A 258,143-nucleotide genomic window follows, 5' to 3' on the forward strand; every position below is an offset into this window, starting at 1 on the left:
AGAGGGCATGGAGGGAGAAATCTGATCTCACCTACCACACTGAAATCAAACAGCTTCACCAGCCCTCTGTGCTCTGTGAAGGGAGTGAACGCAGAAACTCAGTTATCTGAGTATCAAGCAGCAAAGACTGGAGAGGCTGGAAGCCAGCAGAGAGCAAGAGAAAGCATGCAAGAAGACATTTGGACCTCCCAGAGCTATGATTTCCTTTAGAGGTATTTCAGCCCTTCCCTGCTGGGACCTTGTCCTAAGCAGGCAGTAGTTGAGCAGTTAAACTCCCCCTCAGAACAAATGTTCCAGTTTCCAGCAGTGGGATCAGCCACTCATCTGGGCGGGAGATCAGTTCCTATGGAGGATTCCTGACAATGGGGGGAAGTGAAGGCTGGATTTGTTGTGCCTCTTTCTCCTTGCAGAGATGCTAAAATTGTGGGGAAAATTTAGCAGAAGGGAGGAGGAACCAGTGGTCATCCATTTAGTCCAAAAAGAGCCGTCAGATGGGTCCATGAGAAACTCAAGCCACCAACATGAAACCAACCTACCAGCTTAGTTAACCTTTGGGTAAAGCTGGAATATTTTGTCCTTCCTTCTCTTTGGTGTCTTATCTCTTTCCTCAGTTCAGTTTTTCAAAGTTGTAAGCAATAGGACTCCAATCCCTTCTCTCAGGAGCAGTTCCATGGCTCAGTGTTGCACCAGAAAGGAGTAAGAGGCACAGGAGAGATGGAAAACTCCTCCATTCCTCCCAGAGCAGCAACTGACATCCCTGCCTGTGTCATTTATGACACTGCCAGCCAGAACAGATGTTTTGAAAACACCTACTTTCTCCAGGCTTGAAACTCAATATCTCTGCTTTCAAGGACAGCGGCAAAGGGAAAAGAATTTTTAGGACTTAGCAGCTACGTAAACATTAAATGGGTATTGATGTAAGAGACGCCTTGGTGTGGGAGTGGAGAAAGTACCTTAGAGTTAAGCAAGTCTGTCCAATCCTGAAAAGCAGTGCTGAGAGGGAATTTTCTCTTCTTCTATTTTTGGTACTCATTTGGACACAGCACCGTTATGCCAAGGCTCCATGAGCCCAACATCCATCATCACCACCACTGCATGTGAATGGAGAACAAACATTTTGGGTTGTACCAAAAGGTGCAACACCTGTGCCTGTGAGTCTCATAGCAGAGGAGTCCTGTTGATGCCCAGAGCCTTCCAGCTATCAGAGGAGCCACCACAGCGTGGTATCCCAGTCAGGATTTCATTTATTTCCCTTGCTTATTCTCATCATTGCCTTACAACCAGAGAACACACCTAGAGCTGTGACAAAAACATTGGGTACAAGCTGTGGCTGTAGTGCTTCAGCTGATTCCTGACCAGATCAGGAAAGGGTGTAGATACTCCCTGAGGAGGGAGAAAATTAGAAAAATTTAAAAAAAGTATTTCTTAGGATGACATACTGAACAAAATACGGTCTTCTCACAGACTGGCACATGACTGAATGCTGTTCTAGTGTTCAGAACTACCTCTGGGTTTGGGTGCTTGTGGTGACCATGTCTGCATCCTTCAATCCATATCCTGAACTCCAGGAAACTTATACATTTGAGTTCTGGGAAATAAGAGCCTTTCACATGAAAGGAAACAGCTCATATAGTATTATACTTCTGTCTGTGCCCCTGAAAAAGCATAACTTTTCAGACTTTCTTTTAGTTGCATTTTCTTATAGGGAAAAAAATCACAGAAAATCACAAAGCCTAGTGATTTTGTTTTCCACCTGCATAAATGGTCCCTTGATTTTATTGGTTTCTGCCTCCTTTTTAAACCAGTATTTGCCCAGCTTCATAGCTAACTTTTCCTGGAGCTGCAGTACGTTGCTATTTTCTTTTGTTTTTGCTTGTTTCCATTGTGCTACTTAAAATTCTACACCACACTCCCCAAATCTGTCTTGATTTCCCAACCCAAGATACTCAGTTGCCTTCTAAAACCAGCCTTTCCCTTTCCTTGGCTCTTTTATTTCTCCACATATTTTCTCACCTTGTTCCACCCACTGCTGGGGACAAGCAAACAGCTCAAAGCTAACGATGTCTCTCAGGCAAGCAGCCTCTTTAAAGTCATTCCACTGTTTTCACATTTGTCTGTGCAGCACAGTTCCCAGAGTCACCCGTCTGCAATCGGACACCCTGCAGACCTGAGGACAGACCTAAAATCAGGCAGCTCAGATTTTTCACCCCCAAAATTCATGCATTAAGGGACATCTAAAAAGAGCAGATGGACAAAGTTTGCGGGAGCCAGGATGGACTTTCGGTCTGGCAGATCACTGCACTTCTTCCCTTTGCTACTTTTCTCTCTTATGCCTTGCAACCTGACAGACTGGGGTGGACAGAAAAATAACGGAAGGAAAACACAAGCCAGGTCACTGATGAGACCCTGAGGTTGAAGCCACATTCACTGCCTGAAGTTTGCAGTCCTGGCACACGATTTCCACCTGTACCATGCACCAAAATAGCACCTTCACCTCCAAGGAAGCATCATTTCAGTGACACTCTTGGGTGACTGAGTTGGTGCAAACAATTTTAATTTTTAGGGAGCAGTGTGCAGCTGGGACAGGGAAGAGCCTATTTCCCCTTCTCAGCTGTGCTCAGACTGGTGTTCCTTCCACCTCCCTTCCACAAGTCCCTTGAGAAAACTGCAGATGGAAGAGGCTGGGTGGTGGGAAGGTCTGCCTGGACATGCTGGGAATTTGTCCTGGCTTGCCCCAGAGTGGGGTGAGACCTGTGGGTCTTCCCAGGCAGCAGGGATAGCTCTCTGCTCTCAGTAAATACAGGGCACAGGGAAGTATCTCTCCTAGAAATAAAAAAGCATGAACTCATTTCTCTTTGACTCCAAACACTCAGATGTTGATACTCCATGACAGTTTCCCCCAGAATCTGCTCTTCTTCCCCTCACACATAGGCCCATCACAGAGTCCCTCTTCCTACACGGGAGATCACCAGTCCATGCTGATGGGAAGCTCTGCTTCTGCTCCAGGAAAGGTCCTTCTAGAAATGAGGTCTCAGGGTGTTCACCAGGAATGCAGCACAGCTGCTTTCCCTCTTCCCCTCCAAAACTGTCACACCAAAAAGGGATGCAGTAGCTTCTATCATGTCTTTGAATGCAAAATAATCTCCTCCTCGCCCCCAGCAAACCTCCATCCAACACTGACAGGCTGAGGGGGCCAGAGCAGCAACAGCAGCAACAGGGCAGATGTCACACCACAGAACCGCAGCTTCTCCGGCTCTTCTGAGCAACAGCTCCCAATTAACTCTGACAACAGGACCTTTCTCCAAGGCAGTCATGCAGAGCAGTCAGAGCCTGAGCATTGGTGTCAGACACTTCACATCTTCTGGGGACCCATAAAATCTCCTCACAGACCACCTACTCCTACACATGCAGCAGCAAGGCTCAGCTCACGCTCGGCTCCTGAGCTCACCTCGTTGTTGTGACTGTGCAGAGAGGTGGTGAAAGGGACAGGGTGGTGGTGCTGGGTGGGGAGGGAAAGGAGGAAAGAAGTGAGGAAGGGAGGATGTAGCTGCAGTGCAGAATGGTGACAAGGGAATCTCAGCTGGGAACACAGTGTCTGTAGGTGATTTGATAGTGTAAAAGCCCATGGCATTGGCCCAAAGAGAAATGAGAGCATGAGAGTGAGACAGAGGGCAAAATTGTGGCCTTGCACAGCCTGACACAGTGCCTGGGAGCCACAAGAGCAAGAAGCCACTTGGGTAAGAGACAGGCAGCCCCAGGAAAGGGTTTTCTTTTGGAGATGATGGGCAGTTAACAGCCATTGCTTGTTCTCTCCCCATGCAGAATCTCCAGTCCTTCCAGCCAAAGCAGCCTGCACAAAAAGCGAGCCAGTCTAGGGCTAGCAACCTTTTAACCAGTCTTTTCAAAGTTGGTCCTAAGCAGGCAGGATATCCTCTCCCAAGAGAATGAGATCCTGCTGTGGGGAGGTGAAACAGTACCCTGTTCCTGTGTGTGAACTCCTGGTGCTGCTCCACACCCTTGTCCATGCCCAAGCCATCACTGGTGTCACACTGGGAGCAGCTGGTGCCTGTTCAGTGGCAGTCTGTCCAGCCCCCACTGGCACAAGTCTGTCCCACTAGCCCTGATCTCTCTAACATGCAGAGGAAAGTGATGTCCTTACTCCGATGTGGCTGCTGCCACCCCTCATCTCCCACCCCAGGCTTGCACTGCTCATTACACAAGCACAGAATTAACCCTCGGCTGCTGTTGTCACCACAATCCTCCTTGCAGCAGTGTCCCCTGCCTCTGTCCAAAACCATCAGACAGGTCATGGCAGGGAGAGGTATTGATTGTCAGGAGACGTGGGGGATGGGGAGAGGATGCAAGATCTTCCCTTTCAGTGCAAGCCATGACCAGAGTCACCTATCTCCTATTGCATCCTGGACATGAATATCACTCTGGCCATGGGGAAGGAGCCAAGATCCCTTCTCTGTCCCCTCTTCCCCCATCTGCATTCCCTTCCAGGCAAGTGCCACATCCGAGCAGGCTATTTTTATGCTGGCAGTTGTTGCCTTCTCAAAATTGCCTTGACAATGCCTGTGCTTGCTGCCCATTCCCTGCCTCCTGAGAGCAGCTGCCAAGCTGAGGTTCCCCCTCATCCTCCATTATCCACATGAAAAAAAGGCCCAGAAAGGTTTTGTATTCTCAGCCCAGTCTGGACAGGCAGGATTCAGCATCTGACTGTTTCCCCAGGTCAGGATTATTTTCTGCTCCGGGGAGATCGGCCGTGGTGAGGATGCTGCTGTCTCTCCCTGCCTGTCCCCAGCACCCCCTGTTGCTGCCTGTCAGGCCTTTCTCCTCATTGAGATGCAAGGCTGGCCGCTGCGGCCATCCGCTGAGCCGTCTGCTCCTGAAGGCACCTTCCCCTCCTTCCCCCCTCCTCCCGGGGCTGCCTGTGGAGCTATTCTTCAGCCTCTGCATTTCACAACAGCTCAAAGGCAGATGCATCAATCCTTTCAGGGGATGGGGACGTGAGGAGAATGGCAAGGGAGCTGCAGGCAGGTGTTTGTAGGTTCCCAGCCATCTCACAAGCCTCGTCCCCCTCCCTGTCCCCCCGCTGGCTTGTGCCTGAGGCTTGGACTGAGGCATGGGGCAGGGATGGGGAAGGGAGGAGGATGGGGAGGAAGAGCTCTGGGATGTGCTGACCCCACAGACATGCCCAGCAGGGTTGCAGGAATGTTCCCAGCTGTCTGCACCCTGAAGCCTTTTCCCCATGCGGGGAGCAAGGACCCAACCCTGCTCGTTAAATGTTTACACCAGGGGCCAACTTGGCCCTGGTGCAGACAGCCGAGGGCAGGGGGGGAACAACCCCATGGCCACTAACAGCCACAAGGGTGGGGACGAGTGGGGTTGCTCCTCCCAAAGTACCACCTGCGCCGGATGCCCTGGGTGAGCAGCACTCCTGTCACACGCTGGGATGGGTTGGGGGTGATTCAGGACCGGGTCTCCAGGACACCCCCTCGGCTCCCAGACACAGCCACTTTGGTCCTGCTGCTGTCCCAGCAGTGGCACGGGGCAGAGGGAGGGCAGGGGCAGGAGGCTGCAGTCTGTGGGAGGGCGGCTGCTTCCCGGTGTGTTTTACCCGTAGGTGCCACAATCCTTTGACTGTGTGTTCAAAAGCCTTGAGTCTATACATTTAAGAATCAGCAAATTAGAAAAATTGTCCTGAAATGTTGGAGGGAGGAAAAAGGCAGGAAGGCTGAGAGGGATGAGGAGGGACTGAGAGGAAGGGAGGGAAGGGGTTGGTAAAAGAGAGTTCATCCAGGGGCACTGCCCTGGCTTTGTGCCCATCACCTGCGGGCTGGCAAGGAGGGAGGGAGGCAAGGACGAAAAGGGAGGACTGATTTCACACATTCAGTGCATATCATACAACCAGGGCAAGGCTTTCTTCCTGGGGCTCCTACCCAGGATGGCATTGCTGCCATAGCCAGTCGAGAGCCCTGCCCAGCAGCCCGAACCATACTCACAGCAGGGTTACAATTCACTGCTTGATTGCTCGGGGGAAAGATACCTTCTCCTTCCTTTCTCTCTTTTTTTTTTTCTTTTTAATTATATATATATTTTAAGTACTTTTTCTCCCTTTTTTGTTTCTTTTTTTTTTTTTATATAGTCTCACAATTTTCTGTAACAGCAGCTTCTTTCTGTATTGGTGTGGAAGTTATATAGAGAGAGATATCTATAAATATATATAAGCCAAACTGCCTTACAGGTTGTTGTTCTGTGGGATTTTTGTCGGTTTGCTTTTTGTTTTGCTTTTTTTTTTTTTTTGTTTTCAGTGTTGTATGTGTAGCAGGCACTTGAGTTTATATGAAGATGTTTGCTTGGGAGCTGAGGGGCAAAGGGTTTGGGAGGGGGAAAGGGAAGGAAGGACGGGAGGAAGGAGCAGGGACTTCCAACAAGTGGCCACTGCTAGCCAAGGATGTCCAGGTAGATTGGTGTGGCCTTGCCCAGAGCATGAAGGATCTTGTAGATTTCCTTGATGTTGAGCCTTTGCTGAGGTTCCCTCTGCCAGCAGCCCAACATGATGTCGTAAACCTCCTTGGGGCAGACTCGGGGTCTTTCCAAAACTCGCCCTTGGGTAATGCACTCGATGACCTGAAAGAAAGAAAGAAAAAAAGGAAACACTGAACACCAGCTAGGAAGATTGTGGAGGATGTCCTGTCCTTGCTACTGCTTGGCTGATGTGGTACCATTTAGTGAATGGGAGCACTGAGAGGCCAAATCTCAGATATCCTCAGTGCTCACCTGTTTGTTGCTAATGATAATTTTACAGTGAAAAGTTTGTCTCCAGATGTAGTTTTTCAGATCCCAAAAACCTTCCTCGTTTGACACCTACCTGCCCCAATGCACTCCCCAAATAGGAGGTCACAAGCAAATGAAATAGATTTTAATTTATGATGTCAGTTCTTCCTGCTAAATTAAGAAGGAAAAGAAAAAGTCTTAAAATCCCCAATGTAAAGTAATATTTTGCACAGCTGAAATTATATTTTTCTTGTCTGAAAACCAAGAGTCCGTTGCAAAGCCCAAGAGAGGTTTATAAGGAAGAGTTCAGAGCATCTTTTCCTACATACTTCTCCAAGGGCAGATTTGCCTCTTTCTGAGATAGAAAAGCAACTAAAGGAATGAAATTTCATGTCAAGTCACATCTGTGATGGAGAAAAAAAAATTTACAGTGCTATCACTGTCTTTTGGGTCAGATCAGTGCTGCTAATGAGAAAAATGTGAGGTCCTGGATAACAGTAAAGTCTCTTCAGAGGGATGCCATTGGAATGGGCTCCCCTAAGGGTCTGTTTGTCTATTGTTTTGTGGAGGAACGAATGAAAAGGAAAGGGAAATATGATTTTCCAGGGAGCTGCTGTTACTGCCTGGCCTCCTTGGTTGGGGTTGATGAGTCCCAGCATTGCTGTGTGTGAGAGGCTTGCCACGCTCTGCAGATAAACACCAGTCCCAAGCAGTGTGTTGAGGGAAGCCACCCAGCAAGAGGTGTTTGGAGTTTATCATTTATGAATAGTAATGGTCCCTCCACGCAGCTCAGGGGATACTTATCACTTTGCTGTTTGCATATAAATACAGAGGGGAGAGATTAGGACCTGCTGAAAGCGAGGCGAGGAAGACACAGCATGCAGAGAAGGCTGCATTGCCACAGAGCTGCTGGCTCAGGAGGAGGTGAGTTGTGGTTTCTGATGAGACATCCTGGACATGCACAGGAGCCCTGTGCTGGGCCCTTTCTCTCCAGAGCAAAGGAAAGGCATAGAGAGAAGTTCATGGACCACAGAGTGGTGCCCTGCCTTGTTCTTCTGCTCAGAGAGGGTTTCTCCCAGCCTTGGAAAAACCTGCTGGAAACGTTGTGGGGGCATGAGGTGGGATAGGAGGGAGTGGGCATCCCAGCCTTGGTAATGCCAACACCCAGCAGTGGCGATGCTCAGCCAGCCTGGTGCTTGCTCATGGGCCAGTCCTGGCATCTGGGAGCTTGGCACAGTAACCTGTCCCTCTGTGGGCTCTTCATCTCTGTGGGGCTCTGGCATTGCATCTGGGCTGCCACAGCAACTTGCTCTGATGCCACACCAGCTAGGAACTGGTGGAGGTGTCAGTCCTCTGCCCCCACCCAGCTTCTCCCCATTCACAAATTGTGAAAAATGAGACAGATGAGAGCTAACGTGGCTCCCTCCCACCAGGATACAGTGGTCAGCAGTCAGAAAGAAGTGGACACACCAATAGGTAAGGGAAGGATGAGATTTTATCCCAGGGATGGCAGCAAACCAATACAGCCACATCTGTTCAGATTTTAGACAACTCTCCCCTCAAGATTAAGGATGCCTATCCTCAGCCATACAGCCCTGCAAAGGAAACTGAGGCAGGAGGCATGGGCACAGCTGAGCTGTCACACTCCAGCATGCCTACTGCCCGTGTACAAGCTCCATGTGCTCGTTTGTGTGTGTTTGTATTTACCCTCGCAGGGAAATGCAAGAGCAGCTCATTAAATAGCGTGACAAACAACTTCTGTCGCTGTCGATTCCATTGTTTGTGTCTCTAAAATGTTTGCATGTGCTACTTTGGGATATACAGTCAGGCCCCATTGAGCACACGAATGGGCAAGTATTAGAGCTGTAAAGCAACACCTTGGATTTGCCATCTCTGCAACTCACTTAATTAAGGGATCTGTATCCAGAAAGCAGAAAATGCACATTTTTCATTACAAAAGGTGAAATTTCTGAAATCCATTAGATACACAGTAGGATAAAAATGTTCAAGGTTCCCACACACTGCTATGTCAATGCATCTTTTTCCTCTTCTATAATACCTCCTGCTATTCCAAGCAAAAATCTTCCAATGCGTTTCTGCTGATGTGCCTCAAACCTCAGCACTGACACCCTGCTAATCCTAGCCAGCCTTCCCTCAACATTTTTACAGTGCAGCCCTGTCCTGGTGGGCTGCAACTTTTGCTAGCCAAAGAAATAAGAAGGACAAACAAGCTCTGCGGGTTCCACCCTCAGTGAACTGGGGCAAACCATATTATAGATATCCTGATGACAAAAACCCCAAGGAAATGTGTCACACACAATATAACAGGCTTAAAACAATTTCTCACAAGCTGGAGACTGTAGTAAGAGCTTCAGCTACAAAAGGAGAAAGCAGGGGAAATTCTAGGCATGACTTAGATCCCAGCAGTAATTTGGGTTTCCCCAGTTCTGGCAGCACCCCGAGAGTTTATGAGATATGAAAGATATGTCAAGAGCTCAGCAGCTAGAAGCTGAGGATTAGCAGCACATGGCTTTGGCAGAGCTCTTTGATTCCTGCAGGCCTCAGTTTTCCCAGCTCTTAAACTGAGACAATGACACTTATCCTGTGGCTTCACCATGGGAGTGCCACGGAGGGGAACCATCCATGCACGAATTGCTTTGCAAACAACCTGGAAAGGAGAGACAGCAAAAAAGCACAGCTTTCAGCTGAGGTGTCTCAGCACTGTTGTACCTCTGTGTTTGAGAGCTGGAACCAGGGCTGCTTCCCATAGGTGAAGATCTCCCAGAGGATCACCCCGAAGCTCCAGACGTCACTCTCTGTTGTGAATTTCCTGTACATGATGCTCTCCGGAGGCATCCAGCGGATAGGCAGCATGGTGTGTCCTCCAACCTGGGTGAGGACAAAGGCACAGGGAAACCTGAGTGGTTACAATCCTCAGGAAGGAATCAGGGCATTAAGTCAAACTCCTGGCCCTGTGCAGGACACCCCAATAATCACACACCATGTGCCTGAGATGCTCCTTGAGCCCTGCCAGGCTCGGAGCTGGGAGCACTTCCCTGGGGAGCCTGTTGCAGTGTCTGAGGACCCCAGGTCATGTCAGCCCTGACAGGATGTGGACAAAATCAAGGCCTCCTGCAAGCTACAGCAACAAGGAGCTGCTCCAAAAAGCTGGGCTGGCTCCTGCCTCCCGTCCCACTCATGGGCTTAGCCACCAATCCCACCTGGTTAACCTGATGCAGAGGGAGTGAAATGTATCAAGATAAATTACTTCCCCTCCACCCAAAATGGGCTTGTAAGGAAATCAAATGCAAAATGCCAAGAACATACTCCAGCTCTACAATCTGGTGAACCTGGATGCAAAGCAGTTGAGCATTTCAGGGCCTCAATTCTCCAAGGCACCCACCAAAAATACAGTGTGAGGGCTGTCCCTCTTCATAAAGGTTCTCTAAAAGCCATGCACAGGCATCTGTGCATCACCTAGTTGCACGAAAGGTTTTGTGCTCACAAAACCATGCTACAGGCCTTTTCAGAGAGTGCTTTCAGTATTTAAATGACTGTAGGACCACACTGCAAAAAGATGGTCTATTGGTAAAGAACAGGCTCTTACAGGCAGGGATATGCCTGTTATTTAATGGAGGAGAGAAAGCCAGCCCCGTTGGAGGGGCACTGGAAGAGCCCATGGGTGCATAAAACTGGAGTCTGCCAAGCCAGGGAAAGGCAGTTTCTCAAATAAGTCAGCCCTTCTGTAGGGCACGTGAATCCAGCAGCTCCACAGGAGGCTTGCAGGATACATGCAAACAGTTCCAAAGCAGAAGGATTTACCTTCAGATTCACCAGAGATTCCTAAACAAGTTTCTCTGAGCAGGGCAAGTTTTTTCTCTGTTCTGTCCTTCTGCACAAGAAGCTCCATCTGTGGGGAAGCAGCTAATTGCCACGACCAGCCAGGGCTGGAAGCAGCAGGGCTGCAAGTCTCCACACTTGTTTCTGCTGAGGGTAAAGCATCGAAGGCTTTAGCGGCGATGAGGAAAAGCGCTTTTGTGGAGCTGCTTGCAAGACTGCTTGTCTCATTAGGGACACCAAAAAAGCAGTGCTAATAACTTTGTAGCACTGCAGCTGAATCAAACAGGCAGAAATCTCTCTGGTCCTACCAGGGATGAGGGGAGAAGGTATCTGCTGTCTGGGATTCCAGCATATGTGTGGCTATTCCAAGTAATGAGATTGTTGTTCTCGCCCGGATGAAAAGATTTCTTGTACAAACAAAAGCTCTCCTCTGAGCTGCCAGTTTTTCCACAGGTTTCTTGGACTGATTAAAGCAGAATTAGTGTGGGGAAGGGTCAGTGCAGGGACACTGCAGCGCTTGGAAGCAAGAGGGAGGTGTGTTGGAATAGGGTGTGAAAGGGGTAGGATGCTCAGCTGGCTTTCTGCATGGAGGGGTTCAGATTTCTGTGGGGTTTGGCAGAATTTAGGTTCAGGTTTGCAATGATGTCCTCAGAGGGCTGCAGACCAGGCCTTTTCCATACTCTGAAACAGACCCTCCCTCAAAAGAGAGGAGTTTTAAAAGTCTCAGGAAGATTTTTCTTTCCTAAAATGCAGATGCTTGAAGATAAAAAGCTCATTGCAGCTCCACACCTCCTGTTTCGAGGCGGCTTGGCTGGCATGTTCTCTGCTTGCTGCTCTGAACTCCCAAGAATGTTCTGCAGTAATGGAAATAGAAATATGCTTTTCTTTGTTTGTTCCTTCAAAACTCTGGCTGCAAATTTAGCTTTTCCCTGCATTCCGAGCTTTTACAAGTTGCTTTCCCTTCTTGCAAAAGGCTCTGAGGAAACATTATCAGTAGTACAGGACATACATCAAACTTGATTGTTGCAAAAACTGTTTTGTGCTAATGCTTATTTTATTCTCCTTTAAGTGGCACTAACTCTTCAGTTTTCCAGCAATCTCAAAATGATTACTTATTGAAAAGCTCTCTACACTTGCAATATCCTGAACCTTGCAGGATCATTTGTGATAACAAGTAGTACAATGTACTGAGCACAGTTAACTCCCTTTTGAACAGGTCTTAGAGCAGCTCAGATGTGTGAACCAGGTTCTCAGCTTACACAGACAGCATTGCAGCAGCACTGCTCGAGCAGGAGGGCCCTGATTTACACCACTTGAGGATCTGGCCCTGAAAGCAGAACAGAGAAGCCAGTAGTCCCATCTCAATTCCAATAAGCTTAAATAAAGTCAAGGTCTTTGGTCTCCTCTACACCCCGGTGAAGCACTGCCAGCAAAGTGACATACAGAGTCAAGTGTTGTCCCAAGGATGTGACAACACAACCTTGGCTTAGCTCATGGGTTGAAGTTCAAGAACAGCTGAAGCATTCCTCCCAGCCATGTGAGACACAGGTTTACTAAAAAATAATCTGGTAATAATTAGTAACCAAATTAATTTGGGGAAGAAAAACCAAACAAGTAATGCTCAGAAATTTGTGGATCCCAAAACATGGCCCAGCTATGCTCAGAGATGAGAAGGTGCTCCTTGTAGAGGAATCCTTTGCATCTCAAACAGGGTGCTCCATTTTTGAGAGCAAATGTTAAGCCTTGTGCTTACCAGCCCTAAGCAGAACAGGCATCAATTAAACTCTTCCATAAAACCACTCCAATGCCTAACCTAGCACATAAGGCTGACTATTCCGCTTTAAAGAATTGCCTTTGACTATCCCTTACTGCTTCCCTTGCAAACTGATTAGGATTAAAATTCCCATTTCACAGATGAGAAAACAGATGCAGGAAGGCAGGGAAAGGCCCTGCTCCAAGGCTGTGCAGTAAGTGAACACCAAGTCAAGTCCTCCTGGTCTGCAGTGAGCCATACCCTGTTATTTGATGATGTAGCAAAATGATTTAGAGCTGAGCACAGAGGGATTGTGCTACTGATGCCACAGGAAGCAGAGTGTGTCCAGGGTGACAGAAATCCTTTGGATAACATGTAGTGACTGTGAGATCTGTTATGCCACTGTAGACTTGCACGTGATTCCCACAGCTACACACTTGTTTTACAGGACCAGCCATCGCCAGGAGCATAAAAAGCAAAATGATGCTATTAAATCAGGCTGAAAAAAAGGATGCTGTTTTTTTTTCTTTTGCAAAGCCAGCTTACAAGGCATATCCTTGGCTTTGGAAAGAAGCATTATCATGCCTTTAGGGAGAAGGTGAAAGTTTGTTTCAGCCTCTGCTTGCTCAGAGCTGGGTCTAGCAGGTTTCAGAAAGAGGTGACCATGCAGGACTGGTGTTTGTTGGGAGCATGCCACTTCTGAGACTTCTCCAAAACAGCCATGTCATTTTCCCACATCATCTTCCCCATTTCCCTTGAGAGCTAGGGATGGGAGAGCCCAGCTATCAGGGAGGCTCACCTTCCCCAAGGGTAAAATGTCCTGAAACTGTGGCATTACAACATCTCCCCTGGAGACACTGCACAGCTTGGAAGAGAGCTTTGCTTGCAAGCAAATAAGACAAGTAAATCCTCTTCTACTCCTCTCTTTAAATCCTATGATGCTGCCAAGCTCGCCCTTTCGCCTTGTTATTTTAATGCTTCACAGACCTGCAGACTGGCCTCTTTATCCCATTGCCATGGCTGTCTAGCTTTGTTTGACATTTTTAGCTAACTTTCTCTCCCTAGATCAACTCCCCATGCCCACACTGACATGTTATTCCCACTGCTCTCCTCTTTCCCTTCACAGTGCTATCCTGGTAATAAATAGAGCAATCAGTGCACATCCTCAGACCAGCCAAAGTTTTCTTCCTCTGTCTCTCTTTCAAGATCACAGTTTCACCTTCTTGATTCCATCCCTTTCTAGTGGATATTCCCCAGGGCATGACCTGATCCCCAGCTTTGTGTTTCTGATACTCCAGGGCACCTGGCCCCTGCTCTGAAACCTCATTACACTTCCAAGCCCATGGACTTGCAGGATAGCCAGCCACTCCCTCTGAGCAGCTTATTGCTGGATTAGATATGAACCTCGGGGAGCTGGGGGAGGTTCATGAAAGGCCAGCATTAATGGCCATTAGGGAGAGAGATAATTACTTAATGCTAGTACAGCACTTTGAGGATGTAAAGCTATATAAGTGCTATGTACAAGTAGTATTATAAGGCTTGAGGTTTGTCTGCTACCAAGGAAAGCTGGTGTCTGGGGGGAAAGTTCTCCTTGTCCCAGCTTTCTGAATGACATCCAGCTGATTAGGAAGGGAAAAGATGACATGTTATCCCCTGGTGAGTCTGACAGTACAGCGGAGCAGCAGTGCTCGGCAAAGACTGTGCAATAAATCCACACTTTGGGCCACCAGCAGAGATAACCTGGAAATCAAAACCAGAATAGGGCTGAAAAACCCTCATGAGAACTTAGGACTGGTGGGAATACAGATACTAGCACATTAAAAGGCAATTTTCAGCAGGAAGTCCTGTTTTTCCCCTTCTCAGCTCGTATCACACCACCAGAGCTGTAGCCCAAAGCAGCATTCAAAGGGGAACTACTGAGCCATTTGCTCCACACCCTCACCTGGAAGGCACCTTCATGGATCTCAGCTCAGAAGGGGATTTGATCTCCAGCATACTACTAGTCTGTGTTTTATTTTTCTTTTTGTGCAGTGTCCTTTGAAATGTTGAAAGAATAAACAAAACAAAAAGAAAAACCCAGTGCTTTTGTTTTCTGTGTTCATTTGACATTTGCTTTCCAAGGTCATTTGACACCTTTCTATCTGCCTCTGGCATACTTGATGGAGGCTCTGCTCCTGCTCCTGCCTTGGGACCATCACAAGAATCACTGTAGGTGTCTTCATATGGCCCAGCACTATTTGAATTTCCCATTTTTGTGCAGGAAGCAGAGACATTTGAGTTTGTACAGAATCACATGGAGACCTTGGCACCATTCCTCTCCAGGAAATTCCACTCAACACTCAGTCCACTCAACTTAGTGATAAGGCACACATTCTCTGATTGCCATCTCCATTCCTGCTGCTGTAGGTGGGGGTGACCTGGGATCTCCTTTCATTGCAGACCTGAATGCCATCCCAAATAATTTCTCCTTTAGAGCTCAGCACTGGGGGCTGGGGGATCCAGCTCTGAGCCTTCCCCCAGCAGCCAGCTGTAAGTCCCCATCAGGACATGCTGATTCCTGCTGAGGGCAAGAGGTGTTGTTAATTCAGCAGTTCTGGAGAGCCTTGTATGAAGAAGAGCCACAGGTGGCTCTCAGGGTCATCTGAGAGGATGTAAGGAGGAAAAAATAGCAGTGAAAGCAAGAAGGAGGAAAAGCTGCTCTGTTTGGCTAAGTTGTGCTCTTGGAGAACAACAAACAAAACTGCTGCCTTTGTGAGTCAATGTTTGTCAGTTCAGGTTGGGGCACAAGGAGATGACTTCTCAGGGCAATGCAAAAGCAGCACATGCTCCTGGTTGGGGATCCAGGAGGAGACACTCCTTCCTTCCCTTCAGCCTGGATTCAGCTGCACTGAGAAATTTTTCAGATGTGCCAGTATTTTGCCACTGTGAGTCCTGACAGATTCCTGGGCACCTTTCACAAAGCAGAGGGATTAAGTCTGACATGCCAGACAGAGCTGAGCTTTGCTGAGCCTGAGCTGTCCCCACTTCATGGTTTTAACTGTCACCTTACTTGGCTCTTAAGTACCCAAGTAGTTTAGATCAGAGGTAGCTGAATTTAACTGCAAGTTTTGACTGGAGGTGATTCCCAAATGCTTTATCTGCAATTTCCTTTCAGTTTATCCAGGAAGAAAGGTCCTAGCTCCATCTGAGGCTGCACCATTGCCAGAATCACTCTGGCCTCCAAAAATCCCCAAGGTGCTCTCCTGATGGAAAGGCACTGTGTGTTATGGCTGTGCCAGCCCATGGGCTGAGCCTCTCCTGAGTGATTCAAAAGCCATCACAGCCCTGTCCTTGCCTTCCCCTCTTGTGCCTTTGCAGTCACTGCTGTCACAGCCAGTGCTGAACGTGAGATTAAACAGTCAGCAAACAACAAAAAGCTTCCATCAAACTTTTCAATTTACTTTGCTGCGTCCTCACCACGCTCTGCTCTCTGGGAACAGCAGATGTGATCCTCTCCCAGTTCTCCCTGGCTACACCAACCATCTCCTCCACTGCAGGCTCTGGCAGTGCCACAGCAACGGGCTGGCTGCCTGCCTCCCTGCATGCCAGCGACTGAAGACATCTCACAGCAAATTTCAAGAGATTTTTGAGACTTACAGAATGCGCAAAGCAACCTGGAGCTGTTTCTCCTGCTAGGGTGGAGCTGTGCTGGGTGTCTCAGCCTTGCCCAAAGAATGGGACATGCTGGTTGCTTCTGCCAGAGGGGAGAGGGTTGGATTTACCCAGAGAGAACACGGGAAAAGGAACCAAATGTCCCTGCCATGAGGTGATGTAAGGAGCCAGATGGACTTGTTCAGGAGCAGGAAACACTGACCAGGCAGGGTTAATGTGAAACTGAGAAAGGGGTGAGAGCTTCCTGCTGTCAGTAGCACTGTTTGGCAAGGGACTGTTTGTTCCCCCTAGATGCACATACTGTGTTTAAACATGAGTCTAAAAATAAAACCTGCCATTGACATTGTTTTTCCTTACTTCATTTAACAATCTAGCTGCTTTATGACCTGTAATTCTGAATCACGTTGAATCAAGCGGTGTAATTTGCAAGCAGGGACAGCGGCCTTTCCCCCCCCTACCCCTCATCTCTGCTCCACTGAGTGTGTTTTAATCCCACGGTTTTCAGCATTCCTAATGAGCCATTAACAAGCTGCCAATTACTTATGCAAATGAGGGAGGGTAGACATGGAGGGGTGGCTGTAGCTAGAGGTAAATTCTGCTACCTCAAAACGGCCTGAGATAAATCACTGCTGCTCTAAGAGCTGCCTGTGCCCAAGAGTCCTCTCAGCTATATTATCTGCTGTCTAAAAATGCCAGAGGTAATGCAGAGGATGGTTAAGAAAAGGGAAACAGAGGAGTAATCTCACATGTATTTTTAATTATGTTTGCCAATAACCTGCTTGGTGTGCACCTTGCTACAACTCACCCTTTGCCTTGTCTTCCCAAAACTCAAAGCAGCTGCACCCACTGCTCAGAAACAGCTGCACCACCAGCCTGCAGAGGAATGGCCAGCTTCATGTTCATCTGAGTAAAAGCCCCAGAAGCCATGATTTCCAACACCAGAATATAAACTGTGACAAACCCCATCCACGCCTTGTTTAGCTGGAGGGATGTGGGAGCAGAGGACTTCTACTTTGCAAAATACATAGTAAAGAGGTCAGAGAGACCACCACAAGCTCCTAGCAGGTCTTAAACCTTGTCCTAAAGGTTGCTGCCAGGTGGGGGAGAGGTGACCAACACCTTGTTGCCCTGGGCCACCTACTGAAAGCTTCTTGTGGCCCAGAATGACACGACCCCACACTAGGAACTCAGACAGCAAAGCACTAGTGCTGGGGAAGGATTATCTGGTCAGCTTCCCAGGAGTCCCTGGAGTTCCCTGCTTGGCTGTGGGTGGGCACTGGGCACCTGTGGATCAGTGTGTGCAGCTGGTGGCCTCTGAATTTTTCTGCATCACAGACACAACATCTGGGCTGGTCAAAAGCTACCTTTCTCTGGGTTACTGCCCAGGTAACAGCAGAGGCAGGGAATACAACTAAATCTATTCAAACTACAGCCTTCAGATGGTTTCTCAAGCACCTAACAGATTGACCAACTGTCTCCACCAGGCTGGAGACCCTTGCACCACAACACACCTTTTTAGGTGTGCTCAGAGACACTTAATACCCATGAGACAATGCAACTCTCTGCTGGTTCCAGCTTTAAAGGGGATCTGGAGACTGCAAAGACTGCTTGTGCCAACAGAAACTGTCCATGACCAATCTGAATTATCATTTTTCTGGTAATGCTACAAAAATGTTTAATAGCTCAACAGCTAATCAGATAGAAGATAAGTTAAACCATCATGATGCAAGAAACACGTCCACCAGGATTCAGTTCTTTTGGCGAGGCAGAGAATGAAAATCAACCCAGTTTCTGGCTTGGGGAAGGAGGAAAAATATTTGCCCAATAAATCTTAACCTGGTGATATAAAAGCCAAGTCTCAAAATGGCCTAAGAAATGTAGCTTAGGAAATAGGAGCAATAAAGAACCTGCATGTGTGATCGCTCCATGCTAAAATGCTTTCAGATGGGAATCTCATAATCTCCCTTTCCATCTCTCTCTCTCCCTGTCCTGCCAGTGCCTCCCCTCTGGGTAACCAACAACACTCATCTTTGTCTGCAGCCAAAGCCATTCCTGAGACTGAGGACTACACAAGATGTAGATAAGGCTCCATTACTTTACTTCTGCATACTGGATAATCAGTTCAACTGCCTTGACATTAATCATAATAATATTCAAAATTCATTAGGCTAGATTGTTTGGAAATCTATTTCTTGTTAATGTCAGATTCACTGAGGATCGTCCTGGCAGCATAGAGACAGAAAACTGATAAAAGGCAGGGAATGCACCTCTCCGTGGAAGGATTCCCTTTTTTTATGTGTAACTAGACTGGGATGTGGCAGCTCCTGCCTGGTTTGTGGTTTGTGAATCTTGTCAAGAGCACATCGTGCTGCCAGTTTGTTGATCAATGGACAGCTACAAAAATATACAGCTGGATATATAGTATACAGTTAATAATATAAACAACATGTACTGTGGAGTTTTTAAGGGGGAAGGTAAGACACTCAGATCTGCAGCCAAAAATCTTAATAGCTTTTGTATCTAAAACCTGGACAAGCAACCCAGAAACTTCTATGCGCAATCATGGCATGGGGGTACAAAAATAGAAAGTATTTTAAAAATTAAAAACTCTTTCTTGCTTTCCTGAAAACTTACAGCACTTTAGATAAAGCATGGGACCTTATTGCTTTACCAAGATGAAAATCTTTCAGAAATGAAATAGCTGGATAATTTTTTCTAGCCAGTTTCCTGTGCCAGTTGAGGATTCTTCCAAACAGTGCACTTCCTAATGGTCTATTTTGTCCTGTTTGAGCATTTTGGGTATTGTTGTTTTCCTTCAGGTGCGGGTTCTCACCCTGTAGTTGAGCAGTGGTTTCTCAGCAGGGAAACATCACAGAAATATAGACCAACATCAGAAGAAACATAGGCTTTCTCTCCTAATGAAGGCAGTGCAGGCACAGATGGCATCTCAGATAAACACGCTGAAAGCCGTGTTAAAATAAAGAGCTCATCATCGGAGGCTGCAGTGTCACACCTACTAATGATGTGATTAAACTCATCAGTGCTGGTGGGAAAGCTGTGCCAGCTCTGGCACTGCTGAATGAAATGCTGCATTTCATGGCAGAGGCAAACCCCAGTCTTCACCCCCACCCTCTGTGAGTCAGAGCACTGTAGAGACACACTGGGGATAATGACGTTCATGGCTAAACTTCCTGAGACCTAAACTCAGGGAAATTGCCATGGACATCTCCTTTCCATGCCTGCCTCGAGCATCCCTGTCCAAAGCTGGTGTGGCAAGCATGGGAGAGGCTGCAGATGGTGACAGCAGCCCAAAAGGGACAGGCACAGGAGAGGACAGTGACAGCACCCATCTGAGCACCTCTGTCATGGGGGAGCAGCTGAGGCACCAGGGAGGGGAAGAAATAAAACCAGCAATAGCCAAAATGGTGACACTGCAGATGGTGAGGCTGGGGTTGAGCTGCAGGATTCCCCTGGAAAACAAGCTAAATTTTAAAATTCTAAGGAATCAAATTTTGCATTCTCTTCTTCTCCATTTTTCCAGCTAAGACTTTCTGTGAATTGAAGCTCCCTCCATTGTCTATCAAGTTTTCTAGATGCCCTTGAGTAGGACAGAGCTGCTGCAGTCCCATGCATTTCAACCACTGCGTTAAAATTCTTCCTCCCTACTTTATTTAGCCAGCAGCGTAAATAAATAAGCAAACCCACAAACACAGGAACCTAGTTCCCAGATGCCATTAGAGCCCTTGAGCACTAAGTGGCCATCACAGATATCACCAGTTGCCTTCTGCTCCCCTTCCTGCAGCCGGACAGACACTCCATCCCAACCAGCCCCGCTGGGGCCATTGCACAAACCCAGCACCCGGTAGGACACATCTCACTGGTTTTGCCCTAATATAGAACTACTCCTAGATAGCCAGCTCTCCAAACAGCAGTTTTCCTAGAGGACTCTCTAGCCACCAGCTCTCCATTAGGGTTAGCCACAAGCGGAAGGACGGAAGGAGAAAGTGAGTCTAAAAAACCGCTAATGTTCTGTAGTGTCAGAAAGGATGAATGACCCCTGCAGACATGTGCTGAGCAGACAGGACAGTCCTCAATTATGTCACTGCTGGAGCATTTACTTCAAGGATAAACGTGACTACAGATGCTGGGCTTAAAGCTTTGGCTGCTTTCACTCCTCTGGATAAGCCACTCTAGTCCAGGAGCGTTAGGGGGTGTGTGCACCGTGCCCCAGAAATGACACACGTGTCTGCCTAGGAAAACACTTTGCAGGGGGAGAGTGGAGCTGGAAAAAAACCCATTAAATTTCATTCTTTTCCCTTTCCTTTGTGAGAGGAGGCCCTAAAGGATTTGCTAAGGTATTGATGGGTGCCAATCCATATATCCCAGAGAACAACCCACAGCCTCCCTCAGGAAATCACAAGCAAATCTTGCCTACACGATGGAAATTTCCTGCTTGCCACACTGATTTTCCCCACTCTCATCCTCACCGCATTATCCCTGTGCTAACTTCTGTATACTTCTCTCAACATTTTCTAACCTTCAAGCTCACAACTTTGTAAATATTTGCAATCAGGTAGCACATCTCCCCACTCTGGTCATTCTTTAGACAAATTATTTACATACAGCCCTTTCTATCCTCAGTAATCAATGGCTTCACAGTGTCTTTGTTTCTGCCTCACCTCTCCAGAAGCTGTGGACCATATGGATGCTCTTTGTGGGGCTAAACTGGGGACATGTGACAGTGTCATAAAAAGAGTATTTGAAATAATGATTGCTGTATCATTATTTCAAATACATTTTGAAAAAAATTCGAACATTTTGCTCTTTGACTTGGGTTCTTTTCATGGAGGGCTTCAGAAAAGCATTTGTTTCAACTGGCATGCTGAAAGCCAGAATTTCCAGGGAGCTGCCACCCCAAAAGAGACTGTGCTTGGCTTGAAGAGGACATGGTTTATGAGGACAAAATGCAACGTGGCTTGGGGCAGGCACAATCTCACTTTACAGCACTGCTTGCTGTATATTGATCAGAATGGGCTTGGTGCTTTATTAGCCACTCAAGAGATGCAATGAGCTGCCATTGGAATTTGTGTTTGATAATCAAAGGCATTTGTCATTCTTCCAAATGCTCTGTGAGTAGGTGCTTGACTTGGGTGCACATGAGAAACAGAGGAGAGCAATCTAGAGCAAGAGGCATTGTCCTGATCCACTGCAGCATTGTCCATGGCTCCATGGACACCATCCCACAGGATGGTCAGGGACATGGACAGGGTCTCTGGCTCAGCAGAGTCTTTCACCAGTGGCAAAGCTGTCCCTGGTGACACTCGAAGAGCAGCAGCCTTTTGCCTTTCAGCTGCCTGGCACATGGAGCTCCCTCACAGTCCTCCTTTCTGTTTTGGCTTTCCAGCATTTCCTAGACAAACTGCTCTGGTTTTTTTTCTGCTCCCTTTCTCTGACAGGTACAGGTGGCCTTGCTACCCTCTCATTGCACCACCCCCAGCTTGAATTTCAAACTATTTAACAGCTTTAAATGCACCTAATGAGGCTTCAGCCTGCACTTTGCTGCCATCCCTCTGCTTCTCTGGCACCAGGAAGAAGGGTGGTTTGGAAGTCTATCGCAGGCTTCCCTGCGTTGGAGGTCTAATTACACAGTAACTGGTGACCTTGTAAGTACAGGGTAATCTGCTGTGTAATACCATGGTAAATGATCCCAGTACTCCTGTCTTTTCCACTGCAGCCTTCTTTAGAGATGGAAATACAGCCGGTTAAATGGTAATTAATCTTTGAACCATCTGACATTCACCCAAGGCGGGTAGGAATAACCAGCAGAAGCCCACTGGCTCTGTGAAGGGCAAGGGTCTGGCTCAGGAGCCACTGCTCTGGGAGTGTCTGGTGTCACCTGGCCAAAGCAGGGATTATCTTGTCACCAGCCTCTCTGGGAGCCAGGGACACTGGGAATGGACTGCTTTCTTAGAGCTGGAGGTAGCTGTCTCCTGCCTGTTAGGCAGCAGTTATTTGGAGGGACACATCCAGAGCCATCTGGATGGAAGAAGGCCACCAGGGGCATTAGGATGCCCAAAGGGAACAGCCACCTGTGCAGTCTGTGGAAGAAGGATGGGGCCATAGGTTCCCAGCAGCTCAGCCATGATGGGGATGGACTGTCTGGAGAGCTTCCTTACCCTCACCATGAGGGAGGAGAGTGGGATCAGCACCAACACTTTCCTCTGAAACCCTCCCAGCCAGCCAGGCACAGACCCAGGCATTCAACCTGCAAAACTCCAGGAAAATCAGCCAAGAGATCCATTTTCTCCCTCCCCACTGTGAGATGCATTTCATTCCCTCCCACGCTAACAGCCTGCTGCCCTGGGGCTGGGGGCTGCCTGTCTGACCCCTGCTACCTTCATGGCAACAAAATATATTTGCATACATTTCAGACCCACTGACATCATTCCCTCTTAAGACCTGCAGTTTTTTATAGCAAGCATAGTAATGATTTTCAGATTATAGACTAATAAAATATTTTAATTTGTTAGGCACATTAAGGTGGGCACTATATGATTCTTATGACATTTAAATAGTGCTTTAAAAAAAAGAAAAAGGAGGGGGGAAGGTCTGCTTGCATTTCTTTTCCAAGCAGGAGCACCAAAATAGAAAGTTAAAATCCCACACGTGGGTACCAAGATCAGCTCTGATACCTTCCCTCTATGCCTATTTCACTTGAATACCTGCCAAGTTAAATAAGCAAATATAGGATTGCAGTGTCCTAGTTCCAAATCTGGTTTCGGCAAACCAGCCCTCCTCCTTAGTCACTCTGGCCATCCATGTACCATCGGGTCACAGCTGGTTGGATCACACCTGATGGGTAACACTGAGTTTTCACACCTGAGCCTGTACTCACCAATTTCTCCTCTCTGCCCATACATTGTGCACTCAGGTAAATCATGGATCTAGAGCATCCCATCATTTTCATGGCATGCAATGTACACTGCAGAGTGCTGCACTAGCCACCTTCCTCTGCCTTGGCAGCAATTGCTTGGTTTGGAGTCAATTAGACTGCAGTGGATAAAGCAGGGGAATTTTTGGGGGAGAAAAGTTGCCCTTGAAGCACTATGAGTTGGTGTGGTTGATAGCTCTGGAATGCCTTTCCTAATCTGCAAAACAGGACAATGAAACTCCACCCTGGGAAGTGCTCAGACCAGTCTGGATGAGGCTTTGAGCAGCCTGGTCCAGTGGCAAGTGTCTCTGCCCATACCAGGAAGGTGGGACTGGATGGTATTTAATGTCCTTTTCAATCCAAACCATTCTGTGAGCTCACTGACTTCTCAAAAATGCTGCACAGGTAATGGCTTGTACAGCGAAGCTATAAATGGCATGGAAAAGCCTGTCAGCAAAAGGAAAAAAATAGCCAAATGTTTAGCTCAGCATTAGTTCTACCTGGCAAGAGAGACAGAGGGTTACACAATGAACATGATGGCGAAGAATAGCAAAAGAGTTCCTTTGTTCTGTGAGTACTCTTGCCTTGTTCCTCCCCTGGATCACACAGGCTTAACAGCAGGTGATTACATAAAGTCTGTACTACAAGGCAGAGAGGCAAGAGTGAGCTCAGGCCGCACTATTATCATTACCTGACCTTGCACGTTCTCTTTTTGCAGCCTCAGCATTTTTTTTTTTTTTTTTTTTTGTGGGTAGGATTTCTGGGTGGTTATTTTAATAAAACTGTGTTAAATTTCTTGCTTCTATGCCAGGTAGCTGCTGATTAACAAAAGGGCCATGACTAAGCATAGACTGGGAGTCAGGGGCAGCTATGATTTAAAGCAAAGAGATTCTGGGACTGTCTTCTTCCCTTAGGAGCAGGTTTAATAGTGGTGCCTGATTATGAAAAGGATAAATCTGATGTGATTGATGCAAAAGGGGATTGGATTTGATGATCTAGGGAATCCCTTCCAGATCTCTTTTCTTGTAATGAAGTCATTTTTCAAAGGATTTTTTGAGGTTGTGGTGGGGATGCAGTGCTCTGCTGGTGGCAGGCAGTGGTGAAGTGTGTAGGTACCTGCTGAAGGTTAGTGGCTCTCCATCCCCAGATTTAATCAATTCCCATCAACAAGAGGGTGGAGAAGTTCTCTTTCCTGGTTCTGAACATGTCAAGCAGAGGTGGGTGCAAGGATCCCACCTGTTTCCCTCTTTGCATTTTCCAGCTAATGAGGACTTCCACAGTTCCCTCTCTGTGAACCAGTACCACAAATGTCTCAGCTCACAGACTCCCTAAACATTCCTAAAGTACTTACCTGTTTCCCAACACCATAATGACTGTGCCCCTTGCAATCTTATTTTTATGTGAATCTCCTTGGTGAGCAGGAACAAGGATCACCCTTTAATAATGTCAAACTGAGGCACAAGACAACTACCTGAATTTCCTATGGTGGCAGAGGACATGAGTAGCAGGGAAGGAACCTGCAGCCCAGTCCATATCTGGGATCTCACTGATCTACTCTTCTCCCTCCACCCGGCTCTGCTCTCCCTTTCAAAACAGGAATAGCAGAGCACAAAGCAGTTTTCAGCCCAAGCATTCACTGATCTGGGATTCCCATTCTTTGTCAAGCCCTGGGGGCTGAGCCTGGGGTTTCTGAGGGTAAAGTGAAAGGTTTTTTTCAGAAGTGGTGCCCAGGGAAAGTGATTATGTTCTTTTTTCCCCCTGAGTAGTTTTAATTCTTTAATTCCTACTTGCTAATAAGATAAAATGCTGTGATTTCTACAGGATCAAATGGTGCAGGATAAGCTAAAGGAGTTTATTAATTAACAGGCTTTTAGAGCGGGGAAAAAATAATAAAAAAAGCAACAGGGTGATAGATAATAGGTATGAATACTGCCCCAGCATCACCTGCCATGACACTGTAGCCAAGGGGAGGATGTCACATTAGTGCTGGGCATGGCATTCTGATAGTGAATAAAAATGATAAATGAGAGGGTAAGGCTGTCTCTCCCCAAAATGTGGTTATTCACAGATGTGCTACATTTCTGCAGGGCCTGATTGTGCAAGTAACACCAGGTGTAGCACTTCTGTGCTCCTCTGGCTTCCCCAGGGATTGCTTGGAGCAGTGAGTGCTAAGCCCAGGGGCAAGTGATTGCAAGATCACATTCATAGTGTGCCAAGCATTTTGAATGAAAAGAGCTATAAAGAAGTCACATATTATTATGTCACATTGCAAAGGTCAACACCAGTATTTGTTCTGTCATAAGGACATGATTCAAAGGCAACAAAATAGTGTCAGGGCACAGGGGAAAATAATTTTTTTAAAACTGCCTTCAGGGCCAAGGATACAAAATTACATCAGTGCTTAGAACTAAATTCCCATCCACACCCCACAATTCAATTTTGGCTCAGAAAGGCATAAGCGTAACAAAATCACCTTTCGGTGGCAAATCTTCTTATCTGCTGACATATCCCCTGCAAAATCAGCAATATCTAAACTCACACTCCCATGTGGTTCTGGCAACAGTCAGGAGGTGCCAGAGCCTTGCTCAGCCACAGACCCCAGGAAGGATTTGCAAGATCCACTCAGCTGCTGTAGGCATTTTCTGGAGCAGGAGGAATGGTCCTGGTACTGGGTGGTGGGACAGCTTGTCCTGATCACCTGGCCAGGAGCAAACAGCTCCCCTCACAGTGCCACAGGGAGCTTGGGGTAATTGGACCCAGCTAATTTATCCCAGTTGTGCCTACTTTGCAAATATTTATGCCCATCTGTCTGGGCCTGCTGGCACAGGGAAACTATTGGGAAATAAAATGTGGAAGCCATTGCTTTCCTGTCTTACTGTATGAAGGGTCAAAACTGCTCTGCATAGTGTCTTACAGTGGATTAGCTCCATCCTCTTCCAAAATGGACTCAAGCAAAGACTCCCAAACTTTCTGGGAGAAGAAATGCCTTGCAAAGTGAGGTCCTTGCTGCCCTTGTAAAATCCTTGCTCAATTCTGTTATTTTGGCTAACTAGAAAAGCATTCTGGGGATGACTCAGCTAAACTAGAGGTGAAAAACAAGTTACATAATTGTAAAACAATTATTAGAACCAATCAGTGTTCACACTGTAGGGTTCATGGTTGGTCACACCTGATGCTGTTCCTGTCATGGTCTGTGGTGTTGGTTAAGCACATTTGTTGTGCCTCACAGGTATGTAAACCCACAACAAACTAACAGTTTAAGAACCCTGGATTTTTGCAATAAAGTGTCTTTGCCATACCATCACAGAGACAGTGTGTTTAACACCACACTGGATATACAGAGCATTTCCTTGTGTGCCAGCAGAAAAATCCCACAGGACAAACAAGCTGGATGTTTGCTCCTCTCTCAGGCTCCTGCAGCTCAGCCCCAGCAGCCCTGAGGCTTCCTGGAGGAGGCTTGTGACAGCTGGGGACACACGGAGCTGAGGATCCTGCAGAGAGCACCACGGGATGCTGCTCTGCCCTGTAGCAGGGAGGGCAGGGTGGACAGAAGTGTCACCAGCCCTCAGTGGCTTCACACATGGCTCCCATCAGCCACACCCTTGGCAGAACCAAACTAAGCTTCAGACTCACAGCAATCCCTCACTGCCTCTCCTCTGGCCCAGGGATGGGAGCAGAGTGGGCAGTGCTGGTTGGCATCCACTCAATCACAGCTGCAGACACCTGCTCAGACACCAAGGGTGTTTCCAGACCAGAACACTAAATGCATCAGGGCTGGCATGTCATGACCAAGCCACTCAAATGGTCTGGTCCATGCCAGTTTGAGTGTCCAAGCAGCTTGTGAGAGGACAGCACAGGTCAGGGACAGTCCCAGAGAGCAGAGCAAATGCCACCCTGCTTGGAGAGGTAGTTTAGCTGCACAGAGACAAACCTGCTGCACTTGCTGCCATCACAGACCAAGGACAGCCCACACTGTCCACTAGTGCAGACACAGCCTGGACACCCACAGAGAAAGGTGACCCTGAGGACTTCTGCATTCATCCCATGTTATCTCACCATCCAGAGAAGCCCCACAGAGTGGCTACAGCAGAAACACGTGCAGTTCCCATCACAGACAAGATCCCCTTCGCTGCCAAACGCACTAGACCCGACCTATTCCCAAAGCCACTCAACCCCACGAGCCATTTCATGCCCAAGCAGCACCAGTCCCCCTCTTCCAGCTGCCCCAGGGTTTGGGATCCACTCACTGTTGGAGCTGCCGACGGTGCCAGTCTCTGTCGCTGCCACGCTGCGCTGAACTGGCCCTTCGGACGCGGCCCTTCCTGACAGTGAATGGGGGAAAACAAGGGAAGGAGACAAACAAAAGAGAAGGGAAGGGTGAGAGAGGGAGGGAGGGATGGGGGGGATGAAGCAAGGGGACAAGAAGGGAAAGGGTGTGTCTTTAACTGAACCAAAAGTCTTTCTCTGGCTGCAACATCCCAACAGTACAGCCTGTGCTGTGAGGGCATGGGGCAGGTGAGACCCTCTGGCCCCTGGGACCACTGCCTTGCATCCCACACGATCACCAGTGCACAGAGAGGGTGAGATGGGCAAGAGTCAGGGGGGACTCAGCCTCCTGAAACTTCTCTTCGGTCTGTGAGGCCACATAGAATGGTGGCACAGAATGTTCTCCCTTGAGGGATCCAGAATTCCTCTCCAGACAAGAGATGTTTTAGGATGCTTGAGCAGTTCCTCTGTATCTGGGACTTCAGCATCCTGCTTCTTGCCCACTGCCAGCCCTGCAGGGCATGGTGCAGGGATCCATCTGCCTCTGCCAGCAGAATAAGACCCAGGCCTGATGTCTTTACTGAAGGAAGCTCAGGCCAGCCAGAGTTAAGGGTATTGTTGGCTAAATGTCCTAGTGAAGCACCTCACACATCACCCTACACTTGCCCAAAATTGTGTGTCACATCAATACTGCCACAGGTTGGGGAAAAAAATACCTGATCCCAGAGCTTTAAATCACCCACAGACCTGCCAGCATGCAGAAAACTGGAGTTTAGAAAGGGACAAGGGAAGCAAAATTCTAGGGCAGAAAATACAGCACTACATTTTCCTATGCATCAAAGCAGGAAAGATTTGGGGAATGGGAGAGAGGAAAAGGGGTAGGAATCTCAGTGAGCAAATTAAGAGGGAATGACAGGCATAAAGTCTGCTGATTTTCCAGTGAGATGCTGGTGTTCCCACTGGGACAAAATCCCAAGATGGAAGGACAGCTGGTGCACATGGTGGTTTGGGGCTACACTTCTGACTGTGCTCCTGAGGAACTCAGGCTGAGAGCTGCCTGGGGAATACCCAAAATATGGCCTCAGGGTGTGTCCAGCTTCTCATTGCCCTGGGCACCTTCCCACCCTGCACCAGCAGTGGAAACTGAGCTGCTAAATGTATCTGTCAGTTCATTCTGCTTGGGGAATTGCCCTGTGGATGACTGACTCACCCCCTTTCCCACAAAACTGAGGTAGGATATGTGGGGGGAAAGGCTTAGAAAATTGTTTCATGCTGGTTGTTTAAATTGCCTCTGCATGACAGTGTTGCAGTTGGGGGAAAACAAAAGAGAAGTCTTTGCACAAAGCTACATCCTAAAGCCAGCTGTGGCAGAGGCACGGACGTTGGAAAGAAGCAGAGCAAATGAAGTCATCCAGCAGTGGGGAAAAAACATCAATATAACATAGTGCAGAACAAAGCAAATTCTACCTCAAACACAGAGCTGAAAGGGAAACATCTCCCTCTGTCAGATCTATTACCATGCATTTATTCCAATAACAAATAACTAACCCGGAGAGTAACCCAAACCTGATTTATTTCTCCATCTAAGTAAATATGTAGAGGCAGACGAATTTGACTGTGAAAACCACTGATCTCATATGGTTTTTTTATATATGTTGGAAAAAATAGGAGTGAAGTTTCTGCCTTGCTGCCAGGGGATGCTGGCAAAGCATTTGAGCTATAGATATTGTATCTTGTCACTAATGACTGCAGGGAACTAAAAGGGATTTGGATTTTTTTAATGCTTCACATTAATTGATAATTTGGTCTCAGAATCCACAGTGGAACACAGGATTTGCTATATTGGATCTATCTAGTGGCCCATAAAATCTGGCGTCTTGCCTCAGTGATGCTCAGAAAAATTATCATGCAGAGTCTTTGCTTATAAGGCTGTTGGCCATTCCTGTAAGGGCCATGGAGCAGGAAGGGCCAGAAGGTTCTTCTGGCCTACACAGCAAACCTTTTCAAAACCCTGAAATGTGGGTTTGGCAGGGCTTTATAAATTTTTCTCTTGTTTTTTCTTTTTTTTTTTTTTGTTTCTTTCCTTTTCCTTAAAAAAAAAAAAAAGCAAGAGAGAAACTCTTGAACTCCAACCATTTTCCACTGCTTTAACTCTTGGTCTCCACAGTCCAAACAGAGAGGAGGTGAACTTGGGTTTTCAGAGGGCAAATGGGAACATGGCTGAGGCCAGAGTGGGGAGATGCCTTCTGCTGAGCAGAACAGTATTGATTAGGCAGTGTAAAGATTTCCCTCACTAATTCCTTTAGCAATCTTATCATGTGTCGCCCACGTAATTGGATGGGGAAGAGAGAGGTGGAATCACTTAAGCGTTCAGAGCTCAACACGCACTGAGAAAAGATTCCCATTTTGTGTGTGTGTGCAATTTTGTGCATCGTTGCCCCTTGATTGTACATTGAACATGCTCTCTTTGACAGCAGAGCCCTAAACAGCCTGGATTTTAAAGCTGCTTGCAAATAGGGGCTTTCTCCATCCATCTGGGGGGAGAAGGAGTTCACTGGGGCTGTGAGAGAGGCAGGACTGTGAAACTGGAGGGGATCAGGAGGGGGAAGCCTGGAGAAACTCTAACTCTGCAGGAATCAGCAGGAAAAAACAAAAGCAGTGGTTTCCTTCCATGCAAGCATCTTGATTAAGGAGGCTGATGAAGATACTTGCATTTTAAATTTTTCAGGGAGGCCTTCAGTTTGTCATAAAGCAAAGCTAATTTATTCATGCTCTCACTAAATTGGCTTGTAAGTTCTCTGCCTCCAGTTTCTCTGCTGATCACACTGAGGCTGGGGGCTGCTCCCCACCTTTCCTGACTGATGTGTGATCTCTTGGCTGCACCCATGGTAAAGGAGAGCTGAGATCACAGTCCTGCAGCTGGGAGGGCAGGGGGAGGGCAGTGGTAGCAAGGAAATGGGTTTAACAGCCTAGACACGATGAGAGGGGAGGGTTTGACATTTGCACACTCCAGTCTCACTGGATTGTAAGTGGCAGTGCTCCTCCCAAAGCATGAACAGCTCATGACCCACAGCCTTTCTAGTCCACCTGTGCTGGAATAACAAAGCTGGAGTAATAAATATGGTGGAATATGGTTCTCTATCTTCTTCTGCTCTAGCTGCAGTTTAAATCAGCCCACCTTGGTAAAACCCAGAACCATTGGCACCTCTGCCCTACTGCGTACAAAATCCTCCCTTGTTGCTGGTGACACCACAGGGAAACCTGTTTTGGATGGATTTCCACCATGGGAGAGTCTATCCTGCTCAAAATGAGGCATTGAGCTCTTCTCCCTGTCTGTCACAGCTTTCAGATGGGATGTTCCAAGCGAGGATAGCAGGAGGAAGCGAGCACACTGCATGCAGGCAGCTTCCAGCAGGTGTTGGGAACCACACTTGGACAAACCAAATTAAAGCAGGGGGAAAAAAAACACTTCCACAGTCAGGGAAAGGGAAAAACTACTCGAGGATGGATGGGGATCACAGGTAGCTTCTCTTGCCTCTCTGGATCTGTTGGCTGCACCCAGGGAGCACTGAAAATAGAAGAGTCCTGCCCTCCATTGGAAAGTTTTATGCAAAAGGAATTGCTTTGAAGGAAAGGGTTCCTGAACTTCCCTGCAGGAAATTTGCTATTTCAAGTTTTTACAGCAGAGGTGACAGGCTTGGGTAGTTTGGCTTGAGAAACAACCCCAGCTTTCTGAACTGAAATGAATCTCTAATGTCTGGGGATGCTGTCAATACCCCTCCCCAGCTCCAGCATTTGACTGGGTAATCTCAGTACTCTCCCCAGATCCCAGGAAAGCAGAGATCAGCCTGGACATCTTTGAAGAGCAGCCAAGGTCTAGCCAGTATGGGCAAGGACTGGAAGAATCTTCTCCACTGAATCCAAACTTGCTATATACATCATCAGGTGTTTTAGGTCAGGATACACTGAACAACAAACAATTCCTCCCTGTTTGGCTACATCTTTGACCTCTGCAAATGGAAGGTTAAAAACCATCAGGAAGCTAAAATGAAAGGCTTTGAACTCCCAGCCCTCTGGGTCTCAGCCTGATGTTTGGGAGAAATCAAAAGCCTCAAATCAAATGCCTGGGAATGGGGCTGAGCTTTGATTGAAAGATTCTAAGTTTGATAAGCTCTCAGTAGGTGTGTGAGAGTTTAGGTGGTTTGGGGGGAACACAGCAGGATTTAGCTGGAGGTCACTGTTTCAGTGAATATTGAGACTGTATTAAACAAAAATTCTGAGCCAAATTACTTGCAATGACAGCAGCAACATACCCCAAGCAGGAGAAGAGGTGAGCGTGGAGGTCAAGTACCAGAACAGGGAGTTTTTATTTCCCAAAAACAAACCTCTCTTTTGTGCCTGTGCTTCAAAGAAGATGTCACCAGATTGTGAGAGCTCTTCACCTGCCACATCCCTCTCATTACTGGAATGAAATAAATGGCAACAGCATGAAAACAGCAACTCAAGCAGGAGAACAACAGGCAGACAGTGAGAAAAAGGGGAGGGGGAAAACAGGGTGCGGATGCAGGTCTTGACAGGGTGGAGAATTAGGGCAATTACCGTTTCTGAGGAAATGCCAGGAATACAGCACAACCTAATTTCCCCAATTAATTCTTTTGCACTTGAGCTGCTTTGTGTGAAGGGCTCTTAAGGTTCCAAACAGGAGGGGAAAAAAAAAAAGGGACTCAACATTTGTTTTTCCCTCAGTGTAGAAGCGGGGAAGTGTTGAGGGAAAATGTCTGGCTAAAACACAAGATGATGCTGTTACATCTTCCTTTCAGGAGATAAGGAGCTGTGCCACAAATTCAATTTGCAGAGGGTTTTATAGGAGCCACAGAGATATCAAAGACCAGCACGTTCAATATCACACTGACTTCTCCTGCATGCAGAGCACACCAGGACAGGCACAGAGACACTTCACCCACACACCCACACTGAGCAGTTCCTTCACCTCCCCTCTTTCCAGCCCTTCTGCAACCTAGGAGGAATGTGTTCCTCTGCCCCCAAATCCCCGCTCAGAGCAGTTGTGAGGCACCATGGCATGAGCCTCCCACACCTAAAGAGGCATAGAGATGTCATCCAGAGGAAATTATAGCAATAACAAGGAAAGAAATAACAAACCAGGGGTTGGGGTGATGGGATACATGGGATAAACAGATGTTGAGAAGGGCAAGTAATACTTTCAGGCACGAGTCCTTGCACATAGCAAGACTGTGGCTCTGCCTGGCTGGCATATCTGTATCAGCCACATCTCCAGGTCACTATGAGACTTTTCTGCCCTTACTCATGTAAGGTGTGACAAAGCAAGATACGTTTCCAGTATCCCGCCTAAGACAGGAGAAAATTAAAGCACTTTTCACTTCTAAATCCTTTCCCTAATGGAACATATATTTACAGGTGTGAAACCTTCCCAAAATCCGAGCAGAAAGGATGGGGGACAGCAGCACATCACATTTTCCACCTCAGAGAAGGTGTAGGAGGCAAAAGGTGGTGCAGAGATGCATCTGCACAGCACTGAGGTGCTGGGAATGGTGCTGATGTTGGAAGCTGAATGTGACACACACCTTGTACCTTCTACAAGAGATCCCACCCAGCAGCCAGCGTGGCCAGGGACTGAGCTTGCTCTCCCCCATGCATCAGCACTGAACTGAGCCTGAGGACACTGTCTGGGTGCAGTGCCTGGCTCATTCCCTGTCCAGAGCTGACTTACTGCCAGTGTACACCAGGTCTTCCATAAAACCTGAGAGTGGCAGCCTTTATATCTCCCAAAGTGAGGCAGAACAATATTCCAGCTAGAAGTTCAGAGGGAGTTTTCCTCCCCTGTACATTTCCCTTCATAGGTGAGGGTGCAGATCCCCAGCACACTTATCACAAGGCTCCATCCTGGTGCTGACAGGGCTGGGCAGCAGCTTCCCTGTGCTGGGATCCACCTCTCACCCTGCACAGACTGCATGAGATGAGCAGCAAAACCACAAAGAAAGCACCAGAGGTCTGACAGTGGTGTTGTGCAGCTGATGGATCCTCATGAGCACTAAGAGGCTCTGGCAAGTCTGCACAAAAATGCTATTGGGAGAGTACAGCTGAGCCTCTGCAGAGAGTTCAGAGCTGGTGGGAGCAGAGCACCAGTGATGGTGTGATTATTTTGGAGCCCTCTATCGAGAAGACTGTGGGTCAGACTAACCCCAGTTTTAATGCAAGGCTTGTCTGTTAGTTTTATCTACCATGCTGGATGAGCCTCCAAAGGAGCACGACCCAGGCAGCTGCTAAATCTCAGTGATCTATTGCTCACATGGAAACTTCACTGGAAAAATAACTGGCTGTATCCATGAGAAAGAAACCAACTGTGAACTGCAGAGGAAAAGAGCTAAAGCAAGAGATGGTCTAGATGGGAGATGGTCATCAGAAAGCAATCTTACAATGGCTACTGAAAATTACCAAGAATGTGGGGGTTTTGCTGGCCATTTTAAAGAAAGAAGAAATAAAATGTTTACACGGTTAACCTTCATGCTTCAGAGGAGGAGGGATCCCAGAGCTTTTAAGGAACACTGACCTAAGGCCAAAGTCATAGCAGAAATGTTTTGGTTCTGATGGTCTAAGGGTGTGAGAGCCAAGGTTCCTGGGAAGAGATATTAATCTTTTATTAAACCAACTGATACAACTGAAAATAACAATAAAAAAAATAACTCAGAGAGGGTTTGTGTGCCTAAAATTCATTATTTCTCCCCCTTCCAACAATATCATGTGTTCTATCGAAAGATATTACTTCTTCCTGAAAACCTTGTCTCTCCCAAATCCAAACAATGCTCCAGAGTGGTGAGGACACAGAAGAGGGGAGCATTTTTGTCATTATCTTCATCTCTGTGTTGATAGAAATTAAAAAAAAATAAAAATTCCAGAGCCCTTTTCAAGTCCTGCATGTGTCTTTTTTCTGACAAGCAAGTATTCTCTGCATGATGAAATGACCAGGAGAACACCCAGGACTGACCTCTGGGTAAGGATGGAACTAAATCCCTGAGAGGTTGCAGGCCCAGCCCAGGGTTTAGAGCAGGATACCAGAAGAGTAGGACAGAGGAAATATGGACAGAGGGATGTCTTCATGAGGTTTAATGTCTACATAAATCCGTCCCCTGTTTGGAATGTGTCTTCACTGCTCATGTCCCACCCATGTCAGGACATTACCTTGGGAGTTATTAAAGAGTCTTGACTACAGTTTAAGACTGTGTTCTCATCTCAAGATGAAGAAATACTGCCCTTTCCCTGGACAGCTGCCACGTGATTTTGTTTTGGAACTGAATTACGCATTTTGGGGGACAAATGGGAAATTATCTGGCTATTACTGGAGCTTGGGTGGGTCCAGAGTCATAGAAGGGCTCTTGGAGCAACCAAACTGCAGTGTGCAGGGGGAAAGAGCAGCTGGGGATTCTGATCTCAGCCCTGCTGATGCCCCCAGCTGTGACATTCCCCTGTAGCCACGGTGACATCCTCCAGGACAGCTCTGGGCAGCCACCCTGAGCCTCACTCACTGCAGTCTCCATGCCACCCTCAGCTTGGCTGAGGCACAATGTCCCTGACCTGCACCATCCCACCACCTGCTGTCACAGTCCTGAGTCATACCCAAAAAAAATCGCCTACTCGCGCAGTTTTTTCGAGAGAACAACAAGGCAAATGAAATCCGCCCAAACCTTTTCTCTCCGATATGGATATGTTCCGTCCCGCCTTCCCACAGAGACCCACACCAAAGATTGCACAGCACGTTACACAACACAGCACAGAAATGCTTCTTCAGCAGCCCCGCCTTCCCTCTTCACACAGAAGCTGGGCTACTTCTCCCTGTCTCCCCAGTTCCTCCACTTCCCTCTGCTTTTCCACTCAGATGCTGTTCCACCTCTCCCCACCACTTCCACCTCCACAACCATTTTCTCTCCATCCTGTCTTGCTGAAAGGAGGTTAAAAGGCAACAGCTGACGGGATCCCAGTGTGATGCAGGAGGAAAAGGATGCATCTGTCTTCAGGCAGAGCATGGAGAGCTTGCAGAGAGGGGAAACAAGCCTCTCTGCCGCTTTTGTTACGCAAATGTTTGTTTTCTGTATCCAAATGTGTAACAGAAAATTAAGCAGTTCACCTTTGTTAAAGCAATTTCGCATCCCACAAATGCAGGAGCCAGATGGTGTAGTTTCTTTGTCTTAAAAGATTAAAAAATGGGAAAGAAAGGAAATGGCTAGGAACTAATCCTCAGCCTGGAAAGCAGTAATAATTCCACACACCCCATTATCCAGGCTTGTGGGGCCTGGGCAGGAGCAAACAGAGGGAGCTGGAAGACTGAAATGAGTCTGCTTGTAGAGTGCTCCAGTCCTGTCACTTTCTGTCAGCTTGGAGGTGGAATTTTTCCCTGTGTTTCCAGAAAATGACAAATTACATCTTCTCCCAGGGCTGCAGCTTGGACACACCAAGCAGGATTTTCTAGAAACCACCTGGAGCAGAGCTTTGCTCCAGGTCCCACTGCTGGCAATGGCAGGCTGTCTAAAAGGCAGAACTGCCATGCACAAACACTGGGAAATACACTTGGAAACTTCACCAGGCAGGTCGTAGACGTGACCAGCACTGAAGTCTTTAAAAGTTCAACTCTCCAGCCAAATCTCCAGCTTTCATTGCTGAGACCCAGGAGCAGTTTGGTTCTCCCACCTGAGCTTCTTTGCACATATTTTGGGAGGAGTGTGGTTGGACTGTGGCTGGAGGAGGGATGAAGGACACCTGGCCCCTGGAATTCTGCTCCTTGCTGGCCTGGGCTGGCTTCCCAGCTCTGCCACTGATTCCTGCTTTGGCCTTGGGCAAGTGATGCAAACTCTCTACCCCTCATGGCACCAGTGTGAATCAGAGCCTTATTTTGCTAGGAACCTTCTTTGGACTTCAGCAGAGAAAAGGCCTCCATGAATTAACTTCAATCAAAAGTTTTAAACATACTGAAAATAAGTGAAAACAAAGAAAGGAAAATCAGCTAAGAACAAAAGGCTGTGCTAGTCTGAAACGAAGCTCTTGCTCTGGTGAGTAGGTGATAACAGATTACCACTTTAGTCATACTTGGCAATTTGTGTGTGCAGGGAAAAGTCCACTAAGGAGCCTTAGGACACTGCATGAGACAGCACAGAGCAGTCCTCAGCAAAGCACTTGGCACAGACAGGATGAGGCTACAGGACGCCACCACAGAGAAGACGAGAAATCCCATGACAACAAACTGCCTGTGGAGATCATCCCAGTTCTCACTTTTTGGGGCCCTCCCAGCCTTCACACATCAACAGCAGCAATTTCTCCCCTTGCACAGAGAGCTCTCAGTGCTGCAGGAGCACAAGTTTGGCTGGGATTGTAGCCAGCAGTGTGATACTGCCTGTGGTTGGGGCAGGATTAACAGGGCTGAAGGGAAGGAGGCAGGCAAGAGCCTGGGTAATCACATGTGCTGCTCCTCATCCTCCCCTGGGCTCTTCTCTTTCCTACTCACTCCTTCCAGAAGTTGCAGCAGTGATGGGACCACATCCCCTCTCTTTCCTCATCACTGCCCAGTAACTGCACTGAGACCTTTCTCCAGCATGGGCTTTTCTGCTGCACAGTGAAGACTGATTCCCTCACTGGTGATTAAACCCAGTGGCAATCCAGTGTTCTGGCCTGGGAGAAGTGAAATGCCTCAGCACAAATCTGATCACATTTTTCCTCCTCCCCAGCACAGCTGGTGGCAGCTGTCCATCACACAATGAAAACTTCCTGAATTCAAGACAATGGGTCACCCCTTTCTGGGTAGCTGGGAGAAATCATCCTCACAGCCAAACATCCACATTGTAAGCAGGAATAAAACAGCCTTAGTCCAAGCACCAGGCTAGAAACCACAGCTCCTTAGCCTGAGAAGCCCTTTCCTGCTGGTGGGTGGTCCAGAGACAAATTCCTGCTCCAGTGTGCTCCAAACACTTTGCACATCACGTTTCTCCTGTAGCTGGGGAAGGGAAACACACTGTTCCCCCAGGGAGGCTGCCATCCCTGGCAGGCAGGACATTGCAGACAGGTACAGAGGGAGTGTGCGAGACAAGGGGACAGAGTGAGCACAAATCACAGGAGAAAAGGCTGGAAAGGCATTTCTGGCTCATCGAGTCTCTCCCCAGAGAGGAGTACAGGATTAGCCTCTGCACTAAACCCAGGCGTTTTTATCGAGTTGCTTCCTGAAATTCTTTAATGACAGGCCCTCAGCAACCTACCCCTGGTAAATTATTCCTTTGTCTAAATGATGACACTGCTGGGGAAAAAAAGTGTTCTGAGGTCAAACCTAAATTGACTATTATTTTCTCTTCCATATTTTATGCACTTATCAGTCAGTCTTTCAGTTGCCTTCTCTCTAGGTCCCTGTATTAAGTTTTTTTAATGTAACACCAGAGGTCACAGCCTGTGGTATTTATCATCTCTTTGGATTACCTTTAATTTGTCAATGTCTTCAAAAAATAAGGAATAAAAATAGGCAGTAGGGATGGAATGACTTCAGAGCCATCCAAAAGCATGTGACTGTGTGCTGGGGCATCACAGAGTCTGTGAGTAGGCATCTGCATGGGTGTCTGAACTACAAGCATGGCCAGGATTGAAAAGGATTAAGGACAGTGGTTTAGGAGTGTCTGATCAACTTCTGTGCACATTTCAGTGAAGGAATAACCAGGCAAGTGAGCCCAAGGGCTCCAAAAACTGATTAACTTTAACATTTCCTATCTCCCTTCACTCTGAGCATCAGATTGCCACTGCAGCTGCCTTACCCTGTAGTAATCAGTGCTGTAGACATCTCTTGACATCCCAAAGTCTCCAATCTTCACCAGCAGGTTGGCTCCGACCAAGCAGTTCCTGGTGGCCAGGTCTCTGTGGACAAAGTGCTGGGAGGCAAGGTACACCATCCCAGAGGCGATCTGGCTAGCGATGTGGAGCATCTGGGACAGCCCTAGCTCCCCTTTGGCTTGTCGAGGCTGCCCATCCACGAGGATCATCGCGTCTGGGCCGTGTGCCCTGCAGGGAGGAAGAAGCAAAAAGCACAGGGTTGGGTCTCAGGAGTGAGCAGGAGATGGGAATCCCACACAGTCGCTGTGCTGGTCCTGTGGGGTGGACACACAGCTCTAGTGGAAAGGGAGAGAGAAAGGTGTAAGAAAAAAGGAGGCTGAGGGAATATTCGGTGGGTGAGAGGGTGCCGTACATCCTTATCCTGTCCTGTCTACTGCACACAACCTCTTATGGCCACAGATGCAGACAGACTGACAGGACAGAGGGACCACAGGCTTGAGGTAGCCTGGATACTCTTCTCTGGCAGGACCTCTGCAAAACTAATGAGCCTCCAGATATTTATGTTTGCTCCAGTCAATTCTTATACTTTCGTCTTATACACCCCAAAGGCAGAGATATCACCCCTTTTCTGACACATTTCTGCTACTTAATCTCTTAATCAATCCCAAACAGCCTCCTCTCTTTTCTCCACATCACCAACCAGCCACCCCCTGATCAATATCAATACAGGCAGAGATCACAGAAAATGTTTCAGAGGAACACTAGCAGCTTCATCCCTGTAAAATCACTTTTATGCCCTGAGCTGTCCCAGAGGTAGCACAGCTACTGTGAACTGTGACAGCACAAGCACAAGTGCAAAGTTTAGCCCTGGATCTCAGCAGAGAACACCCTGAGCAACAAAAGGAAGTATTTTGCTGAACCAAGTGCATTGTAAATGCAGAACTTCAGGTCAGTCCTATTCCTGTCCTGTCCCTTTTTTGTCCCCTTCCTCGCTCTGTGCCAAGCCTTTCTGTCATACTCCCTCTGTGATGCTTCTTCCCCCAGCAGAGCTCACCCTGTGGTAACCTGTGTGAAGGTGGAATAACAAAAGCCCTCATATTTAGGGAAATGCAAGAGATGTCGCTGTGACCTTCCTCCTTGTGACTAACACATGGCACAGCAAATCCTCTGAGACTTTCATACTGTTCTCTTTGAGATGATTCTTGGTATGTCCTATATAGTATGTACATGTCTCTCTCTCCTTTCTTCTCTCCCTTTCTCCATCCCATATGGTTATAATCCAGAAGAAAGAAGAATCAGCACATTAATGAGATGAACAGGAAGGATATTGGTACATTTAGCTATGTCAAGAAGGCTATAGAGAATATGAGAAGGATATGCCCATCTTTTCTAGGGGAAAGGAGTTAAAGAGGCCATAAAATTGGGTGGATTCCCTGTTAAAGAACATTTAAAGTGTTTTTCCATTATGAATTGATGGGGCTTTGGGCAGAAAAAATCAACTTTCTGGCTTCCTCTTCTGTCCCAAGACAGTCTCACCATGGTGCTGCTTCACCAGAAGGGCTGGTGAAGCAAAATCCCCAGAATTTTGCAGCTTTTCTAACCAAACCTATTTCCTGAGCTAACAGCAAAAGGCAGCAACTCACTACACACTGCAGAGAGGGTCTGTAATGGCAATGTGCTGTTACCCCTACTTCAGAATTGCTGCTGTCCCACACAGGAAACAAAAGCTGGACATCCCTAGTGAGCAGAGAGGGATGTGGTCACTTCATTCCAGCACATGCCACTGCTAACCCAGCTGGTCTGTGCTGATCCTGGTGCTTCCCCTTGCCACACCAGCTCATTTTACAGACCACTAAAACTCTCTGTTCTCTGGGAAGCACACAAAGGTCTAACGATGCTGAGGGGAATTTATTTATTGTGCTTTTCTCTAGGAAACTGGGTCTAAAGTGAGCCTCTTCCATTTTACTGCTTTTCCAATTTCTGCAGTTAAAGCAGGAAAAGTCCATCTGAGTGTCTCTTACAGATTCCCAGTGTCCCTGGCCTCCAGTGCCTGGGAGTCACTGTCTCCTGCTGCAGGCTGGGTGAATTGCTCTATGACAAAAACTGCTGCTTGCTGAGGGATTTCGAGCAGCTCTGCATCATCAACTCTTCCTGATTCCCTTTTATCCCCATTCCCCAGAGTTTCCCACCAGCAGACATCTCACCTGACAAAGCCCAAACTCTCTTTCCATGTCACCCCTCAGGCATTTTGATTCCCTGTTCGCAGGGTCTAAGCTCCCTTGCCCCCAAAGCCATCTTCCTTTGGGACACAAAGGGTTTTCACTGCCTACCCCATTCCAGCATGCAGGGGAAAGAGCACAGAGCTGCTTTTTCCAAGGCTGTGCAGGAAGGAGAAGCTGGCAGCTAAACACAGCTGGAAGATGAGAAGCTGCAATCCCAGGGACCACACACCTGGAAAATTTCTTTCCCTTCATAAAGGCCAAAGATAATACAAGGAGCTTTCTTTTCCAGTGAAACTGGAGATGAATTTCATTGGGCGTGAGTGTTTCTTAGATGTGTCCCAAGAAAAGTCTGGGACATGGGAATGAGGGGTTCATGGCTCCATTGTGATATCAGCCTTGGGAACACACTGCTAAGTGAAACAATTCCTTCAGGCATTGGCAGTGGGCTCAAGACCTCTTTGTGAGACAGCAAGAGAGCCTGTTTTGCACTATGCTCTTTGGGAGGTCAGCTAGAGCAGTGAGAGAGGTTGTTCCTCAGCTGTAATATCTGACTCCTCTAGGGGAATAAGGTTGTTGGTTCTGCCAGGAAAAAGGATGGGTCAATTTTAAGTTTTTCTTTGTGGAGTACTTGAAAAACCACATCTCTCGTCTTTTTCAGACTTCCTGCCTTCAGTCACAAGGGCTGTCCTTAACACTGCATCACCAATCTGGGCTAAAACACCTTTCCAGCCCAGCTCATGGTTTTATGGTGGTGGCAGAGCTCAATCTGCCACTGCTGGGAGGTTGCTGAGCCCTTGCAGGTACCACAAAAGAGGGTCCTGGGCAACCAAGGCTGCTCCCCCTTGAATGTGGGTCTGAGGAGCTCTGTAAAGCCCACAGCCTTCACTCATCCTACCTTGCCAGGGATGTCTTGGATCTATCCAGAGCTTGAGATGGGGACTGAGCTATAAAATCCTATTTAATCTACCCACAGCTATATCAAAGTGAGGAGGAAAACCAATGCAGGAATATTTCCAGTTTATCCACTGCCCTGCGAATGCCCCAAAGAAGCTAGAGATAGGTTGGCACTACTTGGCAGAGGAAAGAAGAATTCTCTAGGATCCTTCCTCATATTCTTCTGCTGTGGGTGATTGTTTAGAAGTGAAAACCTCAGAGGTTGCCTAGTCAGAAACTGCAATGGTAGAAAAATACTCACTGGGTGTATCCCAATCCCAGATCTAAACCTGCCATGCACAAGATTCTTGCTCCTCCTGCAATCATATTCACACTTAGCAGTCAAAACAGGAAAATATCAAGGGTCCAATTTTCTAAATATTGGGAAATAAAACTACTAATTATTCCAAGAGGTAAGTACCACTCCACTTGCACGCAGGTTTCAGAGTGGAATTTGCTTCGTGGCAGAAGAGCACCATAAACATCCTCCCACAGCTGCTCCTGGCCCTTGCTGCTGGAGGATACAGAGCACACAAATGATCTGCCTCAGGCCATAAAATAGCTGAATGATGATGGGGGGCATTGGGGGCTCTGGCAATTTGCATCTCTCTAGGGACAGGGAAGGTAATTATGACACTTCTTCAGGTCTTGCCTGACTTTGTGAGTAGCCTGGTGGCACAGGTTAGGGATCAGGAATGGATTCCACAGGCACTGATGAGGTTCCTCCAACATTTCTCAGGTCTTTTTTGGATGCAGGAATGAGAACCAGAAATTGCCCAGGACACCAATCAGGTCAAGGACTCCAGCAAGGATCTCTAAGGAATATTTTGGTTCTTGTGCTGCTGAAGCTGGAGCTTGGTGACTGAAGGGATGATGGCAAGTGGCCTTCCTGCTTCAGCAGGACATGGCATTGCTGGGTGCACAGGACTCTGTGCTGCTGGCAGCTGTGACTTCATGTCCTTCCACCCCCACAGGGCAGAGAAGGATCAAAGCCACATTTCCTGCAGCTTCAAACTTGCTGGGGTGGGAGAAGAAAACCCTGTTTTCCACAGCTCTGAGACAACCTAAGATGAAATGTCAGGATAGGGCTGATAAAGCCCTAAATCTGGTGAGGACCATCATCTCCTCCAAGCTGCCTGTGGAACAACAACCTCTCACCGCTCAACCCCCTGAATAACAATGCCATTGGTGCACCAGTGAGCCAGCACAAGTTTCACCAAGCTTTGGGGCAGCCCCACAGCACCTCCTGTGCCCTCGTCCCCACGCACCTCAGGAACTTGTTGAGGTCCCCGTGCTTCATGTACTCGAAGACCATGATGAGCGGGTCGCCGTCACCACACACGCCGTAGAACTTGACGATGTGCTCGTGCTGCAGGTTGGTGAGCAGCTCTGCCTCCCGCTGGAAATCCTTGCGGGCTGCCAGCGTGGGGTCCTTGAGAGCCTGCAACAAGGCACAGAGTGGGCTCAGGCAGGGGGAAAAAACAGAACAAAGGGGTCACAGCATCTCAGAGGAGCTGATGAGGAAGGGAGGGGAGAGGGACCACTGGCCCAGTGCTGCTGGTGGCACCACATTAGTGTTTCGTTCCTGTAGTTACTGTCCCAGTGGGTTCCCCAACTCATTTCCTAGGCAGCAGCAAACATGCCTCAGAGGGTAATAGCTTCCAATTATTCCCAGCTTGGGCAGAATTTATACTGGTGACCTAGGGGTGAATGGCTTCATATCTCATTATTATTAAATTCCTGAGCCAGCCAGTCCTTGCTATCTGTCTTTTATTTTGAAATAGCTGACTACACTGCCTTTATTCAGAAGATGGATCTGCCTGGCTGTGCAGTTATTGTGTGGATTTTTCAAACTGCCTCTGAAGAAGGACACTGTCAAGTCTTTTCTCATAATTTTTAAAATCATGTTTTTATTCCCTGCTGTTTATAACAGCTCCCCTGGCAGACTGATGCTGAAATCAGTACCCTTATTGAGAATATCTCATCTCCCACAATTTGAGAATGCCACTTTGCCACTGCAAGGCAGCTTGCAGGCTCCAGGTGGTGTGGACCAGCCTGACATTGCAGAGTTGCCATGAAGATGTTGCTGTGGCTGTAGCTGACGATAAAGGAGGATTCCCCAGGGCTGCCTTCTGGCTTGCCCGTGCATTATTGCGCAGTTGCATTGGAGACTTAGCTTGAAAGCAGCTTGTTGTCATCCCAGGGAACCAAGGGAGGGAACTTGATAAAAAAGTTGAGATCCAGACCATTTGGCAAGATGGAATGGCCACAAGAATAAGTAGTCTTTGCAAACACTTAAGAAAACGAAGAGGCTGGTTTTGAGTTTCTGGTTCTCAGTCATGTTCTCCACATCCTCCACATGCCAGGACTGTTTAGGACCAGTTCTGGCTTTAACTGTGCAGCCTAACAGGACTTGAAAAGGATTCCAGGAAACTTGAAAAGGATGTGAAATATCAGAAAGCTGTGCAGGGAGAACACAGCACTCTGTTACTGCACCTGGGCTGGCCTGTGGTGCTGCTGGGTGTAGAGAAGGTGCTTTTCCCCTTGGAGCAGATCTGCTGCAAGGTTTTCCCCTGGGTCTCAGGACACTTCCTCATTTGATTCTGCCCCCAAACTGCTAGTCACATGGCATAAATCTATTTTAATTCTTTGTCCTTTGGGATAGCTTGACTGGAGATATTTAGATGAATATTAGTTACATGGTGCAGATGGCAAAGCATCCATCCTTATCTCAGGCACCCAATTACTTGTAGTCATTTAATATCTTCATAATGTTGATGCCACCCTATTTTTCTGCAGGAAAATAGTCCCTTCCCCCATCACTCTTTTCTCCCCCTTTTTCCTGGGGTTGCACATAATATTTCAAGCTGCAGTGAGTTTAGGTTTCCTCTCCTTCACACACAATCATTTCTATAAGGTGTTAAGATTGCAAGTTTGTAGATATCACATACCAAAAAAAAGTTATTATTCCCCTCCCCATGACTAAGGTTGCACAGCCAAGCATTTAGAAATGAGGGGAACAGGAGCTGGAAGGGATAGAACAGGGAAAGAAGACCAGGACCAAAGAAAGAGAAGGGATGTCTCAGTAAAACCAGTGGAATGTCTCTCCCAGGAAGATTTGGGATGTATTTTTTGTGCCTCCATCACACGATTCCTCCATAACTTCTGGCAAGTCCTTGAGTATTTGCAGGTCGCAGCTGTCATCCTGAAGTGCCAGTGGTTCCAATAGTACCTGGAAAATCCCCTCCTATGCAGCAGCAGGGCCAGGTCTCCACAAGCACCATGTGTTTATTGCTGCAGCAGGGCACACTCTGAACCAGAAACCTGCTGTCCATGGGCTGCAAAGAGAGGTCAGTGACTCCATCCTTCACATAAAGTGGATCTCTTCAGCTCAGTCTTCCTGCTTCTGCATCTCCCCTCTGCAAAAGGGGATGATACAACCCCAGTAACTTGCTGTGAGGCTGTGAAAACAGGTAGACTCACTTCTAGGGAGGTCTCAGCACAGGAGTGATCACCACAATGGAGCAGCCACAGAGAAATGAGAAATAGGTGCTGGGAGGACATGGCCTGAATACAGCCCCTGCAGCATTTCTAGTACTTGACTTTGTCACCTTAACACTCTGCTGGATATAGTGTTTGTGCATTTCTTAGGATGCTTTTAGAAGCAAGCTGAATAAAACAGGAAGCTTGTCCATGCCTTCACATCAAAACTCAGCTTATCTGTGGGGCTGCAACCTTTAGATCTGCTAAAAATCTGAGTCCATTTAAGCGAGAGAGTAACACAGCCTTGTAAAACTTCCTTTGGTCCTGGGAGAGTCCCAGAGAGCAGGGCACAGGCAGGCTTTGGGCTGTGGACTCAGCTGCCCTCAACCAGCATGTCCTGCTGCTGTCCTGAGCTGCAGTGACTGGGGAGGTAGTTCTCAGCCTCAGATGGGGGCATGAGATTTTCAGGAATTGCAGCCAAATCTCAACTTAATATGTAAAGACTTTATTCCTGTCTTTTTCTTTCTCTCTTCTTTTTTATCCCCTCAGATTTATAATGTGGCCCAAATTAGAGGGATTTTTTTCCCCTGCCACTCCCAGAGCTGGCAAGAAGCCAGATTGCAAGGCCCTGCTCCAGAGCTGGAGCTGTATGATCTTGCAGGATGAAAGGCACTCTGGAGATGTAAGCTCAGAGTAGCAATTAACAGACACAAGTTCGGATGCTGTTTGTGCCTACATGCAAATGAAACTCAGAAGAGACTCAAGAGCCAGGCTCGCTGAGGGATGGCTGACACTGACAGGCAGGCACCAGCCCTCTAATCAAACAATTAATCATGTGGGTGTCTTCATTGCCTCGGCTTTAACCAGTCTCAGAGGTCAAAGGTGCAATCTTGCACTTTGCTGTCAGAGCAAAAGGGGACATCTGAGCTCGAAATAAAAAAGGCTTTGAGCTGCCAATGATTAGAGCAAGTCACAAATAACTGGATGCCTCCAGCATTTTGGAGAGAGTTGCTGGAACCTTTCTCCCTGTAGAGCATGGGTTCAAATGCACACCCTGTTCCAAGGAGTTAGGAGGCATTGGTTAAATCCAAGGGATTAAACTGTGTGTCTGCCAACTGGTGCCACTTGAGAGGGGAGCACAGCTCTGCACTGAGTGTTCTCCTCCGCCCAGAGCCACACTGACAGGGCACAGCTCCCACGAGGAACATCACAAGGATGGAAGCAGCACAGCACAAGCCAAGCTGAACCTGTGTTGGCTTAAAATACCCAAAACAGCAGCGACCTGTGGCTAAGCAAGCAGGAGCTGAGCGGAGCCGAGCCGAGTTGCTTTGCCCATCTTGCAGCAAATTGATCCCAGAAAATTGGCTCATCATGCTTAGCTTTCATTGCTCATTTTTGCTGAGGCCTTTTCATGTTTCAGCTTCTGCATGTTACACAGATAAAATCCAGAAGCAGCAGGGCCCCAGTGTCTGGCAGAGGGAGGTGGATCCACACCAGGCTGCCACAGCTGCACAGGAGCTCAGGGTTTCCAGGGCAGCCTCTCCTCCCTGTCTGTCTGCTGGCCGTGTCAGCAGGAAGGGAGGCTTTGGCACTGCTGAGAACAGACAACCTTGAAGCGAAACACTGAAACTTTGTGTGACTAAGTGGATTTACCACAATCTCCGGCATCAGATAAATCCCCACCCATGGCCCCCAGCCCTCCCCTGCTTCCCTTTCCCACGCAGGCTCATCCAGCCTGGCTTCACTGGCCAGCCCCTGCCCTACTCTGCCATTCACCCTTGGGATTTACCTTCACTGCCACCAGCATTTTGTCGTTGGTGGGGCTGAGGTTGTAACACTCGGCCAAGAACACCTTCCCAAAGGCACCTTCTCCCAGCTCCCTCTTCAAAACGATGTCTCTCCTCTTAATATGCTGGACATCTGTTGGAGGGAGGGGAGGAAGAGGGAGAGGGTTGAGGGAAGAATGAATCAGGGTTAATTCAGGGAATGGAAAACAACTAATTCAATTTTCTTGCAAGCTGCAAGGGAACTGAAATTGCTTCGCTAAAATATCTACAGGGATCTTTTTACCCACCCACAGAACGCAGCCATCTCCGGGATGGAGCTGCTCTCATGCAAAACATCTGCCAGGAAAGTACTTGAGGTTTATCTCTTCTCATGACAAGCTCATGGCAAGCTTGTCCTCAGGGAGAGGAACCTTCGGGGCAAATTCTGCCACAAAGAACCTGAACCTCTTTGGAATGATCCTGGAAATAATCCATCTCCTGTGAGGTGTAGCAAAGGTCACATCCTTGTGATGAAAGGCCAGGTGAGATTAGAAGGTCCTGTTGAGTTTCGCATTTCAACTGGGATTAGTTTAAACCCAAACACAGCAGATTTTTGAGGCTGAAGCTTGGCAAGTCAAAGCAGTCCCAGGAGGAGGAGGAGGAAGAGCAGTGACCCCCATGCTCCTTAGGAGATGAGCAGGAGCTGCTGGAAGTGCTGAGTACAGCCCCACAGCAGGACCCTGACCCTGCAGCCTTCCCCTGTACGAGTCTTCCCTCAGAAGGAAGGTCATCCCAGGATACCATCACTGGCACAACAGATAAACTAAACCCATTAATTTCAATGATCCTTTCCACTGACATTTAGGACAGCGAGGACTGACATAGAAAAGCAACCAAGGATTCGGGAAAAATCAGAAAAGCAGTAGCTATTAATTTACCAGAGGCACAGAGGCCAATGGAAATTGGTTTGCTCAGCTAACAGGTCATTCCTAAATCTGCCCAGATACCAGGCACCTGCAGGGATTGGGGGATATCCACTGGTGCTGTGCCATGGTTAACTGCCCCTGGTGGCTGGGAGAACTTGCTCTCTTCTGAGGGCAACAGTAAGGCACAGCTACCTGCTGCCAAACCTCTAAGCACCTGTCTGGCATCACAGCACCCCTACAGCTCCTCAGCAATACAAAAAGGGGTTTTTTAATGCCTGGAATGAGCTGTGGAAGCAGCTAGAGATGCACAACCACCATAGCATTTTCTGGAGGCACAGCACCCAAAACTTTATCTCTATAAACTGTCCTTCAATGAAGCTTTCCATCTCCCTTGTGAACTGTGGCAGCACAGACCACTCCCAGCTCCAGCCTGATGGTCATGGCAGGGCAGTGGAGAGCTGCACACTCTTCTTCAGGGTTTGGTGAGCAAAAGCTGATGCATGAAAGGTCTCCTCAAGCAGAGACATTACATGGGACAGTGCCCTCCATCCACTAGCTGGGATATTCGTAATTCTGAATCTGTTTGCTCATGAACTGGACAACTTTTGAGCCTTTTCCATCTCTTCCTTGTGCCACAGGAGCTGTAAAGGTGTGCACCCCTTAGATTAGCTGCATTTCCTGTGGGGCATTGCAGATGAAGGAGGAAGTGACCAACTCTGGGTTTCAGACTGGCTGCAGGGACACATCACAATCTGTCACCAACTCCTGCCACCCAGGCACCTGTATTAACCTGAGGGGTCACATGTCCCACAGCAACACTTAAAGCAGCAAAAATCCAATGGGAGATAAGCATCCTAATGGCTTTCATGCAACTAAGATTTTTAATTAGGAGCTCTGAGGCAGGTTTATGGAGCTGCCATCTCTTGGCCCTTGGCTTGCTTGGGAAGATGAATGCTGCAAGATTGCACTAGCAATGGGGCTTGTAATGAAAGATGCCTCTCTGGGAATTCCCATTGACCTTTCTTAATTGTTCAATTGGCTGAAAACTGTTTCTTACCAATATTAATAATATTAGCAACATTAAGCCACAGGTTGGTAGGTACATCCAAAATTACTTTGGTTTTAAACCTGCAGTGACAGCCAGGGAGAACAAACCACATGTGGACTTTGCCTTCTCCACCTGGTTTAGCTGAGTGTTTAAGGGGTACCTGGAGAAATCTGGGATATAACGTGTTGAAATGTAAAGTGATGCACCTGGGTGGGGAAAGTCCTAATATAAGAAAAGCTCAAATGGCGCCAATTTACTTAATAGAGTAGAGGAAAAGGGGTTTATCCTCTTTGTCTTGGCAAGCATTTCTATAGCACTCATCACTACATTACCTTGGTCTTACTGTATTGACAAACCACATATTTGCATTCTTGGTCTCCCAAATAGCAGCAATCAAAAAAGCTGTGAGGAATGATCTTGTACTAAGAGGAGCCCAAGAACACTTAAAAAAACCTCAGAAATGTAGCAATTGCAGTCGGATTGTCCCATTTGGTGTGAGATGAAGTTAAAAAGGAAACAGTCTCAGAATAACCAGCAATACTATTTAAGACTTTTTCCACTTCTGATGAGTAACACCATGAGAACTGAGGCAAACTTCTCTTTCTAAACTCTCCTGGGTCTTGCCCAAAACATTCAGCTCCCAATTTTTCCTCCCAACAACATCTTAATAAATGATCAGACATTTCTGAGAGCTGGCATCCAAACTGTGTAATTAAGTCTACATTATTAAAATAATATCCCATCTGTCTTCAAAACCAGATTTTCCAGCAAGTTGTTAAGAGTCACCTGAGAAGTTTCAGGGAAAATTTTTATGAAGAATTAAAGGTGATATTGTAGCAGTCAGAGCTGAAATTAGGGAGAAGAAACTCTTTTGTGGTGGTGCACTCATGAAGCACTGCTGGATTTAAAGTAAATTTGGGTGGTTATAAAAATAAAAGGGTCATGAAGTTAAGTTGTTTGACAGCAACCAGACAATCTTAATGTAGAATCAGAAAAGTACATTTGACAGTCACAATTTCTCTCAACCTCAAATAGCCATAAATTTTGCTTCATTGTATTTTAGGCACAAATGGAATAATAAGTGAGTTATAAGTGAGTTATAATAAATTGCTTTTTCGCTTGCTAGAGGCCTAAAATAGTGAAGTTTAGATCAAATTCTCTCCTTCAGGGCAAGATCAGCACTATGATTAACTCTAGCCCACTATTAAATAAGGGGTTTAACCACCAAGCAGTGACAAACCCCCTGCACAGTACAGCCAGAGGTGTTCTTGTGCTCACCTTGCACCTCCTTGCTCACCCATCCTGGCTGTAACTCACCAGGAAGGCCAAATAGCCATGAAAGATGCTGTGCTGCAAGGGCACCTCCGAGGTTCATCTGCATAAATCTGTTTACCTCCTCCTGGAGGAAGCCGAGCCCTGCCTGATAAACAGCTGGTGTTTATTTGTTTTAGGCAGGCAGTGCTGTGCTAATCTGTCTCGGCTGTGTTGCACTCAGCCCCCTAGACAAGGTGTATGCAAACTGCCTCTCCCTCAGTACCGCTCCTTTTTATTTTTTTCCTCCCCATGTACCATTAACTTATAAAAACAAGACAACAAGACAATTCATGAGAAGAGCCTATGCAGAAGCCACAGCAAGACCTGACAGGAAAATAAGGAGAATTGACAGCATGATGTGAACTCATTCAAAGCCATGCTGTACCTGCAGGAAGGATGTAAGTGCCTGGCACTGAAGTAATTCCAGTTTACAACTAAACATATTCCAGTCCTTGCCTTGGGATCACTACATTTCTGCATGACAGAGAAGGAAAGTGGGGCAGATTCCCCACCTTCCTTCTTGTCCATCCAGATTTAACACACAGAGAAAGTGTTTCAAACTTTTGCCTTCACTGCTGTTCTGAATAGCCCATTGACCACATCAGAAAGCACCTGACCTGCAGCTGGATGGAAATGGCCCAGGACTTTAGCTCAGTGATGGCAGCATGTGGGTAAGTTAGAGTATTAGCAAGAGTGAGTCTGGAACACTTCACCCACTTTTACAAATGGCCTCCACAGCAGAAAGTTTCCCTTCCTCAGGAAGAGCCAAGCCAGAAGGGTGGCAGCTTTGGATCTGCAAAGGGATCTTTACCTAACCACCTCTGAACCTTTTTCAGGACAGCTGACTTGATCTGTGCTTAAAGTGAATTAAGTCAGAAAAGTGGTACTCTGAAACCTGACACTTCTTCCTCCCCATCATTGCTCCCATGTGCCCTTGGTCATGTGTGATCCTCTCCTGACACAAACACCTTCTGGTTTACTTGTGAACCCAGCACAGCCATGGGATACAGGGGAAGAAGAAGAGGGAACAAGATTAACTCTGCTTTTCTCATACATCAATCTACTGTGTCCTGATGGGTCACTTCTGCACTGGTTCCTGTGATAGAGCCTGGAAAAGCCAAAATTTTCCACTTACATCACTGATTCAATGATTCTTCTCCCACCTTTTACTCTCATATTGCAGAGTCTCTATCTTATGGCAAGGTCAAGGCAAAAAGATCCCAACTCAACCTCCAAATCCCAGGCAGAGCATCTGGAGCTGGTAATAGACTGTGTGCAATGAAAACACCTTGTTTTGAATAACCACCACTTTTCAATCACATGAGCTTACATCAGGAAGTTGTATGAGTACATTTCATGAATCTAATTTTCCAATTACTGTCTCATTTCTAAATCAGTCCTGGGCATCAGATGAAGAAGAGATGGGTTCAGTGACACTGCAAATTCTGCATTTAAAATTCCCATCACAACCAGCATCCTTAAAACCATGGTTTGCTAATACTCTTGAAACCTGGATGCACATGATTGTGTTTGGACAAAAATGACTACAGTGGGAGGAAAATGGACAAATCAAACTCCAAAGAGAGTAAACCATGAGCAGTGCCAGTACTTAAGTTAGAGCAAAATGCAAAACTGCAAATGTTGGGTCATTTACACCAGGTCAGTTTCAATTGTTAAATTAATTAGTTTCACTTAATTCCTCACATCCTCTTTCAAACTCCAGAACTGCAAGCAGTCTGTCTTGTTATATTTCTAGTGGGTTTCCTGACCCTGGACTATTAATTCACAAACAACATGTAGCTTGCTGGTAGAATAGAGCAAAATTACAGATATTTTCCCATTTACTTTTGCCACTCTCTTTATCAGAAGATTTCACTTCTAGCCTAGAAAAGACCAATATCAATTTTCTATAAATTTTTCTTCTCCCCTCACATGTGGCCCTGTTTTCCCTAAAGGTAGGCCCTTTCCTGCACCTCTTCATCACCAGCTCCTCCCTCCCTTTGCTTTTTCACATCATGGCATTTCTTCTCTCCTTTTCTTCTTCTCTATTTTTTGCCCCTCTTGCTGCTCAAGCCCTGTTTTAAAACTGACTTATTTTAGATCTGTTTCTAGGGTATCCTGATTTGGGTCTGATCCTGGGCTCTTTGTAGATATGGCCTTGATTTTCATAAGCTTCTAAAGCCTCATTTGCATCAACAGCGCTTTATAAATGATAACAACAATGACATTTTTCAGTAGTGGCTGAGTCATTTGCTCTAACAACTAATTTGTGCCAAAGAATTCTCTCTTTTCTTTCCACATAAGTTGTCCACAAAAAGGTAGCAAAGTTCTCACTTAGTCAATATGATTCATTCATTTCTTTCTCAACACTGCTGAAATAACTCTTGTGAATAAATGCTGCACAGCTCCACTGTTCCACCACAATTAAAATCAAATAAAGCTTACAATTTACACTGGAAATCTTGTCACCACGACATGTAAGTACCAAGCAGAGAGCCCTTCATGTCAGGCAGTCAATCATAGCCTGGATGGGAACCAAAGGTGTTGATGAGTTAACTGATGCCCCTGATCAGAGCAGAGTGCACACGTCTGGTAGGACCAGAGCAAAAAGCCCTGCCACTGGAGGGCTGGCGAGGCATTCCCTCTCAGATTTGTCTCATAGAGAGAGAAGATAACACACAGGCAGGCTGCACAGAGCCAGAGTCTCCCTCCTCACCCAGTGCAAATCCATCAAAGTCAATGGAGGGTATTGATTTCAATCATGGACTGCACGAAGCACATGTAAACAAAGGGAGAATCAGTCCCACATCATTTCAAAAAATTGAGACATAAACAGGCTGCTTCTTATCTCTGCCTGGACTCCAAGTAGGTCGCCCTTCACTTCTGGTGGCTTCTCTCCCAGCTGTGACATGAGCCACCTCTGGGAACAGGCCCAGGTACACATTCCAACCACTCGGCACAGTGCCCAGACACTGGTTCTTTGCCAAGTTCCTCTGCAAGGCACCCTTCAAGGACTTGGACTCAAAAACGTGGTGATTATAAGCACCAAGCAGTTCTGACACAAATCACACAGATTTATGTAAAGCATATCTGAATCTTTGGGAACTTGGTGGAGCAACCACAGCCTTCAGCACAGCCAATGATCTCAGTCCTTCATAAAGACCTTAAGAGAGAGCTGGTTTATGTTTCTGCAGTTCTTTTCATTTTCTCACCATCCGCTTCATTCCTGGGGAGCAGCACAGGGCATGAGTGCAGATCCCAGGTGGGAAGGAGGCTTTATTGCTCAGCTGACCCAGCAGACCCAGAGCTAATGCACTACAAAATGCTAAATGGACCTTGGTAAAAAATAACAGGCCTTGACGCATTTAGCTGAACAACCTTGGCTAAAAGAATTATCCAGTTATACCAATCTACACCAGGAGCTAAAGTTCAGTGCAACTGAGCTCAGGAAAACAGGAGAGGAGCAACCTCTGCATGCCAGATCTCTGATGCTTTGGAAATGCCTTACATCCACCACTTCCAAGCCTACCTCTGGCAATCAGGACATCACCAGCTACTCTGGCTTTTGCTGCTGCAATAGCAGATGGAGAGCAAGCCCTGACCCAAAGTGCTGTCCTTCAGCTTCCAGCCGATTCCAGCCAGCCCTGATTCAAGGGAGAGATTCAGCAGAACAGCCCTCGAGCTCCACAGAGGGCTGTGATTTGCAGCATGGAACCCATGGAAAGGGAAAGGGAAAGGGAAAGGGAAAGGGAAAGGGAAAGGGAAAGAAGGGAGTTTTTGCTTGTTTGTGTGTGCAAAGGAGCTGACACAAAATCAAAGCACAATCACCCCATAAACCAGAAACTCATCAGAAGCAACTCCATAGCTTGCCAGGCTCTCTCACTACAACACCCTGAAAAACCACTTGGAAGCAGGTGGCTTTATCTGGTGTGACATACCTACAAAGTTTAAACCCAAACCCAAGCAAACTCTCATTATCTCCACGGAAAAAACACCTGAGAAATAATAAAGTTACAGTGCACTTGGCACCATTCCACAGTCACTGTTTAAGCAGAAACTTCTGTCCCACCTTAAACCACCAACTTCACATCCTGAGGGGACCCTTGGGCTCTGCCTTTTGTATACAAGGGTTAGCAGATAGCTGGGATCTTCTGAGGATGAAGACTAAGACCATCAAGACACAAACAGAGGGGGCTGCAGAGGTCTTGGCTTGGTGAAATGCCCAAGAGCCCCATGACAACATATCACAAAAGGGATCTTACACAAAGCATCATCCTCACCAAGTCACCGACACACTCCAGCAGCTCTTGGAAACAGGGTCTGGGATTCTTGGCAGGGTGGGAGGAAAAAGGAAAGAGAGAGGAGAAGGGAGTCTTTCTGGTGAGCATGTTTTCTTTCCACCAGCCAGGCCCCTGGGTCCCCTGCTGCCAAAGCACTCAGAATAAAACATTAATTCAATACCACACATTTAATTACACATTATTTGAAAGTGAATTTATTTAACAGAGGAAAATAGTCTTCAGAGAGCATCTGCCTCCCTCAGACTCATGCGTCTGCAGAGAGGGGGGCTTGGAGAGGAGATAGGAGGCATAATGGTTTGTTTTACATCAGCAGCTATTGCTGTTCAGTTCATCCTTTCAAAAGGGGAGATTTTAAGGAGATAGAGTTGTGTTTTGTAGGAACTTACCGGCTGATTTGATTTTCCAGCTAGTTTTCACTTGATTGGAAAGCATTGCTGCAGACAGATACCACTTGTCTTTCTGTTTTACTGTTTTTCCAAGGGAAAAGAAGGATTACTGGTGGATGGTCGGAGGGGGATTGGCTGCCCCTCGAGGGACCACGTGAAAGTCAGATTTCAGGCTTAAGGCTTTAACAACACAGTAATCAGACACTTAACAGCATCCTATCGCCAAGATGGATAATCACAAGAAAGCTGGAAGTGACCGGGTCTCAGCAGCAGCCCTGCAGCTTGGAGAATGTCTCCCAGCAGGAACACAAAGGCTTACCTTCCACCCTTGAGTCCCAGAGGCTCAGGGCTATGGACTGCCCCAGCCTGCAAGCTGACTGCATGGCTCTGCCTGCTCCACTGGGGCAAGGAGCCAGAAAAACCTGCTTTCAGCAGCGTCAAGCCTCACAATTCCCCAGTCAGAGATGGGAACAGACTCCAGTGCCTGGTGCAGGCAGCAGCCACTCCATGGCTGAGCTGCTGCAGGGCCAGAAATGAATTCCCAGCTCCTCTGTAGGAAGATGTTTGCTCTCTGTGAACTCAGCCTGAGCTTTTGCCTTTGCTGTCCCACAATGTCCCAGCAGGAGGATGCCACTCTGGGCTGGCTGAACTGGCAAGTGCCACACGAGCCTTTCTCCCAACCCTCATCCCTGCACTGGCTCTTCTTCACACTCCTTAATTTGGGAGCAGCACAGAAAATCTCCCTCGTCTTTGCAACAGCCTTGATTGGACTGCATTGCCCCCAGCCCAGAGTGACAAGCAGACACAAAATGTGCTGTGCACCACCAATGCTCCCTCCAAAAGGTACCAGGAGAGCTCAGCCCAGCCACTGCTGACCTCCACAGCAGGGTGTGTCTCTGACATTCATCCCACAGTCAGTCATTACATTTTTGGCCTCACCAGCCAAATTCTGCTGGTGTCATCCCCATCCCAGCCATCAACCTCAGTGCCATGCTGCACACACATATAGATATTGCAGCATGGTGTTCAGGTCACAGCATTAAGATTTCTGTTGTAATTTTAAGTATTTATGGACTTATTTCAATTCTACTGTTTCAATGTTGTTCAGTCGTTGCCCTGATCCATGGTTTGAACGATCTAGACCACACCATAATTGCTAAAAAATTCCAGATATAATGAATATGTTCTGTAAACTGTGACTGTTAGAAGAGTGGCACTAAAGAAAGAGGTATGGTTTAGAAGTGGTTCATGTGCTGTAAAAAACTGTGATCCCCATTGCAAAGTCCACTCTGAGCAGAGCAAGAACTGGCCCCAAAGTTGGGCTGAAAATGAAGAAGTATTTTTAGACAAAGTGCAGTTTCCTCCAGATGTGGAAGTGCATAAAGACTTTCAGAAAAATCTGTTGTGACAGAATTCCTGGGCTGCCTCAAAGCAGGAAATTTGGTGAGAGGGCCTCATGTTCAGCATTTTCCAGCAAGAGCTCCAGGCAGGTTGAAAATGCTTGTGATTGTTGTCATCCTTACCATCATCACAAAGGGAAAAATTAGAAGAACAATTTTGAAAGAAACATAGCATTATCTTCCATTTCTTTTTGCCTTTTTTTTTTGTTTTTTTGCCTCTGTGAACTCTGGGTAGTAACATCATTTCTTGCCCCATGCCCAGTCATTTTCCTGCCACCAGCTTTGCTTTGTGGTCATTAAATGAGTGGCTAATGCATCCAAACCCATGGAACAAGAAAATTCCAGAAGTGGGGCCATATGGAGTAAAAACATGAGGTGTTGAAAGACAGATCTCAGGCTCAAGTTATGATTTCTTTAGAAAGTCTCTCTCCAATTTGCCTAATTTCCATCTTTCTCCTTCCTTCCCACCTCCTCCGACTCCCTTTCTCACCGGACCGACACAGGAGGTGTTCTCATGTCTGTGGCTTGATGAGGTGTTCCCTCAGACTCATGTTTTCCTAACACCCCAAATGGACCTTGCTCCCTCTTTGTTCCTGCCTGAGGTTTCCTTGGCTTTCTCCCTACTTCTCTGTCTGCACATCTCTTTTTCCATCTCGCCAGCTCCTCCTGCAGAAGGAAACCCCTGAAGGAGGAGTAATGTGAGACAGCTCTGCCTGCTGGGCTCTAAAATTACTGTGGTTTGGGTGATTTAGGCTATTGTTAAGAGGCAGAAATTTATGCAGAGAGGGATAAAGAGGAGGAGGATCATACAAAGGAATTACTAATCTGATGGGGAGAGCAGCTGGTCCTCATTTAACCCTCCAGGTCTGTGCATGACTGGGGCTTCCTGTGCTCCTTTGGCCTGTGCCTGAGTGGATGCAATGAATTTTGTGGTGCTCCTGTGAGGCTGCACACCAAGATAAATCCACTTTTCCTCCAAGGTTCCCCTCGCTGCAGAAAAAAAAAATTAAAAAATTAAAAAAAAAAAAAAAAAAGAGGGGGGTAACAGCAGGACAGGTCTAGATGAGAGAAAGGAGCTCCTTGGTCCATCCTGCAGAATAGGGTCCCTGAAAGGCAGAGACTGAGGCAGACATTGATTGCAGAGCTGCTCCACAGTGGGATCCCACTTGTTCCACAGGCACTGGCAGCACACAGGCACCGTCCAGCCAACACCACCTTCCTCTCCTTGGCAGAAACAGACCTCTTTGAGGAGTGAGAGATGAACCAGAAAAAGGTCTCCTTGGGTTAGGCTTTGAAAATCCCTTATCACCAGCAGGTCAGCAATATTTAAGGAGCCACACACTCTTGTTAGAGCATTCTTCCCTGGTGGCACTGCTTCACTGCATCCCTGCTGCCTCCTGCCCTTATTGTGGTTATAAATGAGAATCCATCCTGGCTTATTGTCTCTGACACTTCCAGCACAGGGAGAACATGGGGTGATAAAACAACATAGATTTGTCCATTTGTCTGTCTGTCATCCTTCAGCAATGTCTCACACCACTGTGAGCTGGATGGTTGGGGTGAATTTTCACAAAATCCACCACAAACTTCAATGAGTGCAAGAGGGGAGAATAAAAAGAATCCTATAGTTTTCCCCTGTGACCAAACATCAGTGTCTGCACCAGAGGAAATATACCCAGTTAATACTTCTTAAAGGCCCTGGTGAGACTCAAGAAAACATTCTGCAGTGCTGGTAGCCTCAGAAGACATGATTAATTGCAGATGGTGAAAAGGTGCATGTTCAGCTTTAACCGAGCTGTGTTTGAGGACTGGATGATTGTTAAGTTGGTATTCAAGGCACATGGGAAAGGCAACCTACAAGGATCTTCAGCTACAAAACCAAGATTTTTTATATATATATATACACACACATTTTTTATATTTATCATATATGGCTTAACAGCTTAAATTTAAATGTGTATTCGGAAGTTTTACAGCAAGAACATACTGCTAGTGGAAAGGACCAAAATCAGCAAGATTGCTGGGGAAGGTGGGAAAGGGCAATACTGTTTTGTAATTACCTGAGGATGCAGAGGCATAAAAAGAACCTCCCAAAGCTGGCAACAGCAATTTGCAGACAAATATATGTGGGTGATGCTGCAAAGCACCAAGTGGAGTATAACGGTGGAAAGATCTTCAATACCTTTAGCTGTTTCTCCCCACTAGCCTAGGATTGGTCTCATTTCATCCAAAATACCTTGAACAAGACTATAGATGTTTCTTTCCTGAACTGCCTTAATTGGAGCCCTAGCATCAGATATTGGAATGGTAGCATGGCAAAATGAGAGGCCAGTGTCCACTAATCCAATCCATCAATCTCCCTACAAATCCTGTTTCCTTATTGCAACCTGAGCTTGGAAAGTGGCCCCAAATTCAGCTTGTATTGAAAAGGTCACCTTGAAGTCTTTTCTTTATCAATCAGAGTTTAAATCAAGTCTCTTAACCTTTTCCCAGGGCAGAGATTTTTCAAGCAGGTAGAGGGAAAACCTATCCAGATCAATATCTGAGTGCATATAAGCACCCAGAGTTCAAAACTTCACTCAGACTTCTTGCATTCACATAGCCAGGATGCAATTCTCCTGCAAACAGAGCTCACATTAAGTCATCTGAGGTCTCCAGACTAGCAACTGGAATTGGAGAGAGAGAAGGAAAAAAAAAAAAATAATGAAGGAATGAATAATTACTGAGTTGTTAAAAATCACATCTTCATTTCTGGAAGGAGTTCAACAAACAAAAAATTCCTACGCTGCCCAGTTTGTTTCATTTATCCTTTCTTAATGGATAGTGCTGTTTCTCTGTGGCATAAATTGCAGTCTCTCTCCCTCTCTGCTTCTCCTCTCTCTCGAGGGATTCCTCTCTCAAACACATCCCAAATCAGAACAGGCTCTTGGTATATTTGGGATCTTGGCCATAGTCAGCACTGGTGAAAAATCCTCAGCTGTGATGCTACAGCAGGGAGGACTCTGGTTCCTGCCTTCAGCATTTTCTTCCAGATCATTAGCAGACATCAAGAAAAACACAGGTGATTAAGAGCGACTTCCAGGACACATCACTTTCAACCTCTTTCCAATTGGAAACACTTTTAGCAACAACTCTTTTCTGTATCTTCCTCTTAGGGCAGATTTCTACACAGGGTCTTGTTTTACATCCTCAACCAATGCTTCTATGCCTAGTCATTAATCTCAGATGCTGGCCCTTGTCTAACACTTGTGGAACATCTCAGTGTGCTATATCCACTGAATTCCCCCCAGACAGAGTGGCAGTAAGCTCCTCAGGAAATGCCAACAGATTATCTGAGTGTGACCTCCCACTATTTCAAGCCACGTTACTTTGGCCTCCACAGAGTGTTGCTTTCCAGGTGTTCTCCCACAAGATCCTTTAAAGTTTAAGAAGATTCCCAAGAACTTCCCACAGCAAACACTAAATTCACTGGTCTGTCCCTTGTCCCTATTATGTCCACCAACTTCTAACTCTCATCCATCTGCCCAATTTTAAACAGGCAAATTAAAATGTCAGCAAAGAGCTTGGCAATACCCTCAGGATGTGCTCTCCATCTGTAGAGGATGCTCACCTGGTCCCATGCCCTTGAACATCTGGTCAGTGATATGAACTCTTGTCCTCCATAAAGTTGGATGCAATTTTGGCAGATGAAAAATATTTAATCATCTTTCTCTCCTCTTATCACTGGTTCAGGCTGGCTTTTGTTCTGTCATCAGTCTAAGTTCTCCATGTATCACTCTCATGATAAACACTTTCTCCTCCATACCCTCTGTACCAGCTCACTCTTTTCCTCAAAACTCCAAACCCCACCTTGATGTGAGGCTAGTTTTGTTGTCCCTGTGTGCAAAAGAACTTTCCTGTCTGAAATAAAACCTTAGCATCCATATGGCTGCTGCTTTCCATCCCTTTGTTTTCTCCTGCATTCTTCTTCCTCCCTTCTCCTTTCATTGTGATACTTCAGCAGTGCCCCATTATGGTGTCAAACTCTTGCTTAGCCAGCCTGGTGTATGTCAGTCCCATCATCCTGCCTTTTATTATCTTTATTTTTACTAGACTGAATGTTTAGGGCAGCCTTCCCAACTGCGTCTGAACGACCTGCATTAAAGCCCAGCCAGCTTTCTTCCCCTCATTCTGCATTCCCTGTCAGCCTGCTCTCCAAAAGGCCACTGGTTTTGCGAGGCTGCCCTTTCTGCAGACCCTCCTCAGCACCTCAGCTCCACGGGGAATACAATCACTTCAATTTCAAGTGTATTTATTACAGCTGCTCAATTTCCTTTAATCTGTCATTTCTCCTTCTCCTCCCCCCACGAGTGCTTTCTTTTCACTGAGCTGTGAGTGCACTGGGGGAGGTTTTTGCCTCTGACCCTGGCTGCCTGGTCCAGCCCCATCCCTGCACTGGCTCATGCTGGGTGCCTTGTGCCCCAATTATTGCTCGTTACTGTGTGGCTTAATGAATGTGCTGGGCCCTTTGCAAACAAATGCACGTCACAGACAGCAGCTCCCACTGCTGACCCCTCGGGACTAATTGAGGCAGAGAACACAACACTTTCAGGCACAAATTGCCTGTATCATCACCACTGAGAAGGGAAGAAAGACCGAGAAACCCTCCCAGGCTTGTCTGAGAGAAGGAAACCTTAATGACAGAGTGCCCATATCCGCCTGGGTCTTGTAAAACAACATATTTCTGGGCAGGGAAAACGATGTTTTTTATGTAGTGAATGCATGTCCCTCCAGTGACAAGGCTGAGTGCAAAACCACAAGCATCCGTTCAGAGCTGGAGCAGCCAGAGAAGCCCCAGCTGACATGAAAACCATCGACATGCCTCCCAGTATGTTAAGCCGTGTGAGCACACACACCTCCCGAGGTTTAATTGGTGTATTAATGCATTAAAGCACTGACACAAACAAACAGGGACTGCTTTCATAAGCTACAAAATCCTTGAGTACATTGTAATTAGCTGGGCTTGTTAAACCACTTAATAAGCAATAGATAGCATGTGTCTGATGCCCCTGCGTCTTGGCTCAGAGGGAAAGACAAGCAATTGCTTAAATATGAAATGTGTTCAGTTCTTAAGTGAATCCTAAGAACTGTTCCTCTGACTTAGAGAACTTCTGCTCAGGGCAAGCACAGCTGACACCAGTGCCAGGGTCACTGGTTGCAGTCCCCATCCTTCCCTGGTGTCCTGTTCCCACCAGGCAGCTCCCAAACTGTGCCTGGGGGTTTTCAAGGAAAGGTGACAAGGGAGCCAGCAAGTCATCACCACGACTCATGCTGTGATCACCATTTTCCCACTCCCTGGAAAGTCCCAGGAGAGGGGAGAAGCCAGCAGGGACACAACCAACACAGGCAAAACAACTGTAGAGCTACCCAGCATCCCCAAATGCAAATGGGCAGGCAGTGCTTTAATTTTATCCCAGATCCCAGCTTACTCCCACGGTGCTAGCACCCGTCCATGTGCCCCTGTGCAGTCCAGCTGGCTATCCAGCTCCAAATTTAACTTTCCCCAGCACATCACCACGCACAACCGCAGCTTTCCACGAGCGGGGAGAGAAGCTCCCTTAAACACCTCCTCCACCCCAATCCACCACGGGGATTTGCAGCTCTGCAGCTATTCCTAGATCCCAACTGGATTCTTCTTTTCATCTTTGTTCTGCCTCCTATTCTAGTGCTGAACCCCAGGCCTGCTGCCTGGGAGCTTCCTCCAAATGCTGCATTCATCCATTTTTAAAGGTGACCTTCCAACTTTAAAGGAAGTTAGCAAGCCTCACTGTCTTCATTTGCCCTCTCCTTCTTTTCAACCTGCTCTTTATTATGAATTAAAAAGGGGCCTGAAAGGTTTTCTCTATTAAAAAATAAAAGCTCTAGAAAAAGCATGTTTCCAAATAATTTCTCTCCCAGTTTTTGCAGCAGACATCTTGCATGTCATGGGATTTACTTGCTGCAAACCATCAGCTGCCAGCCCTGATGCTCTGATTTGACCACTTACCTGACTTTAAGGGGTGACTGTCACGCCCACCCCACCCCTGGTCACCCTCTCCCTTGCTTTTTCACTTCTGTTTGGCAAAAGAGTGCCTTGAAATGTTCTGGGTGAAAAATAACTTTTGAGTGAGCAGAGTTGGGGTTATTTTTAACTTGGACCATACCAGACACCCAGGCTAGACTGTGGCCTCATGAGCTCTTGTGCTGGCACAAAGGAAGGGCAGCAAATAAATGAAGTTCTCTTTATTTCACCTTACTGCCAAAAGTGCATTTTACAAGCCCTGGGGCTGTATAGCAATGGAAAGGGAAGGTGTCTCCAGCCTGAGCAATATGATTACTCTTGCCAATGAATTGGTGACAGTAATTAAAAAGGAAATAGCAAAGCAACATGAGTGTTTCCTGCTGCTGTGGTACATTTTGCCATTTAATCAGGACAAGCAGAACATGAATTTTTACCATAACACAACTGATATAAGAAGAAAGCTGTGATCTTATAAAGTGAAAGCTCAACTTCCAGCCCTTCTCTTAAATTATGGAATCAAACAAACAACAACAGCAAAGCACAAAGAGAATAAATCAAACAACCAGTCCCTCTTCCTCCCTTTTTCACTCTTTTTGGCTGTGAGTTCTGCTGCTATCCAGACAGGTTGTTGACTATTTTTTTTGCCAAGAGGTCAGGACACCACAAATCAGCATCACACAGCCAGGCTCTGGGTTTAATCATCGGCATTTGCTTCCATCCAAGAAAACACAGACATTTTCTGAGCTAAGGACATCTGCCTGCCAGGCACGAGGCTCACACCCACAAACTCATTTCATGCTGACCACCGAGTGACCACAAGTGAGCAGGAGCCCTTATTCACAGCTGGCTTGTGCCACACTGAGCCTGGAAGTGCCTGGCTCAGTCAGAAAACACCCAGCTTCTCTTCCCAAACAATTCAATAATCCCCACCTGCCACTGTGTGCCAGACTAAGTGTTAATCCTCACACCCTGCTTGATCCCATAGCATCCCTAGGACTCCTTCATTCTCCTTACAAGCCAACATGTCCATGCTTTTCCTGATAGCCCCACTGTGCTCTCACATGCTCACTAGGACATTCACTTTACCTCTTCAAAAGCCAACTATCAAGGTGCACAACAAGGGAAGCAGCTGATTATGCTCTTGCTACAATTATCTGCTGAAAGTAGGTGAGTAGTTCAGATTTTTAGGAGAAAAAACGAGCTTCCCAAAGCAAAGGCAAGATTTCAAGGAGGTACTGCCAGGTCAAGTTTGAGTACCATACATAATGGAAGGCTCCTCGCCTCTCCTCACAGCCTCAGCCTTTCCTTGGCTCTGATGCTCAGTTTTATCTTTGAGCTATGAATGATTTATGGAGCCTTAAAATATATATAATCTATATCTCCTAGAACAAAGAGTCTTCTTTTCAGGGGGTTGTGAGAGAGCAGGGAGCACTATGTGTGCTGCCTGCACTTGGGTTTGGATGTCCCTTGGGAAAGGACCCTTCTGGCTCCTCACTCCTTCCCAAACTCAAGCAGCTGCTCTGAGCTTGCAGCTGAGCTCTGTGAGAGACCCCAGCTCAGTCTCTGTGGCACAGGGATGTGCTGCTGAGGGTCTCCAGAGCTGCTGTCTGGAATCACACCCAGCTCAGAGCCAGGCTGTTCTCATCCATCGCTGGCAATGCCAGTGCATGGACACCATCAGTGCATTGTGGGGCACTTAAATCATTTATGTAGAACTGCAGACAGGGAAGCTTCAGCAAAAACTTACCTCCATGTCACAGCCTGATCCCCTGAAGGCTTTACCATCCCAACCTCCAGTCCTCTGCCTTGGGCTATAGATCTCATTTAAAGAATGTGTTTCCTCCCTTGGAAATCCAACACCACCTTCCCATCATGAATATTTGATTCCTACTGTGCATACAAACACAAACATACACACACCCCTGCATCGTGATCAGCGAGCATCTACTTACTTCTCCAGACAAGAACACCTCTTTGGACAGTTCCAAGCATGTTATGCCAAATGCATTTCCTTTCCAGCTGAAGAGATGACCTTCCTCTTGTTTCTTGTTCAGGAACCTAAGCATGGGGCTGGGTAGGATCTGATGAAAGCTCCAACCAGTGAGGACCTGGTTTGACTCAGAAGGGAGCACAGGGAAACAAGAGGTGGAAACTTTCAGAGAGGGAGGGCTTGAAGTCCTCCATGGCTCATGTCCAGCAAGCTGTGGCATGCCTCCCTCCCTGTGCTGGCACACCAACAGCCCAGCTGGATGGCAAACTGAGCATCACAGTGCTAGGAACTGAGGGACAGATATGCCCCAGAGGGCTGAACCAGCCCTTCAGGGGACCATCCAAATGGATTGCTGTGCAGTCCTTTGATTCCAGTGGCCCTTTTGGATCAATGAGCAAGGTTTCAGTCTGTGCTGTACCTACATTTCCTTGATCTTTGGGGTCTTAGAGGTCTTGTTTAGAGGGGACATGGTCAATCCTTACCTATTTGGGTGTACATGACAATATGTTTTTTGCTCAGTAGTCTTCTTTTTTACCAAAGGATGACTCTGCTTTTTGGTGAGAGATATTTGCCTTCCCTTGTGAGACTGATATTGATATCCTTCTGCCCTTTTTTTTTTTTTTTTTTATGTTCATGCCAGCACCACTGAATCCAGAGAAGGAAATCTGGCACAACATGAGAAACTTCACACATTATAGCCATGCAGAGGAGCTTAAGGACCTACAGAGAACGTCACCCAACTCCCAAGAGTCCCTTCTGAGGTTAACAGGATTAAACTGAGCTCAGTCTGGTCACTGGATGATACTTTCATCCAAGATACAGAGTCAGGGATTTTGTTACCTTCTTCTGAAGCCGTGACTATAAGATCTTCTGTTGGGATTGAGTGGCAAGCATGTCAGATGGCTGCAAAAAAGGCATTCTCTCTGTGTTGGATGTGCTGCTGGCCCCAGGCAGAAGGGTTAAGGCACACCACAGCCTTTTTTTTTTGCAGATTTCTAATGAAAATGAGAGACTGGCGCTATCATCAAGTAGCCACCCTTGCAGTTCTGTGCTCTCAAGCTTTCTAAAGGAGTCAGCAGCTACGCCAAACACCTCCCACAGCTCTGCCATACCTGCTGGCATCCTCCCTTTGCCAGACCTGCCCCGGGTGGTCAGACAGGATCAGCCGTGGGCGTTAACCCTGGTCTCCAGCAGCACTTGGCTCTTCTGGTTCTCCACACCCACACAGTGCCAGATCTGCAGCATTTCCAGCCAGAAGAGCCCCTGCTTCCTCCTGAGCAGGGACTGACAGTTCCCCACTGATAATGTCTAATGCAGTCAGTTATCGTTGATGCATTTAGAGCAGATCCATCAAAATAATTCCTGCTAGAGGTCTGAATTCAGCACATTACACACAATAGCTCCCCAGAAGGAGAAAAATGACACTTACCTGTCTTTAAGTGAGGTCCTCCTCAGCAGCCTGCAATGTCTGTGCACAGTGAGATGTGGTGGCTTTTGGATGCTCATTCCAGCAGTGCTGAGCATGTGACTGCAGCTTAAACACTCCAACTTGCAAACCCTCTGGGACCACCCGAGAAACAAATGTGTCTCAGGAAACACAAAGCAAACCTGTAGCCACCTGAAACCTACAGGGGACTGGATGAGGCATTATCAAGGAAGAAGTGACTGTGCACAGCTGCTCCTATCATCCCCAAATATTGCCTGGCACCGATACAGCAAACCCAAAACACTCTGTTCATCCAGAATATCTTTAAAATTGCCAGGCAACAAGGCCTCATGAGGAAACCTGAGCAGAGATATGACTCTTCAGCCTGGTAAGATGAGCTCACAGCGGTGATGCTGGAAATGTGCAAACTGCATTAGCATGATGTCACCATGCATGCCTGAGAGTGGCACCAGGGACTGAATCCTGGCAGGACCAGGCCTTGGATACATCAGCTTGCAGGACCATGAGCTCCTTCTCTCTTGGATCAGATGTTGCCATTCACTCCACCACCTCACCAGCTGAGTCCATTGACTGCAAGCATCTCTCCCTCCCTCTCTCAATTATCTTAATAAACAGCCTGGACACATCTCTGACTCACTTAAGATAATGACGACCTGGCCACAATCAGTTTATTCAGACATCCTGGCAGTTTACTGAGCCTAATGCAGCTCCAGTCTGGCTCTCCCTGACTCTTCATGAATGAGCTTGACCTCCAGCAGTGGCTGCTCTGCCATCAGCAGATGCAAGCCCACACACAGGTCAGACACAGGCTGCTCCCAGCATTCAGACTGGAGCCATGAAAGCTACTTCCTCTGAAAACAAGCTCTTAACTATTCCAAAGGCCCAGGCAATGACAGTTTTTCTTGTCTGCAGAAAGACCTGTTGGGATGGTGCTAATTCCAATATATGAAAAAGAAATATGGGGTTAGGACAACTCCAAATAATAGATGATTGAAGGGCATCTCTGCATATTACATTTCTGGCTGCCTGTCTGAAACTCTCACTCGCCCAACCTGAGAGCAAAACAAGCACCCATCACAAAACATGAATATTTGAAGCAAAACCTTGGAGAAAAAAGGCCAAATACTCTGAAATAATAAACAAATGCTTAGAGAAAGTCAACTTCTCTGCAGGAATCAGGCACGGATCGCAAATGAGTCACTAACAGCAGAGCAAATAATTTAACCAGTACTTGGAACAAATCCTTCCACTTTATGTGGAACAACCAAAATTTATTCCTGCTGATTAGTCAGCAGTTACACTCACAAGTTCAAAATAATACCAAAATTCAAATATAGTTGTCTTGCAGTTGCACTTTGCATTGCTGCTGGAGAAACTATCATCTTCTCTTTGCGAAGGAATTCTCCTGCAGTTATTTACTGGTGTGTGGGTTGGGATTTATTCTAGCTCTGTGGCATCAAACCACATGTTGGCACCACCAAGGAGCCTGCCTATCATGAGGAAAGTAGTGGGGACAACATCGGAGAAACCACAAAAGATACAGGCAAAGAAAAATGCACCACAACATCAGAAGATACATCGTCGCTTCACCAGGTAAAGCACCTTTTCCAGCTGGGAGTGTGCAGGTCTCCTATCAAACTAAATCTCCAAAGTAGCTGTATGCACTTCCCCACAGTTTGTTAAATTTTCTCCTAACTGCTTGGGCTCTGCAGGCACTGGTAAATACATGGTTAATAAGGATTCTTTGACTCACTGCACAAACAGCACCAGAAGCATTTCCAAATGTTAAGAAAAAAATGAAATCACTCAGCATTGATTTCTCGTGTGCTCTCTTGCTGCTGCTCCTCCAAACCCATGGTTTTTAGCTTTACTACTGTGTCTAGGTCTCTTATATCCTCTGCTAATGCCAGGCTTAACCCTGAGGATCTGCAGCTTGTTCTGGGTACAAATCAGAGCAGAGCAGTGATGCACTGCTGCAGTTTGCTGAATCAGCAGAAGCAGCTTTCCCTGACAGCCCACAGCTCCCAGGAATTCCCTGGACAGCAGGACACAGGGAAAGGACAAAGACCTGGTGGTAGGAAAAAACACCAAACCACCACCTTCAAGAGAAGCTCCAACCTCTTGGGAAAAAAGGGGTGACTTCTTAAAAGCACATTTGAATAAACAAAAGAGCAGCAAAAACCGTCAGGACTTGGTGCAATAAGCAGCTGTGGAGACTCAAAATTCCCTGATCATGACCTAGAGCATCCCATACATCAGATACTGCCCTGCAGCAAGTCTGAGCCCAAGGTCCCATGCACTGTGTCCACCCTGGAGAGAGCTACAGCACCAGAAACACACTGTGCCCATCATGATCCCTGCAAGCAGGAACTAAAATAAACATGACTCCATCTTTTCAAAGTACAACGAACCAAAACTTTGTTCCTCTGCTTATTCACACACAGACTCCACACTCCACAAGACCTGAGGAGGCAGGGTTGTGATGTTCAGGAGGAGCTGATCATTTCTGATAGAGGTCCACTGCCTGCACCCTAGCAAGCCAAGCATCTTCAAGCATCCCAAGCTCCTTCAGTAACAACTCTGTAATCAATTCAAGAGTCATTTGAAGCCAGCGTGGGGAGAGAGAGCAGCACAGCATTATCAACTCATGGTGCAGCTGTGAGGAAGAGCATGGAGCCTTCACATGGGTACATCAGGCAACAGAGACAACCAAGAAGCAAGAACAAGAAGAAACATGTGTCCAACCCCTCTGTGATGCCTGTCAGAGCACATAGTTAAACCAGCTCCTGTCAAACTGACAGCATCAAAAATATTGTGGGAACTCATACCTAAGGAGTCAGTTGCCCTGAAACATGAAGCAAAGTGAACCAAAGCTGACCATACCAGCAACCTGAGTAATTGGCTAATCAACCACTGTTTGCAATGTTTCTGGGCTGTGAAATCTGATAACAGTCCCTGCAGTAGTGGGGAAGAAAAGACAGAGCTTTCAAATCCCAGGTTTGTTTCCCACACCTCAGAAAGAAAAAGGAAGCAGGGATGAAATCCAATTCAGCTCGGCTGCTCATCCCTTGTGCAGGGTTATGTTAGGAGACAACCGTTTGTCTCGGGCACTGCAGACATTGCTCTAAAGGTTAAAGTCTCAGCCATCACCTAATCCTGTGAACCACAGCACCCCATCACTTCTAGAGACACACTCATTGGAAGGGAAGGTCATGCAGAAATTCACTCACTGCATCATTTCGAGACGTTTACTTGAAAATCACGCCAGGAAGTTATAGGAACAGAAGGATGCTGGAAAACATGTTTTGAATTTGCTCATCAAAACTCTCACCAGGTTTTCTGAGAGGGTTCCAGCACCATCCACCAATATGTGCTCAAACCCACCCCCGGCCTCATACCCACAGTCACCTGCAGGTTGGCACAGCAGCTTTTATTTACATCACTGACATCTCCTGTCAACAATTCTAAGACACAACCACTGAGACACACCCTCATGCCAAGTCCCACAGGCTGCAGAATGGTTCCAATCTCCTCCTGGAGCATCCAACCACCCAGACAAGAACTCCTAATGAACCTGAGTACAGTTCTCACCTGTACCACACTGCCTCTGCACCAAACATATCCCTGAGAGTTTAACGTGATGCTAATTGTTCCTGAGGAGGGGACAACAATCCAATACCCAACAGGTGATCAATTTGCACAGCCAAGCAAGGAGACCTGAAGCAACAGCATGTCCTGAAACAAAAGCACTGCAGCCAGAACAATCTTTTACTGTCAAGCTCCCTGAGAGATAAGGCTTCTAATAAAACTTTTTCCACTTAACTATAGAAACTTGTCTTGGCAAATCCTGACACAATCTCCCTGCAGTACCAGCTTGTCCCTGAGAATATGACCATTTTATGCTACAAAAACCAACAGGTTGTCAACTGAGATCATTAGCAGCTAAGCTCTCAGGCAAGAAAACATCTTTGTGCCTGATGAGAGTGACAGAAACAAGAGCTACACCTGAGCAATGTTCCCATCACAACTGTAAATCCCACCCTCCACACCCACCAAAGAAGAAGACAAACCAAAATCCCCACACATGGACCATCTCATGAAGAAGTAGACTATAGGACATGTCATTCTGAACATTTATTTATTTTTTCTTCAAAGAAGAGACCTGGTGCAGCTGTTTCGTTAGAAAATAAAGTGTTTATTAAGAAACTAGACATTGAACACCCCTATAGTCTCTGTGAAAAGAGACCGTCCCATTTCCCATTAGCACAGGATGACAGTTATGGCAAGATAAGAATGCTCAAAGATGGAGGAATCTCATTGACAGAAAATGAGGTAATGATTTACAATAATTAAAAATAAAATAAAATTTTAAAAAGAAACATCCTTAGACTTGCTACTTAAAGCCACCAATCGCAAACAGCCACGACTGGCTTTCGTTTTCAGCAGTGAGGAACCAGAGACTTTAATTGGTGTTAAACAAATTGAGACATCGATCACAGTGGGGAGAACTGCTTTTAATTATGTTGTACGGTCCGGAGGATTTCTTCTAAGCAGAGATGGACCTGAGCTGCAAAATTCAACCCTTCCTCTGCTAGGGTGTTTGGATATAGGCTTCTGGTCCAGGCCCACAGATGCATCTCTACGACTGATACACACAGTTGAGAGCAGAGTCCCCTGAACAGTGCTAGGGAGAGGAGACAGTTCAGACGGACAAGACATCCCCAGGTCAGGTGGGCGACTTCCAGGAGATGGGGAAATTCAGTTCAGACAAGCACCCAGTGATTCACGCGCTCGGCAAAGCTCCTCCTCACTCTGTGAATCTGCAGAATTGAGGTGTCAATGGCACACGGCCGCAGGTCCTCTCTGGCAGTGCACCTCTGGCATTTCCAGCTCCGATGCGGGCAGGAAACGTTGCTGGGAGATTTGGTCATGGTTTCTGAAGCCATCCAACCTGAGCCAGGTCTCCTCGCACTAAGATGCCCCCCTAAGGCATGTCCGTTAACTTAAAGCACTCTGCCACCTTCTCTCCAGTACTCTTCTATTGCACTTCACCTTTTTATGCAAACGAACCAGGAGGAGAAGCGAGAGAATGGAATATTCCCAGGGATACCCCTATGGGACAGCTGATAATGAAACCTCCTGGCAATCTCCAGGGTGGTTCATGCAGGTCTCCTGTAAAGGCAGGATGAAGCTGAACATCCCATTCTGAGGCTTCTGCCCAGTTCTGGTGGAGAGGGACCGTGACTCTTTCCAGTGGCAGTGACCCTTGAGGGCTGGTGATTTAGAGACACCCCTGATGTGATAAGGTCATCTCGGGCCACCAAGAAGGCAAGCAAAGCTGAGTGGCTGGTGAGCAAGCTCCTGGTCCAATACTCCTCTCAAAAGGATCTGGCCACACCTGAAGCTTTTGGAATATTTTTTTGTCCTCTAGAGAAAATCTGCTTTGCTTATAGGTTATCACTGATATGTGTGAGCAAATCTGTATTTCCCATACACGTGACATCCAGAGAGTCCAAGGAAAGCCCTGCAAGTTGCCACGAGGGCAGCTGGCTTCTCTTGAGGACACGATGAAAGGGTTTACTTTTCCATCTGAGAGGCTTTGGATGAAGTAAGACAAAAGTGGGATGGGAGAGGGGGAGAGAATACAAATATCAGCCAGAACAGGATCGATACTCCTGTTTTTGCCAGAGAAGAAGCAACAGAATACTTATTTTTTTCCTCTCCTTCAGTCAGCCAGCCTCGAGCTGATGGTTCTGGGTACGTGACTGGGTTACAATCAATCTCTAGTGGGGTGGGAATACAGGGGAGAGCTAAAGGGGGCTGGAAAAGGCCCAGCAATGGGACCTGCGTGCGTCTGATATGCTTTTCCACTTTGCTTACTGCTCTAGTCCTGGCAAGGACACAGACCCTCCTGCGCTATGGATTCTCCATCCATGCGGGAAGTCCAGGCAACTCCTCAGATAAAGCTCATCATTTAAGCAGCAGGGAGAGACCAGAGTACGACAACGATATAGTCAGATCCAACGAGCCGCTCTAACACACACAGACAGACAGACAAACAAAAGAAGCCTCCTAGAATATGTGCACTTCAAAGATAACCACACTCTCTTCCTGTCAGAGAAGTAAGATACTTTTGTTTCTTTCTTTCCATCCTCATTCCTTCCAACATTATTTCCTGTGCAAGAACTGGGAGCAGGGCTGCCTTTGTTCTTACCAAAAGTCTTCGTTCTGCTTTAGTTTCTTCCAGGCTCCCCGCCTCGGCTCGCTCTGGGAGACCTCCCATGGCGGTGCCACGAAAGAGGTGATGGCAGCATTCACTGGGTGTTGCGAAGACACAAGCTTACAAGGAAAACTCCAAGCAGGGAGGACATGACTAAAGATCTCAGTTTGGTTGGCTTGGTTGTTTGTTTTTTTTTTTTGTTTGTTTGTTTTGTGTTTTATTTTAAAGCAAAAGTACAATTATTTACTGTGTTATTAGGATGACTCCTTTCAATTGGGTTTTAATTCTCTTTATTTGCTCTCATTGCTGCTGTTGTGCCTTGCAGGAATATTTAACGAACACAGCGACCATTGGAGGAAAAGAACAACCCTGTTATCTGGTGACAGAAAACCACAGTTTCAGTTGGCTTTAACGTGTGTACAGGCAGGGCTGTAGAGTCCTATTAGGAGGAGACCTCAATCCATACAGACCACGCTTACTGCTTCCCACCATTTTGAGGGCACAGCCTATAAACTTGACATCAGAACAGGGACTTTTAAGGAGTTTTTAAAAGCCATGACGTCCTTTGCTGAAATAAACACTGACATCCTCAACATAAATGCCTTGGTTAAGAGGTTTGGAATGTCCAGGGAGGCTTATTGGATTCAACATAATTTCTCTGAAACCTAAAGGGGGAAAAAAAACAGAAAAAAGAAAAAAGCAAAATAAAGTAAACGAAAAAACAAAAAAGAGCAAAACTAGAAAAAAAGAGAGAGATATCGACACACATGTAATTATATAAAAAAGAACCAAATGAATAACTAGCAAACGGCTGCCATTAAATTAAAGCCAAAATGTCCTCTCCAGGCAGGGCTACCTCACTCTGTCTTTCCATAAAGAACAGGCAATCGTTTCATGTGGAACGTGCAGGCACAAGTGCTCTGAGGACAAGGGGCATGCAAGAGGTCTGGACAGAGAACTGGGAACAACTCTTTTCTAGAGGTTCCCACTAAGTCCAAATTCCTACCTACTTCATCTTTTCCCTAGGGAGACAGTGAGGAGCAGGGAGACTCCTTCCTATGCCTACTTTTCTCTCATGATTTATCTAATCTGGCAAAACAATCTTGAAGCCAAAAAGTACCATTGCAAGGCTGGGGAGACCTGACTCTCATAGCCCCACAGGCCTTTCTTAATTCCTGCTGTCCCATCTACATCAAACCCTGCAGGTGAGCCCTCTTGGCTACATAACTGCTCTAGGATTTAGAAAATACTCCTGCACCTCAAACAGTCACAGGATCCTGAACAAATCATCTTAGTTATCCCAAGTCTGGCATCACTAGAGCAGCATGGAGCAGCCTGGATGCCATTAAGAATTGATCTCAATAGGAAGAGTGCTTTCCAATAGGCTCAGAAATTTTCTCACACCAAATCCACACCAGCAGGAAGATTTTTCTCTTCCTATTTCTTCTTTCTCTTTTTTCTTTTATATCTATTTGTATTTCTTCCCTGCACTGGCTAACTCCATCTGCACATCAAACATGTGCTTCCTTTGATGGACCTGAGGATGCAGACAAAAGCTGTTTGTTTGGTTTGGAACTGTTTAAACTTGTTTGGAGGAAACTATCTGTTATTCTCAGTGGCCCTTAAGGGCCGATCCACATGGGAGAGTAAGCCAGGCTCAGCTCCGGTTCATGTGTCATAAACAAGATTCATAGGCAAATTCCAAGCGTTGAAATATCATTAGTGGTGAGAAAGAGCCCAGCTCAACTCTCACGGTTTAGAGTGATCAGAGTCACTGGGACACAAATAAACACGGCATCCCTGAACGTCACTATTTATCATGTTTTGTTTTTCATAATATAAATATATTTTATGGCCACCAAAGGATAGCTGGGAAAGTCTATCCTGAACAACACCAAGTATCTCCAAGGAGAACTCCTGTCTGCTTTATTTTCTTTGCGTTCCTTAGCTCTGCTAAATTAAGGCAATTTCACTTCTTCCTGACCACATCCAACAGACCTAAAAACCCACTGAGGACACTCAGCCCCAGCGAAGGGACATGGGAGAGAGCAGCAAGACTTAAGGCTGGGGACACCAAGGGCTTTGTTCTCTGTCATCAGTGCTGTGAATCCCAGCTGCAGGGTCTTTGCAGAAGGGGCTGCAGTGGGGGTTACCCCAGCACTGACATGCAGTGGCTGCTGAGGGACGATGAGGAGTGTGGCAGGAGGGCAGCCCACGTTCCTGGAGGTGGAGGGCTGAACACACATCCCACTGGCTGGGAAAGCAATGCAGCACCAGTCCTTTCGGTATCCTCTCCTTCTGATTTATAAAAGTCCCCAAAGAATCTGAAAAAAAACATGCTTCTCTCCTGGCTGGTTTTCTGTCTCTTCCTCACTGCTGTTTCCCATATTGTACTGCTACCTTTAACCCCGTTCTCTTGTATGGAGCAGAAACCAACAAGGCTCTTGCTAGGTTTATGTCTTCGCTGACAGATGTGAGATGGATGATGCTCACGGAGATGTCCAGGGTTAAAATGGGTGAATCTCAACAGGTTCAGAGTTTGGATGCTGCTATGACAAATGTCAGCTACCATCACAGCTACTAGCTTCTGAAAAACTGGCTTGGAAATGTCTTAAAAAATGTGGGGGGTTTGTTTACTCTTTTTTTCTTTCTTTCCAAAAGGAGGGGAAAAAAGGAGAAATAGAAGGGTTCAACATCGTAGAAGGAGCCGGGGAAATTTCAAAAACAATAACTTTTGTGGAGTTTCACATTTGTCAGTGCCAGCTGGAATATGGGAGGAAAAATACTATCTTTGACATTGGTTGTAGATTTGTGGGGAAACTCCAGCATGCAAGCCTGAAAATAGCAAGGAGGTAAAAATCCCCACCCTGTAGATTCAAATCAAAAACATCTCCAAAGACCTACAAAATTGGATAGGGTCTGACATACTAAACTGCTTCTCCCAGTTCTAGTGAGATCACTTTTAAAATTAAAACATAACACTGTCTCTACTAATAGCCATAGTATGGTAGTGGAATAAATGTATGGAGAGTGTTGGAGAACAGGGAAGGAGGAATGAGCTCAGATTTGCTGTGCAGCTCTAACAGCTTGAGATGGAGGGAGCAGATGGGGCATTTTCTCTAAGCAGGCTGGATGGATGAGGCAATGAAATGACAAGAAAATTGAAGGCAACCAAACCATGCAATCAGTTTTTGTCCTCAACCCTGGCCATCCACTTAGTCCTCCAGAGCCGTCTTGTGTTTCCCAACACCCTGGCTAGTGGGTTTTGGCCCCTCTACCCCATGCCCATACCAATCCAGCCTATGGACAGTGCCCTGCCAGCAACACACTTCCTCCACTGACTGAGAGAGCAAGACAAAGGAGAAAAAACAGATAATTTCACCTTGCCTTCCCTGTTTGCCTTCTGGTAAAATTGCCACTATTCAAATAGACCATGCTTCTAAGGCTTGCTGAGGCTGCTCCACATCACCTGAGAGGAGCAGCAGGGATTGTGACACGGGGAGGCGAGGGAATGACGCAGGAAATGATGCACTACTCCTCATAGCATCCCTATCTGCCACAGCGGGAGTGGTGCAGACCAGTTTTGAAACCCAGGGATGGAAAATGCTTCTGAAACAGCAACATGAATTGCTGTGGGGAGCGGATGAGAAAAGCAACGGGATGCCACGTAACGCCTGGCAAAAATGGGTTAAATAAAAATAGCAAATTAAGGGCAACAAGCTGGCCAAACATAACTCTGCTATCCACACATCTCACATTAGGCAATGGAGCTTTGAGCTCTCTTCTGTGTTACAGCAGAATTTATGATAGAAAGGAAAAGCAGTAGGAGACTCCAACAACAGTTCACATTTTATCTTTCTCTATGCACAGATATGAAGCATGAATAGCATCAAAGAAAGCATGAAAACCATCAAGCCTGGCCCACATCCTGAGCAAAGGAAATAGCCATCCCTCTAGTCAAAGTCAGCGCTGCTAGGTCTCTACCTGAGGGGGAAGCAACACAACAACCCAGGTTTCCTGTCATGGATGGGTTCATCTGCTGGGCTAGGAAAGAAAACTGGTTTTTTTTCCTTCCCCCCACAGCATGTAACAGGGCGAGATGCACCCCAGCCTAAGGCCTTGCTTGCCACAACAAAGCAGGTCACAGAAGCTCAGCAGGAACACACTGTGAGACTCTCCCTGATGCTCTCAGCTGCAGGTAAGCACATCATTTCCTCTACTGCCCAAGGTAAAGTCAAAGAGCCCAGGCACTCTTCTCATTTACAGCAGCCCAACAGTGTTGACCACAAAGGAGAACTGCAAGAAAATTCAGTCCACAGGTGAATTTCACACTGATACACAGACCTCAAGCAGATCTTCAAGCAGCTGACACCTCTTCTTAGATTAGAAAGGCTCTGAGAGCTACAAAAATGCTTATAATCATTCATTTTCATGGAAACAGGATCCTTCTTCCCCTCCGTGGCAGCTCACCTTGTATCTGTTTTCATTTTCCATGGTTAAACCTCTGGCATGAGTGTCTCTCACTTTAGTCAATGAGATTTGGTGTCACTGGAAACCTCTTGTGAACGTGCTAGATGGAGCTCTAGCTACAGCTCGTGCCATCTTCATCTTGTCCACAACCAAAATTGCAAGCAGGCCATCACAGAACTGTGAGTGTTTTTGAGGGCAGGGAAAGGAAGAGATGGGCTGAGAGTAAGAGAAAAGCGGAAGCCAATGGATCCAGAAGATCCCATTTCCACATAAATTTCTCTAATGTTTAGCTGGAGCAGAGGAAGGGGTAGGAGAATTCTGCAGGCACTCAACAGCCAAACAGCTTTTCCTTGAGAAAAGAGCAGTGTTTGCAGCTTTCCACAGGGTGAGCTCTTGAAGGCTTTGTAAGATTCATTAAACCTTTGGTCAGAGGAATTCCAGTATCCGTTGTGTTTCCACTGTTGCTACCACTAACGTAGGCCATGTCCATATTAGCCAGGATCACAAGTTTGTTTTCTCTGGAACTCTTTCATGGATGGAGTAGTTCCAAGATACTAAATGATGTAGCCTGATAGCTCAGGAGGCAGAGCTCCAAGATTCCCCACCGTTCCCCCTTAGGAGAAGCCCCAAAGTAGGAAAGCACTTAACAGGGTATAAAATGAAAAATAAGAAGGAAAAAAAAAAATTATTTAAGAGCAAGAATGCCCAAAAAAAAAAAAAAAAAAAAGAGGCTATTTTTGAGTCTGAGATGGCTGGTGATTTGAGCCAAAGCTACCCTGTTGCCCAGAGGCACAGCCAGTGCTTTTCTCCAGCCTGCATGGAGGTGCAGCTATTTAAAGCCACTCAGAGGCCCACTGCATGATGGAAAGCAGCCAGATCAGTTGGGCCTCATCACTTTTGTTTTTGTTAGATTGAAGCCAGAGCGTGTGAAATGACTTGCAAGAGGACCAGGGAAGGGGGAAAGGCTGGGCACCCAGCAGTCTCACCCACGACACACAGAGCTTAGTCTCTGCCTCATTTAAGTGGCACTGGGTCACAGAGAAGGTCCCTGAGCAAGGAGAATGGCTCTTTTGTCCCTCACAACACCCATAGCCATGCAGAGACACGTGGCAAAACTCTTGGGGGTTACAGGTCAGCCACGAGAACAAACTGCGGGAAAGTGTTTGCAAAATTTGGTGTTAGCTGACATCGTGGGCATTACCCAGCTGTTGCCCTGCCTCTGGCTCTCCTTGTGCTTGCATGACACAGCCAGGAGCTTTGTCCTCCACCATTCTCACTGCTGGAAGGAAAAAAACCTCTCTCCCTGCCTCCACAAGTCCCCAGTTCTCACCACTGTGCACTCTCGCTGCCTCTGCACTCCACAAAGCCCTAGGGACCCGGCATGAAAGATCCCATCCTAGCAAGTAATGCATCATTTTCATCACTTTGGTTTTCAAATATATTCCTTTGTCAATTTTTAATTTTTTTTTTCAACTCAGCCCTCAGAGCTCTGCCAATTTAAGCACTGTGCACAGTGCTACAAGAGCTTCTTATTTCCACTTTGCCTGACAGGTATCTGTGTCCCTGTGACACTGCCTCTGCTCCCCAGCTGCTTCAGATAGCAATAGTTACCCTAAGCATTTTACAGAGTTATTGAAACCACTGACTAATGTGCCCAGAAATGAATATCCACTGGGAAGGAATCTGGTTGGACTCATGTTCCTTAATTGCTGATTAATTCCAATTATGGTACAGCTGATCCACCAGTACCACAGCTCACCACATCAAAGAGCCAACCAGCAAAGGAAGCCCCTGAGTTAGAACAGCAACAGCTCTTTTTCAAACTTCTTTTCAGCTGGAAAGTGCTTCATAAACATTAATTTGTTATGCCTCGCTCATTCCCTGGGGAGGAAGGAGCTGTTATATTTATTATGCAGGAGGCAAAACGGTGGAACAAAGCAGGACCATGTTTTCTCCAAGGTCTCCAAAGGAGCCACTGACAGTCCTGAACATCCAACAGGGAATAGCCCCAGCTCCAAGACTCCCATCCTCTGCAGGAGCTCTGGGCTGTAGAAGAGGACAGAAGTGCTTGGTAGAGCCAGAGGGCTGGGATATGACAGCAGACACCAAGAAGAGACACAGATGGTGGATAGGAGTGCAACAACTGCTGCAGCCTGCAGCTGGGACCTAACCAGCCCAGGCAGTGCCAGGGATGCTCTCCTGCTCTTCAGAGGATGGGAGGAACTGATCAAGGCCCAGAATAAATCCTTGCTTGTTCAAGTCTCTTTACTCTGCCATCTGCTCCAGCAACACCTTATGTCATCTAGAAAGGCCAGAGTTGCCCTCCAGGAAGCCCAGGAGCTGTACAAGCCCGAGAGTCTGAAGTGTCAGGAAGAACATCCTGTGGGAAAACACGATTTTGTGGAGTTTACAAACCGAGGATGGAAACTGAGGAGCACAGGAGATCTCAGCAGGCAAGGAGGCACTGAGCACTACAGAGGAGCTGCAAATGGGAACAGGAAGAGCTGAGGGCTAAAACACAGTGAGAGCAGCAGGGAGTTTCGAGGAACAAGGTTTTGTTGATTTTTTTTTAGTCTGTTTGGATGCTGCTTTGTCCGGAATTGTTGTTCTTCATCTGTGTCTCTCCAGTGCTCCTGCTCTGCTGATTGCTTTGGAAATGAAGCTGCCACCACAGCTCTTCAGCTCTTGATAATTGCCCCAGTAGGTGGTTCTCAAAATAAGTTGCCTTCTGCACCAAAATATGTCAGAGGGTGCTATTACACTTCCCAAGGGAGAGCTCCTGGCTCCAGATTTTGTTTTGAGACCATGTCTTGGTATCTTCCAGTATTTCACAAGCTCTGAAACACACAACCCAGGGCACAAGGAAGGCTGTGTTCTCCCAGGGGAAGACAGAAAAACATGGGGTTTGTGCTGATACTACAGAGCTCCTGTGGGACTGTTTGGATAGTGCCAACCGAATGAGTGTCAGGTATTTGTGGTGGCATTCATTCTGCAGGAAAAGGGGCTTTGCTCCCACCAAACACTCATGAAACGTGGTATGTTTTTGCAAGGGAATGTATGAAACACCTGGAAAGCCCCTTGCAGCCAGCAAAGCACAGATGAGGTGAGTGAGGAGGGGCTGCTGCAGTGCAAGGAGACCCTCACTCCACCCCACAGCAGAGGGTGAGCTGTGCAGAGTGGGTAAGGTCTGGCACAGCACAGCAGGGCAGCAACTCAAGATCTAAGCCCTAAATGTGTGTCTGCTGTCGATTAGGGGTCATTATTCAAAGGAAGGACCAGGGGTTCTTTCTGACAAGCTTTTTCCAGCAAGTGGTCTAGCTGCAAATTTTTGCTCAAGTAATCAGCTCCAAGCTTAACAAACTACACCTCTGCCAGACCCTTCTGTGCTCCAGTTTCATTCTGGGTCTGCAAGTAGGTCTCCCTCTCTCCCTTCTCCCTCTCACATCAACTCACCTAAATGCACAAGGCATTTAAAGTGCTTGAGCCCCATCTTCTTTCACACCACATCACTCTGGGTAAGCCTTTGTGTGTCTGCCCCACTTGAGCCACTGGCATGTGCTGATCAGACATCAACAGAGATGAGGGGCAGTGAAGGGGCTGAGCCCACAGGCCTCCATGTGGGGAGGCACTGTAACATGGAAACTCCTGGGAGCACAGCTATCCAAAACCTGTTTTCCCTCCACTAGAGGCTTTTATGCTTGAGAAAGAGGGAGAACAGCTTTACTTAAAAAATAAGGAAAATAAGTCTTTCCCCTTCTCCATCATTTATCATCAAAAGTCCTGCCTTCCACCACAGCTAGGACATCTCCCCCTCTATTTTGGCTGTTCCTTGAAACAAGAACTACCCACACCACAGCAAAAACATGCAAGAACACACACTTCTGACGGCACCTCCATGTTTGCACATGCTATAAACGCGAGAGATCACAGTCCCCAGCCTGGAATTCAACCTCACTGGCAAAACCAGCCTGTGCACAGGGGAAACCAAGCTGAGTGATGCCAGAAGTGCCAGCAGAACGCAGGGAGAGCGTGCACACAACCTGCTGCGTGTGGGACACGTGGGATGGCCGGGGGGGAAGCGTGTGAGAGGGAAGCAGAGAGTGATGCTGCAGCACAGAGCACGTGGCAGGGAGCAGAGGAGTGAGGGAGAGAGGCCCAGAGCTCGAGCTCACACGTGTGGGGCTGACACCACAGCGCTGCTCAACATTTCCTCTCACATTACGGATTTAATGGCTTTTAACGGGAGACTTTGTAAGCGATCAGGAATTGGAACAAAAGGAGCTGGGGGAATAATTATCCTAACCAGGGGAGCTAAAGAACATGGCAAAATCCGTGCTGAGCAATCATGCTAATTAAAGGCACCCAGAAGAATCAGGATATCAGAATCAGAAACGCCAAATGGTTTTCACTCTGCTGCCCTAATCCACTAACAGCCTCGGCACTTTGACTCCCACCAGCTGTGGGAAGGATGGCTCTGGGTGAGTTGGTTTGTGGCAGTAAATGACAGAGATAAACAAGTGACACGGGGGGTTGTCCCCTCTGCAGTGGAGCTTGAAGCGACGCTTGGCCTGCCAAACTGAACAGTGGCTGCTTTGCACCAGCAGCCTGGGAGAGGACCAAATGCTCCCACAGCCTCCAGCTGAGCAGGAAGGATCCCAACACGCTTCCCAGGAAGCAGAACAGCTGCTGGCAACTGCCAGCATGAGGCTGAGCACAGCCCACAGCCACCAGCCTGGTCCACACAGCCACAGCCCTGCTGTGTGAATGCCTCTGCAGGGAGCTGTGTCACACAGCTCTGCGCAGGGCTCTGTCCTGGGATGTGTTCCCAGTGCCACACCAGAGCTCTGGCAGCACTGAACATGCTGCTCTCTTGCTTGCATAGCTTCAGTCATCCCTGGGTTGGTTTCACTCAGATTGGGCTGTCAAAGGTAAGGACATTTTCTATGCAGTAGGCATCATCCTAATGCCTAAAATTCCAGCTGGGGTTCCTGCTGTGCTAGCATCAGAAATGTGACACCTAACACTGCAACATGGGCACATTTTCACCCAGAATTGTGGGGACATGACAAATATCCATGTTGTAGAGGAAGAAAATCAACACTATTGCTCCAACACACTACAGGCTTTACAGACCCAAAGGAAAACTCCCATGCACTCAGCTAGTGTAAAACCCAATCAGCTTCCTCAAGGAGCTGCTGAGCCTTGGCCTGATGGGGGTTTCAGGGGAATATCTTTTTCAGACACACCTGAAGTCCAACAGGACATCACATGTCAAGGCAGATGGGTGCAGAAAGAGAATTAACAGAATAAGACACTGAGTGGTGAAATCACTGGCTGAGTACAGAGAAGTCTCCCTCCGCCCTTCCCAACCTCCAGGAGAAGATTCCCCTTGGATAACTGCTTGGGTGAGATGAGAGTCTCTCCTCCCCAGCAGTGCAAACATGGGTTTTGTTGCAGTCACCTGCATTGGCACAGAATGAGAACTGTGCTGGGGAGGCAGAAAAACCAATGCTAACAATTGCCATCAAGTAAGAGCTTTCTATTTAAAAATAGTCATTTTTTTGTTAATCAACAGGTCCATTAACATGGAGCAAAAGCCTCTGTAATGGACACCCACAGGATCACCAGCTGAACTATCTGTGTGCAGCATCTTTTGATTGATTCACCCTAAAGATCATCAAGTAAATGAGAGAGGATGTAATATTTCTGCAGGAAACATTCCACAGTGGATACATTGATTGCAACACTCAGCCAGCTGCTGTGTGCCAGCCTCTTCTTAAAGAGACTTCATGGTTGATTCTCTGATTAAATATTTCAAAATTGAGAATAAATCAGGCCTAGATTTGTGCTTGGTTCAAAGAGCCTTGATATTATTCTGAGGAGGAGAGGAGGATCACATGAGTGACCAATGTCCAGTCTCCTCCCTCTCTTCCTGTCCTCAAGATTTACAATCCTATTCCCTTGGTCCTTGCCCAGCCACACAGACCACTGCCACTCCACTGCCTGGCTTCTTCCCACTAAATCCTTGGATCAAGACAAGGGAGCCTGTTTGGTGGCACACCTGGAGATCTGTTGACTTATTCATTCCACCTCTACATGTACTTTGCCTGCCAGTGCCTCTCTGATTCCTCCTCTCTCACCCCAATGGATCCATTTTCAATCAAAAGCCCACTGAAAGCCCAACCAGACAGGAAAAGACAGAGCTGAGAATGAGGAATACCCTGAGAACAGAGTCCAGGACCCATGAGGAAATTAGCAATGAAACCATAAGCTGAATAATTTGCCCCAGCAGCAATCCCAGCCAGCAGAGATGGCCCTGGAGCCAGAGCTGAGAGCTTTTGCACTCTGCAGTTTGCAAAAGCAAGTTCTTTTTTCCACACACCAAATCCCAGGCTGACACCTCCTTTATGAGCTGCTGAAAAACACCATTTTCTGGACGAGCTCTGCGAAAACACAGTGACACTTCCAGTTTATGAGCAAGCCCTGCCACCGCTCACCGAGCCACAGCCTTGGAGCTGTCAAAGCCGTGCTGAATGAGAGCAGAGAGGCCAGGAGACTGCTGGCAGCTCTGCCGAAGGGACGTGCTTATTTCACATGCAAATGAGCCACACAAATTGAGAGCAGACCCTCCTTCTACCCTCTGAGCTGCTCAGAAATTACAGAGGCGGAAGGCAGGTGAAGGGTCTCGGAGGCAGGTGAAACACAGTGGTACAAAGGACCAACCATCTAATTGGAGACAAAAGGAGAAAGCTCAACACTCACCCAGGGTCCACAGGGAGACAGAGCTAACCCTCCCATCCTGAGATAAGCTCCATCAAGAGAGAGCCCAGCCTGTTGGATTAATGACTCCTTGAAGCTAATCAGCAGTAGCTACATATGAGGGCCCTTCTCTGCTGTAGACTCCATCCTTTCCCCCTTCAGCACCATCAGGAAAATAAATAAATAAAACAAGCCTGCAGGTCCCATCCAAGCTGAACTACAGCCAGGCAACAAGGTAAGCGCTGCAGGTATAAGCTTAGCTGTGAATGCTGGGCTCCTGCCTCGTCTCCCCTTCTTTTCAAAGAAAATAAAATTGAGTTTGTATCGACTACTGAGAAAATGAGACAACATTATACAGGACACGACCCTCTGCAATCAAATTAGGTCATTGCAACACCATAGCCAGCATGGAGTATGAAGCCCTGACAGGGTATAGGATCAAGGAGAATGATTTTATGCAGTAAACATTAAAAGACAAAAGGAAAATTAATCATTTCAGGACATCCATCATAACCAGAGTAAGAAATAAGTTTGGAGTGGCAGAACAAGCAGCACTCCTATCTCAGGGTTTCACTCCCAAGTCTTTCCTGTGTCCCCACTCAAACTGGCCAGACATTTCTTAGAGCTGGTCATTAAAGACATGGCAAAAACTGGGAAATAGTTTTGCCACTTGCTGCACAGCTTCCTCTCACACCCTCCCCAGAGCTCTGACAGTTTTCAAAAGAGTAAAGCCACTATTCACAGAGTTCCCAGCTGTGGCCCAAGAACAACATTTACCCAAGGCGCTGATTTCAGGAGTGCTCAGATGGGTTTAGATACACAACCAGGCATAGCAGCAGTGCTGTTCCTCACTGTAGGGATACAGATGTGGAGCCTGGGCTCTGTGCAGTCTGGGAGGTGAGTTCTGCCACCCCAGGCTGCTCAAAACCTGGTTCAGCCAAACTCCCTTCGTGCCTGTTTCACCACATCAAGAAGAGGAATGTGCACCCAATATGTTCATCCTGCTACATGTGGGAAGGAAGACACAAACCTTCCTAAACCCTTGATTTACATAGCAGTCTGGAGCAGTGGTTTCCCAACTGCATAATGAGTACATTAACTTTGGCTAAGCCAATTCTCCAGAGATGAAGAGATGGAAAAAATAATCGAAACAAACTGTGGTAGAGTTTTTGATTAAGCAGCTGATGGATCAATAAGAGTTATCTGCGGGGCACAGAGTGTTAATGAGCTACCATTCCTGTAGCACAGGAACACCTGAGCCCACGGTCCCTGCTCCACACAGCCCACAGAGGTCAGCAAGACCTGCTCCTCCTGCACTGACAAGGTGAGAACATGGGCTACAGAGTCCACAGGTCTCACCTGCCCTCATTCCTGTTAAAAGGGTGGTGGCAGAAGAAGGACGAGAAATAACCTTAAAGCAGGACATGGCTAGAAAGAGAGGAATGAAAAAGGTTAACAGCCTGAGTCAGACTTGAGGTGCTATGTTTGGGGGCAAAAAAATAAATTGAAAAGGCATTCATAGCCTTCTCAGACAGCTCCATTAATTTAAAGAGGCCTTGGAGCTCTGCAGCTGTAATGCCAACACCTCTACAGCAGGGAGCAAGAAGGACCAACCAGTGGGGCTAGCAGCTCCTGCCACTGGTGACACAAGGCACAAAGTGACCCACACCACATTCTGTGATTGCTATCCCCTTATCCTTTCCCCCACAATATCACTGCAAAGAAGGTGTCAAATCTCAATGCTTCTTAATATCTTAAATTCATCCCCCAAGATTGTAAGGCACTAAAGAATGGACTTTATAGATAATTTCTCATAATAACATAGCCACCTGTTTAACAGCACACAGCAGCAAGGCTGCAAAAGGGTTTCAGAGAGCAAATGGAAAGAAAAGCTTCATATTAAAGCTACAGAGAAGAGACACAGCTCAGATCAGCAGAGACATAAAATATCACTACCTCCGCCTGAATTTAGCTATTTCACTGTAACTAATCATTTTGCTCTTCCAGAAATGTCTGGAGAGCTGTTAGTGACCACAGGGAGCTGCTAGGATCTTTGTATTACATTTCCTCCAAAAGTTGCCTCCTCTGACAGCCCAGCCCAGCCTGCCTACAAAAGGGATTTGTTTTCCCAAAACCCACTTAGCCTTCCTGTCCTTGGAGGGTCTAGGGAAAGCTGAGAAAAAATCAGCAGACAGGATACTCGTTCTGAAGTGTCCCACAGGGAGCAGAAGGGATGAACAGCACATTAGGATTTCTCCCCCAATTTCTCAAATTCTCACGGAACTGGGGTTTGCAATCGCCCTCTGCAGAGCCCATGTCAAGACAGATCATTAATACCACCCGACACTGAGGATCTCTTGTATTAAAAAAGCACAGTAATTACTTAGTTCAAATCTCTATATTATTCATAAGATCTATATCTATCATGGATATGGTATTTACACAGCTATGGGGAAACGTAATAAATAAGGCAATAAGCGTTTCCTTCCTCCAGGTCAAGATGAAAGTCTGCATCTTAGAGAGCAGTGTTTTCCTTGGGCAGCCAGGCTCATATCCCAGCCTCCCTGCCTAATTCCTGCAGCCAGGAACTACAGCCAAGTTGAAAAATGAGTGTTCTTCCTCAGAGCCCAGCACTCGGGCTCCAACCCACTCCAGTGCAGCTGGCTAGGAGGCAATGCCTAGGTGGAGTGAGACCTGCAAGGAGAGATCTCCTCAGAAGTAGTCAAGAGAGCAAAGCAGAACATATTAAAGCTTTATCATAGCCCCCATGAAGGTGGAAAGGGAGAATTTGATCCGACCTATCTGGAAAAGAGCAGGAAAAGTTCAAAAATGTCATTTTCTGAGATCATAATATGCACCTGACAGCTCCAAGAATGTGTTTATCCATCTAAACCTCTGACTCCAAAAGACTGGCCATGAAAGGACTTGAGGTGGGGACTCATAAACCTGGAACATGGTCCAGTGGGCTGAACATGGGCCAGGCTGCTGGCTGTCAGCAACCTGGTGTGACCTTGAGCAAATTGATGTCTTTCCAGCTGCCTCCCCTCATCCATAAAATGGAGATGAAGATGCTTGGCAGCCCCTTGAATGGCTGGGAGGAAAAATGGCTCTTTCCAGGAAATAGTGGAGGTATGATGTGCCAGGTTACTTCTCCTCATTAAGAAGAGGATAAAATATACCCCATTCCTGAAATACTCAGCTGCCTGCTATGCTCCCAGTAAGGTTCCCCTGACATTTGGGCTCTGCTGGGAACTGGCATGAGAGCAGAACAGTCCCACCCCACCCCATCTCTGGGATTTGCCCAGAATTTATTTTTAACACAGACTCAGTGCGAACATTTGTGGTGGGATTTGTACAAATTCATGCTGATCCCTGACTCTGAGCTCGTCTCACCCTGACTGTGCCAATAGCAGGGACTGTCAAGAGAACAGACGGCACAGTCTCCCCCACCCTTCAGCAGGAGTCTCACACGAGGCAGACCCAAAGCCTCCTGCCCCATTCCACAGGTAGGAAGGGAATCTTTGGGCAGTCACCTCAGATGGAGCCATTCCTGCTGTCCAGGGTAAATAATTCGATCCAAAGCACAAGATATTAAACAGGGCTTAAAATGACTTTTCAAAGCCATGCAGTTCCAGCTCTTCATTTCTGTGGCTCTGGAATGTGAGCGATGGGATGGAGGAGAAGCTGTGGCCCATCTGGGAGAAGACTTGAAGATTGGGCTGCAACTTTCTGGCACATCAAGCCCTCAGGTTTAGCCTGAAACACAAGGTCCTTGCTCTTGCATACACATGGTGGCCACCACCTCCCTTGCTCAGTGCTCCTCATCAATTACAGTGCAGAGACGTAAAATGACTGATACTTTTAATACAAAGGGCCTGTCATTTATTTATTAGCTGGCGACAGGCCCTGCAGTCCTGGATGGATGCATTATAAATCAACTGCATTTCTAACCATTAAAAATTCATCCAATTCATAATGTAGGATGCCTATAATTTCCTTATTAGTGTTGAGTGTGAAGGATTTTTCTTTCTCTTCCCTTGGCTCTTTGCTTTCCCAAAGATCTTGCTCATCTGAGGATTATCTTGGCTTAATCCTGCAAGAGGGAGATGGAGGGGTGAGAAGAGCTGGGGGAAGGGAGACAAGGACTGAAGTAATTTTGTTCCAGTGTTTTCTTCTAATTGCAATTTGCCATATATACTTAGGAGACTTAGCTGTCTCCTGTCACGCTTATGGGAGCCAGAGAAACTGCTTGTCCTGAATTTAAGAGATGTTTGTAGGGGGAAAATAAAAAGTGCCTTTTATCTTGCAAAAGGAAAAAAAGGAGTATTGTGGTTGGACAGGGAAGGATGATGCAAAACCTTTTAAGATAAGAACAGGTGTCCATACATTATAAACCAATGCATTTAAAATAGATCAAACATATATATGAGATTGATATATAAAAATAGGTAGGTATAGTAACCTTCAGACTCAGTGCTCTAATTCAATGAGGAAAAATAGGTTAGTAGGGCTGAAGGAAAGGTGTGACATTTTTACAGACCCACAGCTGTGACAAAAAACTTCAGGTGCTGCTGCAGCATCAGCAAAGGAACTTGGAACGAGCATCAGAAAAAGCTGAGTCTACATGAAACTGTAAATCATCACTTAATTTGAGTACTGCATCCCCCATTGACCACGCTTGGCTGCAGACAGCAGGACAGCCTGATCCTTGGTGTGGTACACACAGAAATGTTCATGCTTTCACTGAGTCTTGGTTTGTTCCCATCTCCTGAACAGATCTATCCAGGGAGGGGCAGGGAGAGAGGGCTTGAACAGATTCAAGCAAGGCTCAGCATTAGGTAACATGCAGTGTGTTTAGGAATGAGTGTGCCGGAATCTAAAAATGGATTATGCAATAAACCCTCCCTTAATGGGAGACAAGCCCAGGCACTGAGAGCAATCCTCACATGCTGTGAATCCAATGTACTTTTCACCTCGAGATGCTCGCATACAAATCTTCCATCAGCTGCAGATGGAAATGGGTTTGCTGAGTTCTCCAAAGGGTTTGCTCACTTCAGCAAATCACATCTTGTTCAACAAGGCCAGTGCTTTACTCTCAACCACGGTGCAAAACAGCTGTTTCAGGTCAGGGCTTTGGGAGCACAGCAGCTTCCATGAGCAGCAGCATCTTCCTTTGTCCCACTGACCCAACTCCTTGTCTGCACCCACCAAGAGCAAGACAGACAGCAGGATGTTGAGGTGGACTGGAAGTGTCCAGTAATCAAAACCAACAATTTCTGGATTTTTGTTGTGTGAAGCAATCATGCTCTGCTCCACTTGCCCCATGCTGTTGAGAGGCACAAGCCATCCCTGTCTGCCCACCCCATCTCAGAGCCAGCCACCACACCAGGCTGGGAAACAAAAGCCTCCTTTCACACAAGAAGCTATTTAGGCAGAATAACTTTTTACATGGATCTTTCTCCAGGTTTTAGGACTGAATGGGCTGTTTTGGGCTGTTTAGTCCAAAAGCTGCACTAAGCACAGGTTTAGTTTGTTTGACCTCTACTGATGTACAGATTCTCTGCTACATTTTGGGCTGTACTTCTTGTCCCACAGGGCAGCACTACCAATAACGTTCCTGCTGTGTGTGCGGTCATGCAAAACTGCTCCAACTCCTAAACAATAGCAGCTATTTTTAATTAGGAATCACAATTTAACCAGACAATGAACAAACACTGAGAGCCTGCAATCTCCAAACCGGAGAGACATCTCCTGTCTGATCACAATGAGGCCCCATGCACTTCTGAGAGTTTTTAAACCTGAAAAACAGCCTGGGGGGAACTAAAAAGTCACAACATGATGTCCTTGCAAATACCAGGGAGCTCCTGGTGCTTTCAGGGGTAACCCATGGCCAGGTACCACAGGCACATCCCCTTTATCCCAGGAATGCAGAGATACCCAAGCCTCTGGACACTTTCCCAACAGCCAAGCATTACAAGCCACAAAAAAAACTCATTCAAAAGCAAGACAAATGTTTAAATGAGGGCCAAAAGAAATCAATACCACCACTCTGCCCACACACACGTACACACACCAGCTATTTTTACAGAGACCCACAGCAAAATTCACACAATCAAGGAGCCATTAGGAGGACAATCTTGACACCAGAGCTGCCTGAGTCTGCAACAGGCTCAGGTTGAGCACTGCGCTGCTACCTCTTGCCTTGCAGGGATGAACCCACAGGCATGAGGAGCGCTGGCTGGTGAGCAAAGCCCTGCTCTCTCTGGCACAGACACCTCCTTCACTTTTAAGCACACTACAAATGCAGATGGACAGGGAGAAGCACCAATACCTAGGCACACAGCTGGTAACACAGGGAAGGTAAACCTGGTTTATCCCTAATTTGTCCCACTCCTGTCACCCTGCCACAATGAGCCTGGTGGACTCATGCAGGACCATGGGTGAGTGGGTGGGGAATGCATACCCACCCACACAGGGACAGTGGGGGGTGTGTGTGGAGGCCAGGAAATTCTCCAAGAGGAGTGGGAGGGTTGTGAGCCCCTCAACGAGATGAGCAGGGGCTGGATGAGAGGTGGAATATCAGCGAGTACATACACATCCTCCATGAGATGCTGCATGTCTTGGGCACTCCGGTCCAACCCAATTGATGCAGGCATGAGGCTGCCAGGCAAAAAGAGCAGTCTGCTGTGCTAGAGCCACTCCAAATCCAGTAGGAAAGCAGGTCAGGACCTCCTCTCATCTGGTTTGTTAAGTTCTTGACAGTTCACACATCATGAGCTCCCTTCCTGAAATCGCCCCAGGCGAGCCAACCCTGCTTGCTGGCCCCACAGACATCAGGATTAAACAGTCCAGTGGAGATGTTTTTAGGCAGAGGAAAAAGCAGAGTTTTGTATGAGAAAATACTTCCCTGTCAACTCCGTGATGTCTGTATCCAGCAGCATTTCCACCACCAGAGCAGCCTCTCTGCAGGCCAGTCACCATAAACAGCCCAAAGCCATGTTCTTCTTGATTTAAAGGTTTCTCTTCCTCATGGATCTTCATCACCAGGAACCAATGTATCATCACTCAGCTGTGCTGCCAGTGTCACTTCCCCCCACTGGGGCTGGAGACTGTTAGTCCCCTTTGGATCCTGGGTCTTGCAACAAATATCTCCAATAAATACACATTAAAGCAACAGAAAATTGATCTAAAATCCAAACAGCAGCAGGAGGTGATCAGCTTGTGCTCAAACCAAATCAAGTGCCCATCACATCTGGAGCAGGCAGGGCTGCACTGCTGGTTCCAGCAGCTCCTCCAAAAGCAGGCAGGGACCAGGCAGAGCCACGTTGCTTCTCTTCCTCATGGTACAACCACACACACAACATTTCCAGAGCTGGCTGAAGGTATAGGCAATGGATCTTGTCAGCCTTTCCAAGACATCCTGAAAAATCCTCATTTGTGTAGCACCATCACAGCAGGAAGGTCTGAAGCGTGAGGCTGCAACTCAAAGTGCAGGTGCAATAGGTGGGGTGGGCACTCCACGTCTGCAAGGGTAGGTTGGACTTCTGGAAAATGTGGATATTTCTTCCACCTGCTGTTTCAGGGATGGGAAAAATGATGCAGAGCAGAAAACAGCCACAGGTAAGAAAATTATCTGAGAGCTGGGAAGGTTGCATCAAGTGCCACTGTCCATGGTGTGTCTCCTGTTGGTCAGAGGTTGCAGCCTGGGCAGGAGGACAAGAAGGGGATTCTGGGCACAAGGGAAGTTCAGTTCTGCTCCAGCAGAGGACAGAGGCAGAAATTTTGGTTGCTCACACATTTCTTCAGATACCTACAACATGTACTCTGGAAACAACCAGCCAGAGCCCACGAGGCTTCTTCAACATCCAAATCTTTTGCAGGATGTTCACACCAAGACCTGGAGATCAGAGCAGTTTCTATGAGAGCCAACAGCAAAGCAGAAGGGAGGGAAATTTGGAGGCAGAAGGTCACTGGAGAGACCCCCAATGCCTTTACCTGTTGGCAGCTGAGCTCTGAGGTCAGGGCTCTTCCACAGTCCCCAGCCACAAGCCCAGGCTTTGCTATGAACAGTGAGGAGACACAGCCCAGCGCAGCAAAACACACATAAATGGGGAAACAGCTACTTACAGGTCCTTGTTAAAACACTTAAAAATATCTGAGTGAGAAGGACAAGACTGTAAGACCATGAGAGCTCCCGTGCAGAAGAGTCTTGACCCACAAGTGCCTACTTCAGAAGAGTAGTGGGAGCTGGGTTCTGCTGGAGAAGAGCCTAGGGATTTCATTTTAGAGGAGAGAAGAGGAAAAGAATAGTTTGGAGAAACAGCAGAGCTCTGTGGGAAGCACTGAGACCTGTAGAGCCAGGCTGGGCACGGGGAAGCAGAGCGCTGCTGTCACTGCACCCTGCTCTCCACATTTATATTACATGAATATTTGACAAATTATCTTATCCCTGGGGAAAAAAAAAAAAAAGAAAGAAAGAAAAATTCCTCTTTTCCACTACCAACTGTTTCAGTTTTCTTTTTTAGACAAATAAAACTACAAGCACTTATGACTTTAATTTTATGTTGCTGCTGGTTTTGGCAAAAATGGGACCATGAACTGACCAAAAATAGAAATGCTGCATACTTTTTATCTTCCCATGCCTATGATGAACAAAACACACTCGGAAAACAAAAATAAAAAAATTAGCAGTGCTAAGGGTAAATATCCTTTTCATATCCTTTTCTTTTTAGTTTTCGAGACTTATTGAAAGCAGAGTTAAGGGAATCTATTTGTTTAAGAAATATGATTTTTGAAATGACCACAATGTTCCTTTTAAGCTGCACTGAAATACAAGATAAAGACAGGGTACTGAGTGAAAGAGTGCTGATGGCGCTTTTATTGTGTGATTTGCCTTGTTTTTTTCTGAAGTACTTCTTTTTAGCCGATTACCATGTATTTACAGTTAGTGTAATTATATCTAATTACTTAATTAGCATGAATACGTGTAATTACTAACTTCGAATATGTAATTATGTCAGGGCAGCCTGTAATAAATGAGGTTGAAAAAAAACCCTCATTAGGACTCTACGAAAGGACGGCTGCTCCACCCGTGTGGAGAATGCATCCCAGTCCTGGAAAACACAGCCAGCTCCAGTCCTGGCTGGCAAAAACCTCCCCCAAAATCAAAGAATTTGCCCCCAAAGTCCAACTTCACAATGCTTGTTGAAACTGAGCATCTACTGCTGGGATGCAGGTGGGGATCTGCCCCCCTGATTAATTTTCTCCATCAGGGTTTGGGGGTTTTTTGCCAATTTGTGTCAGCCTCCAGAAGACCTGTTTTGTTAGATGAGAAATACAAGGGAGCTGAACAACTCCGAAACTGTGCTGTGGCATTTGAGTAAAGCTCAAGAGATCAGATCCAAGAACTAATCTGCATCTGATGCATTGTGCTTAGAATTAATTACTACTTAATTACTATTATTAAAGTAAAACAACCTTCCAAAATGTTTCTTCTGAAACATTACCAATATTTCACCACAGCTACTCGTAATTGCAAAACTTGAGTTTTGGGAATTCAAATCCTGAATTTCAAGAGAGTGAGATAAGGCAAGGTAAGGAGCTGCACTTAGTGCCAAGCCTGCCCAGAAGGACTAACAGACACCTTCTGGGCACAGATATGGGTAGACTGAATCATGTTCTGCATTACCAAAATCTTTGACCAGAGGTTGATGTTATGTAGTTCTAAACTCTCATCCACATCCCTCACTCTGCCCACTGTGCTTGCCACAAGTCCCATTCTTTTCCTCTTATGTTTATTTCCAGATATAGAGAGGTGCAAACTTTTCACAACCTGTTGCTCCTCCTGCTGATGTTTGCCAAGCAGATATGTGCTTGGTTTCTCTTCCATGTGCACAAGAATAGGAGAACAAGGCAGGTTTAGCCTATTCTTCTGAAATCCCCTTGTGGTTGGACTGTCCACATTGCCAAACTCTCCTTAAACTCTCCAGGTAGGGCCGAGGGCAGCTGGAACAAGGACAGGATACAAACCCAGTGCTGCCCAGAACAGCACAGAGTTACAGCACAGAGATGGGGGAGCATCTTCTCAATAACTAAAGGCTTCAACATGAGAAAATAGGGTGCTGCTGGTGTCTTCCATGGCCCTTTGAGAATCCCACATCCAGGAAAAGAAAGAGAATTCTGAGTCAAGCTAGTCCCACCTTCTGCACTAAATCAGGCAGTAGCAGAAAGGGGGTAAGAGAGCTGCAAAAATCCCACAAAGCCAGAAGTGAGGGCTGGCTCCTGTACCCTCAATCCCATGGACACGAGGACAGCACATTCCCAGTGAAGAACACGTCTCTGTCTCCTTGAGGACACGTTAACAAGAAGATCCCATGGGACAGCACTGCTCAGTGGGAGCGAGAGGCCTCCAGCTCCTCAGGCAGGGAGCTGCTCTCCATATTTCAGCTGCAATTCCATTATGCAGAGCTAAGTGGCTGGGAATAAACATCCGTCATCCCTGTGTGATAAGTGATGCTTGCTAGTATGGAGGGTGACAGAAATCTATATCACATCAATGTACTATTAATACTGCATTAAGCATCCAGAGTTTGCTCCCCTCACTGCAATGGGTATCGGCATGTCCTCGACCCAGGCAGCTCCAAGAGCACAGGGATGCTTGCAGGAGGATGCAAGGAGAAAAGCTTGGTGGTGGAGAGGGAAAATGCTTGCTGAATATGTTGCTCTAGCAACAGCTCAGTGCAAAGGAGAGATGCTGGGTGTCACAGAACACCTTTGCTCGCAGCTGGGCAGCAGCTCTGGGGAGGTGGTGGCAGGAGTTTGCATCTCTACAGGCTCAGCTGGACATAGAGACACTCCCCAGCCCTGAGGAGCTCTCTTTACAAGTGACAGCAAGAAAAGAAGTGTTTGTGTCCAAGCTCTGCACAGGGGGAGAGAAAAACCCTCCAGCATGACAACCACAGGGAAAACAGGAGCAACAAATATTCTCCAGCCCAGGCTTACGCTGAGCAGAGCGCATCAGATCAAACAAACCCCCCACAGCACAAGCTCCCCAAAGCATGGTTAATTTAAAAGGTGAATTATAAAACTTTCCAGCCTCAAGCAAAGCCACCTGTGAAGTCAGAAGTTTTGACCAAGTAAAGTCCTGGGGACTCAAATACAAAACACACACCAAATTCAACTCTGCCTGAGGAGTCAAGGACTGGGTTTTGCCCCATGAATGTTAAATCTAAAAAAATTAGGGTTTTCAACATGCAACCACCCAGCTGTGGCTTGCCTGTTATTATCCCCCAAAGGGAGTACCGGTGCTGGGGGGTTTGGTTTCAGCCCCACTGCCTCACAGTCCTGGAAAACCTGGAGCATTACTCCCTGTGGCACCTTTCACAGGAAAAGCACCTCCAGATGCCACCCCAAGCATCTCTTGAACTCTTCAGATCCTGCTCAAACAGCCCTGTGAAGCTCTGAGGTCAAATCTTTCTGCGAGTGACTTCCCCTGCAACCCATCCAGCTCTGACAAGTCCCACAGGGCAAAGGCTCAGAGCAAAACTCAATCCTTTGAGTTTAAGCTCTGCTACTGCACAGCTTCAGCAGCACCCACGTCTTGCAATGGACGGCGTACAGATTAAAGAGATTTGAGACAGCACAGGAGGGAGAGGAAAAAAAAGTAAAGCGGGGGAGCCCTCCCTCCCAAGCCATCAGAGTTTGTAAATCATTTTGAGATGAGGTGCTATAAGAAATGCAAAATATATAATTAACAGCACAGAAAAACCACGCTGCATTCAGCTTCTCCACTCCTGCCTAATCACCGCCCTCCTCCTCCCCTCTCTACAAACAGACCAAATTTAGCACATCAAAATGAAAATCAAGGGGAAAGCCAGGCACGTTCTTTGGGTACATCCCATTGCTCTGTCAAGTGAAGGATGGTGATTAGAGCTTGGGCACAAGCCAGCAGGACCCAGAGGGTGGCACAGTGGGGGCTGCCCGAGGGATACCTCCATGGGAGCAGCAGCTGCAGCTCCCCTTCTCCAGCTGGAGGAATGGAGGGCAGGAGCACTGTGCTCCTGCTGAGCACTCAATGCCACATGGGTTCCCCCAGGTTGGGAGATTCTCCCCTTTCCCAGGGGCTGAGTTCTGTCTCCTGCACCCCTGAGTCATCAGCAGCCAAAGGAAGAGCAGAGGTGACTTCAGCACAGCACTCCCTGCTTCTGGCTGGGCCACAGAGATAGCCTGAGTTGAGGAGTTTTCACCTTTTGTTTTGTAAGATATTAATTCTTCCAGTTCTACCTGGAACCAGGACACACCAAAAGGATGTGTAACAGCAAGAGAGGAATGTTACCCAAACCTCCTGCACTGCTCAGCTTGCATCTCAGAGCTGGTAAGAGGCCTGGGAGAGCTCAACTAGTGCCTGTGAGCCGCACGTTGGGGAGGGCTGCATCCCACCACTCGTGTGGGAAGTGGTGCAGGACTCCCAGAAAAGCATCCTTTTACACAGCACTTTTCTTTGATGCTCAGAATTTAGAAACACAAAGTGGAGAGGGCCACTTGATCACCTCCTGCTAGTCTAATGAGCCCAGTTCATGACCCAAATTTATCCAGGAAGAATGCGAAAGCTTTTCAGAAGCCCACAAAAACAAGACATCCAGCACCTAAAATTCCTGGAGCCAAAGATAGCTCCAGCCATCTGCCACACCTATGCCCATGTATCCTGAGCTTCTCCCTGGCCCTTTGGGGAGCCAAAGAGGCAGCCCCATGACTGGGAAACTGCTGGAGGAGGAAGGGGAGGCAGGTCCTTTCCCCAGCCAAGCAGGGGTCACATCCATCCCCATGCTCCCAGGGAGCTCTTGCTCACCCCTGGGACCTCATGCTTGGAGCTGACAAGGAAGAGCCCGGCTTGGAATGGCACTTTCAGGCAGGGGGGGAAGGTGACAGGTGGGTGGCGGAGGGAGGGTGAAGGGAGGTGAAGGTGAGAGTGGAAAGTCTTTTCTGGAAGCATCTACATGTATGTTGTGATTTCTGAGACCTGAGATTCACTTTGGTTTCTGGACCATACCAAGACCCACTCTCCTCAAAAACCTCTTCTTCCTCATCCTCTTAACCTCTTCCTCCTCGCCCTCCTTCCCCCATCCCCCCAGCCCATCCCTGGCTCCTGGCAGGGCTCCGGCCGGGTTGGGCACTCACACGTGTCTGGCTTGTGGCAGTTGTGACCTTGTCGGAAGTACTGGGGGTTCTCGATGACGGGGATGCGAGTCATGCCGATCACCACCGTGTCCGGGCCGGCGTCCAGCGACGAGGGTGTGGTGATGCCGTGGTTGATGTGGTGGAGAGGGCTGGCTGAATCCTCCTCTCCGCTGATCACTGCCACGGGACCTGCAAACAGCACACACATCTGTCAAGGACAGGGGAAAGGGGACCAGAGAGGTCTGTTGATTACATAAATATGAATTTCTGTAGGCTGGCAGATCACCACCAGCCCCTGGACAGGATGTCCTAACTTTCCTGCCAGTTGTCTCATCCCTGGGCTTAGTTTCTCTGGGCAGCTCACAGGGCATGGAAGACACCTCAAGTTTCCCTCCTGGCTTCGAGGTACCAGACTAACAATCCTGAAGGGTTCACCAGCTACAGGTGACACCACATCAAGGTGAGTCATGCACGAAGTCCTCTCCTAGGGCTGTCATGAGAGAGCAGTTCCTGTGGTGCTTCCATGCTCTGGCAGCACAAGCTTGGCAGAAATCATAACCAAGCTTAGACTAAAGAAGCATTACCCCCAAAGAGTTATTTCACCTCAGATCCATATTGGTGACATTTCTGTTGCACAGTGTGTTGCCCATCATTTTCCCCCTTCTCCAGTTTCCCCTGGGCACACTCACTGGGCCCTTCAGTCAGGTTGGTGCCTACAGGGACCCACAATGTCCTGGAGCAAATCCTGCTCAGCTCATGCTGACTCACACCAGCACCACCAGAAGTGGCAGCATCTTCTCCTTACCCTCCTGACACCCAAAAATTCACAGCACCATTAGACAGGACAAAAATGGAGCAAATTAGTCAGACCTGCAAGATGGGAGCAACAGAAGGCTCCTACCCCTTATGCTTTATTTTGGTTTTAGACCTTCTAATACCTGTTGCAACCATTCTTGCTGCGTTGGTGTTGGACAAGGTAGGGACCACAGTGAAATCTTAGATTAGACCTTTTTAATATATTAAAATGGGAAGAAAATCCACACTCAACTAGTGACACTCCTTTCTTCTGTATGGATGTTACCAGGGACTACCAGAAACTCAAGTAAAAAGGAGCAAAGATGCTGCACTTAGGCTTTGAATCTATTCAGAGAAGCCAGTCTTTTACCTACATTGCATAAAAAGTGCTCATCTCCCATCAGTAATCTACTTCTAATTGCACAATTACTTTATTATGTAGCACTAGCAACAAAGAAGGGAGTCTTCAAGCCATTTTACTCTCCAGAGCTACTGGGAGGACAAGGCAAACACCAGCTCCATGCAGCCATTCTGCCTGCATTAATCTAGTCTAAAGGCTGCTCATTTTTGGAGCTTCAAGTATTGTTTGTTCTTCCAGGTGGGATATAATAAAGTTATTGTGTAATTAGCAGAGTCTTGGCAGCTGTGACAGGTGTTTTAGTCACGATGGAAAAAAATCTCTGCCTTTATTCTGAATTCCTTCTGGCAGGTTCTGGCTTTTTTAATGTTACTTCCTGGGCCCGTGTGACTTTCCAGCTCTTGAGGTGCAAAGGCAAAATTCAGCTCTTGATGCAAGATGCCTCTGTTGGGACTACACACAGTGTGTATTTCTCCAAACGCGAAAAGCAAATGGGCAATTTTGGTTTGAATGACTTTTGTTCCTTCACAATATCAATTCTTTCCAGGCAAACCAGGAGGACTGGGGTTTTCATGGTGTGCATGTTCCTTTAGCCACACCCTGCATCACTAGCCATCCCAGCTGTGGTGGGAAGCAGAGAACTCTGCATTTCAAGGTGCAGTTAAGAAAATAAATCATAAAAATATCAAGTGGTATAGTCTGGTGTAAATAATCTGAGAGAAGAACATAAAGATCTCCCTCACAGTGGAAAAGTGTGAGAGGATATTGAGGGCTTGCTGATCTTTAAGGTCCTTTCCAACTCAAACCATTCTGTGTTTCTATGTGAAGAAAGTTTTCATTGCCCTCTATTCTGAGAGCAGAAATCTCCTTTGTGACAAGGAGCAAAGAGGATATAACCAGTCATGGTACCTACACTGGGCTGACACAGACCCTGCTGAGGATGTGCTTCTCAGGGACTCACAAAGCCCTGACAGCATTTGACCTTTGCTGTTCTTGCTTGCACAGCAGCTCCTCGTTTTTAGAGAGCACAGATCACAGCAGTGTCCCTCTAGCACAGGCAGGTTAGAAGGCCATGGCTACATCTAAAGGAGTAGGGCACAATCTAGGAGGTTAGGTACTTGTGAAAATAAGCACAGCGAGTGTCCATTAGCCAATGTTCTTGTGGCCATTTCCCCTGCCAATAAACAGACACAGAGTTTGACCTTCTTTACACTCCACAAGGTCTTTTTTTCCCATGGTTTACATCTTACTAGGACTTTCTACAGGTGCTATCCTTAGTTCCATGCCTCAAATCCATCCAAGGCCTTTGAGGAAAGAGGTAATTACATCTCATCTGATCCACAGTCACATTCCCATTCCCCAGTGAACACTGTGTCCCATGAATGGACTCAGCCTCTGAGTCATCCACTTCAAGTCAGTGTTGCCAAGCTTATCCATTTACAAAACCTACCAACCCTCAAAAGCCTCAGAGCTGAACTCTGATTCTCCATCTCAACCCCTTCCTGTTTCTGAAAAAGTGGGAAACCCCAAGAACTGCCAAGGCAGTGGCACCACAGGGATAGCACAACACATAAAGTGTATTCTACCCTCACAGTAATCCAGGGACAGTTTGCTGTCTCCATCTGTATTTCCAGGTCTTGAAAAAAACCAAATCACGTTCTCAAGAGTCCTGAGGATCACACAGTGGATGCACTGCACTATCCTTCCAGCTTTCCAAAACATTTTTGATGATGGTAGGCACTGACCTGACAAGGCCTAGAACATATAATTCATCCCAATATCCTCCACAGGATATAATTTCATTAAAGGCAATTTTCAGTTCCAAGTTTCTTCTATTAGTTTGGGGATTTTTCTGGGTGTGGTGGAGAAGTATAAATCTGGACAACATTAATTCCTACAGGCACAGTCATGGTGCTTTGTCACTTTAATTCTCTCATTCCCATCTCTTCCAGCTGGTCATTGCTGAGATCCAGTTCCCTCTAAGCCCACAGTCACTCTGGTGTCACTCTGAGACTCAGAGGAGTGCTGGATTCACTGTGCAAGCCTGAGACAAACTTTTAAAACATCGTGGATATCAAACAGCCACCAATCACTTTTATAGGTGCGACTATTGCTCTGACTCAAAATATACTCTGCCATTAGCAATTCCTGGAAATAAAGCAGCTACCTAGACTTCAAATTTTTAAATCTATCTTGGCAATAGCATATATTTTTTTGCTTTTAAGTAGGCAAAGAGGTTGAGTTTTCTGATGTATAATGCTGATGAATGGCTTTATTTGGAATTCTCACTGGTTTCACCAGGTAAGGTTAAAGTAAAAATAAATTTGCATTATCCAGGTAAGGTTAAAGTAAAAATAAATTTAAAAATGAAGCAAAAAAAAAGAGAATACAGATTTTGGAGATTTAGGTTTACTTTCCATTTGACAGGGAAATGGGCAGAGAGAGATAGAAAAGAAGACAATTTGTACAGTAAAAATGTATAACAATAGACAAAGGGTAGCTTGGGGTACTTCCTAACATACCATCCTGTGATTTTAAAACATATTAAATATTTTGGAGCTTTCCAGAACAGACATGCAGTAGCTGTTTCTGTGGATAACTCAGCCTCTGGCATGGACAAACACACTGTGGATACTAACTATAAAAGGGGGCTATCTATATATTTATATAAAACTTTAAGAACCCTGTGTCCATTCTGGGCATTGAACCTGTTACACCTATAATCTGAAAGGCTCTCCCATGGCTCTCTTCCTTCCAAGCAGCGCTCTCATCAGCCAGCAGCATCCACACTGCAAGGACAGAGTTGTGCTGTTTTCCATGCTAACCCCATGCAGTTTTCCTGACAAGGAAGCAATAGCAGCAGCAGTGATTTTTCCCTCTCATTTTCCCCATGGGGAAACACTGGGGTGATATTAGGGCTGCCCAGGGCTACCCCTGAGTGCAGAAGCTGCCAGCCCCTGATCCAGCCCAGCACTACAACCACTGCCAACCTGCCCCTTTAAACACCAGTGGCAGAGTCAGCCACAACAACCAGAAAATCAGGATCAAATTCCTCTGATGTTCACCAAAGAGGAGTGAGGCAGCTTGAAAATGTCACTTTTGGAAACGTCACAAGCAGCAATTCTGTTCTCCTTTCCCTCCCACATCTCCTCTACAGCCAACTCCTCTTTCCTGAGAAAGACACCTCACTCAAACACCACCATTCCCAGCCTCATCTCCACCCTCTGTTCTCCCCCAGCCTCCCAGTCAGGCTATTCCCTCCATCCCAGCAATGTTCCAACTCTTCTTGCTTTGCATCCGCCCTGATATTATCATCTCTGCAAACACTCCTCCAGATTCTCCCAAAATCTCTGCTTTTCAGAAACTCTCATTCTCTGTTCAGCACTGTTCCCTCTGGCTAAAAGAGAGTCTGGCTTGGTGTTTGCCTTCACCTCCCTGTTTATCTGGAAGCTCTGTGAACAAGACATAGCTTTCAACCCATGTCTGAATTACCTGGTTCATTCACAGTGTTATGTGGACAACTTGTTATTCTAGAAAAAATAAAGCAAATAATAATAGTAATAAATAGCTTAGGGACCCCTGTTTGCACAATCATATCATAGTGGGATATTATTTATCAAGACTAAAAGCTATACTTTATGATAAAACAAGCTCAGGAATACAGGGTACTGTATAAATAACCACAGATTAGAGAAGATAATGGTCATTTCTCACACATCCATAACAGAATGAATGCCCCAAGGCAATCAGGTGAAGGAACAACAAAAACTCCAGCTTGGCATCACACTAACCTCTGCAAAGCAACAAAAGCAATTGAAGGTGAAGAAAACATGACCTCTAAGGGAAAACTGAAAGAATTATGCTTTGTGTTGAGAGAAGAAGACTGAAGGGACACGTGATAACAGCCTTCAAATATGTAAAAGGTTGCAGCAAAGAGAAATATAATAGCTGTTCTCCACGTCCACTGGGGATAAAACAAGAAATAATAGGTTTAAATTGCACTGAGGGAGATTAGAGTTTGAATGTTCTCCCTGATGCCTCACGGTACGGCTGGTTGAGCACTGGAACAGATAACCCAGGGATGCTGCAGGGGTTCAGGCACTGCCTGGCTGGGAAGGGAAAGGTTAAAGAAACTTCTTTCAAGGACAGTTTAGCCACAGGAAGTGATGCTGCTCAGAGCCCTCACAGGCTGCAGCACTTTTTACCTGGAACCAAAGCCCTCAGCATCTTCCTGTTCTGATGCTTCCAAAGAAACTCCAAGCAGGGATTTCTCCAGTGCTGCAGAACTGGTTTGGGCAGCATCAGAGGCACTGAGAGGCACTGGATCAGGATGGGACCATGGTCTCTCCAGTGTGGTGTCAGAAAGGACAACTCCCTGCACATCCCAGCTCAGGACAGAAGCTGAGGCAGAGAAGAGTGAGGCAAGTGCTCAGGACTGCAGGGCAATCCCCTCTCACCACCCACACCTCTGGGAGCTGTCATGCAAAACATCATTTTTTGATCAAAAATAATCACTGCAAGAGCTAATTGTGCCATCCCCATTTTCCTTTGTAATATAAAGGAGCCATATAATTAACCTACTTAATTAGGAACTGTATATGACCCATAACTACAAAAAAAAAATGCTCTCCTAATAAAGTGGGTCACCATTCATTGTATAGCAAGCACTGAAGCAGACCTCATTAAATTCCAATATATAGTATATAAAATCCTTTCCTCCTCTGACTCCAAACCCCTGTTGGCACTTCCATATTTCCCCAATCAAAATCTTAAATTCTGTTCTTCAAATATCATATCACCTACTGGCAAGTAAGTAATTCCAAGGCCACGTCTCTCTCAGCCCAGCTTTACTACTCAGTCATACAAATACACATAAACAAGGGTAAAAATAACCTCAAACTTCAGCTTATCAGGAAAACAAACAAGTTTTTAAAAAAAACTGTAAAAAAATTACCAACCTTTTGTTGGAGCTGAAATCAACCCACACCCCAGGGCTGATCTCTGCACCAGCAATGAGGGGAACTGAAACTCATAAAACAATAAGCGAAAGCACAATAAATACAATTATAAATCCAACCATGCTCAGAGCAAGACTGCATTTACTGTCTCATAAAGAGAGCCTCATCCTTTCAGGCAAACAAAAGGAAATCAATTTCTTAATTTTTATTGGCAGATGTGGGCACGGAGCCAAGGCAGCGCTCGGTGCCTACGCGGGGCAGTTTGGAGCCAGTCTGCTGTGGGCTCCAGCTTGGTCTCTGCCCTCCTACAGTGGGAAAGAGCCACTTCTCCTCCCCAGAGTCACCAATCCCAACCACAGGTGGTTCATCATGTGGCACTTCTTCCCCTGAGCCACAGAAGACCCCTCACTTGTATAAAACAATAGGCTTCATGCAGAGCTCCCTCCCAGTTCTAGTATTCGGCGCCTTGTCGCCACCACCTCAACCCTGCCCAGCAGCATTTTCCACATCCACACAGCTCAATTCCATCTCCATGTCCCAAATTCACCCCAAGTTATCCCTGCATGATGCCAATGGATCTGGAGGGCATTGCTGCAGAGGCTGGCTCAGACAGCACAGCCCCTGCTTGAACCCCACACAGCAGCTGCAGAGCCTCCAAAGGTGCCAATCCCTTCTCTGCCACAGCCTGGGGGGCACAGAGTCTTCCATCAGCTTTTTAGGGAAACAGTGCATATAAAAAATCATATCCTTGAGCTTTGCAGGCAGATGAAGACATCAAGAACATAAGTCTGAACACTTGAAGGGATATACTCCAAATCCTCAGCTTCCAGACCCTCCAGTAAAAAAGCAGGAGCAAACAGCCAAGCAGCAATCCCTTTTCTCTTCTCCTCAACAACAGGATGGGTTTGAGATCCTGATGATCTTGAGGAGATGAAGATTCCTCTGAACTTTGGGGTAAAAGGAAGGGACAGGCCTGGGATGTCTGCACCCACCACTGCTCGGGTTAGACACATCTCTTCCCCCACTTGCACTTTCCAGCCCCTTATACACTGCAGATGCATTATCATATAAAAAAAGCTGTCAGATCCGTTGCCAGTGGGCGATCTCTACATAGGCAGTCCTCAAAGCACTTTCTTTACTGATGCAACACTGCCAAAATACTGCCATTTACAAAAGCCCCTTTCCATCTTTATATATTGACATTTCCTTCTCTTCCGAATTTTTCAGGTGACTGCAGCAGGGACGAAGCAGCTCTTGCTGCAAAAGGGGATGCATCAGGGCAGAGGGGCTGCAGCAGCCCTGCAACATTCCCCCTTCACCCTTCCCAGCCACCAGCCATCCTGGCAGTCCCATTTGGAGCATCATTCCATCTGGTGTAGAGGATGTCGAAACCTCTCTCAGTCCCCCCATGTCCTTCCCTTACCCACCCTTTCTCAGATTTATTGAGCTTAGACACCAATCCTATAAGCACTCACACTCAGGAATGAAAACATTAAGATCAAATCATATAAAATATAAAGTCAATGCATATGACGGCACAAATGCATAAATCCAGCAGAACAAGAAACAGAAAATGCTTACAGTAAAAATGGTAATACAATCTGATAATTAAAAAGGGGGGGAATCTGACAAGCCAGAGCCATGCATTACAGCAAAGCCAGCCAACACTCACAGGAAGGCAAAGCAGGAATTTTTACATCTAAGCTTAAACTCCAGCCCAGTGTTACCAAACATCCTCAACTCAGAAAGGGTCTGACCAGCAAAGCAACTGCAAAGAGGCCACAGGATAACCAGGAGACTATTTTAGATGCTGCAATGCAAGGATTTGCTGATGCCTGAGGGATTGACAAGCCAATACCTACTCCCATGTAATAACATATGGGTACTGGGAAGTTGGTTCATTTGCCAAGAGAAAAAGGTTTTCACTGCTGAGATCAGGTGAAACAACTAGCAAACGATGCAGGCAAAAGGAGAGGAAGAAAAGTCTGTTTTATTCAATTGTCACTGCAGGGAGGGAGATAGTATTTAGTCTGGCAAAGCTGGTGCTGGCACTCAGACCATACCCAGTCACCTTACACCATTCCTCCCACCTATCTTCTCCATTTGCTGATAACAACCTGATTTTTCCACTGCTGGGCATGCATGTTCCCTGCAGGTTGTGAGGAGGAGCCAGCTGCAAACCAAACATCTATTCTTGCAGAAAAGCCTTCTGTATGGTATCTTGGCATGGCAGAGCCAGCAGCAGCAGAGAAACTCACACTTGTATAAAGCAGGAGGAGGGAGCAGGGACACCCAAGAATGCAGCATCTGTGTGTGGCCAACATCCCTGCACAGCCCTGCTGCTCCAGCCCTAAGGTCAAGGTCCAGGAAGGGCTGGGGAGGCAGGATGGGTGGCTGTTAGGTACCAGATGCACTATGACACATCAAAACAAATCCCTGTTGCCTTATCTTTAATGCACAAGGCCATCATTTCCATGCCTCTGTATGGGATCAGCTCCATTTGAAGACAAAACCTCATTTTCTGCCCCCAGCTCTCCATCATCCCACTGCATCCAGTCCACTCATCCCCAGAGCTGAGCGACATCCTGCCTGCCCCAAATCACCTCCTTCTTGCCATTCACCTTTTTCCCCCCATTCTTCCTCTCGACTAGATTTGCCTCTCAGTTTTTTTCCTAGCAAAGTCACCAAGCTGTTACCTCAGGGGCACCTTGAACTCTGGAGCAAAGCAGGCTTTACAAGGCAGGAGCCAGGCAGTGGCCAGGCAGCAGCCTCACCAGCATCTATTAATCTCTTGGCTCACTCATCCCTATCACAGACACACCGTAAAAATGATATAAGCATTTCATTCGAACGGCGCTGCAGAGAGATTGGGAAGAGCATGGGGCCAATTGATTTCCAGTATGTCTGCTCTTTACCTCCAGGTATAAATACAACAGCAAAATCAATCGGAATAACATCATATCAGCTTTCTAATCTCTTCTGTTCACGAGACACGCTTTATATACTGCAGCATTTCCTACAGCTTCTCCACAGGAGACTCCAGCACCTCCACACCCCTCACGTGCAGCCACTTCCCAGCTCCTCCTGTGATAGCGCCAGGAGCTGCAGATCCAAGGCACAGCTCTCCCCCTGCTCTGTGCAGGAGGTGCTGAGAGGTCTCCTGGAGCAAAGCACTTTGGCTGAGTAAGAGCAGTGCTCGCTGGCGCCTGCTGAGCCCTGGGCCATGCTAGCACTGTGAAAAGGGCGATGAGCAGTGCTCGCAGCCCGTCGCGGTGGATGGCAGCTAGCTCCTCACTGATGGGCACCCAGGCGTGCCCAGAGCTGCTGAGGGGGACAGTCCCACTGATACAGGGACGTGAGAAAGGCAGCAGCAGGATCTGCTTTCCCCACACCCTCGGGACCCTGTGGTTTGATTTACCACACGTGGCCCTGGCGGCATTTCGCCTCCTCGTGAGCATCCAGAGTGACACCACATAAAGGCCCAAGCCTGGAGCAGGGCTGCCTGCTCAGCACTGAGCAGACACATTTTCTTTCTGCATTTCCAATTTATCATCAGCTTAAGGCTTTTGAGCCTCTCTCCTGGCCTACAGCCACAGCAGAGGCAGACAGTGACAAACTGATAAACACTCCCCAAAAGCCTTTGCTGGGGTGAAAATGCAAATGCACTGTGAGGATGAGGAAAGGGCTGCCTGGTGTGGCATCTAGGGGTCATCTAAATCAGACTGTAGCTCAGCACCAAGGTGATGCTTTGTCCCACCTCAAACCAGACCCTGACTGAATAGGTGCTAGATGGAAAGGAAAATAGAAGTGGTTTAATCATAGAATCACAGAATAGTTTGGGTTGGAAGAGATCTTAAAGATCATCTACTTCTGACCTCCTGCCATAAGCAGGGATACCTTCCACTAGACCAGGTTGCTAAAGGTCCATCCATCCTGGCCTTCAACACTTCCAGGGATAGAGATAAGCTACACCTCCATCTATTCTGCAGGTCAGATGGCAAAGAACATGCACATGATGTGCATTAAGGCTGTGGCAATTGCATCACTTTCAACACTGTGGCCAGCATTGGGTGAGAGCCTTGGGACCTTTTATCTAACCTGCTCAATGTGGAGCTCTCATAGCACAAGAGGGCTTCCAGTGATATTTGGCAAGAGGTCCACTGGCAGCTCCACCCCCAGCATGCCCAGCCTGGTGTTGGATCACTGACCTGAGCCAAGAGCACAATGCTGCAGCAGCCTGAGCCTGTGCTAGGAAATGCTTGAAACAGTGAGAACCACTGAAGGCCTGAAAGTCAACAGCTGGGACCATTACTGCCCTCCTGCCTGAGGCTTTGCCTGGCCTTTGCAGAGACTGGTGCCCACTGCTGCTTAATAAACGCCATCCTTTGAACAAAAGCCCTGCCAGCAGCAGCTCTGCAGCACAAGCCAGGGCAGCAGAATATGCTTCCCACCAGCCAGGACCATTGCAGGCTGGGGACAAGTGTTAGGCATGTTTCTCATTAGCTCCAAGTCCACCAGCCACCTCCATCCCCCTCCCAGCACTTCCCTTCCCATGCCTTGGCCACTGCAAGATCAGTCTTGGGTCATCTTGATCTACTTGGAAAGCTCAGCCGCCATGAGAGCAAACCGCTTGTCCTCTGGCTCCAATCTCTTACTGAAATTAGTGCCAATGGAAGTGTCACTATCAATTTCATAATGTTATTGGATAAATGTAAAACTGGGCCAAGTCCCATATTCCTGACGGGCCATCAAAGAGGTGGGGATTATGGGTAAGGAGACAGGCAGCCCTGGCAGGAAAGGCAAAGGCTCCAGATCAATTAGCCTGACAAGGCTATCTTGCAGCCACATCACCTCGTGCTGACACCAGCAGCCCCTGCACCAAGAAGGTTTATTTTCTCCAGTGGTAACCATAGTCCTTCCAAGCCCAGAGAGCTGTGCATCCCTTCTCCAAATATCCAATTTATGAGACTACAAAGACACCGAGGGATTTTGCAGTCATAAAAAGACATTAATTTTCAGGCCTTCTTATTTTGGTTTAATGTTCTGTCAAGCTAAAAAAAAAAATTAAAAAATCAGCCATTAAACAAAAAAGTGCCTTACTGCGCATTGCTCAGAGGTTTCAAATAGAAGGAGAGATCAAAATGCAAAGTACCTGGCACAACACATGTTTTGTCTTTGCTGTGTGTTTTTCTTCTTGGTTTTCTTTCAAGATCCTGCTTGGACCATGAAACTAAACTGGTCAGTACCATCTGGTTCTCATGCAGTAATTAATAGTGCTTGTAATTTTTCAAACAAAAATAGTCTTCAGTTGTAGCTTTTTTTGGTCAACTTTTGACCTTTTTGTTTTGGAAAGGAATTTTTATGAAAACATCGGGCAGCCATCAAGGCTGCAGATGCCAATGGGTTCACTTCCAGCAGACACCTCATGTGTCCAGTCTCTGCCAGCAAGCAAGCGGCTGCACTTACTCAGGGTGCGAATTTGTAGACCTAAATTTAAAATCAGACTTGTGATGTTTGCTTTCAGGCCAAAAGATAAATCCTTACATGGTCAAAAAAATAATAAAAAATCCTTGCACTCGTAGTTTGTCTCAGTTCATGCATGAGGGCAAAGAAAATTTAAAACTTACTCTTCTCAAAAAGTAAATGCACTTTTCCTCTCTCCACAGCCCTCCTTGAGATGATCTCCAGCAGTGATATCAGTCTCTCAGATTTATTCTATCCCAAGATAAATAGTGTGTTGCTTACAGAATCAAAACGTATTTAACTTGTATAATGGCTTAAATCCCAAATCTGCTCCCGTAATATTATGAGACTCTTCTGGAATATGAAGTCCATGTCAGAAATATCCATGAACAAATAAACAAATCCTTTTTCCTTCATGCTGAGCAATTGGGAGAGGAAGCAAGGCTGTGGTTTGGATAGCCCTGGTGCTCCCTAACCCATGATGCTCACATCAATAACAATGTTGGGTGTGTTAAGCTTTGTTGCAAGGCCCAGAACCAGCAAGAAATTACTTTTGGGTGTTTTAAAAAAAACCTTTGTAGACTAAAAGAGTAGAGGGAAGCCCTTGAAAAGTTCTGGCAGTTCAGGCAGAACTGGTTGGAAAGGAACTGATACTTTTTGGTTCAATTAATACCAACTGCTGCATCAATACACTGGTGTTTTCCATGATGCCATGCCTTTCTCCACAATTTATAGTACTTGGTCATAAAGGTGATGGTTTTGTTTAAAAGTCACAGAAGTGGTCCCTAGAGAAAGGCTCTGAAATTGCAGCTTTCTGGGGGCTGACAGCTCATTTGTAAAGTGTCGCAGTTTTGGGGTTTCCACTGGCCTTGCTGGGACCCTCATTAGTTTTGAGAGAGATTTGGTGAACAGGGAGATAAAACAAGTGGGGAATAAAAAGTTGGGAGATGTAGAGAAGGATATAAAACAGCTCCCCACTCAGAGAACTTGCTGCAATGCTGATCCACCAGCCCAAACAACCCCCCTAATAAATTAGAGAGCGATTCATTGAAATGGCTTCCTCTGTCCCCACACTGACAGTTAATCTGTAATTCAGATAGATCTGTCAGAAGGCAAGAGTCCTGCATACAAAATAATTAATTCCTCCAAGGTCTGGGGAAATTTCCCTTTCTAAAGAGCACAGCACACACCCCTCCTTGCCAGTGAGCTCTGGGCATTGACGTGGCTCCTGTTGGAGGTCAGTGAAGAACATTACTTGCATTTCAATACAGATGCTCACAAATGCATCACCTGTCACCTCATTGCTGGGCTGGCAGTCCAGGGGTGGGACTTGTTCCACAGACCTTGCAAGGAGCTTGCCCTGTACCTCCCTGCTCCCCCAGTGCCCAGCCAAAAACTCTTGGCCTCTCGCCCCACATCAGCCCAATAGTAATGCTTTTCAAGACCCATTTTTCTGCATTAAGAGTCTAAATCATCAATTAAAACAAGCAGAAATGCAGCATCTACTGATTTTAGTTGAGAAACAGGCAGCCAGTGCCCAACGTGAGTGGGGAGGTTGGGGCAAAGCACATCTCATCTGCCAGCTCCCCCAAGAGGAGACACTCCCAGATCCACCTCTGTCTTCTACAACATCAGGAGATAACCAGAACAGCCTGGAAGACTGGAAGATACCAGTGAAACAGAGCAGCTTCAGAAAAGAAACAAAGGGTGGGAGTCAACCACATGGACGTGCTGCAGTGGGTGGCTGGGGAATGGGGACAAGTCACATGAAGCCTCATGTGAGATCAGCAGCACCTGAACGTGGTGCAAACCCTGGAGGCAGGGCAATCAAAACAAACATCTTCCTCTTGCCAGGACAGAGGCATGAAGAAAGAAAAAAATGTTAAAAAGGACTCTTGAGAGGATGCAAGAGACTGGGCATCACAACAGTCATTGCTTGCTGGCACAAGCAATGGCCTGGCAATATTTAGTGACATTAAGGAAAGATCTTCAGATTCAGATCTTTGTGATTCTGCTGATTCTTGCAGCCTCACTCACCAGCTTTTAAAGCATGAGTGCATAAGAAGCACCACCAGCCAAATCCCTGTCTCCCTACACATTTCACATCCTTCTCCCAAGCTATTTCATCAGAATCCCGAAGGCGGGTGGGAGGGAAGCTGCCTCACTTTAGCCTGTGAGCCACGAGGGCAGAGAAAGATGGGGCTTTGGCATTTACCTCTCTGACTAAGTGCTGTCTCTCTGCTCCACACTCTGTGCCCCCAAAACACATCCCTTGCTCGACAGCTTTGTAGCTCATGAAAAGTGACACAACAACACATCCACACTGGGAAGCCAGACCTGAAGACATGTGGAGGTCGAGTGACTTCTCCATCTGCACCACCAAGGGAGCAGAAAGAAGTGGGATAAACAGCATCCTCACCCACAGCATGGTATAAGGGGGGGAAGAGAGAACTGTGATCTTGCACAAGGCTGCTGGCTTTCTAATTGGGGGTAACACATGTCTGCTGAGCATCAGGCCAAGTGCCCCTTGTATAAAGCCCACTTCAGGCTGCCCAGAGCATCCTGCAGCAGATCCACTCCCAAATTCACCTGCTTGGAAGCACCTGCATGGGGCTGGGAACACCCCACAAACTGTGGCTTGAGTGTGCAGACAGCATGAGCAGGCAGCTGGAAGGCAGCACAAGACAGGGAAAGCTGTGGTGGTGGGGGCTGCTGGACCACAACCAAGTCCCTTTCTAGAAGCAGCTATCAAGTCTCTGCAGAAGTAGTGGAATGGAGCCACTTTTCATCCTACCTCTCAAGGAAATCATCGCTGCTGTTATGCAGACACAATTATGTCTCCAGAGCCTTTTAACTGCAGCTCTTTAGAGATGAGTGGGTTGATAGAAATCTATTCACAGGACTGACATCGCTTGGCTGGGTAAGGACACTGCCACTGAGTCAGTGGCTGGGGAGGGATGGAAAAATAACACTGGTGATGGGGGAAGTCCTAGGCAATGCCAAGGCAACGTCTCCTGGGGGAGCTACCTCTAGACCCTTAGCCACAAAAGCCAGGCAAATTTCTCATTTTATTCTTCTAGGACCTTCCTTCAAAGAAAAATAATATTGGAAAGCTGCCTCCTTTCCTTTGGTTCTGTGCTCCCCCTCTGGAGGGGTCACCACTCAGAGATGGGTGGCTGCCACATGAGTGTCACAGGCAGCAGGACAATGCAGAGCAACATAAGGCTGTCTCTTCCCCAGCACCCCTACTCTCCAGGTAGCCCTAAACAATGCCAGGATTTGAGCACACAGCAAATGGGAGCACAGGAGCACAGCTTGGCCATCGGCCTCTCGGTCACCTTGCCAAATCTGAATCCAGAGCAGGGGGATGCAGGAAGCTCCGACTGTGGGACCCTTGAACTGCATTGCAGAGCCTCTCTGAGCCTGGCAGAGCGGCCGGGGGCTGCTTTATCATATCCGCCATCTGCTTGTTTGCTTTGCCATCCTCTGCTCCTCCTGGCTATGCTCACAGACTCCTACCTGTTCTCCAAAAGCTTTGCCGGGTCTCAGTAAACAAACCACAGGCAGGGACAAAAATAGGGAGGGGAAAGGCAGGGAAGGGGGGAAGAGGGAAGAGAATCAAAATTTAATTAAAGACACTTTTGCTTCAGGGCCTCGGAAAATTTACAAATTCATAAATCACTTAGTAAATGCCCTGAGTGGTTGCTATGCCAGGCTGCCCACCAGTCCCACCAGGAGGGCCATAAAGCACGGGCACAGAGCTCGGCAGCTCCCTCCTTCCACCTCCACCCTGCAACATCAGGCAACCTTGAGCAGCTTGTCAAGCCCATGACAAGTGTTTCTGCAACCAGGAGCCATCAATCTGCAGCCCCATTAGCAGCAGTGCAAGGAGCTGCTCGTTTCATCTGCAGCTGTGGCACAATGAGAGTCTGGGGAAGGGTGGGATGTGTAGGACAAAAGTCATGGCAAGATGGGACCAGAAGACCCCCCAGCATATTTTGTTGGAAACACAAAGTTCTTCAAAAGCACATTTTCTAATGTGAATTGCCAAAGAATAGACATAAACCAAGAGGTGGATCCAGAAGGACTTCTGCTGGCCACTACCTATCTGAGGGCATTACAGAGAAAACCCAGCTTCTGGTAATTCCCAAATGAATCCATACAGTCCTTTCTCCCACAGCTGAGACAAATCTTCACCCAGGGATGCATGCATGCTGTCCAGCCCCAACATATTTCTCACAAGGACTACAAAGACAGTGAGCATCTTCTGCCAAGCAGAGGCAAGAGCAAACTGCTTCCCTGCTTTCCTCGTTCAGCACGCGGCGAGGAACAGACTGAACGTCCAGCACACGGGGGTGTTGCACAGCTCTGCTATATTTAACAAAGCTCTCAGTACAGTCTCTGGCAGTGTGATGAACCAACACATCTTTGCCAGTAGCCTATCAGAGGAAAGCTTGGAAAGAGAGAATCAGGAGTATTTTTCACCCTTTACTCAGAGCTTTGAAGGTGGGAGTAGGGACTGTTCTTAGTAATGTGGTCAAGGTTTAGCCCTCCCTGTGAAGAAGAAGGTGATAAGGAAAATTGTAACAAAACCTCGAATGATTTCCTTTAAGATGGGCATCAGTGGGTGAGAATGGAGAGTTTCTCACACAGGAAGAGATTGTGCGTGGGACATAACAAATTCATTAGCTGAGCAATAAGATTGTCTAAATTGCAACCAGAAAAATAACAGAGGTTAAGAGAAGCTTTCAGAATCACTCAACCTGCTGCAGGCTACTACTAACTGGATCAGCTATTGACCCATCTAGTAACAGCTATTTTCCAAGAGACTGAGTCAAGTGGGGTAGAACAGCGTTGGTTATACTAGGAATCTGGGACAGATAAAGGGTCATTCTGCCAGAAAAGAGAAGAAAGAACTGCTTTGAAGAAGCATCACCCACACCAACCTTTGCCATTTCTAAAGACAAGCTGAACACCCAAGTCTTTCTAGGAAACTGCAAAAGAATCTCTCATGTCTCCATTTAAGCAACTGCAGAGCTTTTGTTTCAGGTCATGAGTAGAAGAGCAAGAGCTGAAAACTGAGGCAGAAATATCTAATAGGAAAACATTGGGAGCCAGCCAGTTCTCCAGACCTCCCCAGCCAAACTCTCCAAATCATGGCTTGAAACACTCAGAACAAATACAGACTATTTGAAAAAAAATCTTAACACCCTACAAAGGAAAGGTGTCAACAATTCACTCTGAGGTTTTGCTTTGCATTTTTAGATCATCTGCTCAAGGATGAAACCCCTCTAGGCAGAGGAGGCAACACAACAGATGCCATGGCATCCTGTGAGTACCTGAGCACTGGAGAGGCACAGAAAGTGTGGTTCACCCGTCAGCTCATCTCCCTTTGTCCTGCTGGAACAGGAACCCACAGGAGCACAACCAGAGGCAGGTCTGAGTCAGGCTGTTTTCACAAATTGATTTTCCTGATTTTATTAAGCTCTTTCATCCAAGGCTGCTCTCCAAATGGAAGATGCAATGTTTGGAAAGCTGTAGAGTATGGAGACTAGCAATCAAGCCTTCACAAGGAAAAGCAGCAGCTCACCATGCAAATGACTGCTCTGGCAGGAGCACCAGTGAAAGGGACAAAGAGTTCAGAGCAGGATCAAGGCAATATAACTGGTGTGTGTCTCCCATTCTGCAGGAGCATCTTGATAACATCCATGTCTATGGATTGGTTGTGCACCCATCTGCCTACACAGTCATTTACAGTATCAAAGTATGCATCCTTTTATTTATCTAAGCAGCCTCTCACTACTTCCATTTCTCTTTCTACAAAGCTATAATATTTATCTCTATTTTAATACAATAGCACTACTTCTTTCCACAAAATTCCCAAAGTAGGGCAGTTCCCAGGGGACATGGCTCCCTCCTCCCATGTCCTCACTGCAGTTCAAGGTGGTGGTGGGGCAGGATGGGGATGGAGATGGGAGGTGCCCACGGGGCAGCAGTGGCTGTAGGAAGGTGGGCAGGCAGGAGAACTCATCCCTGCATGAGGGAGGATGTGTGCGACAGCAGGCAGGGCTCAGGCTCAGAAGTGTGGAATATGCTGCCACAGGGTATTTCTTTTTTGGTGTAAGCTGGGATGGCAGCTGACCCAGCTTTCTCCTTCTACCTGCCTAGTCCAATCTCTCTCTTTCCGTGGCACTCTGTGCACACAGGAACGCACAAACCTGGCAATGCTCTGCTCTCATTCACACTCAGATAACTCTGCTGGGGATGACCATGCCTGGCACCTCTCAAGGTTGAGCCCCTGTTTTTCCCTACAGGCAAGCTCACACCTCATATAATCACCCTTTATATCACCATTCCTCCAGTGGACAGCGAGGGCAGATCCTTCAGGAGTCAGCAGCAAAGTCCAATCCCCTCACCAGCACAAGCCATGAGCAAACCCACAGACAAGGGAGGTAGTGCTCAGCTCTGCCTCCCCCCCACCTCCTTTACTTGTGGCAATACCTTCTGCTTTATCCTTCTCTATTTTCCCCTTGAAGAGTGAAAAATGCAAATAGGAGCTTATAAATTATCAATTCTTGATTGATTTTGCTGAGAAAAGCACATAAAACAATCACACAACAGAGGAGAAGAATAATTTAGCATTTCAAGTGGGGAATGGTGATGCTGCTGAGACAGCTTTATGTAGGCAGAGCACTCTCAAACCACCCAGCAGGATCTCCCCTCTACAGCCTCTTCCTCATGTCCTTTGAAAACACACAAGCAAAGCCATAACCTTGTCTGTATTCCCATTAGCAGGACAGGAAAAGTCCTTCCAAGAGAGTTACCTGAGAGTACACATGCATAAATGCAGCTCCACACACACAGGCTTTCACCAAGAAGATCCTGTGGTTTGACAGTCCAAGATGGAGCCACAGCCTGCAAAATTACTGCCAGTGGGGCAAGGCTTATGCATGAAAGACTGCAGTTTCAGCCCCAAAAGCTGTATGCTGCTAGGCAGAGCTATTAAGAGCAAGTCCTTTGAATCAGTCTGCACCAGCAACTTGCTACTGCAGAGGGTTCATGCAATTGTCCTCCTGCTCCTGCTTAGTTGCAAACTAGCAGATATTTTGGAGCTCTTTTATACCTGGAAAGTCTTTAAAAAATGTTCTCTCAAATGTTGGCTGCTCCAGAGTTTCTCCAACATCTCACCAAAACTTTCTTCCCTGAGTCTGTGTGGGAAGTCAGAATCCTTCCCCAAAACTGGGTGATAGCAGCACCCCACTGTCTGCCAAAAGGCTGCACGAGTCATGCTTCAACTGTTTCATCCAGATTACAGCTGACACCATATCATGTTCCTCGGCCACACATGCAGCATTTAGCTTCTTCCTATGGAATTAGGACAATATTGTGGCTCAAATGCTTTCCAGGGCAGCTTATGAAACCACACAGGGGTTACCTGTAAGTCAGAGGGCTAAAAGGGCAAAACCAACCACCCCACTCCACACCCCTCCAAAAGATGGTATGTGGGAACTGACTCTCCAGTGCCAGCTCTCTACCATCTCAAACTTAAACAAAAGTCAACTTTGCCTGGAAGCAATGATTTAATGGAAATGAACAGAAGGCCAACACACCCCCAAAGGCTTTGCTCTGCCATAACTCAAGGAGCCTTAAAGGCTCATAAACCATCAGCTTTCTTGAGTCCCTCTCAATTGTCACCAACAGCAGAACACTGGCCAAAACCTGGTGATAGAGCTTAAGCCAAACATGCACCACTCAAGGTACTGTCTGTGTTCTAAGCCATACTGCTAAAGCAGCACTGCTGGTGGGATTTGATGCATTTGGTTTTTGGGGTTTTTTTGATACATTCACTTCTTTGATACATTCTTTGATACATTCACTTCTTCCCATCCCTTCTGTCCCCTTTTGGCCCACTGTGCTAAACAGACAAGTCCAGTAGCTCAATTCTGGACATAATGGGATATTATTTGGTTGGCAGTGAAGACATGTATGCATGTGTCTACCTCAGAACTTGATTTCAAATCTGGGGTCTTTGCAAGAGTTTGATTCTGAAGAAAAGAGCTTTTTCCACGTGTCTAAGCCTGACTGATGTCTCTTCTTGCCTTTTACACAGAGTGATTTCATTTTTGATCACATGGGGGAAAAATAGATATATTATTTAGACATAAATAAAGAAGATGCTGAAAGAGGTGTTGGCTTGTGGATGGGAAATTATATCCCTTCACAGCTGCAGTAATGATCTGATTAGGATCCAATCCCTGCACATCCTTCATGTGCTAAGTCATCTCTACAGAGGTGAAGTCACCTGAGGGTGAGGGATGGAGGAAGGCAGACATGCAGAGGGAGGCTCTGTTACAATGTGGTACCAAAAAAATTGTGCATTCACCCTCTGGTCACCTTACAAAATGAGACATTTCCTTTGACACTGCAGCACCTTTTCTGTGGATTTTGGCAGCAACACCTTTTAGAGCTACAGTTTCATTGCTGAACAATCATTTATGTGCATATCTGGATCCTCTGCATTAGCTAGAAATCCATCCATGCTTTTTGGTGTTTTCTTTCCCTTCTCTCTCAGACTTTCCACCTTCCTTACCAGTCTGCCTTTCAGCTCGCTCTTGCTCCGTTTTCCAAACTGCATGGGAAACCAAAAATGTGTGCCAGTGCTGCTCCACCAAGCCTTATTCCAGCTGCTTCTGGCTAGATTTTCAGGATATAGTAAGGATATCCATTTTTCCCCCTTTTTCCCCTTTTCAGAAGTTAATTTCCTCTGATCCAGATGACACTCAGCCCAGACAAACTGCTGGGGATCTCCCCACCATTAGCTGCCCTCCTGCAGCCTTCATGCTTGCTGTGATTTAGGAGAGCCTGAAATCCTGTTAAGCTCCTCCTGTAGGAATGCCTGAACACATGTGCCAAGTGTGGCATGGGACAAGGCCCAAAGGTGACCCTGGAGCTGCTCTGTCATCCTCTGGGAATGGAGAGAGATTTGCTTCCCTGCCAGCCTGGGGGAGCTGTCCCTGTCCTGGGAGGACCTGACCATACAGAGGGGCTGCACCTCCAAAGGGCTCAGCAGCTCTGGGCTCAGCACATGACCCATCCCGTGTCAGGATGATGATGCCAAGGTGATGCCAAGGTGCCAAGGGGTTTGGATGAGGCTCTGCACATTTTCAACAGCAGCATGTCCACAGACCCAACCTCAATCCTATATCAGCCCACAGAGCTGCCCCACAAATATCCCCTAAGTCTGACAAACAATAATCACTGCAGGTGTCAGGAGAAAACAGTTCCCCCTCCTCATGCATCTGGGAACACCTCTGATCCACAGACAGGGTTCAGGGCAGTTATGCTGCTGGGATACACAAACCCTTCACCACTGCTAAAATAAATTCTGGGGTTTTTTTTCCACTTCCCTCTTACTTTCATATTGACTTTTTTGTGGCCAAGGAAATACAGCCCTAAAGACGATACAAGGACAGAGAAAGTAGAGCAAAGGAGATCAAAGATTCCAATTTACTCTCCCCCATTCCTTGTAGGAATTGAAGATCAGCCGGCAGTAAAGCTTTAATGGTAGATATTAAAAAGCAAATAAAGAGAATTTTTTTACAATGAACAATGTGACAAGCATACAAAACTCGCACATGCAGGACTCTGCATGTTGGCACCCAAAAGGAAATTTCTGCAGATCTCAGACACAAGAACAATCACTGTCCAGGCTGTGATAGCACCTCCAGTACCTGCAAATTGGGGAGCTTTGTGGGAGCTGTAGATGTCCTTTGCTTCCACTCCAAATGGGTGAAAAGGGGGACAGAGAGGCTTGAATTGAGGCCAGTTCAGACCTCCTAATCCATCAGCACCACTTGCATTTACTTGGACATGGAACTTTCCAGGCCAGAAACCTCAGCTAGGCACAGCTCCCATGCTGCCAACTCCCAAGGATGCAGGCTGTCAGGATGACTCCATCCCTTCCTCATCCCATCCCATCCCATCCGGAATATCATCACACAAGTTCAGAAACAGCCAACATGGACCATTAACCTGATCCTGCAATTGAGGTACTGGGACACTGGACCAAAGGGAACCCCAGGCTGGGTTGCAGACTTGTGCAAGCTAAGGCAGCAGAGCACAGCTGCAATTTGTCATGTGCCACCTAGAACACAGCTCACACAGCCAAAATGAATATTTTTTAGAGGCAGTGACATAGAGTAAAACAATCTCAGGCCCAAGAGACTTGATGGCTAAAGATTATTGGCTGCACTGCAATAATTTTGGAGGACTGTGCCTAAAGTACCTCTCATATGAGAACAAATTCTCTGTGTGCAGCCTCCTTCAGCAGGGTCCTTTGGTTCCAGCAGATCTAAAGACAGATTCAAACATCATGACTGTGGCATTGCACCAGGGAGCACAGGGCAGCATGAGGCAGCAATGGCTGCAGACTAGGAACAACCTCAGCCCCCCAAAAAATCTACAAGATCTGTTTTTGTTTTCCATCAACACAGAAATAAATCATTCCCTGTCCTTCTGTCCACACACCATCTTTCTTATTTTCCTGCACTTGCTGGTTCAAACTCAGCCAAATTCATTAGTTTAGGTCACGTTTATGGGTGACACATGCTGTATGGCCATGAAACAAAAAGCAAGCTTGGCTCTGGGGTGCAAAACATTCTTCCTGTGTCCATTGCAGCTGAGGTCACACGAACAAATTCACTAGAATTTAGCTGGTGCATACTACAGCTTTGTTTCCAACCACAAAACACTCCTCAAAAACAATGTCCAAGAAAGTGCTGTTGCTCTTTAAGCATTACGTTTCCCAGGGGTAAATGTTGGGTTATTGAGTGTAGGGAAAATGGGGAAAAGATTTTGTTCCTGTTTAGGGATTCATTTGGCTGCATTTCTTTCCTCATCATAAGTTATGTTTTCACTTATATTTTATTAAAGCATCTAGAGGCCTTTGGGAGTAGATGCCCAGGAATAGAAAGAAAAAAAAAATTAAAAAGAAATTAAAAATCCCCAGCAGGATCAGAATTGCTGCCTTCTGCGTGAGGATTGTGTTCAGACTCAAGTCAAGGCTCAGCCTGATCACCCCGCTCCCTCTGACCTCATCACCTTCCCCTGCACCACCACAAATCCATCAACTGGTGTCCTGAATAACCCACCACCCCTCTCCTCTGAGCTGGTGGCTCCTGCCATCCCCAGCCTGTCTCTGCCCCATGCAGAAACAGCACAAACCCTGATGGCCAGCACACTATCTCATGCTCTTGTTACATCAAAAGCTGCCTCATGAGTTCAGATCCTCCTTTTAATGAAGAGAGGAGGAAAAAAAACCTTCCTCTCCTGCTGCTGAGCACAGCTGAGCACTGCTCCCTCCTCCTGCCCCCTCTGCAAATTACCGGGATATTGTCACTAATTATCAGGCTCAACAAGTGAAATCGTGCGATTTGCTACAGACACGCTGGAGAAGGGATGAGAAAAGTGGGGCTGGGAGGAGAGGGGAGCGTGGAGGAGCCCTTGGGGCAAGGAGCCATGGGGCAGCCCAGGGAGCCAGCTCCTGGCACGGGAAGGGGTCCTGCTGGCAGCACTGTTGTGTTTGCATTTCAGAGTGTTTGCTTTTTTTTCCCTGCTTGATGTTTACCTCAAGCATTGCACTCTGAGGGCTTATAAAGAGGATTAAGTGGTGAGGAGGTCTCGCAGAGTTAGGAGGAATTAATCAAGCGGTAATCAGAAAGGAAATTAATCTGAAGAGTTAATTAATCAGCCAAGGCAGGGAGACTGCAGCCAGTTGTCCCTATCACACCTTCCAGGTTGCTGTTTCGTGCAGCAGCAGGGAAGGGAGAAGGCAGTCCAGGGCTGGGGGGTGCCCAGCCACCCCTCCACACTATCTAAGGAGAAAGCAGAAGCCCAACGAGGCCAGGAGGTTTCCATACCCACATCCCACCATTCAGGGACCTCAGTGAGGACATCTCCACCCATGCGACATGTGGTGAGCAATTGTCATCTTCCCTCCCACCCCAGACCCACTGAACACTTTCCAAAGGCTGCAGCACCCATTTCAGAGACTCTTCCAGGCTCCAAAGAGGCAAGGGCTTCTTTCCTTTGGAAAAGTGACCTAGATAAGAAGCCCACAGGTTTTCGATTGCTTAATTGATTCTGTATACCCCGTGTTTTCCTTCCAGCATCCTAAACAGTCATTTTAGTTCTTCATTGTTCAACTCTTCTAAATATGCACCACTGGGGATTTCTTCCCTTCATTCTGGTCTAGCTGCATTTTATATATTTAGTTTTTCTTTTTCTTAATCTTTTCTCATAATACATTCCCTGCAGAACCCTAATCATTTTAAGTTGCTCTTCTCTGAATTCCTTCCAAAAGGCGTCAGGCAGAGTTTTTTGCAAATTTGTTCTCATCCCTTCCGGGCTGCATTTTGACTAATGCCTGTTTCCCTTGTGATGAGACATACCCCACGCAGGCTGCCTGATCAGGGATGCTCAACCTTCATCACAGCTTGAAGCAGCTGGGGGAAGAAAACTCCCCAACTCACAGGGGCTGCAACACCATGCTTCTTTGAACTTACAAAACCTAGGCCAGTTAGCAAAGACATCTGAAATATCATTAACTTCACTATTATTATTATTAGATTCTTTTCATGCACTGAGTAGACATTTTAATTGCCTGGATGTGGACAGGAGCTTCTATTGTGTGTTTTATGGACTGCAAGCAGAGATTCATCCCTAAGTGCTGCCCATACCTGTCTGCAGGAGGTTTGGCCAGTTCAGAGCCAAGCCCAGGGATTTTCCAGCAGCCCCAAACAAGCCCTTCAATGCCCCTTTTTCAGAGGGCAGCAGGGCCCATCCCTCAATGTGGTCATCCCATGATCATTAAGATTCAGGATGTGACAGAATCACTGCAATCAGAATTAAACGTCATGTTAGATACACAACCTTCTTCCACCTAAACTATGTCAAAATAAAAGGCAAAAAGCTGCATTTCACAGGAAAGGACCTGTGGGACTGAGAGGTGAGGAAGCACAGGTGGGACTTGGAGCATGAAGAGGTGAGGAATGACTCAGCTGCACTGAGGGTGCTGGGTGGGGAATAACTCTAAAATAAGGATTTCCATCAGCAGAAGGCCCCAAAACATGGCTAAAGCAGCCTCAGCAGAAACCACATCAATTCCACTAGCTTCACTAGCCACTTAAGCCATTAAAGAATTCATTCTTGTCTTTCCATTCTCTTCATACCAGTTTTACTTCTGAGGAATACTCAGAAGGGCTACCTACTCTCCTTGAGCAATTGCCACCTCACACAGAAAGCTCCCACAACACCCAAGGCTCTCCCTCCCCCTAAACCATGAATTTGTCTATTTTTCTTTTTGATATATAATGGCTATTTTCACACATCCTCCAGAATGAAAAGCGACCTCAAAAAATAAACGTAAAAAGGCAAAAAAACACCACTGCTTTTGCCTAAAATAAAGCTAAGTGTTACAGAGTTTGGAAGGAATGGTGAGGTGCCCCTGACACAAACACATTTCTGGTCATCCTGACCCAGAGAAGCAGCTTCTCACAGATCATTTTGTACAGGGAAAATCCTGCTCTTTTCTCACCTCGCCCACACTGCCTGTCTGTAAACAGCTGGACCCATTTCATTATAACTCACTTCTACTGTGACTGCTGATTATAAAAAATTGGTTTTAATAATTTATAGCCTGCCCAGCACCACAGCACTCTGGCCACCAACAGGTATTCAAAATGCTGGTTCTGATCTGGAAATGTCTCCATTCAAAGCCTGAGATACCTCAGTAATCAATGAGTCCTGGTGTGGTGCCCCAAGAGCTGAGAGAAGAAGAGATGCTGCTGCTCATCCCCATGCTAATAATGGCACAAAGAGGGAACATTAGAAAACAGCAGCTTCTTCCTTTCAAATCCCCTGCCCTCCTGGCTCCAACAGAGACTAAAGAGGGAAGGTCTAATCCCTGAGGGGGGTGCCACTGTGTATTGACTTTTAGGGGTGAAATGCTTTTTATTTTGGCTTTTCAGGTGGCAGTTTAAAGGAGAAGGCATTAACTCCTTACCCAGCATCTAAACCCACTGCAGGGAGGACCCCACAGCATCTCCTGCAACACATCCCTGAGTCCCACAGAGCTGGAGATGTATGGACAAAACAGAATAAACTGAAAGAATAAACACCATGCTCATACACACAAATATGTAAGCTTGGATATAAATATGCTCAGATAAATGCACACCCTCTCAGATGATGCTATCAAATACATTACTCCCCCAAATCCCTGCAGAGCAGTAGACCATCTCCAAGGTCATATTAGCGTGGAAGTAATGTAATTCCATTACCCAGGCTGCTTTTCCCTCTTCTAGCTTTCTATGTTGATGTTTGCTCTCTTAATTTTAAACACCAGTCGTATATCTTATGGCCTGGCCTGGGACTGCTTTGCTCAAGTGGTAGTAAACACATGGCTTAATTCACTCAGTCTCCAGGCAAAAAAAAAAAAATTAAAATAGAAAAAAAAACCAAAAAGGAAGTTTTCCTGCATGAAATAGCCACGTTCACCAGTGAGATGATCAACACAGAGCATGCTGAAAGCTGCCGTAACTAACTCGGGCTCAGGGAACAACCAGAGCACACAGGGTGGTATCAGAAAATCAGGACATGCTGCTCTTGTCAGGAGAAAAACATCCAAGGGGCTGTGGCTCAGCTGCCAACAACGTGCTGTGTGAGCCTCCCAGAGCAGGGATGCAGCTCAGTGCTTGCACCAAGGGGTGTTGGCTAATTCCCAGGGGGAGGAAAATTCTCCAGTCAGAAAGCTGGACCAAGTGCCTGACAGGAGGGGGAAATGGGACAGGAGGGAGGAGCAGCCAGCAAGGCAAGTTCCAAAGAGAGAGGGGATGGAGGAGAGGGCAGGCAGGAGCCAGCATAGCCACTGTGCCCCATGGGCAGTGGTACTGTTCCAGATGAGCCCTCTGCCAGCTCCTCCAGGGAGTTTGTCCTTCACAGAGCAATGTTTAGAGAGCCTTGGGGTCCCAGCACACAAAACCTCTTGGAAACCTGGCTCCACTTCTTCAGTCCACTCCCTAAACTCCCCCTTGCTGGACAGCATCCTCCTCTATGCTCCAAAGCCTTTCCTAACCTGTCTACAAATCTTCCTCAAGTTCAGGCCATTGCTCTTTGTCTATTCACCTTCTGAAACCATCTCTAATCTCTCATTTTTACCTTTTATTGCCTGCAGAAGGCTCTGATAATGTAACCTCCTTCACACCTCATCTCTTCTAGCTGACACCATAACAAAAAGTTAATAATAACAATCTCCAACAAAGGGAGCAGTGAAAGAGCCCAGGATGCACTTTTCACAGGCAGACACCAGAGATCTGCCAGGAATTTGTATCTCCAAAGATACTTAGACTTCTTCCAAAACTTCATGTCCGACTTTGTGGCAAGCCTGTGCTGATTGAAGGCCATGCAGGAGGTCAGCACTCACACCTGCCCTTCCAAGGAGATGCTCAGGACAGCATTTCAGGATGCTTTTCACCTCAGCGTGCTCATCTTTGGGTCTCCCAGCCTTTTCCAAGTGTGATGGATGGTCCTGAGGCTCATTCTGCTGCCAGAGGTGAGAGAGACACAGCTCCAAATGCTTCTGCACCCACCTAATGAGGAACCTGCCCCTCCTGGATGGCTGTGGAGGCAGTCTGCAGTGATTCATCTCAAACTCTGCAAAAGCTACTTCAACATCAAACTGATGAGCTGTCCAAGGCAGAATTTTTAGCAGAGGATAAATAAAATTCCAGCCATGGTATTTTAACAGTCTACAAGGCATCATTTCTACCTGGATGACCCTTAACTCCTTGTGTGCTCTGGATGGCTTATTGGTCTGCTGGTCACAGCAGGGAGCGTCTCAGTCCCCAAGCCCATCTCAGTCTTGCTCTTCTCACTGAGACCATGCAAATTTACTCACTGAGTTTCTGTGAGTAAAGCCCTTTTCCTCCAATGAAACACTTAATTAGGTATCATCCCTTACTCCCATCTTGCACACCCCAGCACTCGTTAGACATTAAACCCAGGATTGACGAAGGATGTTAGAGGAATTTCAGTAGGATTTGTCTATTAATTCCCTTTGCTACTTTTTAAACTCCTATGCTTAGAAAAATGCTGGCACATATGTACTTCTCAACAGGTGGCCAGTAATGAAATTATCTGTCAGCTGCTTTCTCAGTAAAGCTCAGCTAATCTAGTAAGAGGAGCAACCCCACCAAAAAAAAAAAAAAAAGTACCACTGAGATGGGAGGTCTCAGAGCTGCTGTCACAGCTGATGGAGGCTGAAACACGGGTGCATCCTCGGGTTCTCCCTCCTCCAGAAGTGCACACACAGCATCTCCCCACCTCCCAGCCCACATTTCCCACGTCTGAGGCAGAAAGAAAGGCAGAGCCACAGCAAAAGCCTGATCTGTGCATTTGTGATGCATGCCAGAAGCAGGGATAAACAACCTCAAACAGATGAGAAGTTGTAGTTTCTTTATCCTCTAGGAGCCAATATTTACTAGAAACATTTCTCTCAGCCTACAGCTTCTAGGAAATTACAGCTTGGTATCCTGAAGATTTTATTTGGTATCTCAATGTGTTTGACCCCCTGCTCTTCAACAGCTGCAGCACAAGGCATGAGCACAGAGCCTGCAGTGCTTCTGTTCCCTCAGAACACATGCAGGAGGGTGCACTCTTATTTTCCAGGCTCTCCATGTATGAGTTCAAATTCAAATCTTTAAAACTGTAATAATTCAGGAAGGTACTGAGATGGTTTTGTTGAATCTGATCTGACTGTGATGAAGACATGAGGTTAATAACTGGGTTTCCATGCAGTTCCCCCTGCTCTGCACTAGCACAGGTTTGTGTATTTTGTATTTGTTTTATCCCTTCTTAATGAAGACAGTCATATATGCCTTCTCAATAATTTAAACTGACAGAACTGTGCTGGACTGTGTATCAACCAAACCTCTTTATCAAGACAACATCTTTCAGTAGAAAGTTTCAAGGACTGCAGCTTGCACAGTGGAGCCACATCCGTGGGTAATGCATCTCCCATAGCTACTGTCTTACTAGACCAATAAAAGAAATTAAAATTCAACCACCAACCTTCCATCTCCCACACCACTAACCAAAATGGGAAACTCTTGCTGCTCCCTCCTCTCTCCAGCCTCCTCCTGCCTTCCCCATTCACACCCCAAAAAAAGCCAGAAGCACTGCTTTGCCTCCTCCTCCACTGATAAAGACATGCCAGCATGCTTAGGAAATCATTAGCGCAAATTCCAGCCAAGATTATTTATCCTTACAGATCCTGCCCAATGGCAAATCTCCCTCCAGCCACTCCTGGGGTCTGAAGCTCCATCTAGACAAACAGACCCTTTCCACCAGCTATTAACAGCTTCATAAAGCATCACCTTTATCTCCCTCTTCAATGCCTGTGCTCCGTGGGAGAAGAGAGAGGAGTCAAGTGCTGAGTTCAAAACTTAAGGTTCTCCACCAAGAATGGAGGATGCTTGAGGATTCTGAATTTGCCCAAAAGCCTGGTGGTTTTGAAAGCCACAAATTCTGGTTTTGTTAAAAAAAAAAAAAAAAAAAATTAAAGCCTGATCCAGGGATAATGTATACATTTTTGCCACTGGTTGGAAAGCAGGATTCATCCTCAAGGCACAGTTTCAGACAGCGTTCCATGCCTGTCTCCAGGAAGGTTTCCAAAGGCAGGTATCAAAGCAGAGCAGCACAACAACCAGGAATTTGAACTAATATGCCTTTTGCAAAAGGAGAGCTTACACAGCTTTCTGCAAGCTGTCTAATAGCAGGTAAATAAATGTCAGGTTTTGCCTCAATGAAATAACAAAATAAGGTATTAAAAAAGAGAGGCACCTGGCAGGCATTCAAAAGGCCCAGTAGCACATCCTAGCAAAATACCCAATCAACAAAATTTAATAGCACCTCTCCTCTTCTAGCAGAAAAGCAAAACCTCATTCCCTTCTGGCAGATTAACACAAAGGCTGATCCCAAAACCCCCGTGTGAAACTCTGGCAAAGCTCTGGCAGGAGCAAACCCCAGTGAGACACCCTTGGCTGAAGCATCCCAGAACCCAACATGATTTCAGCCTCTCCATTGGGATGCACTTAAGAGGAAGTGACATTTTTTGGTGCAAACTGATCACATCGAGTTCAGCAGAACTCCAATCAATGCCTTTACCTATCCATATCAAAAGGTAGAAAAGTGCCTTGCTTTAGCCTTACAACTTCAGGTTTAACATGCCAGAGTGGAATACATGTGCTTTTCTGATAAGGGGTTTTGGCACATGCTGACATCCCATTAACTCCCATATCATGTTAACAGACAGTAGCAGCCAAGAAGCATTACTTGAAATCTTTAAGCAGAGAGAATAAACCCAAATCACTCCTAAATATACCAGCAGCATAATAAATTTAGATAGAAAAGAAACATAGCGAAGACAATATGTTTTGTTGTTAAGAACTAAATAACAATATAAAAAAAGGAAGAAATATCTAAAATCCAGCTGCCCTGCAGCAGGAGGGTGGAATGGGATTTCTGCAGACACTCAGAAGTAAAAGGCTGTATCTAATTTCAATTTCTATCACAATTCCTTAGATCAAGGGAGATTGAGAACAAACAGGATATAGAAGAATTAATACTCCTTAAATATAATTAAAGCATAAACCAAAATAGAATAATAAAAGCAGAGAGAAAGAGAATTAAATAATGGTTAAAACAGCTAAGAAAATTACTACTGGAAAATTCAGCAATATTTCCTCTCTTTGTCCCACACAGAGGGACAGACCTGAGGAGGATACTCAGCAAAAGCACTCAGCAGCCCAAAAGGCATGAAGTCTCATTACCAGACGTTGCAACAAATTCAATTCCAGGCTGAGAAACTTGTCAAAAAGGCAGAAGCTCTTTAAATCTGTAAAGACTTTTCCCTTTATATACACACATATATGCATAAAACTTGTATTTGTTATCCAGGCTGGTGTGAAGAATAAATTAATAAGCCTAACTTTAAATTTATAGTGAAAAATCAAAGGAAAAAAAAGATTATTTAAGAGCCTAAATGATGGTGGAATCAAGAGGATGAAGCAGTTGGTCTATAAAAACAAATCATGCTGAACTACCTTCAATGCCTTATTTTTCCCTGATTGAATTACAAAATTAGTCAATGAAGACTGTAATATATTTGATAATGTCTCAAAGAAAAACTTTCTTGAAAAATTAATTCAAACTGGCTTGGATATGAGAGCTTTCATACTAATATAACAGTAAATTTGATTTACATGGCTCTTCCCTGCTAGTGCCAGTCTGGGTGGCATAGCTAGGGCAGAGCTTTAAGCCAGTCCACATGGCAGTATTTTATTTAAGGGATTTACCTTGTCTATTTGAGGGATCAGCCTGGACCATCAGGATTTCTGAAACCACTACTGACATGGAGGCTCAGTGACTAGCAGAGTCACCCACAGGGGTAATGCCTCCGTTAGCCAGCAAACACAGGCAGAAGTGAGAAAATCAAGATGTAAACTTCAACAATTAAATTTAGCACTCCAGGAAGAGCCAGCTGCAACAGCCCCAGGGATGAACACCCAGGAGGATGTGATGTAAAAGCATGTAATGAATTAAATAAACAGACTGAGCAGTTCTGTGGCAGCAAACTGCCATGCCCATGGGTGCAACCCCAGAGCACCTTTGGTGAGCAGCACAGGGACCCTGCACAGCACACATCCTCCTGGCAGGTCTCAGCAGTCAGCTCCCCAGCACTGCACCCCACCAGGACAGGAGTGGCTGTGTCTGCCCTGCCTTGCTGTGCCAGAGCTCCTTACCAGCTCCTCAGGCCTGCTGCAGCATCCCAGTGCTGTGTGCACAGCAATGGGCAGGGGAATTTACTCAAAACACAACTGAAAGAAAGTTAAATTGATTAAGAAATCAATAAGAATAAATATTGATCCTATACCATTTTTATCTCCAAATTATAGGGTTTTGTTGGTTTTTTTTAATATCATTATTACAACCACTTTGGATATAGACATGCTTTGCTTTTTGCATGAACCGTGCACCCTCTGACTGGGGGAAACTTGGCTCTGTCTTGCTCTTCCCAAAGCAGTGGCCCAGTGGAAGCACAGCAGCCCCTAGGTCAGACTCAGGAGCATCCCTGAATGCCAGGAGAGGGTGCCAAGAGGCACCTGAGCAAGAGGTGAGCAGATCTGGCCAGCAGCTCCTGCATTGCTGTGCAGCCTGGGAGAGGAAGAGGCAGAAATCACCCCATCAGGATGAGGATCTCCAGGTCTGATTCCCATCCCTGCATGGTAAGAAACATGGCTCAGCCCCAGGGCAGCAGAGTCTTTACCTGCTTCCCCAAGTGCCTGCTCCACTTAGTGTAATGATCATTAAGTCCTGTCAGCAGATATGAAACCAATGGACAGAGCTCCACGGGCGAGCGCTTCGCAAGCTGCTGTGACATCCCTGCTCACAGGTTTTCATTATCCACCTGGGAAACTGGGAATGTCACAAGGGTTTTTAGAGGATGAAATAGTCTTGTCAGCAACAAAAAGGCCAGCTCTCCCCTCTCCTGATCCCAGCACAGGCTCCCACAGCAGTGGGCAGTGTTTCCCCAGGACATGGATGAGCTGGGGAACCCCTCAGGCACTGACCAGCCTGAAGCTGCTGCAGCACCAACATCTCAGCCCCTGCTGTGGGAATCACACGATGAAAAAAAACCAGGGTGAAGGAAAACAATGTTTTTCCTCTCACACTAATTCACAGCCTCTTGTCTGACTCTTGACTGCATTACGCTGGGAAGAGGTTGCAGTTTGCTGGGGAGGATGAAGCGTGAGTTGGGACAGAGAGAAGGTGGACATGCAGGTTACTATAGGTTTTTCAGCTGGAGTGAGAAGCAAGCTGAAGAGTTTTAATCCAAAATCCAAGCAGACATATCCCTTTTCTTTGCTGTAATTGTATGATTTTTCACCCTCTGGGATTTTTTTAAGCTGTGCACTGCTTTGGCTTGAGTGACATCGATGGCAGATGTGGCAAAACAACCTGCCCAGAGACTGTGCCTCTTAATGGGCATCTGACCAAAGGGTTTTTTCCCATTTTTGATAGGGAAAGACCTGTGCTGGTCACAAAGTGAGATCTTCCAGCAAGATCAGAGGGCAAGATCAGTGAAGAAAAGTTTTTCTGGAGCTACCAAATTCCAAATCAGATTCAGGGTAACAGAGCATCCCCTCTATTCTGCTCCATTATCCAAGGCCATGGCATAAACTGAAGATCACTGTCCCAAATAGAAACTGGATTACAATAACGCTGCTCCTCAGGCACAAAATATGAGACTCCAAATGTGATTTATTTCTCCTGTGCACAAAATACTACCCAGCTGCTTTTGTGTACAGGCATTATCTTCTGGTCCATTGATTTTTAATAGCTTGGTTGTAGATTGAAATTAGATCCCTAAGCATCCCACTTCCATCAACAGATGCCAAACACTGGTGCTGCTGATGGAGGTTTTTGGAGCTGTCCTGGGCACAGACAGGTTCCACACCACAAGAAATAGAACTTGGAGATGGAACAAGTCCATTACATCATCAGATGCTCCAGTGCTCTCTACAATTTGCTTCCCTAGTGCTTTTGCCTGTCAAAGCTTGAACAGCCCAGGTGACAGCTTTTATCCATTCCCCTGGGAGATTATTCCACTGCTTCCAAATTTCTAGGCACTCCTTCAAGCACATCCATCCCAGCCTCAAAACCAAGCAGCACTGTTCTCTTTCTTCTCTCCATTTGGTTTCACTTGCCAATCCTGCATTTTACATCACAGTCACCTGTCCCTTGACAAAGTGCAAAGCTCTCCTGCTCCAGGGTTTAAGGACAGAGTGACAGATCTCTGCATCCCTGGCTAAACACCACATAAATTAATGAAAATCCTACAGCAAGTCACAAGTAGGAAGAGATGATAAACTCACCAGGGACATCCTCCCAGAGGACCATTTATCAGCATTAGCAGTAGCAAAACCTTTTTCAAAGAATAATTGGACAAGTGCAGTACAGACAAACTACAATTAAAATATTAATTAAAGTCCTTTGCTTCTCCCAACACTGCCCTGCACCTTATTAAAGCCACATCAAAGTTGACATTCAGTTGTCTGGTTGTTGGCTGCCTGCAGAGAGGAACACAAGAGTGCACAGGACACAAGGTTTGTGGAGATGGTAGGTCTTGATCAGATTTAGTCATATTGGTTTAAAAAAATAGCTTATCCTGCTGCTGTATGTGATACCTGTTCTGGAGATCAACAGAATATTTATGGTTCCATTCCAGGAGCTTTCACTGAAACAAAGCCATATGAAGACAGACAGACACCATCAGAACAAGAAGCAGACATGGCTGGAGCCATGGAGGCAAGGAATGGGCAGGCAGAGCATCACTGCTGGGGAGAGGATCAGCACCTTCTGCATGCTCCTTTGGGGAGGCTGCTGAGGTGACCAAGCCTGGGCAATCCCACAGCTGTGGCAAAGATGTGGGCAAGCTGGATGAGGAATTGGGGCAATTCAGCTGCTCCTGAATGGTGAAGGGGTGAAGGACATCTTCCCAACTCTGTGGTCCAAGGGAAGCAGCTGTGGCTCAGTCTCACCCTGTCACTCCTACAAGGTTGTGTCCAGTGTGTACACAAAGGCAGAAGCAGGCACAGTGCTACAAGGAGCAGCATCCCCAGCACTGCCACTTGTTACTGCATTGCTGGTGGAAAATCCAGTGCTCTGAGCCTGCAGCAGGGGCACTTCAATTAAAAAAAAATACATTAAAAAAAAAAAAGCCAACCTCTTTCCAGCGCCTCCACTGGGAGTTCACCTGGTGCAGAATCACAGGTAAGATGAAGGTCACTCATGCAGCTTTTAACACCACAACGTTGGAAGTGTTTGTGAAAATCAGTGAGGAGACACTGCTGATGCTGAGCTGCCCTGGGCAAACACCAACTCTGCCCTGGGGCTCCCTCGGGGCAAGGGGTGCAGCTTGGGTCAAACACCCAGCCAGGGACTGGAGAAAACACAGACACCCCAAGAGAGAGAGGTCATGCACAGGGAGGAAAAGCCTGCAGGAACATGGTGTGAAGGAGGCTTGGGGCTTCTCGGGTCACCTGAAAACCACTGATCTGTTTTGGTTTTTTTTAAGTTGCTTTCAGCAGTGGCCAAAAAAAGACACCTGGGTTTTGTAAAAGCAACCAAAATAAATAATGGCTGGTCAGTGCACTTTGCATTTCCTTTATAAATAACCTATTAATACTTCTGGAAGTGGGAAAATGTTTTATTTCCAGATCTAAATACATCCTGACCTTTTGCTAACCATTCCTCCTGCAGGGTCATTCAATGCACCTCTCCAGCCAAGGGTGACTCCCTGCTCCTTCAGACAACACACAGCAGTGTGACCTTCCAAGCCTTCACCAGACCAACACCACCTGGGACTGAGGGACAAGGATGGTGAGAATTTAACTGCTGCAGTGAGAGAGGATCTGCCTTTGCAAAAACAAGCAGCAGAAGCTTTGTCACAGCACATCAGGGGACAGGTGGCACCTCTCAAAGGTTTGCCAGGGAGCCCAGGGCTTTGTAGGGGCTGTTCCTTACTGCCACCGCTCCAGTTACAGACTGCACAGCAGAGGATGAGATACTTGCCACAGAATAATTAAAGTCAGAAAAGGTCTCTAAGATCATTAAGTCCAACCATTAACCTAACACTGCCAGTTCTACACATCTCTAAGTGCCATGCCCACATGGTTTTTTCAATGTTTCCAGGAACAGTGATTCCACCCATTCCTCAAGCAGCCAGTTCCAGTGCACAACCACCCTGTCAGTGAAGAAATTCTTTCCAATATCCAACCTAAACCTCCCATGGTGAAGCCTTGTCCTGTTGCTTGTTACCTGTGAGAAGGGACAGACACTGACCCTCACCTGTCTACAGCTTACTTTCAGATAGTCATAGAAAGCAATGTTCAGTTGCTCAAAGGGCTTTAAGCTTTATCACCTTGAAGGCATTAAATAAATAAATATAAAAATAGCACAGCTTGCACTTCAGCAGAGTATAAACAGATATTTATAGAAGGAAACCCCAGTGAAACCACATGCCCTTTCAAACCACTTCCCAGGCAAATAAACCCAAGTAATATCGAGGAGTAGAAGTATATCAAGGGTATTTTCAAACAAACCAAAGGATACCAGCAAGGAGAAGCCCTGAATTCCTTCAATCCCATGCAGCCACTCTGCTTGGGTGTTTCAGGGGGTTCAGCACATCACACACCCAGCTCAAAGAACACAACAGCAATGGGTTTCCATTTCCAGTCCATTGCTCTGGAGAGCCATACATCCCCAAATCCCTATGATTAGCCATGGTTGCTGATGTATGGCTGTTTCTCTGCCGTAGCTGTGCCAGATTGATAGTACTTTGCTCTTTCTTCCTGCTCCCACTACATGGCAGGCTCCCAGGAGGAAGGAATGAAAGGGCCCTGATCACAGATTTCTCCTGAGAAGCTAACCCTTGATGTGCAGGCTCTTCAAGCTGCAGAGCATTTGTTCATGCCTATACAACAAATAATCGGGGGGAAAGATAAATCAGTGTATGATTATAGCCAGGCTTGGCCAAGGCAACATGGAACAGAATTAAGCCTCATGTGAAAGGCGCATCATGACTTTCATATATATTTCCACTCCACCACCACCCTTGAAGCTGTAGCAATAGTCACATAATGAAGGAGAAAGAAAAAAAAAGAAAACTATAAAAAGAAATTAAAAAACCAAATCAACAAAAGCAAAAAGCCAGGCACCCAAGGTATCTTTGCAGGAGCTGCTCTTCTTGCATTAGAACTCTGGAATTGTTCTGCAATCGACTCAGCGGACAGTAACCATCTGTTTATGGAAAAAAATGTTAATAGCCCCCAATCATAATCAAATAGGCAACTGCTTTAAGTACCTTTTAACTAACACTAAATTACAATGGAACAGCTCTGCAAGTATTTCTGACATCCACATGCACATCAGCAGTGCCAGCACTTTGATCAGGGCTATTAGAGCAAATATCAAATAAACTGATAGCAATGGGATTCCTCAAACATTACAGAAAGCGTGGGCAGTATTTGTTTACTGTTCATTTGGTTCTCCCCCACCTCCTTGCCGTTTCTGCTTATTCAGAAAGAAAACATGTATTTGCCTGTGCACACACATGCACCCCACCCACCACAGCAGACCCCTTGAAAGCTTCGCCCCGTGTTTTTCTGCCCAAGGTTGAGCTCCCATATGAATTCTCCAATACCCAGAAAGGCTTGAGGCATTTTTATCAGTTGAACATCATCTGAGCTGTCATTCTGTTTAGTTCCTTATTTTCCTTATGATCCGTGTAAAGGCATCTGTAAGCCCTTTCCCCTCTCCTCTGGGTGGAACTGGCCAGCAGATCCAGAATCTGCAGCATAGAAAGGGGAAATCCAGGCAGGCAGAGCTGTACACAGACACTTGTTTGTGTGCAGAGAGGGAGCACGATCACATGCCTTATTTCTTTAGGAAATCAGATTAAAAACCAATCAACTCTTTGCCAACTGTAACCAAGTCTGAACCATTAGCTGGTGCTGGCTCCACCCGAGGAAAAAAACCTTGTTTGGACAATGGAAGTAGTTTTTAATCTCAGTGACTGGAATGCAGTTCATCTCAGCAAAACAAGTGCTCTTGTCTCTGGATTTTCTTTAGCACCTTTCTCTGCATATCTCAGCTAACTCCATTTGGTTTTTATTGAAGTTGTGCAGCACCAGGAATACATCACACAGATATGCAGGAGCACACGTCCTTCATCCCGAGGCACTTGCAAATGTAACAGAAAACAAGTAAAAGGAGAATATATTTCAGTCCATCAACCTAGGTATTTACAGTCTCCACCACTGTGCCATCCAAATGTTTTGTGTGCCCCAGTTTTTTTTCAGTGCCATTGTTATTCTTCTTCTATGAATTTTAATTTTTCTTAGTCCTGGGACTTGCACGTGGCTTTTTTATTATACTACAAAATTTCATTTCCTGTCATCTGCTGAGATTAAACTCAGATTGGAAGACACAGTTTACAAAGGTTGCAGTGACAAGCCTGACCCCAGGAGGTGAGGTGTAAAGCCCCCACCTTGGGTGGGCAGTCAGGGAACATGGGACACTGGCCACAGAGCTGGAGAAAGCAGGATATTAGGCTCCTTACTCCCATGTGGTCTATCCTATTAAAAAAAAACCACCCCCTTGGTACACACAGTAAACCAAAGGATTCCAACTTACAATTTCTTGCTTGGTAAGACCCTTTTATTTTTCCCACACTAATGCATGACTTTACAAAGCACCCCCAGCCTCCCCTCTGGATACAACACCCTTCAGCAAGTGGCTGCATTTCTGCAACTTCAATGAGTCTCAGTTTTAACCTTCATTTTTCCCAGTGGTTTTCCCTCCACTGCCTCTCCGTTGCTCATGCAACACCGCTTTTCACAAAAAGGAGCTTTGTTTGCCATTTCCCTGCCGCCTCCACCAGCCCAGCCCCAGTGCTCTCCCGGCTCCCCCCAGCTGCCTCAGCCCACCCTGTTCCCTCCCAGCTCCAGGAGCCAAAGCCGACAGGCGGCCAGAAAGGGGATCTGACCTCCGCCGTTCCGTGCTGATGAATGCCCTCTCCGGAGGGAGCAGGGGAAGGCGAGAGGGATGGCTTGGAGCCAGGCTGGGCGAGCTCAGCTGAGGAGCACAGCGTGTCAGAGCTGCTCTCAAAGGAGCTTTTGTTGCTGCCAGCGCTCCAGCCCGGCGGAGGCACGCTTGGCTCCGCAGGCTTTCCCACCACATCGCTGCTGCTGCTGCTGCTGGAGCAGTAATCCAGGCTGGCTCTGGCAGGACTGTGGTGCAGAGCTCCGAGGGTGTGCCACCAGCCAGAAGAGGACAAAGGTGGACACACCATCCTCTCGTAGTCCTCCCCCAGCACACATGCCTCAAGACACAGCGACTTTCTTTTCAGCAAAGGCAGCTGGGGTGTTGGACACTCGGCAGCCTGGTGGACAATCCAGCAGGCTGGCCCTGAGAGCTTTCCAAACCCAACGTGACATCCAACTTTGTCAGTCCACACTCAACTCTCTCTAGGAAATAAACCATCTGCTTAACGCTAGGAGAAGCAGAAGGAAAAAGATGTGCTCAGAAAGACTCATGAGGTGCTTTAGGTAACGTGTCCAACACGAGCACACAATGTTCTGCATCTGACAAAATCAACAGGAAAAACCTGCTCCTGCAGGCCTGCCAAGCTGGGATTTCAACAACAAGTGGCAACATATCAGCTGGCAACAAACAGCTCCTGAATCAAGGATGCACTTTCCCAAAAAGACTTGGGGCTTGGATTTTTTTTTCCCCCTTAGTAAATGAGAATGTGCTGGGTACCATAAAGGATGCCTCCTGCCCAAGAGTTAACCGAGCAGAGCAGAGTTTGGGCAGTGTGAGTAGGCTGTCCACAGTGGTGCCTATGACACAATAAAGAGTTATCTCCCTGGTTTTAAAGATATATTTATCTTCTGTCAACTCCATCTCTCCAAGCAAAGTCAATAAAACTTGTAGAAAGTTTGCAGGGGTGTGGTTTCATATCAGAACTGGAAGAAACACAGCATGATGAGGAGGAAAGCACGCTTTTCTGGCTGAACAATTTTGCCTCTCTTAAACTTCACAAACAAGGGCCCACGATGGCACCCCTCTGCTTTCTGGGAATGCAGAATATCCACTGACATACTTAATCCAAACACCTCTAAACACATACACACATCTGTTCACCAAGACTCCTTACATCAGGCTCACTTCACTCCTCTGATTCTTCCGCTAGACTCAGATGTTACTTTTCGTTTTAATATTTGTATCTCAAAGCTCCATCAGCAGCACATGCCCAAGCACTTCCAAAGCGTTCTGACAAATCCCTCCAGAAGGCACATAACATCATCCCAGTTTTACAGACGGGGAAATTAAAGCAGAGACAGAGGTTAAGACAGCTAATTGTCTATGGCCACTAAGTGAGTCAGTAGAAGAGTTGGGAATTGATCCCAGGAACCATGTCTTCCATTCCTCTACTCCACCCACCAGTCAGAACACTCCACCAGATGGTTCTTATCATTGGACATATGGACTAAATATTCCTAAGTTGGTGTAGAAGATTCACTATTTAATTAAAGGTCCTGTCTTCTATCTCCATAGGATGCATAGGAGAAACTCCAGCCAGAATCCCATCTGGACCCACTCAGGAAATGTCTACAGAAAGCAAAGAAGGCCCTAGGCAAGCACAAGGAACATTCCCAAACCTATCAACCTGCCCTGCAGCACAGACCACAGCAAGGCCAGGAAACAGGCTGTGACTAGGGAGCCTTGGGAGAAGCTTGTGTTTGTCACAGCCTGGCTTCAAACAGTGCACACATGAGCCACCAATTAGGCTGGGAATTACTTTGTCATGTGAAAGGCTCTTCCTTCAGCCTTCACCAGGCACCACCAACGCTGCCCAGCTGGAGATACCAGCAGAGTCACAAAAAGCAGATGGCACAGAGTCATCTACTCCTGGCATTGGCTCTGTCACATCACAGAGCTGGTGTTGGTAGGACAGAGACCAGTTCTGCCTGGCAAACAGACACCTTCTCGCTTCCCAGTCACTATCAGTGACACTTGAAATAGATTTCTAAAGTCATTATTCATGACACAGAGGAGGAAACCTTTCACCAGAAAAGCAGCAGAAAGAGACCTTCCACACCATTGCCCTCCCAGTAGGGACATAAAGTGACAGCAGCATCTCAGTCCCCACTCAGATAGGCACAGAGTGGCTGCACCTGCCTTCCCAAAAGAACTCAAACCAACTTCACATCCTTCTGTCCCCTCTTCACACCCTGTTCAGGGGAAGCCTGTGCACCACAAAGCAGATTTCACCATGCTGTCCTGAACACAGCAGGGCTGGAGGGAGCCCAAAGCTCTTCTGGACAACTTGTAGATGCAGTTATGTCCTGATAAGGAATACTCATCCACACTTCTGCCCACAGAAGTGCACCCAGTCAAGAACCACCAGCACACTTATTTCCATTATTCTCTCAAAAAATGGAAGAGCATTCCCTTTAGAAGGCTTTGCACTGTAGGAACAAAGCCACAGCACCTTTCCATGTGTGCTACAAGAGCTAGGCAATCCTGGAAGGTGCCTCCTGCTAGGGGAAAGCAACTGCACCTACCTTTCATCCCAAACTTGGACCGCCGGCCATACTTGTTGATCATAATAAAGAGGACGACCAAGAGGACACAAGCAAAAGCTGCCAGCCCAACCGCTATGGAAACCTGGAGGGAAAAAGCCTTAGAGTCAACACAGAGGAATTTAGGAGTCTAAATCAGAAATACAGCACCTGCCTGCCCAGTTGACCTTTCTATAGGCTCACACAATCTGCTGCAGCCCTGTGGATATCAGCTATGGAAGAAAACACAAGTTAAAGCAGCAGGCTCTGGCACAGCTTGGAGGCATTACAGGCTTTTTGCAGGACTGGGAGGTCTGGGATCTTCCCATCAGTGATGCTGTTCTAGCACCAGTTTTCCCCAGCCTCTCACTCCACATATCCCCAGGGAAAAAAGGACCTCTGCTCCAGTGCCTGGGCTCTCCCTTCACTGCATCCCATTCCAAGCCTCCATTTCTGACATCACCACTGTGCCATGACATTACAGCACTAAAGCTATTCAAAGCTCAGCTGGGAACACAATTCTGCCTCCCTCCAACATCCCTCAGGACAAAGTGAGGGAAAACAACACACCACAAAAAGAAAACAGAAGAAATTAAGTAGAACTAGGGGCTTTTTCCCCATAAAACATCTGAATTTCCAAAAGCTTCTAACGGTTCCCTATTTATTGTAATTTTACTAGTAAATATTTCTACTACAACAGTGTCCAAGTCCTTCACTGGAGCTGTGGTTCCACTGTGGCAATGTAGAAGCAGGGAAAGAAAACCTCCTTGCCTTAAAGGCTTTACAATCCCAGGCTTATTTTAATATTTATGAATATTTATTCCTTCAAGCTTTTGCTTGAGATACTTTTATTGCATTGATGTAAACAACAATTTCACTGGCATGTGTCCAATTGTTCTGCACTGGGTCTTGTGATGCATTTAGACTTTGCTTCCTTTTACAAAACTGTATTCTGCTATAATAGAAAATACATCATTTAACCAAGAAGAAGTAATTTCATTTTGCAATCCTTTTCCCTGCTCCTGGTACATTTATTATGGTATTTTTAAATTTTTATTTTACCACACTCTATTTTCATCCCCAGCTTGTTTTTGGTGCTTTATATTTAATAATCAGTGCACATTATTACTCCAGCCTCACTGTTCAAAGCTCCCACCTTAGTTAAGGGAGTTTTTCTGTTGGATGAGGACTGAAACCAAGGTGGACTGGGTTTTGTTTGTTCTGTGGACACCTGGTGGGTTTCAGTATCTTAAAACTTTCACAAAACTAGAGCAATTGTGTAACATGCTAATTTTTTTTTTCTAATACTTATACACTTTTTTTTTTTCCTTTTTCTACCAGTATTCGGCAGAAGAAAGACAATGTTAAGATCTGATAAGCCCTAGACTTACTTTCCTTTTTCATTTTAGGCATCCCCTGCACAGCAGGAGAGAGGGCAAACAGGCATTGACAGAATTGAACCAAACTAAACCCAAGTCCCTCACCAGGATAAGCTTAACAGATCAATAACAGTCCAAAACACACAATTGCCTGTTTGTCTGTTCTCTGGGTGCTACTTTTTTAGAGTGACAATTCCTGACCCTGCTAGCAGAGACTTCACAGGATGCCTTGTTTTGAAAGAGTTCCCTGGTTCACACTGCAGACCCAGGAGGATCAGATGGTTTGTGTCAGTATTTTACCTGCCTGACACAAGCCAAAAAAACCATCTGATTGCTGCCTTGAGTCATAAAGGAAGAGCTTTTCCTTGCAAACATCTCAGAACAGCAGAGAAACACAAATACTGAGTCATCAATAGCAAGGAATGAATGCAAAGCAGTTCTGTAGAGAAAGAGACCAGGACTCACCCCAAAAGTGTCCTCCTCTGGTTTGTGGGTCACAGTGATCGGTGGGGTGGGACTCACTTCATAATCACCGACTGGAACCAAAACAGCAGAGACAGAAAATTCAGTGGGACTCCCTTGGGACTCCCAAGGCACACAATGAGATCCTGTTCACCCCTAAAAGAGGCTGCAGCTTTCTCTTTCAAAAGGCACAAATCAACCATCAGAGAGCTCCCTGTGCACATCAGCAGAGAAAACACAAACCAAGACACTATGCTGATGTCACTCCAGCCTCACATTTGGGTGCCTGGTGTCCTGGAATGGGTTCCCACCACCCTTGAGCCCTCTCCAAATTTTCAGAAATCTACTGAGATAAGTGGGGTTCAAGCACAACTGACTCCAGCAAAACTTGATCCAAAGAAACAGTAGCTTGAATGTTTTTTGTAGTGTGTGGTGCATGATATGTTTTGGGGTTTGGGGAGGTGGAGGGAAGAATCTGTTGAAGAAACACGACAGAATTGAGTCCTACTTCTTGTCCCAGCCCACACCACAGAGATGCTGTCATTGAGGACTGGCCAGCCTGCATCAGGATCCCTTTTGCTACACCACAACCAACCATCATTTTCTTTATAGGACCATTTTTGGCATATCACTAGAGGCAGATGAAGATCTCCTGGTCTCAAGAGATTACCCAGCTGACCACAAACTCCTCAACAATCTTGCTCATGCACAGAGAAGCCAAGGTTTTGTGCAACCCCCACCAACCTGCTTCTGGCTTCCTCATTTTTCCTATGTAAATCGCAGAGGGGCAGGGGAAAAATCACAGAAATAAACCAGCCACAGCATGTGAAAGGCAAGGAGACACTTACTTGAGACAAAGCTGTCCGTACTCTCTGTGGAAAGGACAAAGAGAGAAGCAACACAGTTAGCAGCACAGCAAAGGGAGAGAGGTCTCCTTCCCAACCCATCTCAGACACACTCCACCACCCAAAGAGTCCAGGAAACAAACATTTCATATTTTTTCCTCTTGGGCAACTGTTACTGGAAATTGCAGAGCAGGGGCCAGCAGGACATGCTGGAGGTCAGGACGGAAAACCTTGAGCTGAAAGAGGAGGAGAGGGATACTCCTGTGAGGCCAAAATTGAGAACAAGTAGCACTTTTGAGTGACTGGTAAACGACCCTACTTTCAGCAGGAGAGCAAAGCTCAGCAGACACACTGCAGGATGGAGCTGGAGAGAAGCAGATCTTCCCTTGCAGTGTACTCCCAAGGACAAAATCCTACAAGAACAAGGATCAACTCCCATGGAGGAGAGCCCAGCTTGGGGCAGGGAGTCAGAGGAGACCTCCTCTGACCTGCTTTTCATGAGCCACTCCTAGCAGCCGATAGCCTCTGAAGTGGACACAGAGGCTGTGGCTGTCCAAGAGATTCCTCTTGCCCAAGACAAGCTCAGCAGGCCCTGCTGTCAGCCTCCTGACTGCTCCAGTCTATTCAGCAAAGCTCCTTCAGCTCCAGAGGTGGCTGAGGCCCCAGATGATGAGGTCTAAAGCCCTCGGTGACACTCAGTTTACACAGAGTGAGAATCACGTCAGCTTCCAATTCACTCGCCCGTGTGAGAAACTGAGCCCGATATTAACTGGAGTTTACACAGCTTTGCTGGCAGAGGGCTCCTGGAAGGATGCTGAAACACTCATGCTGGAACATGGGTGAGGTTTGGAAGGGAAGTGTAAAACAAATCCCAGGTGACAAACGCGGCTTTCCAAACCAGGGGGAAAAACCTGAACAAATATTTTTGTTTTAAGTCAAGCAGACGAGTAACTTTCCTTGGCTTTTTTTAGAAAGATGGAAAAAAAAAAATAAAAGAAAGAAGTATTTTATTTGAAGACTTTTTCTTCCCTTTTAAGGCAGAGTCTAGTCATAAAATTCTTGCTGCTTCTACATTTTCCCATTTCCCTTTTCCTCAGCTGGACTAAGCAAATTCAACAGAAAAAACACAAAAAAGGTTTTTTCCATTAAACCCTATATTTCCAAATGTAAAAAAATAGCCAAGAAATTTTAGCCAACTTGAGTTCTGTGAGAAGTTCCCAAAGAACTGAGCACTCATCACAGGCACATTAACCTTTGTGGATTAAATAGGAAGTTGGTAGTCTGTGGCAGAGATACCAATGACAATGTGCAATGAGATTTTTACAGGATATGACACAAATCTGTCCTGGGAGCCACTGCCCTGGGGGATCAGAGAAAAGGAGGATATGGCATGGAGCACACATCTCTCAGATCCCAGCTTCTTACAGCACCTTGCTCCTCTCAGCCTGGAAAGCAGAGTGTGGCCTTTTACCAATGAGAGGTTTTTGACCAGGGTGTTCTAAAATACATGGTCATAAGTCCTTTTCTATGCTGACAGAAAGCCTTCCAGGCACTACACTTCCATTAATTAATTAAGACTAATAATCTCACTCTGGGTAGTGACAGCAAAGCCCTTACATGTGTGAATTGCTGTAAGCAATAAGGGGCTTGAACGAGCCACACTGGGGAACCTTCAAAGTGTGGCATTTTCTGAAGGAATCTACCTTCAAATGGGAAATTATAAACGTCAGCTGCAGTGAATGTATATGTCAGCTGTGGTAGTGGACGAAGCAACAAGCTTCAAGGGAAGTAAATTACATCCTGCATTGGGCTGACAGGGTCTGCCAGGGTGAGGAATGGCTTGGGACTTTGGATCAGAAGAAATAAAGGAAATGGGTCAGTTCCTGCTGAGGGATGGCTCAGGGTCAGTAAGCACCCCACACCAACAGCACACACTAGGTGTGGGTGGATATGCATTCACAAAGGCAATATTTTACATATATTCACACAAACATCAATATGCTTTTCCACACCACAGCATGGCTCAGATCAATTTCCAAAATCAGCTCTCCAGAACAGCATATCTGCCTCCCTTTTCTGGAGGTCCAGCACCTACTTAGGAGCTGCCCTCATTTCACAGATGGGGAAATTGAGTCACAAAGGTGGGACCTGACAGAGCTGAAACTGCAAACCTGTGCACTTCTCATCACCCACCTACATTTGATAAGCTCTTCTGACAGAAGAAAACATAAATAGGTCAGATAGTCAAACAGGGCAGCATCCTTGAAAACAGAATACAAATTTTCCACTCCCATCCATATCAGCTCATTTGTTCAATTGTCAGATCTTCAAGGCAGAGATTTGGGTTTGCATTTATGATATTTGACCTGCGGGAAAACTCTCTGTACATATATGGTGTGATATAAATAATAAATGAGAGTACCGTTGGTATTTTGCTATATTTAGCAAACGCCCTATTTTGCTGGATTTTCTTGGGCTGCAGGGGCCAATTTAGAGCTGCCACTTTCTCATGGCATCATTCCTGAAGGCAGCACAGATCTTAACTCCATGATGGCCAGTGTGGTGTTGCACTGTCAGGGAACAGACCAAGATGCTCCTACAGAGAAGACAGGCCACCACAAAAATCTCTACAGCACTTCCCAGAGATGGATCTTCATGTCCTCAAATGCTTGGGGTTTTTTTGCACTTAGGCTGTGAATCACCAGGGAGTACAACAGGGAATTCCAAGCAATCAGTTAAGAAATCCCTGCAAACTGATGCAAAGTGACTAATTGAGCTGTCGCATCTTTTGTAGCCCTGTCATCCTGGAATTGCACATATTGCATTCGGAAAGAAAACAGTCCTGACACTGCTGCATCCAGCTTTAATCATTTCACAAATGCAAGCTAGAAGTACAAAAAAAAAAAAAAAAGGAAAGAGCTGCATCACTTCAAAGGCTTTTTCTTTCTATAGCTTATGACTACTGCATAGCAGAACACTTTCGAAAAAATTTGGCAACCTCTTTGAGGCCGCCAAAAGGAGATCCAAAATAATTGGCCAAACTTGCATCCTATTCCCACTGAAATTCCTAAAGATCTTTAAAATAAATAAATAAATACACTGCAGGAAATGCTACAAAATAAAATTAAAGCAGTTAGCGCCTCTCCCAGCACTAAACAGTTCACATGACACCAAAGTACACTTGTTTAGGAAAATCATACTGGTCAGCAGAAGAGGCTGCCAGAGGTCATCTCTTCCAACCTGATGCTCAGACAAAGCCAACTTGGGCTGTCAAGGTCTTGTTGAGCTGCAAGGGTTACTAGCAGGGCCATAATAAGACCTTCAGATTTCAAAGAGCCCTGCTGAGACAAACTGAATATCCTACCTGGAAAAGGCTTTTCAAGGAAGTGTCCTTTGATAGTTTGGTTGGCTGAGCCCAGCTGGTTGGTGGCCACGATCGTGTAGTTGCCATTGTTGTAGTGAGTGGGATTGTTGAAGAGCAGGCAACCCTCAGACACTTCCCCTTGCTGGTAAAACTCCACGTGGATGATCTCTGTCTCGCGGAGGACCTGGCCGTTGTGCAGCCAGTGCAGGGTGGGAGCTGGGTTCCCGTGCACTGCGAATGCAATGCAGTGCTCCATGTGTTGCACCGGCTCCTCCAGGGTGAGGATGCGAGGGGGATCTAGCAGAGAGAAACATGGCAGGCTCACAGCAACCTCCACCCAACGTCACCACTCTGTGCACCGTGGAAACTAAGAGCATTGAAAACCTCCAAAATCACTTGTTCCTTCTACACTCTTCCCATGGGTGTCTGTGAAGAAGCAGCGCTGTCAGGAGAAACACTCCACCCTCCCTGCAAGGAGGATCTGAGCCATGGCTTGGCCTCTTGGCCATCCAAACAGGGGTATAAATTAAAGGCAGGGATGGTCCTTTCACCAGCCCAGGAACAATTAAGCTTGGACTGTCCTGTCCACACACCTACTGCTGCTCTCCTTCCCCCAAGAGATCCCGGGGACGCCGCCTGTCCCCGTTAAGAAAGACACAGTGACGTGGCACTGCTACATTACACATGTGCCAGGTGCCTGTGGGAGCTCTCCAGTCACACCGAGCAATTTTGGATTGCATGGCTGTGGAAGCAAACATCCCTCAGAGACTGTCTGTCCTTGGGGGCTTTGAGTGCCTGAATATCCCAAAGGAGTTCTCACTCGCCGAACAGCCTCCAGGGGTGTTTTAATTAAAGGGAGTAGAGTGGGAGAGGGATAAGAAAAGCAGAAACTCCACCTGAAATTTATTGCATATGCATTGTCTTCCCCTTGGGACATCCCAAGAATTCCAATGTTGCTCTGCTGTAGCTTCTGAAACCCCATTTACAACGCCTACACCTAAGGTCCCAAACCCCAAGGCTGGCAAGGTCTGAACTAGAAGAACAAGTTTTGTGCAGAGATATATGACACAAAGATTCATGTCTTCCCTAAAACTCTCCTTTTCCTGCTACCATCCAGCTGCAAAGACAATCCATCGGGCATCGAAGAGGAGAAAAACCAACATATCGCCTTTGACCCATCTTTGTGGACAAAAACCAGTGAATTTTTCAGGCAGTGAAGGTGATAGAAGAGATGAAGGTGAAGGTACAGAGTTGATTGGAGCTCAGCAAAATTCTCCTACCAGCACCCACCTACCCTGAACCCACAGTCATGCCCCAGCCACCCCCTTTCATTTCCAAGCCCAGTTCTGCATGTGGCTTGTTCATGTCTTCCTGGCAAGGGGGACTCAAAACAGGCAGCCACCTACACACACAAACCCAGATCTTTCCAGTGTGAAATTACAGCCTGAGTGATGGGTCTGTGCAACAAGAGCAAGGGTAGCAGAAGCTGTTGGCAGCTTAGAGGATTTCATGGGTGAAAATAGGCATGGGCATAGTGCTGGTTTAAGGTGTGGAGGAACAGATGCTAAAACACTGAAAAAACACCCATTTGCTGACCAGCCAGCTCTGAGCCAGGCTGAACTGTAATTACCTCCATCCTTCAATCCATCAATAGTACTTATTGGAAGGAAGATGAAAGTAGTAAAGCATCACACAGCATGCATGGGTTCACCAAGAGTAGCCAGAATTCCTCATGGATCTCTACTCTGTGTGGTAAGGTTGGGGGTGGGGGACAGATTTTCAAACTACAGAGTAAGGGCAAATATTACAGACACAGCAAAATATAGCAAATCTCAGCTGCTTGAGACCACAAAGCTGTGTAAACTTCCTCTTAAGGTCAGGGTTTTGTTATATTAGAAAGCACAAAGAAAGTTGAGCTACTTGCAGATAAAAGTGAACAGTTCAAATTTGACACGTGCACATTTACATGACATTTGCAGTTTAACTTTGTAGAATCTGACCTGAGAGGAAGCAGTAACATCCCTGAAATCAGTGGCAAGTTTTAAACTGTGTTTAGCAAGGGTGCCATTGAACTTCTCATATAGCATCTGTAAACAGATTTTTAGTCCCTCTATGGATATTCCTTAGTCCATTGAATCTTCCAAGAGGCAGGTGGGAAATGCCCACCATCACCACCACTGTGGCAGTGCTGCTCTTTCTCTGCTCTGAAAGCCAAATTACTGACACTTGAGAGAGAGCTGTGTGAGGATCCACCTGCAGTTCACCGTGCTCAGCTCCTCCTAATCCTCACCCACAAAACCAATATGTCACAGGCAGCAAGTGTCCACACATTCCAACAGCTCCCAGGGCAGCCCCTCTGGGCTCTGCAGGGACAAGGTCTCTCCATTGGTACTTACAGTAGACAGTGAGCAGCACACTGGCATTGCTCATCCCCACCACGTTCTCAGCAATGCAGGTGAGCAGGAACCCATTGTCCTCACTGGTGACATTCACCAAGGTCAAATTGATGGCATGAACATTGGTCCAGTTGAGGTTGGTCTAAAAATCCCAGAGAGAAATACAGGCAGTAATCAGCATCTGGTGGCTCTTTTCCTCCCCACTACCACCCCCAGAAAAGGAGGATCACAGTTTCTATGTGAGAAGGTCTGCAGAATCCAAGGACAACTGGGATCTGGGTGAAGGGAGGTATTTCCTGACCTGATTAAACACACATCTTGTGAGAGGAACTACTGGGAGGGGGAGAGCCATGGTATTGTAGCACTGATAAACATGGCTGGTCTCTAGAAAATCTTACTTAGCTGCTACAGCTGTTGCAAACAGGCAGTTTCATGAGAGTTTCATCAGAGGACACATGAGTTAATTCAATTAAGGGGCATTGAACTCCAAACTCTCTCTTCTTCACTTTCCAGCCATGCAGAGCAAAGGTTTTGCTCCCTTCTGGGAGTCCCCAGCTTCTCATGCAGACAGAGCATGGTTTCAGCTTTCCTTAGGACACAACAATTTCTCTTTCCTCATATCATCTACCCGACCTTCTACCCTGCCAGCATGGACCTGGGGACCCCCTGGCAGCTGCTTTGCTCTGGCCACATCAGGCACAAACAGCCCTGAGGTGCTGCAGCCCCTACCTGATGGGTGTTGATGGAGTGGAGTTCGGCCACTGTCCAGTCCACGTCCGGCAGCGGCGATCCTGAGCCATTGCAGGTGATGACAGCATTCTCCCCTTCCCGCACTGTCAGGTTCACGTGGCTCACACTGATCTCAGGAAGGTCTAGAGGAGCCAAACACAAGGTGCTCAGGTGTGGAGCAGCATTTGCTACAGACAGCCAAAGGAAGTGTGTGGACCCAGATCCCACTGAGCTGTTTCCCAATTCAGCCTCCAGCACCCCAAGATAAGCAGCATGAGGCAACAGCAGGGCCTTGCCCTACCAAGAAAAGGGAGGTTGTGGAGACAGGGGAAAATGTGGACACTGGAGATGTACCAGCTGAGCAGGCCCTCCCATCATCTTTGAATTCAAAAGTTGCTGTCCAGCTCTGGCCACCCTTCCTCTCACACAACCCCCATCCCCATCTCTCTACTCCCACAGAAGCTGCTCACGAGGGCAGCCACCTGGGGTGAGAAAATTATATGTACTGGGAGAGGATCCAAGGCATCCCCAGCTCCAGGGACAAGGCACAGAGTGCTCAGCATTCCAGGTGAGGAAAGTGTCCCTCTAATTTATAACAATCAAGAAAAGATGACCAAGGATGTGTCCTCATATTAACTGCAGCTCTCGTAATAGAAGGTGCCCTTGTTCTTCCTCGGTGGTAGCAGAGGGATTCACTGATTTATGGTGGCTCTGATTTACACCACTTCCTTACTGGACACCACAGGCACCAAATATCCTTACAACATGAAACAAGGCAGCGCTGGTCGCAAGAAGGGCAAAGAGTCTTCTTGATTAGGGGAGGTTTTCAGAGGTAAATTGAGTAAGCAGGGCAGGAGGAACTGACCAGCAGTGCCATCCCATCGTAGGGCAGCAGCATTCATCATGCCAAGGCAGAGTCATGGATGGGGACACACACCCTGTCATGGCCATCAGAAAGCGACACCAAGAAGGAAGGAGCATTGTACTGATTGGAGGGATGTTAGAAGAAAGAAGGCAGCAGTCAAGACCTGGCAAAGCTAAGTTGGTGGCAGGAATAGCAGAGAGGGAAATGGGAAGGACATGTGTGATCTTCTCTAGGCTGAGATGGTATCAAACTTGGCCACCCCAAGCCATGCCTGCCCTCAGCACCAAATGACAAAGATGAATGTGGTATCCTCACAACATCCCTGGAACCTTAATGCTTTCCTCTCTGGAGGAGAGGAAACCTCCCTGCCCTTCCAGGAGGTTGCATGGTCAGAGGAGGTGCTCACCCTGCACACCAGCACATTTGTGCTCCCAAATCAGAGCCCCACTGTCCCCTGCAGTCTAATGCCACTAGTGATGGAGCCAACTCTCCTGCTGTCCCTGATCCCTAAGGATTTTTTTTTTGTCTAATCCTTGCAGTTTATTCATCCCATGTGGGGCGGAAATTACAGCACTCTCAAATCTTTTTAGTTCATCCACATGAAGGCACACTTTGGCCAATTTCCAGAGCTTAAAGGGACAGGGTGAACTTGGGAAAAAAAAAAAAAAAGCCCACCAACAAAACAACAAAAAATCCAAGTCATGCAAATCCAAACGTGCATGCTGTTTGTCTACTACTGCTACAAGTAACAAGCCCAAATCCCTACTACAGAGGATGATTATAAAAAAGAAGAAAAAAACCCAGCTTTTCCTCCTTTTTTCAGCCCATGAATTTGACAGCTGCTTGTGTACAGACAGTTTAATTGCTCTGTGGAAGGTACATCTCTTTCTCCTTACTCTGCAAGGGATGCTTTCCAGTAATAGCAAAAGCAGAGCAAAACCTGACACCAAACAGGCAGCTGATGTGTGAACAAGGTGAAGGAAAAAGGGATAACTATTGAACATGCCTCGTGTTGCTCCTGGGGCCGCTGGACTCTTTTAAACATCAGCAGGAAATAAAAAGAGATATAAAGTCACTTCTGGTTCTCCCCTACAGATATGGGATTTCAATTGAAAAATAAAACAAAAGAAAATGAATAGAGACATGTATTTCCTAAGAGTAATTACAAAAGATACAGTGGCAGTGTCTTTTAACAATATGCTGTTTCTAGGATTTGTTAGGCACAGGAAGATCTACATGAAACAGCTCTTTTCAAGACATCACACAGACTCACTACAGACACTTTGTCAAGCAGCAGCACTGCAGTGAAGAAAATGCCCCAAATCACCCAATATCTTTCATACACACATTAATAGCAGCCTCACATTTACCCAGATATTCTATTTTTAATCTACAAACTATCCCAACCAGCTTCAATCTTCTTGTTCTCAACCACGTGGTGGGATCCTACTGCATCATGTTCCCAAAATAGCTAAACTTGAGATGCTGGATTGCACAGGGATCCCTTCTGGCCTCCCTCATGTCCAGCCCCAGGATCCTTACCACACTGGGTGATGTTCATGTCCCTCAAAGTGATGATGGCTGCATCCATGGTCATGCAGTAGAGATCCTGGTACTGCAGGTTTGCCTCTCCCTTCTCCTGCCAGAGTTGGATCCAGCGGATGTCACAGCTGCAGTTAAAAAGGTTCCTCTCTAGTCTCCTGTGGGCAGAGAGAAGTGAGAGAGGATGGTGGGATGGGGAAGGATGAGCAGAGCTGTCACCTGGCTCCAGGATCCCCGAGGAGGACAGCCACCATGCAGGTGTGAGCTAAAGTAGAATCTTCTCCGTGTTATTCACCTGGGGTCTTCTGGCACTTATTTTTCCTGCCTTTTCCACAGTTACACATCCATGCATTCACACAGCCTCTCCTTCATGAGTGCACACAAGGTTTAACATCTCCCAGGGCAGCACACAGATGCATTCAGTGTCTCTCACCACAGGATCTGCACTGCTGTGGCTTGGTCCCACAGTCACCCTGAAGAGTCACCCCTCAGCAAAGGAGCAGGCAGCTCTTCACAGCCCTAAAACATTGATTCACACCTTCAAACAGTGGTCCTAGAGCCTGCTGGGCAAAGCACAATTCAAGCCCCCACAAGCACTCAGAGAAGCTGGCAGCTCTTCTCCCAAGTTCCTTGTACGGACATGGGCTCCTGGCGACCCAGAACACAAGCTAATGTGCAGGGTAACATGCATTTTAATCAAATCAATCAGCACTGTGCTGAGACCCTGCTGACCTGGCTAGGAGAAATGGAGAAAAGCACTGCCTTTAATGTACTTCATTTAAACCACACTTACACATAGTTTATATACCAGGAATGTTTATTATAATTGATTTTCCAACCTATTAACCATTTCATTTACATTTTTAAAGCTCTGCAGGTCTCTGTGGACATGCAAGAAGGGCAAGTTCCAGCAGGGAGAAGAGCCCAGTGCTCAGCCAGGACTGAGTTACCAAAGCTGGTTGCAATGATAATTTCAGCAAAACAGGAGATACAGCCTGAACAAACAAAATATCTCCCCACACAACTCTAAAGCAAAGAAAGTCAGGATCAGCAGAGGCAGCAGTGCCAAGGATGAGCTCACTCACCCCAAAGCAGAAGGGCATCTCCAAAGGTCAAACCATTGCTTCATGTGATATCTAGATCCCCCATCATACAGGGGAAAGCTTTTTCCCTGCTCTGTTCCATGTGTTACTGCAAAATTCATGCTCGCTTTTACAAAATTAATCTCACCGACTAACAGGATTTGGAAACAACCTTCCAAACATCTGCAGCTGCTGTTTTGTCAATACACTGCTGCAAATGGAGGAAGTGAAGGGGTATTCTGGTAGCACCAAGGGTCACTGAACCCTGAACCCTAATGATGCCCCTTTGCATTTTCAAATACATCAAGATATCATCTGACCTTTTTTTCTTTTAGAGCAAACACTGAGTTAAACTTCACTCTGTGGCTTTTCATTAGTTCATTTCCTTCCCACCAAAAGCACATAAACCTCTGTGACACAGGTACAAGGCTCAGACAAGCAACTCAAAGGCCAAAGCACTAAATTTAACAGACCAGAGCAGATTAGCGCAGTGATTTGGTGGGGTTTGAGTGATGAGACATTCCCTGTGTGCTCTGACAGGTACTGCCAGTGCCTTGCACAGGCTTTACATCCTCTTCTACATGATCATGAATCTACTTTCATCTCAGGATCCTCCCAGGATAACTGATACCAGCAGAATATGGTATGGCATAGGGGTAAGAGCCACAGCAGATCGGGTAACTGGGGATGTACCCTGGGACCTGGCAGGGAGCTGGGGGAGCTCAGATGCAATGAGGGAGAAATTCTGCTCCACTGCAAATGTCCTCACAAAACGAGGCTGCTGGGAGAGCTGCTGTCCTAGCACTTAAGGGCAGCTCTGTGAGTAATAGACAGCAGCTTTCCTGGCCCATTGCTAATTCATGAAGGGCCATGAATAATACAGGAGCCACGGGCTTCAGGGCAGAGCTTCCCCACAACCTGCCCCAACACCAGCCATGTAACTCACTCTAATCGAGACCCCCAGAGGGGCTTTTGCACAAATTAACTCCCATCACAGGCTGGATGTGCTGAGTGCCACGGGCAGCTGGCACAGCACTGCAGGCAGGAGGGGCACAGATGTGTGCACCCATTGTCCCTAACATGCATTGCAAAAGCATTCCTGACATGCAGAAAATACCCTTTCCTCCTCGCTTGGTGCATGCCATGCCGTGCCAGCTGGCTCTCCAGAGAGATGCATAGGGAATTCCATACTTACACTGTCCTAAACCCACCCAAAAACCTGGATCTCCAATTCTCTCCTCAGATCCTTCCCTTGCAGGAATCATTAGAAGCTGCAGCTCCTTCCAATTTTTCCTCTCCCATTTCTGTAACACATCTTCACTACCTACAACCCTCTACTTGTGGACATAAATGCACCTTTTCTTTCCTGCAAGGAGGAGAAGAACCACAAGGTGCCTTTTGGACAAAACACACTGCTGGGCCAGAGGACACTGCCCTGTGCTGCAGACCATGGATGCAGCAGCACCCCAGTGAGAATTAAGGCAAGGGGCTCTTCGTGAGACATATCGAGCACAACTTACTGCTGGAATGAACAAACAAACCCAAAGGGCATTTTTTGCATGCAGGCTGGAATTGTTGCCAAAGCATCGCTTGGCTGCAGGCACTCAGGAGGTGTGCACACTCCCACACCTTCTTCAGGCCTCCTTAAAACTGAAAATGCCTGTGAGAAATCACAAATTTCACAGCTGCAACAGAGCTGGGCTCTCTGCACAAGCAGAGCTGCTCTGTGACTCAAGGAGTTCATCCAAAAAGAGACTGAACCTGCACATGAGCCAGAGTCATCCACCAGCATCACAAGCAGAGACTGATAGTAGGGTGTGCAGGGGCACAGCCCCTTCCTAAACCACTGTGCTTGGGAAAGAGGAAAACTGCAACAATCATGCCATGAACCGTCATTTGATGGGACAACAACCCATCAAACCTGAAACTCTAGAGGCATGCAGGCATCAAGTCAGCTGTTCAGCAAAAGGGATGCTGCTGGTGCCTGGTTGATCCCAGCTTGGCTCCCTGCAGAAAGCTGTACCCACTGTTTCCCAAAACTGCCTGGACAGCCTATATCAGGATGGACCAGTGTGGGAGACAGATGCCTTCAATGCTCCAATATGTTCTGGAACAGACAGGGACTTCACACAAACACAGAAACAGTTTTTTTCCAGACTAGGCAGCTAAATGAGACACATGCCCTGTCCCATGCCTCCCCACTCATCAGCTAAAGCAAAGCTGTCTGCAGCTAAAACCTCTCAGAGGGCAGCAGAGATCCTTGCCACACTTCTCTTGTCTGTTTCAATTCGCATAAAACTCCTGCCAAGGTTTCATACTCTTACAATTAAAATGCTCTTCCTACCTTGGGACTGAGGCCACTTCCCTAAGCTTGAGAACCAACGAGCACTGAGCAGAGAGAGAACAAAATCTAATTTTCTTTTTCATCCCTATTAATTTCCCAGAACCAGGGTTTCTCTTGGTGGTCCAACCAGAACTGTTGTTTCCAAACCCCTGCCAGAAAGGGGTGGGATAGAAAGGGAAGGACTGGGACAGGGAGTAGTGTGTGCTGTCTGACAGCTGGCTCAGCACAGAGCAGGCAAATACCCACAGCTCTATTACTGGGACTGCTGGCAGTGATAAGTTTCAAAGCTGGAGGCACAGACCGTGTTAAGCTGGACTCACAACATTAACAGAGATGCTGCTGTGCCCCATCCCCGCCAAAGCCTCTTGCTGTAGCACTGCAGAAATGTACTGCAGGGCAACTTGGCAGGGACTGCTGGTATTAGAAATGCTGATGGGTCGGGCAGAGCAGCAAGATGTTCAGGACTACAAGGTTTTATACAACCCAAGACGTAATTGGATCCAGAGTCTTAGGTCTTTCCGGGAAGGAATTTCTTGAAATGTCAGCCATAAGCTCTCTGAGGACATGACAAAGGAAGCCAAGGACATGACAGAGGAAACCAGCTGTGACTTCTGGATAAGAAAGGCTCTAAGTCCAATGTTTATGAGCTGTTGCATGTGTCAGATGCTTCCCTGCACACACTCAGCTTCAGACTTAGGAGAGTTGTGTGCTCATTAGCCTGAGCCCTGCTGGTCAAGGTCAGCCCGTGCTATGGGAATTAGGACTGGAGTTACTGGAAACCATTCCAAGCCTTGTTTCTGGCCAGAACAAGCAAGAGATAATATTCTCTGGAAGTGTGCCTCATTTTTGCCATCCTTTCTTCAGTGAGTCAGCAGGGGAAAAAATCTCAGTTCTGTTGAACAAGAAATTCTTCTTTAAAGAAATACCACGTTCATGAGGCTGCGATGCCTTGGATGCAGCCAAGCAGAAATTTCAAGCCCCAAGTTGCCATCCACCTGCCCAGGAGTCTTCTGATCTTTCCTCCTCATTGTTCAGTGTGAGTGGCTTTGTCAGGTCTCGTGTTCCCTGGCAATCTCCATGTCACACTCAGTTGTAGTTCCTCTCCTCCCAACACTCTCCTGAAGAAAATCCTCTCATCGCTTCCCTCACCACATGCTCCACTGCTCCGACCTGCCTCGTTGTAAGTCACAGTTTCAGCTTGGATGAATATTTTCCCTCTGGATCCATGATTTCCTGGTAGCACAGGGCACTGGCACTCAGTATAAGGCATGTCTGGTGAGCCACTCCAACCACTTGTCCCACCAACCTTCCACACAGACATAACCCTCTGCAGAAGAGGGGACTCTTGCCAGCTTCTATGTGTCTCTCGAGTTTTTCTGGCCTCTCCCCTGCTGTACACAAATGCTGCTGCTCAGCCTGCCTTCCTCAGGCTTGCTGTCTCTGCATTGGTCTCTGCTGCTCACCACCTTCTGCCTTTCCAGAGAGTTTTGGCTCAACTTCAAGTCCTTGGCTGATGTCAATCTGCAATTCCCTTTCTAGCTTTCACCAGTGTTTCACACTCGCTTTATGTGGGCCATGTATTCCATCTCCCTCCCAGGTTCTGGAAGCCTCCTTGGAGCTCAGTGTGCCAAAAAACTGTCTCTTACTCACCCATCCTCTGCATTTCCAAAACAAAAAAAAAAAAAAATTTACAGTATTTCCCACTTTTGTGGACCCATTAGTAATTTCTCCCCATCTTGGAGATCTGATTTTCCTCACCAACAGGTTGCATCCCTCTCACACTCTTGACCATGATCACACCACAGTAGGTAATGTTAACCTTAATTCCCAAAATCTCTACATGAATGCTTATTCAGAGCCCATAGCTCAGGCTACACCTCTGTGCTGCCTTCTTTCCAACAAACCCAAAGTTCAGCAGGACAGTTTCATGGGCCCAGGAAGGACATTCCAGGCACATCCTCCTGACCCTTAGGAATTGACATCCCAGTGGGTATCAGATAAAATATCCCCCTCCTGTCATGTTTGGGGAACAGCAGCACCACATTATTCTGGTAATCTCCATCCCAGCTGTGTTTATGTGCATGAAGGGTCCTTGGTAACAAGGAACTCAGAGAGGAACACTTGTCAGGAAGCACTTAAAGCAATTCTTCAGTTAAAATAAACTTGACCAGGCTCTCAGTCCAGCCCAGGCAGCAGCAAGGCAGTCCCTGTGGGCAGGCATATTTGTAGGTCTAAATTGCTCACTGGAGCTGGTGCCAGAGGGTGGTTTGCCAAGAGCCCTTTTGCAGCTTGGAGCAGGAGAGGTTCAGCTGAGGCTCCTGCCCCACAGGATGCCAAGCCTCCCCATGGGACACCATGGGCAGCACACACCACACCAGTGCTGCTTTTCCACCCCATCACGACTTCCTACCAACCAGCCCTGTCATCTCCCACATTTCTTTGTGCAATACTTCTTTCATTCACAGGGACTTGTTATCTCCAAGAAAACTGCTCTGAGCACAGCTTCAACTAGAGCCAAGTAATTCAGCTCCTTTCCACTTGCCATGCTGCAGAGTGCTGGCCCCAAGTGACTCCGCTGACACCATCCACAGCCACCCCAAGCACATCAGCTCCCTGCCAGGATCATCATATCAGGACAACACAGATCAATCAGGTGAAGTACCCTTTGCTACCCAAAATGCAGCATCTCAATTCCCTGTGTGCTTGGTATTGGTCTTTTGAGCCCGGCTGGAGCTGGCAGACCTGGGACGTGCCTGAAGAAACAAAATATGACCAAATGAAGCAAAAGCACATAAAAACGAGCCCCTTTGGAAGTATTCCCATTAATCTGCAGGTTCACCATTACCCCAGGCCCTGCAAGTGCCTCCAGCTCAGGACTGCAGCCCCATTTGCTCCTCCACTCTTGGGTCTCTCTTGGGTAACAACCATCAATCTGAGTTTTGCCAGACAGTGCAATGACAATAAGTAAAGGTCTAAGAATACAAATGACTCATGCTATTAAACTTGAAACCTGAGCCAGGCTTGAAAAATATTTAGAGCTGTAATCAGCAAGGAGACAAATTCTGAATTCAGCATTTTAACTCTGCAAGCCAAATTTCCCCATCAGAAGGGCGTTTCTCCATTTTCTAATATCACTATTAGTATTTTTCATTTAACAATTTGACAGAAATAAAATACACTGCAGTAACACCAGTGATAACACACTTACTCCCACTTGAAAGACTGTCTTTATTCTTTCATAAGTCACTTCTAGCTTACAGCTCTATTGATCATCGGTGAGGATGAATGGAGCTTCCCAGGATCCTCTGGGACAAATCCTACATATATATTTTTTTATACCCACCAAACAACTATTTCTAAAATTCAACAAAACAGGTCATCAGGGCAACGCTCCATTGATTTCGTGTCCACTTATTCTTCAAGCACGATGCTGAATGCTCTATCAATAATTCAGCAGGCTGAAGGCCACCAGTGCCCCAGGAGACACAACTATCTCATCATCTCCCACATCAGAACTGGGAGGTGCCTCCATTGCTATAGAAAAAAGGAATCATCAGCCTAAAAAGCAGGAATGTCTTGTAAAGCATGTGCACCAGCTAAAGAAAAGCAGTTAGCCCTACCCTGCAACAGATGAGAACAATTGTTTGAAGAGATTCACTCAAAATCTGGCCTAGTAAGTATTTCTAATATGCTCCCAGAGTTAGTCAACCATTTACTACTCCAAGCATGACTTGTTCATCATCCCGACGTTAATTAGCCAGCTGCTGTGAAGTTAAAAGAGAAGCAGTTCTGCTCTGGTGCTCCCATGCCCAGGAAAGCCTCCCAAGGATGTTGCTGCCCACTGGAGTTTTAGGTAATTATTCGCTGGCTTCAAAATAGCTCTATTTGGAAACGGTTCCTCCTCTCAGCCTCCTGTCTGTTCCCAGGAGATTCCCCCAGGGTGGGACTTACAGTTCAAAGAGTCGCAGTGTCTGGAAGAGTTGCCATGACAGAGTGGTGAGCCGGTTCCCGGAGAGGTCTCTGAAAATTAAGGAGGGGAAAAAAAAAATGTCACTGTAAATAATTCTTCCTGCACATGGCCCTACCACCTCCACAGAGCTCATTGTCCTCCTCGATGGGGAGGCTGTCAAGTAGTTTAGAACCCAAGTTTAGATTTCATAGTGAGATATTTTAATGAAGACAAACCCAAATGAAAGTTTCTCATCTTATCTTTTTTTTTTTAAAGGGGAGAAGTGATTTATATCCTGCTGCAATGTTAAGTAAAAAAAATCCAACGTCTGATTCTTGCCCATGAATCTGGAGCTCAACCAACCATAAGAAAAAGAACAAGTCTAATTTCAGAACTCGAACAAAAAATTAAGTACGAACCGCACGTTAAAAATAGTAACAGCCAGGTTCAAATGACAGCACGATGATTACCCAAGGTGTTATCATATGATCTGCAGTAGCTGAGCGTTCCAGGTGTCCCGGAATGCCTGCGTGTTGCTTGCACCCAGGGGTACCACTGCTACAGCAGCCAACAGCTCCCCATCCCTCTCTCCATCTGCCCAAACTCACAAAACCATAAATCTCATCTACCTGGGAGAGTTTTGCAACCCAGCAGACATCTTCTCTTTAGCTGAAAGCCAGAGAGGATGAAAGAACGTAAAAGGAAGCGAATTAATAAAAACGAGAGGAAGAAATGTGTCTGGAGTAGGGTGAGCAGAAGGAGAAAAGCCCACAGTTTCTAACAGCACAAGAAGATAATAATGAAGCATGTTCTGTAGTGGTAACCTTCCCAGGGGTATCTGGCCAGGCTGAGAGCCACCAATGGAGTGACCAGCCCATGGTGAGCAGAGGAATGGGTGACCACAAGCTCTGGGAGAACCCCAAATGCCCAATCTCTTTGCTGGCTTCCAGAACACACAGGAGGTGCTGCCTCACATCCTTCACTGAATCCATCCCTGCTGCCAGCCACCGGCAGGGCAGCCCAGCTCAAGGCTTAGGACACTGCTCTGCCTCAGCCCAGATGAAGGGCCAGAGGCACAGATCACCTGAAGTTCATTCAGCTCTGGGCTGGCCAGAGAGGAGGGATGGCCCAGGATGGCACAGCAGTGACAGCAGGCAGCCCAGCTGCCCCAGGCTCAGTCCCCAGTCCCTGTCTGATTTGCAAAAAAGTACTAAAACCAGGAGAGTAAACCCCTGAATGGCTCCTGCTGGCACAGGTCTGATGCACAAGGATTTGGGATAACAGGTTCATTTCTTCCCTTACACAGGGTTTCAGCAAGGGGAAAGCAATTCTGGTCCTGTCCCACCTGCACCAGAACTCTGCAGTTAGGAGTGGATTATCTGATCACACAGCAAAGCATTGTCCCAAAGGCTCTCCATGAGCCTGGCAGAAGAATAAGCCCAAACACATTGATGGCACAGTGCTGCCTTTTTAAATTCTGGCTCTGCCTCACATCAGACTATCCCGCTGTGGAAACCACAGCAAACCACAGGTACCTCATTTCACATGACTATGATCCCACCATTCCCACATCTGTAGACAAACTGTTTCCAGTCTCTGATAGAGGTGGGAAAAATGGCAGGTAAAGCTAAGCAGGGGGGAATAAAAATATTACAAGACTCCTTCCTTTATCCACCCCAGAGCACTAAGCACCTGGAAATTTTGCAAAGACAGATGAAAAGTGGGAGGGGAAGGAGCAACTCACTGTTACTGAAAAGTGAGACAGTAAACTCCCTCCCCCAGCCCAGGGAGAAGAAGGAAGCGTAAAGGGGATGCATGAGAGACAGCAAGATGTGGGAGAGAGGCAGAAATGCAGAGGAGGGAGTGAATCTCGCTGGAATGTCCTTTCTCAAAGGTCATGTTTTGCTACATTAGGCAGAAATGTCAAGAGAAAATTGGATTCTGAAAGAGAAGAGAAAAAACAACAGGCTTTCCACGCAAATAAGGGAATCAAAAATAGCATGATCGTGTTATTACAATTTAGGACACAGGGAGATGGAGAAAAGATACATCCTCACTAATGCAGGGGGCTTTGCCAGGCAGATGTGCTCCACTTCTCATCTCCTGCAGTCCCTGGAAACCAGCTCCTACCACCTCCTCCCTCCCCCAGAAAACAACCCACAGCAAGCATCAGGCAAAGAGGAGATGGGTCTTCCCTTGCACACATCTGGCAGGAAACTCTGCTCTCAAAGGGCAAAGCCAGGGTTTGATCTGACCTGACCATCAACTTCTGCAGGGCTGGTCAGTGAGACACACACCCACGGCTCCATTTCAGATCAGCCTGGACACACACAGGGAGGAAGAACATGTCTGTCCTTGGAAACAGACACCTTGGGTACTTCCAAATGTCACAAAGGTCCTTCCTCAGGCTCAGAGACAGACCTCAGCACAGAGACCAAAAGGGGCTGCACACAAACACACATTAAAAATACACCATTTCGGTCACAGAAACTCCAAAGGTCAGAGATGCCAAGATTGGGATTCCACATGCAGAAGAGTACAGCTCCTGACTTCTGCTGCAGAAGATAGAGCTCCTCCACAGAAACCTCAGTGCACAGCAGTGATTTGTCTCCAGAACAGATCCATCCCACATGCTGGATGGGGCAGGTTTCCTGGGGAAGGGAGCATGTGACTCTGTAATTAAAGATGGAATGACAGTACATGCACATGAGGGGATTCAATTATGGCTCCACAAGTGAGGCTCTGAGCTCCAGCACCTTTAATTCCTGTTTGGTGCTTGCAAGGCTCCCCCCACACTCAAACCTCAGCTGCACACACCAAGATTCCCTGTGTTCTGTACAGTATAAATGGGGAGGATTGGGAAAAATCAGGACACTCACATCCAGGACCAGTCATCTCACAGATCCATTCTGCCTTCCTGCAGCTTTTCCAAGGCTGAAAGTCTGTTGCTACCTCCAAATCCCTGTTATTTGGAGTGACAAGAACCCAAATCCTCCTCTGCTGTGGCTGGGCAGTGCCAGCTCTCTCCTTCCTGACCTATTTGCTTCTCCCTCCCAGCAGGCTCAATCACACTACTCATTGCTCTCCAACCACTCCCAAATATTTCTCAGCCTCAATTTCCTTATCCATGCCCAAATTTCCTATAATCTTCCCCAATTTTATGTCCTCCCACACCAACACCCAAGAAGAGTTGCTCCTCCTCTCCCTTCCTCATTCCTGAAAATCCTTTGTTAAACTTCTCCCCTCCAACTGGACCAAGAGCTATTCTCCTGGCCTAAGATATACCAGAGGAAAACCAAGCCTTCCAAACAAAATCTGCCCTTTGACAAAATTTCTTTCCATCCACAAAAGGAGGATGCAAACGTTCTGTAACAGGAGCATCACCAGAATTGTCTAGCCTGAGCAAAATAGCTTATTTCCCAGCCTCCTTTCTACCACCTCAAACACTTGAGAAAGTTCTTATGTGAAACTAAAAAGAAATAATAATGAAAAATAGAATCAGCCAGGAGCAGACACCCAACACAGAAAACTTCAGCCTGAGCAATTAAAATTTGGCAGAATTATAGGGAAGTGGAAGCAGCCCTCTAGCAGTGTGCCAGACAACCTTTATAACAGCCCATGCATCAGCTCCACCTGTAACAAAATACAGCACATCACACGTCGAGGAAACACAGGCAGAGGGAAGCAAAATGCCTTCCCTGCATATTTCTCAGCAATGAACAAGAGCCTGTCTCTCCCAGGACAGATCTGCCATCAGAGCTCCTGGAATATATTCAAGCTGCTTCTTCGCCATGGGACATTTTCTCCATCACTCACAAGATGCTCTTTTCCACAGAGACAGTCTCTAGAAGTAGCTGCCAGGGTGCTTTTTGCCTCCAGAGCAGGTTTTAAAGGAGTTGAGTAGGGAAAGGGGGTTGGACGGAGCTCATCTGGACCAGATCCAGGGCAGAACCACCCAACCCACTCACTGCTCCAGCTCAACACTACTCCACAATCCTTCTGCTGCAGCAGCCATGCTCCCAAGGCTCCTGATCCTATCCCCACCAGCATCACCCTGCACACCTCAAGGGCAGGCTGCTACCACTGAGTGACAGCTAAATCCCAGTTCTTGCTCTCTCCCTTCGTCCTCCTCCTGCATTTCAGGGGGGACACACTATGTCCCACACACTCTCCCACGGCTCCCGCAGGCACTGCCAAGACCTTGCTGATGACCAACAGGGAAGGGCAGGTGACCTTTGCCATTTTGTCACAGCATGAGTGACAGATGGGGCCATGGAGTGCACCTCCTGAATGAGCTACTGGGGCTAAAAAGGGATAGGTGAGGGCGGGACAAAAGGGAATCTGGATCTGTGCAGACCAGAACAAGTGGACTTGAGTGCGAGAGGAGACAGCATGTTTTCTTTTCCCTTAATTACCCAGCAGCCAAAAGTGTTTCCACTATTAAAGCCATTTTATATTCAGCTAAATTAAGCCAGTTGCCTCATTAATGACACCAACAAGCAGAAGCCCCTGTAATTAAACTGTAAGTTATTTTACGCAGTTCAGCTCCACGCAACGGCAGAAACGCTGCTGCTGGGGAGGGACCCTGTGCACCTGTCCCTCCTCCACGCAGCTCCATCCTCCACTTGCCCTTGTTTCCAAGCTGACACATTTATTTCTGCATGGGAGAAGTTTTTCACACGTTTTAATAACATGGTGCCACTATGAAAATCCTGACTGGGAGGGATTAACTTGACAGAGCAGCTGGGGCTGAGGGAGCACGAGCGAGTGCTTGGCAGAAATGAGAGATGCACATCCTCAGCTGCAGCCCCCAGTGCTCCGTACACTGGTGGCACTGCATGTGACTCCCTTGATATTTGGGCACAACAGGTGCTTCCCATGATCTCCCAGCTCACTCCAGCCTTAGCCAAGTGCTGGTGGCAACAGGAGAGGAGAATGTCAGCAGCCTCACATGCTGCTGTAGGGGCAGCTCCATTCAGGCTTCGTATCTGCAGCAAGTAAGATGCTAAAGCTTTGGGTCTGAACCAGAGAAATGCTGGAAAGTCACTCTGGGGCTTGCTTATCCCTGCCAGATAACTCCAGTGACCTCTAAAAGCACTGTTACACTCCACATCACCCTCCCTGCCTTCCCCATGCCCCTCCCTCCTCTTCCTGTTTAGTAAGCAGCTTTGCTCATTAAGGGAAAAATTGTACTGTCCTCCCTTAATGAATGTGCTAAAATTACCCCAACAAGTCCCAGAAGCTGTGGAAGGACAGGCCTCCCCACAAATCAGGCTCTGCAAATGCTAGACTCAATTGGAATCTCCAATAGCTCAGCCCCAAGTCCCAGCAGGACACGCTTGAGACAGCCTGGAAAAGGACTGGGCAATGCCAAGTGCGTGCAAGCCTTGCATGCCCAGAAAGCAGAGTGAGCAGAACAGGATGTGCCATTAAACTGGTCAGCTTGAGATTTTATGGCTGCCAGGAGTTCTCCTGGATTTGCTCCCTGTTCAGGCTCAGCACCAGGACACATATATTGATGCTGTGGAGGAGTAAGACAGTTTGCAGAGGTCCTCAGCTATGGTCTGGTATTACCTACAGCTCAGTTCTGCTCCTCAAGCAACACCCCAGCAACCCTCAGGGCTTTTCTGACCCCAAACCCAGAAGAACCAAAAAGTCTCCAAGGTTCAATCTTCCTTTGCGTATTTGGGCAGCAAAACTAAATCCTTTCTCCTGTCCACAGGTTCTGTCCTGTACTTTGTAGAGCACATGTCACACAGCATGTGACATGACATAACCAAATCACTCCCCAAAAATTATTTCCTGTTCTAGGGCTAGAGTCAGAATCTGCAATCACTTCCCAAACTCAGAGCATCCTGCACCAGAGAGGAGCAAGAGACCCTCATGGGTGACACACAAGAAGAGACAGTGCCACTCCACACACACACCACTGGTCCTGGAGGTGTGATACTGGAGGAAAGAACCACCAATCCCTCCATATTTCTCAGCTGCAGGACGCTGATTTTCAAATTCTCAGCTGCCACTGAAACAGCACTGAGGGAGGGGGAAAAGGGCTGGTCTCCTGCATTGTTCTTTAAATAACAGCATCGCAAAACAAAAGCTGCAGAGCAAGTGGGAAGGCATTAAGGCACAACGCCTCTGTCACAGGGCTGCCAGTGCCAGCAGCCGTGTCCTGCTGCTGCCTTCAACCCAGCCCAGCCTTTACTTAAAGGCCATCTCCCACCCCACGACACTTCCACACCCTCCAAGTAATCTCTTCTGAGGCATCTCCCAGCTGCACAAAGCTTTGTTCAGAGACAAATCACCCCTCAGAGTTTATTGTTGCTCACAGTTTCAGTTCAGCACATGGCACAGATGGGAAGGCGTCACCAGATGTGGGTCACTCTGTCCCTTGTGCTTCAAGGCAGATCAGATGCAGGGATCTGGCCCTCTGGACTGCACTCATCTCGCCCTTGTTGTGTGCAGTTTGCATTGCTCTTCTCCAAAGACATCTGGACTCTCAGAGGACTTGGGGAAAGGTTAAAAGCTGGTTCAGCCTTGCAGTTTCTTCCCCTTTGCCTGCCAGCTTCCCTGCAGGGCACAGTCCAGCAGCATCCACAGAACAGGCCAGTCTTCTGCTCTCCTTTGCTCAAGGAAAAATCAACTTGCAACAGGCAAGAGCCTTTCCCCATGGCTGCCCTCCTGCAGCCAAGAGGTCCTCAGGACTGCACTGCCCCCACCCCATTTCTTCAGTCCCAAACTGCAGCAATTACAGATCCATAATGCCAAAATATTACTGTGCACTGGGCTTTCCTCCTGCTTTGGCATGCAGAAATAACACTGGAGATGTGTGCCGGCTGAGGACAAGGGCTGCCAGCTGCCAGCTCCAGAGAGGAGCTGGGTTTATCCAGCCTGTTTGCTTCAAACTGCATTGTTCTTCAAGCTGGGAACACAGAACAACTGGGGAATGCCTCCTGCTCACAGGTTTGCAGTGAACGCTGAGCCAACCCAATCTGAGTGAGAGAAGAGCTCAGAGCTGTGACAAGGCACAGCTTGAGGTGGTGGCATGGGAAGGAGAGCCATGCCCACGGGGCATTTCCCAGCATCTCTGAGTATGCTATAATTTGACTTTAATGATATTAGAGGTCTTTTCCAACTGTAATGATTCTGTGAACACCAGATTCCCACATGTTTCCCACCACCTCCCCCTTGAATACAGGGAAGGAACAAGGACAGAGCTCACCAGGAGGTACCACTAGAGCTGGGAGGTCACTCCAAATTCCCAGAGAGACACTGGGAGAGCTGGACAAGGTCCACACAACAGCCTCAGTGTCAACACATCAAGCACAGATGTGCTGGGACAGGTTCTGGTCCTCCCTCTTCCTCCTGAACAAGGACTGTGCTCTCAGCTAGAGCCCCCTGTTAGAGGGCTCTTACATCAAGTTTATATTAAATATATATACACATATAAAATCAAATATTCCCACCTACTTGGATGCCCAGAAATCAATGAGCCTTTACTAACCCCTCTGAGGTTATTCAAGAGAAAACTAACAGCTGGGCCTGAGCCCAAATTTTCCTGACTCAGGGAGGGGTGCCAGAGGCTGGGATGGACTGGGATGGTGCCGAGAGCTCTGCAGAGCCTCTGAAGAAAGAAAGGGGTATAAATATGAATATATATATATATATCCAGCAATAGCAAAACAACAGGGCATACGGCAGGCTAAGCTCTCGGCAGACTCTGCTAAATGGTTTCCAATTAATTAACTGATTACATGATAGAACAGAAGGGGATTCAAGTGAGTGCTGTTGACCTTTAAGAATAATTAATATCATCAGGATAGCAAAACTCGTCCAAGAAAAATAATTAGGAAGATTCTAATATTGCCTCCAAAGCCACATTGAAAGAGGTGAGGAAGGTTCTGGTTAATTCAGAGGCACAGTTCCCAAGTATTTCCTAGCAAAGCCATTTCTCCCTTCCACTTGCTTCCCCCAGCAGATCTCCCACACACATGTGCTTCTTCCCTATCCCAGTCAATCCTCCCTCTCCTTTTCAGATCCATTTTCCCTGTCACCTCTTCTACACTCCATCCCCCTTCTGCTCTCCATTTCTCTCCTAAAGACTCCTTGCTCCAATCCCTTGCTGTAACCTTCTCTCTCCAGCCTGGTCCCTCTCTCTCCCACAGCCTCATCCCATTCCCTGCTCATCTTTGGCCAGTCCAGAGCTCCACTCTGCCTTCCTGAACCTCAGGAAGAAGCCCTGGTCCCTCCATATGACATCAATACACTTTTAATCTCCAGTCATTGGCAGTTTCATAGGCTGACAGAAGGCAAGCACTACATGTAATCCCAAAAAAGCCCTTCCACTGCTTCTCCTCAGCAGTCAAATCCATCACAGAGGCTGGTCTGGGAAGCAGATGTAAGAGATGCACAGCAACAGGAGGAAGATGGGAAACTTGTGAATCTCTCATCTCCATTACACCTCACCAAGCACATGAATGCTCCCACTTCTCAATATTTTCCTTGCTTCTCCTTTCCCAGTTTTCTTGGCCCCAAGGCCATGCGTGGGAGAGGGGCTGGAAAGCCATTCAGCCAAGCAGGAACTGTAGTGCTGAGCTTCTCAGGGAAGGTAGCCTGAACACACTGGGAGTGAGGTTACAAGAGCAGCCAACATTTCTTGTGAGGGAAACGTGAAAAAACCAACCCTGGAACGAAACTCACCTTTTCAGCGAATAAATTTCCTCTGCTACTTATTATCATTAAAACTTCTGTGGCTTGACACTTCACTAAATTATAGATAAAAGGAAAAATGGTCTTCCTGGGCTCAGGAAAGCAGGCTTCTGCCAGAGCCCTGTGTTTACAGCAGCTAATGAAAAGAAAGCCTGCCATTAGCCTGCAGCACTCGCCCCACCTCGGCAGGGAGCAGAGCTACCTGCACCCCCAGCACTGGGAACCTGGCAGGAGCAGCTGGGCACCACGAGGGACCAGAGCTGGGGACAGGCAGGGGCAGTGGGCTGGCACGGAGAGCTGCACACGTGGGGAGCCAAAGGGCCCACACCGTCAGCCAGCAGAGATGGCAGCTGCCACCTCCATGCTGTGCAGAGCCTCCTGGCCGCAGCAGGAGGTGAGGCTGACATGCTCCAGCTACGCCTCATCAAATGACAAGAAAAACACTCAGCCTGGGAGACAGACAGCACTGAGCAGGAGCTGCCTTGAGCCAGGCTGCTGCCTCCTTCAGTGCCTGTGGGGTGGGCATGGGGAGCAGGGACACAGCAGGTGACACAGCCAGGGGCACACCTGAGTGTGGGCATTAGGAGCATCTCTGCTCAAAAACCTGTTGGCAGCACCTGAGCACACAGGGAGGAGTCATGCTCTGAGCAGAGACCTGCCTGCAGCCACACCATGATGTGCCTCCTGACAGCCCAGGGCATGCTTGGCTGAAGGGGACAGGGGACTGGTGGTGACAATGCAGCCAGAGCCCAGTGAAGCCTGCTTGCTACACTCCACGCTTATAACCACCTTGAAAGCAGAAACACGCTTTGCTTTGACAGTTAACTCTGTCAAAACAAGCAAGAATGTCTGTAGACAAAAGTTACATTTTTCCCATTCTTTTCAATGCATGATGTACTTAAAAAGAAATAGTATTTTTTTTCTGGTCACTGTGAGGAATATTTTCAAATGAAAATACTAATCACCACAAAGCACTGAGTGCTTCAGAGTGCAGCAGGCATTCCTTCATTATTCTGAGACAGCAAATTACCCACAATTATCAACACGCACAACTGGATACAACAAACATTTAGCCAAAGCCCACGGATTGTGGTTGCAGCGAGGTTGGATGGCAGATGTCCTAGAGAACTACTCATGTGAGAAACCCCCAGACAGCAGCTGGGTAGTGATGCTGCAAAACAAATCCATCCACGCTGCAGAGCACAGCCAGTGCCAGGAATCACTGCAGTTCAGAAAGTTAGTATTCACAGAATCTTAGAGAGGTTTGGGTTGGAAGGAAGCTTAGAGATCACATCGTTCCAACCCCCCTGCCATGGGGAGGACACCTTTCACCAGGTCAGGTTGCTCAGAGACACATCCAGCCTGGCCTTGAACACTTCCAGGGGTATTGCAGCTGTCAAACAGGCAGCTGGGCAGGCTGGCTGCACGGCAGGAGAGATGGAAGAATAAAGGCACTGCTGGCAGTGAAGCCAACCTGGGCACCCCACAGGCAGCCTCACACCCCCACAGCTTGCAGCTGCAGCCCCGAGTGCACAGCACTGCTCCCCGAGAGCCACGCGGGGCTGGAAGGTGAAGGAGCTTGTTCCAAGGGAAGGGCAAAGGAGGCAGAGGGCAAACTTCAGGCTGGGCTGGCAGGGCAGGGAAGCCAGGAGAATTCAGTGCGGGCAGTGAGAGGGGATGGGAGCAGGAGGACGGGAGCAGCCGCCGGCCCTGTCCGTGGTGCTGAAGCGCATCCCCGCGGGGCGCAGGGCACGGGAATGGCCATCCCGCCGGACATCCCTGGGAACAGTGCTGGGAATGGCCAAACGTGACCTCAGGCACGAAACATGGTCATCCTCAGGCACTAGCACGGTTAAAGGCATGGTCACCCACAGCTCCTCGGGGAGGCACACCCCTGGCTCTCACTGGCAGCCCTATAAACACAGCCTCTTGCATCTGATATAATTCACAGTTCATCCCTTCCCAAATACAAATAAGGGGAGGAGGTTAGTGGGAAACTCCACCCCTCGACCAGTATTCTAATAAAATTTTATAATTCCAATAAAACTCATGACTGCCTAACTTATGACATTTAAATTCCTGCCTTGTCACACACCATCATGAATTAATGTCCCATCATTCATGCCCTGTCGTATCTTATTGCTCAAATAGCATATGATTTTAATGTTTCTATTTTTCTGCCCTGGTGCTTATTGCCAGTACACCAAAAAGGGAAAACCAGCCCCACAATCATACTGTTAGTAAACCAGGATCTTGGAAAGAAAAATCCCAGGATAGATAACTTCTGTGGCCACTTCCACTCATCCTGCCATGAGTGTTCTCTCCCCCAGCAACTTTCAAGCAGGTTTCCCCCTCCCAGGGAGGGTTCCTCCTCCCTGTGCAACTCCTCTCACAGTGGCACAGGTAAGAAGTGGCACACTGGGCAGGTAAGAAACACTTTGCACCACAGGGTTTGGGGAGGAAGCAAGAGGGACAGCCAGAGGCTCTTTCTGAACACCTCCATGCTGCAGGGAGCTCAGAAGACTAGAAACAAGATCCATTCCTTGTCATGCCCAAATCTCCAGAAATCAGCTCATTCTGTGCTGCTGGTGGTCTCAGATGTAGTGATGTTTAACCAACACTCAGCTACATCTCATCTTCAGGATCACATCCAGGAGGAATGTTGTGCCTGTTTTTGAGGGGAAGCTCACCACAAGAAATCCATCAAACCACTGCTGCACAGCAAAGACTAGGTCTGAGGCTGACACCCCAAACTCCCCAACTTGTATGAAGTTCACAGTTTACTCCAATCTTGTAAAAAACAAAAAAAAAAAAACCCAGGACCTTTGCAAAAACCACAGCTGCCCATTCCACATGTCAGTCAAAAGACAATTGATCAAATTTCAGAAAAGGAAATAACTCTCACAATGTAACTGGAAAGAGAATCTCAACATTTCAAAGGAAGGAAGGAGAGACAAAACCACAGTACAATCCCAAGAGCCCAGGTACCAGAGTGGTAGACATTACGTGAGAATCTGAGTGGGCAAAACTTATTTGTGGCAGAGCTACTGTAACTCATCTTACAGTGCAACAGCATCCCACAACTCAAGGCATTGCATTTCCTTAGAAATCATAGAAGGTGTTATGTGTCAAATAGATCAAATAAAAGCAGAGAAAATAAGCGTTATTCCAGGTTTTAAGATGAGGAACTGAAGCAGGACAAATCTTGGCACAAAGCATGAAGTTCTTGAGTTGGAAAGTCTCAGGTCCCACTAGAGTACATCAGTCACAAACTCACTGCTCCCCCTTCTATCACAGCACAATAAACCCTCTCCACAGCCAAGAAGAGCAGCCAGCAGCCAGGAATTTGTTACCCAGCCCTCTGAATGCAGGTCAAATGATTTCAACCCAGCCTGAAGGAAAGCCACAGTCCTGCAGGGAACTGGTCTCTCCCCTGGCCTCATGCACAAAGGCTGGTAAAGGGCAGGGGACACCTCTGCCACTGCAGCAAAAGGAGTAGCTGCAGTTAACTGCTTATCAGTCACCTGAGGCAGGAAACTGGGAATAAACATGCCATCAAACCCCTGCTGCCGATTAGCATAGCAGCAAGGACCTGCACTACACTGGCATCCAGGGGACAAAACAGATGGGGAGCAGAACAGGAAAGTTTATGGAAGCAGAGGAGATGTTACAGCTGTTTATTTTAGTGGCTGTGCTATAGGCATGCCCAGAATTTTATAGAACTAGAGACATATGGGGGAAAATGCCTCCCTGAGTAAATTGCAGCACAGAGATTTGATCTTGGAAGGGGCTGGAGCAGGAACTGCTCCAAGCTGCCTGTTTGGTTAGGGATAGTAAAGGAATATTCACCTAATGGAACTTAAAGGCTGTATAAAACTCTCTCTCATGCTTCTTATTTTGCCTATATTCAAGGAGAAGTTTGGTTCCTATTTAGGAAATGCAAAATAAAACACATTAAACGATCAAGGAGGTGGTTTAGTTAACTGCATTTTCCTGCACCTCCCCAGTGAACTGAGAGCTCACATACTGTCATGCACTGCGCCCAGCTGATACACACAGCCTCGTGAGGCTGCATTGACTCAGGAGCACGGATGAGAAATCAAGAGCAATTAACACACAGCACTTTGGGTTAGGAGGAGAATGCCAGGATGGGTTTGACAGCAGCGCAGTGGTGAAAGGACAAAGCAGGAAGAAACCATCAGGAAGGAGGAAGAAGGGTAATAGGATATCCAGGATCAAGCAGAGGTCTGCAGGCAGGCACAGGGCCTGGAGCTGGGTATGGATAGAGCAAAAGAGAAAGAAAGTTTAACCCTGATTCATATCTAATAATGGCTCTTTCAGAGCAAGACAATAGATTATTAACCACTGAACAGGGAAAAGTGACCCTCAAGGCATGATGGAGAGGAAACTGTTCCACTTGGAATAATTCAGCATCTGGTACTTTTATTTCTTTATTTAGTGTAAGATCTCAATCAAGCTCCCAGACACACAGAGTAAAGAAAGTGAAGTTTGCCAGTCTTGCAAGAGGGCTGCCTGCAGCCCTCTGAAAGCACAGAGGCCTCAGTGGATGGCTTTTTGGATGACTACAAGTCCTGTCCTGAAACAGCACTGAAGAGGGCAGAGGGCAACTCACCAACTTCATACTCCCTCAGCCCCTGCAGTTTTCAGGAGATGCAGCCTTATGTCTTTCCTATCTAAACCTAAACCTGTAACATGATTCTGGGAATCCCCATGTCAAAGCTACATTCAATACCAAGGTACCAGTTCATTTGACACTATACCACTGCCCTGAACCAAACCAGGACACTGAAGCCAACTCCATCCTCAGGGAATATCACAACCCACGAAGGACATTCTGGGAAGCTCCAGCTTAATCACAGCTCAGATTTGCCTGGGAAAATAAACCCATGGATCAGCCAGCTCAATCCTTCAACAGGCAAAGCAGGTCCCTGCAGCATTCCTACCAGCACCTCCCAGCTTTTCCCCAGTCCTCATTTTGGGGAGAAAGAGACCAACGTGATCACACAGATAGAAACATCTGTGGAGCTGGTGATCTGACCACACCATACTCAAAAACGACTACACTCAGCACAAAGCACCCCAGGGTCTCCATCTTTAAGACTTTTGGGTGAAGACTGGAAGGGAAAGCTTGATCTTTGATGCTGTCCTCTGGCAGACAGCACAGAGAGAGTGCTCTTTGATAGAAGCTATGTCTGGGCTGACCCACAAACTAATTTAGAGCATGTATAAACCTCCAGAAGACAGTTTAAGAAGAGCCTCTGATGCAGACGGAAATGGCAATTATTAATTTTCCAAATAGAAATCTGACTACTTAAGCCTTATTTAAAAGCATGCCTGTCTCTGTAATTACGCAGCCCTAATTTGTTTTCTTTACTACACATTAAATAAGGTGTGCACAATTACCCTCTGCAAATACAAGGCAGTGCCTCCTGACTGGCTGGTTGAGTACGCAGCCGCCCAGGAAAACATTTAGAGGGAATCACAGCCTCTTAAGTACCTTCTCCCAGTAAAGGGTGACTGAGGCACTGCAAATATCAACTTGTCTGGCTGCAGACATAGACTCTGCTCTCCTACATGCACAGCTCTACTGTCCCACAGCCAGGGAAGGTCCTGTTCTCCCCTGTGCACCAATTCCTGGTGCACAATTCTCCTGTGCCTAATGAGGAAGATGTTAATGCTGAATTCTTCCCCACGAGGCACTAAAACAGCTTCTCTTTGCTCTGCCTATTTTCATGATATGTGTAGGAAGATGATAACCTCCTGACTTGCAACCCTCTATCAAATTCAGATAAATTGGCCAAAGATTTCCAGTGTCATTAGGAGAACAGGGAGAGTGAGAGCATGCAAGGCTCTTTCCTCAGTAAGCTGTGCTAAACACAGCAACACAGTAAATATGTATTCAGATGGTTTATGTGTCTCAAATTTGGGAACGATACCATCCTAAAGTTTCCTTGTACAGCCTCAAGCCAAAGACTGAGCTTTTCTGTCAACACAAAAGATTTTCTCTGTTCAGCCGCATCACCTGCTAACACCAACATCCAGAAATCTTGGCTACAAGGGCTCAGTCTTCCACAACCTAGACCTGTTGGTCCTTGCAGGGATTGTCCAGGACCATCCCAATAATAGCCAAAGTGCTGTCAAAGACGCACAGGAATTGGACAAAAAACCCACCAATACAACTTCTCCTAGGGAGATGATCTCAAGTAAAAGCACAAAATGACATTGGAAGATACCCAGTTTAGATCACACATCCACCCCTATTTAGCACTCATTCAGTATTTGTTTTAGAAGGACTCAACTGTCTCAGCCCCACCTGCAGCAGCATAGGTAGATCCACCTTGCAAAATCCACTGTTGTATTTTGGATTGTCTCCAAAATTGAGGCTTCACATCATCAATGACCAGAGAGGCCACAGAGCCCTAACTGTCCACATTAAAGAAGAAGGAAGAGGAAACCAAAGCTATTTCTAGATCCACACCTCTGACTCCCAGTCACCCATCACTCCTCCACAGATTAGGTTGGCCTCAAGCCTCTTGCACTTAATACACCTAATTCCAAACCTTGGAAGGACAGGAATGACCCTGCCAGGCTGCACTTTGGAGCTCTCTGAGGTCTACCACTTGAGCAGCTGAATGCTGAAAATTCCCTTCATGGGTTTCCCACCTTTCCTCCCTGACTCTGTGATGGGGAAGGGGGGAAAAAACCAAGCCAAGCTTCACCCAAACCCTCACAAACCTGAGCTCCTGCAATTAGAGCTGGGATAAGTGATCTGCTTGTGATTGCACAGCTGGGGTCTGAAGACAAGCGCGTGCACAGAGGAAGGGCCAGAAATAGATGTTACTGGGAGAAGGCAGAGCTATCTGGCCCATCTGAGAGGAGGAAACCTTGATGAAAGGCACTGGGGAAAAAACTCAGTTCAGCAGGAAGTTTTGATTTAACCCAGAATGGGAAGGGAGGTGTGTGGGGTGGAAATAAACTTTGGAGACCTCAGAGCTTGTACATGAGTTTCAAGTAAAAAAAAAAAGGCTCAGAGCCAGCTTGTAACACCCTGCAAAGGTCTGGCCCAGGGTCCCCACAACCCTGTGCTAACCCTTCCTGGCAGTGAAACCACTCTGTCATTTATTAGACACATTTGTCATGTTATTGACTCAGCTCCACCAGCAAACATCCAAACAGCCATCACAGGAGAAGAAAAACCAGAGCAGCTGTGAAAAGGCATAGCAGTAGTTCAACAAACCTTAAGCACCATCCCAAGGTCCCAGCCCTGCCTGCAGCCCCACCACGAAGGGACTGGGACAGTATCCTTCACTCCTATCTGCTACCATACCTGGTTACAGCAGCCCAGGACTTAGAGCAGAGTGACATTTCCATTAATCCTTTTATCCCTGGCTCCTACGCGTGGAGGCTGCAGAAAATGTCAGCCCTTTGAGCTGAGCTCCCAGGGAGGCTGCAGAGCAGCCAAGGAGGAACCTCGATGTGCTGGCAGAGTGCTGAGGCCATGGAGGGGATCCTGGGTGTCACCAGCCACCTGCCAGGCTGTGCAGAGCCTGGGGAGCCAGCCTGAAAAAAGCTGCCTGGCTGCAAGGAGCAGTGGCATCATGGGCTGAGAGCCTTTGGGAAGCAGCAGGGAGTCACCATCCCTGCAAGCAGCAGGTCTGCATCCTTGGCTGTCCAGCAATTTCCCAAAGGGAACATCCACCTCACAAACATCCACACTGCCAAGTCCCAGGAACAGCATCAAAACCCACTGGCAAACGCCAACCAAATAATATACTTACTTGCCTCAAGCTTCAAAAGCAAGGAAAGAAAGATGTTAGGAACATGATCAATCTTACACGGCCCAAGCAGTAAACAAACACATATTTCATCACCACGTACCAATCCTAACTCTTGACACAAGATGGATGTGGGGTTTTTTCCACTCACAAAAGTAATTCCAAAAGACAAAAACAAACACTTTGGGGAAAAGCAGCAACAATTGCCTGTGTACACATTAATGGCACATTCAGCCTCAAAGCAAGCATACATGGCCTTCTAAACTCCTACGACATCCAAACTAATTTCATCAGGAATCAAATGTTATTCTTTTTATCTGCTAGATACATAAACAGCAACTGCACAATTGACAAACAACCCTCCAAAAAAAAAATTCAATTGAGAGTGGTTCAGAGAGAACGCTTCCCAGGAACAAACAACTACAGAAAACACAAAACAAATGCTACAAATGAAAATAACAAGGAGCAGAAATCAGGAAAATCCCAGTGGTCAGCATTAACAAAGGCTTATTATGAAAATATGCAATTCTTTAAGCTCAAAACATGCAGTGCATGTTCACAATGCCCTCAACTATTCATGCCCTTTGGTACTGCAGATCTTCTATTTAGCAAGTACTTTACTGTCACTTAGCAACTGTAAATGGTTTTCCAAAAAGGAAGCTTTTGGGGTTTTTCAGTTCACATCATCTCTGAGCAGACATCAAAAGACAAATCTATCCTGCTCTGCAGGTCGCATCTATCTCCTTGCCCCAGGAACAAGTCTGTATCGATGGCCAATGCACCCACACACTAAATGGATGCACTTTTTCATGGAAGAAGGCACTAGCACTGCTTTCCAAAAAGCAGGGATAAACACAGTCTCCCTCCAGCCCATACCCGAGGCCAGGGTCTCTCACCAGCCCCTTTTCACCTTTCATATCTACAGTGGAGCAGAGAGGGGTTTGATCTTGGACACAGCCACTTGGACAAAATATTTCAAGTCCACAGAGCACCTTGCAGTGGCCTGAAATTCAGGATTTATCACCTTGGAAAAGTAAATACACATCTAGAGAAGAAACCAGTGCCCTTGGCCTCAAGGATGTGGAAGTTCCCTGTGACACTCACTGCTCACAAGTTAAAGATGCCCCAGCAGCTGGACACTTGTGCAGTGTCCCATGATTACAGGACTGCAGCCTCTTGGGCACAAAACATCCCTACCCAGGCTGCTGCAGACGCCAGTTTAAGACGTCAATAATTAGGAGCAGAGCTGGCAGCCCCACACCCCAGGATTTGTGTCAGAAAAGCAGCGTTTGGTTCAAAGCTAACGAGCAGGGCAGGCTCTGGCTGTGTGCTGGGGAGGGCAGGCAGCCACCCCCAAACTCCTCAGAAAGGGAAATGTGCAGCAACCACCAGGCTGCTAATGATGCGAGAGCTCGTTAGAGAGCCCATCAAAGCCAGGGCACTTCTTAGGAACCCAAACCGTTCAGCTTCCCAGCAGGAACTCTCCCCATCCGGCATTGCAGCCCATTCCACTTCCCTGTGTATTTACTTTTCCACCTCCTGCCCTTTCCCACCAGCATTCCCCTTCCCTCTCCTTGCTGTTCCCCACAGACACTTTGAGGATCCACCTTCGGAATCACATTTCCCTAAGGAGCAGAGGGGAAAGGGGACAGGAGCTGCTGGCACTTACATGTAGTGCAGGTGAGGGTTCTTGGCAAAGGCTCGTGGCTGGATGTTTCGTAGTCCTGAGTTCCTGATTGTCCTGCAGAGAGAGGCAGAAGGGCAGCAATGGAGTCAAGGCAGACAATTGCTTTAAACCCCTGCTCAGCTCGTGAGGTGTGCTGGGAGCCCTCAAATCCACCCACCCATTCCCAGGAGGCACATCTGTCCCCAGGCAGCCTCCACGAGCTACAAGCAAAGAGGAAATCAGGCTTTTCATCTTCATCTGATGTGGTAATGCAGCACAGGCTCAGCACAGAGCAGCTGCTGGGTGAGGTGAGGCTCCCACATCCACCAAGGCTTGCTGGGGTGGCACAAGCCATCTCCTGCTCATCTCTCCCTCCATCTTCACAAGCAGCACTGCACAGCAAACCTAACCCCCAGCAAAGTCATCTCCCATCTTCATATCCAAGAGAAAACCCTGCTGCTTGCAGCCCTGATAAGGAGGGGTATTTTCCATAGGGAATTCTGGATCTTGAAGGGAGAAGAATCCTTTTCACAGCCTAGTTCAGAAAATCACTATCAGTACTATGATCAGGATTTATCAATACTCTCAAGCACAAGCTGTGGCTTTTGGGGATGGTTCTGTGCAAGGCCAGGAGATGAACTTGATGATCTTTGTAGGTCCCTTCCAACTCAGCATGTTCCATGATTTTGTGAATATCTGCTGTCCCTGTTGCTTTGTTAGGTGAGGTGAGAACAACAGCCAGCCTGCTTACAAGTGGTTTGTGTGTTAAAAGTGCAGCTTGCTGGAATTTGGTTACTGAGTGCTCAGCCCCATATACCTCCTCCAGCCCACAGGGGAGCTGCACTGCATGTAAAGCTCCCAGTGAAACACATTATTAGTCTCTGATTAGCCCTGAGCAACACTCTGCATCTCACACAAGCAGCATCCAGGGCATTCACAGACTCAGAGGATGTAGGAGGGGAATTAAGAGATTGGGTGGCATCCTTGCTTGGCCAGGCTTCCCAAGCATCTGGAAAGTCCCTTCAATCTCATGGACCTCAGTTTCCCCTCCATGACGCACAAAACTGACCTCTCCCCATGCTCAGAGAGCTGTGCAGGGAGATGCAATTCCCTTATTGCGCAGCAGCACCGTGATGGTAACTGCACTAAATGAGGACCAACAGCCCAGCAATGAAGGATTGGTGGAGACAGCTGGAATTTTACATTGTGGGGCTGAAATGAGTCAGAGCAACACATAAGCTCAGAATCAGAACAGCAGGGGAGAGGAGAGGTCAGGGCTGATGTGTGTTGACAGAGCTGTCAGGAGCTAGCAATCCTCCTCCTCACAGACCCAGCCAGGACCAAAAAGCATTTCATCTCCATTTTGTGGAGTCTCATAGCAAAACACGGTAGATCCAGCAGCTCAAACTGGCAGCATGGAGGCTGCAGAGGGAAGGAAGCCATGGCTCTGCTGGAAGGAAGGGGCTGCCCTGGCCCATTCCCATTCCCCTCCCCAATGCACAGGACATACTCACAGCCTCTGGAGTCCCGTGTACAGCTCCATGTCAACGGCGTTCAGCGTCTGCAAGTTCTTCCAGTTCTCTATGTGTCTGTGGAGAAGAAGGAAAGGCTCAGCTGTGGCACAACCAGATGGCTGCTGAGCCCATGCCAGGGACAGCACACAGAGGGAGGATGTCACACCCTACCACCCAGCCCCATTCTGTTTTCCCAGCATTTTGGAAAAGTAGAATAACATGGGTTTACCCACAGTTTTGAGTGTGGAATGTGCAACCAGCCATTGAATTTCCTTGCCCAAGTCATTGCCCCTCACTGCACACATCAGTGAACAAAGACACTGTTGAAACGGGTCGTTCAAAAAAAGTGAAAGCAAATAAAACCTCTCAACAAAAACTTAGGGTCTAAATGAAAAAAGTAATATATTTATCCAGTCTCTAACTGGGGTGGATAAACAGGGCCCTAGTCTTTGCTGGCTGGAAGTGCTGCTGGCAGGAGAGCACCAAGTTTAGTTTGGAAACATTGCCTTTATTACAAATTCCTCAGTCGCCTGGGGCAATCTGACAGGTATGTTATAGAGAACAAAAACAGAAATAGATCTGTCACCGCAGGATCATTTTCAGTAAATATTAGAGGCGGGGGAAGGTGACAGATCAGCAGCCCCAGAGAACAGGGTCCCCTGTTATCAGCAGCACAGGAGTGATGCTGGCAGCAGTGTGGCTGCCTGGCTGGGGCCACAGGCCTCTGCTAAGAGGCTGCAATGCTGTGTGGTGTGAAAGGAGTTCAGTCCTCATCTCCCAGGCAGTCCTTGGCCATTCCTGGCCTTCTCCCAGATTAAACTCAGACACCCTCCCACCAGAAAGCACAACCATTTTCAAGAGGGTCTTTGCTGAGAAGCAGGTGGAGGTAGTCCTGTCTGAAAGTCTACTGAGAGGGGGGAAAAACATCTGGCAGATCCCCTTGGACAGTATGTGAAAGAAGTCCAACTTCGAAGTCTCTGAACACGTGCACCCAAGCTCACATCTGCCTTGATGCAATAGTTGGCTTTGGACTTGACCCTGGAGAGGGGAAACATCTCCAAGTGATGAAGGATTAGAGGGATGAGAAAGCACTGAGAACTATCCTGTGATTGTAGGCAAGAAGGTTGCAAGACCCCACATGGTGGTCCAGAGGGTGAGCAAGAAGAGGGATCTTAGACCACTTCCAGAGCAGTTACAGGGGCCACAAGTTCCTCCTCCAACATTTTCTATGCCTTGTGCTTGCACAAAAACAGATTAATTAGCGTGACAGAAGCACATGGACCTACTTGAGCCACACCCTAAATAACATCCAGCTCAACAAAAGTAAAACACAAAGCCTGGAGTAAATCTCATCATATTTCTCTGCTCTCACCATGCAGATCCAAGATAAGCAGAGACCCACAAGAGTCACCTCTGCTTTCCACGTGTTCCATAATTTGTCTACACACTCAGAGGGGTAAGTCTAAGGACACAGCACAAGCTCCCAACTGCTCCTGCATGGCAGGGAAAGTCACAGTTCATCCCCAATGCCCTGCTCATCAGCTCGGATCACCGCTGTCCCAGACAGAATGAGAAACAGGACATTACTACAGCAACTTCTCGTTCCCTGCCAATGTCTGAGGCCCCTGTGGATATTTCCAGAACAAAACACAGGCTGGGAGGAGTCAGTCAAGAGACCCAAGAACTCAGTGAAACCCTTTGGAGTCGAGGCAGGGCTGCCAGCTCAGGTCCTGGGCCACGAGATTGAAGGACTGAGCAAGGACAGAAACACAGCTTGAAAATATTTCCCATCTGCAACTCCTACATAGAAAAGTGAGGGTCCTCCAAGAGAAAGAAGGAGCACAGGAAGGAGGGTGGGATGATATGGGTTTACTTTCAGAGCATGCTGAAGCTACAGCATCCAAGCAATGACCTTCAGGGAGGGATGGAGCAGCCCTGAGCCAGGAGTTAGGGAACAACCACAGCTGGGAAGGAGGCGGCGGCCAGATTGGCTCTTGTTTTATTGATTGTGTTTGCTAAAAAAAGTCAAGGTTATTTTTGACCTGACACTCAAAGCCATGTGGGCAGTGTTCTAGAAGAGACAGAAAAAGACCTGAGCTTGTTCCCAGTCACATGCCCAGGCATGAATTTCCTGACTCAGCACTGGTGTGTGTTGGTATTGGGGTGTCCCCATGGCCAAGATCCCCCTCCACAGTGACATAACACTAGACTGTAAATACAATCCACAACCTGTGTTCCAGCCTCCCAAACAAAGCCCATGAGCTTCCTGAGCCAGATAGGCTTTGGTTCATTATTTAACAGAGACACACCACACCCATGGAGAGAAACATGAAAAACAGCAGTGGAAACACACATGCACACACACAGATAGGATACTCCCCCAAGCCAGCAGCTGCTTTATGTAGAGTGCAACGCAGGGAAGTAACAATTAGGTGCACAGGTCAGCAAAGGTCCTTGAGTCCTTTAAGCTACACAAACACCTCCTTCCTCAGGGATTTGCAGAAATGGCTTTTCCCCTTTTATCTCTGATTTTTCAACTTAGCACGAGTTGCACCCTTGCTCCTGGAAGTGACTAATCAGTCTTGGTTTACAACCACCTCAAAGATACATCAGGAAAAATATTTTCTTTGGTTCCCTATTGCTTTAGAAAGAATAGTGTCACTTTGCACTGGCTGGGTTCACCTAAACCCGCTTAAAAAACAAAACAGAAATGCATCTTATTCTGAAAGCTCCAGGAGTCAAGCTGTGATTGCAAAATTGGCAGTTGTTGCACAGGAAAGCAAACCAACCAAGCGGAGAAACTCCACCCCTGAAACTTAAGTCCCTCTCATGTCCTTTAGTATCTCTTCAGTATCCCACTCTTTTCCTTCCAGGGTTTTGCTTGCCCTAGAAATCTTATATCCTCCCACTTGCTGCTGAAGACCGAGACCTTCCCTCCTCCTCTGCCTCGGTTCATTAACCTGGCAGGAGCACGGGTGCCTGGTTCACACCAAATACAGCTGTGACAGCTCCCAGCCCTGCCCTGCTCTCCTCAGGCAGGTGTTGAGGTATGAATTACAGTCAGTGGACTGCAGTTTATTCCTCCTTGCACATCTCTAAGTACATATTCCTGTGGCATTCCTCAGTTATTACTAAGGCAAACTGCACTTCTGCAAGACCCAAAAGCTTCAAGAGCTTTACCATACTTCACAAATCCTGAGGAGCTCACCACGTGCAGATCCACCTAGACTCATATCCAACTTCTAATTGAGACCATATGAGGTGCACCACTAACACAGATGATGTTGTCACTTATTTTTGGGTGGAGGATGGAGGGTAGGGCATGTTTGTTTAAATACTCACTTCCTTCTCATACTTCTTGTTTGTTAGAAGGGTCCTGCTGTTCCCAGTCTCCTTGCTTGCACTGTAGAGCTGAATTACACCATGCCTTCTACAGACCAAGCAAATTCCACCTTGGGGTAAACAAAGGCTTTGCCCTCCCAACTCAAACAGAAATGTTGCACTTCTCATTCCTAACCCAAATGTACTCACTTGCATTTTATATCCATATTCTTCTGTGTCAAAACTGTCTTTTCTTAAGGAGCTCTTTTTCTTTCCTGGCACTTTTCCCTCCCTCCTTTACAAGCAGGAGCCAGGCCCACCCAGCCATCATTTACTACATGATGCCAGCTCTTCTAAGGCAGCACATCTGTACCTGTGAAGTGCAAGGCAAATTGTCTCAAGTGCCCTGAAGAGACACTAACTCACATCCCAGAAGTGATGCAGCTATATTGCTCAGGCAGAGTTCTGGCAGCAAGGTTATTTTGCTTCTGATTTCAGACCCAACACAACTGATGCTCGCACTGGGTGATCAATGCAAGAAGAACCACTGTGATAGACACATAGGAAATGGCTCTCTATTTGCTTTATCAGCCTATTTAAGTCTCTTTTCCTCGAGTCATAGTGACCAAAAGCACAAAGCAGTCTCCAGGAGATCTCACTTGTGTAACAGCACAAGCAGCTCCCCAGTTACACTGAATAAACCTTGAGTTGCAGCCTGAGATCACACTGGCCTTTATCACAGTCCCATCAGCTTGTGTTTACCCCATTATTAAGCATTGCACCAAGCATTTCTATCCACCAGGTTATTTCCAATGGACACCATTTCCTAGCTGGCAGCAAAAGCCTTGTTACACCCACATTTATATTCACCCCACTTGGCATTGGTGAACGTCTTTTGGTTTTGTTTTTGCAGCTCTTCCCGTTGGCCACCCTCACCTCACTCTGTGTCCCCACAGCTCCAGCAGCAAAGCCCATGAGCACCCTCCTGCCACTTGTGTCCTCAACAAAAGCATGAGCCAACATCACCTCCAAGGAGCCTCAGCAGTTCTCATCCTTCAACACCTCCCACCACCACTTCACCTGGCACACCTGGGCTATACAGTGTCTTCTCCAGAAAAACAAACCACTTGTGATGGAATGCAGCATCATATTAACCTCTCATCACAAAGTCATCTCTTTGCTGAGGAAATCAGCTGCCTTTCCAAAGGAAGGCATAGGCTTAGCCTGACAAGAGGTAACAGTAGGAGGCCAACCCTGCATCACACCTCAGCCTCCACGTAACCACAGATGTGCCTTTATAACTTGTTGAAAGCCTTGCAGGCCACTGCAGTCAGACCAATGGTCAATCCCCAGCTCCATGCTGTGTCCCAGTTAACAGCAAACCTGTGAAGCATGAAGCCCTGTTTGTCAGCTCAGCAGCTTGCAAACATCACATCCTGCTCACAGATCCCTGGACACTGTGTGAAGCCAGAAAGGCAGCCAGGTGTCTTTGCCCCTCCATGACAGATCAGCGATCTTGCTGACCATAAGGTCACCAGCTCACAGGGTTTAGGCTTCAGCAGACCTCAAGAAGTGCCAGGACCTTGCCCTGCTTGCTGGAGGGAGGCTGGGAGCCAACAAACCTGTGGGAACAGCAATTCCTTTCATTCCCAGAAGAAAAGCCTGTGTCTGACAAAAAGATGACAGGCTGGTGTAATCTCCTTGAGACAGAACAGCTTCACGTGCTCCCCTTCCAGCCCAGGGCCAATGCAGCAAGGGAGACTGAGATATTCCCTGGGATCCAAACACAGCCAGGCTCATTTCATCCCACATGCACAAGGCAGAGGTGAAGAAACAGCCTCATGCCAATTTACCAAGCGATTAACTTGAGGCTACTTAACGTGTCTGGCCTTCCTTCCCCCTCCTCACACAACAAGGATAACATTTGTCTAATCTCTCTCAGCTTTTCAAGCGTTGTGGTCAATGTCTAAAAAAGGCACCTGATAAGCACCAAGCATTACACAGCATGGGTACACATGTGATCCCCAAATCTGTGTCTATCCCAAACCGGAGGGGAGCGACTTTTCCTGAGGATGCCATCAGCTCCAATCAGTGCCCCAGCAGATGACATGTCCCTGCTGTGCAAGTGCCACCACTCGTGTTTGGATGCTGGGCAGTGAATAAGCTGTGTGCCAGAAATTAGGCAGCACCCCAACACACACACAATTATATTTATTTATACATACATATATAAATATATATTACATATATAATATATATTTTTATATATAAATAGATATAAATAATATTTATATTGCTTTATATAAATTATATATATATATATATGAAAGGCAAGCAGATTGTTTATCTCCTCCCTCTTGTAGGAAAATTGATTCGTCACCCAGGCATATTAAACCTCGCAATCCAGACAGACACATTAGCTTTCAATTACCTGATATGTTTAGCATTATAAACAAACCTCCCGGCATGCCAGCTCCAGACCATGCAAATGTGAATTTGATGGCAATGGGAATAAAGGAAAGATATCTCTGAACCCTTGACCGGTAAGAACTGCCTCATCCAAGCAGAGGTGGTGCAGATGTTGATGGGAAGCCCTGGAAGTTGGTGCAGATCCCACACCCCAGGGCTAAGCACAACCATTGTGGCTACTGCCAGCTCCTTTTATCCATCCCTCACACCCTGCGTGGGGCTGAGGAAGTCATAAAGGAATCAGACATCTTTCACAGTATTATAAGGCACTCATCACATAATTTAATAACTAGAGGCACAAAGGATTTGATTCCCTCAATTTGAAATTTATAAAAGTGAATTGATAACAGAAGCTTAAAGGCAAGTGTGGTTGAATAAAGACTCACAAGGATAACATTTCCCCCATTTAAAGCAGTCTTCCCCTTCCCAAAAAGCATGGAAAGGTCACCCAGCAGTGGATCATTAAGGATAAATTGAGGTCAGTGGGAAAAGGGGGGTAGAGAAAGCAAATCCAGCTTTGCAGAAACAATTATGAGCATAACCCCACAGTGTAATTGTGATTAGTCAAGGTAACAATCATAAAACAGTGCTGTGACACAGCTCCCTCAGCACTGCTCTGCTCCTCCTGCCAAGGTCACACCAGGGTCTGTGGGTGCTGCGGAGTGTGACAGGGATGCACTCAGCCCCCATCCCATGGGTCACATCCAGCCCAGCAGTCCAAAGCAGACCCTTCCAGAAGGGCTGAGCAAAGGACAAAATTCCCAGTTCTCAGCTGAGGAAGATGTGGGAACAACACAGCTCCACACAAGCACAGTGGCATCCCAACAGTCCTCTGGAGAAACTCGACTGCTAGACACAAGCAAGCCACAGGACACAAGGAATTCAGAGAAGACTCCCCCACAGAACACTTTTCAGAAGAGTCTAGACAAGCTTCATGTTCATCCCAACAGCATCTGCCAGGCTGGCCAGGAACATCCACAGGGTGCAGAAAAGCTGCTACTGCCACACTGTCTAACAAGAGTGTCATATGGAGACACCCTACCATGGAAGATGCCCTGAGAAACAGCTTCAAGCTATGCTGAACAGGTTTGAACAGCACTTATTCCATCCTGCATGGCACCCATAAGGACACACAGGAGCTGGACATAAAAAACAGACAGCAGTGCCAGTGTCACCAGATCCTTTGCTTTTGTCCCAGGGACAGGAGATCCTCTCAGGGTGCCTCGTGTTTGTGCATTCACCCAATTCCTTCTCCTTAAGCCTCTGCATCCCCCAGCAGCTCTAGGTGATGACTTACAGAGCAGAGAGCATTCCTTTCAGGGACAGTGTGTCAGTGTTACTAGAGGACAGCAGGCTGCCTGGACCCAGCATGGACAGATGGCCACAGCACACAGGAAGCAGTATGTTCCTGTTACCACGCACTGCATGCAAAGTTTTTCAGTGTAGGGATTTATTCCCAGGCACATGCGTTCAGAAAGGAAGAAATAGGTGCAAAGTAGGATAGCAGAGCTGAAGAAGTGCTGTGGGCAGCAGTGCAGCTGCCACCACAACAAAAACCTGCCCTAATATTCCATCACTATTACTCAGCTAGTCCTGGGGGGGGAGCAGCCCTGGAGTCCCAAGCAAGGACTGAGGTGTCCAAAATCATTCCAGTGCTGAAGAAATGTCATTTATCAGAGATGAGCAGCAGTGCAAAAGCCTCAGGAGGAAGCTCCCAAGGGCTGCAGCATCTCCTGCATGGGGAGCAGGGTTGAGAGGACAGTGCCCCAAAAAACCCCTCTGTATAAGGGCTGGGCTCCTGATTCAGCACCTTGGCACTTCCCAGCTCCTGCCAGCTCTCTCCCTAACTCTTCCTGATTTAATCCCATGACTACCTGAACCCTGCACAGTCCCAAACACCATCCAGAGTGAGAAAGCATGAAATGGGGTGAGCAGTTTTGTCCTGCAGACATGGAGATAAATACACAAATATAGACACCTCGGGTGAATCATCAGTAAAAGTGAGAGTTCACTCCCCACCTGCAGCATCAGCCAAAGCTCACTCCCCTTTCCTTCTGAGCTGCAAAACCAATTCTATTTCCCCAAAAGCACATTTATTTCATTATTCTCTGCCAGGAGAACCTACAAAACCAGTCTTCTGTGCCCAGATAGGTGCTTCCCACAGTTGCACAAGGATCTGGGATGCACAGAGACTCCTGGCTCAGGACTGATAAAAATCAACCTGTGTTTGTCTGACCATACCACATCCCCAAAATAGTCGTGCAGCTGGCTAGGATGGGAGGGCAACCCAAGGACAGGGGAAAAAAAAAATTCCCCTTGGAGTTTTACCACACACAAACCTCAGAGCAAAGCAGCACCCTTTGGGCTCCTGCACCCATGTAAAGCAAGAGTTCCCATTTTTCAGCAGCTCTCCAAGCACCTGCCATGCCCAAAGAAAGGTTGCTTTATCTACGGGATTTCATATGCAGGGAGAGCCAGCAGTGTGCAGCATTTTGTGGTCTTTAAAGATCAAACAGCATTTTAGAGAGGAAGCAGCACCCTGGTCAAAATCAGCTTCAGTAATCACATTCTGCTTTATTAAACCTTCCCTGCAACTTCAAACTGGAAGTCAGATTCCCTCATACTCTCATCCCCAAACTTTTCTGGGGCTTTTCAGAAACTAAACTCTATTTTTTTAATATATATTTGTATATATAAATATATATATTAATACACTAATATAAATAAATATATATTAATATACTAATACAGGCAAAAAAAAAAAAGCTGCCAATCTCTACTCCAAAGGCAGCTGTTTCTCTCCTGGAGAGCACAGTACCTACACACATTAGCAAGACAAGGAGATGCACTAAAAGTAAAGGATCACTAGAGTTCAGTTTGGCAGGAGTTATTCCTGGTAAAGAGTAGTGCCAAAGAGCACGTGGTGGAAAGGAAATCCCCCCAAAAAGGCACAAGGCCTTGGAGATGGTCAAGACAATATTCTGATAGACCATAGTAGCTCAGCTAGGACCCAAAAGGGAGCACTGCCAGCCACATGCACTCATTGCACTTCACGCTGTGCTTGAAGACAGGAAAATGGATGGAGGAGGAAAAGGAGAAAATAAAATCTCCCACAAACTGGCTGTTACTGTGATAGATGGCACTGGGAATGAGGAGGCAGGAACAGGAGTCCAGCAAAAGCAGGCATGAGAGCCAGGAATGAGGCTGTACAAGTGCCATGGCTGGAGGGGACTGCGGTCCTTAATCCAAGACCTGCTGCTACCCACCCACACAAACCTGCAAGCACACTTTCCAAAAACCACAGCCACCATGGGAGTCTCATTTCAGGAGCTCTACATCCACAGGAGCTTCATCTCTAGCCCTGTTTTGATGTAGCTGCACATTTTTGGGCAGATCCTTTCCGTTGCTCCCATGCCTGGATCCTGAAAGCAGCACAGAATCCTGAGCTTGGAGTTCAAACAGTGGATGCCTCTGCACAGTCATGGCCATCCAGCAGCCAAATCCAGTGCCTTGTCACAGCCTCCCATCCTTCTTTAACCTCCTCTGCCTCCCATCGTGCAGTTCATCCCATTTCCAGCTTTCCCACACACAGAAAATCACTGGCCAAGAAAGAGGAGGGCAGAGACAGTCTTTTTGGACTTGGACTCTGTTCCCGTGAAGCTGCTATTTTCATTTTTTTTTCCCCAAACATCTCCCAAGGAGCCTGAACTTTGATCCTCCAGCATTTTGGCTCCTCAGAGGTTTATCAAGCTCAAACAAGCAGGCAGCAGTGCCCTGCTGGGCTGGCTTCAGCCAAGCTCCCAGCCTCTGTCCTCAGGACAGCCATAGGTAGAGAACACCAACATTTAAAGAGACTTTCCAAGGCTCTTGTTACCTCCACAGCATCACAGATCCATCTGCTGCCCATAAAGACAAAGAACCAGGTAAGCTCTCCATTCAGTTTATTTTTGAGCAAACCGCCATGACCCCTCAAGGCTTGTATCTGCACTTCAAATAAATCACAGCCAGCTCTGACCACCCTCCTCAGCAGCAATGGAGGAGCTCCTCCATCACCCAGAAGAAGGCTTCATTCCCCTTTTCCCCAGGAAAAGCCATGAAAAAAAACCTCCTCCCTGCCCTCCACTAAGCTTTCCCCACAAGGATCACACACACACAGCCTTGGCTCTGATTGCAGAGGTGTAAGAACAGAAGCATCACTCAGGAGCAGGGGGATGTACTCATTAGGACATGGTGACTCAGAGCTCTAGGCTTCCCAGGATAACAGGTATTTTGTGGGAAGTCAGCTGGCTCTGGAAAGGAAAAGCAAACCAGCATGCCCATAAACATGACATAGGCAGGAAGAGGCAGGGAGGGGAAGAAAAGAGAGCAAGGAGGCAACAGACACTTGAAAAGCTCCTCTCCCTGTGCTTTACTTTGTTCATATAAATGTGAAAAAAGCACCTTGCAAAAATCTTATAGAAGACACTCTGACAGGCAGAGATGCTGCTAACCAGGCTGTTTTGCGAGATCTGATCCAGCTGCACAAACAGCAAATCCTAGGACTGTTTCTATCTTGTCTCTCAGCCCAATCTGCCATTCTTCTAAAGTCATAGCTGAATTATGGAGAAGCCTCTGCTTGCCCAGCATCTCGACTTGCAACTTCTCAGGGCACCAAGAGCAGCCCTTCTCCACCAAGCCCCAGCCCTCCACTGGCCATGGGCACCTCCTTCCCCAGGGCCAAAGGTGGGGTGAGAGCCTTGAGCTCACACTATCCAAACACACTGCTGTTGAGCTGCACTGGCTGCTAATCTGATAAGTTTGTTTTACACCAGGAGCAAGGCAGGAGGACACAGCCTGAGTAACTGCAGTGTGGCCAGCACATGGCAAACATTAACCCAGCTCTGACATCCCCTCCCTGCACTAGCAGGGTCTCCTTGCACTCTTTGAGGATGTTCATCACTGAGGACTGGGGCTTTGCACAGAGGTTTAAGGCCACAGCAGTGAGACGCAATGACATCCACAAGACAAGCAAAAATATGATGAGCCCAATAGCTTTGTGCTCCTGGAAATGAGCTGAAGGATTTCCAGGAGGCTGGCATTAAGCTGACAGGTATAAAATCTCACAGGGGCATTTGAGGAATCCAAAGGTCCTGCTCAGTAGTAATTGAAAAGAGCCAGGGAGCAAGGAAGTTACGATGCACCTCCTGACATTGCTTGCCCTTTCACTACTTGCTCTGATGATGTATTTAACAGGACACGTGTCTTTTTGGTGCCAGTTAGGGTAACAGAACAATTCTGAAGCCAGAAAGCGGATCATCACACAAAGTCCTTACAGGGAGATGCTGTTGGTTTTTGGTTTTTTTGTTTGTTTTTGCACAGAATCACTCAAACTTTGCTTCTGCTCCTGGGCAGCTGAAGGGCAAGGAGGGTCCCAAGCACCAGCCCATAATAAGAGCAACCTGCCCCAGCCCAGAGGGTTATCAGTGAAGGAAAACTCACTCTGCACAGAGCATATGGACATTGTCTGTCCCCCAGATCAGGCAGCCCCAGGGAGCAGGGCTGGTTCACTCACAGCTGGCAGCAGCTGTGCCCCAGAACTACACCGTGTGCCAGACTGGGCTTACCAGGGCCAGCAGCTGGCAGGGACAGCCCTCCTGCACCAGCTCCTCCCACTGGGGGATTGCAATGGGATGGAGAAGGGCTGCCTTTGTGCTCCCTCCTGTGCAGCTGGACTGCTGGGACTGACCAAGTGTCACCAACCTACACTTTGATGTCCCCCCACACTGACTTTACCCTCAGCCTCCCCACACCGAGCTCCTTGGGGGTCCAGCAGCCCCTCAGACACCTCCAAGCTCACCAGGCAGCCAGACCTGCCCAAAGCCACCAAACTCAAGGCACCAAGAAAGCCACAGATATCTCCAACAGAACTGGGTCAAGCCACTCTCTGATCGCTTGTCCTGTAATGCCAAGGCTCAATTCAGCCTCTGGAACAGGACACACAGTGCCACCATGCCAGCCTTGCACCTGTCATCACATTACCAAAGTTTTCTGTCCCAAAATCATCATTTAAAGCCCTCCCAGGTGTTTTGCTGGCTCTCAGTGAGGGCAGGAGACAGAAGTGAAGGAAGCAGGATAAGGACAGAGGGGAGAGCAGAGTCTAGAGCCAAAGCAGCACAGAGGTGCTCCAAGGTCAGAAGCTGTAGCTCCCTCCCCAGGACTCTGGACCCTACAGGAAAGCAGGGATGGGTGTAAGACACTCCTGACTCCCACCTGAGCTGGCACAGCCCTCAGCACCACCGAAATCACCTTGCTGATAGTGAACACAGTGATGCCACCAGCTTGGGAACTGACTCCATGCATCAGCAGCTGCACCACTCTCCATGGCTCCCCCGAGAGCAGCAGCACATGCTGCCTCCACACAGCCAGTTCTGCATGCTCTCCACCCCCTTCCCAGCCCCAAAGCCCTGGCACAGCTCCCATTTCCACATTTTGGGTGGGGTGGGTGGCCAGGAAGCATCAGGGCTTCCTGGCCATGAGGTCTCACATAAATACACAGAGACAGAGAACTTCTGGGTGAGAGGCAATACAAGATCTCCTGAAACACTCCCCACATGGACCAACAGCTTCTGCCCATGGTGGTTTTAAGCTGGGTTAGTTTTGGCTTTTCACATCTTTCCCCTGACTCCCCTTTGAAAAATCCTGTAGTTGCTATGGAAATAGTCTCATCAGTATGGGTGGAGCATAGCAGTACCATCCAAAACCCCCTGTGGCTCCCAGTTGACACCAGTGCTTAGGATCTGGCAGCTCTGGAGGTTAGCCCAAATTGCACAGGGAATACACTGAGCTTAAAGCAATGCTTGGCATTGAGGGATGAGTGAGACCCATCTGGGATTAAAACGCAGGGACCTGCAATTCACCCGGGGATAAACAGGTTAAAATAATAATTGAGACACTCTCACAGTGGCTGAGAGGTGAGAGGGTTATAAACAGCAAAAAGCTACAGTTTGCACCACCAACACCCTCACCTGGAGCAGGAGGTGGCCACAAACAGGGGTAGCAGGGGCAGAGCTGAGCTGTGTCACTGGCCCTGCTACCGATGCAGCCTCCAGGGAGGTTTCTCCTGCCCGCTCTGTGCTCCCAGCTCTGACATGAAGCTAATCAGCAAGCAGGGTGTGAACAGCAACCATCAAGTGCTGCGAAGAGGGCTGGAGGGTAGAACAGAAATCTTTTCCGCGTGGCAGAAAGAGCAGCACGTTGGGCAATTGCTATGAGCTCTAGCAGACTCACTTCACACCCTGAGTCACCCCATCCCACCTGAGAGCCCCAGAACGTTCAGGTTGTACACCACGAGTCAATTCCTTGCTGAAAACACTGGCAGAGTCCTTGCAGACTATGGATTGTCCTTTACCACTAGAGCTTGGAGCAAGGTCCCCAGGTACTGAAGCCTGAACTCCAACAATTGCTCTTTCTCACCCAAATTTAGCAAGTTCAAGACAAAAAGCAGGAAGTAGCAGCCAAAATGCCTCCCACTCCTGTCCCATGCCCAGGGAACACACAATCTCTCTTGCTCCCTGCTGCAGGCATCTCATTGCACCAACCAAAAATATTTTGCTCCACATTTTGGGGGAGATGTTATTGAAAGAATGTGCACATGAAGCTGCCTGGAAAGCAAAGGGACTCTACAAAATCCACAGAGACCTGAATCAGCCCCACTGGGAGCAGGGACAGCAAACCCAGGCTGAAGCCAGGGGAGCAGCCAGCCAGCCATCCATGACTCTGTGTCACTGTCACCTCCAGCTCACGACACTTTGCCAGCACACGTCACCACCCCTTCTGCAACATCTCCAAAGGCCTGGGTGACAGACTGTAAAGTCCCAGTTCCCACAGTCCCTTCATCCCCTGTGACCCAGCAGTAACCTCAGCAATGGAGCAGGGACCATCCCATATCATGGAAAACTGAAACACAGACTAAGTAAAGAACTTATCTCTCATCACACAGCAGAACTTTCAGGGTGCCTTAAGATGCATTTCTTCCAACACCCACCTTTCCTCCGTCTTTACCCCAGCTTGGATATTCCCATTCTCAGCAGCAGGTATGCTTTGGTGAGGCCCAGACAGCCCTGTGGCTGACTTCCACCAGGAAGATTCTGCTATTAGGCAGCAGAGCAGCATTTTGGGGCTGAGTCCTGGGGAGGACACCCAGGTGGCTGCATGCACCCCAGCTGCATCCCACAATGCCCAGCAGAGAGCTGTGCCCCTTGCCTGCATAGCAGCACAGCTCCTCAAATAAAAACTCCCCACAGTCAGCACAGTGAATAAGATTACAACAAATATAAACTAATGATACAGCTGTCAAGACAGATTAGACTGCACAGTGTAAAAAATTGCAGGGCTGTTTAGTCACAACAATATAAGATTAATTTATCAATACAGCTTATGTGGCACTGGAGAGATAGCAAATTGAATAAGTGAATCTTTTCTACACCTTGCTCAAGGAGGGAGTCTCAGACCCAATGGGTGTACAGGGCTGGATACCAGCGAGGATCCACAGGCTGCTATCACCTGGCTGGGCTGGTTTGACAGCCCAGGGGGATCTGCATCTTCATGCCAGGCTTAGGGGATGAGCATGTGTGCCACCCAAACACATGGCTGTGCACCCACATGTCCTAAAGGTGCTCACCCTTCTGCAGTACCAGAGTAGAGAGGGATATTGCTAAATCAAGACATCCAGAAGCTGCTGCAGGCACAAGCTCCTCCAAGTCCAGCATCACAGGATGGAGCCTCTCATGTAGCCTCACCTTTCAGCTCTGTCCCAGTTCCAGGGTGTACTTGTGCTGGTGCACACAGGAATCCAAGACAGCATCCACTGCAGGCAAAAATATGCACAGCCACCCTTTGGGGGCTAAACCCTGGCAGAACCAGACAAGCCTGCATCCCTGAGAAGATTTCTCATGAGAGCCCAAACAGCAAGAATCCAGAGAATTCCAACCCAGAGGTACTTAGGAAATGCTTCCCTATTCATCCCACAGCTTCTACCCAAAGACTACAGCATTTGCATTGGCCCATCTCCTTCTAGATCTCTCATATGTTATCATCTGTGGGTTAAAAAATGTGCAAGTAAATAAATAGGTGCAGGGATAATGAGCCAAGGTTTCGATCTGTGAAGGTGAGAGCACAGCAGCATCTGCCAATACGAAGGAAGCACCCGTTTCTATAAATATTGAAATCCGGTAATTATCATCATTAGAACTAGTTGTGATTTAGCCATAGCTCAATCCCAACAAGTAAGAATGGCATTTATTTGCCACAATTAGAACAGCTAAAAATACCTCCCAAACTTTGCCTGGTTCAGCCCCATCCCAGCAGGCTCAGCTCTGGGCAGGGAGAAATGCAAAGCAGGGAATTGCTTGAAGGACCATGCAGGGCTGGAGAAACCCTGTGCTCTCACAGTGAGACCTGGACACCAACACAAGGCCACCCCATCTTCTAGGAGCCCTTTAGAACTCTGCTCCATGGCTTTCTCCCTAAATCTCTTTCATCCCAGCTAATTAGACACTGGTTCACAAGGGTGTCTGTTCCCTATTCAAAGCACCATTCCCTCTAGCAAGCTACATTTGCCATACTGAAAGTTTGTCTGCAGCTGTATCAAAAGGCACAGATTTGCTTCAAAAGGCAAACAGAACAGCCTGGCTCAACCAAGCCATCTCAGTGGCAGTGGGGGAATAGCCCTGGCAACACCCAAATGATCCAAACCAGCCTTCACTGACAGCCACTGCCTTCCTCACCTTGTGGGAACCCTGCAGTTATGCCAAGAGTCTTCACACACTCAGCATCCCTTCCAGGCTCCAGCTGAGTGCTGAAAGAGCCCTAGAGCTCAGCATGCTGGACAGACACCTTCATGGATGAGCTTCCTGAAAGATCTCATCCTTCCCAGCTTCTACAGACAGCTCCTCACACAAAATCCTGTGAGCAGCCTCAAGCTGTCCTCTCCTTCCTCTGCAAAGTGACCAGGGGGTCACCACCTTTCCAGAAGCTTTAAACACAAAGGGGCTTTGCCATCCTCCCTTGAGGACACGTCTGCATTCCAGCTGCCACCAGCAATTTCCCAGCCTTTTCCCCAACGATAAATAAATGCCTGTGAGGTGCAGATAAAAATTGCAGGAGGCAGACCTCAAAGCTGCTACAATCACCTCTCAGCTTCCCATCCAACTCCACAATCCAGGAAAAAAAAATCCCCATCTACCAACACAAATCACCCAGGGCCATCTCCTCGTGCTTGTTCCAAGAGCCAAGATTTTCCCTGAGGAAACGTGCCCAGCTCCCTTGGTCAGGGATGTTCTTTCTGACAGTCACGGTGAATATTCCCCCTGCTGATCCGATAATATCTGGAAAGGGCCGTGAAATGGGAGCTCAGCGAGTCTCTGCTGCGTGGGGGTGAAAGCACTGAGGTGCTGCTCCCTGCCAGCTCCCAGCAGCAGCCCAAATATTCATCCCAGCCCCACTGGCCTCCACCTGCTCCTCCCTGAAATGCCTCCAGCCCTGGGATTTCTCAGCCCCCAGCCTGCCTCTGTGGGTAATCTGACCCCTCTGATGCTTTTTTTCCCCCCAGCTCTGTTTGCTTCTGAACTCTCTCCAGTTTGTCAATATTCCCATAATAAGGTGCCTCAAACTGAGGCCACATTCCTGGATCTTTTTATTATTATTTTGGGGCTTTTCTGTTGTTTGGCTTTGCACTTTTTTCAGGGAGAATAGCCAGGTTGCAGCTCTGCTCCCACAGCTCCCCCTCTCCCCAAGCACAGCCCATCACTATTAGTTTAGGGCCCTAAGCCAGTTCTCAGTCCATTTGGCAGCGTCATATCCAAGGCAAACTGAACTAATTTTGAGAGTAAGATTTGGTGAGACACTATATCAAATGCTTTGCTAAATCCAAATATATTAGGATTTCCACGTTCTGCTCAGCCACTAATTTCGTGATTCCATCAAAAAGAAAAAGCAATCAGGTTTGTCTGGCAAGATTTATTCTTTCTAAATCCCTGCTGTTATTGCTCATGCTTTCCTTATCCTCTAGTGCTTCACTTTCTTAATACTGCAGGACTGGAAGCGTTTGCTGGAAATTTATTTTTGCTATTTATATGGATTTTGAAAATCTGCCTCTGCTCTCCTCCGCTGCCCCCTGCCTTTCCCACTGCTGTTTAGCATCCCTGTGCTCCCACTATACTCATCATCTCCTCCATCCTCCTCCCAAAGCCAGAGCACAGCAGCATCGTAAGTCCAGTGTTAATACACAACTCAGACACAAGATACAGGAAAAAAACTAATTAAAAAAAATGCTTGGCAGCAGGAGGAAGGTCTAAAGGAAACACCCAGCTGGGTCAAACCCAGGTCCATCGCAGAGTATCACCAACAGTTAATATTAATGCCTGAATCAGCCATCCTGAGCATCTCCATGTTTTTCCTGCAAATCTTCTGGCAGCCACATTCAGGGCGGTCAGAGAGAGTTGAGCCACAAGTGACATGGGTCAGTGCCTTTCCAGGGGACACACACAGTCCAGGCTGGGTCAGGGCCAGCACTTCTGTAAACCAAACCCTGAACCATTCAGACAGTTGAGGAGCTCCTCCAGGCCTGGGGCTTACAGAGAAAGGTCAAAGGCTGCACTCTCCTGCCCCAGACTGGTACCCCAGTTTCCCACTCACACTTTCTGAGGTACTCAGAAAGCCACATCACAAGGCACTCACATCTCCTGCAGCATTTTCCTCCCCAGCGAGCCAAGCAGAACCCTCTAAGTGCTGTGTTCACACAGCAGCTTTTCAGACAGCACCATCCCAAAACACCCCATCCCAGCTCTGACTGTGCAACCACTGCTGCATGCTCCACCAACCTCGGTGGGAGCAGGACAGAGCTGCTCACACCTTTCAGAGTATCACTCCCTCCTGCTCCTTAGGAAGAAAAAGGCAGCTGTGTTGGAGTGTCACTGCTTTCTGCTCACCAAGCTTTAGAAAGAGTCAGTAATTTGTACACCAGATAACACTTGCCTGGGTGCCAGCTGCCTGCACACCCTCGGGACACCCCAGCCACAGCAAAGCAGCAGCACCACCAGCCTGGATCAAGGACAAGCCATCAGCTCCAGACACAGCCTTTCCCACAGACACTGACACCTCCCCTGGCACACCCCGGCACAGCCAGGTCATGGCATTGAGGTGATGCTTAACTTCCCACACCTCCATCGGGTCAGGTCTCTGCCAGACCCTTTGTCTCAGCTCCTACGTGCTGTCCTGGGCGGAAGAAGCACAGCATGGTCATCCCAGCAGCTCAAGACTCAGAAACAGGGCAGCAGCATCCAGCAGAAGCCCTGCTGACCATTCTCCATTACACAAGGGAGCCCTGCTGCCCACAGCTCCTTCAGTGCCCACTGAAGGGAGCTTACATAGGGGCACAGTGAAGTTAAGCTATGGCGTGACCCCAAGCACTCAAGGGATAAAAGGAGATTTTCTCTTTACTCCAGCTATTTTTACAGCTCAGAAATGTGCCCTGGGGGAGCAGCCATCCCCAGGAGCCCTGCTGAGGGCTGGGATACCAACACTCTCCAGTTTTAGCCAGCTGGCTGCAGCCCAGCTGAAGATGAGAGCCCAGCCCTGCTTGCAGCACAATGATGACCTTCCCCACAGGCAGCCAGGCAAAATGTCCTCCACCAGCTCCCACTAGCAAGGGAGTCCTGAGGGAGCTGTTGGGAGGGATTAACCCATCCTGGGACAGCTGCCCTCCATCACCCCACCCATTTCCCCATCCCCACCAGGGCTCAGGATTTACAGCACAGGCAGAGCAAGGGGGTCGGCAGCAGAAAACTAATGGGGACGGAGGATTTACAAGGAAGGGCTCGTTTCAGGGAGGGCAGAGCAAAGCAGAGGGTGATTTACAGGGTCAGCAGCAATTTACACAGCAGGTAGCACAAGGAAGGCAAGGATTTACAGGGGCAGAGGAGAAGTGCATTTTATGGGTCTTTATTAGGAAATGAGCGTCTCCTTCCCCTGACCGCCATGACCTGGGCAGGGATTGGGAGCTGATGGATCTCCAGGGAGCCTCTCCCTTGTTCTGGAGGTCACAGACAGGCAGCATGGGGAACCATCCCTATCCCAGCATGGCTGCATGCTGCAGCTGGTTTCTGCTTGGCCACAGCAACCTCGGGGTCATTCCAGCATGTCCTTGTCCCACTGCTGCCCCCAGGCAGAGTTCCAAGGGCAGCCTTGGTGGCCAGTGCCTCCAGGGAGGTTACAAATAAACCCTCAGACATGTCTTCCCAGAGCTCAAAGCCCTTCCTTCCTCCTGGCAAGCCCCACAGTCCCTCCCCACCAGGGTCTAATCTCATGTGTGTTTCTCCCACCGCCAAGGATGGGGCTGCCAGGCTGGGGACAGGCAGGCAGGGTCACAGTCTGCTGTCCCTCCACCCCAGGGCCACCAGCACAGACACACACAGGTCACATCACCCAGTCTCCAGTCTCATTTTCCAGCTGCTTCTGGCATGCAGCAGGAGCCAAGGACTGGGGTCAGCCCCATGACATGTGACCCTGAGCACATTGTTTTGGGCAAGCAGGTCCTTTCCTTCTCCCACAGCAACTTTCCGCCACTCCTGAATTGCAGCAGGGCTGGTGAGGGACACACTCCTCAAGCACACGGTGACATTTGCAACACATCATGGCCTGGGGACCAAATCTTCAGCCATGCCAGCAGGAGGATGCCCCTAGATGACACGCCAACCCACACCTTGCATGCTCCTACATTCACTCCCCAAAAAGAGGCTTACAAAACAAAAAGTGGAGAGGTCAATCCTAGAAGAGCCAAAAACCAGGGGGAATTCACTCAGACATTTAATCTCAGTCTCATTCTCCAAACACCCCTCTATTCTGTGAGATACAGGAGGCCACATGCTAAACAAGTGCAATCCCTGCAGGGGACACCCAAACTCGTGCAGCACTGGGCTGCTCAGCACAGGGGTGTAACAGGACTTGTGCCACTGTCAGAGAGAGTGACAGAGGGGAACAGCTCCAAACACTGCCCAGAGACACCCATGAAAGCATCGAGCACTGCCCAGCCCTGGCATGGCATAAAAGAGATGAAAATAAAGTTGTGAGCAGCCTACAGGAAGCAAGAGAAGATTCTCTGTTTCAGCCTGGAGAGATGCAGCTTTGCAGCCCAGACAGGTTACGAGTCACACTGGGCAATATCCCAGTGTGTAGGAGCCCAGATAATATCCCATCATTTGCAGGTGAGGAAACACTCACAGCACAGCTGATCCCACTGATCCTCAGCAGATACAGGGGCAGCACCCCAAGCAAGCTGGTCCTCTTATCCATGTAAAACTTCCAGAGAGGCACAACAGCAGCACCCAACTCACATCATCACCAGAACCACACACAGCAGCAACACCATTGCCCTCCTCCCGCTCCCCCAAAGTTTGACTAAAGCTCAGGAGTATCTTTGCTTTTATAAATCTCTGCCTTTTAATGATGGCTTCAAGGCTCGGAGAAAAAAAGGCCCATTAAACTCACTGAATAAGTTAATGGGGCAGAGAGAATCCATTTCAAAGCCACCCCAGGCTATTTTCCTCTGGAGCTAAAGCCTGAATAAGCAAAAAGGAAAAATTAAAACTGTACAGTGCTTTGCCAATAAATAACCCCCAGTGTAATCTGCTACCAGGCAGGCCTCCATTTGCAGAGATAATAGGATGCAGATCAGCTGCAAACCACCTCCCCTTGCAGGGACCACCACCTTTTGATTGCAATTAGCTGTGCTGAGGCAGGAGCCTCCATCTCCTGCCTGTCCCCTTCCACCTGCCTGGGCACGAGAGAATGTCACATGCTGCAGGAAATACCAAAATCCATCACTTGGCTCTGCAATTCCCCAACAATGCTCCAGGAACACACCCCTGCTTCTCTGCCCCATTTTTCCCCAGCCCTCCTGCCCCTTCCTCCCTTTCTTCTCCCCCTCCTTCACCAGTAGTGCTGTGGGTCTATCCCTCACCCATCAACCAGAGCCCACACACAGCTGCTCCTCCCCAAACACTTAAAAAACAAGTGCATGTCCCAGAGAGGAGAAAAAAAATATAAAACTCCCTGCTTGTAAATGTTGATCCCACTAGACACAGTTTGTTTACTATTTAATATTTAAAGATGCTAATTAAGACTCTAAATAAATAAATCTATGCTACCCGTGCCTTTTGGAAGGCAGGGATCCTTCCCTGGGGCCAGGGCAGTGCAGAACGTGCTGGGTGCTCGGCAGTCTGCCTGGGGCAAAGCTGGAGGATCCCATCCCCATCCCTCCTGGAAGGAAGGGCTTATTGGCAAGAACAAAGTAACACCAGGCTGGGAGCATCAGACACCTCAGCTGTCAAGTCCTGGAGGAGAACACAGGCAGGACAAGGCACAGAGAGGAGGAATTCCAGGCAGTGGTTCCTCTTAGCCCTGGGATTGGATGTCAGCTACAAGCAAGGAGCCAAGGGCTTGTGCTCCCTAGGGCCAGAGGATGAACCCACAAAATGCTGGGGGGACGCACACAGCAACACACATCCCCACAGCAACACAGGCAGCCAGAGGTGCTGCAGCAAACAGATACAGACACTCACATCCCTCCCAATGCCCAGAGCCAGGACAGGCAGCCCACACGGCTTCTTACCTGAGAGCATCCCTGTTCCAGCTCCTCTTCTCAAAACCAACATGCAGCAACTGCTGTCTGCCTCACACACAACCCCGACATCCCTCAATATCCAGAGCTCAGCCCTTCCACCTGATACCTCTTCAGCCTCATTAGGCTCTGCCTCTCCCCAATCCGCTCCAGCTGCATCCTGCACCTTGCCATTAACCCCCACAGTGCCAGCCCTGCGGAGCTCCTTGTTGCCCCTCCCTGCCCAGCCAGCATCCCTGCACATCCCTGCAGGTGCCCTGCCCACATTCCTCGGGCTCAGGCTTTGCTTTGATCCTTCAGCATCTGCCCCAGCCTGAAACGAGGGGCACAGCACTTCCCAAGGGAGCTGCTCTGATGCTGATTCAGCTCTGTGCTACTTTGCCCTCTCCTCTGCAGAGTCTGGGACAGCCTGTGAGATGGCTGGAAGCACAGATGTGTCCAGAGCCCATGTGAGGCTCAAAAGAGGAAATAGCCCCCAGTAACATTCAGCTTCTCTGAACAGGCAAAGAGAGCCCCAGGAGGAAGGGATGCCCTCAGCAGGCTGGGGAGCTGGGAATACACAGCATCCTGGACCCTGTGTCCCGCTGAACTTTGCTTGCTCCCCAGGCTGCTCGTCAGCAGCCACCAATTGACTCAGGGGCTTTCACCTTACTTCTTCTGGAATTATATTTTGGCTGGGAGAGCACAGGCAAGGCCCCACCTCACTGTCCCAGGAACACCCATCCACATCCTGGAGGAAAGAGTTTTGGGGACAAGACAGACTTTCTGGTCACACATGTCACAGAGCTCCCCACAGGTAATCCTTTCTGTACTGGGAGGGACATGAGGGTCTTGTCTGGTTGGGTTAGGAGCAGACAGGAGGCGGTCAGGCAGCCCAAGGGAGCATTGCACAGCTGGATCACAGACTGGAGAGCCAGGACTCCTTGTTCCCAGCCCAGGTCACTGCACAGCATTTTCATGGAGAGCACAGGATGGGGGATTAGGCCAGAGCTGCTCCAGGAGCAGAAGGAAAGTCAGCAGCTGCAGGCACCCGAGATCTCCCCCATGTGGCTTCACATCCCGGCAGGGTCAGGAGTTAGAGCCTGGCATTGCTGCAGCTCAGCTGAGCATTCATGTTCCTAATTTATCCTGGCAAAACCCTGAGCATGAAGGGTCTTTAGCAGCACACAGATTCCCAGCATCTGTTGGAGAATTTCCACATTAACATTTCCTAGTGGGAGCCTCCTGGTGAGAACTAGTTAAGGGACAGCCTTGCACAACCCAGAAGGATGGGGACTTCACCACCCTCACATCTGCTTCTACCCACTTCTCAGTCCCCCAGGGACAGTGCAGAGCAGCCAGCAAAGGCACCAGTGTCCTGTCCCCTTCCCAGCACAACTGAGCCCATGCAGGGGGGCAGCACTTGGGCTCAGCATCTCCCTGCATCCTTCCCTGGGACCCCAAGACCATTTAGTTGTCATTTCAACAAGCACTGTAGCCAATAAGCACCCCCAGCTGCATATCTGTGCTATCACATTCCCTTGGGAATCCTTCCTGACCTCTCTGCTCTGCTGCTGGGACTTTTGTTTTTCATTAAAAACTCAGTTTTTATTGAGGCAGAGAGAAGCTGGGAGAAGGGGAAGGTGGCAGTGATGTCACATGCAGGTACAGGAAGGGCAAGGTCACCACCAGGCTGCATTATCTGCCATACCAAAGCACTGGGTGGCAGCTGGAGGAAAGCTGGCTGTGCACACAGCTCTGGCTTCTCCTTCAGCTCCTCAACAGCTACAGCACACGAAAACAAGCTAAAAATACAGCACATATTTTCCTGGTGCTACCCTTCCAGGCAAGCACAGGCCAGGTCTCACACAGAGGGGAGCAGGGAAGGATCCCCTGTCCTGTGGGGTCTGGAAACAAGGAGGTACATGGAGGATGGGGCTACCAAGGATACAACACAGGAGGGGTGGTGGAGTAGCCTATTAGCTGGGCACTGAGTCCAGTGCAGTGCTCCAAGGGGAGTCCAAAGAGATTTTAGTTGCCCTTTCTTCAGTTGAAGTGAAGCCCAGGCCCTGAGCAGTATCACAGCTCTAACCCACATCCATCACTCACTCCCCAACACACATCCACCCAAATGTTACCCCTGCCATGATGCTGGGGGTCCATTTGTTGTTGCCTTGTGGGGCCACAGGCTGTCACAGCCTTTCCATTATGCTGGCAGCACTTGCCAATAACCGGGGAAATATAAGCAGGAAAAATATAAGCAGGGAAATAACCAGCCCCTCTTTGGCCCAGCTGCCAGGGAAAAGGAGATAATCCCAGGAGTCACACATGGAGGATCTTGCAGGGTCACAGCCAGCTTCCCACCCTCACTCACTCTTGCTCTATCTCACACCAGGCTCTTCTCAGCCTTCCCTGCTCAGAGAAGGACATGTGGCCCCTTTAGCTCTCCAACCTCCATCCAACCTGTGCAGCAGAGGTTTGATCAAAGGAGCAAAGAACGTTGCACATACCCTGGAGGCCTCCAGAGACAGCTCTCAGCCTGTGCTCTCTCACCTCTACATCCAGGATTTCTCCATGGACCACTCTCATGCCTGCTAAACACCACAGGACCAATGGAACAGCCTTGTTTTTCCCTCCTTCCATGCTTGGCCTCTGCATAAACCCTGGCCAGTGCTGGCCTAAAGGATCTCCATCCTCACTCAGCTGCTTGCAGGCCAGTTCCACCACTGCTCTGTGCCTCAGCTTCCAGTCAGTAAAACGGACAGAGCTCTTAGGGGCTCCCATTGTAGGATCACAGCCAGAAGCTGGTCACAGAGGGTAGGTCATGACCCCAATCAGGCTCTTCTTTCCCGGCAGCACCATCCCACTGCACCCGTTTTGGCTGGGTCAATACTGTCCAAAAAGCTGCAAATCACCTCAATTCACAGACAGGCTGGAGCTGTGCCATGCAGCACCCGTGGAAGAGCTGTGGGTAGGTGGGGCTGCACTGACCACGCTCTCCCGCAGCAGCACAGAGAAGAAAGCCACGACCCAGCAACCCACTCGGGCCCTAGGGGACCATGCGACAGCAGTGGGTGCTCACCCAGGAACTGGGATGCCGAGTCAGGCTGAGAGCCCAGGAGGGGTTCAGCAGCACGGGCTCCCAGAGCAAAGGCCTTTCGGTGTGACAGCGAGCAGGCTGACCTGACCCCCGAGCCCCCGCAGCCACCGCAGCGCGCCCCGCTCCATGCTGCTCCGCGCCGGCCGTGCCCGCGCATCCCCTCATCCTGCATCTCTCATCCCGCATGCCGGAGCCGGGCTGTCTGGCGCTGCCGCTTGCCCTCTAGCGGCACAGCCACCTTCAGACGCGAACAGCGGAGCGGAGGAGCCGCGATGCGCCGGGCAGAGCGAGCCGGGCTGAGCCGCGCTCCGGCCGCCCCCGCGGGGCACAGAGGGGAGGCTCGGCGGGGTGCTCTAGAACATCCACGGGGCTGCTCGTTTGGCAGAGCTCCTGCACCGGCAGCCTCAGTCCGGAGCGCCTCCTCTTTGGGGGATAACGGGGACAGCCCGGTGCAGCCGTGGTCCTGGTGCTGCGTGCCTGGTCCTCAGGAACCTGGAGAGCCACGAGAGGCGAGCGAGCTGCTGGTCTTCATCCCCTCGTGTGGGCACAAAGTGCTGCGATGTCCAAGCACGGTGCAAAGTGCAGCCTCTGAGCAAGAAACCCACCCACGGCATCTCCTCGGGGACAGCCTTGCTGTGCAGCCCGTGGTGCAGAAGGGAGAGCAAGAGAATTTGGGGGAGACCAGAGCCCACAGCCTGCTGTCAAACACACGTGCTTGGAAAGCAGCTACGCAGCCTGTCGAAACCCCCTCTGCAGGAAATACTAAACTACTGCTACTGCTCTGTGCCCGGTAAATAACGCTCCTAGTTACAAGCACTAGTAACACTCACTTTTGGAAGCCTGGCAGGCTTGGGGCTTGGTTATTCCTCATTTGTCTGCAGCCCACCTAGGTGGGATGCACCAAATCCAGTCATAAACTCCTGGACAACACCAAGCAGGGGCTCTTCACTGAGCAGGACAAGCTGGTGTGCTAGGGTGGCACTGGGAAGCATCACAAAGCTCAGTCTACCTCCAGGACTCCCCAAAGGTGATTCCATGGGACTTCCCAGGGACTGTTTGGGGTGTTCAGTGAAAGGCCCCAGCATTGCTGGGTGCATGGATGGTCACAGGGCTTTGGGAAACCTCGAGCAGCCTCAGCCAAAACACATGAAGATGCTTTGCTTCTCAGGGGTGAGCTAATAAAGCAAAGCAGACCCAGAAAGCTTTCCCTGGGAAAACTGAGCTCTACTAAAGGCCTTAGGCAGAGGCAACGCCTCTCCAAGTCTCCAAGTTGAACAAGGCAGGTCCTTCCTCAGTCTCTTCTTCTCTCATTAAACATCTGTCCTAGACCTGAAGCACCCCTGTCTCACCTCTCCAATTATAAGGAGACAAGCCAATTTAGACCTCCCCAAAACCTACAGGACATGAGGACATGGGAGGTGTCCCATGCACCCTACAACCATCTGGGCCACCAGCTCCTCCTACCAGGCCAGCACTCACGCCCCGTGTTTGCCTCAGAAGTGCTGGCAGGCACCAAAATTGTCTCCTTCCTGAAGAAACACCTGACATCACCTGTGCCCGGAAAGTGCCTCTCTCCAGGATTGGTCAGCAGAGAGAAAGACAGTAAGAGCAGGGCAAGGAGCCAAGAGCCAGCCCACAGGAAAGGGGGAGGATATGGATCAGTGCTCCTGGCTTAAATCACCTCTAGACCATCAAGACCATATATCTCAGCCCAGCTCTGTCCCAAACACCTCTGCACCCTTTTCTGTCCTCACAGCTTGGCACTGCATGTGCCTCCCTGATACTAACATCCCTCAGGATAGATGCTCTGCATGAACAAGAGCCCTGCAAATCCAAGTTGGATTGAATTAGGGATTTTTTGTATTGCCTCTGGAGCAGCCAAAGCCTCTGGGACCAGGAGATGGGAGGCTTTGGGAATGCAGAGCCCTTCATCCCTGGAGAGTAGTAGTACACGAGGCACACTGGGCACAATGTGGCTGATTCACAGAGAGGGGAAAAGTTTGTGCCTCTTGTCTGAGGCAGAGCAGCCAATAATTTGAGCATCACGGGAGCCTTTCTCATGGCTATTTGGGTCACCACAGCAAGTTCTGCTCTCTCCAGCCCTTCCAGGAAGAGGCCTCCCCCTTCTTTCTTCCCTCCTTGCCAGCCGTGGGCACTCAGGAGCATTCCTGATGCCTCAGCCCTGCCCGCACCGGCAGGGAAGGGGTGCTGCTGCTCCGAGCACCCCCTCGCTCTCCCCCTCTCCACATGCTCCCAGCTCCCGCGCAGCGAGTGGGGGCTGCGCTGCTGCTCCCCCCACAGCTCCAGCGCTGACGTGGCTCTCCCACCCCCGGCCAGGCCCACGGGATGGAGCGGATGCTGCTGTGGACTGGTGGGACAGGCTGGTAGGAAAGAATGAAGATGCTCTTCTTGTCTATGGAGGGGAGCAAGACGCTTCCTCCTGCCCCTGCCAGCGAGACCCCAAAATCCTGCATCCCACCGTGCTCCACAATGAGCCACCTCCTCCTGGGTTGCTCTGAATTCATCTCACCTTGTTCACCATGAGCTGCACAGATACACCCTGAATACCCATCCATCAAGCCTATTTTACCACAAGAACCCCCATTCTCCCCCCAGTGAGGCTGGATAAAGAGCGAGGCTTTACATACCGGGGACATCTCCCTACCTCGAGGGAGCCCAGGGGTGACACACGCAGGCCACCACAGCCTGCCTAGCAGCATCTCCGCAGTGCCATAGCAACAGCTGAGAAGTAGGGAGGCCCAGATGGCAAACTCCTCCGTCTGTCCTTCCCCACGCACGGTGCCGGCGCACGCAGGCACTGCCCACGCTGCCAGCGGGGTGAGTCCCCAGCCCGGCCCGCCCCGGCACGCGGCACCCGCTGTCACCCCGACACGCGGCAGCCCCGTGTGCCAGCCAGCCCCCCACGGTGACACCCAGGTGACAAACACACCAGCACCTCGGCACAGGGGTTCTGTGCCACAGGATCCCCGGGATCAAAGTTCTGCCTGTGTGTCTGGGCTTGCAGTGAGTAAAGAGCAAAGGCATAGGAGTGAGGATGGGCTGGGGGAAGATGGAGCATCTCCATCAGTCATGGCTGGCTGGGGACACACTGAAGGCCGCCTGGCTGCACAGGAAAAGTGATGGCATGGAGAAACCCTGACCCCATGGTGCCCTCTCCTGAAATTGGGAGCGGGGCATAAAGAGCAAGACTCCAAGCTGGAGCCATCTCAGCCAGGTCCAAGCTGGCTCCCTGGCTAGACAGGGCTGCTGGCAGCTCTCACAGGGGTCTGTGTGCAGAGTTGCAGCTCCAGGGATGCAACCCAAAATTGGGTAAGTTCCTGGGCATGCTGGGAAAGGGCAGAGGGGCATCAACCTCCTCCTCCACCTCAGGGCAGGAACCTCCTGCCTTGCCCCTGCTTCACCACTGACCTGGCACCACCTGGATTTGCAGGAAGGTTGAGTGTCACTGTCCCCTCCAGGAGCCATCCAGCCCTGACTTTTACCAGAAGGAGGATGTGTGGGAAGCCAGAAGCACCAGCAATTGAAGAAAAGGCCATTCCTTTGAGGGGTGCAACAGGAGGCTCAGGCTGGCCTGTCCCACCAGCCTCCTTGGGCAGCAGCACTACAGGCTGGGTGTCCCCTGTTCCTCTTCTGTCAGCTTTTCCTCAGGGGGTCTCATCAGCCACTAAGAAGTGATATAATCTAAAGCTCCTGATGGTCCAGCCCCCAGTGCTGGGTTGGGGTGGGCTGGCATGGAGGGATCTTGGCCTGGCTCAAGGGGGTAAGATGGACAAGGCCTCCAAGATGGCTCATATTGTTTTTTCTAGCCAGCCCTCTGACTGGGCGATGGCAGTCTTTCATCAGCAACACTCAAGCCCTGATTTTGAAGCCGAGCTGTCTTTTGGACATGAACAAGGCTCTGCCTGGTCACAGCGCTGTTTCACCACCCCACGCTCCATTTGCTTTTTCACCAGCAACAAGATGGAGCAGCGACCACCACCTTCCCCCGGGCCTGTGGGGAGATTCCAGCTGGGGCATTGCATCCCCCAGCCACAGGGATGGGACTGAGCCTCCCCTTCTCACCCCCAGCCCAGTGGGAGAAGGTGCTTTTGCCCACTGGCTGCCCACAAACGAGGCCAAGCCCCCGGTGAGCATGGCAAACAGGGGGAAAACACTGCTCCTTGCCCAGCTGAATCAGACTCACATGCCAGGAGTGATTCAGCGATGACCAGGCTGGGCTTTGAGGCACCCTCACCCCAACATCCATGATGTCAGGGCTGGCAAGGAGAGGCCTGACATCAGCCTGAAAGGGTGCAGGACCTGATGCCTCCCGCACAAGAGCAGGAACGTGGCTGAATCCTGGCTCCCAGCAGTGACTCCTTTGCTGGGAAGCATCCCTGCCACACAAATCAACCCTCTGCTCCCATAAGCATCCCCTACAAACAACCTCTGCCTTCCCAGTAAGCACAGACCCTTGTGGAAAGTTTTCCTTCCTGCTCAGTCTCAGCCCCTGAGGGCATTTTGGGGTTCACCCCAGTCCTGTGCCTCAGCCCTCCCAAGCCCAAAATGGGAGGCATGGGGTCCAGCAGCTATGCAGGGGGTGAAGGAATGTGCTTTGCCCAGTGTGAAGCAGAGATGCACACAAATTCCAGCAAAAACTGCCACCTTCTTCTCCTTCCCTAACTTAAGAGAAGCTCCTTTCCAAAAAAAACACCACTATCTGTTTCTGTAGTTGTCCATTTGGGTTATTTTTTTCCCCCCTCTCCTTTTTACAGACTGCTTATCAGCATTTTTCATTTTCAAAGCAGTAAAGACATTTTCTGGGCACAAAGCACTCATGTAATACTACCTCTCACAGCAGTTCAGATGTCTGTGCATCTGACAACGCACACTCTCTCACACTGGTGGCTTCCAAGCCCTTCCCAGCCTTTCCTGCTGCTCTCCAGCCCCCAAAGGGTTAAAACTAAACCACAACAAACAGCGAGCACAGGGAAAAAACACGAGTTTCTCCGACTTCCCCAGCATCACCCTCATCCCTCCAGCATCACAGGGAAAACACTCCAGCACCACGACGCAGGATAAATATGGGGCAATGGGAAGGGGAGCTTTGCTTTAGCTTCCCCAATTCCCCATTCCTGCTGCTTTTACGGAGGTTTGCCGTCAAGGGGAAGGCAGGGCTGGGGATTCAGGGTCAGTGACCTGCTGAAAACCTGCCTGGGCATCACATGAACCTGTCAGCAAGCAGGGAAAGCAGCTCCCGTCATCTTTACCCAGCAAAGGTGATGAGCAGAGCTGCGAAAGAGGCACTGCAATTACTCCATGGCTCTGCTGCAATTGCACTGTGACCGAATAAAACAGCCTCAGGAAGAGACCCAAAGCCGTCTCCCCTCCATGCAGCCGTGCCATCGAGGTGAAAATAATAAATAAATAAATAACCGTCCATTACTCATTTCAAACCTTGCTGCATTTAACTGCCAGAATAAAGGATTCCACCTCTTCTCAACTCCCACTGGCAACTTGCTCTGGGGGCTACATTTCCCTAAATGCTCACATTTCAATTAGCATTAGAATAATAAAATGGCTCAGAGTTCATCTCACCCAAAAATGTACTGGAAAATAAAGAGCAGAGATTGGAAGCAACGAGGAATTTTTTTTTTCACACACACACACACAGAGCATGATGGATTCAGGAGAAGGAAATATATTCCTTTCTTGACTCCACACTGATGAGATTAACATGGGCTTTGCTAACTGCCTCTCCAAACAAGGATAATGCAACTTCAAGTTGATTTTCCAGATAAACAAGCATGCAAACAAACGCAAAGTGCTCAACTAAAAATATCTCGCTGCTCCGATGCTTCTCCCCACCGCCACCACCCCGAACCGAAAACGCACTAATCCTATCGCGGCACGACGACGAGTTACAAAATTATAACAATGTGAATTAAATAAGCTACTTAAGGGACATCTCGCTGTCCTATTTTTTTTTTCCTCCTCTTAAAAATGCAAAACCGCAGATCCCCAGATACACTCAGCCAGGGCAGGGAAGGGAGCATTTTCTGATGTGGGGATGTAAAAAAAAATGACATTTTAACCGGATCCAAAGTCTCAAGGAAGAAAAAACAGCTCAGAACTTGCTTTTCTTGCCCAATTTGGGTAAATATGTGACGGTGTGTGGCTGTGGCGTCCCCGTTCCCCTTGCAGAAGCAAACAGTTAAAGGAAGCAGCAGCTTTAGCATCTTTGCCTGCTGCTCTCTCTCCTGCTAAGGAATCAGATCTCATTTACTTTATTCCTCTTAAGCCTTGGCCAAACTGTTGCTGGGCTTTTTATGGTTTTTTTGGGGGGATGGGGTAAAGGAAAAGCCGGATCTGCATCCTCAGCCCGGGGAGTCGGGCTGAGCCCAGACGGTGCAGCGATGCCGGGAGCACCTGAGCCCCGCACGGGCAGCTCAGCCCGCACCCTGCCGCGGAGGGGGAGCCCGGGGGGACCCCCACTTACATGGAAGTGATGTTCCTTGAGATGTCCGTGATATTGATGCTCGTGTTGCCATTGCTGCTGCCTGAATCCTGCCCTTCCAAGAGAGGGAAGAGGTTCCCATCATCCGGCTTCTTGCAATTGATGTCTGTCTTGCTGCAAAGACAATTAGCAGGACAAGCCAGCACCGAAAGCAGATAGTCTCCCCAAATGCTCCAGAGCAAAAATACCCTCCAGAAAGTGCACTTGGTAGGGCAAAGAGAGACATCCATCTCCGATTGCTGCTTCTAAAAAAGAGGAGGAGGAGGAAAGGGGGGATGGAGGGAGGGGAAGGGGGGGAAAGGGGGAAGGAAACAAAGACAGAGGGAGGAAAAAGAAAAAAAAAAAAAACAACAACAACAAAACCTCAAGCGATCAGATGCAAAAATCCTCCAGCAGATGAAATCATGCTGGCAGCTGGCTGGGAGAGGCTGTAATTCCCGCTAGGGCAGCGGCCGCGGCCGCGGGCGGGGATGGATGCATGCCGGCCCGGCCGCCCGCCGCTCCCGCAGCCGCTCCGGAGGATCGCAACGGGAGGCTGGGGAGGGAGGGATGGGAGGGGAGGGAGGGAGAGAAGCAGCCGGGGAAATAAATAAATAACAAAAACGGTGCGAAAGTCACCAAGTCCCACCTACTGGGCAGAATTAAAATTGACACACCTGCAAAAAAAACAGACAGAGGGAGAGGAGGGGGCGATCGCCCCTTCCCATCGCTTCCCTCCCCCGGCCTGGCCAGCCCTGCTGCGGCGGGCACAAAAAGCAGGGGAGGAGGAGGAGGAGGAAGAGGAGGAGGAAGGCTTGCAAAGAGAACCGGGCTCCGCAATAAAAAGGATTCCCCACCCCCCTCCCTCTCCGCTAAAATCAGTGTAGGAGGCGGGGGGGAGAGAGGGGAAAAACCCCACTGCTGGAGCCCAGCTCAGCCCCGGCAGCGGAGGAAAAGTTGAAGCTGGGGTTAAATTCGTGGTGGGGGAGAGCAGAGGGGCTCTGGCTCGGCTCCTGCTTTCTCAAGCTCTTTTGGAGGACGATGCTGCCTTTCGCTTGGTTGTTGGGTGGGTTTCTCCCCCTCCTCCCCCAACCCGGACATAAGGGTGGAGAGGAAAGAGAGATTAAACTGAACTGGAAGAGAATAAAAGCCAGTGTGGATTACAGCAATTTAAATGGTTTTTTTCTTCTTTGGAGGATCCTAGCGAGAGGCAGATCAGACGGCTGGATGTGAAAAAAGCGACTGAAGAGCACCCAGGAAGGACTTTCTAGAAAAGATGCACCCCCAGCCCCTAAAAAACGCCTTGGGGACCCAGCCGGCTGCCGGGACGCGCAGGCAGGAGTACCCAGGGTCGGGGGGCTCCCATCCTCCCTCCCCTGGCTTCCCCCTTCCCTCCTGCAGCAGATTCTGCAATCAGACATGCAAAAAAAAAAAAAAAATCCTGAAAGAGGAAGACTGAAGTGTTGAAAAGGCTGAGCTCAGAGCGCCGAAATGGCATCAGGAGAGCAGTGAGTGCGAGCTGAACAGCAGAGCGAATTAAGATGCATGGTGCATTTTTGGCAAGCACAAACCCAAGCAGATCAGAGTTCTGCTTAATTTGCTCTGCTTTTCCACAGCGCTTTTCTGCATGCCTTTTTTTTTTTTTTTTTCCCTCTCCCCAATAGTTTCATGTCTCTGCTCCTCTGCACAGAGACACAGCGATAAAGGGATGGTGCTGCAGGCAGGAGCACGGGCAAAGGGAGGAATTACAGGTGTAGGACTCCAAATATTTCAAGGGTCTACTTCTGCCAGGCACAGGGCTTCGCACAGGGAGGAGAGACAGCGCTGGCTGAGCCAACACCTTCAGATGCTGCTACGCACCCAGAACCATCCTGCTCCAGAAGAGGCAACAGGATTTGGGGAAAAGAGGAGAAAAAATTATACCACCATACTGGGAGGAGTTGCAACTGGGATTTATGCACCCCTAGCCCTCGGCAGGGAGCCTGTCCCAGTGGGACATGGGCAGAGCTCCTGCTTGTGCAAATCCTCATCCACTGCTGCCCAGACACGTCAGAAGCCCTGGGAATGGCAGTGATGTGCAAGGGGCTGCTCATTCCAAGGCATCAGTCCTGCTCCCATGGGGTCTTCTGGGGTGCCAGGCAGCTTCACCAGGGTTCTTCCTGCCAGGGCTCCCCAGGGGAAACAGGTGCACTGGGCTAGAGAAGAAATATTGAGATGGGAGGGATGGTTTCTCCCTGAGCCCCACCTGCTCCCGAATCACCGAAGTGAAAGACCTGTTGCAAAAGAGGTCACTGGAGTGCCTGGCACTGCAAAAAGGAGAAAAAGGGAGAATTTGGTAGATCCACTCTCCCATGAGAAGCATCTCCCATCCTCAGGTACCTACAGGGAGGCACCAGAGAGGAAAACACACCGACATGTTTTCTACTCCCTGCCTCAGTTTCCCCACCTGTATCAGAGAGATGCCATTCTAATGGCTCAGCCCCGTGGCCAGACTGCAGCAGACATTGATGGAGGGCACCATGTGATATATCCCTGCCCGTGGAGAGCAGCAGGCACCTATGGTGCCCACTCAGCATGGGGACTCATCCCTCAGCAGCACAGGGGACACGGATGTCACGCTACCCAAAAAAAACAGTGTCCAGGATGACATCCCCATGACTTGCCCACCCCACTCTGCCACCTGGTGCCAGGCAGGCCCTGCTTCAGCAGCTGATGAGAAGGTTTTGTGCCAAGACACAGCTTCCTCTGCCACTAATAGATAAAGCTGCTCTCGCTGAGGAAACATGGCTGGGAAAAGTGGGGGAAAGGGAGGAGTAGGAGCATCCAGCTGGGTGCCCAGAGGGCAGGAGAAGAGAGAAATCGGGGGGCTGTTCATCCCCCCTGGTGCTGGCTGCTAGGGGGATAGGAAAGTTCAGTGGAGGAAGAGACTGCAGTGACAGCAAAGTCCCTACCACAGAGGGCAGATGGGCCACCAGACTTCACCTAGCATCAGAGCTGGGTGGTCCCTGGTCCTGCTTCCCCTGCTCAAACCCAGCACCCCTCATCTGTGCACAGACAGAGAGGAGCAGATGCCAGAAAGGGCAGTGGTACCATCTGCACACCCAGACCCAAAAGAGGACGGGAGTAGTAGGGAGCTGCCCGTGGTGGGAACGCATCATTCCTGCTTCCATCCCTCACTCCTCCCTCACTCCTGTCCCTGTGGAAGAGGGAGGCAGGAGCAGGGCATGAGTGATGGGGCTGTCAGAGCACAGAGATGGTATCTCGAGCCGAGGCCTTGCCGTTATTGCTGTGAGGGATGCTGGCAAATTGCTCTTTCAAGAAGCATCTCCATGAAGAATGAAATCAGTGCTTCCTGTGAGAACTCTGCCCCACAGGGGCTCGGGGGCTGGGTTTCCTCTGGCCTTTGAGAGCGTCCAGAAATTCCATGGGATGCACTTGGCCAAAACTAAACACAAGTTCATCTGCAGAGAGTTTCCCACCTGCCCCATTCCAGCTGCCCTCTGCATGGGGACACAAGTTGCTACAAAAACATTCATCCCAAAGAGCAGGGCTGGGAAGTGCCTGGGGGGCTCCTGGCCACAGACGGAGGTGAATGCAGCTGTTTGGTCTGTGGTTCTACTCTTCCCACCTACAGAGCTGCCTTTAACACCTCACTCTCAGGCTGGCAATCCCCTGGGGACAATCTTTCCCCTTGCCGCCCCACTTCCCAGGTAAAGGCTGCCCAGTGCACTGCTTGCCTCCTGAGACCTGCAAACACCACAGCCCCTGGGGGCACGACCAGAAAGAGCTCCGTGGTCCAATATCTGCTCAGTCATCACGAGCTCCGACATCCACTTGAGCCTCTGATCTCCGTATTGATCCGGCAGGCCCGCGCCGCCCCGCTCCCTCTTACCAGAACAGCACTCCCGCTCCCTGAAAATGATGAGCTGACATTTTCCTAGCCCCCCTCCCGTCCAGAAGGAGCTGCAGATCTGCCGGCAGCAGGACCACTTTGCACACCTCTGACAGGCAGCCAGCCCCAGGCGGGCAGAGCGCAGGGTTTACACTCTGACAGGAGAGGAAGGGAAAAGGGGTTTATGCTCTGCCTTGGGAATTTGGCTGCAGGTTCAAGCACCCCTTTGCAGAGAGACCCCAAAAGCTACACATTGGAGAGGGTCCAGCTTGCAGGGTAAATGTCCAGGAGCTACTGCCAGCTTTCAGGGAGGGAGGTCAGGGCTGGTTTGAGCATCCACCATGGCATCACTGAGATGGGCTGAAGGAGATAAATATCAGCCCCCGCAGAGCCAAGAGGCATTTGCCTCTCACCTGAGCTGTGCAGGCACACAAGCATCAAAAGTGTTGCTCCCTGAAGCAGAGCTCCTTGTTCCCACTGCCCTGGGAAGTGCTTGGAAGCATCTTTTGATCTGATGCCTCTATTGCTTTGCAAGTGCTTGGCAGGGAAGGTCTCATCCTGCACTTGGGTCAGCATGATCCCAAGAACCTGCAGGAAAACCAGCAGGAAAGGGTCCAAGGAGAGGTGTGTGGGACAATCATATTTGGGCAGTGACAGCTGTGTGACAAAAGGTGAAGGTTTCAGCTCAGGGAGGTCACTGGAGAGCAGCCTGTGGTAGTAAACTCCAAGCTTGGGTTGACCTTGACCCTGCTGTGGATATGTGGGGGCAAGGGCAGGATGAAGCCTTTCCACCTGATGTCCTGTCCATAAACTTTACAAGGCTGGTAACAAAGCTTAGGGAAAAGCATCTGACTGAGAACTGTTTACTCAAATCATCAGGAACAAAAAATTCAGGAGAAAACATGTTCAAGTGAGGTGTACAGAAACAGCCCTGTCATGAAGATAACAAATATTGCTGTGCTTGCACTCAGTGCTGGGACCTGAACCAGTCTCCCACCTGGGCAGCTCCTGAATTAATGTGCCTAGCCAGGGAAAAGGTCTGGTCATGGCTGCAATGTCCAAGAGATGATCCAGGGAGGATGTCTGCAATGATTAAAAAAAAAAAAAAAGACTGAAAGGAAGGTCTTGGAAAACCCAAGGAATAGGGAGGAGAATCATGCAGAGCAGATTATAGCCTCCATCAAGGAATCAAGGCAGCTCTTTGATCTGGCAGTTATGCTTGGAGGAAAGAGGAGCATTCTGAGACCCGGGTGGGGAAGCAGGGGCCAGGCTGCAAAGCCTGAGGGCAGCTGCTGGGAGAGGAGCTGGGGAGAGAGCTGCAAAGGAGTCCCAGGAGGCACTTGAGATGGCCATGCTGCAGGCAGATAACGGGAATTACAGTCCCAGCATTGTTGCTCTGATGTCCTGCCATCTGCACCTCTCCCGGGGCATTTTACACGCTCAGAGCTTGTGGCAGCAGTCAGGAGATTCCTGATGTGAGTGGCCAGGATACACAGTCAAAGGCACAACCCTTGCCAGGACAAAAGAGCAGAAGCATCCATCATGTTCCCCCATGGTTTTCCCCAAAACAAGTCTGTTCATTCAAAAATACCACATTGCTAATTCAGTCTCTTAATGGACAAGTGGAGTATGTGGGACTGCCTTGGGGTCACAGAGTGCCTGGAGTATCCCACACTGCAGCATTCTGGTGTAAGAAAAATTGCTCTGGATTTTAAAATTAATCCAAATCAATTGATTAATTAGGCCACAGGCCTTCAGCTTTTTTTCAAGCATGCTTTTAAAAAGAACAGGAAGAGCTACATCCGTGCCAAGTCCTGTCCCCTTGCACTGTGAGGTTCCATCTGAATATCCCAATCCTCCAGCCAGGCACCCCTGGGAGCTTCCCCTGCCTGGTTCATGGAAACTTGGGCTGATGCTGAGATGTTGGGGATGAAACTGTGCAAAAGGAATGGTGTCCATGATGCACACCTCATCAGAGAGGTAACAACACTCATCTTGGGCCCTTACCAAGCCTCCAGAATCACAACTCACTGGAGAATCAATTCCTCCTCACCCTGAGCTCTTCACTCCACATGTGCAGAGAATTATATTCCATATCCCCATCCACCCTTCTGAGGAAGCTAAATTGCTTTAGAAAAAGCTCCCTGGCCTGTTTATGCCTCCGAGTCTGCTACTGAACTTTGTTTCTGGGGGGTTTGTTGGGTGCAAGAGCAGGGTTAAGCAGAGAAGAAACTAACATGAAACAACTCTTCATAAAATGATTTACCACAATCTTTTTGTAGGGTGCTGCTCTCCTAAATAAATCTGGTGAAGATACTATTACCTACAGCAGGGTAGGAAAGGCAGATTTTACCTAATGTGCTTCCCAAGCATCAGGGAGATGAGGGACTTGCAGACTCCACAGCTGATTGGGGAGATGGCTGCAGCCCCAAAGGGGTATAATTTCAAAATTCCCTACTACTTCTCTCATCCAAGGACGAGTTGAGTCAACAGCTGCTGGAAATAGTTTCCTGGTCCATCAGAGGTTTCAGGAAATCCTGAATCATTTAAAATGTCTCCTCATCCCCTGATGGGTGCAAGTGAGACATCTGGTCCCACTCCCAACACACCATGTAGGGAGAAGTGACTGTGACAAAACTGAAGGAACCATGACCCACAAATCCTGCTTAGCCAGAAGCCCTGGGCTGAGCAAGCAGGACTCTGTCCCAGCTACCTCACCTCACTCTGGAGAAAAGCAAGCAAACACAGGCTGCTCCCCCTCGGCAGCTGGTGGCATCTGTGTTTTCCTACTTTGATGCCTCTCCAGCATCACCTGAAAGCTGGAGCTCACAGAGCAGAGGGTGACAGGCTGGCAGCAGCCCCAGCAGCAGGGCTGTGCCTCTGAGCCCTCCTCTCTGGGCACTGCCACACTTGTTTCTCGACATGGGTTTTGCAGAGTCGTTAACAATCCTGCTAATGCAGCATCTCATCTCTCCCTGCCTGGGGATGACAGCAGCTGGGGCTCAATGGCACGATTGTGTCTTGATCCTTTTTGCCAGATTTCCTAGGCACACACTGGGAGCTGACACCACCTTACAGGATGGGGTCTTGCTGTGGGAAACAGCTCCCACAAGCTCTACTCACCTGGGGAGAAAGAGGGGCTTGGAGGGGGGTTCTGCAGGAAAACCCTTCATTGTTCCCACAGGACTGGGCTAAAAGGGTTAACCTGGGACACCCTGGGGCAGACAGGTGTGTTGGTGGGGACAGAGGGATGTTATCCTCAGGGTGGTCCCCAGGTCACCTCCAGCACTGCCCTCCAGCCCCGTGAGCCGCAAGGGGAACCGAGGGCAGGAGCCTGGTGTGAGAGCTGTGGCCATGTCCTGCCAAAGTGTCTGCAATAAACAGATCAATAATTAAGGGAAGATGTACATTAGCCTTTGAACACACTCCAGGTAGAGCTTATTTTAACCTTCCAAGGCAAGGGTGTGGGGTGAACAAAGGTGGGGGGTCTGCAATGAGGCTGCAGGAGGATGAGGTGTGGATTACGGAGGAAAATGGAGGATCAAGAGGAGCAGGGCAGGCAAATTGCAGGATTAGGGACATGTGTGGGAAGCAGCCAGCTGGGGGAACCATGGGGGGCCGAGGAGAAGAGGGCTGCAGGCATTTGCAGCAGCATGCCAAATAATTGCAATGATCTCTCGTGTCACTTTGGTTGGTGACAGGCACCAGCAAGGTCAAACTCGAGATCCCTATGCTCATCTGGGACACACTGCAGGGTAGGAAAGCAGAGGAGGACATCAGCAAGCCTAGAAGATGCCTAGTAACCTGTGTCATATTTTTCTCCACATTGGCTCCTGTATCACCCCTGCTCTGACACTTCTAATACCAACAGGGAAAAGCCCAGCATGTCACAGTGCAGACAAACCTTGATTCTACTGAAAGGGCTAAGTGCCCACACCTTTCAGCCCAGTACTGAGCAATTCTCAGCACTGAGCAATTCCCCCATCACCCCACCAGTCTGAAAAGAGGGCCTCCCCATCCTTACAGAGAAATATCTGTTTGACATGATTTATGTCTACTGCATATCCAAGCTTGCTTGCCACAAGTTTCTTGCATTTGGGCTAGTGCTGGAAACCACACAGGAGCATCAGCTAATGTGAAACACAACCCACCTTCCCAGCAGGATGGAGTCTCCAGAGCCCATCTGCCCATTCCCCCTCCCCTGGCTCTGCATCACTCCACCTGCAGACAAGGCTGTGGTCTGGGATAGCCAAGCACATCAACAGTGGACCCAGAGCAGCATTACCCAGAGCCCTGCCAGCCCTGCTCCTCCCGGGAGCTGGGGAGGCTCTGGGAAAGCCCTGCAAAGGGCTGGAGTAAGACCTCTGTCACGCAGAGCTGATTTGGTCCCAAATCTCAAACGATGTTGAGTTTTGTCCCAGCAAAGAGCTTCAACAATGGAGCACTATCAGTGAAACCCTTGTGATGCAGTTCAGATGAGTAAAAGTGACTAGTGACTGATTAAATATTAAAGCATGGCTTTATTTTTGCAAATACACAAAAAATTGCACACAGCTGACCTCTGGAGATGTCCCATATAGGTGAAAGGAGACCTGAAGTGACACCAGGTTCTTCCTGGTGCTGCAATGAGGAGCATCTTGGTGGAGACCCCTGCTTCCCACCAAGACAGAGGGGGGTCCAGCAGCCATCTCATGCATGGATTATTCAGATGGAATTTCTACAATCAAACAAATAAGCTGAGCCTGTAGACTGGGCTGTGCCAGTCTGACCTGTCTGTGTACAGACCTTGCTGTGCTGAGCAGGCAGATTCAGTAGCAGTTGTTTCATTGAGCTACAGGGCTCCCCTTGCTCCCCCACCTCCTGCAGTGATGTGTCAGAGCATCTGACAAAGTTTAGATGAATATTTCCCCCTATTGCTTATTAACACTGGCAAGAAGTGAGTGCCTTCTCTCACCAGTCCTGCCACAAGAGACACCACCACATCCCAGTCAGAGCAGCAGGAAAACAATTTTTTGCAAGGTTTCTCATGGCTCTGGTACAGGAGCCTCAGGCTGAGCAACCTGCAAACCTCCATGAAGAGAAAACACATGAAGAGTGCATGGTCACTTCACAGGCAGTTTGCATTGGGATGAAAATACTTATTTTGTTATGGAATAATTCCTTCAGCACCATCAGGTTCTTTGTTCCATCCCCAAAATCCTGACAGAGAGGGCTGATCCTGAACACAACTTCCTTCAGAGTTATTTCAGCTGAGTGAAAACATTGTTCTTGGTGCTAACTTCATTTTTTTTGTAAGGAGGAGTCCAAAAGGCATTGCAGCATCACACATGCATCAGCCTCATCTCTGGAGAAAACTACTGTGCTGCTTCCATCCCTTCCCCTGCCATCTCTGGCTGGCCACAGCCACTGCCCAAGCAAGGAGAGGGATGCTGCTCAGTTAAAATCCCAGTTATTAGGAACTCAAAGGGAAAGGAATGAATGAGTGCCAAATGGCGAAGGATAAAATCAATATGGGGAGAGCTGTTATTTAAGCTTCTGAGCTCCGGGGTATTACAAACATTGGAGAGCAATGAAATAAAAATGATACATAAAGTGACAACATCATCATGTCTGTATAACTGACGCCTGTAGCAGCTGTTTGGTCTGAACAACAGAAGTAAATCCAAATCTGTGCCTGCTGCCCAGGGCTGTCTGGCATTCCTAAGGGGGCACTTCGAGATCAGAGAGAGAGAAAATTATAGGGTATTTTTGCCAACCACATCGTTTTTTAACCTGCTTTGGCCACCGTGCCCTGGAAGGGTGGAGGATCACATAGTCAGCAACCAGTCCACAGACTGCACACCGAAAATTCTACAAGAGGTTGGGTCTTTCCTGCAGGTGGAGGAGACCCCAAGGGATATCCCAGCAGCTTCAGGGATGTGGCAATGGGGCTCCCTGGGTGAAGGAGCCAGCCTGCTGCCATGGCCAGGGTCTGTCCTTGCAGGATACATTCCCTTGGCCAGCCCCTGAGTCAAACTGCACTGCACAGACAATGCTGAGGACAGATCTTGCAAACCAGGAGAGAAAACACCAGCCTGGCATGCAAAGTGTCCTTTCTCTGCCTCCAAGGCTTCCTGACACCCTCTTATCACCCTTTAAAGCTTCTCCACACCAACACAAAGCAATAACGTTTGTTTCTCTCTATTGGTGGAAAACCGAGATAAGTTTGGTTTTGGGGGTTTTTTTTCCCAGCTTTTTCTGCCTCTCCAGCATGTCTCCTCCCGCTGACCAGACCCTGGAAGTTTGTCAACCCTCCCAACCCTGTCTTCAAGCTGTTCATCACTGCCAGCCCCCCAGTGCATCCTCCTCCCTGGGGCTGTGTGGGTATCACTGTTGTCACCTGTGTCGCGATATCCTGCGATATCGCTGCGGGATGCGATGCGGGGCTGCAGGATGTCACGGATGGAGCCTGAGCCACGAATCACAGCGCTGAGTGCTTTGGGATCAGAGGGACACCTCGGAGCCGAGTGTGTTGCGGGAGGATGCTGCAGTGCCGGGATTCGCACTGCCACCTTAGGGAAAGCCAAAGAAATGCTGAACCCGGGAGCGGGAAGCGTTGGCACTCTCGCCTTGGCTCGAAGACCAAGCAGCTCCTGCGAGGCCAAGGCAGGGTTTAACCTCCCGGCAGCGTGGGGAGCTGCGGGGGGAGCGCTGTGTTAACCCCGCTCGGGGCTGCGCCTCCGGAGCTGCCACTGCATTAACCCGGCTCTGGGAAAGCGCCGGCCCCGCTCCAGCGCGGGCAGAAAGGCTTTTAGCACAGCCCAGCCATTACTGCACCATGGTTATGGGTGTGCTGGAGAGAGAGGAGCAGCCTCCAGCTCCCAGAGCAGCATTTATCCTCCCGGAGGTGCTCGGGAATGCACTAACGGGACGTGGTGGTGTAAAGCGAGACGGTGCCAGAGCCAAAGGAGGCACCAGAGCCGTGCCCGCCGGCACCAGGGCAGTGTGGGTCAGCCCAGGATCTGTCTGGGGCTGGGGTGGCCAAGCTGGATGGGGACGAGGGGGGACAGAAGTTCTTTCCTCCTTGCTCGCCTCAGCGTGCTGCTCCTAAGCGTGGGAATGGCCTCCAGCCCTTCTCTGTCCAAATTGCCTTTGGGCAGAATACCCTGGGCTTGTTCCTTGGGCTTTCCCCTCCTCCTCCCACCTCTGCAGCCCATCCTGGAGCCCAGTATGAGCTCACAGTGGCTCTGATCCACCCCAAAGGGCGATGGTTTTCTCCTACCCTCCTGCTGTACCCAGCTGACAAGCTGGAGAGATGGGGAAGGAAAAGGGGAAATTTTTGACTGCGAGCTTTCTGAAGGAGAGCTGGGATCAGTGCTGCTTTGAGAGAGGAGAAGGGACAGCAGGAACAAAGCAGGAAGGGCAGGGATGCAGGGTGTGGGATGGGATGGGATGGGATGGGATGGGATGGGATGGGATGGGATGGGATGTGTTCTGCAAGTGCTGCAGGGCAGAGCAGGGATCTGCCCTCTGGAGCATCAGGGCTGCACCAATAGCTTGGCAGGACAAGGAGCTGCTGACAACCACATCTGGAGAGAAAACATAGGACAGTAGAAGAGAAAGGGTATAGAGAAAGCTGAGAGCATTGCCTGCTTTCTGCTGCACCTGATGCTTGCAAGCTTTCCTGCTTTGGGAGAGAGGTGGAAGATCCCAGATACAGCTGCAGACACTTCCAATGTCACAGGTTTCTCCCAGCCTCTCCTAAGTTCCTGGATTTTGATTCTTTCCACCTCCTCTCAAGTTCTCACACATCTCTCCTGGAGATGCTCAGCTCCCACACCTGACCCCAGCTGAAGATGCAGCACAGAGCATCTCTGTGGTGGGTGGTTACACTGCACTTCGCCCACTGGAAGTGTTGGGAGTAGGGAAGAAGAAGAAAGGGAAAAGAAATAGAAGCAGCAAAACAGCCTCCAGGCTCTGCCTCCGTTTTTGTGAAACTGCAACTAAAAGGCAAAAAAATGAGGAGAGCAGGGCTTTTCCCATTCTGTTCTACATAAGCTCAACTTCCAAAGTGGGGGGAGCACAGCAGGCTGGGAGGGCAAGAACAAGGCAGGTGCTTCTCACCTTATAGACCTCCCAAAACCTTAACCCAGGAGCACTGGGAGCTGAGAGGAACTTGCCCAACGGAAGCTTCCCTGTAAGCAGCAGGTTAAGGCAGGTTTCCTTGGATACAGGGAGCACTCCAGCTGTTTAGCAAATGGCCAAGAGAAAACTCCAGCCTTGCTTTACAAAACAGGCAGGGATTGATGCCACCCTCTTCTGGCTGCTGGGGAGCTGGGAAGAGGATGCTCCAGGGCTGGCAGCAGAGCTGGGTGCTGATTGCTGTTGGAGGGGACACCAGTGTGGGGAGAGTGCTGATGCCTGCTGGGCTGGGATGTAGGAAATATGGGATTGTGCTCTTGTCCTGCACTGATTTTCACACTGATCCCTTACAAAGTGCCTCATCCTCAAGTGGCTGAGGAAGGTCCAGCTTTAGTCCAGTGGGTAATCCATCCATGATGATGAGCAAGTTTCCTTACAGATAATTCAGTGCCAATAAAGGTGCACCTGGAGATGCTGAGGGATGCTCCCATACCTGCATTCATGTCCCAAGCTGTGTCCCATGAGCAGGAATGCAGCACCTGGCAGCCTCTTGAGATGCCTGGCCAGGAGCTTTTTCAATGGAGACTCACCATCAGTGTCTTCACCAGGGAGGTAGAGGGGATTTTCCAAGTAATTAGGCAAGTAACTGGAGCTGGGAGAAACTTTGTGAAGAGACACCACATGCAGCTCTATTCATCACTAAAAACATGGATTGCAAGCAGCTCCCATTGGAAACACAAGACAGAAGGAAGAAATCCATGCATAAGATAAGGGAGCAGATCTTCTGTCCTTCAAACTCACCCTACAAGCCTGGCCTCCAAGTTCAGAAGATGTCAAGAGACACAGATCCAATGGGGAATTGTTGAGACAGTGTTGGCAATCCAGGGAAAGCTTCTTCATGTCTCTGTGTATCTGTGGCAGCACAGCAAGATCAAAAGGGGCCGGCTGGAAAAAGGAAAATTAAATTCAAGGAGTGTTCTATTTATCTGATATGGCACTTTCTTCTGTTTTAAGCTGATTATTTTTTGGAGACGGCTAAACTGAGACAAGGACAATTCTTCATGGGAGATGAAACTGCCACTAGGACGACCATCCTGGAAATCACTGAAGTGAAATTTGGCTGGCCTTCAAAACAAAGCCAATGCGGCTGCTTTAATTGGAGGGAGAGGATCTACTACTGTGCGTGTCCCTGATAGATGCTCAATTAACACAGTCCAGCAATTCTCAGGACGGTGACAGAGAGCCCTGGTTGGGCTCCCCCAGTCATTTTTCAATTCTGCTGCGTCTTTGCCTTCGCTCCGTCAAGCCATCGTTAGGCAAACGCTCGGAGATGACACCAGCAGCAACACGGGGGAAAGCAAAGCTTCCGCGTCAATGCACATGACTTGACAATGCAAATAGCTCGGGATACACTGTGCATGAGTATATATTATTAAGCAGCAATAAATGAACAAATTTCCCGTACTCGCCTGGTGGGTACAGGAGGGAGGATGCAGGAAAGGCCCAGGGAACTGACAGCCTGAATCGCTCCCTTCTCAGCTTGTCTCTATCGAGTGGCTCGTTTGCTCTGGGTATTTGAAATCGATTCAATTAGCATTCCTTATGCGTTCATGTATAATAAAATAGGGGCAATTAAACCTAATAAAACTCAGGTAGTTGTGTCCTACCCTTATTATGCCTTCTGGCTCCCCTTACAGCCTCCCAAGGGAGGCCAGGGCATACCTGATGGATTCAAATGGGGCAGAGGCAGCCAACACAGCCCTGCTCTGTAAAGTTCCAGATGTCCAAAAGCCCACAGAGGAGAAGGGACACACAACAAGCTGCCATTCCTGCATTGGCCTGGGATGGATAGGTTGGGATAACTGGGGTAAGTATTAAATAGGGGTGTTCTCCATTACAGATGGGCCCAAGCTGAACCAATGGAGCTAAATGGAAAGTAAACACTTGGCTGTATTGAAGCAACCTGGGAGCTCACCATGCCTCCGAGAACTGGGCAGCACAGGGAAATCCCATGATCTCCTTTAGAATGCTGGCCCTGATGTGAGTTGGCAATAAGATGTTCCCAGTATTGTCACTAAAGAATTGGGAGAGGCCAAGTGTAGTCAACAGGCACAGCCACAGAGAGATCCCATAAAGGTCTGTGTCATTCCATGGGTGCAAGGTCAAAGTTTTAGCAGCTGCAGTGGTAAGATGAAGGAACAAACCCTGATCTCCTCTCAGAGTGCAGACACCAGGCTGGAGCATCTCTCACCAACAGGCTCTGTTGTGCACACAGCAAAAGGACCAAGGCCACATCAAGTTGAAAGCAGGGTTTAGGACCTGAGAAGTTAAATGGAGAGCACTGCATTTCTCCCCCAGAACTGGATGAAGAGCGTGTGGTTATGAGCATGGCCATCAATGAACCACAAAGCCTTTTAGCATCCATTATTTGCAACTGCTGCTGAGCAAACAAATGCGACCACATCAGTCACTAGCCCATCCCCAGATGAAAGCTGCTCACATCAGCCAGTGCCTCCCCCCAGGAAAGAAGAGCAGACCCTGAGGGAGCGTGGTACAAACCCATCCCCCTCTCCCTCCTGTAGACTTGTCAGGAAGAGACAAAATGGGGTATCTCACCTCATCTCCCTCTATCATGCCCCCTTCAAAGGGGTCACCATGGTCCTTGAATGATCACTGTGGGCCACGTCTTCCCACCCACGTCAGGTGAGTGAGTCCCACCCAGGGGCAGGTTTGGGGGACATGCATATTCCCACCAGATTCCTGTTTGCAGCCAGCAGCATGGAAGAACAGCATGGAGGACCCTGGTGTGGGTACCAGCTCTTAGAGGTCTGTGTGAGGACCTTCTTTTCAGGAAGGACCTTTCTTTTCTTTTCAGCCTCACATCAGCTGCCTGATATAGAGGAGGTCCAAGGCTGGGTGTTAGCCCAATGGAAGTCAAACAGGAGGCTCTCCTGGGCAGCCAGGGGAATTTGGCTGGCAGCCTAAGGGGCTGGTTTAAAAGAGCAGATGCTGGGCTGCCTTGGCAGAGCAGACAGTGAAGAGCCCTGCAGTTGCCTCTTCCCAACCGCAGACCTGCCCTGGCTTCGGAGCAAAGGCTCGTGCTTTGCCAAACACTGGAAATCCTGCACCCCTCCACCTGCTTGCCTGTTTATCCTCAGGCTGCCAGCTTAACAGGATGGTTTGTTTATTTATTTTATTGGTCTTTCTTTTCTCCCCCTTCTACACTTCTCTCTTTTCCCTTTTGTCTTCTCCCTTTTTTTTTTTATGAGTTGTGCCGCACTTCTTGGTAAAGCACTTTAATCCATTTTAATGCCCCAGTTCTGCTCCTCAGTGACAGCCTGGTGGTTACTCTAATGCGTCCCGCTCACCTCGGGGTTACTAATGAGGTCATGGCGAAGGCAATCTCCAAACTGAATAATTCACTAATCAGATGCTGCAGACTCCAGTGGTAAAATTTATTTCTGACACCTAAACAGCAAATGGGTTTGTGGAATGAGACACACAAGCACAGGCCCCACGCATGCTGCTCTCTTTCTCCAGAGCTATTTTTGGGGATCTGGTGCTGTGCCATACATTTAATGATGGGTCTCACCACAAGGAAGATCATCTCATGCCTAGCTCAAGGCAAGGAGGAACTGATGTGATGCTCAGGTGTGTTGGGCACCTCTATGGCATGTCTGGCTGAGTGATGAGACAAAGATTTGGGAACAAAGACACTCATGCCAGAGACTGTCTGCTGCCAGTTTTCTCCTGGCCTTAGCCTCACCTGTCCAAAACCTGGAGGGACACCACTGATTCAGGCACAAAGAGCCAAGGAGTCTTGGGACTAAGGACAAGCTTTAGTCTTTTACATCTTTATAGTTGGAAAATAGCAAAACCATGCACTGAACTGAACCACCCAGCCTGTGGAGGGTTTTGGTGCTGGCATTGCTAACCTGCTCCTTCTAGGACCAGTCTTCCAGATCTCCTCTCACCTCTGCCACTCTATATTACCTATATAATATCACCTGAATTCCCTCTTGTCCCTTTTCTGTATTGAAAGCAATGTCCATGTCCACACGGGGGTCCTCCATGCTGTGTGCCACCCCCAAGCACCTTCAAGAGAGGAAATAATAACAATCCAATTAATTACTATTGCTAATAATAAAAGTCACGGCAGTCATTAATAATAATTAACATTCCCTATTCCTAGAGGACACAGCAGTCTGCGAAATTTTGCTTCTCCATTGCTCAGGCAGACAAGAGGTGGCTGATGTTGTTACCTAACAGGTCCTCATCATGGGGTGCATCCTGACAAAACCTCCCACTTTTCCTCGGACCCAAACCAACCCTGCCTCAGCAGGCAGACAGAGCTGGAAAACCCTGGGAGGCTCCATTGGTGCCACAGAGAGGCTGTGTTTCCCTTGGAATTGTCAGTTCTCCTCCTGATGGCTCTTCTGCAAGAGAGGGAAGGATGGTCTGGAGCTGTTTGGGTGACAAATGGCTCTGTGGATGGGAAGTGTGAGGGCTGGAGGGGGATCAGCTCTGTCTGAGGAGAATCCCACCAGGTGTGGAAGAGCTCCACCTCTTCCAGCTGAATTTGGGCTATGCTGGGGGGAAGAAAGGGCACAGAGCTCTTTCATAGAAGAGCAGCTCCCTGTAAAAAGTACAAGCTGAAGCTGCTCTGAAACAGGGTGCTGAGGACACGGCGGTGAAGCTGGACACATGGAGGGGCCCATCCAGGAGTCTGGCTGAAGGAGAAATAACTGCTGGACCTGGCTGCAACAGTGCTGAAAGTGTTGTCCCAGCCAAAATGCTTCTTGGAAACAAGCTAGTTTCCACAGCCAGGAAAGGTGAGAGGACACAAGGGAGAGGGTCTGCAGATGGAGCATCAGAGATATGGGATGCTGAAGTGTTCAGGAGGGAAAATAATTCAAGCAGAGAGAGGATCTGAAGCTCTGCTCCCCAGCCCTGAGCCATGCCCTGCACACCAACCCTCATCTCTCAGAGCCTGGAGGTTTGCTTTTCCTCAGAGAAGAAACAAACAACAAAATTCAAGAGTGGTGCTGAAATCGGCTTTCTCGTCCTGCGGCCAGCTCTGGTAATTACCCAGCTAAGTGCTCGGCTGTGAGGGGCTTTACAAATGAGCTGTATGGTTTGGCACATCATCACTGTCCCAGAGATCCAGAAGATGAAGTTAATGGCAAAGCCCAAGAACATTGGCTGCGGAGGAGAGGCGGATCAGTGGGAATCCCAGTCCCGCAGCCAGGTGCTGAAACTTCATGTGCTAACTTTTTGGATAACACACCCCCAGTGCGAAATGCTGCCTTGCTGGACTGAACAGTGATGAGTGCCATGCAGGCAGCACATGGGTTTAAAGGGAAGTGTAGGTCTTCCTCTGATTTGCAGGCTTGAGAGGAGGAAGAGCAGACCCTGACAGAGCCAGAGCAGCTGTAGCCAGTGGGATTCCTGCCCCAGACACTCCTGGCCAGGGAAGAGCTGCAGGGTGGTCACAGAGCTCCCACCCCCTGCTTGCAGGCAGGGTCGAGCAGGGGCAAATGAGCTCATCCCCGGCAGAAATCACCCTTTGATGTCCAGCTGTTCCCCTGGGGTGAGGATCACATATGGCCCAAACACAGAACAAACCCTAAGATGCAACATGAGTGGGGAGGGAAATTCCCTTGCTGCTTCCTTTTGGAAACGCTCTCGTGCTGACCCCTCCTTGCAGTGGCGTTTCAGCAATGCCTCATTTTATGGCCAGGGGTGAGGAAGCAGTAAATCCAGGTTCCAAGTGAGTGGCTAACACAGCCTGGAGCCAAAATGGCCCAGTGATGAAACGTCTCAGCACAAGCAGTGACCCGACAAGGTGTCATCTTTTCTGAAAAAGGGTCCACAGCAAAGCAGCATAAGCTCCAGTCTGACTCTGGAGAAGGAAGTATGTGGGAGACAACAGTGAGAGCAAAATGAGGTAGGTAGGTAGGTACCTCAAGCACAACAAGGTGGTGAAAGGGAAACCTCAAGTCCTGGAGAATCCAGGGGAAACAACCCTCACCAGCTGGAGCAGGGTACCAGGGGCCATGAGAGCCTCCTCTGAGTGCCAGGCACTGCCAGGCTCCCCGCCCAACTGCTGAGCAAGATTATGTGATAAATGATTGCATTAGTCCGGACAGCTTCTCATTTTCCTCCAATCTGGCCTGTCTGCCCTCTTAGCACAGGGCTCCTGATAGCATTTCTCCCTTCACTGACTTCATTTTTCCTGTTAGGTTGTCAAGCTGTCAAGGGGAAGAAAGGAGAAGCATGGACAAGGCTGTTACTGTCCATGCTCTGAGAACATCCTGCACCTCTGCTGTCTCCACCCTCCATGGCCCATCCTGGGCAGGTGCCTTCCCACCCTCTGCTCATCTGCCTTGGAGACACCCCTGGGCACTGCACATATCCCAGTTTCAGCTCAGGAGACAGTGGTTCCATCTGTCCCTGACCACGACAAGGATGTCATGGAGTTTTGTAGAAATTAAGGTTAGTAGGGGTTTTGCAGGCACTTTCTGGCTAAAGAGTTATGCATTGGCAACAGTTTCAGGGGAAAAGGCTCATGACTTCTGTGTTGGGGTGCACAGATGATGCTTAAGAGCCCTTCTGAATGAAGCAGATGCTCCTGTCCTGGTTGACTGTTGATGGAGAGAACAAAACTGGCAATGGGAACCAAGCCAAGCTTGTTCTGGTACAGCTCTCTTCTTTTCTGTACAGCCTGCCTCACGTTTCTGCTGTGAAGACAAAATGGGAAGGTTGGGGGGAAATTAGTGTTCATCAGAGTCTGCTGTGTAATGTTGAGCTTGGCATCCAGGCAGCCCTGTGAAGTGGAGATGGTGTCTTCAACAAGGCTGTAGCTCCAGGGTCCTCTGATCCAGACCAGGGATGCTGCTGGGGTGAAACATCCCCATCACATCTCCAGCTCCTCCTCAGGCTTAGGGGGATGCTGGAGGAGGAGGTGGATGAGCCTGAGGCTTGACTTGATTTGGGGGAGAGACACGCAGTCAGAGTTGAACACTTGAGTCTCACCTGGGTCCTTCAGGCCAAAACACTCCAGACGATATTCTAGCTACCCTGATCCCACACGTGGAGGTTTTTGAAAAAGACAGGTTTTGAACTTGGCTTCCAAAGAGAATTTTGTGCCTCTACAGCAGTCAATACATGCTAAATACCACTGTCTTCAAGTATCTCCCAGGTGGAGATCACAACAGCATGTGGATATAGGACTCTTCCCTCCTAATCCCAACTCTGTGAGAGATGTTCAACAGGTCCCCTGTGCTCTGCATCCCTGCTTCTCCATTTGCCAAAATGCCATGATAATATTTGCAATATTTGTGAAATCATTGGGTAGAAGATGTCCCATAACTCCAATCCTCTCACCTGAGCAAAACTGGGAGCAATGGTGTTGGTATCTGCAGCATTTATAGTACGTTTCTGTTCTTCAAATCCCTTTGCAAATATGAAATAACTCTCCTAACCCCCTGTGAGGGTCCAGGGGAAGCCTTATTACTGCTAGTAATGAGAGCCCCTCATTTTCATTTAGCACAGAGAGAGAGGAGGGACTTTATGTCTTGTTCTCTCCCACCAGCCCTAGACAGCATTCCTTCACGTTGATACGAGGGTTAACAGCCATTTGTAATCATATTAGAGAGGTTTCATTCCAAAGAGGCTCATTCCCTGGACTCACTCCCCTCCGCTGCATCGCAATGAGCAGATCAAACAGCACCAGTTCCGATTTGGAGATCGATCCGGGACAAGGGGAGCACATCCATGGGCTGGGAACATGGTGGAAACTGCAGCTAGCATCCTGCTCCACCAGTGGAAATCTTTGCAAATGTCATTAAGGAAGGGCTGAATTAAGATATTGAGTACTGGTGAGCAAAGGGATGGCTGCATGCAGGGCTGCACAGCCAAGTGATGGGACAGCTGGGGGACCTGCGACGTTATCACTTTGATGCTGCTCCATGGAAAGTTCTGAGATCAGTAAACACAAGGGATTTTGGCTTTCCAACCCCAAAGGGAAAACTATTTCCCCCATGTGGGCTGGGATCAGCTGTGGGAAGGGCTGAGGCAGAATAACAACTTCATGTGCCTATATTTCAGGTTTATTTAGGGTTTAGGAAAGACGCCAACATATAAAAATTGGTAAAAAATGCTGATTTTCTCTTGAAGTACCTTCCCTGCACCCCTTTATTAGACAGCCTGTTTAGCTGTTTATCTGCTTGATGGGTCTTTTTATTGAACTTGTCAATATTTGCATTTGCACCCTTTGAAGCGGGTGAAGCTTGGATAAAGTGGCAGAAATCAGGCAGATCTGCAAAATTTCCACACGGCTCATCTCTCCAGATTCGACAGATGAAATATAATTCAGGAGGAGAAAAATCTTAGCTGGAGCAAAGGGTCAGCTCAGAAAGAAGATACAGAGACATAGAAGATGTCTGGGAGATAAATTGCCAGACGTGGGCTTCCCGAGGAGCCTGTGCTTCAGCCAGGCTCTTCCAGGAGATGGAGAGGTGATTGTGGGATGCCCTGCTCCTGCCACAAAGAGCTGGGAGCCCCAAGATGCAGCTTATAAACCCTGATGCAATCACAAGAAAGTGCAAAGCCCCCCTGCTCCTTCAAACCAAATTTCTGCGCCTTAGCTGTCACCACTGCCTTGCCCCAGCCACACTGCTCCTTGTGTTGTCTTTTTGGGGGCTGCTTTTGGGGTTTGGCTCGGTTTGGTGGCTGCAGAAAGCACCACAAAGGAGTCCCCCAATTGCCTGCTCCAGCAGGCTGCTGGAAGGGGAGAGGACTCCTCTGCAGAGACAAGATCTCATAGTTGGTGGTGCACAGTTATTTTCCGATAATTAATCTCTCCAAATAAGGAGAAATCAGTCACTGCAGGTACTGAAGAGGTGTCAGACTGATGTTCACTGGCAGAAATTGCTTTACCTCTCCCCCTTGCTGGAGGGAAACTGAGGATCCCCCAGTGCTGCCACTCCCCCCCTCAAACAGTCTCTCCTGCCTCTGTGGGCCAGTGTGGCAGGGCCAGGACTGGGCTGGGAGCAGGAGATGCTCCCCAGGCTCCTTTGCTACCTCCTGACAAAGCTGCACTGATTTTCCATGGGACACTTTTCTCATTGCAGTTCTGGGATGTGCCCTGCCCAGTCCCTATGGAGACATGGATCTGGCTGGGGCCTTGTGGGTCACAAACACCAGTTCTGCTACTAATGAACTGCATCAGCCCCTAATTCTTATCAGCCTCCTCTCTTAATTCTTTCAGGCACTGCTGTCTCCAGTTTTGTCTTCTTTCCTTGTTGAAGAGAGGCAGGACAAGGTGGAGGAGGGATCCCAGGATGAGAGTCTGTGGTCTGCAGGAGCCATGCTAGGTCAGAGGACCCAGCAGATTTAGTAAGGACACAACTAGTTTTCTAGAGCAATAATTTCCTCTCCTGAGCTCGCCAGGAGGCAAGGGGCTGGTCATTCCCCTTGTCTGTCTATGTCTCCCTCCTTCTTTCAATGCTTCTTCCAATCTGGAGACCCACAGGACTCAGCATTGAGACCTGCAGTCCCCAGGGCAAATCTGAGCTCCTCAGTGGCCTGTGGGTGCACTCCACATTCTTTCAAACAGGGACACATCTCAGCCAGATACCCAAGAAACTCCCTTTATTTCTCATCACATGCCCCTCGAGTCTCTCTGGGACCCTGTGGAGTCTAAGGAGACAGAAGTTATCATTAATGAAAGAAGTGTTCCCATCCGTTTTCATTTAGTGCTCTGTCCCACAGGGAATGGCTGATCTGCATTTTGACAGGGACACAGGCCCAGTGGACCATGTAAGTATCAATTTTCCAGAGTGGGCAGTTCATGTGTAATTACAGTGCATGCCAGGGTTTATGGCCGTGGAGAATCTCTCTGACTAACACTAAAATGCTTATGAAGTTGTTTTGAACTTTATCCAGGAGGAAGAGATCCAGGGTGGGTCATTCAACCCTCCTAGCCTCTCTTTCTGCCCCTCCAAATACCAGATCACCCCATGCTCAGGGCTGAGCCTTGGGGAAGGAGTAAGCCAAGCAGTAAAGGTCTATAAATGCCAGAAAAACAGCACAGGACTTTGCCTCCTTTTTCCCAAACCATGTGTGGAGTGTAAGAGATTAAGCTGAGACTCTCCACAGCTCCACAACAAAACTGCAGCTGCAAGGATGCTTTGAGCTGAGCCATAGCTATCAATCCCTGAATATATGATTATAAAATATCTCCAGGATCCTGGACTGGATGGAGATGGATCCTAGGATCTCCTATTATTTCTGCTGTAGTCTCATCACCAGTGTTTTGCCAGAAGCAACTCAAAGAGCAACCAGGCAAGTGGAGGTTTGCTCCAAGAGATGCAAATCCTCGCACTGGTGGCTACTGGGAGACTTGACCTCAGGTGTAACCTGGTTCAGCCTCCACTGAGCCTTGTGTAAGCAGTGTGGAGAAGGGCAGAGCCACCTCCAGGAGCTCAAAACCAGCCCAAAGCTTTGGCTGAACTGCCAGCCCTTTGGGTGCAGCTCCCTGCTCACACAAGTCCTCGTCTGCCATTAAAAGAACTTCTCTGTGAATTGTGGGGAATGAGCCACGTGAGACACCAGGCAGTCTCCTGAGAAACATTCAGACTAAATCTGGGCTCTCCAGTGAGTCAGTAGCAAAGTAGGTGAGAAAAAAAAGAGTGGTTTAAAAAAAAATGAGATGATCTGAGAGAAGAAAAAAGGCCCTCAGAGCAGACATTTAATAGTGTGGTCATGAAACAGTGGAGTAAAAAAAGGGCTAAATGAAATAACAGGCCTGGCGCAATCCTTTCTAATTTCTGAATCACTGGCTCTTCTGGGGCCTGTAAGTGCACACAGGGTGAGTCCACCCAAGCTCATCTCACCTGGGTGACCAGCCAGATACACCCACACTCTTCCCTGCATCCCCAACCCTCCTCCAAACACCCCCCAAACATCCCACCCATGAATGGTGGGACCTTTCCGAGCCCAGGATGTCTCAATGAGGGAACTCTGGTCAGTGGAGCAGCCATGGTTTCAGATGGCCCACTTGTGTCATTCCCAAACAGCTACCTCCATGTAGACACTCTTTGTGGGAGAAAAGAGATTTCCCTTCCAGAATAATTACTCCGCTTGGAAGCACACTAATTAGCCTGGAACAAAGTGGCTTGAGTGTCCGCATGGGGAGCTATTGTGGAATAGCTTATTCTGTCAGAGCTATTCTGGGCAATTTCCTTTCACAAACAGGCCATGAGATTTAATTTTCCTTCTTTCTACAAACAGATGAAAGGTCTGTGCTCACCAACCCCAAATCATCCCAACCTTCCTTGCCAGGAGCAAGCGATGGATGCAAATTGTCCTGAATTCTCCTGTCTTTGGGACTCCTTAAATTCCATTGTTTGGTATTTTTTCTTGAGAGGGGGAGACATAAATCAGGAAGATTTACATCACCAGGACTCTGGACCCTTTCCAAAGTGTGAAGTCTAACCCAGCATAAATTAACCCGAACAATGGCAAGTCAGGACAAATTTCTGAGCATCCCTTGAACATGCCAAGGATTTATGCAATACATGTTTACCAGGAAAAGGAGAGAGGAACAAAAAAAAACACCAATGCCAAGAGGCTGTGTAAACAGAAGTACCCCCTCTTAACTCAGATTGCAGCTTCTCAGGAAATGCACCATGCTTGTAATTAAATTCACCTTTCCCCAGCTTACAAGATGGCAATGAACAAGGCAGAAGAAAAGCCCAGGATGCTCATGGGGTTGGAGGGTGGAAGGACACTGGGGGCTGTTTCGTGGAGCCTTCAACACCCAGGTGCCCCAGTGATGGGCAAACTGGTGAACATCAAGATAAACCCACCTCCAGCACAGGTGTAGCCTCCTCACCTGGCTCTTCTGCTGTCTTCTTAGCCCAATTCATTCCCTTCATCTCCCTCTGCACACAACAAGTCTCACAGGTGTGGAAAGGGAAAGCAGACTGGAAACACAGGAGCAGCTTCACAGCAAAGCAAAGAGATGTGGGAAGGACTCACCTGCTGTGGGACACAAAGCAGAGAATGGCTTAGCTGTGGGTCCAAAAAGGCTCAGAGAGAGCACTGGCAGCCTGGGGTGGCTGGGGACACCTGGGACATTGTGTTTGAGGGCACTGCAGGGACAGCAAGGGAACCAAAGGGGGAGAAGGGGATTAAACCATCCACTTTCCACTTGGTTAAAGCACCACCACTTTGGTTTCACTTCTTCTCAATATCTGTCCCACTTTGTGACAGCTGCCTCACTTGAAAATAAATCCTTGGGGAAAAAAAGAAAAAAAAAAAACAAGGGGAAAAAAAAACAACTCTGCAATTTGTTCCTCCAAGCTGGACTGCCTTTCTGGCCCTGATTTTATCAGAGTGGAGACAGGCTGTCCTTGCAGAATGATTTTACCATCTTGAAAATGATTACAGAGCTGCACAATGCCTTCAGCTCACCACGTAACGATATTTTTATATGCTGTCTCATTAGATCGCCACCCGGGTTGAGGATGTTTTCAAACATTGTCTCTTCATGGTCGGTGTAGCTCAGTACCAGGAATAGAGTGACGAATTGGAGGGGGTTCAGAGGGCAGCAGCAATAATCAGAAATCTGATTTACAAGGAAATGTTAAAAAAGCTAACTCCGTTTTACTTGGCTAGAGTGAAGAACTGAGCATCCACCCACAAGGATGGGAAGGGCAAAAGGCAGGTGCTGGGGAAGGTGGTACCTAGTGTAGTAAAGGTAAAAAAATGATAAATTAAAAAGCACAGGTGCATTCTCCAAAGTGTGGTTTTCAGAAGATCTGGGACAGATTCAAGGAAAAATCACTGCTGGATGGACAGGAAAACTCAGCTGGAAACATTAGGAAAAAAATGACCCCCTGGGGAACAGTTCTGCCTAAGCAGAGATGGAGATTACAAGACTTCCTCGTCTGCTTCTCCTCCAACCTCACTGCTTCCCAAACCACTGCTGACCAGCAGTGACAACCAGGCATTAGTGACCTGAGTGGCCACTGAACCTGTGCTCAGAAGGTGACAGGCTCCAGAGCTCACTGTCATCCCTTGGAGTCACCTGAGCCCGCTGTTCCCTGCCCCAGAGAGATCACACCACATGCCTGAATGAACTGACATTATCCTGCACAGAGAGCTTGTGGCATGTCACACGCTGGTTTTTTTCCCCTTTATAAATACATGTGCTATAGCAGGGCTGCACTCCTGAACCGAGGGTGTGATTAGAGGAGAACGAAATGCTGATTATGGGTTAATTAGTGTAGCTAATAAACTGCCTGTAGCCTTGTTTAGGAGAGAAACTCTTTTTCACTGCACAGAAAACAATGAAGAACATGGAGAGGAAAAGTGGTTTTCTTTGAGAGGTTGAAACTCATCCCCTGGGAGAGAGGGAGAGAAAAGGATGTCCTGCATGGATGCAGAGGGATGCTGGTGCCAACAGCAGGTGGAGGGTCTGAGTTCATCCCTGCTCATGCCCTACAACCAGGCTGGAGGAGCAAACTGAGGGGAAAGCCAAAATCACTAATGAGAAACATTATCTCCAGACATGGTCCCCAACCACAGCCAAAGGTGGGTTGGAACCTGGCAGGGAGAGCATCCCAAAGAGACAGGGCTGGGGAAAATGCCCAGCAGGAGCCAGGGTGAGGGTCAGGAGATGAGGGCAGAGCACTTCTGATGCTGGAGAAAGGAAAGCACCGCGGCCAGGCGTAACCAGGGCAGCAGAGTGTGTGTGAGACAACAGGCAAGGGACAATCCTGCCCAGGGGGGAGGATTAAATTGTCTACAGGACTTGCACAAAGCAGTTCTTTCCATTGCTCATTTCTCTCTGAATCAGATGTTTAGTGTTTTATCTGAAGGGGCTTTTCTGTCCTTCCTTCTTTGTTCCTTTCTTTTTTTTTCAGTGGACGAGACAGAAGTCCCAGGACTAGCCTTTGTCTTCTGGTGGCTGCTTTGCTCTCAGACTTCCCCACAAGCAGGTGCCCAGGAAGAAGCCAAGCAGGCTTCACCAAGCACTTCCCACAGACCTGGCACCCAACTAGCCTGGCACCACATCAGTCCCATGGGTCTGGTACCTGCAGTTCAGCTGTGGGCAGCTCTCCCCTTCCTCCCTGTCATGATGGGAGCATACGTGCAAGGCTCTGGCATAAAAATTAATCCCCTCCCATCACATTCCAGTGTGTTAATAATGACATTTAATAACTTCTGCCTAATAGTCTCCATATTTGTGTGGGAATCTGTGACACATGGAGGACTGGACATGCTTTCTCAGCACACGCAGCGTGGTTGCCCCATATGTTGTGCAGCTTTCAAAGAAAGGAGGGGGACAAACAAACAGCATTCTGGAAAAAAATAATAATGTGAATTTTAATTGAATTTCTTGTTGCTGATAAAATCAAGGTCTTCTCATTCTACAGTGGATAGAAGCACCGGATACTCATGATTATAGCCAAATCCTGTCCTGGAGGGTCTGAGAGGACTTTTCTGTGTGTTCATTGCATCCTCATCCCTCAGCCACTGCAGTAACTGGGAGCAGGCTGGGGTTACCCAAGGATGCTCAGCTCTTGAGGGCTGTGCTGTGGCCATGCTGAAGCCATGTGTGTGGTCTGCTCCATGTTCAGACAATAAACATCATCAGGATCCAATGTGCATCCTAGGAGGGACAGCCAAGGGACACCCTGTGAGTCTGCTGAGCCCACTAACAAGCTGGATGGCCACCAAACAATGTCCTGTGCTTAGGAAAACACAGAGGGAAGTCTGGGGACAGCCCCAGAGGGGTTTCTCTCCAAAGAATGGAGCTCCTTAATGTCTCCCAAGACAAGCATTCATGGGCTCTGGGAGGAGGTTTCCCTGCCAGGTACCCAGGCTGGATGGGGAAGAGGTCTCCTGAGAGAATATGAGGAGAAGCTGCTGGAAAGGTCCCTCCATATCCATGTTTCACCTCCTTGAACTCTTCCTCACTTGCAGCCTTGCTCCTCTCAGCTGGATTTCAGCATGGGTTATACTTCTGGCTCTGCTCACCAAGTAATTAAAAACACGCTCTTAAAAATAGCAAAAACAAGCAAACTAGAAATCATTCAAACCTCATCAGTCAAGACTGCTCTGAAGCAAGCAATAACTACAGCCACAGAGAGGCTTTGATTCACAGCCCACCACCTTGGGTTTGGCATGAGGGAAAATCATCTCCCCCATGTAGGAGGCTGCTATTACAATTTCTCTAGAGCCAAAAATCCCTTCTGGGCGGAGCTGCAAAAATCCCAGAGCACTTTTCCTTGCTGAGAGGAAGGAAACACAACCCAAGGTGACTCATGGACTCCCAGGATGTGGAGGAAACCACCCCTCCAAACCATGCTGCCCACCCAACCCTAATGATCCCAGGGACAATTTTGTCACATAAACCCTACATGTGGTGTTTCAACTACTGAAAACTCCTTCCTGTACCATAAGTAGGTGAGGCTTGAAATAATGGTGGTGGAAATGGTGATGCTGGGGAGAGAGGCTCAGGTCTGATGATTCAGAGGTCTTCCTACAAAATCTTTCTAATTGGGCATCTACCTAAGCTGCATTCCCTGCCACACAAAGCCGCTGCTTAAAACAGACATACAGTGAGGCAATTGCCTTTTTATTTTGCTGGTTATTATTCCTCACTGCAAAAGGGGGGCAGGCGGGAAAAAGCTATCACTCTGTGGTTTTTATCAGGTTTCATCCACTCTGCCTGATGTTCAGCAAAAGAAAACCTATCTCTGTTAGAGATGAGTAGCCCTTTACAGAACAGTCATCGCCTGCAAAGTAACCTTTAAGCACCCGGCTGTCTCTTAAGTTAATGCAGGCAGAGGATGGAGAGGAAGTTACAGTCACTCCTGTATGTTTGAAAATGCAGCTATTTCTCTTAAAATTCAGCAGCCAGCCACACATGCTTTGATTGGTTTCGTTGATGTTGTTGTTTGCAGTTTTCCTGAAATCACTACCTGTCACCTTTCCCCCACGCAGCTCAGCCACGAGTTCCACACAGGCAGGAGAGGAGGAGGAGGAGGAGGAGTCAGCCCACACCTGAGAACCAGTGCTGTGCCCCCTTCCCACCACCGATGCTCAGAGTGGGAAACCCCTAAACCTTCCCTTTTGGCAGCTCCTTCAGGAGGGTGCAGAAGGAGCCAGCAGTGAGGGTCTGGGCAGAAAGGGCTGTTAGAAGGGCAGGTGTTGCACCCCAAGCCCGTGGTGTGCTGCTGCTCACTGTCACAGCAGCTCATGCTGAGTCATTCGTGACCCTGCACATCTCTGCGTGTGACTGTGGCAGTCGGGAGTGGCCCGGGGGTGACAAACCAGCCCCTGGTACAACACGTGGCGCCAGGCTGGCAATGCCATCCCACCAGGAGGTTGGGATCTCTGTGTGCCTGCATTGCCAGACACAGCACACGCTTCTCCTAGGGCTTGCCATGGCCATCAGCTCTTCCAGCAAGGGAAGTTCACAGCCAGGCTGCCAGCGTGGGCAGGGTTTGATTGAGGCATTATGGCAGGGCTGTGTCAGAGCCTTTGGAGGTCTTTGGTGTGGAGGTCTAGTTTTCCCTGGAACAAGATGGTCTTTAAGGTCCCTCCCAACCCAAACTATTCTGTGATCCTGTGAAGACCCTTTGGCAACAGGAATGGTTCCTGCTGTGCCACCCTCCTTCAGGGATCACCTCCAAACTCTGGAAGGAAAAAGTTCAGGATAAGGGACTGCAGGATGGCCAAGAAAGAAGGACACATGCAGGTCACCCACTGCCTCCCTCCAGGCACATCCACCCCCTCTGAGCCACATCAGCAGGAAGAAACCCCCACAGCTCCATGGAGAGGGGTGGCAGAGCCCAGCCAGCGAATACACACGTGCCGGAGGAAACCTGAAACCTCCCCACAGGACTCGTGCCACGGCTGCATCCTGTGTTAGGAGAGCCAGGATTTAGGGTACCCCTGGCACCCACTGCATAAGTGACAAGCAGCTGTCAGCAGCTTACGGGGGTCTCCGGCTGCCTGCAAATTTCTGCATTAAAGCTGTAAGCTCTCATGCCTCACTTGGGAGCAATAAAACGGGATAGGGTAGAGGCTGTCGTGATAAATGGGGCATAAATCACACCTCCCCCCCTTCTTCCCCTTCCTTGGGGGGAGGTGGTGCTGCCAGAGCCTTTACCAGCCCTGCTTCAATATGCTCAGTCCGGTCCTCTTCTGCCTCTGCAGTCAATTAGAACTTCATCAGAAATCAATTTGTGAGGCCCAGCTGAGATGTACCTATAGATCAGGCGATGCCAAGTGATTATTACACTAATGGAATATTCCATTGATTAATTGAATATTTAAGTCCTGAAATGTAAGCCCCACTGTCTTATCCGTGGTTTGTTACGGAACTGAGGAGCAGAGATGTTGCACCAGTGTGAGAATCCAACCTTGAGTCTCACTTTTTTGGGGCAAAAGGCAGAGGGTTTGGTCCTGGTCACACAGGAAAAATTTCTACCTCTTTGGTAGACTCCTCAGCCACACAGAGACACTCCTCTTTTTTGTGGCAGCAAAAATTGTGTCCTACCCTTTCTAATAGTGTGGGCTTGGACAATTCTCTGATTTGGATGTTGTGCAAAACTGTGAGCAATGGGAGATGGGTGATAATGTCCATGTGGAATAACATACACACCTACAGAAAGCACCTGCAGTACCTAAGGAGGTTGGAAAGATGATCTTGGGACCATGGCCAGGCAGCACCCATCACTCCCACCTCTTCCTCCCATGCAGAGCTCCGAAAAGCTCAGCCTTTCTCCAGCAGCACCAGCTTGGATGGCGCAGCCCTGTCCCGGGGTCAGCACTGCTCCCACTCCCCAAGCCCAGGGAGGAAATCCTCAGTGATTTATTTCATTTTTTACACACCAGCAGATGTCAGAACTGCAGATGATAGCCAGCAGGTCAGGAGGGCCACCCAAGGGTTTTTCAAGCTCCTCTACCCACAGCCCAAGAGCTTCTCCACACCATGAAAGCCCCAGGTGTCCAGGGGCCAAAGGTGGCCAGATGCCTCCTGCGTCAGGCTTCCGGATGCGCCGCGCGGAGAGGGCCAGGTTACTTGTTCCCTGAAACACCTGGTTAAGTGCTTTGTTGGACAAAGGCCATAATGACCAAGAGAGAGAAACAAGGCAGAGATGGGGGAGAAGGGAGGGGTGGGAGTGCCAAGTGGAAGAGAGGTGGGCTGCAGCTGGAGTAATCATCACCGAAGGGCCCAGCGGTGGGTTAAGGAATATTGTTCCCAAATGGTATTGTGTGAATTACTCAGAGGAGAGCCATTAGCTGCATGAGAAAGAGAGGGCTCCAGTCCTCTGCACAGAGCTCCTGCTGTCACACCAGACACTGAGGTCTCCTTTCCCACCTCGAAGAGCACTGGCTGCCCACGGCCAAACCATGTTGGGTGGCTGCAGAAAGAAGGAGCCATCCAAACCTGAAAAGTGACCTCCATGCAGATGTCCAAAGGCTTGGAGAGCCTTTTGCTTTCCTCCCAATGGTGTTACAAGCATGGATGCTGCAACATTGGTGACGATTTTCAGAGAAATCGTTGCAAGGGTGAAACTGGATCCTTGTTCCCACCTGCTGCCTATCTGCAAGGCCTAAAGCAATGGCTGTCATAAAAACATGGATGGCAAGTTGCATCCCTTCTCCCTGTGCACAGCATCTTCCTGCCCCAGAACTCAGGAAGAACCCTGGAGCCAGCCAGGCTGAAGGGAGCACATGGAGGACAAGGACCATGCCTCACTTCTGGCTGGAAAAGATCAGATGTCCCCTCTGCACCTCAATTTCACACCAGCCTTTCACTCGCCCTGGTCATCACTGGTCTCTTCTATTGTCCCCAAGGTGTACTGAGGTCTTTGTTCTGGCTTCTGGCAGCAGAAGCTGCTTAGCTTCTGACATGGGAAGCAGCATTCTTTCCCCTCCTTGTGTACGTTTTTCTGAACAGGAAGGTAAAAGTAAATGGAGAGGAAAAACAAGTATTGATGGAACAGCTAGAAGGGAGAAGGGAGCTTTTCGTCTCACTGAGAGATCTGACCTTTCAGTGGTAGCTTCAAGAAACCTCAAGTAAATGTGCTTTGCTGGCATTTGCTGCAGGTGAATCATAGGGAGTTTTCGTTCTCTCTCTGGGGGGATAATGTCTAGACATTTATTAACTTGCAGGTTCTGGGTGTCTCAGAGACCTGAGGGGTCTGGAAACCTGATGTCAAGGTCCTCAGTGTTTTCTCAAGCAGCAGATACATATTGAACCAGCATTTTCTCTGCTCAGCAGCCCCTCTCACCCTCACACAGGGGCTGCAGTGGGATGTGGTTCTGCAGCAGCCTCATGCCCTACTCGTGGTCTTCAGGCTTTAGTTGCAAAACACAACAGACTCGTAAAAGCAGCACAGAAAGATGGGCCAGAAATGAAACACATTCCACGGAGTTTGGGTTTGTGTTTGCAAAAGAGAAGAGGAAAGCTCATCTGTGTTGGTGTAAAATCATACAGCCCCTCCTCTCCCATAGCCATGAGGAGCAAAGTGTCCAGGCTGCATTCCTCGTTGGAGAAGGCTGGTAGTCCCTGGGGTGCCAGGGGCCCAGGGGACACTGGAGATCTGGCAGCAAACGGGGCTGTGCTGTTTGTCAGGAAGAAATGGGATGCAGAGAGATAGAGATCCCATTTTATCCCTTAGGCCTTGAGCTCCCCTGGCCTCTCCTTGGCCAGAGGGATGTGGGTGGCCCATGGCAAAGGCATTACAGCAGGGGCATCCAAACACACATGAGGGGAGGCATTCAGCTTGTCCAGATATCCTCTCCATCTCCTGCTGTGCAAGGAGCAGGAATCTCCTGGGCAAACCCTGGAACAGAGCCCCTGGGGTGGAGGGCAGCAGGAGCAGCCTGGAGCCAGCAGCACAAGATGGCTTGTGCAGGGTGCCACACCTTTTTCAAACAGCAGCCACAGCTGGCATGGGAAGAACAGATAACATCACCAGAGTGGGGTTTGCTGCCCCACAGCAGAGACCCTCCTTCTGTCCGGGGAGCCTCAGCTACAAACCTCAGCTAGAAAATGGGAAGAAAAAATGGAAGTAAGAAACCGTGGCATGAATAGTGGGGAGATTTCAGACTGATAAATATTTCAGACTGACAACTATTCCTGTCCTTGAAAGTTCATCCATCAAACTCTCAGCAAGGCCTTCACATCCCAGGACCATAAATACTAAGACCTATTTTAACAGCTGCTTTCATCGTGGCCAATACCAAAGGATGGAAACCAGTTACAGATCAACCTATATCCTCATGCACTGCCGTGTAATTTACTGCACCTATAAAGGCTATATTCAAATATATTTCTGTTTTAATTATAATCCCTGGCTGTGCAGGATCCATTTCTGAGCTGATTTTACCTTGCTTAGATCTGATTCCACACAATGACGACTATTGAGAAACAATGGCAGCATTAGTGATGTAAACAGCCTTGGTCTTATGTGCAGAAAGAGTTTTACTGTCTGTCTGTGGAAGGCAAATTTGATCAAAACCCAGGAAAACCTGCTTGCTGCCAGGAGAATAGAAATGCTGGCAATTTGGAGCTGTGATACTCTCCCCATCTCGTCTCTGATGCAGTTTCTAAGTGATGCTACAGCAGCATCTGCCCCCTGCAATGGGTATCACAAACTCCAGTAGGCAGGCATGGGTCCTGCCCTGGTTTTTCTACAAGTTCCAGACCCACAAAGGACTAGAAGGACTAGTTTTGGGGGGATGTTTGATAGTCTTCTCCTCAAAATCCCTGAATTTTTGGGTTGCCCAGGCGGACCCATAAGGATGGAGCAGAACCAGGAGCTAAATATCACAGTAGGAGGGAAGCACAGAGCCCTTCACTCCATCACATCCCTGCTAGCAATGGCCTACAATGATAAACGGGGAAACTTGCTCTGCACCTTTCAGTACCAAAAAGAAATTTCATCCCCAGATCCTAACACCAGCCCCGGATTTCAACATCCCAGTGCTGAGTAGCTGCTGGGTTTCTCCGTTCCCAGCTCCAAGCACCATCTTGATGAGGAGCTCTTTAAGCAGAGCCGTTGCCTACCGGGCACTCTTAAGCCCATTTCATTCATGAATTAAGTCCCTGACAGCCCATATCTCTATGATCAATATGTTTGTTTATTAGCCGCAGCTGCTGTGTTTTAGCAAAACTGGAGGACTCCAGCAGGAGCAGCGCTCTCTAACCGCAGAGCAGGGCTCGGGATGGGGAGGAGAAGGACCTCCTGCTGGCAAATGGGAGCTGGGCTGGATAAGATTTCACACTAATGACCCTTTAATTGAAATCACTGCTCAGGACAGATTGCTCGGCTCGGGGATATCTGCACTGATGGCTCCTGGTTTGGCCACTCCCGAGATGAGTCCATTAAGTCGGCAGTGGTGAACAAAAGCAAGGGAAAGGGACAGCGAGGGGTCATCCATCCCCAGCAGAGCTGAGCTGCACATCCAAGGAAGCCCAGATCAGCAGCTGGTGTAAATGGAGAGCTGCACAAAGGGAGGAGAGGGCGTGCAGCTTGTTAGATCTTGTGCTCCTGCTTCCCCGTGTCTGCTGACCCCAGGTGGATGTGGCCCCTATTGTCTCCTTCTCTAGGCAGAGCTGTCCTCATGTGTTGGTTTGGTGCCCAGAAAGGGAAATCAGAATGTTAGGGTGTCATCTCCAGTTCATGGTGTGACCTCAGCCCTCACTCAGCATCCTCTCCACCTTCCCTGTCAGTCTCACTGTGTGGATGTTGCAAGACAGTAACATCTGTCCACCCCAACACATGGCAGGCAGGAAGATGGACACAGCAGAGCAGAACAGGAGCTGGAGAAAAGGGAAAATCTTGATCTCCTGTCTCCTTGTGCAAGTGGCAGAGCACCCTGAGATCCCTTTTCATTTTGCCTTCCCCTGCCATAGCCACAAGGCCAGCACCAGCCAGGAGCACAGGTACAGGTGGGGCTGGTCCTGGCTGAGCTAGCAGCACAACCCAGCAGCTCAGGACAAGGTGAGCTGTTCCATGTTCACCCCACCCATCAGAGCAGGACATGTGTGTGGATCTATGCCCTGTAAAACTGTACACCCTTCCCCACTGGGCAGGCTCCCAGGGAAGGGCAGAACATGACTTTCCTCCCCACAGAACCTGGACAGCTGTGATATAAAACTCAGGGTTGGCAAAAAGTCCTTGACAGACACGGAGATGCTACAAAGGTACAGCTCCTGCTCTGTGCATCTGCCTCATTCCCAGTCAAGAGGGAAGATCCCTCTCCGTGGGGAACCTTTGTATCACAAGGTCTATCACGGGACAGAGAGTGCTAATGAAACTCAGGCTTATTAGACATAGGCAGATCTTTTGGGCCTGTTTTGTAAGTGGAAATGTTGATGTGTGTCTCTTGCAATGTGAAGAGATGTCTGAGTGCACAGAAAGGAGGGTTATGAACCTGCTTTGAATGCATTTATTATTCCCATTAATTACTATGCCTGCTAAAGAGGACCAGCTGTTCTAGGAGGCTGTGGTACCAATTTATCAGGAGAAGATTCCAACAGAAGTCGTAGAGAGTTTTCCTCTGAACTTGGGAGGATGGAAGATGGAGGGTTTTTAATTAGAACTTGTTATTAATGGGAACGTAGCAAATTAAAAATAGTCTCCCTCCCCCCATTCCTATTATACGAAGCTCTGATCTCAATTAGAAAGATCAGGGACTAACCATTGAATGGGAATTACTGAGATGAAAACTGATTGAAAGACAAAAAGTCACAGACAGACACATCACAGGGAGAGAATGGAGATGGGGAGAGGCAGGACCAGGGAACAATGAGCAGAGGCTGGCGGAGGCTGCCTGCAGCTGCCGGCTGTCTGCTTTCCCCTGCACTGAGGACACCTCCCAGGGCTGCTGCCAGCAGGGGCTGTCCCTTCCAGAGCCATGGCAGCTCATCTCTGTTTGAGCTGTGCTGCTAGCATCAGTGGTACTCCAGTTTTGTAGCCTCAGCAGAGTGGGACCACAGGGTATCTCCGATGTGGGCAGCTCTATAGGAATGGCAGGACACTTGTGGCCATCTGAGGTGTTTCTGGTGGATGCAGGCTCCTGGCTGCTTGTCATTGCACCTGCAAAATTTCCCATCTCATCTTGCCTTGTTTCCTTACCCCTCATCCTGTCTCACCTCACCACCACCATTTAGCCTCAGCACAGGGTTCTTTGCCACAGGCTCTGCCCTCAGGCAGGCTATGTACAAGGCTACATCTCAGCCCCAGCTCTCTGGTCTTGTCCTGCTGGTTCCCCAAATCCAGCAGTGTTGAGGATGCCCTAAAGCTGATGAGTTCTCAGCAAAGAATGATTGAATTGGCCCCCAGGCTCCCCACCCCAGGAGCTGTAGCCCCACCATCCAGGCACTGAGTGCAGGGTCAGTCCCTGCCACCTCTGGGAAAGAACAGGTGGGTGGGGAAGAGGCTTTGTGCTCCATTTTGGCTTTGCCAATCAGGTTGGGGAACAGGAGATCAGGACTCAAACCTGGGGTGATGCAAAGGGACATCTAGGTCTGACCAAACCCATCTCCTGCATCCCAGTGTTGTTAAAACTTAGTTAATATCTGCTTAATGAGAATCTCATCTGCTCCATTCTCTGGTCACCTGTGGATCAGAGCCCCTGTCTTCCTTCCAGCAGATAATCCATGCCATATTCCAGGGCAGACAGGGACCTTAGGCTGAAATTACAGCCTTGCTTACTAATTGCTGCATGTTCTCTCTCCGTAGGTATATCATTGCCAGCAATTAGCACAAAATCCTTTCCCACTCTTGTTAAGTTCCTGTGCTGCAGTTAAATACTCCCAGATCCCATTTAAATGATTTCAAATGCAATTCATTCTGGCTCGTTAAATAATTCCACAGCAGTGTTTGTCGTTTTCTCTCTCTGTTTTCCAACAGACACTTTCTCCCAAGAAGAATACAACGACTGAAGAATGGAGAAGGAGGGGGAATAGGAAGTGATATGAAAGCTGAGAGATTGGGGGTCCATTGTCTGTGCCCCTGTTTTTTCTTCATTTTTTTCCCTTCTTCTTATGTTGAGATTTCTCCTGGCAGCTGAATTTTGAGATCTAATGGCCTGGGGAGAACAGGACTCTGCCCTTGGCATGCTGCACTATGTAACCAACCACAGGAAGCTACCCTGTGTTTCCTGCTGCATTTTCCCAAGTCCAGGACAGTGGATGGGCAGGCATGAGGGTCAATGAGACAACAAGTGCTGCTCAGGTCCAGATCAGGTTGCCTTGGGGACAACCTGCCTGTTCCATAGGAGTTTCTCCCACTTCCAAGCTTTATCCCTTCTTCCCTCATCATCATTTCCTTCCTGCACCACCCACTTTCTGTCCTACATCTCCTTGCTGCTGGTCCAGCACCCTACAGCACTGCCCACCTCTCCTAGAATTGATCTGTACCTTGACTCCCATGGTAGGAGCAGGGGTGATGGAGAGGGAAGGCCAGCATGGGCTGAAGCTACACCCCAAACACAATCCTCACATTGTCCTTCCCACTGTGGCTGGATGACATCAGCTCTGGGTTTTGTCTCCTGGTGGCTTTGCCAAGTCTCATGCATACACTGCACACTTCCCAATACTGGATATTTCCCTTAAAGCCCCAGTTCATGGAGACAAGTGATTCAGCAAGACTCTCAGCTTTTGGCTCATACTCAGAAAAAAAAAGAAAAAAAAAAAGAAAGAAAAAAGGAAAAGTTCTAGTTCTTGTGGTTGGGGAAAAATAAATAAAAGCTGTGAGTGTTATTTGAGTGCAACCTACTGGTTCCAGAGCCAGAAGGCAAGTGAAAAGAAAACAGCACTTAATATCTTTGTTTGAATTTGGAGACCAGACTGACAAACTCTGAGTGTCTGGGGTCAGCAGTGCAGCATCTGTTGTGCCTCTGTGCTGGGGAGCAGGTGAAGGACCCAAGCTCATCTCCTGAGGCAGATCTTTCTGTTTCCACAGCCAGGACTCTGCTCACTGCAAGGATGGACACTGTGGCAGGGCAGAGTCCATCCGGAATATCCAAACTCCCACTGCAATTTTAGTAGCTTCTTATTCCTTCCTGTATCTGCATGAAATGCTTCAGCCTGCTAAATTTGATGGCTAACCCATTCCCACCCAGAGACGTTACCTGATGTGAACTCCATGTGCAGCTTGGTAAGTCAGTGGCTTTCAGTCTGTGGTCCTTGAGACTCAGAGGTCCAGTGACTGCTGGGAGTTTTGAAAAGGTTGCAAAGAAAAGTAATTTCCTTGCTGACATTCAACAGTCCACGTCTGCATTGCTGCGAGAAAAGTTGTAGTGGCCCTCAAGCTAAGGAAGCTGAAAGCCACTGTGCTAAATGCATTAAGGATCCTGTGGGATGGAAGGTGGAAGAACAAGAGAGAGTGCTGTCAACAGGACCAGAGCTGCCAGACTGCCTGTCAGGGAAGGAGGAGAAGAATACATGAAGCAGGGATCCACAGGGTTCAAAACTCGACTTTGTGTTTATTCCTGAGGCTTTTGTTTGTTTATGCCAGAATGAGTTTCAAGGGAGGTGCATGGATGAGCTCCTCAAGCCTTTCCAGGGTGGGAGTGGGAAACAAGGAGTACTCACAGCTAATAGTCATCCTGAAAGGCTTGGATGGGAAACGTGAGTTTGGTCAGAAGGGAATTACATTGAAAAGGGTGAAAGCAAACCAAAAATGTCACAGCAGTGCGCATGTAGTAAACTTTCCTACTGAAAATCAATTTGGCTAGCCACAAGCTTCGGACTGGGATGCCAGGTTATTCCCAGGCAGACATGGCATTGCAGGGATGGTACTGAAAAACACCCTCTAAAATAAATGGGGCAATGTAAGGGAAATCTCTGCTTGAAAAATGTGTGTCCCCATCTGTTAAACAATATTCAGGTGCTCCTGCATTTACGCTTCCTCCAGATTTATGCAGCGATGGCTTTAAAGGCAGATTGTCAATGAGAAGAACAGATGGAGGGAACAATCCTCCCATCCAAGCTTTGCACCAGAACTGAAGAAGTTTGTAATCTGGTTCTTGTTTACAGAGCCAAGGCTTCAATTTAAGCCCCCTCTAGCCTGACAGAGTAGCTCAAGGAGCCGTGGTGGAGCTGAGATACTCCTGGTTTTGCTTACTCTTTTCTGCTGGTTTCCCATTGAGGGATATTTTGTAAAAGCAACACGGGTGTCAGGGATTTTTTCTTCATGGTCATGCACCAAACATGGGCCAAAGATTACAGGGCAGCAGACCCAAAATTTCCTTCTTTCCCATAGATATGGCAGAAAATTTTCCAGGTGTCTGAACCAGCTTCCCAAGCTTCAAGACCAACTGGAGAGCAAAGTCTCTCCACTACCCTGAATCTTTCATCAGCGCAAAATTTGCTGTAAAATGAGAAACGTTATTTCATGGAAGCAAAATAATAGTCAGTCATATCGGCAGCTCAGCTCCCAATCTCTGTTTTCTGTATCTCCGTCGATATTCAAAGGAAAACAATGTGATTGTTAATTACAAACTGTTTTGAATGCATGAAAGAAACCATTTCAGAGCCGAAGCCAGCCGGAGGCAGGAAAGCTGAGAATACGATGTGCGTTGAACTGCTTTAAAGGGCAGAAAGTCCCTTTGTAATTAAAGCTGATGCAATCATTGTAACAGACGCAAGGTGGAAACGTTACCTTGCTTAGCTTCCCCACTTGTCTCCTCCCTGACTGTTGGGTTTTGCTTTGGACTAGGTGGAAAATGCTGAAATATCAAGGGAGTGCTTTGCATTTCAAAGAAGTTAATGCATAAGTGATGTTGTGATTCATTAGTCATCTATGGATGTATTGGTGTACCAGGGTCCACAGCCCTTACTGAAAGCTGGTGCTGCCCTGTGCTCACCTGCTGGCAAGCTGGAGGTGCTCAGGAAGAAAAAGGCCAGCTGGAACGTGGCAACTCAAGCCTGGTGGGAAATAAAACAGAGCTTGAGTTTAGTGCAACAGCTAATCCTCAAAATACAGTTTCTTTCCCCCGCTCTAGATGATCTTTTTAATCCCATCATGATCCAGCCCACCGTGGGGGAAGCAATCCCAACAACCTGATGATGGATAGGATGAAAGGGAAGCTCACAGCTGTAAACAGAGAAGGAGTCCAGATGCAGTACATGACTAAGGTAAAATATAAATAGGCATGGGGCGAGGTGTGCATGGTGTCCCACTGAACACTGGGCAAGGCAGGAACAGGCTCTAATGCAGACACACACACAGTTCTCAGACCCCCACAGCTACCTTTCTTTGCCCCTGCCCTGCTTTCTCACCCACATCACTAAGCCAAACCCCCCTGGGGTGCTCTGCTTTTCCCTTTCCAGTCCATCTCCTCCAGTTGTACCCATCTGCCCTCCTGATCGCTCAAACCCAGCTCCTCCCCTCCAAAATGCAATACTCAGAAATAAGCCGGATCCGTTGCAGGGAAACACTTCAGTGAATCTCCTCTCTCTCGACCTAATCCCAGACACAAGTCAGCAACTCCATGCATGACCTGGCCCTTCCCTCCTGGGCAGCTGCAGTGCTCCCAAGAAAGCTTTCTCTACTCCATAGGAGCTGTGTCAGCACCGGTGCCCCGCAACAGCCCCCCAGCCAGCCAGCTGCCTGTCCCCTCTGGCTCCTGACACAAGGAGCAGGACAGCCGGCAGTGACACAGTGCCAAGCCAGCGGCTGTCCCTAGCACTGGTCCTGCTCCACATTGTGGCTCCGCTCCTCCTCCTCTGCTCACAACCTTCCTCCTACGGCAGCGGTGACTAATGCTGATGGCACTGCTCCTCTCCGCACGCATCATCCCGGCGCCCGTGGGTGTGCGAGGGTGAGGGAGAGCGCACGGAGCGGGAGGAGCGCCTTTGCCAGAGTGTGAGACGGGCTGGAGGAGCCTGCCTGTGACACTGGGAGGCGGGGACAGCCCGGGGACCTTGAAGACATCCAGGTTGCCTCTCTGGGCGGAGCAAGAGCTGGGATGCAAAGGGATGTCCAGGTGGCACTTCCTAGTGGGACGTTGCTCGCAGGGTTCTGCTCATCCAGACCGAGTGGTGGCACAGAGCTGGAGAGCTGGAAGCACTAAGCACACTGGGAAGATGGGGACTCAGCGTTTCTCTCACATGAGAAACAGCAGGAGGCCAGGCAGAACAGCTGAGACACTTCTGGGATCTGCTCTCCCCTCAGCCCTTATTTCTGGCAGCCATGAACTGGTAGTGGGGGCTAGTGCCACATCTGCCCGCTTTGGGCCATCCTGCCATGCTCCTGCCACCCACACATGGCCAGGACAGTCCTTGTCCCCTCTTGTCACTCCCATACACCTCCAGGTCACCCAGCCGGCTGCAGGGAGGCTGTCCCGTGAGAGGCCAGGCAGCCTCTTAAACACCACGGTTAAGCATCCCTGTTTTCCAGGCACGTGGCTGGTTTTTACAAGCCCACTTAAGAGCCGAGGAAGGGGCCGTGCCGCCGTCCCAGCGGGCTCCGGCGCCCCGCGCTGCCAACCGCATCCCGGCGAGCCCGGAGTAATGGGCTAAAGAGCGGCGGAGAGAGCAGAGCAGCTCGGTAATGCGAGCCGAGCAGGCTGCGAGCGCTGCCCTCCTCCCCTCGCCAGAGCCAACAGCAGAGGGGGAGCTCGGAGGGTCTGGTTTTCTCTCTCCCTTATGGAGACCATGCTCCCTGAGCCCCCGATAGGGATGGAGGGTAGACAGGATCCATCTACCCATCCATCAGGGTAGATCAGGCCAGGGGAAGCCTATCCCACCCCTGCATCCCACCAGTGGATGCTCCAGCTGAGCTGTTCACTTCCCTGCCTTTGCCCTGCTCGTTCCATCTGAGCCACACTCCTGCTGTAGCCAATACTGTCCGGCAGTAGTGAGGAGGGCAGCAGGATCAGCCTCCTCAGCCAGCTTGGAGGCTGGGAGCCACTTAATTGACTGAGGATTTTAATTACCTGTGCACTGCATACAGCCCATGGGGAAAAGAGTGATAGGCAGGCAGCTGGACAGGCAGGTACAGAACAGGGAAGGTCATTGCTGAAGGTTTTGGGAGCAACATTTTAGAGTAAATGTCACTGAAGTGCACCTAACATGGGCCACTCTGCACACTGTGCATCCACAGGCAGGTATGAGCCATCAAATGGGATCCTCTTCTATCTTTCCTTCTGCAAACCTCACCAGACAGACCTTACATGGGGTTGGAAACACCACCTCATCCTGGGAGATATCCTGAGCCTTTGAAGACTGGGTGGTGATGCTCGAAAGAGCAGCTCACTGACAGGTAACTTGGGCTGGAGAGGAAGAATCACTTCTGGTTTGGAAGGAAATGGGAGTGGCAGCTGTTGGTAACTGAGGACAGGAAGATGTGTAGATGTAGCCCTTAGGGACATGGTTTAGTGGTGGACATGGCAGTGCTGGGTTAACCATTGGACTTGAAGGTCTTAGAGGTGTTTTCCAATCTGAACAATTCTATAATTCAAGTCCATGTTACCAGGCAGGAGGCAGGTTCAGTGGTAGCAGCCTTGGCTCTCCCCTTTATTAGAGGAGCGTTGTCTTCACAGGGAGTGGGGATGGGGATGGATCCAGAGCACAGACAGCAGAGACAGAGATCCCTCACCCAAGTCCTGCCCAGATCTCACCAGAAACGTGCTATGGGACAACAGGGATAATTTAGGGATGCTGAAGGTGTTCAAGCCTTTGTCTGCAAGGATTCAAGGTGTAACAGTCAGCAAATGTCAAGGCTGCAAAGCAGCATCCATGTTGACTTAGAGGATTTCTCGAGGCCCAAAGAATCCCCTCAAAAGCCCCCACACCACAAACCCCATCACTGACCCCATCATCAGCTGTGGAAGGTTTCACTAGCTAGCAGCAGTGGTGATTTGTCACATAATTTGTCCATTAGCAGCAGGATGGAGTCCCAACCAGGAGTTTTTATGGAGGGTTCTAAGCAGGTTTTGGCACTATTCTTTGGATCACAAACACAGTCCTCACAGGCAGCTCCAACCGCAAAAATGGATGGGAGAAGCAATTAGTGTTCCTCAGTCTTTGGCATAAAAGCACAGATAGAAGAAGAAGAGTCCCTCAGCCCAGCTGGCAAGGACAGAGCATCTACTGAATCCCCCAGCGCACATCCCCAGGCTCACCACAACCTCTCCCCTCATCCTCATCCCCCCCAAACACATCCACCCATCACAACAGGGACATATTTCCCAGGCAGCCCTCATCTGGAAGGACCTCAAGGTTTTTGGCAGCTGCTGCACCACAGAGCATTTTCCCAGCTTCTACGTGAACCTCTCCATTCCAGGAGAGCCCATAAGCAGCCGGCAGCGGTTTCGGCATCGGGGCAGACGCGCTGGAAGGTGCTGCCTGCCAATTCAGCAGTGCGAGTGCCTTGGAGGGGGCTGGTGAAAGCAGAGAGCTGGCCAAAGCCTGCATATCTGATGGGATCTACCAACATCCCTGCTCGCAGCAGTACGACTTCAGGGTTTTTTGTCAGCTGATGATATGAGGCTGAAATGAAGATAAATGAGAGCAAAAGAAGAAGAGAAATCCCTCCTCGAAACACATCTGAACGCAGGATAAAAAGAAACTCAGTGACAAGGACTTCTTTTTTCCTTCTCCCAAACTTTGGGAACTCGGATGTGGGTGTGAATATCACTTTAAGGATTTATAAAATGACACATGGCCTCACCTGTCAGCATGCCAAAATCTGAATGTCGGTTTTAATTACACCGAATATTTTACTTTCTTATGCAGAGGCATAATCAATTATCTTATTTAAAGGCATTACGATAATGTGTGTGTAAAATGGAGCCATTCCCTGTATTGCATTAGATTCTCTAATTATAGGAGAATGTTTGGAGCTAAAATGTCAGCCTGTCATCTGGCGGGTGTGTAATTCATGATCTGCATTTGCCGGCACGGATGGAGCTGACAAAAATTGCATTCATTCTCTTCCACTGCTTTGGCCTCAAATTTGCCTGGCCTGGAGGTGACAAATCCCACCCTGTCTTCCTTCTGGAGCACAGTGAATCCATCCCGCCCCATGCCAGGGGATGATGCTGTGAGGAGCTGAGTTTGACAAAGTGTTTTCTATCAGTGGATGTTTCTTAGTTAGATCTTGATGAGCCTGGAGAGTGAGTGAGGGGTTACATACCAAGCTCTTGGGCAGTGGGGAGCTGTTTGGATGTGATCATGAGCTCAGCAAATGCTTCCTCATGTCCCATACGGCGGGAGGAGACCGAGGCGTGAGCAGAGCTGGAGGCAGAAGACAGAACCCACCAGGGACTTTTCGAAACAGCCTCATCTGAATTACGAATAATGAAAGCCCTCCAACTCTCAGTTATTAAAGCAGAGGGATTAGATAAAAATAGTGTGCTTGTTTCTTGGGATCTTAGTCCTTTCTCTAAGCATTACCCAAGCAAAAGCAGCCTGGATGGCTTCAATGCCTGTTTTGCAGGACAGTTCCTGATCACATCCATGATGTCACTTCTAGGTGGGCAACTACATAGAGGGAGGAGAGAAACCCCTTTGTCTTGGAGCAGGGGCAAGTGGGACACTGGGGTTTGGGAAATTATGAAACTTTCTCAGTAAATGAGAAACACTGCAGTGAGATTGCTGTGAGAGCACTGACAGAGACCATGACCCCGCAGGGCAAGGGGCAGTGAGAAGCATCAGCTGGAGATGACACCTCAGCAGCAGCATCCCAAAAGGATGGTCCTGATGAAGGAAATGCAGCTGGTGGCTGTGCCATTAGCCAAAGGGACAAATCACACAGGGCAGTGCCCTTGCTGTGTCCATCTCCAGGCAATGCTGCTTTCTGGACAGAACTGAAAAGCAGACACTGTAGGATCAGAAACACCACCCTGTGCTGTGCCACGGGCTGTGGGCAGCACAGTCTCCTGGTCGGTCCCTGTGCCCCAGATTTCAGACCAGGCCACCCTCTGGATTTCCTGCAGTGACCTGGATCGATGCAGCAGATCAGGGCATGGGTCACCCCAGTGCTTCCCACATCACCCCTGCCTTCCCAGCCCTCAGTTCCCAGCACCACCTCCCCTGCATGCAGGTATCCTAGCACAGCCTCATCCCAAGGCTGCCAAGGATCTGCACGATGCCATTAAGAGGCTTATTAAAAAGTGATGCACCAATTTAACACCTATTAGCCAGCACGGTGCCCTTTAACGGCACGGGGGAACCTGCAAATGGAAGCCCCAGCTCCCAGCAGAGCCCTAAGAGGCTGAGTTTAACTTTATGGCTCCAATTAGAGCAACACTAAAGCAGTACCGGCGCTGTGGATTTATTAACACAGCCCATCCCTGACGGCTGCTGGCCAATGCCAACTGCAGGCACGAGTGGGTGCTTTGCCAGCTGTGTCCAGGCCACCACAATGCCCCATCCCCACCCAAGAGGAGGTTTTAGGGAGTTTCTAGGGAAGGGATGGTGTCAGACAAAGGGGAAGCCACAGGGAGCACAGGCTGAACCCATCCCTGTTCGTTGCTGCAATTTGAGTTTCCTGTTTTAGGGGATCTCACCAACTGGTAGGACGCTGAGGCAAAGCAGGGGAATGTCTCTCTGGGTCTCAGGTCTTCGTTAGGTCTGGATGAACAGAGAGGGAGGGAGAGCAGCCGCCTGCACACGGCTTGGAGATGTTTAAAGTGCCTGGTTGTTCCGGGAGGTTTACAGGCCGCCTTTCCCTAATAAAGTAATTTTTTAGCATCTTGCGTCACCCTAATTACTTGTCACAATAACGAGACACAGCCCTCGTGTGGTGTGCTCCCTGGCCCAGGCAGGGGCAGGCACAGCCGGCGGGGGAGACAGCGGGATGCAGAGTCTGCAGGGAGGATGGAGACTTGGCGTCATGCATCCCCACCCCTCAGCCTTTGAGGTCATTTCCCCGTCCACCTGCTGGTTCCCATTTCCTCATCACTGCTCCCCAAAGCAATGCACAAACACCTCGGGAGCGGCCCTCTTGCCTGGGTTGTGTTGCTGGTGGGAACCTTTGCCAGCTGCAGGGATGGGAGGAGCGTTTTGGCACTGCTTCAGGGCCATAAATATCCCCTCTGTGGGACAGAGCAATGTCCCCAGCCCTGAGCCACTGCTGCTTGCTAAGGACACCTGGGGAAAGGCGGGACAGCAGGAGCAAGCAGGTCGGATTTTGAACCCTCCAGCAGCACATTGTCACCCATACAAACCACCCCTGGGGCTGCAGTCACGCTCTGGCAGCTCCTACATGCCCCAGGGAGCAGCCACTGCCCACATCCCTGCCTGCATTGGCAGAGCAGGCAGCACAGCTCCCTCTGAAACTCTCTCCCACCCTTCTCAGGCTGCTGTGAAAGCCCAGGAAGGATCTCATGCCTGCAATTTTCTCCCCATGCCCATCACTGGCTCAGCACACAGCATGCCCCCACCAGCACAGGCTGTCATTTCCTCACCCTGAACATCTAACAGCTCTTTTTTGCTCTTCACTCAGACAAACAAACAAACAAACAAATCATTCCAGGCCTTTGTAATGAGGGGAAAATTAGTAGCAGGTGAAAGCAGATTTTAATGACATAAAACTGTTTCTAACATAGCCTAGGAACAGCAATTCCTTCCCCTCCCTTTCACTCTTCTGTGGTTTGAGTGGGTAAAAAGCAAATTAGTGTGGGGAATGCCTAAGGTTTTCCTCAGCAAAATACAGGTCTCACAGACTGCTTTTCCCAGGTATCTCCACTTGCTCTCTGCATGGATTCTACCATTCTGTCCTCCGTGGACTGAATCCAGCCCTTGTTCATGTGCAGTGCTCACAAAGTGTGAACTTTTAAGGCTGAAAACCAAACAAACTCATTCTAGTTCAACATGAAATGTTTGATTTCATTCTCACACTACTTAACTTGTTTTTCATGCTTTAAAAAAAAAAAAAAAAAGGAAGAACAATAGCAAGCACCAAAGCCCCAGCATTTGGGAACAAAAAGTCTCAAGTCTGGGATCAGGAGAGGCTAATGAACTGCCTGGATGTGGTCACAGGCTGCCCAAGAAATGCCTCATCTTTGAGCCAAACAAGGGTGTTTGACTTGAATTCATTAGTTCCTTTTGTTCCTCTTGCCACTATTTTCTCTGCATTTGTTTACATGAAGAAAATCCCCCCTTCCCATTCCCAAGCTCTCCTCACATATTAGAGGAACATTATAGGATATTTATAGCTCAGCTGAGCTTGCTAAATGCCTTTTTCTAGGAAAATAGTTAATCAAACTGTCTATTTTGACTCTTTGTTTATTCTCTCTTTCCCATCTGTTCCTATTTCCGTTGCTGGAAGCTGGGCACCACCTGAGTAAAAACAGACAGGGGTGCACAGCTCAGTTTGGGGAGCTCACCTGGCTTAGGGAGGAGCAGCAAGTGTGAACACCAGCTCTGCTATCAGTTTTGTGGCCATCCCTTTTGTGGACATCCCTTCAGTGCCACTGCACAGCAAAATGTGCTCAGTGCCACCCCACACCTGGGTACAGCAGGGAGCTAAACCAGCTCCAGCCAAGCTGGAACTAGCTGAGCTGAACACCCCACTGGTGGGGCAGCTCAAAGGGGGACAAAGGGACTTGCAAAGAGGTTTCCCTCACTCCGAGGGAAATTCCAGTCGTGGAGGAAACACAATGCACTCTCTCTGCAAGAGGGACAGCAGTGTTTTAGCTGGCTGCACCCATTCATCACACACTGGGCAGTGCAGAGATGAGAACCCCCTGGGCATGTAGAGCAACGTGCTGCTGCCACCCTGCTTGGGAAAGAGCATCCCCCGGCACAAGGCTCTGCACTGCACGGCTCTGCTTTCATTGAAAGCCTGGCAAACTTGACAAACTTTGAAGAAAAATCCTTGTGCCCTCAGGCTGTGGAGACAGCTGTAGTGTTTGCAGAGCAGGAAGGGGGATGCCTCTGAGAATCCCAAAGCGACACAGCAGGAACAACACGATGTGGGAAGTCTTCACTTTTTTCCACCAGAGATTATTCAATTTCAGAAAGGTGACAGGAGTGCCAGGCTGCTCCCAGCCCTTTGCCCCCCAGAGCTACCCCAGGGTAGCTCTGCAGCCACATCTGTACCACCACATCTGGCAGGTGCCCCTCAGAGCAAAAGCTGTGCTCACCACAGGACAGAGGACAGAGCTCTGAGGCATCCCACCAATCCCTCTGCACCCCCACCTATGGCCACATGGCCAAAATCTTCTCTGCTCCCCTTTCTCTTAATGTATAGAAGGAAAACATCTGAGATCACTGTGGTTTTATTGTCAGATTTGGCAGCCTTTTCATATTTGCTTGGATTGAGATATAAATTGAATTTGGTTTTCTCCCGCTGACTCAGTTATTTGTTATAGGAATAAGCATGTGGTAATGGATTAGACAGGGGAAAGAGATTTCTCTTCCAGGCGTGTGCACAAGGTGGGATTTGCCATGCCCTGTCCCACGTTTTCCTGGTGTGGCTTTGCATCATCAATGACTTTGCAAGCACCTTCCCCTCATTGCCTGGCCACAGCTGGATGTGTGATTCTTTTCATGGCTGACTTGAGCTTCTTTCCCCAAATTCTGCAATGTTTTAGTGCAGAAGAAATTAAACCAACAGTGAAGTCATTGGCTAAGTCTCCTCCCCACCCATATCCTCTCCTCTCCCCTAGCACCCATCAGTCACTTTGCTGGAAAGAGTGCAAAGCATTTCTGGGGCTCCTCAGCTGTGCCTGCAGCAATCTCCCTGCCCAAGGAGCTGTCAAGCTCCCTTCACCCTTCCATCTTCCATTTGTGCCAACCAGGAGTGGCACAGGATGCTCTCTGCATTGCAGCCACATCCTTCCCACCTCCCTGCTTCCAACAGGGCCACACTGCAACACCACCAGCCCTGCAGGGACAGTGGCAGGGGAAAGGGTAGCATATGTGGCATTAACCCCTGGATTTTCCCACCAGCTTTGGCATTTCTATGCCTCCCATCCCAGCATTGCTGCTTCATCCACAGTATGGCACCTCTGGTCTTCCTCCAGTGCCCCTTGCCCACCTGGGGACAAAGAGAGCCCTCCAAATCCCCAGGCACACTGCAGGCAGCAGAGTCCAGCTCAGGCTCCCCAGCATCCCTCCTCCATGGCACCTGTGGAAAGTTTCCATGGGAAACCCATAGGATCCCCCTGTCACTGGTACTTGACAGGGATCCAGGCCGTTGCAGCATCCCTGAAGCCACAGCACACTCTGCAGGCGCTCACACCACAGCACCAACCCCAAACCCTCCACCAGGTCCCTCCCCACAAGTGTCACAGCCTCGAGCCCTGACACTCTGTGTGTCCCCAGGGATGGTGGCACTGGGCTGCAGAGGAGTCTGTGCCCACAGCCCAGCCCAGCAGGTGCTGGGAATTGGGGCCACACAGAGCCCATGTCCACAGACACCAGCAGGCAAAGACATCAAACACAGCCCATTGTCTCATCCCCCCACCTTCCACAAAAGTTCTACTGCCCCACTGCTGCCCCTCTTTACAAATCATAAGGCATTCACTGCCTGCAGCCTCCCTCACAGTGGGATTTGGCAGCTGAGGGCAGCTGCTGCAGGGCTTTGCCCCTTCTGATGCTCGTTCCAGCTGCAGGGCTCCAGCACGGCACAGCCGCGGCTCCGCTAATTCTATCAGCATAAACATGGTTTATAGGGCTGCCACTGCTGCCTGTCAGCTTTTCTAAATCACCCTGTGCAATGGGCTCCATCCCTCAGCAGAGCACCAGCCCCTCTCCCGAGGTCAGAGATGCTCAGAGATCCCCCTCAGCAGCAAAGAGCACCAAAGGAAAGTTTGCATCTGGCAGGGATGTGACAGGCTGGAGGCACCAAGAGCAGCCTCCAGCAAGGAAACATCCACACCAGCCAGAGAGCAGGTCAGCCTCTCCACACCCCTGGAGCACACCCTGCAGGGAGGCATTAGGGGGAAAATAAAATCAAACAAGCAAGCAAGCAAAGCCCTCAGAAAAAAGGAAATACAAGCTACACAGCTCTGTGAAGTAAAAAAGCAGAATGGCCACCAACCCAACTGCTGCCACTGCTCCCCACCCTGAGCATTTTGGTGGTGATTTTGGCTTTTTTTTAATACTCTGCCCAGCTCCTCAGGACATGTCCAGTGCCTACTCCCAGCCTTAGGGCTAACACCCCATTTTTTGAGCTTGAGCCTACATTGAGCTGGATATGAAGCAGCTGTGGTTCCTGACCTCCTCACCAGGCCCCAAAAGCCCTCACATCAGTGGTTTCACCAGCAGAAACCACCTGGCCCCAGCTCTTGGGCATGTCCCTGTGCCAGTGCCATACATCCTGGTGCAGGGAAGGAGGCCAGAGCTTGCCAGCAAGCAGCAGCATTTCTGAGCAGGGCTCTTGCAAAATTCCCATCCTTCCCCACATGATGCACAGCAGAAGCAGCCACAGCATCCCCACCTCGGAGGAAAGGAGCCATGAGGCAGACAGAATCTCTGGGCAATGCAGCTCTCCAGTGCAGGCTGCCAGGAGCCAGCCAGGATGCTCCTGAAGAGCATCCAGCAAGCCTCAATAACATGGAGCCTGGTGCAGCAGCAAAGCCCTTGGCTGTGATTCCCATTGGGAAGGCTGATAGCCAGGAGAGACACTGGGGTGTCCCAGGGCTGGACCATCAATGGCTGCTGTGGGGTGACTCTTGATCTTTAAGGAGCACTCCCCCAAAAAAAGTGTGAGTGATCCCTGGAGACTAAGGATGACGGGGGCTCTGGGGAGCTGGGCACTGGGGAAATGTGGCTCAAACAAATCCTCATGGGGAAGCGTGGGATGCCAGCTCTCTGCCTGAGGGTCTGAGCCTCCAGAGACACGTGTGTGGGGGTTAAAACCCACAGCTCAGTTGGCACTCACTGGTGTAGGTAATGGGATCCCCTGGGCTCCTGCATCCTCCCTGCTGGAGTCACACACTGATGGAGCTCAGCATCCTCCTGGGGTCCCCTGTGCTGTCCCCATCACACCCAGAGGCTGCCACCTTCAGGGCACCACTCCCAAAATCTGTCCCAGATGTGGAAAACTAAACAGCTAAGCCAACAAAGGGACTTTGTGCTGCAGCAGGGCCTCTCAGCTGGCCCTGTCCACCCCTCGTGTTTTACCTGGGCTGAGCCTCTGCTCAGGCACATGTGCCTCTTCACAGAAATTTAAAAATAGAAATAATAACAACCTCCTCTCTTTCCTGCCTGGTTGGAGAAATAGCTTAATTAGTTAATAAGGGGTTTAATTTGTTGTGTAGCTCTGTGAAGAACTTGCAGAGGGCAAGCTAAGTCAGTAAGTCCAAACAACGAGCCCTAGAGATAGGCTGGGGGGAGGAAAGTGCCCCAGCTGGGACCAACCATGTCCCACAGGGAGACCCAGCTCTGCCTCCAGCATCACAAGAATTTCCAAGCCAGGCTTGAGGATCTTCTCTTGGTGGTGAAATAGCTGTGTCCAAGTGGAAAAGCTGTGGCAAATCAATGTTTTTTGTTTTGCTGAACAATTTCTACCCATCTTAGCAGTGCAGCTGGATCTTAAGCAAGAGGCTGCTGGCCCCAGACATGGAGATCTATCTCCCCTTCTCTGCACTGAGATGTGGAGCTCCCAGTATCCCTCCCAGCTCTGGAGAAAGGCAGGAAGGTGACCAGAGGATGGTTCTTTATTCCCACACATTCAAACCCAACAGTGATGAAGATGTTGGCTCCTGAATGTGGATTCCAAACTCTTTTTCTCCAAGTGCACCAGGCTAGTACACCTGGGGACACTGCCCATATCTCCTGTGCCCTGTCCCAGCTGCAGTGGCAGGACCTGGCCACCCCACACCCAGTGCCTTTGGCCAGCTGTATCAGCAAACTCCTGCCAGCATTTATCCATAGCAACATTGACAAAGGCATAAAATGGATCTTTCTATGGAGTCACTGCCATGCTGCAGAAGAGGCTTCAGCACTACTCATCCCAAAGCCTGGGACAGGGGACAAGGACCCTGTGGTGGCAGCCAGGATGCTGCAGCAGTTTTTGCTCTCAGGAATGTCCTTACAGCTCTGGTTTCTGCAGATTCTTGTTGAGGGTGAGCTCTTACATTCCCTTACCCCACTGAGCACCAGCTGATATCCTACCAAGGGGAAGGGCCAGGGCTGAGCTGCTGAAGGCTACTGGGATCCACCAAGAGCCACACTGGGAGATACTGGAGGAACCAAAGGCTTTTCCCTAGCTACCTAAGACAAAGCCTCAGTAAACTTATCTTTCTTCCCCCATGGCAGCTCTCTGCATCCCGTTTGGGTGTCATTATAGGTAATTCCCTGCTTGACATCTCATCAGAGGTGGGGGAGGGAGGCACCATTTCAAGAAAAGACAAAAAGGCTCTTTCTTCATCAGCATTAACCTCAGGCAGCTCTCGAGAAAAATTCTGGGCAATTAGTGGAGCATAAGAAGATTTATAATTGAAATCTAGTTTGTAGCACTACAGGCGGCTCCCTCGAAAGACATTTCTCAGAGACCAAAAAAAGGGGGAAAGAAAATAATAGGGAGAGACAGAGGGGGAGAGGGAACTAGTTAAAGACTTTCAAAATCTTGCTGAAAACTCCATTTAGTTTAGCATTGCATGATAGCTTTCATAATTCAGAACAAAGTGCAAAGCTCTTTAATGAGGCCATTAATGACCCTTTAATTTACTCCACCAGGGCTGAATTCATAAAACATTTATGT

At 48.3% G+C, this 258,143-nt stretch overlaps 1 protein-coding gene across 3 annotated transcripts; it reads right to left on the reverse strand.

The window, feature by feature from the left end:
• Nucleotides 1–1,221: 1,221 nt before the first annotated feature.
• NTRK3 (neurotrophic receptor tyrosine kinase 3) lies at nucleotides 1,222–206,845 on the reverse strand. 3 transcript variants are annotated; one of them, XM_085070424.1, is made up of 18 exons: nucleotides 206,424–206,845; nucleotides 175,401–175,475; nucleotides 173,890–173,961; nucleotides 155,718–155,786; nucleotides 148,341–148,498; nucleotides 145,934–146,076; nucleotides 145,205–145,346; nucleotides 142,809–143,105; nucleotides 139,448–139,471; nucleotides 138,603–138,673; nucleotides 136,762–136,864; nucleotides 95,939–96,127; nucleotides 46,485–46,615; nucleotides 42,481–42,653; nucleotides 38,042–38,285; nucleotides 27,203–27,277; nucleotides 9,511–9,669; nucleotides 1,222–6,633 (listed from the first exon to the last, which is right to left on the reverse strand). In XM_085070424.1, the coding sequence occupies exons 1-18, from the start codon at nucleotides 206,669–206,671 to the stop codon at nucleotides 6,448–6,450; spliced, it is 2,559 nt and encodes an 852-aa protein (XP_084926550.1). In that variant the 5' UTR covers nucleotides 206,672–206,845; the 3' UTR covers nucleotides 1,222–6,447. The 3 variants fall into 3 exon arrangements, with proteins under 3 accessions (XP_084926550.1, XP_084926552.1, XP_084926551.1); XM_085070426.1 differs by lacking the exon at nucleotides 206,424–206,845 and adding an exon at nucleotides 196,837–196,969; XM_085070425.1 differs by lacking the exon at nucleotides 27,203–27,277 and having other exon boundaries at nucleotides 206,424–206,686.
• Between the last annotated feature and the right edge of the window lie 51,298 nt (nucleotides 206,846–258,143).

This window comes from Lichenostomus cassidix, chromosome 10 (assembly GCF_008360975.1).
Source record: "Lichenostomus cassidix isolate B80296 chromosome 10, HeHo_3.0, whole genome shotgun sequence".
Classification (NCBI taxonomy): Eukaryota; Metazoa; Chordata; class Aves; order Passeriformes; family Meliphagidae; genus Lichenostomus; species Lichenostomus cassidix.

Coding starts and splice junctions, on each gene's coding strand:
- NTRK3 (XM_085070424.1), bottom strand. CDS start 206,671: ATGGATGTCTCTCTTTGCCCTACCAAGTGCACTTTCTGGAGGGTATTT. Junction 96,128..136,761: donor GTCCAAGTTTGGGATGAAAG/GTAGGTGCAGTT, acceptor TGCTGTTTGCAG/GTCCCGTGGCAGTGATCAGC. Junction 9,670..27,202: donor CACCGTCGGCAGCTCCAACA/GTGAGTGGATCC, acceptor GTCCTCACCCAG/GTTGGAGGACACACCATGCT.